General features: G+C 31.1%; 28 protein-coding genes, 2 long non-coding RNA genes, 53 other non-coding genes and 3 pseudogenes across 117 annotated transcripts in view; 79 read left to right on the forward strand and 7 right to left on the reverse strand.

Moving 5' to 3' along the window:
* Nucleotides 1-1912: 1912 nt before the first annotated feature.
* Nucleotides 1913-8437, reverse strand: LOC137812860 (Pyridine nucleotide-disulfide oxidoreductase family protein). 4 transcript variants are annotated; one of them, XR_016518903.1, is made up of 14 exons: nucleotides 8220-8420; nucleotides 7753-7886; nucleotides 7582-7686; nucleotides 5848-5961; nucleotides 5693-5746; nucleotides 5412-5528; nucleotides 5146-5255; nucleotides 4988-5061; nucleotides 4396-4457; nucleotides 4005-4199; nucleotides 3674-3734; nucleotides 3371-3438; nucleotides 2620-2762; nucleotides 1913-2446 (listed from the first exon to the last, which is right to left on the reverse strand). XR_016518903.1 is itself a non-coding variant. In XM_068615091.2 (14 exons), exons 2-14 carry the CDS (start codon nucleotides 7876-7878, stop codon nucleotides 2213-2215), a joined length of 1467 nt encoding a protein of 488 aa, XP_068471192.2. In that variant the 5' UTR covers nucleotides 7879-7886; nucleotides 8162-8437; the 3' UTR covers nucleotides 1913-2212. The 4 variants fall into 4 exon arrangements, 3 of the variants coding, with proteins under 3 accessions (XP_068471192.2, XP_068471191.2, XP_068471194.2); XM_068615091.2 differs by having other exon boundaries at nucleotides 4005-4203; nucleotides 8162-8437; XM_068615090.2 differs by having other exon boundaries at nucleotides 4005-4203.
* Nucleotides 8438-24596: 16159 nt separating this feature from the next.
* LOC137812871 (transcription factor bHLH68) lies at nucleotides 24597-28194 on the forward strand. The gene is made up of 9 exons (XM_068615105.2): nucleotides 24597-25195; nucleotides 25461-25773; nucleotides 26170-26244; nucleotides 26469-26534; nucleotides 26821-26886; nucleotides 27060-27116; nucleotides 27374-27418; nucleotides 27668-27715; nucleotides 27827-28194. Exons 1-9 carry the CDS (start codon nucleotides 24957-24959, stop codon nucleotides 27959-27961), a joined length of 1044 nt encoding a protein of 347 aa, XP_068471206.1. The 5' UTR covers nucleotides 24597-24956; the 3' UTR covers nucleotides 27962-28194.
* A 3196-nt stretch (nucleotides 28195-31390) lies between these two features.
* Nucleotides 31391-39866, forward strand: LOC137812862 (putative E3 ubiquitin-protein ligase LIN-1). 4 transcript variants are annotated; one of them, XM_068615094.2, is made up of 15 exons: nucleotides 31391-32442; nucleotides 34047-34277; nucleotides 34375-34460; nucleotides 34539-35696; nucleotides 35784-35928; nucleotides 36069-36329; nucleotides 36428-36734; nucleotides 37076-37200; nucleotides 37282-37398; nucleotides 37829-37960; nucleotides 38258-38380; nucleotides 38660-38770; nucleotides 38852-38998; nucleotides 39189-39434; nucleotides 39584-39866. In XM_068615094.2, the coding sequence occupies exons 1-15, from the start codon at nucleotides 31645-31647 to the stop codon at nucleotides 39599-39601; spliced, it is 4005 nt and encodes a 1334-aa protein (XP_068471195.1). In that variant the 5' UTR covers nucleotides 31391-31644; the 3' UTR covers nucleotides 39602-39866. The 4 variants fall into 4 exon arrangements, with proteins under 4 accessions (XP_068471195.1, XP_068471196.1, XP_090155313.1 ...); XM_068615095.2 differs by having other exon boundaries at nucleotides 31591-32442; nucleotides 34362-34460; XM_090299187.1 differs by having other exon boundaries at nucleotides 31591-32435; nucleotides 34362-34460.
* A 2472-nt stretch (nucleotides 39867-42338) lies between these two features.
* Nucleotides 42339-45605, forward strand: LOC137812863 (protein NRT1/ PTR FAMILY 1.2). The gene is made up of 5 exons (XM_068615097.2): nucleotides 42339-42563; nucleotides 42648-42732; nucleotides 42885-43102; nucleotides 43317-43855; nucleotides 44555-45605. Exons 2-5 carry the CDS (start codon nucleotides 42654-42656, stop codon nucleotides 45444-45446), a joined length of 1728 nt encoding a protein of 575 aa, XP_068471198.1. The 5' UTR covers nucleotides 42339-42563; nucleotides 42648-42653; the 3' UTR covers nucleotides 45447-45605.
* A 435-nt stretch (nucleotides 45606-46040) lies between these two features.
* LOC150029210 (uncharacterized) lies at nucleotides 46041-48609 on the reverse strand. The gene is made up of 2 exons (XR_016518904.1): nucleotides 47965-48609; nucleotides 46041-46282 (listed from the first exon to the last, which is right to left on the reverse strand). It is a non-coding gene; the product is annotated as an uncharacterized LOC150029210 (long non-coding RNA).
* On the forward strand, nucleotides 46281-48992 carry LOC137812864 (cyclin-dependent kinase F-1). The gene is made up of 2 exons (XM_068615098.2): nucleotides 46281-47398; nucleotides 47989-48992. The coding sequence occupies exons 1-2, from the start codon at nucleotides 46910-46912 to the stop codon at nucleotides 48727-48729; spliced, it is 1230 nt and encodes a 409-aa protein (XP_068471199.1). The 5' UTR covers nucleotides 46281-46909; the 3' UTR covers nucleotides 48730-48992.
* A 2926-nt stretch (nucleotides 48993-51918) lies between these two features.
* On the forward strand, nucleotides 51919-75826 carry LOC137812873 (protein tesmin/TSO1-like CXC 5). 8 transcript variants are annotated; one of them, XR_016518907.1, is made up of 10 exons: nucleotides 51939-52468; nucleotides 52855-52962; nucleotides 53071-53248; nucleotides 54070-54190; nucleotides 54283-54423; nucleotides 55272-55372; nucleotides 55460-55540; nucleotides 57311-57397; nucleotides 58496-58558; nucleotides 64278-64677. XR_016518907.1 is itself a non-coding variant. In XM_090299194.1 (10 exons), exons 1-9 carry the CDS (start codon nucleotides 52269-52271, stop codon nucleotides 58509-58511), a joined length of 1047 nt encoding a protein of 348 aa, XP_090155320.1. In that variant the 5' UTR covers nucleotides 51939-52268; the 3' UTR covers nucleotides 58512-58558; nucleotides 64278-64677. The 8 variants fall into 8 exon arrangements, 6 of the variants coding, with proteins under 6 accessions (XP_090155319.1, XP_090155318.1, XP_090155316.1 ...); XM_090299194.1 differs by having other exon boundaries at nucleotides 55446-55540; XR_016518906.1 differs by having other exon boundaries at nucleotides 51927-52468; nucleotides 54070-54423; nucleotides 55446-55540.
* Nucleotides 57332-57408, forward strand: LOC137813121 (small nucleolar RNA Z43). Its single transcript, XR_016519065.1, has one exon. It is a non-coding gene; the product is annotated as a small nucleolar RNA Z43 (small nucleolar RNA).
* Nucleotides 58471-58569, forward strand: LOC137813119 (small nucleolar RNA Z43). Its single transcript, XR_011081356.1, has one exon. It is a non-coding gene; the product is annotated as a small nucleolar RNA Z43 (small nucleolar RNA).
* Nucleotides 59186-59308, forward strand: LOC137813167 (small nucleolar RNA SNORD14). The gene has a single exon (XR_011081398.2). It is a non-coding gene; the product is annotated as a small nucleolar RNA SNORD14 (small nucleolar RNA).
* LOC150029211 (small nucleolar RNA SNORD14) lies at nucleotides 61168-61290 on the forward strand. The gene has a single exon (XR_016519081.1). It is a non-coding gene; the product is annotated as a small nucleolar RNA SNORD14 (small nucleolar RNA).
* On the forward strand, nucleotides 61964-62086 carry LOC150029212 (small nucleolar RNA SNORD14). The gene has a single exon (XR_016519079.1). It is a non-coding gene; the product is annotated as a small nucleolar RNA SNORD14 (small nucleolar RNA).
* On the forward strand, nucleotides 62945-63067 carry LOC150029213 (small nucleolar RNA SNORD14). The gene has a single exon (XR_016519062.1). It is a non-coding gene; the product is annotated as a small nucleolar RNA SNORD14 (small nucleolar RNA).
* LOC137813162 (small nucleolar RNA SNORD14) lies at nucleotides 63772-63894 on the forward strand. The gene has a single exon (XR_011081393.2). It is a non-coding gene; the product is annotated as a small nucleolar RNA SNORD14 (small nucleolar RNA).
* LOC137813172 (small nucleolar RNA SNORD14) lies at nucleotides 64640-64762 on the forward strand. Its single transcript, XR_011081403.1, has one exon. It is a non-coding gene; the product is annotated as a small nucleolar RNA SNORD14 (small nucleolar RNA).
* LOC137813164 (small nucleolar RNA SNORD14) lies at nucleotides 65567-65689 on the forward strand. Its single transcript, XR_011081395.1, has one exon. It is a non-coding gene; the product is annotated as a small nucleolar RNA SNORD14 (small nucleolar RNA).
* Nucleotides 66393-66515, forward strand: LOC137813163 (small nucleolar RNA SNORD14). Its single transcript, XR_011081394.1, has one exon. It is a non-coding gene; the product is annotated as a small nucleolar RNA SNORD14 (small nucleolar RNA).
* Nucleotides 67307-67429, forward strand: LOC137813161 (small nucleolar RNA SNORD14). Its single transcript, XR_011081392.1, has one exon. It is a non-coding gene; the product is annotated as a small nucleolar RNA SNORD14 (small nucleolar RNA).
* On the forward strand, nucleotides 68254-68349 carry LOC137813116 (small nucleolar RNA Z43). The gene has a single exon (XR_011081354.1). It is a non-coding gene; the product is annotated as a small nucleolar RNA Z43 (small nucleolar RNA).
* LOC137813117 (small nucleolar RNA Z43) lies at nucleotides 69037-69135 on the forward strand. The gene has a single exon (XR_011081355.1). It is a non-coding gene; the product is annotated as a small nucleolar RNA Z43 (small nucleolar RNA).
* Nucleotides 69539-69628, forward strand: LOC137813104 (small nucleolar RNA snR60/Z15/Z230/Z193/J17). Its single transcript, XR_011081342.2, has one exon. It is a non-coding gene; the product is annotated as a small nucleolar RNA snR60/Z15/Z230/Z193/J17 (small nucleolar RNA).
* On the forward strand, nucleotides 70265-70359 carry LOC137813107 (small nucleolar RNA snR60/Z15/Z230/Z193/J17). Its single transcript, XR_011081345.1, has one exon. It is a non-coding gene; the product is annotated as a small nucleolar RNA snR60/Z15/Z230/Z193/J17 (small nucleolar RNA).
* Nucleotides 70616-70738, forward strand: LOC137813169 (small nucleolar RNA SNORD14). Its single transcript, XR_011081400.1, has one exon. It is a non-coding gene; the product is annotated as a small nucleolar RNA SNORD14 (small nucleolar RNA).
* LOC137813130 (small nucleolar RNA snoR99) lies at nucleotides 71051-71154 on the forward strand. The gene has a single exon (XR_011081364.2). It is a non-coding gene; the product is annotated as a small nucleolar RNA snoR99 (small nucleolar RNA).
* On the forward strand, nucleotides 71460-71583 carry LOC150029214 (small nucleolar RNA SNORD14). Its single transcript, XR_016519080.1, has one exon. It is a non-coding gene; the product is annotated as a small nucleolar RNA SNORD14 (small nucleolar RNA).
* LOC150029215 (small nucleolar RNA Z43) lies at nucleotides 72066-72162 on the forward strand. Its single transcript, XR_016519063.1, has one exon. It is a non-coding gene; the product is annotated as a small nucleolar RNA Z43 (small nucleolar RNA).
* On the forward strand, nucleotides 72597-72685 carry LOC137813106 (small nucleolar RNA snR60/Z15/Z230/Z193/J17). Its single transcript, XR_011081344.2, has one exon. It is a non-coding gene; the product is annotated as a small nucleolar RNA snR60/Z15/Z230/Z193/J17 (small nucleolar RNA).
* Nucleotides 74080-74180, forward strand: LOC150029216 (small nucleolar RNA SNORD14; annotated as a pseudogene).
* LOC150029217 (small nucleolar RNA snR60/Z15/Z230/Z193/J17) lies at nucleotides 74697-74786 on the forward strand. Its single transcript, XR_016519066.1, has one exon. It is a non-coding gene; the product is annotated as a small nucleolar RNA snR60/Z15/Z230/Z193/J17 (small nucleolar RNA).
* LOC150029218 (small nucleolar RNA snoR99) lies at nucleotides 74952-75055 on the forward strand. Its single transcript, XR_016519078.1, has one exon. It is a non-coding gene; the product is annotated as a small nucleolar RNA snoR99 (small nucleolar RNA).
* On the forward strand, nucleotides 75130-75253 carry LOC150029219 (small nucleolar RNA SNORD14). The gene has a single exon (XR_016519075.1). It is a non-coding gene; the product is annotated as a small nucleolar RNA SNORD14 (small nucleolar RNA).
* Nucleotides 75827-79331: 3505 nt separating the features above from the next.
* LOC137812872 (protein tesmin/TSO1-like CXC 5) lies at nucleotides 79332-86212 on the forward strand. 2 transcript variants are annotated; one of them, XM_068615106.2, is made up of 8 exons: nucleotides 79332-79976; nucleotides 80427-80534; nucleotides 80643-80820; nucleotides 81599-81952; nucleotides 82801-82901; nucleotides 82975-83069; nucleotides 84157-84579; nucleotides 85584-86212. In XM_068615106.2, exons 1-8 carry the CDS (start codon nucleotides 79777-79779, stop codon nucleotides 85775-85777), a joined length of 1653 nt encoding a protein of 550 aa, XP_068471207.2. In that variant the 5' UTR covers nucleotides 79332-79776; the 3' UTR covers nucleotides 85778-86212. The 2 variants fall into 2 exon arrangements, 1 of the variants encoding a protein (XP_068471207.2); XR_016518908.1 differs by having other exon boundaries at nucleotides 79438-79976; nucleotides 82989-83069.
* Nucleotides 86213-88499: 2287 nt separating this feature from the next.
* On the forward strand, nucleotides 88500-90605 carry LOC137812865 (uncharacterized). Its single transcript, XM_068615099.2, has 3 exons — nucleotides 88500-88763; nucleotides 88914-89032; nucleotides 90281-90605. Exons 1-3 carry the CDS (start codon nucleotides 88627-88629, stop codon nucleotides 90298-90300), a joined length of 276 nt encoding a protein of 91 aa, XP_068471200.1. The 5' UTR covers nucleotides 88500-88626; the 3' UTR covers nucleotides 90301-90605.
* A 2681-nt stretch (nucleotides 90606-93286) lies between these two features.
* On the forward strand, nucleotides 93287-97623 carry LOC137812866 (proteinaceous RNase P 1, chloroplastic/mitochondrial). 2 transcript variants are annotated; one of them, XR_011081290.2, is made up of 8 exons: nucleotides 93305-94764; nucleotides 94859-94948; nucleotides 95047-95228; nucleotides 95317-95437; nucleotides 95685-95756; nucleotides 95904-96033; nucleotides 96338-96411; nucleotides 97177-97623. XR_011081290.2 is itself a non-coding variant. In XM_068615100.2 (7 exons), exons 1-7 carry the CDS (start codon nucleotides 93373-93375, stop codon nucleotides 97410-97412), a joined length of 2223 nt encoding a protein of 740 aa, XP_068471201.2. In that variant the 5' UTR covers nucleotides 93287-93372; the 3' UTR covers nucleotides 97413-97623. The 2 variants fall into 2 exon arrangements, 1 of the variants encoding a protein (XP_068471201.2); XM_068615100.2 differs by lacking the exon at nucleotides 96338-96411 and having other exon boundaries at nucleotides 93287-94764.
* Nucleotides 97624-98808: 1185 nt separating this feature from the next.
* On the forward strand, nucleotides 98809-100623 carry LOC137812867 (putative protein ABIL5). The gene is made up of 8 exons (XM_090297970.1): nucleotides 98809-98966; nucleotides 99055-99137; nucleotides 99523-99592; nucleotides 99721-99820; nucleotides 99905-99944; nucleotides 100012-100166; nucleotides 100269-100333; nucleotides 100426-100623. The coding sequence occupies exons 1-8, from the start codon at nucleotides 98892-98894 to the stop codon at nucleotides 100510-100512; spliced, it is 675 nt and encodes a 224-aa protein (XP_090154096.1). The 5' UTR covers nucleotides 98809-98891; the 3' UTR covers nucleotides 100513-100623.
* Nucleotides 100624-105562: 4939 nt separating this feature from the next.
* LOC137812868 (uncharacterized) lies at nucleotides 105563-109389 on the forward strand. Of its 3 annotated transcripts, none has more exons than XM_068615102.2 (5): nucleotides 105563-105752; nucleotides 106254-106322; nucleotides 106409-108103; nucleotides 108206-108326; nucleotides 108648-109389. In XM_068615102.2, the coding sequence occupies exons 3-5, from the start codon at nucleotides 106424-106426 to the stop codon at nucleotides 109274-109276; spliced, it is 2430 nt and encodes an 809-aa protein (XP_068471203.1). In that variant the 5' UTR covers nucleotides 105563-105752; nucleotides 106254-106322; nucleotides 106409-106423; the 3' UTR covers nucleotides 109277-109389. The 3 variants fall into 3 exon arrangements, with proteins under 3 accessions (XP_068471203.1, XP_090155315.1, XP_068471204.1); XM_090299189.1 differs by having other exon boundaries at nucleotides 105568-105756; XM_068615103.2 differs by lacking the exons at nucleotides 105563-105752; nucleotides 106254-106322 and having other exon boundaries at nucleotides 106330-108103.
* Nucleotides 109390-109880: 491 nt separating this feature from the next.
* LOC137812870 (uncharacterized) lies at nucleotides 109881-110954 on the reverse strand. Its single transcript, XM_068615104.2, has 2 exons — nucleotides 110536-110954; nucleotides 109881-110347 (listed from the first exon to the last, which is right to left on the reverse strand). The coding sequence occupies exons 1-2, from the start codon at nucleotides 110671-110673 to the stop codon at nucleotides 110204-110206; spliced, it is 282 nt and encodes a 93-aa protein (XP_068471205.1). The 5' UTR covers nucleotides 110674-110954; the 3' UTR covers nucleotides 109881-110203.
* Nucleotides 110955-116532: 5578 nt separating this feature from the next.
* On the forward strand, nucleotides 116533-116630 carry LOC137813113 (small nucleolar RNA Z43). Its single transcript, XR_011081351.1, has one exon. It is a non-coding gene; the product is annotated as a small nucleolar RNA Z43 (small nucleolar RNA).
* A 300-nt stretch (nucleotides 116631-116930) lies between these two features.
* LOC137813126 (small nucleolar RNA U83) lies at nucleotides 116931-117011 on the forward strand. The gene has a single exon (XR_011081361.1). It is a non-coding gene; the product is annotated as a small nucleolar RNA U83 (small nucleolar RNA).
* Nucleotides 117012-117173: 162 nt separating this feature from the next.
* On the forward strand, nucleotides 117174-117264 carry LOC137813099 (small nucleolar RNA snR60/Z15/Z230/Z193/J17). The gene has a single exon (XR_011081338.2). It is a non-coding gene; the product is annotated as a small nucleolar RNA snR60/Z15/Z230/Z193/J17 (small nucleolar RNA).
* Nucleotides 117265-117475: 211 nt separating this feature from the next.
* On the forward strand, nucleotides 117476-117579 carry LOC137813129 (small nucleolar RNA snoR99). The gene has a single exon (XR_011081363.2). It is a non-coding gene; the product is annotated as a small nucleolar RNA snoR99 (small nucleolar RNA).
* A 70-nt stretch (nucleotides 117580-117649) lies between these two features.
* LOC137813160 (small nucleolar RNA SNORD14) lies at nucleotides 117650-117773 on the forward strand. Its single transcript, XR_011081391.2, has one exon. It is a non-coding gene; the product is annotated as a small nucleolar RNA SNORD14 (small nucleolar RNA).
* Nucleotides 117774-117886: 113 nt separating this feature from the next.
* LOC137813165 (small nucleolar RNA SNORD14) lies at nucleotides 117887-118010 on the forward strand. Its single transcript, XR_011081396.2, has one exon. It is a non-coding gene; the product is annotated as a small nucleolar RNA SNORD14 (small nucleolar RNA).
* Nucleotides 118011-118074: 64 nt separating this feature from the next.
* On the forward strand, nucleotides 118075-118198 carry LOC137813168 (small nucleolar RNA SNORD14). Its single transcript, XR_011081399.2, has one exon. It is a non-coding gene; the product is annotated as a small nucleolar RNA SNORD14 (small nucleolar RNA).
* A 94-nt stretch (nucleotides 118199-118292) lies between these two features.
* Nucleotides 118293-118409, forward strand: LOC137813158 (small nucleolar RNA SNORD14). The gene has a single exon (XR_011081389.2). It is a non-coding gene; the product is annotated as a small nucleolar RNA SNORD14 (small nucleolar RNA).
* A 792-nt stretch (nucleotides 118410-119201) lies between these two features.
* On the forward strand, nucleotides 119202-119299 carry LOC137813114 (small nucleolar RNA Z43). Its single transcript, XR_011081352.1, has one exon. It is a non-coding gene; the product is annotated as a small nucleolar RNA Z43 (small nucleolar RNA).
* A 339-nt stretch (nucleotides 119300-119638) lies between these two features.
* LOC137813102 (small nucleolar RNA snR60/Z15/Z230/Z193/J17) lies at nucleotides 119639-119728 on the forward strand. Its single transcript, XR_011081340.1, has one exon. It is a non-coding gene; the product is annotated as a small nucleolar RNA snR60/Z15/Z230/Z193/J17 (small nucleolar RNA).
* A 165-nt stretch (nucleotides 119729-119893) lies between these two features.
* Nucleotides 119894-119998, forward strand: LOC137813132 (small nucleolar RNA snoR99). The gene has a single exon (XR_011081366.2). It is a non-coding gene; the product is annotated as a small nucleolar RNA snoR99 (small nucleolar RNA).
* A 1591-nt stretch (nucleotides 119999-121589) lies between these two features.
* LOC137812875 (uncharacterized) lies at nucleotides 121590-133807 on the forward strand. 2 transcript variants are annotated; one of them, XR_016518909.1, is made up of 3 exons: nucleotides 121590-121724; nucleotides 125202-125303; nucleotides 133422-133807. It is a non-coding gene; the product is annotated as an uncharacterized LOC137812875 (long non-coding RNA). The 2 variants fall into 2 exon arrangements; XR_016518910.1 differs by lacking the exon at nucleotides 133422-133807 and adding an exon at nucleotides 132962-133242.
* Nucleotides 121640-121735, forward strand: LOC137813122 (small nucleolar RNA Z43). Its single transcript, XR_011081358.2, has one exon. It is a non-coding gene; the product is annotated as a small nucleolar RNA Z43 (small nucleolar RNA).
* On the forward strand, nucleotides 122237-122359 carry LOC137813166 (small nucleolar RNA SNORD14). Its single transcript, XR_011081397.2, has one exon. It is a non-coding gene; the product is annotated as a small nucleolar RNA SNORD14 (small nucleolar RNA).
* Nucleotides 123611-123700, forward strand: LOC137813108 (small nucleolar RNA snR60/Z15/Z230/Z193/J17). Its single transcript, XR_011081346.2, has one exon. It is a non-coding gene; the product is annotated as a small nucleolar RNA snR60/Z15/Z230/Z193/J17 (small nucleolar RNA).
* Nucleotides 123866-123969, forward strand: LOC137813131 (small nucleolar RNA snoR99). Its single transcript, XR_011081365.2, has one exon. It is a non-coding gene; the product is annotated as a small nucleolar RNA snoR99 (small nucleolar RNA).
* LOC137813159 (small nucleolar RNA SNORD14) lies at nucleotides 124044-124167 on the forward strand. The gene has a single exon (XR_011081390.2). It is a non-coding gene; the product is annotated as a small nucleolar RNA SNORD14 (small nucleolar RNA).
* Nucleotides 125223-125314, forward strand: LOC137813118 (small nucleolar RNA Z43). Its single transcript, XR_016519064.1, has one exon. It is a non-coding gene; the product is annotated as a small nucleolar RNA Z43 (small nucleolar RNA).
* LOC150029220 (small nucleolar RNA snR60/Z15/Z230/Z193/J17) lies at nucleotides 125751-125839 on the forward strand. The gene has a single exon (XR_016519068.1). It is a non-coding gene; the product is annotated as a small nucleolar RNA snR60/Z15/Z230/Z193/J17 (small nucleolar RNA).
* On the forward strand, nucleotides 127000-127089 carry LOC150029221 (small nucleolar RNA snR60/Z15/Z230/Z193/J17). The gene has a single exon (XR_016519071.1). It is a non-coding gene; the product is annotated as a small nucleolar RNA snR60/Z15/Z230/Z193/J17 (small nucleolar RNA).
* Nucleotides 127568-127662, forward strand: LOC150029222 (small nucleolar RNA snR60/Z15/Z230/Z193/J17). Its single transcript, XR_016519074.1, has one exon. It is a non-coding gene; the product is annotated as a small nucleolar RNA snR60/Z15/Z230/Z193/J17 (small nucleolar RNA).
* LOC150029223 (small nucleolar RNA SNORD14) lies at nucleotides 127724-127825 on the forward strand (annotated as a pseudogene).
* On the forward strand, nucleotides 129309-129403 carry LOC150029224 (small nucleolar RNA snR60/Z15/Z230/Z193/J17). The gene has a single exon (XR_016519070.1). It is a non-coding gene; the product is annotated as a small nucleolar RNA snR60/Z15/Z230/Z193/J17 (small nucleolar RNA).
* On the forward strand, nucleotides 129511-129599 carry LOC150029225 (small nucleolar RNA snR60/Z15/Z230/Z193/J17). Its single transcript, XR_016519072.1, has one exon. It is a non-coding gene; the product is annotated as a small nucleolar RNA snR60/Z15/Z230/Z193/J17 (small nucleolar RNA).
* On the forward strand, nucleotides 130198-130292 carry LOC150029226 (small nucleolar RNA snR60/Z15/Z230/Z193/J17). Its single transcript, XR_016519069.1, has one exon. It is a non-coding gene; the product is annotated as a small nucleolar RNA snR60/Z15/Z230/Z193/J17 (small nucleolar RNA).
* On the forward strand, nucleotides 130400-130488 carry LOC150029227 (small nucleolar RNA snR60/Z15/Z230/Z193/J17). Its single transcript, XR_016519073.1, has one exon. It is a non-coding gene; the product is annotated as a small nucleolar RNA snR60/Z15/Z230/Z193/J17 (small nucleolar RNA).
* Nucleotides 131093-131187, forward strand: LOC150029228 (small nucleolar RNA snR60/Z15/Z230/Z193/J17). The gene has a single exon (XR_016519067.1). It is a non-coding gene; the product is annotated as a small nucleolar RNA snR60/Z15/Z230/Z193/J17 (small nucleolar RNA).
* Nucleotides 131994-132088, forward strand: LOC137813105 (small nucleolar RNA snR60/Z15/Z230/Z193/J17). The gene has a single exon (XR_011081343.2). It is a non-coding gene; the product is annotated as a small nucleolar RNA snR60/Z15/Z230/Z193/J17 (small nucleolar RNA).
* On the forward strand, nucleotides 132915-133037 carry LOC137813157 (small nucleolar RNA SNORD14). Its single transcript, XR_011081388.1, has one exon. It is a non-coding gene; the product is annotated as a small nucleolar RNA SNORD14 (small nucleolar RNA).
* Nucleotides 133650-133743, forward strand: LOC137813100 (small nucleolar RNA snR60/Z15/Z230/Z193/J17). Its single transcript, XR_011081339.1, has one exon. It is a non-coding gene; the product is annotated as a small nucleolar RNA snR60/Z15/Z230/Z193/J17 (small nucleolar RNA).
* Nucleotides 133808-133909: 102 nt separating the features above from the next.
* Nucleotides 133910-134014, forward strand: LOC137813127 (small nucleolar RNA snoR99). Its single transcript, XR_011081362.1, has one exon. It is a non-coding gene; the product is annotated as a small nucleolar RNA snoR99 (small nucleolar RNA).
* Nucleotides 134015-134671: 657 nt separating this feature from the next.
* Nucleotides 134672-134761, forward strand: LOC137813103 (small nucleolar RNA snR60/Z15/Z230/Z193/J17). The gene has a single exon (XR_011081341.1). It is a non-coding gene; the product is annotated as a small nucleolar RNA snR60/Z15/Z230/Z193/J17 (small nucleolar RNA).
* A 1049-nt stretch (nucleotides 134762-135810) lies between these two features.
* LOC137812874 (chloroplast processing peptidase) lies at nucleotides 135811-138637 on the reverse strand. The gene is made up of 5 exons (XM_068615109.2): nucleotides 138126-138637; nucleotides 136854-136991; nucleotides 136495-136581; nucleotides 136339-136406; nucleotides 135811-136240 (listed from the first exon to the last, which is right to left on the reverse strand). The coding sequence occupies exons 1-5, from the start codon at nucleotides 138546-138548 to the stop codon at nucleotides 136096-136098; spliced, it is 861 nt and encodes a 286-aa protein (XP_068471210.2). The 5' UTR covers nucleotides 138549-138637; the 3' UTR covers nucleotides 135811-136095.
* A 5064-nt stretch (nucleotides 138638-143701) lies between these two features.
* On the forward strand, nucleotides 143702-145497 carry LOC137812876 (putative polyol transporter 6). Its single transcript, XM_068615110.2, has 2 exons — nucleotides 143702-143942; nucleotides 144016-145497. The coding sequence occupies exons 1-2, from the start codon at nucleotides 143759-143761 to the stop codon at nucleotides 145380-145382; spliced, it is 1551 nt and encodes a 516-aa protein (XP_068471211.2). The 5' UTR covers nucleotides 143702-143758; the 3' UTR covers nucleotides 145383-145497.
* Nucleotides 145498-155016: 9519 nt separating this feature from the next.
* Nucleotides 155017-156150, forward strand: OFP8 (ovate family protein 8). The gene has a single exon (XM_068615111.2). It carries the CDS (start codon nucleotides 155093-155095, stop codon nucleotides 155963-155965), a length of 873 nt encoding a protein of 290 aa, XP_068471212.2. The 5' UTR covers nucleotides 155017-155092; the 3' UTR covers nucleotides 155966-156150.
* A 7984-nt stretch (nucleotides 156151-164134) lies between these two features.
* Nucleotides 164135-165151, forward strand: LOC137809830 (uncharacterized). Its single transcript, XM_068610901.2, has one exon. It carries the CDS (start codon nucleotides 164267-164269, stop codon nucleotides 164933-164935), a length of 669 nt encoding a protein of 222 aa, XP_068467002.2. The 5' UTR covers nucleotides 164135-164266; the 3' UTR covers nucleotides 164936-165151.
* An 11925-nt stretch (nucleotides 165152-177076) lies between these two features.
* On the forward strand, nucleotides 177077-186969 carry LOC137812882 (indole-3-pyruvate monooxygenase YUCCA2). 4 transcript variants are annotated; one of them, XR_016518911.1, is made up of 10 exons: nucleotides 177077-178202; nucleotides 178432-178680; nucleotides 178808-178930; nucleotides 179140-179318; nucleotides 184257-184493; nucleotides 185337-185548; nucleotides 185657-185779; nucleotides 185958-186167; nucleotides 186325-186397; nucleotides 186496-186969. XR_016518911.1 is itself a non-coding variant. In XM_068615118.2 (5 exons), exons 1-5 carry the CDS (start codon nucleotides 177507-177509, stop codon nucleotides 179915-179917), a joined length of 1284 nt encoding a protein of 427 aa, XP_068471219.2. In that variant the 5' UTR covers nucleotides 177077-177506; the 3' UTR covers nucleotides 179918-180125. The 4 variants fall into 4 exon arrangements, 3 of the variants coding, with proteins under 3 accessions (XP_068471219.2, XP_090155322.1, XP_090155323.1); XM_068615118.2 differs by lacking the exons at nucleotides 184257-184493; nucleotides 185337-185548; nucleotides 185657-185779; ... (1 more) ...; nucleotides 186325-186397; nucleotides 186496-186969 and adding an exon at nucleotides 179881-180125; XM_090299196.1 differs by lacking the exons at nucleotides 184257-184493; nucleotides 185337-185548; nucleotides 185657-185779; ... (1 more) ...; nucleotides 186325-186397; nucleotides 186496-186969 and having other exon boundaries at nucleotides 179140-179496.
* Nucleotides 184279-186969, forward strand: LOC137809547 (serine hydroxymethyltransferase 3, chloroplastic-like; annotated as a pseudogene). The gene is made up of 5 exons (XR_016518912.1): nucleotides 184279-184493; nucleotides 185337-185548; nucleotides 185657-185779; nucleotides 185958-186397; nucleotides 186496-186969. The product of XR_016518912.1 is annotated as a serine hydroxymethyltransferase 3, chloroplastic-like (transcript).
* A 3463-nt stretch (nucleotides 186970-190432) lies between these two features.
* On the forward strand, nucleotides 190433-194984 carry LOC137812878 (uncharacterized). The gene is made up of 6 exons (XM_068615112.2): nucleotides 190433-190666; nucleotides 190796-190928; nucleotides 191124-191227; nucleotides 192349-192493; nucleotides 192571-192711; nucleotides 192839-194984. Exons 1-6 carry the CDS (start codon nucleotides 190626-190628, stop codon nucleotides 194576-194578), a joined length of 2304 nt encoding a protein of 767 aa, XP_068471213.2. The 5' UTR covers nucleotides 190433-190625; the 3' UTR covers nucleotides 194579-194984.
* A 332-nt stretch (nucleotides 194985-195316) lies between these two features.
* Nucleotides 195317-196528, forward strand: LOC137812879 (uncharacterized). The gene has a single exon (XM_068615113.2). The coding sequence runs from the start codon at nucleotides 195459-195461 to the stop codon at nucleotides 196317-196319; it is 861 nt and encodes a 286-aa protein (XP_068471214.2). The 5' UTR covers nucleotides 195317-195458; the 3' UTR covers nucleotides 196320-196528.
* Nucleotides 196529-198903: 2375 nt separating this feature from the next.
* On the reverse strand, nucleotides 198904-202274 carry LOC137812880 (ras-related protein RHN1). Of its 6 annotated transcripts, none has more exons than XM_090299199.1 (7): nucleotides 202070-202274; nucleotides 200689-200766; nucleotides 200418-200601; nucleotides 200148-200196; nucleotides 199790-199863; nucleotides 199581-199674; nucleotides 198904-199317 (listed from the first exon to the last, which is right to left on the reverse strand). In XM_090299199.1, the coding sequence occupies exons 1-7, from the start codon at nucleotides 202246-202248 to the stop codon at nucleotides 199220-199222; spliced, it is 756 nt and encodes a 251-aa protein (XP_090155325.1). In that variant the 5' UTR covers nucleotides 202249-202274; the 3' UTR covers nucleotides 198904-199219. The 6 variants fall into 6 exon arrangements, with proteins under 6 accessions (XP_090155325.1, XP_068471216.1, XP_090155324.1 ...); XM_068615115.2 differs by having other exon boundaries at nucleotides 200418-200585; nucleotides 202070-202219; XM_090299198.1 differs by having other exon boundaries at nucleotides 199019-199326.
* A 6151-nt stretch (nucleotides 202275-208425) lies between these two features.
* On the forward strand, nucleotides 208426-208913 carry LOC150029229 (uncharacterized). The gene has a single exon (XM_090299201.1). It carries the CDS (start codon nucleotides 208553-208555, stop codon nucleotides 208766-208768), a length of 216 nt encoding a protein of 71 aa, XP_090155327.1. The 5' UTR covers nucleotides 208426-208552; the 3' UTR covers nucleotides 208769-208913.
* Nucleotides 208914-218074: 9161 nt separating this feature from the next.
* Nucleotides 218075-223059, forward strand: LOC137812881 (FRIGIDA-like protein 4a). Of its 4 annotated transcripts, none has more exons than XR_016518915.1 (4): nucleotides 218097-219105; nucleotides 220709-220884; nucleotides 221028-222198; nucleotides 222315-223059. XR_016518915.1 is itself a non-coding variant. In XM_068615117.2 (3 exons), the coding sequence occupies exons 1-3, from the start codon at nucleotides 218274-218276 to the stop codon at nucleotides 222894-222896; spliced, it is 1590 nt and encodes a 529-aa protein (XP_068471218.2). In that variant the 5' UTR covers nucleotides 218075-218273; the 3' UTR covers nucleotides 222897-223059. The 4 variants fall into 4 exon arrangements, 1 of the variants encoding a protein (XP_068471218.2); XR_016518914.1 differs by having other exon boundaries at nucleotides 218132-219105; nucleotides 222023-222198; XR_016518916.1 differs by having other exon boundaries at nucleotides 218134-219105; nucleotides 220662-220884; nucleotides 222023-222198.
* A 7251-nt stretch (nucleotides 223060-230310) lies between these two features.
* Nucleotides 230311-235672, forward strand: LOC137812883 (aldehyde dehydrogenase family 2 member C4). Its single transcript, XM_068615119.2, has 9 exons — nucleotides 230311-230542; nucleotides 230689-230831; nucleotides 233335-233718; nucleotides 233857-233946; nucleotides 234384-234557; nucleotides 234642-234779; nucleotides 234882-235019; nucleotides 235101-235162; nucleotides 235259-235672. The coding sequence occupies exons 1-9, from the start codon at nucleotides 230440-230442 to the stop codon at nucleotides 235530-235532; spliced, it is 1506 nt and encodes a 501-aa protein (XP_068471220.2). The 5' UTR covers nucleotides 230311-230439; the 3' UTR covers nucleotides 235533-235672.
* A 1865-nt stretch (nucleotides 235673-237537) lies between these two features.
* LOC137812884 (aldehyde dehydrogenase 1) lies at nucleotides 237538-241676 on the forward strand. Of its 2 annotated transcripts, none has more exons than XM_068615120.2 (9): nucleotides 237538-237749; nucleotides 238734-238876; nucleotides 238945-239328; nucleotides 239408-239497; nucleotides 239602-239775; nucleotides 240388-240525; nucleotides 240886-241023; nucleotides 241135-241196; nucleotides 241296-241676. In XM_068615120.2, exons 1-9 carry the CDS (start codon nucleotides 237635-237637, stop codon nucleotides 241567-241569), a joined length of 1518 nt encoding a protein of 505 aa, XP_068471221.2. In that variant the 5' UTR covers nucleotides 237538-237634; the 3' UTR covers nucleotides 241570-241676. The 2 variants fall into 2 exon arrangements, with proteins under 2 accessions (XP_068471221.2, XP_068471222.2); XM_068615121.2 differs by having other exon boundaries at nucleotides 237548-237749; nucleotides 241127-241196.
* An 8460-nt stretch (nucleotides 241677-250136) lies between these two features.
* Nucleotides 250137-252076, reverse strand: LOC150029230 (uncharacterized). The gene is made up of 4 exons (XM_090297971.1): nucleotides 251434-252076; nucleotides 250696-251349; nucleotides 250385-250620; nucleotides 250137-250308 (listed from the first exon to the last, which is right to left on the reverse strand). Exons 1-4 carry the CDS (start codon nucleotides 251635-251637, stop codon nucleotides 250137-250139), a joined length of 1266 nt encoding a protein of 421 aa, XP_090154097.1. The 5' UTR covers nucleotides 251638-252076.
* Nucleotides 252077-259281: 7205 nt separating this feature from the next.
* LOC137812885 (leucine-rich repeat extensin-like protein 5) lies at nucleotides 259282-262459 on the forward strand. The gene has a single exon (XM_068615122.2). The coding sequence runs from the start codon at nucleotides 259706-259708 to the stop codon at nucleotides 261968-261970; it is 2265 nt and encodes a 754-aa protein (XP_068471223.2). The 5' UTR covers nucleotides 259282-259705; the 3' UTR covers nucleotides 261971-262459.
* A 9965-nt stretch (nucleotides 262460-272424) lies between these two features.
* On the forward strand, nucleotides 272425-278455 carry LOC137812886 (uncharacterized). Of its 3 annotated transcripts, none has more exons than XR_011081293.2 (13): nucleotides 272425-272654; nucleotides 273759-274040; nucleotides 274556-274629; nucleotides 274855-275014; nucleotides 275124-275148; nucleotides 275242-275331; nucleotides 275819-275990; nucleotides 276064-276137; nucleotides 276378-276447; nucleotides 276859-276930; nucleotides 276996-277142; nucleotides 277785-277858; nucleotides 278025-278455. XR_011081293.2 is itself a non-coding variant. In XM_068615124.2 (13 exons), the coding sequence occupies exons 2-13, from the start codon at nucleotides 273848-273850 to the stop codon at nucleotides 278078-278080; spliced, it is 1197 nt and encodes a 398-aa protein (XP_068471225.2). In that variant the 5' UTR covers nucleotides 272425-272654; nucleotides 273533-273847; the 3' UTR covers nucleotides 278081-278455. The 3 variants fall into 3 exon arrangements, 2 of the variants coding, with proteins under 2 accessions (XP_068471225.2, XP_068471224.2); XM_068615124.2 differs by having other exon boundaries at nucleotides 273533-274040; nucleotides 277006-277142; XM_068615123.2 differs by having other exon boundaries at nucleotides 277006-277142.
* A 771-nt stretch (nucleotides 278456-279226) lies between these two features.
* The window catches only part of LOC137812888 (uncharacterized), a 7638-nt gene continuing 7126 nt past the window's right edge, over nucleotides 279227-279738 (reverse strand). For both annotated transcript variants that reach the window (XM_068615126.2, XM_068615125.2), the window contains one exon: nucleotides 279227-279737. In XM_068615126.2, coding sequence (XP_068471227.2) covers nucleotides 279599-279737 — 139 coding nt within the window. In that variant the 3' untranslated portion in view covers nucleotides 279227-279598. The remainder of the gene's footprint in view (nucleotide 279738) is intronic.

The following is a 279738-nucleotide window of genomic DNA, read 5'->3' on the forward strand; positions in this document are numbered from 1 at the left end:
TGAGATGACTTGAGCAGTCACTTCAATGTATAAAGAAATTCTAGCAAGTGCTAATTTGACTCTCGAGACAAATGACATGCTACCCTTCTAATCACACTAAATTTTTATCTTTATAATATACCAAACATAGAAAGAGTGGAAATAATATTTTTTGTAACTTCAAAAGTTCATGGACATAAAAGTTTTTTACTCAACAAAAGCCTCAAAATAAATGAAAGACATGCTCCACTTCCTCCTTGACATACTGATAAAATGGGTGATTAAGGAGATCATAAAATTCATTTGTAAATGCACTTAAACAAGATTAGTCTCAGGTAAGCCACAAGACGTGACTCAATTGCCATATTAAGAGCATCATCAACATCAATTAGTCACACATAGTTAAGGTATAGAAGCACTTTATAGGAGAGAAAAAAAAATCTGCAGAAGAAGGGAGCTTCAAAGAATGTGTAAACATTGTAGTCCACATGCAATAATAGTCCATGATAACTTGTATCATCAATAATATTTCTTCCTATTGATGACTTGTTTAGAGAAAAGTTTAACATACCAACCTCGTTTTTTCCATACCCTCAAGTGTGAATTCTTTCTTTTGTTATATAAAATGTTCCTGACACAAAACCCTACAAAACAGACAAAAAGTGAAGCACTTGAAAGGGCTAAATGATGAACTCATTTTACAGACGTGGGAAGAGGACATTGCAGCAACCCCATATTTTTTATGTGGACTTTATTCCTTCTCATGACATAAATTAAACTCATTTATTCACATTAACCAGTCAGCTCTCTGAGCAAGACACCAATTTTGTCATCTTGACTACCACTTGTGCTGCTGCTTTCCAATTCTGTGAATTGAAATTCCATTTAAAATAAAAAGAAAAATAAGTAAAAGAAAAGGGAAAACTAGACAGATTTCATACTATTATTATTCAATCATAAACCTTATAATAAGGATCATTTCTAATTGATAACATAGAAACTTTTACAGGAGAAGACATGCCTAATAGATTCTTTGGAATAAGCAATACTATCAGTAAGACTTCCTATTCTAGAAACCCATTTCAGAGAGCTTCATGAAATACATAAATATATTGTAGTTCAAACGTGTTAAATAGGGAAATCAAATTTTGTATTATTGCCTCATCTGAAGATAATTTATTTTGTTTTCTCTAATAAGATAAATGAGATAGAGAAATGTTCGAGCACCATGTTTTTGGATGATTACATTACACTGTTAAGAAAGATTATAATGAGGGAGTTGGCAAAATAAATGTTGGATGAGTAGAAAGTATACAGTGAGAGTATTAAGAATCCCTCTGATTCATAAGTGCATGGATGTGTTTAGAGAATGTGGTGGAGCACAGGCCAGTGATAATCAAAAGTGTGGCTAACGTGGGTCACATCATAAGAAGTCAAATGTTGCAGAAAATAAAAGATGTGTGCAGAGGAATTGCTTAAATCTGCAATAGAGCCTTTGAAGATGGCCTACTCCAGTTTGTTACAAGTTCAAATTTCCAGGGATCATATCTTGCTCAATTGAATCCTTATTTTCTGCGTATCACCCTAACCCCGTTACACTGCTTCATCCCTACTTCTATAACCTATAAAGATTCCATTGTAAACTTTATTCAGTTATAAGAAATACTATATTATACTACTCAGTTCCGAGATCAAATTTTAGCTATTGCAAATGTATTCTGCACCTATTTATTGGCTCATTAGTTATTTTCTAAATTTAATAAAACAGTTAAGGATTGTTTTGACATTTAATACCTGATTCTTTTAAATTATGTTTGACTATTTTACAACATAAAATTTATTTTAAATTAGCTTTGTTACAAGTGTTATAACTTGTACAATGCAAATAAGATATCTAAATCATAGTAAACAGCTGTATATAAAGAACCGAGTGTTCCAGTAAGACAATAACCATATAATTATCACCTATCAGCAGGTTACTCCATGCATGATTTGTGTTGCAATCTAAAAAATCATGCCTCTGTCCCAGGGATTTCACATATTAAAATTAAAACTGAAGAACTCTTCAAAGGGATTTCACCTTTTTAAGAAATAATTGAGGGCATTACAACAACAGACACAGAAGATGACTTCACCGACAAGTGTATAGTTTCTTCATGTATTCACTGTTCTTGGGGTACGAAAAGATGTTTATCAAGCTTAAAATAATGAAGTGTCATATGAAATAATTGATTCATTGAGAGGTAGTTTTATATAGTTCATCCCAGGTGGCAAGTTTTTCCCTAGGCTTGTTCCTTAAACTTCCAAGCCTCCTTTCTTCAGAGTCTATCTTTTCCCAATCACTGAATGAAACTATTCTGACATTTCTATCATGCAGAAGCTGGAGAAGTCCGTCCCTGCCTGGTTTAGGCAAGGTTGATGATGGAATCAACCCTCCGTTTTCAAGGTCTTCGGATATGCTCGAAACCTATCATGTCAATTATGAGCAGAAAATACAATACTTACATAAGTAATTTATTGCACAAGTACGACAATTAACAAGACATTTTAGTATAACTGATTTCACTATCATCTTGCTACTTCTGTCAGTTTAACTGGTATGGGAATAATATGTATGATAGACAAGCAAGAGATACATACAGTTTCTTCCGCACAATGCAGATTTGTGGCAACAATTCCAGTTGGTCCTCTCTTCAGCCAGCCACATACATACAAGCCCTTTTCAGGGACTAGAGGATCTGAAGGGTCACTCAACACTCTACCTCTGTCATTTGGAACTATACCTGAAAGGTAGCCATCATATATACATGTCTATGAGCTCCCGTCAGATCACATGTTTACATACATCCACACATCATGTGTCTTGGCACGTCTGAAAAATTCCCATCTAAATATTTTTTTATAAAGACTAATTTACTAACAGAAGAAGAGAGGAGACACAAAGTAGGAATGTTGGAAATCCGCCAAAATCCTAAACCTAAAGTTACAATGAGAAGAATGGAGAAAACAAAATAAATAAAAATACATCAACACAAGGGCAACAATCCATTTACTGAAGACTATTTTCAGGCGAGTATAAACTTCTAAGACTAAGAATAAAAAAATATTGTAAATGTTTTTTGTTTTCATTTCATTCCCAATTGAAACCATAGGATTGACAAGATTACATCACTCGTCTCCAACCCTTTGGGGCAGTTTGGTATGACAAAAATGTTTCCATTACATTTTTTGTTTTCACCTTTAAGAACAAGCATAATTTTTCTAGAATCAATCATATTTTAAAACAAACACCGTTTTAAACATGGCTACTCCACCAAAGAATGTGTAAGATGGATTAATAAAAAAAATGGATGAGAGGTGAATTGATTGAGAGCATCGATTACTCATTCACCTTTCTTATGATCAAAAGGTAAGCCATGAACAGGTACTGATTTGTAACCAATGCTCTTAAGTACCATCCTACAAAAAGGCAGTCAGTTGCAACATACTATTACTCTCAACATTTTGTGATAACAATACATGAATTAAAATCTAAAGAGGCTGCAATCAGTCATTTGAAGAGCATAATAACAATTTCTTTATAATGTATACAGAGTATAAATAAACATGGTTCTTTGATTACAAAGCCACCAGCAGAAAGGATTTCATGTCGAGCAATGACAATTAATAACTGTATTTGTATATGAGATGATACCCGCATTTTATATCTTCAAACTTTCCAGCACCAATGGCAATCTGTTTGCCATGGCTAACACCTGCAATAATTAGCTGACTAATCAGAAATTATAAGTAATCCAGTGCATAATAGACTACTATGGACTTAAATGTGCTAGTATTTAGCAAAGCTTCAAGAATGGCCTATATTAAGCATTTTAGGAAAAGCCCAGTAATAAACATATTTCCGCACTTGTATAAGAAACTGTTCCAATTTACAACTATTCACAATATTATATTACATTATTGCCAATATTGTAAAGGTCTAACTTCAAAGTAAAAAAGTAAATATTTGGACAAACAAAATTTACCTTGAAGAACCGTTTTCTCAAAGTGCACGCCAGAAACATGGCCAGCTCTGTCTTTCGACTCCTGAAAATCATTTGGCTTACGGAAGAAGACAAAACGGAGCTCACGCTGGTTCAAACTAGTATGTTTAGGTTTTGACCTAGCAGCCTTAGATAGCAACTCGTGAACTCTTCTCTGTATTCGGTTACTCTTAAGTTCTTCCTTTGCCAAGTGACAGCATGAACACAGATATAAGATACCATCAATGAAAAAGAATCGGCATTTTCTTAATTTAGATAAGAAAAATAAGAATTTAGAAAACATACGGTACTTAGGGAATCCTAGTATTTTACATTTTGGGGTGAAGATGATTGAAACAGTGATTAAAGAACTAAAAGTAGATTCATCTTATACCTCATCAGCTGGGGTTAAAAGTAGATCGGATTCCTGAATGAAAACATCAACATTATGAATACCTGTAAAATAGACGTTAAAGCTTCAGTTAGCATCATGTTTGAGACAGAAATAGCATGTAACTCATAGTATATGACAATTAATAAATTAATTGGAAGTAATCAGTTATTAATTATAACATGTCAATTGGAAGACCAAAGTCATGATTAGGGCTCCATTTCCTTTCAGACTGAGTCCTCAGATTGTAAATGGTTTAGAATCAAAGACCTATGAATAACTAGAAACAGATGCAAAGTAAGAAGCATTCAAAAGTATTTGGAAGAAATCAGTAAGAGACTGAACTCATGGAAATCAATGGAAAGTTGGAAGTGGACAACCAAGGAAATTACTAGGGATACAAATAAGGAATGTATTAGTTTACAAAGGAAACTTTAAAGTCTAAAGCATTATGAAGTACATCATATAGCCGAGACATACCCTTTCAAACAGTTCCTTAAAACAAAACCAAAACCAAATCAAGGTATCAAACAAATGTGAACAAGAAAACCATATGGCTAAACTAACTTGGTATAAGAGTTGATGCATGAGTTACCAAGAATTTCACGCAGTTCTTTTGCAGTACAAGCTGCTTGTGCCGGACCACGTCTTCCAACCAAATAAACCACCCTGCAATGTTGCTTATATTACAGTTAGGCAACATACGAGATATCAAACGATTATCTGGTTACTTCAACTAATGCAACTAAAAACCTGATAGAGCTCTCCTCTAGGGTAGCCAATGCATGACTGGCAATATCAGTTGTTGCTAACTCAGTGGTAGGTCGTAAAAGAATCCTTGCAACATCTAAAGCAACATTTCCCTGAAATTAAATAAAACCTTAAATCCAAGTTAAAATTATATCTATATATATTCGGAATATTCATCTTCACATCACGAGTATGTTCCTTAGTCTAAACATTCATCACAATGTCTTTTTTCTAGAAAATAACGAATACAACACAATAGATAAAAGTACCTGACCAAGGATTACAGCTGTATCAGTGATCTTTAGGTCTGGCTTAAGATTTTGTCCATCTGGGTGCCCATTATACCACCAAACAAATTCCCTAGCAGAGTGTATCCCTTTCAAGTTCTGAGAAGGAGAAGAATATTAAAAATCATTGAAATAGGAGTAACTCAAACTATCAGCTAGCATAGCCATCTCATAATAAATGAACACTAAGCCATTGCTTGTACAATTGAAACACAAACAAACAACTAGCAAATTCAGGAATAAATGTAATAAATCAAGGTTACCTCCCCTGGAATACCTAGACTTCTATCACTTTCAGCACCGTATGCAAGGACAACCTGCCCAAGTTCATAAACTGATTATTGAAAAGATGGTACAACTGACCAATATCTAAATCAACATGTTACCATTAACACCAAATCCAGAATCAGAACCTCACCACATGATACAGCTCACGTAATTCAGAGAGAGAAATGCTTGATCCAAGGGTCACATTACCAAAAAATGCACATCGTTCTTGTTTTGCCACCCTTGAAAACTGGTTGATGACAATCTGTTGCAAGTTTTCTGGTAAAGCTCAATGGTGTTACTCTCACCAAAGAAAATATCAAAACCCCCAGAACCATAAAAGTAAAAATAATAAGTTTTTGAAATATTTCTTCAAGTAAACCTCAAAATTCATCCTTGAAAAATTTGGCAGCTGGAACAGTAGTTCCTTGCAAAAGCCACACTAGTCCCTATAAGAATCACAAATCATAGCCATATAGGTCCACATATACCAGACAAATTAATCCCTCACAATCCCAACACCAAATATATAGACATCAAATATCTAAATTTCTGCAGTGGATAGAATTGTTAGAATAAGTTGTCTTAAGTAGAATTTATTGAAAAGCTGCTGTGTGTTTTGTGCTGTACTTAGTTCCTAGATATGTCTTTTCCTATTCTCTTCTCTTCCCTCTCATACATTGTATCTAGCATCCCCAAAGTTATTATAAATATGAGAACCTAAGAGAGGGAAAATTGCTCTCTCAAATTCATTCATTGTTCTTTTGTATTTTTCTCAAGTTGGTATCGGAGTGGGATACTGATTGGGTTGGTCATCCTGTAGAGAGACGCTCTTCTACAAGATATTATGTTTTCTTTGGAGGAACTATTATCCCTCAGAAAAGCAAAAAACAAAATGGTGTTGCCCAATCAACTGCTGAAGCTGAGTATAGGACAATGACATCCCTCAATTTTGAGCTTATATGGGTAAAATAGTTCCTCCAAGAATTATTTTTTTGTGAGATTCAACCATTGAAGATGTACAGTGATAACCAAGTTGCTCTCCACATTGCTTCCAATCCAGTGTTCCATGACAAGACTATACACATAGAAATTGACTGTCATTTTATTAAAGAAAAGTTGTTGTCCAAAGACATCTACATTGAGTTGTCGCACCAAATGATCAACTTGCAGATATACTCAAAATCTTTGAGAGGATCTCAAATTGAATTTATTTGTTCCAAGTTTGGCACATGCAATTTGTATGCTCCAACTTGAGGGAGAGTATTAGAATAAGTTATCTTAAGTATAATTTATTGAAAAGGTGTTGTGTGCTTTGTGTTTGTACCTAGTTCCTAGATATGTCTTTTCCTATTCTTTTCTCTTCCCTATCAAACAGATATCCCAAAGTTATTATAAATATGAGAACCTAAGAGAGGGGAAATTACTCTCTCAAATTCATTTCTTATTCTTTTGTACTTTTCTCACGTAGAACCATACATTTATACAATCGGGGTATTGGAACCATTGCAAAAATATTGGATAGCTCATATTAATTTAGTAAATAGAACTTAAAAACACACATTCAAGATTTGAGTTTTCCATTATTCATCCAAAAGATCCAATCTACTGACTGTGTGAGCACGTGATTCTTGCAATCGCACAAATTCAGTTTGATCAGGGATTCATTAGACTGAAAATTGGCATTTAGGAACTACTGTGGCCTAGGGATTTTACTCCATTTCTTTTTTCACCACAACACCAAAACATCTAAATAGCCATAGCGCAACATAACTAAGAACTTATTTTTCCACCCCACTCCCTCCCACTAGCATCGCATACATTATAAAAACACCAGTGCTAATGAAATTTGAACAAAAGAATGGTGCAAGAAACAAGAATGGACCTTTGTTTCAGGGTGATCGGGTGCAACACCAGAGCGAACCAACCCAAAAGGTGTGGGCAACCTGTCAATGATATCAACTTGTGCTTGTTGGTGCGCCTTCAACATCTACCAAGAACCCATTCGGTTACAGTCATCCATTTCAAATTTGAAGCCTAAAGATTAGGGCTTTACCTTTTCGGCACTGTAGAAACCAGCAGGGCCACTTCCAACTACACACACCCGCAATGGGTTTGAAGAAATGCTCGATAAGCTCCTACATAGCCACCTTCTAGCTCGAAAAGTTGCTAATTTTTTCATTTTATTATCTGTGGGAGATAGAGAGAAAAGAAAAATGTGGGAAATGAAAATAGATAAATCTGATATCATATGAATTTTTCAGTTTTTTTAATCAAAACCAAACCAGCGTAGGAAACCCCGTAGTACAAAAGAACAACAATCAATACAAGAAAACCAAATCACTTTCTCGTTACCTCTTAACAGGACAAAATAACAGAAACATGACAACACACTAAACCACCACCGTATGAAACCCCATAACACAAAACAACAGCGACTCCGAAAATTTCAAAAATTTAGTTACCAGGCTTCCATCATATAGGCTAATTTTCGAACGGATCCCAAACCCCAAATCAAATTACCAGCGGCGGCGGTGGTTGGAGAGGAATGAAAAGGATTTGAACCACAGCGGATGACCGTCGAGGGGATCGGAGAGGATGATAGGAGTACAGCAGTGAAGCTCCACTGGCGATTGTTGTCGAAGGTGGAGGATGCTCGTCGTCACGTCACGGAGGAGGCCGTGGCGGAGGGCGTGCGGAGTTATGATGGTGGCGATCCGACTTGAATTGTTTAGGGCCTGGATCAGTATAGTAGAAACATTGTTTTGGGCTCAAATCTAGGCCTGACAGGTCCAATTGAACTGGGCCTAATTATGACATTGGCGGTTTCTCTAGGTACATCTATTTGGGAGTTTCTTCCTGCACCACCATACACTCTTCTCTCACCTCCATAAATTTCCATATTTTCAAAAATATATCTTTAATATTTTGGATTATATAATTCGAAATTCTTTTATCAAATTCGTAATTAGTTTTCAGATTATACAATCCAGAATATTTTTCAGATGCATGATTAGTTTTCAGATTATGTAATTTGAAAGTTCTTTTTCAAATATGTGTACAAATTATATAATCCGAAAGCTACCCTATGAAAATGACACAAGAAAGATAAAAAAATATTTTCACATGACAGAAAAACTTGTAGGAAGAAACATTCCCATTTTTGTAACATTTCATCATTTATTCCGAATTATCTAAAGTAAAAAAAAAAAAAAAACATTTCTTCTGGATTTTAAGATAAAGGGAGATATTTCAGATCAACTATTCCGAGATTTATGAGATATCACAATAAATGAGTGGATGGATTCAAACATTTGAATTGGTTAAAAAAATCGAAAAAAATGGAAAACAATAGGAACAAAATTGAAACGAGTCTCACTCAAACATGATAAATTTAATTCAAAAATTAAATCAAAATTTCATAAATGATAAAATAATCATAAAAAAACTCTCAAACACAGTAAATTTAAAAGATATAGGTTCTTAAACACTTTAGTTCTGTCTATTTTGTTCAAATTTATCATATTTAAGGAATACAGAGAAAACTTATCCTATATATTTTTAAATTTAATCTACTTATATTTTTTAAATAAGTAGCATATTAAGTTATTGTTTACGTTTTAATTCAACTAAATTATATAATTAAATTAATTTAAATTTCCGTGTTTTTTAATTTCCAACTTTTGAAAATATGTTATTGCGTCTCTTTCCACTAACTTTCTTAGTAATAAAACCACATACTAAAAACAAACAAAAAATAACGTATTTTTTAAAATACAATGGCTTGTGTCTTTCCACTAACTTAGTAATTAAATTATACGTTAAAAACAATAAAATAAAACACGTATTTTTTAGAATTAAGGAAATAATTACATCCATTTGAAAGTATAAAATTTGATTAAAAGTATATGAATCAAAAATATTTTTTTCGCTTAAATTTATATAAATATATTCGAATGTTGCAAAAGTTTAAGAAAAAAACTATAGACCTGATCAATTCGTTTAAAACTTGTAATTTAACAATTACGTTGTTGAACTTGAATACAACTCACCCTCCAAACATTCCATTCTCATGATTTTCGAAATAAAATTGATTAATTTATTTCGTTATACATTTTTTAAGTAAGCTTTCTTAAAAATTTCAAGTGTGATATATTTTATCTATCAAAATTTTAAGATGCAGAAATATAATAAAATTATCGTAACATTTTTATTTCAATTGATGACATAGACCCGTCAAAGATTATAAGTTGTGAAAGCAGAGACCAAATAAAATCAAAAAGGTTGAAACACCTTTCATCAAATATTGCATCTGAAGTTGGAGATCCATCCACCGAAGATTAGGAAATTTCATTATATTTAAGTTGGTGCAAACCTCACCTCATGAATTGGTTTTATGAAGTTGAATTAGGCTTAAAGTTCACTTCGTAATATGATATCAGAGTCATCTCGAACCTATCTAGCGAGTGTTTATTGAGCTTATCAGACCATCCGCTATCGGGTCGTTATCAGATCACTCATAATATATGATCCGACGCACGAGATATTGTATTTAAGTGGATACAAACCTCTCACTTCATGAGCTGATTTTTATGGAGTTGAGGTAGACTGTCCACTTCATAATAAATAATAATAAAAATACTCAAATTCTTTAACCACACATTGATAAATAGAAAGATGTGACAATTGGTTGCCAACCACACACAATCACGGAAGCATAATGATTTTTTTTTTTTTTGGAGTTCAACAACTAAGTGAAGATGAGAAAGAAAAGGTGAAAAAGACTACATCAGAGTCACAAATACAGAAAACAATGAGAAGCAATAAGCAGAGAAACCAAATTGAAGTGTTGAAGGAGTGATGCATCAAAACATCTCAACACAACAACATTCCCTCTTCTTATTTTTCTGATCCTTCCAAATTACAGAGAAAAAAAACTTTTATAATTGAAATGTGTACTTATCCTCACAGTAACATTTTTATTTTATTTTTTATTATACATATTTATCCACATCTTATATATTTATTTTATTAAAAGATAAATTTTAAGTTTAACTCGATCCGAATAATCAACTATTTTCTAAGTAGGGTCTCACAAAATTTTCCCTCTTTACCCTCGATTATATTAGAAAATAATTTAACATAAGATGTAGACTCGTTTATATTTTTTGAAATGTACTTATATCATATTAAGGGATGAACTTTAAGTCTAACTCAATTTTATTGATCTATATGAGATTTACGCTCATTTATATATTTTATAATATTTTTTCTATATTGAATGGCACCACAAATAGTGAAAACACATACTTCACAATCCAATAAATTAATATTTTATATTTAATTTATCTTTTAATTAATTATATTATGTAAGTGGTTTACTTTTTGGATGTTAAAGAAATCTTTTCCATTTATCTCTAATCAGATCTCCAACATGTTTAACGTTAATTTCTTTCATGTCAATCCAACAAAATCATCACACTTTTTACTCTTTTATTTTACTTCCTTTCCCAATTCAAATACGCCATTGATGATAAAACCTAGTGTGAAATTTCTATGAATTAGATAATAGTTTTTGTTAAAGTTGACAAGTACACAAAATTTATTTCACGTTTTTCTTCCTTTGAAAAACACATTTTTTATTAACCCAACAATTGCTTCATACTAAGATTCGACCAATTTCAACAATCTTAACCTTTGGTCGGGATCGAAATAAACTTTCAATTAAATGTATGTCTTGCAATGTCTACTTTTGTTGTCGTTTATTAGCTTTTCCTTAATGAAAGAAAAGTGGTTCCATTCAATAAACTCAGCATTTTCTTTTACAATTAATAACTCTTAAAGTCAAACCAAGTCGCAAGACAAAATGACCGTATAAAAGGTACACACGTACGTATATATAAAGTGCATGCAACACACGTACGTACACGTATACCTTTTTATTGATGAGGTTTAACAAAAAACATGGTTTAAAGTTTTATTTTTTTTCTTTTTCTCCTCCATTTTTTATATCAAGTGGGTGATTGTCAATGTCACAAATGACGTGAGCATGACGTAGTAATTAGCATGTTTTAAAAGCTATGATAAAATAATAAAAATTTGTGGCTGTGTGAATTCAGGATTAAAAAAAGGAAAAAGCAAGAAAAATAATTAGAGTATGGACCCGATTTTGATTTTGGGGGGAGATTTATTCTTTAAAAAAGGAGAGGGAAAAAAGAGGTCTAATTTTTGTCTTTTTGCTTTATATGTATAGGAAAAAAGACAAAGTGGGCCAGGGAATTGGGCCCACGCCACTACGATTGAGTAGTTGTGTCCAAAAACTTTAACTCACTGTCAAACATTGAAAAGCCCAAATAGAAAGGAGTTCCCTTTGTATGGAACTCTTTCTGGACTATTACCGCCAATCCGGGCCCACAAACCGCCTATCTCACCTCCTTAACTACTTTTTCAGGTCAATCTCTTTCTACCTTTTTTATTTTAAAAAATATTAAAAATATTTTTATTTGTTATAGAGAAAACTCTAGTTTAAATTAAAATATTCAGTGTAGTTAATAGTTAATAATAAGTATATCTTTAGTTAGTGTGTTATTTTATTTTATTTTTATCTGATATATATTAAAAATTTCCATTTATCTTATATGGTCTATATTTCTATTAATACATTATTAATATTTTTAAATATAAATACCGACAGAAAATTCATTTATATCTCATCTTAGCATAAATAAATAAAAAACTAAAAATTATTTTATTCTAACTTATACAATATTAGGTTCGGTCTATAATACTACAATTTAAATAAATTAAAATAAATTGAATCTGAAACAAATTAAGGTTGGGTAATGCCTCGCACGAGTTAATAATAAACACGTGCAAATATACTTAACAAGATTTTCACGAGGTACATTACTAACAAAACTATAACTTTTGTATTTGTAGAAGACCAATCTAATCCTTGTTAATTTTAATTAGACAAAGCTTTATTGATATTTTTATAATCTAGATGCCATTATTGTAGAGCGTGTGATTCAATTACTATGGGTTGGCATGGAATCATTGAAGTATAAATAATATTTTTTTAGAATTACGCTAGACACGTGAAACATTAAATGAAATAAAATACAGGACCACTTAATTAATTTATTTCATATTATTTATGAGAATATTTAAAGTAATGGTAACAGAGTGAAAAATATGAACTTTTTTTACGATAAAAACAATTTTTTTTTTTTATCTTTAATAATATACTTTTTGGGTATAAATGTAAGAGTCCATGGGCCTTGGCCCATTCTCTTTTTGTTTTCTTCTTTCTTATTCTCATTCTATGTTTCCTCTCTCTAACTTTCCTCCGAATTTCTCTCTTCATTTCTTTATTTTTTTTTCATATTTTTTAACAAAATATCATATCTTTGAGAGTATTTGTCTCTCTTTTACGTATTGCTTTAACTACAAATAATAATGAGGTCAAGAAAGTTAATTAATATTCCATTCTGAATTATGATGCATAAATATTTTTAAGTTGTTAATACAGTATTACAGTATTTAGAGGTAATTGAATTGATTTTGGTATTGTTGGTGTTTTTATTGGTTTTACATTTGAATTTGGGTTTAACATGATTATATTAAATGATATTAGTATCACGATGCCAACTATATTTTATGTATGTTATTTCATGCATTTTTAAACTTGTTGGAATAATTGAATTAGCTAGTTTGAAATTGAAATTGGTTTTTGAAAGATTTTTAAAAAAAAGTCTGATTCTAATGATTCATCCGAATTTTATATGTTGGACTGATTTTAATGCGTTTAACGAATTTAATAAATTGGTTTAATAGATAGATTTCACTTAAGGTATCTCAACTGAGGGAATTGGAATAATTTTTCTAATTAGATTAAAAGTCTTGTCTTAATAACTTGGAAGAAAAATAAAAACACCCTATTGGGTTACATTACAGTGAGTGTATAAAAAAATATGCATCTTTTAATTGTAAATTAAAAATTAATTAATAAATTGAGACAAGTAAACCCCGCAGATGATAATTTAATCAAAATAAAAAAATATTCATGATTTCATTTGAAGTGTAATAATTTATAAACATAATAATTTTAACACGTTTTCCCTTTCTTTTGCTGCATGGGCATTATCATATCAGTATAAACTCAAAATCTTCCCAAAGACATCCCTTTAATTAGAAGTCACCTGTGAGACTCTTTTCATCTTTAACTTTACTTTAGGATTAAGCCTCCTATTATAACATTCTCACCCATTACTACTGTTATTAATATATATATATATATATATATATATATATATATATATATTTTTGAGGAACAATTTCGGTTGAAATTGTGAGTGAAATTTGGAAGCATAGGAACTCAGTCGTCTTTAATGGAGGAGTGACAAATGTGTTAGAAGTTTTTGTCTCGGCGCAAGTAAAGGTGTGGTCTTGGATTGTTACAAAGTACCACGAAGTTTATTTTTCCTACCCCTGTTAGGTTCTGGATCCTTTGGCCTGTATATGGCTGATTCGGTAAAGCTAATTAGCGCTTGGTTTGGTTGGTCATTTGTCCGGTGATTTTGGGTGTCGAGATAGAAGTTAAATTTTATGTGAGCTTATAAAAGTTGGACTACTCCGAAATGGTTTCCATTTAATGATTTTTTATTACTGATAAAATATATATATATATATATATATATATATATATAAATTTTCAAAAATTTAACATCTATTAGTTAAATAATAACAATTATCTGTCATTATATTTAAAAAACAAAACAATATAATGGTGACAAACCTAAGATTTTGTGGTAAGGGATTAACCTTCCATAAATAATGGGACATATTTTAGGGAATATTATTAAATGAAATTGTTGATTATTGTGAATCAATCAGTGTCGAAACTATCCTTTTCAGAACTTTTGGTTAGACAGTAGTAGGTTTGAACAGTACATCTGATTCTATTTTTATAATTGTTTAGAATTTTGATCAATGCCTGAGACACTGAGTTGACCCATTGATTCAACTTCTGAGATATCTTAATTCTTAAGATCAAATTCTGGATTCTATTTTCTTCTATCTTGAAAACGATTGTGAGAAATAATTAAAAAAAAATGTTATGGCCACCAAACCCCTGCAACTAGACGAAGCTATCAATCATTCCACAAAAGGTTTGCGTCTGAATAAGAGAATTTCCACTGCCTCATTTCTTGTTAGTTTCTAAGTTCCACAAAACTCTTTTATCAAAATTTGAAATATCTTTATATGGTATTTACTATTTACTCTTGTTCTATTGTTTGTTGAAATCATTAATAGCAGCACGTAATTATCAAATGTAAGAGTGGGGCCACGGATATTGCTATTTTTTGGTGATTTTAATATAATCTATATATCATATTAGACAAATTATATTAAAATACTTTCTTAAAAGTTTATTGAATCATTATAAAAGTAATTAATTAAAATACTTTTTTAATTCTATAGAAGATTATTGACGATCTTATGTCCAAAATACTTAATATAATTAAAAATAAGTGTATTTTTAATATAGTGTGTAATCTATGTGTTGATACAATATTATTGATCAGTGATCTATCAGTACTTCATCGAACTCGACACATAACACTATAGTCCTCTAGTATCAGATGTAAGTCATTGAGACTAAAAGCCAAACTAACTTCAACAATCTCTAAACAAACATCAGATTCAATTCATAACACTACAGTTAAAATAAAACTGAGAAGAGCCAACTTTTATAATTTCCAAAGGAACCTCTCTCTTAATATCAACTCGGTCCATTAACACTACAACAATGATATTAGTGTATTAGTGTAGTGTGAGAAAATATTAGTTAAAATAAGACTAATTAATTAATTCCTGAGTGTTTGACTTGGTTTTGTCATTGATGAGTTTGAGTTTAGAGATGAGAGGGTAGAGAAAAAGCAACGAGGAAAATGAAGATTGTTGATGGATGTAATGATGAAGGGTGGAATTAAAAAATAGAGAGTGTGAATTATTTTCCAGGAGATTCAGGAAAAGACAAAAGAAGTGTAAGAAAACATAAAGCACAGGGCATTGGAATTTGTATTTAAAGTATTAACGGAATTCTTCAATCACATCTTCCGTAATCTTATTTTATTGCTCATTGGGAACATTTTTTCTATTGTCTCAACTTACATATAAAGGGAGAAAATGAACAAAACAAAAAGGAAAAGGAACAAAACAAATAAATTAGGTACAAACATGTTATTCATTTGAACCATAATTGAGTTAAAAAAATGTGATCAGATGCATTAGTGAAAATTAAGAATTATTTATTTTTAATCAATTATATAAAAGAGATTGTTCTAGTACCTGCTTACATTTTTTTGTTTGTCTTTCCTATCGTTTAAAACTAACCAATAGAGAGAGATCGTGTTCTATAACTACTCTAAATATTATTTTAACTCATCCAATTTAATTACAAAACATCAATTATATATTTCAGACAAAATACAAATATTTCCTAAAAATGAAATGTTTAGCGTAGAACAAAATAATACAAAAAATAATGTAATAAAATATTAACAAATATTAAAAAAAGGAAGATAAAAAAATACCGCTAGCTTGGGAAGAATTTGACATTTCCAAGATATCAATTAAGCTATCTCATGTAAAAAGCACAAAATTAAAGAAAAACTTAAAAAAAAAAACTCAAAATAAAAATTTATAGAAATAGAAAAAATAATTTATAATTCTCATGCACTCTCTCAATATGAATTTCTAGATTAGTATCTAATTAGCTATCAAAATTTTAATTTTAAAATTTATAATTTATACAATTAATAATAACTAATTAGATATCAATTTATAAATTATTTATTAATAATAAGAATTAATTTAGATATTAATATTTTTTATCTATAAAATAGTATCTAATTGAATTAATATAATAATTAATTATTTTTTATTTTAAAATTAATTTTTATTTAATATTTGTCTAACAGTGATATATTTTTTCTCTATATAATTTTAACCTAGAAACGAGAGAAAAAAGTAATCTAATGTGAGACTAACTTTCAGATTTTAATAACTTTTTTTCATGTGCATATATTGTGTAAACCGTATAAACATCAAATTGGAATGCTCCGAACGCTTACGGAAAGAGGTGAAAATGGTGCATGAAATTGAAAGTCTAAACTAATTTTAAAATTTTATTTGCTTTGATGTAACTTCCTTCTTAAGTCATGATTTGAAGCTATATACATTGGATTTTAATGTTATTAAGTGTATATGAAAAGAGGATAAAAAGATCAAAACTTAGAGTGTTAGTGGATCAAATTGAGAATTGAATTGGTTGGTAATCTAGGATTGGAAAATTACTCATTATTAATTTTGGATTATATCGAAACTTACGTGCTTTGTACAGAGGTTTTAAATATAATTATTAATTTGTGTCGGTCTTGCTTAAATTTTAAATAAACGTAACTTTTAAATAAACGAAGACTTCCCATTTAAATCTTTTAACTTGTAATGACGAAATTAAATTAAGAGATATTAATTCACTTCTAAAATATTTTAATAAATTAAATCTAAGTATATACTGTTCATGATTTTTTTCCGATATTATCGATATAGTTTCATATTGTTCATGAGTTGAAGTAAACGGTAGTTTATATACTCATTTTTTCTTCATTTTACCGAAATATCTTTTAAAAATAACACTATAACGAAACACCAATCTTTAATACAGATGATATCTTAAATGTTGAGATTGAGACGTTAACAAAAATACATCATTCTTTCATCAATTGCGCCAACCTAATCATAACACCTAAATACAAAAAGAAAGGAAAAAAGAGATAGTAGAATTGAAATGATGCATATCACAATATCATCTAGTCCGTGTGCTTCTTTTATTTCTAGCCTAAGAAAATAACAAACTTGTTAAGATATTGAAATTGCATTTTACCTTTTTCTCTCTCCATTGTAGGGTTGTTTTTAAATTTAGAAAGGAAGGTAGGACTAGGGAACCGCTAGCTTTTGGGGCATCCTATTAACCTATAAATTTATTTATATGTTCATATTGTTGTTTAGTGTTAACTAAACTGTCTTGGGATCATCTTCAAGAGGCATAATAATGATACTAATTTTAAAGGGAATTCTGAAGCATGTGATCAGGAATCTGATGAGGATTTTTTTATACGGATTTAATTTTAAAAAGCACACTCTTTTCAAAATTTTAAACTATAAATACTGGGTTTCAAAAAACACATTCCAAGCTTCAATATATTTTACACAAATAATTTATAATTATTACTACAATATCTTAATTATGACATTGTATAAAGAACATCATCTTTATTGGATTTTAGATATTTCCTTTAAAAGAATAATCAAAATGATTCAACACCATTAAATTATAATCATTTTATATAAAAATAAGACACTAGTTTTAGTTCAAAACCTTAAAATAACTTTAGACACATTTTTACTCAACGTGTGAATAAACTCACACTTAAAAATCCTAACAAATTTAATATTAACAGATTATGTGAAAAAAAAGATGACAAAACAAGATATCTGATATTAACATTCAAATGAGTAATTTGAATTATAAAAAGTTATACTAGTAGATTATTAGCAATTTCTTTTAGTCACGTGTTTAAATTGCAACTTTTAGTTACAAGTTACGATACAAATGACTAATAAATCTAGTCTTTTGATTATATAATATAGAAGTTAAATTTTCATAGTGTGAATAGAAAAACAAGAGGAGTGAGTTATTTTTGAGGGATGAAGATGATACAAAAATATCCCACTTTTAAGGAAAAAAATAGCAATTATTTTATAACAATATCTTTGGCCATTTATTTGTTGTTGTTAATAATAGAAGATGTATTTGACTTAGAAACTTTAATGCTCACTAAGTTGCGTGCACTCTTTGGTATGAAATGAGTTTTGGCTAATATTGATGAGAAATGTGATTGCTGAAATAATAAAAACACAGGTTAAAGAAGGACATACATAAATGACGAAAAAGTGAGGTCAATGTCTTCTTTTTTTAATAATACATACGCACACGATATAGAGATGATAAAAAAAGTTGAAGGGAAAAGTAAAACGTGTACTACTAAAAAGACATTCATTTGGAGGGGGAATCCACCATATAAATTTATGTAAAATGCAATATACTAAACTTATTTGGTCGGAATTTTTATTTAAATAATTAAAGTATTATATTAATCACTATTCCACAAAGATATTTTAGTTATGCTCAAATAAATTTGTTTGCTTGTAATTAAAAAAACAATAAAATAAACTTATTTATTATTTCACAAAGACATTGATACGAACACGAAGATACGTATAATCTTTAAAATTAGGACATGGGACACAAATCTATATATGATATAATTATGAATTATATAATTTGACAATAAAGATTTATGTGTATAAATATGTTCTATTTTTTTTAACAAAAATATGTTTCTTATGACTTATTCAAAAAAAATTGTTCTTTATTTTTATAATCATAATAAAAATTTACACAATAAATTTAGTTTTTTTAGAAAATTAATGTATTTATCACTTTTAAAATTGTGTTAAAATCATGTTAGAATTGTCAGAAATCAATTTTTTTTTGGGTTTATGAGTATCTTATGAGTATCGTAGTTACGTGTATTGTTGGGTATGAGGCCATGATCAATTAGGTTGAGTTGACTAGACACCATGTTTAGTGAGTAAACTTAATCATTGTGTCCCTTTTATAATCTCTATTTAAAGAGATAATTGTACTTATAATTGGTGTAACAGAATTGCCCGTGTGTGGGTGTAGGTTGCAGTTGGCGATCGAACCACGTTAAATTCTGTGTTGTTTATTTTCTACAGTTGATTAGTGATTATGTATGTTGATTCCGAATACGTTTTTCCCATCATGTGTGACACGAACATTTCCTAATTCATTTTATAACTTTCAATATTATTATTTTAATCGATTTTATATCATTTAATTATAAATTTATTTTTTATTATATTAAAACTATTATATAAAAAATTATATACAACTCTTTAAATTATCAAAATATATATATTTTTTAAAATGGATACATAAAAGGAGAAAAAAAATAGCAAAAAGTGTGGAAAGTGGAGGAAAAAAGAAAGGAGCTTGTGTGATGTGTGTTACCGATAAACGACACCGCACCTACAAGCAAGATTTGGGAATAGGGTATGTGCTAAGAAAGATAAACCCCACCCTAGCTAAACTATATGTCTATTACTTATATTCTTTTTCACTTTTTAAAAAGTTTTATTTTTTTATTTATTCCAGATTTCTTAATTACGTAATTCCTTTTTATTTTTTTATTGTTTTATGTTTCCAATTTATTTTACTATGTTCTTTGTTTATAAATAATATTTTATTTTTCAACAATTTACGTGAATGAATAACAAGAGATGTGATTAATTTGTTGGGAACATTAAAATGCGGTTTAAGGAATGTTTGTCTGAAATGTATAAAATTTAATAATGGTATTAAAAAATTACTTTATTTGTTATTACATGCACAATCCCATCAGTGGTAATGTTGACTATTGATTTGCATTCATCACATTAAAATTTGTGATAAAGATGCTCATGCCACCATGTGTGTACGAATATATTATTTATTTATTTAATACAGGAGGATAATTGTATACTTAATTATTTTAAGAAAAATAATAGTGTGAAATTGTATACAATTTTGATGTGATAAATTTATAAATAAATATATATAATAAAGAATAAAATTATAATTAAATAATATAAAATATATTAAAATAATAATATTGAAAGTTATAAGGTGGTGGTATAAAAAGATGTGATTGTCATATATCATTGCTCTTATTTTAATAACAATTTTATTGAAATAAAATCAAATTAATTACTGCGCCACAAATACTTATGGTTTGATATTTCATTTATTAGACAGATATTATCTCATATAACAACGAAATAGATTAGTTTTCCATCTTAACTTTTTTTCTCGATAGGTATTTTTTTCCTCTCATTCGAGGAAGTAAAAAAAAACTATATTTACAATTAATATATACATTTTAATTTGAATTTAATTAGTGTTATTCAATCTTAAAGTATCCAATAACATTTAAATTTTTTAGCATAATTTTTTTCATACCAGTTTTAGTTACGTTATTAATAGGTAAGATAAATATTATTATTCTATTTCTAAATAAATTAAACGTGATATGTATAATAGGAGCTTTAAAAAAATATGTATTTTTGTTGGGATGTTGTTAGGATGAACTACTCTATGATGTTTATTTGGCTGTTTAATATTAAATTTGAGTATAGAAAGTTGGTAAAAGATTTTTTTAGTGTAAAAGGGTTAAGACATCCTAAAGTATTTTAATTATTTATTTATTGTTGAAAAAAATAATAGAACAAAATATAAATAAAAAATTATTGCATAATAATTCTCTTATACTTATATAAATTTATATAATAATTTTAAAAATCTGATTAAAGATTATGATATTTTGTAATTCATGAATGGATATTTTACTTATAAACTGATTTTATAAAATTAAAGTAAATTTAAAGTTTATTTATTGATAAACAAAGTGAAACTAATATCAGGTGCAACTAAATAATAAATAACGTTAAAAAGCATCTAATCATAAGATATATATTTATCGACATACCACTCTCAAATGCAAAACAATACATATTGTTTAACTATTTTATGTTATTCATAAAATAGCTGTTTCATATAGTGTTTACTTTTATAATAATTTTAAGATGTTGTTGAGATATTCTAGACAGGACTATGCCTAAAAATGTAAAAAGGAAAAACTCTGGACAAAACCAAATTAAAAAAATAGTTTATCAGTAAAAAGATTAAGTTTCTAATGGGTATAATTTATTATTATAAATCTCGTTTTGCTTAAAAAACATTAATTATAGAAAGTGCAAACAAAAAAAATACATACTCAACTAAAAGTTAAGTAATATAACAGGAATAGTTAACAGATATTGAATACTAATTTTTTCTGACAATGATTTTTTAATGTTACCAAAAACTTAAACGTTGAATTTTAAACTTTTTTTTAAAGCTATAAAAATTTGCACACAATGACATCCGTAAACATGATATTTAACAAAATCTATTTAAATTTCTTTTATCAATTCATAATAATTTAAAGTGAATATATAAATAATTGAATTTGAAGGAAGAATATTATTACTATTGCCCTAATTTTTTTTTATTATAGGATTACTTTTTAAATATAATATTTTAAACATAAACGATTTCATTATAAAATTAGGGTTAGCTAAAAGTATATTTTATAAAATAAACTTCATTCAAATAAAGTTTAATGGTTTGCTCAACAGGGTTGATGATATTACGTTTTAGATTTGATTAAGTAATTTGTTAATTTTGTCACACAAATTCGGAAAGTTAATTGACATGCATCATAATCTACGTGTTACATATTTCGTTAACCAAGTAATTTTCGTTGACCATCATGGTGCAATAAAATAATTGAAAGGCTACTGATTAGTGTTGTTTCAATAATTTAATAAATATTTTTCTTTTCTTATAACTTCTTTTTATTGATATTTCAATTTATTTAATATTGTTTATAGAGACTGCATTAAATATTTTTAAAAATATGTAGTTTTATTTAGTAAATACTAACATCTTAAATATTCTTATATTATTACAAATTTAAATATATGCAATGACAAATACTGTGCTTATAAAAAAAATTATGTTGTGCATATTATTTCTGGGTGACAACTTCCTTTTCCATTTAACAATCAATATCGTTAATGTTTCGGTTTTATTTTTTGGAGTTTATAATTAATTAAATTGAAAAATATATTGTACAAAATTAAATTTAAAATCAACCTATACTTTTTTTATTATTGGAAAAGTTAGATTTTGGGGAATTTTTGAAAAGTTAGATATGTAGATTTTAAGGTTACAAGAAAAACAACTTTTATCTATTCATTCATACCAGGTTACTAGAATGACATGCTTGGTAGAAGAAAAGGTTATTGAGACGCTTTTTAAATTTATGTCCATTAATCAAGATTAGGGTTTCTCATCATGTTTAAGTGGTCAAATTCATTTTCTTTTATTATGTATTAACTTTTGTAGTAGCAATATAATAGATTATCACTTATACAAAGTTCTAGATGTAAATAATTAATATTATAATATAATAATATATATCCTATGTTATATGCAAAATAATTTTTCTCCTTGCCAATTTCGTCAAGCCGATCTTCATACCTGCAAATTTGGTTGTGCATAGCTTATATGGTTATTTTTTATTTTTTTAAAAACTGATGAAAGCAACTTTACAAAGTTTATTTAATTTTAAACCGATAATTTCTCTTTTCATTTTTATCCCAATATGGAAATTTTAGGATTCAATACAATTTTGATACCTCTATGTATATTTTATGCTTCTATACAATTTTGGTTTTTTATTCAAAAAACTATAATTTTTATTTGTTCTTTATTTGATTTTTTTTCTTGCATTTCAGTTATTTAAATATTTTGTATTTTACTTTTAAATAAATATGTTAAATTTTAAAATTACCTTCAAAAATTGAAACATAAAACATATATAAAATTAATAATTATTTAAAAAATATAAGTTTTCTAAAATAAAGAGATAGAATATCTTTTTCTTTTAATAGACGTGGAAAAGTGGGTTTGAGTCATGATTTAAACTCTTAGTCCTTTAAAATTTAGGGATTTTGTTGGTGTTTTGAATTTGTTAATTTATTTTGATCGATTTTACCTGGTTGGTCAATCTACTAAAATCGATGAACTAATATGCCAACTCTTAATTTTAATTAAATTAATAATTAAAAAATTATTCTTTTATATTATATTATTTGAGAATATAATATAAAATAATATTGTAATTTGAATCATTAGCACTTACAAAATAAGTTTTAATTATTAATTATAATGAAATAATTTAACATATAAAGTAATAATTATATTTTACTTATCTAATTCAATATATCAATTAAAAATTTAGAAAATATTTATATAACTAAATTCTTTTAAATGGTTAAATTTATCTATAAGCTCATCCTTTAATATAATAAACCAAAATTTCTAACCCAACTTGCCACACGGCCTAGCCTTTATTTTTGACATGCTAAAAGTTGATCGAATTATTTCGTTTCGCCACCCCTAATATAAAAAATAAAAACTATATTTGAACCTATATTTCAATTCACACTCCAAATCTGTTATTAAATTAGTTTTTCGACAAAATTATGTTAAGTTTTTTTCTTAAAAGAGTTTTGGATTAAATATTAGGAAGAAAACTGAAATTGAAAGAACAAATTCTATTACAAAAATAATCAAATTCTTTAATAAATTAGTCAATTAATTTATTAATTATCTTTCTACAAATTGTTATTGTTTGGACAGTTGTATATTTTAAGGTTTAAGGTTTAGGGTTTGTACGTATATTTTCAGTCAAAGATAGGTAAGGATTGAAATACATTCTTGAAATGATTCCAATTTTTTTTATTGATAAAAAAAAATCTATTTATAATTAACACTTATCATCCATGCATAGTATGATGGACATTAATAATTAGCTGTAACCCTTTCTTCCACAGAGAAAAATTAGCTGTAATCTTGAAGGTTTTGATACATAAATATATAGAAGTAAATAAAAGTGGTTAATGAAATTGAATGATGAATGAGTGCAGATAGATAGAGTGAAGGATAAGATGGTGGAAGTGTTTGTGTTGGATAAGTCAAATTAAATTTCCAAGTTTTAGACGTCTCATCTATTAAAAGGCATTGCAATATGTACAAGTCTCATTAGCACGCCACGTGGAAGATGTGATACAAAAATCGTGCACTTGAGAGTGGCTATGGTTAGACGCATATATTGGTTTTCTTAATTATGGGAATTGCTACCACCTTTTCTGTCCCACTTTAAGATAAAGCAAAAGCTAGCAGCTTAGGGGAAATAGAAAAGCAAAGGAAAAAAGAAAACCATGAAAGGAAGAAAGAAAAGAAAAGAAAAGCAATAAAGAAAGAGAGAAACACAAAGACAAAAGGTTCTCAAAACTCCATGATTATTCAAATTCTCTCAAAAACAGTACCAAGCAGTAGTAGTGTTCCCCCTACTTAATCACCCCACAGTCTCAAACTCTCTACAAACACCCTGTTTTGGCTTCGATTCGAACAACATCTTCCTCTTTTCTTCTGTTGAGATCACACCAATTAACAAAGACATGAATAGAGCTGTCTTGCAAAGCTCACCGGTGCAACAAATGATGGCTGCAAACCCTAACAACTGGTGGAACATCAACACCATGCGTCCTCCTCCTCCTCCTCCTTCTCAAGATTCTTCTCCTTTCTTCTCCACTCCTTCCAGCTTTCTAACTCCACATAACCCCTCTTCTTCTCTTCCTCTCCCTTCTTGGCATGATAACAATAAAGAGCTACCAGAGTCATGGAGCCAGCTACTCATGTAATAATAACTTCCTCCCTCTCCCTCCTTCTCTCTCTCTCAGACACACCAAGACATCACTTTATGCTTCTATGACTGTGCTTATTAATTACTTGTTTTAATTTTCAAAGAGAGATCCATCAGAATAAGGAATTGTTTCTTTAAAAGAAGTTAAACCAACAAGCCCTTACTTAGTGTATGTATGTTTATTCTTTGAAGGATCAAATCTAACTAGCTGATGTTTTTCTATTCTGATTGGTGTTTATGCATGTGTTTTGGACAATAGGAGTGGGATGGTGTCTGAAGAAGAGAAAGGGGCTATGTGCCAGGTTGAGTCAAAGAAGTTGGAGAACTGGGAGCAACAAATGCTGAGTCAGGCTTCAAGGGCTGCTATGGTTGATGTTAAGCAAGAAGGGTCGGTGAACAGCTATGTGTACGGTCATGGAAACGAAGAGTTTCACCCACCAAAGCCAACTTGGTCTCAAATAGTGCCTGCTTCTTCACCCAAATCATGTGTAACAAGTTTCAGCAGCAGCATGTTGGATTTCTCTAACAATAACACAGATGCTAGGCCTCCTCCACTAGACCAATCATCAGAGGTATAATATTAATACATGTCACAATTTAATTCTTTTTTTTTTTTTTCCTTTTCTGGGTTTTGCTTTGAGTTATATATATTATACATTTCGTGAAACTTTACTAAAACTATCTCACAATTGAAAATTAACCTTTGAATTTGGACTCCCAAATGTTTTTTGAATGAATATTTATGTTAAGTGGTTCTTCTATTCTTTATTATATAGATCAAGCAACGGATTTCTTTGCTTCTGTTTATGTTCTATTCTTTCTATATAATAAAACGAATTCTAGTATATACATGGTCTTTTCTTCTTCTATTCTTTCTATACAAAACAGCATCAATTTTCTTCTCGGTTTTGTTTTTTTGCAATATAATTTAAACTAAAGTTATATTTTTTGTTTATTTTATTCTCAAGTGTAATAGCAGTGCAGCTGGTGGGGCATTCAAGAAAGCTAGGGTTCAACCGCCCACAACGCAGACGACCTTCAAGGTATTTTCATCCATTGAAAACTATTAGACAGAAACTTCCAACCTCGAACACTTTTTCAGGCAAACCAACACACATAACCGCACACAAACATCACATGTGTGTGGGTGGTCACTGTTGTTTTTCATGATTGTCTTGTTCCTACACATGTTTTTTTTCTTTCCATTTTATCTTCAAATGAAGAATCTACTTAAACCCACTTAATTAAGCACATGTGTCCATTTCAGGTTAGGAAGGAGAAATTAGGTGACAAAATTACAGCCCTTCATCAACTCGTTTCCCCGTTTGGAAAGGTATAAACTTAATTTATTCAATTCAAGATTTAATAAACTAAGAAAAAGTACCAAGTATATTATATATATATATATATATTAACTTTGTATTACCTACCTCGAAAATAATAATGGAAAATAATCTTGAAGTTTCTTGTATGTTTCATCTTCCCCATCCCATCTTTCTTTAATATATATTTTTGAACACAGTATTTTAGAGGAAGCAACATGGTGTTTGTGTAGCATTGCATAAGAGATGACTGGGAATATGACTGTTGTGTGTGCTATTTTTTTTTTACTTTTACAGACTGACACAGCGTCTGTCTTATTAGAAGCTATTGGGTATATCAGATTCCTTCAGAGTCAAATTGAGGTAATTAATGTTTATTCCCTCTGTCGATTTTTGCAAACAACCACGAGAGTCAGTGAATAGTGATGGCATGCTAGCTGTTAAAAGTTCATTATTTCACGCTGTTCTATTTTCCACACATTCATATGTATAGGTTTTGAAGCTCTAAACCTATTCTCTTTTCACCATGGATGCAGGCCCTTAGCTTACCATACTTGGGCACTGGATCAGGAAACATCAGGCACCAACAATCTGTAAGAAATATAATATCAACCTTATGTTAACCCACATACTATAAAAAAATTATTAAATAAAAATTAATCTTAAAGACAAAATAATTAGTTAATTAATCTTACGATGTCAAAGCAAAATGAGAAAAACTTAATTACTATAACTAGTGACTCTTTCTCCCTTTAGCATCTTTATTGTTGCATGTGCGCCAGAATGTATACTAATTAATGGGTAATTATGTGGTACTAATTGAGTGATCATTGTAATTGTTTAATGTTAGGTTCAAGGAGAGAAGAATTGTATATTCCCTGAAGACCCCGGTCAGGTATGCTTTTTCCTTGGATCCACTAACCCCTTAAAGGGGTTTGGGGATTTTGCATTTCAAAACAAAAGCTTACAACTTCAACTTCAATTCTATATTATAAATGAACAAAGTAGCTACACAGTCAAAGAGAAACCAGCTTTATCTGATATAATATATATCATATCACTCTCAAACCAATGAGTTCCTTCCTCTAATTCACTGCATTATTATTCAAATTCTTATTTTCTTTCATTTAATTTCTGGTTGCAGTTGCTGAATGAAAACTGTTTGAAGAGGAAAGCAACTAGTGAGCAGCAGGTAATTGTTCAGTGAATTATAATTCTGAATTTCAACTTAATACTGATGAAACTAGTTGAAGGATGTATTTTGATTTTAACTTGTGATGGTTTGTTGTTGTTAATTAATTAGGATTCTGAAGAAGAGGCAAAGAAGGACCTAAGGAGTAGAGGGTTGTGTCTGGTTCCAGTGTCATGCACACTGCAAGTTGGAAGTGAAAATGGAGCTGATTATTGGGCACCAGCTTTTGGAGGAGGGTTTCGGTAGATGAAGCTAATTTACCCATATTAATATATGTGGCAGCATACAGAAGAACAAATTCATGGAGATTGTATAACATCATTAGCAGTCAATCTGCTGCAAAACCTAAGGCTGATTGCTCATGATGCTATACACCATTCCTGAATAAAATCTGTGCTGTCATGTCGAGTAGTATATATTTGCCACCCCATGTTAAGACTCTTAATTCATGAAAATCAAGCTTTATTTTGTTTTCACTAGCTTAAGGTGTATGTATAAGATTATATACATATGCAATAACTGTATGATTATTTTCAGTGCTAGCAGTAATTAAACAGACCATGCAAGCTATTACCAATGCACGTACGGTACATAAACTCTTAAAAATAACTTCTAAACAAAATTCGATTCTCTTAGCATGCTATTCATTGTCATCGTTATGGAGTCCATGTCAAGTTTAAACACGTTCCTCTCTTAATCCATACATATTTTAAAATAAAACTGTGATAGAATACCAATTGTACCAGTGTGGATAATGGGGCTAAGTAATGTTGATCCACCTTGATACACGATGCTTACTTCACTCTTAGTTGTCCTATTCTTCAAGTCTCCTTTATTCTGCGCGTGCCTCGGTCGGCCGGCGGGGTACACTCCGACGTTCAAGTTCTCCAATCTTATGAAAATTGTATCTTTTCCTTCTTTCAGAAGTCCTTTTAGTAGGTTGACTTGGGCCTTGGCCGTGGGCCAAACAACTGACGGCTAGAAACATGTTTAGTGGTCTCTGGGTTGGTAATTTTCTGAGATCCAGATAGTGCTTCAGATAACGTATTTAACTTATTCAACAGAAGTTGTAACTACTCGTCACATGTAACCACGTTCTTTATTTAATTAAGTTATTTAATCCTTCGGTGAGCATGGTACACCAATATTTAAAATGTACAATGCAGAATCAGATTTGGTGTCGAAACAATTATATTATTATAATATGAGAATAATGGAGCATTTGAAAGTGCTAGTAAAGTTTTTGGTTGGGTTTTGTTGTTAGTGTGTATTGTTGTAGGTGGATGAATAGACGTAAAGAAGTGTGCAGAGTTCACATAGACATACACCGACAGAGTCCAACACGCATGCAGAATTGTATCGCATGCGGGGCTAATGCATAGTTATACGCCCTTTCTTTGGTTATATCAATCGCAGAATAAATAACCCTAGATTGGCTATGGAATCCCGCGTGTTACTGCATTATATACAAACACAATTTTTGTAACTTTTAATTAATTTTCAGTAATAATCAAGTTGAGTTAGAGAAATTTTTTGAATGTAAAACTCGTATAATAAGTGTAATAAATTGGGAGTATCTATCTCATAAATATAGAATTTTTTTTTATCACAAATAAAGGAAATAATATGAAGTAGGGATGTGGATAAAATCTAAAAAAAAGAATAATGCATTTCAATGTTCTAGTTAAAGAAGTCATTATATGTTTTTTTATCAACAAAATAATTAAATTATAATAAGAAGCACAAAAGTCCCTTTTAAATTATATTCAGACACCATGCTTCATTTGTGTTTCTCAAGAACATTTCTGAAACATATATTACAATTTCATTTCTTCAATTTGTAAAATAAAGTATTTTTTATGAAAAAAATTATTTATTTATTTTTTTTATAAAAACTTTCATTAGTATCATTATACAACTTCACATCTCATAATAAAAAAAATTGTTTGTGAAAAGCTTCGTCATAATTTCAGAGGTTTTGAATTGTGAAATAAGTTCTAGATCAAAAATTTGTTTCACTTCTGGATTATAAACAAGTTATCGATTAGAACTCTTACGATAAAAACAAGTTTTAGAATGGTTAATCCAAAAGTGGAAAAGTTAATTATATATTAACCAATTTAGAAGTGAAAATATTAATCCAGAATGCATCTCATATTATATAATTTAGCGTGTTGAATAATATTGAAAACAAATAATTTTAGACTGTGCAATTCTAACAGTACATTCTAAATTTTAATTTTCAAATTGTAAATCGAAAATGTCTAACAACATTAAAAATAAATAATTTTAAATTTTACAATCCAAAACACAATTTTTAAACTTTTAACCTAAAAAATACACAATCCAGAAACCTTTCAGATCACTTAATCCAAAACTTCCCTGTGCTTTGAAACTTTTGACATTTTGCGTAGCTTGTAGAGGTGTAGAAAGAAATTATGGAAGTGGAAAAAAAATAGTTCAGATTAGACGGCCCATATTCTACAAAATGGGCTGTGATCTTGGTCTTGCTGCCTACGTCCAGCTGTTGTTACAAAGGCCCGTTATTTTAACAATGAAAGAAGCAATGGGTAAAATGGAAAAAATATTCACTGCTCCCCTCACCTCACTATATAGAACTTTTCAAATCAGAGATAAATATTCTTAGCAATGTTCTTGAAGAGTGTTTTAATCCTAAATTATACACAGTGATTAAAGTAATTGATACTTTAAAAAAAGACCTAAATTTTGAAAGAATGAAATTTGAAATTAGCTACAGGCATAGCTAAAATTTGATATGAAAATAATTTTGTGACATAAAAGGACGTAAAATTTAGGGAAATAGAAGAAAAGGAAATATTAATATAAATAATTTTGAAGTATTGGTAAGAATTAGAAAAGAAGTGTGATTGTGTTAAGAAGGAAAGTAATTGAAGGTATATGAATAAGGGTTGAGCCGGCTGGGCGGCAAAAGTGGTCCCACAGTTTGTTGAAGTTTTGCCGCCACATTTCAAAGTGGACAGAGTTACAAAAATGGCCCTACTTCTCATTGCACACAGCTGTGGAGATGTTGCCATCTTTAACTTAACCCCCTTGTCTCTAATTGCATTCTTTCTTTTTTATTAAAAAAAATCTTAAACTCTAATGTGACAAAATTATAAAAATCACAAATTAAGGTATTGGATGCATGTACAGTAATTAGTACACCAATTAAGGTATATATGTACTTTTATAATATCTTAATATAATTTTTACCCTCATTTCTTTATTATCATGACGTGTTTTAATCTTAACTTTAACTTTTGAGTGATGTGAGACTATATTGATATTACCGAAACAATAGCACCTTTCAAAGATTAAGGAAAAAAAGTTTATGATTTTTTGAAAAAAATTTAAAATTCTTACACACGATATCACTGTTTTGATATTTAAAACGAATGATACTTCAAATGTGGTGATTGACTCTAACGATACTATCTCTCGAATTTAAAATCAAAACATCACCGATTCAACTTTCCAAGTTAATTATCCAAATTTGTTTAAAAAAATATAAGTAAATATTGAAGTTATTCACTAATGTTAAAAAAGCTAAAAGTGTAATGCAATTTAAATATAATAAAATTAAAAACAAAACATAGATTAGAGATTAATAGAAGACTAACGCATAAAAAGTATTTAGTTTATCCCTAATGAAGTATGAGTGATTCTTCATTATGTAAGAGTAGCGTGTATTTTATTTTGTTTTGCTAGTTGTCAATTTATTATATTTACCTCATTTCAATTCCATGTACGGTGAGACCAAACCAAGGGATATATAGGTCATTTCAGAAGGTGCCGCCCGAAACTTCCCTTTCCGGCAAATTGAATCAAAACCGTTAACTGCTATTTCCGTTAACGTCTCTTCGCAGACTCCTAAACGCACCAAAGCTTTCACTCATTGTCCCTCCGCCATGACCACCGTAGCGGTCACCACTCGATCTCAGATCCTCCGCCACACCGCTGCATTTACCTCCTCAGTCCTCTCGCAACCAGAACTCCGGCGCCGCCTCATCGCCACTCTTCTCCGCGACACTCCAATCTCCGACGAGAAACACCTCAAACTCGCCGCAGACACTCTAGAAAGCGCGATTTCCTTCGCCAGCCCCGCCCTTCGGACCTCCTCCCTCTCTCTCCTGGAGAAGCTCCTCTTCCCTCTCCCCGACTTCGCCCTCTCCTCGCTACTCCTCTCTCTCGCCCACGCCATCCGTAACCGCCCAACCGAATCCGCCACCAGCCTCCTCCAAATCTTTCACTCCAACAAAAACAACAACGCTTCCCTCGCTAGATCGGAAATCGCTCCTGTGCTCTACGAGCGCCTCTTCTCTCTACATCTCTTCCCTGTCTTCCGCTGGTTCGATGAGCAGAGAACGAAGATTCTCTCCTCCAGTCCCTCAACCTCGAGCCGTGAAAACGATTATTCGGTCTCCGAGGAGTACTCGGTGGTGCTGCCTTGCGCCAAGGTGCTATCGAAGATGAGCGAGGAGCAGGCCGGAAAGCTCCGGGAGGTGGAGAGAGAGTACGAAGAAGTTCTCGACGAGAACTGTAGGGTTCTCGCAGAGTATTTCAAAGAGGTTTTGGTGAAAGAGAACAGTGACGCGGGAATTAGTCCACCGCCGTTGATACTGAAGAGCGCCGCTGAAGGTGGCGGCAGGGAGAACCAAACGGAGGAGATGACGCCAATGAGTGTGTTGGAGAACGGACGGTATAATGTAATGTTGTATATCTACTTTCTCACCAATTCGTTACTCTTTTCAAATCAATTGCTTATCTGTTTTGCTTATGCTTTTGTTTTCTTAGGACATTCCATGAAATTAAGGGGCAAACCTTATAATCATACTCATATACTTCGATTCCATTTTAACTATTTGATTACAAATAAGCAAATTATACAGACACTTTAAAACGATTATCATTTATATAAATTACATGTATCATAACTTTGTTATCTTTTGTTACAAGTATTTTATATAATAATTGTTTTATACGGTTAGGTAAATGATAATTAAACTTTTATTTAATTAATGGGATTACAATTTTTCCTATCAAAGCTTATATAATTTTGTTGTTGTTTTAATATCACTGTAACGAACCTGTAAATCGTTACTATGATTGTGATCATATACAATGCACAATAGTAATATGCATTCACATTAGAAAGTACACAACATATGTATAAATTGTATTAAGTGTAGAAGAAATCTCTATTAGTATGAGATTTTGATGAAGGAAACTTCCATTTTCATTCTAATAAGCAATTTTTTTTACCTTTCAATTTCATTAATAGACAGTTAAACATCAACTCAAACATCCAAAACAGTAAAAAACAAGAATTCAAACATACAATCATTACAAAAATTATTTATCATACATTCTAATTATTATATTTAAATGTTAATCTCCGTAACTTGGATTATGTTGATTTTCATTTTCTTAAATAAGAATATTATAACCCAAATTTTAACTCTCCTTTATAATCTTGGACAAAGTATTAAGAAAAATCAAGAAACTCTTCACATAAAATCTCTTTATGAATATATAAACTTAAACTTACATGTTCACAAATACACAAATATGATCCAATAGAGTTTATTTTTCTTTTGTCACCTTCCTCAATATTTTTTTAAATGTAAAAATTGAGAAAAAATCAGTATGATTATAATAAAAAAAACTTAAAGACATGATAATGAAGAGATAAATATTTTTATAAAAACTTAACTATTATATTTATAAATTTCAACAAAGAGTTGAATAATAATATAATTTCTATGCATTGTTATTTTCACAACGTTGCAATCATTCCGAAATTTTGTCCAAATTTTTCATAATTTCCACTCTTCATGTTTGTTATATATTGACATACTTGCTCACTTATACAAACACCAATTTGAATTATTTATCACTTTTTTTTGTCTTTCTCTTACTAAATGTCTACTAACATGTGAGTGCGCATGCATTATTTTCCTTATTGTTAAGTTTTGGTTTTAGAAAATAAACGTTTTAAGTAGTTGGAAAATTAGAATTTTCATTCACTTTCGAAGGTGCTTTTAAGAACATAATTATAACTGGTATTTCAGTTAGTAATATATAGGATAAATATTCTTTTTATATAATTCAAATTTATTACAAGTAAATATTTAAAATAGAATAATTATATTTTTAAATATGATGTGATATGATGAGAAATGGAAAGAAGAAGAAAAAGTGGAGTTTATTAAAATTTGGTGGTTTTGAATCGTCATTGTTAGAATTTAACATACTTGGACTTTCATTTCATAATCATTCTGTCACACTTTTTTTCTGCGATTTTCTGCAGCCAATATGGTCCGAAAGGGAAGCATCTGTTGAATTTTTGAGCCCCGGTTCCAGCAGAAGATCTCCCCAGACACCATTTTATCCTCAAAGAGTCTTTTCCAGAATTCTCAATCCCAAAAATCCTTCAAAAAATTGGACAACGCCACTCCATTTAAACACTACACCTGACGCTGATTTTTCTTCAGAAGAGAGTTTGCTTAGTTCTTCTTCAGATTCTGAGGCAGAAAATGAGGTATGTGTAATTGATACTACCGAGAGAGGACTGAATTTTCTATGACAGTTGTTTTACTTCTTGAAACGCTAAGTGATGATAAAGCTCTGTCATGTAGGAAAAGGACACAACTATCGCATTGTTGGAGCCTCGACAAAGCCAAATTCAAGAACAAATGCAAACCTTCTTCAAACAATCTAGGGAGTACGTAGATATTTAACAACTACCATTATTCTTCACTATCTCTGCGTTTTCTTTAACTTGGATTATTTCTACTTGTAGTTCACCAGATTATCCTATGGCAGACTTCGATAACCCGCTGAATGGAGTTGGGAAACATGCACCTCCCAAGGATTTTGTCTGTCCAATCACAAGTCATATATTTGATGATCCAGTGACTCTTGAGACTGGTCAGACCTATGAACGTAAAGCGATCGAGGAATGGTTCAACAGAGGGAACTCAACCTGTCCCATCACCCGCCAGAAGCTGCAAAACATTCAGCTGCCCAAAACAAATTATGTGCTCAAACGATTAATTGCGAGCTGGAAAGATCGCAACCCCCATTTGGTCCAACCGCCGTATGAGAGTCCATACGAAGATGCTGAGGCAGCTGTGCAGTCAACAACGCCTTCAACTTCTCCTAATAGTGTTATAATCCAAGCCACAGTTGATGGGATGATGAGTGAGTTACGCTGTGCCATCAATAATCTGTACATGTCAGAGATTCTCAAGGAATCGGAAACGGCCGTGCTTCAAATTGAGAAGTTCTGGAGAGGAGTGAATCTGGGAGTGGATATCCATAGAATGTTAGTAAAACCTGCGATTATCAATGGATTTATGGAGATTCTTTTCAATTCTGTGGAGGCCCAGGTGCTACAAGCGGCAGTTTTCCTTCTAGCCGAGATGGGGTCTAGGGACAACTCTGTTATCGAGACTCTCACCCGTGTGAAGACTGATGTGGAATGTATCATTGCTCTTTTCAAGAACGGGTTGACAGAGGCTGTTGTGTTGTTGCACCTACTGAATCCTCCCATTACGAGTCTTACAGAGATGGCCATAGTGGAGTCTCTCATAACGGTTTTGAATACGAAAGAGGAAGAATTGGTTGCGATGTGTTTGAAGCCAAAAACTGCTGCAATGCTTTTACTTGCAAGGATAACTGGAAGCAGTGAAGAGATAATTGCATCTTCTGTTGTCAATACCCTTTTCTCTGGAAATGCAATTGGAACTATTGTCAGCAGTTTTGGAGCTGACTTGGCAAAGGAGAGGATTGCTGCAGTAGAGATCTTACTGAGATGCATGGAAGAAGATGGGACTTGCAGGAGTAACATTGCTGATAAAGCAGAGTTGTCACCTCTTATGGAAACTTTAATCGGTGCTGATGATGGAGAGCGTTTTAAGATTATTCAGTTTTTTGCCGAGTTGGTCAAATTAAATAGGTATAAAAATTTCGTAATTATAATTATACTAATCTAATTAATCTACCTTGTAGTTTGTCTGATAGCTTCTTTTGGGATTCCCTTCAGGAGGACATCCACTGAACAAATTCTCCATATTATAAAGGAACAAGGACCTTTTAGTACAATGCATACTCTCCTTATTTATTTGCAGGCAGCACTTCACGATCATTGTCCAGTTATGGCTGGCCTCTTACTCCAACTTGATCTTCTGGTGTGAATCTTTGATGCTTCCTATATCTTTAAATATAAGAACTAGTTGTATTTCTTGTTACATTGTCTTTGTTTTTCTGACTATGATAAAATGCTGTTTTAGAAGTAATAGTAGCTTAATTTTCATCGTGCTATTTTTAGGTTGAGCCAAGAAAAATGAGCATATACCGCGAAGAGGCTATGGATACTCTTATTTCATGCCTGAGAAACACAGATTTCCCCGTTATCCAATTAGCGGCTGCAGATACAATCATGTCACTGCAAGGAAGCTTCGACTTCTCCGGAAACCCTCTAATCAGAGAAGTCCTCCTTAAACGTGCAGGTATTGACAAAAGTTCCAGAAGTCTTGTATTGGTGGATCATCAGATTAGCAACTCCAGTCCAGAAATTGATATAACTCCAGTGAAGTCCTTTGAAACATTTCTTCTATTTTGACTTTGTGTTTTCTCCTTGCCAGATATTTTTTCTGATGCCTTATTTATTTTGTTTGGCATCAACAGGAAGAAGAGAAGGCAGCTGATGATTGGGAAAGAAGAATTGCATATATTCTAGTTAGCCATGAATTTGGCACTATTTTTGAGGCTTTAGCTGATGGCATGAAGAGCCGAAATCCAGAACTACGATCAGCATGCTTTTTATCAGCTACCTGGCTCACGTACATGTTGACCATTCTACCGGATACAGGCATACAAGTACCAGCTCGTGCTTGCTTGCTGAAGCCGTTCATAGCTAAATTAAATTCTGCTAGGGATGTAGAAGACAGAATCCTTTCTATGGTTGCTCTCAATAGCTTTCTTCATTTCCCTGGTAAGGTTCACAAAGACATTAATTAAAAGTTACAACTGACAATCATCATTTCAAAATCTGGTAGCAATAATCTTGTCTAAGAAAGAAGGAATAAGTGCCGATGAGCAGTTCCTCGAAGCATGATAAGCCACTCAAATGCAGAATTCAGCGTTGATTTAGATCATATATTATCTATATTAATGTTGGATTCTTAGTCTATTATTGGGGATCAAAAAGTTCAAAATAGTTTCCTTCTACATGAATATACGAGACTTTCTGTATATTTATGTTTTCAAATTCCTGCAAGTCGTTGTTATGCAAAATAGAAAAAGGGTGATGATACGTTATATTGTGAATTTCAGAAGGCTTAGGTGATCTAACTTCCTACACTAAGGATATTTTAAAAGGGTTGAGAGAGCTCAAGAGATCTTGTCCCTTAGCATCTAAAATGCTAAAATCTCTGGTTGAAGAAAATGAATCTAAAGCGGTAAGTTCTTGTATTCTTAACCCATTTTCTAGAATAGGCAATCAGGCATTGTGGATCATTTAAATTTCTTCATTGGAACAGGACATTTGGATACATAAAGAGCTCATAAAACAAGACTGCAGCGAAAATGGAGAGGTGTTGTCTGTCATATGCTTTAAGGATAAAAAAATTTCGGGTCATACAGATGGCACAATTAAGGTAATTAGATTAGAATTTTACATGCTTTGTAAATTCTAACAAATAAGGATTTTAAGTGTGAACAAAAACAGATTTCTCATGGCTGTTGTAGATTATTTAAATATCTTTTTTTATAAAAAAATATATTTGTTTCCTTAGATTGTCTAGAAAATAAATCATTACATTATCGATCTGTCAATTTATGCAGTTACAATAAAAGAGAATTAGGTGCAACGTGCATGCTAGACCTAAATAGGTATAAATGTAGATATATGTATAGTAAGATGGAGTGGACTCTATGTGGTGTTCTGTGCCACATGCTCCAAAGATTGAATAGCTGTACAAATACTAAATCATTCTTGATCATTGGCAAATATGTTCCGGTCTTGGTTGCAAACTACAACTTTATTGTAATATGAGCTGACTGGAAAATACTCTGTAACTTCTGAAGGTCTGGACATTAAAGAATAATTTATTCCATCTGTTGCAAGAAATCCAAGAACATACTAAAGCAGTGACAAACTTGGTGATTTCAGAATCTGGTGACAGACTGTACAGTGGTTCACTTGACCGAACTTCAAAGGTAAAATTTTCTGCAGTTACTCTAGCCTCGTTTTTTTTTTCAAAGTATAATTTTATAGATTAATCATTAAATTGGTTAAAATTTTAAAAAATTATTAAAATAGTAATTCATAGGATTTCAGTGTAATCAGACTTTAATTATTACTGTAATCATGTCAAAGTGTCACGATTACTATTTTAGTAAGTTTTTGAAATTTTACTTATTTTAGTAATTAACCTATAATTACTTGATAAAAAAATCTCTAGCCTCTATGTCAGGCTGCCCTGCTAACAAAGGTTTTGTTTCATTAAAGTACAGGTCTGGTCTATTGGAAAGGCAGCAATACATTGTGTACAGGTGTATGATATGAAGGACCAGATTCATAATTTAGTTGTAACCGATAGCTTATCTTGTTTCGTTTCGCAGGGGACTGGTGTCAAGGTACTCTTAAACTATGAATACATGTTCTTATTTGAATGGTGTTGAGAGAGTCTGATCACTTCTTTTGTACAATCTAGAGTGTAAACTAACACTAGTCTCCTTATTATCAATGCCTCTCTGTCACACTCAACCGTAGCAACAAACATTATGCTCTAAACTTTTGCTCTGAGCTGCAAGTTGTACCGTTTACTTTATTTTATTCCCATCTGGCTGATTATGTGATTGACAACAAAATTCCCAGCATTGTTTTCTACTGAAATTACTTGGCTTTCTCATCAGGTTCAGTCACTGAATGGAGAGTCAAAGCTGTTAAATTCTAGCAAATATGTGAAGTGTTTGGCTCATGTTAATGGGAAATTATATTGTGGATGCCGTGACAGTAGTGTTCAGGTATATAGTTTTTTTAAGTGAAGACAGCGTAATGTGATACTATATCAACATTCTTGCAATAATATTCGCGTGATATTTCAGGAGATACACTTGGCCACTGGAACAGTCAATACTATTCAAAGTGGTTATAAAAGATTACTTGCAAAAGCAAATCCTATTCATGCACTACAAATTCATGGTGAACTTATATACGCAGCTGGTTCTTTCTTGGATGGTTCTTCTTTAAAGGTATCTTAGATTCGTTTGATTTAGCGGTATATAGAAAGGTAAAAAATAGTTAAAATTATAGCTAGAAACACCGGGTTTCATGATATTTTGAATTCCAAAATGCAGAAAATGTTTGAGCTACTTGGTGTTAATTTTAAGGATGATATACCATTATCATAGTTAGCTAACTCATGCATATATAAATGTCTAGATATGGAACAGTTCCAATTACAGTATGGTTGGATCACTGCAAACTGTATCTGAAGTGCGGGCTATGGCAGTGAGCTCAGGATTGATTTATTTGGGGTGCAAAGGAGGTACGGTGGAAATCTGGGATATGAAAAAACTCAGTAAAGTTGACACGTTGCAAATGGGTACCAATTGTAGGGTCAATTGCATGGCTCTAGACAGCAATGAAGAATTTTTGGTAATTGGAACTTCAGATGGACAAATTCAGGTGACTTCTGGCTCACTTTTTAGAGTTCAAGTTTTGCATTTTTATTATGTCATATATGCACTGTCTATGTAGCATTTGTACATTGTCTTCCAAACGAAACTGTAATAATAGAGCTTTTTTTGACAGTTACTAATCTCTGGCAATTGCAGGCTTGGGAAATGAATTAACAGAAGATGCTCAGAGTACAGCTGGTGGAGGAAGATGTAGATGAACTTTGACAACATTTGATTCGTTAATACTTTCATATTTTAGGTTCTTCGTGAGCTGTATATAGTTCAAAGTTTATACATCCAAGTGCCTTGTACATAAGATTAACTCGTAGATACGTGATTTATTTGTTTTCCTTCTCTTGTGGAAGGATGTTTGGAAAGATGAGGTGAACTTTTCCATTGTGAATAATGTTTTTGTGAGTCTCTGATGTTTAAACTCATATGATTAATTATAAAGAAAAACTATAAATAATTATGATGATACAAATTATATTTAAAGTTTGATTAAAAATTTACTTTTCGTATAAAATATATTAACAGGTATCATTTATTAAAAGTTATATTAGTATAATCTATATTTCTCATATAATAATTAATGTTATATAATATTTTATTTATTTTTTTATATATATATATATATATATTTATATTTAAAAAAAATTCATTTACAAAGACACTCACTTATATACTGATTTTTTTTATTTTACCTTTAGTTGATTTGATATAAGATTTTCAATAATTTATATACAATATAAAATTGTGCCTTTAAGATTTTTGTTAATATTTTTAATTTTTTAATTTTTTATGTTAAATTTTACTTTATTTTTCTAATTTTTTTTCACCTTTGATTTTTTTCCTTTTTTCAAATTCTTTATGTATAATTTTTATAGTTATTTTTTTTCAACCCAGTAGTACTGAAAGTACACTAGTTTTTCACTGATGGAAAAAAAGTATTATTTTTACGTTTAATAAATTGTAATTGTAATGTTATTCTTACAAGGTTTGATTTAACCACGCTTTTATTTGTTATCTTCATAATATATTTTAACTTTATAAGTACTAAAAATATTCGACCAATATTACACACACGATGATTAATTTTAAATTTTTAAGTTTTTTTAAAAGGGTTATTTTTTGGAAATGGAAGATTGAATAATTTTATTGGATAATTTGAAATTAATGAAACAAATAAAAAGTAATACCGTTTGAATATCATAAATTGGATCAAACAAATAAAGATAATTATACAAACTAACTATATGAGGTTACTTAAAATAAATTTGTATTCATTTGTTTGTGATAGATATTACACTGATAAGGGATTACGAGGAAATTTTTATTAAAATAAATAAATATATATTTTAATAATTTTTTAAAAACATTTTCATATATTTTTAATAAAAAAAATCTTATTTCAATTCCTTAATAACAGTCATATATTTTACAAAAGTTTTTTTTCCTTACTATCACTATTCAATTACCCCGATACTGCATGTATGGGCCTTATTAACATGATCAACATACATCTCCTTCATTAACAAGTTATTAGAGAAAAAATTAAGATTAGTTTTGGTAATAATATCTTATACCGGTAATACACATCATGAAAAAACATATAAATTATTATGATAAAAAAAGTGTAAAATGTAATAAATATAATAAAGATAAAAAATAGATAAAAAATCTCTTAAAGAACTTAAATTAAAATTTTATAATTAAATAGATATTTAATTTGAAAAAATAATTTATTAATACTTAAATAAAAATGGTTAATATAAGTGAGACTTAAAACTTATTTAAACTTATAATTATTCATGATTTTAAACTATAGCTTTAAAAATAATTAATTATGCATATCAATGAAAGTGGAAAGTTGCACCTCCTGAATTTTTAAAATTTATAATTAAATGTATTGAATTTTCCTTTATTGTACTTCCTAAATCTATATATTGACATTATTATAAAGTGAGAAACTCACATTGATATACAAAAAATGTGGATCCATATATTATATGATAGTATTTTTATTCTTTATTATTTTTTAATTAAATTACCTCCACTGAATATATCAACCATATGTTATAATGAGAAGGATAAGTATATATCCATTTTCCAATGACTATTTTTAGTAACATAAAAAAAAACTAAATACCCACATAATTCCATTTATTTATCTAATTAAAACATTTTTATTATTAATAATTGATTTATCAACATGTTAACTTTCAACCAATGATTTTTTTGGAGAAAAGTTGATAAATTTAACATTTTTAAACTAAACAAATGTGTAAAGAAAAATTTAAAAAATATTTTCACTGTTAATTTTAAGTTCATACCCTAGTAATTTGATTGAAAACGATAAAATGTGGAAAGTGTGAAAAAAATATTTTATACTTAAATTTGTAGAAAAATATTAACCTTTCGTATACATGCAATATCAGTTTCCACACATATAACCAATGATTCTTCGGACAAACCAATAAATCCGTTGATGCGACATGTTTGTCTCTCCGAATCTAACTAGGAGTTAAAACAGAGAACACAAAGCTTTCGTTACATCCAAAGGATCAAATTTAACTTCTATTTATTTCGAAATTAATAAAAAAAATCACTTGTTTAAGATTTAGGGTTTAAAATTAAACTTTAAATACGTTTCGGTGTTTAAAACGAATTTCATCAGAATTATTTTTAATATAGTTTTAGATCAAACAAAGTTCAGCGATAAATGAAATGACAAAAATTAAGTAAATTTTGTCCTTCAACCTTTGGAACCTTTGATGCGTCGTCACTAAAAGTAACCTTTTTGTTTCATCGAGTCACATGTTACTCTTCTTTCACTTCAAACTATGGTAAAAAATGGACGGCAGATTCTGATTAAGACCAATTATATGTGCAAAAATCTTATTTATATATTGAGTTCTCAGATTTTTTATACATGCATGTTCATACACGCCAGCATTTTCATCCATTGAGCAAACTAAAACGAGAAAAGCACAAGAACATGAATAAATATTCATTTGTTTCAATTACTAAGATGAGACCACAAATTTGATAGTAACGAGGTTTACCTGCCTGCACTGAAATTGAACTCAGGAGAGAGATAGTGCAGGGAAATCAAGAGCTTTTTCTCTATTTCTGTGTATAAACCAAAGCTCTTCTGTAGTATACCAATTGTAACTAGCTTCAAGTATATTTGTGTCTAACCTTTTCATGTGTGTCGCAGAAGAAGATGCTAATGGAGCAAAAGAAAGCCACCCAACTGGTTGAAAGGAAAAAGGGTGGTTTCAGAACCATGCCCTTTATCATAGGTGATGACCCTTTTCTTTATGTTAAGATCTTTTGGAACCATTCTATAATATATACATTAAAAATCATGGCTTTTCTTTTTTACAATGTTGGGTGATTAATAAAATGATGTATAAGAAATTCTAACCAGGTTCTGTTTTTGAACTTGTTTTAGCAAACGAGACATTTGAAAGGGTTGCAAATGTGGGGCTGCATGTGAACATGATATTGTACCTGCTACAAGAGTATCATTTTGACCCTGCAACAGCAGCTATTATAGTGTTCCTGTGGAACGCCATGTCTAATTTTATGCCCATCTTTGGTGCCTTCATTTCTGATTCTTGGCTTGGAAGATTTCGTGTTATTTCCCTGGGAACTATCATCGACCTTGTTGTAAGCACCACAATACTCCTAATGCCTACTTCACCAATAATGAAGATTTTTGAAAGAATTCCCAAAAATTTCTTCTTTGATTCTATAAACAACTTACATAGATCAGCACTTGCTTGTTAAACTTTTATGTAATAGGTATTTGATGAATGAAGTTGTTTAACAAACTAGAATCACATGAATTTCTTATATATGTTGTCTTTTATCTTTGTTACAGGGTTTAGTTGTACTGTGGCTCACAGCAGTGATTAGGAGTGCAAGGCCTGAATGTCATGAAGAACCTTGTGCAAATCCTACTCCATTTCAACTTCTATTTCTTTTCTCTTCACTTGCTCTCATGGCTCTTGGAGCTGGTGGAATTAGGCCATGTACCTTAGCATTCACGGCTGATCAAATCAACAACCCTGAAAACCCAAAAAATGAGAGCACCATGAAGAGCTTCTTCAATTGGTACTATGTTTCGGTTGGCATTTCAGTATCAATTTCAGTGATATTTATAGTGTACATCCAAGTTAAAGAAGGGTGGGGTGTAGGTTTTGGAATTCCTGTGGGGCTTATGTCATTTTCTGCTATCATGTTTTTCTCGGGTTCTTCTTTATATATCAAAGTGAAACCAAACAAGAGCTTGCTCACTAGCTTGGCCCAAGTGATTGTGGTAGCCTGGAAAAACAGACACTTGCCCCTTCCTCCCAAGAACTCCGACACATGGTATTCAACCAATCACTCTAATCTTCTTCAACCAACTGATAAAGTGAGGTATGCACCATTTTCATACCACAAATTTGCATCACAATATCTTCTTTGTATAGAGATTAAATACACTGCTTTGATTGCTGAGTTTGAGTTTTATGGAGTTATATATGTTATGGAGGAAACTCAAAAAATGAGTCTTACTAATTTATGACTTGAATGTGATTCTGTCTTGATTAGTGGTACATTTACTGCTAGGACTAAGGTTCCGTAGATGCTTCATAATCAGTGGAACACTTATCTTAATTACTATGGAAAAATAAGATTTAGAGTTATTCATATTTTTCAGGAAGGGAATGTGTGTGCGAATAAGCTGACTAACTTAAGATTCATTCATAGAGATTCATTTCATTGGTATTATATGCTCCCGTCTAGTCTATTCTTTATGATTAAGTATAGTTTACATATATATCGTTTTTGTTAACATATGAGTTTTGGTTTAATCTCATATTTTTATTTTTATTTTAATAATATTTTTTTATGTGATGACAGATGACTATTATTATTTAGAGTGTGAACTTAACTATAATGTCAAACAAGCTGCATAATAATACCTAAAAAGAAATACTTTCAAATGCTAAAAAAATAAAATTGGTTGTTAATCAACTGAAATAGAAACTAGTCTTGCTATAACTCTTTATGTTATTAGTTGGAGGACTTCATTTTAGTATATTAATGAAATCATATTTGATTCTGCTTTGCTAGGTTCTTGAACAAGGCTTGCATAGTGAAGAACAGAGAGAAAGATTTGGACAGTGATGAGATGCCGATTGACCCATGGAGTTTGTGTACAGTGAGACAAGTAGAGGAGTTGAAAGCCATAATAAAAGTCCTTCCTATTTGGTCCACTGGGATCATATTTGCAACTACCATAAGCCAACAATCATTTTCAGTGGTTCAAGCAGTGACCATGAACAAGGAGGTGTTCCATATGGACATTCCAGCAACCAACTTCAGTGCATTCATAATCCTCACTTTAACCGTGTGGGTGGCTATTTATGACCGCATTGTAGTTCCCTTGTTCCCAAAGGGGCGAGGACTCACTGTGAAGCAAAGAATGGGATTTGGAATAGTGATCTCATGCTTGGCAACTGCAGTGGCAGTGTTGGTAGAGAGAAAGAGAAGGAATGAAGCAATGAGGGAAGGGTTTATAGACAACCCCAAAGGAGTGGTGAAGATGTCTGCAATGTGGTTAGTGCCTCAATACTGCTTATATGGTTTAGCAGAGGGTTTGAATGTCATTGGACAGATAGAGTTCTATTACTCCCAGTTTCCTAGGGCAATGTCAAGCATTGCTATTTCCCTATGCACCTTTAGCTTTGGGGTAGGGAACCTTGTGGGTAGCCTTATTGTGAAGGTTGTGAAAGATGGAACAGGGAAAGGAGGAAAAACAAGTTGGCTAGCATCAAATATCAACAGAGGCCACTATGACTACTACTATGCCCTTCTTCTCATTCTGAATTTGGTTAATTTATTGGTTTTCTTAGCATGGAGTGCAGCTTATGGAAGCACTCAGGATATTCAGAATTGGGATCAAGAGCTTCACACAGATATCACTCCAGAAAAAGAGATGGACAACAAATTAACAAAACAATAGTGTAGTATCTTATAAAAGGTCGTCTACCGATATTCATGATTAAAGACATTAATGTCATAATATTAATCATGAGATTCAAGATAATGGATCTTTAAAGAGGATAACATTATTATTGAATTAGACAAGTAATAAAATCAGGTAGAGGAATTATATGATAAAGATTTTAATATATATCAAAGAATATACATAAAAAAAAAAGATTACACATTAATTATACTTAATGTTTTAGGATTTGATATCATCAATACTTTTTGTCCGAAACAAATGGTAATTTGAGTATTACAAAAAGGTATTTAGATTACTATACAGTATATTAAAAAAAAAATATTTACAACTTTTGTAGTTACAAAAGTAAAAATTGAACAAGTAAATTTAATAAAATTAATGCAAGTCTCCTTAAGGATGCTCTATAATTTAACATTATCTCTACATCTGCATTAATAACTTTCCAAGAAAGTCATGAGATTGTGTTTATGTGTGGGTAGTAGTTTATGTCGAGACTTTTATAATTTGTAGCTGATTATCATTGAATCTCTTAAGTGAATCTTATTGAAAGTTAAAAAGATTAAGAGTGAAATAATATCGTTGCTAGAGAGAGATGTTACAACCATGTTTATGAGTTATCAGAGTTGACAAAATGAAATCAATAATAAACTCTCATGTTTTGGCATGAAGACAAATAGATCGTTTTGACAGTAGTAAATGTTCACCCAAGTGATTGCAGCAGCTTGGAAAAACAGACACTTACCTTTACCTCCAAAGAACTCTGACGTTTGGTATTTCCACAATGCCTCTAATTTTGTTCAACCAACAGACAAAGTAAGGTATGTAGTAATCTGTCATACAACAAATTTCATGTCAACAAGGAAAATGTTGAGTTAACACCAAACATCCGAATTTGTTGTTAACAAAATGTTACTCCTTAAACATATAAACTAGCAATCAGATAGATCTAATAAACTCTCGTTATGATAAATTTTAAATAATTCTGATATCATATTAAAAAATAAATTTTGAATTTAATTGAATTTTACAAAACTAACTTATAAGAACTAGCTTATGAGATGAGAGGTTTCTACCCACTTATAAACACAAAATTCAGAAATAAACAAAACAAATAAATGGTTCTGTAGTATATTTTATTTGTTATTCTGGAATAATTTTTAGGTGTATTTAGATTATGATTTTTTTTAATTAGTTGAATTTAAATATTGAATTTCATTTCTAAGTTCTATAATTATTGAAAGTAGAAATATATTGTAAAGTTGGACTTTGGATTAAATTTTTTTATATATTCTAAGTTCTCAGTACTTTCCTCCTATAAATGTGATGTGTTGTGTATATTTTCTTTTAAATATTTTCATACATTTAATTTAAGGCTTAAAAGCTTATTATATATTTTCATATCTGTATGAAAAAAGGAGAGAGAGAGGCATTGAGTAGTGTGAGTGAGAGTGTGTTTGATGGAGATGGATCCTCCACCCAAGAGCTGGAGCATCCATACCCGATCCGAGATCATCGCCAAGTACGAGGTCATGGAGCGGGTCGGGTCAGGAGCTTACGCCGACGTCTACCGCGGCCGTCGCCTCTCCGATGGCCTCACCGTCGCCCTCAAAGAAATCCACGACTACCAGTCCGCGTTCCGAGAAATCGATGCGTTAGAGCTCCTCCAGGGATTCCCAAACGTCATCGTTTTGCACGAATACTTCTGGCGCGAGGACGAAGACGCCGTCCTCGTCCTCGAGTTCCTCAGGACCGACTTGGCAACCGTCATCGCTGACGCCGCCAAGGCCAACCAGCCCCTCCCCGCCGGCCAGCTCAAGCGCTGGATGATCCAGATTCTCTCTGGCGTCGACGCCTGCCACCGCAACATGGTCCTCCATCGTGATTTGAAGCCCTCGAATCTCTTAATTTCCGAAAACGGCCACCTCAAGATCGCCGATTTTGGACAGGTAATCTCTTCTCATTATCGGCAATCACAAAACCCTAATCCTGACTTTGAAATGCTGACCTCTTGATTGAATTCGGTTTAAATTGTTTTTGAAGTGATGTGATAACGTTTCCATGCTTTTATTTTAAAATCAAGTTAGTAGGATGATGAAGAAAATTAAATCTAAAGTTGTTTAAACTCAAAATTAACACCAAAAACTCAGTGTATGTTTAGTTACATGTTGGATTACACAGAATTTGAAAGCAATCATTAATGTGTTTTGTAGTACATGTTTATACATTTAGTTTCAGCTCTAGCAGTTGATTTCGAGTTAAAGTAACTTATAGGGTTTCTGTATTAAGTAATTAAAATTTGTAGCGAGTTTAGCCACTAATTTGCTTTAGATTAGATTAAATCACTTTTCATCAAAACTAACTTTACAAAATCAATTTTGCAAACTCACCCAAACACGTACATACACGCTGAATTCCTCAACAAGTGAAACCAAACACATGAACGTTTACAAAATTTGGTTAACTAGCGTATCAACGAAATTCTGGATTACTGAATGTTAATGCAAATACGTACTGAATTGATGAGCGATTTTTTCAGGCAAGAATTCTCACGGAGGAGCCTGGATTTGATGCTTCTAATAATCATGAAGAATATTCTAGAGACATTGATAATAAGGATACTGGTATTAATACTCACGGTGGAAATGCAACATGCACCACAAGTGACATAGACAGGGAAGATGAAGAGAAAGAACTTGGTTGTTTCACTTCATGTGTTGGGACTCGTTGGTTTAGGGCTCCTGAGTTGCTTTATGGATCCAGAGACTATGGTTTGGAGGTTGATTTGTGGTCCTTGGGATGTATATTTGCGGAGCTATTAACTCTGCGGCCTTTGTTTCCTGGAGCTGCTGATATTGACCAGATCAGTAGAATCATTGGTGTTTTAGGTAACCTCGATGAGAGTATTTGGGTTGGTTGTTCTAAACTTCCTGATTATGGGATAATCTCCTTTAGCAAGGTGGAAAACCCTTCTGGTATTGAAGCCTGTTTACCTAATAGGTCCCCTGATGAAGTGGCTCTGGTGAAAAGACTGGTTTGTTATGATCCTGCTAAGAGGGCTACGGCAATGGAGTTGATTCATGACAAGTACTTCAATGAAGAGCCTCTTCCTGTGCCGGTTTCTGAGCTGCCAGTTCCTCTTAACAGAAAAGGGCAAGATGAGGATTCCCCTGGTGGGTGGGGTGATTTAGATGAAATGGAATCTGATTCTGATTTTGATGACTTTGGCCCTCTCAATATCACAAGAACTGGTACCGGTTTCTCCATACAGTTTCCTTGAAGAATTCAAGGTACATCGTATCTTTCGAACCTCCCTTTGCCTTTTGTGTGGTGTTGTTCGACTGGTACTTTATTTGGTGAGAATATTGGTTAGATTTTTTTTTTCTGATTTGATATTCACTTGTGAACAGAGATAAATTATTGAAAAAAGCTTGATGGACTGTGTTAACATGAATTCATAGTTCACCATGACACTCATAGTTGTTGTAATACATGGACTTGTATCTTTTCATATTTACAGATATAACGTATTAGTACCTACTATTTATTTTGTGTTTATTCCTGTCATGACATAACCTGGTAAACAACTTACTGCAAGAGGATTTATATCTATAAAACAACACCATAAACATAGACTATTTATGAGTGGAACTTGCAGGTTCTGCATTCCAGCTATGTCAGCTGCATGCCTCTTTGTGAACTTACACTTAGAAAATTTAACACAGATTGAACAGAGGAATATAATTGAGTTTCCTCTTATTAACTAACTCCGTACCTTTTTTTATATGAACTCCATGACCTGTTTTTGTCTCTTTACAATTGTATTTTGTCATAATCACTCAATGGAGAAAAGGCACGCCATACCTTATCATCTTTAACAGTACATAGAAATAGAATAATGAAAATGATGAAAATTGGATGGTATACTTCATGTCATGATATTTATAATTCGCTTTATATCCATGATACCATGTCTGAAAATAAGAGAAAATTCCTGATATTCCTTCATTGTAATTAAAACAGTGTTTTTTGAAGATCAAGCTTAGGTTGGACCGCCAATGGACCAAATTACCCAATTTATACACGCGATCATTGACTTTTCAATAATGTCTATCAGAACATTTACTACAATTTTTACAAATAATGTTAACTGCTGCACACCATTCCTAGTAACATGCTTAAACTACTTATGCGTGTAAGTGCTATTTAATTATATGCACCGAGGCAATGATCAATATTGCAAGGAAAAACAAACTGAAAGGGTAAAGAATGCTACTGTGGAAACACTGATATATGCATCAGTTCCCTCTGCCAAATTCTACATCCCAGTTAACTAGTCGTTAAGCAATATTGTTCATAATTTTTAGACCAAGAGATGAAACTACTGATTAACCAAGGGCAGTAGTGGTAGCAACAAATACCTTTTTGTATCTAATTTTATTTAAAATACAATTAATCTTAGAACACCAAAGGAAATATACAAAAACATCAAGAATCAAAATAGATCTTCAGGTACTGCAAAATGAACCATTTACGCATAATTAAATTATCAGAAAAAGAACAAAAATAACCTCAATCATTGTTTACTTAAAAGAAGTCAAATTCTGTAAAAACAGAGCATAAACAACATATTATATATTATCAATTCTATTATTGAAATCATCTTCTTTAGTCCTCAATGTTTCGTCAGTTGTATTAATCCTCAAGGTTCTTTAGCCTTGTAATTTCCTATCACACTCAACTCTATTGATTTATGCAATTTTGGAATCAGTAGAATACTAGAATGTGACTCGGAGTCTACTTTTAAATAAACCATTTTAAATAAAAAATTTATAAAGCTAATTCCTGGATTTTTATTTTCTGTTTACTCATATTTTTAATAATAATAATAATAATAATAATAATAATAATAATAAATAAAATAATATTCTTTTTAATCAAATAACTCATTTCTACATTTTTTCCTCTGCCTCTGTTTTCCCCCGCAATTAAATAAAGCATTAATTAGACGAAATCTGAATGAATCACGGAGGTCGTTAAGCATTAATTAATTAATTAATTAATATATAATTAATTCAGTATATTAAGTAGTGGAGTTTAAAAATCTTGACGATAGATAAAAATACTTTATAATATATAATTTCATAATATATAAATAATGTATATAAACTGATTTTAAGAAGTTGAATTATACTTAAAATTTATTTTTTAATATAATATTTTAATTAAAATTTCAACAGTTAAAACAACCTTATATCTCAAATTTAAATAATTGACTATAAATTTAAATTATTATTTATATATCAAAGATATTTATTTATTGTGAATTTTAGACATGATTTATTCATATATTAAACATATTATTGTTTCTTGTGAAATATATATATATATATATATAGGTTAAATATTGGTTGATGAAACAAATATTAGCAACAAATTAGTGAAAATGGTAATCTAAATATGACTAGTATCACACTCTTTAAACACTGACCCAGAGCTATCTTAAAATCTTGATGTCTAGTGTTATGGTCCATGCTGAATCTATTTTCGAAATTTTCCAGAAAAACAAATATAGAAAACTAAAAATAATAATTACCTTCTAAAAATATATAATAGTGAGAGTACGCAATGATGTTCTGAAATGCAAGTATAAGAAGCTAATTCCATACTTCAAAGACAACTATGCTACATCAATTATAGATCTATCTTAGTAAAATAGATACTCAAGTACTAGAAAGGAACAACCACCAAGGTTTTGTGATTTGATGATGAAAAACTTACGTTAAAAGACTCAGACGTATGCATGGTTTGGATATTGGTTCTTTGTCTGTCAGAACAATAATTTTTGAACAATAACATCTCCTATAATTTTTAACATCTATAATTTTTGAATCCTACTGCTGATATCGAAAGTTTGTATGTCGAAAGGTCTAGATATAAGGAGATCAAAAGAAGTTAAGAGCAAGTATAGAAATATTACATAAAAAAACACATATGTGTCCATGAAAGATAAATAAAATTAATAAAGTACAAAAATCGATTAGTAAGAGATTAGAAGAAAGATTAGAAAGATATGACAGACTCAATAGGTCCATTACAAGTAAGATTAGAAAGATATGACAGACTCAATAGGTCCATTACAAGTAGTATAAATAGATTCATTACAAGTAGTATAAATAGATAAAATATTTAATTAAGTTTTTTAACTTTTATGAAATAATTAACATAAATACTATCATACTATAAATATAAAATATTTATTGACGCCACTTATTATCTGTTACAGAAGTAACCGATTTTTAAAAATAAATTAATTTAGACTTTTTAAAAATAAATTTATATCTCAATTTAATTAAATTCAAAGGATTTTAAATGCTTTATAATTGTATTTTTAACGGAGGAGCGTGGGATGAAGAGGGGGAGGAGATCTGGCCGTTGAATATTTACGAAAATTGAATTTGAAAAGCTTGGGAGAGAGAGGGAGGAAGAGAGGGGCGAACGCGAACACCACCAACGAAAGAAACACGAAGCCCCTCTCTTCTATTCTCTTCTCCTAATCACACACTCTTCTTCTTCTTCTTCTCTTTGTTATTCTTCTTCTTCTTTCTTTTTTTCTATCTATTGTGTCTTGTGTCGGTGTTTGGATCAAATTGTCTTGATTCCAGAGTTGCACGCGCAGACGCGTGGTCTTTTGGATCTGAAACCACTGATTTTGAGCTTAATTTTGGATGAATTTGTTGCTGATTGTTGTTGATGTTATCGTCGATAATCGGTGAGTGAAGTGAGTGAGGTTGTTACTTTTTTTAAATTATTGTTTTGATGGGGGAAGGGGAAGGTGAGGGGAGTGATTGTGCTCCCAAGAATGTTGTGACTAACGACGTCGTCGCGAATGCGCTTTTGCCGTCTGAGGTTCCCGCCAAGAAGCTCGCCAGGCAGCTCGATTTCACCGGCTTCGGCGGGATGCCGCCGCAGCCACCGGTTGTTTTGCCGCTGCCGTCTTCTGCTTCCGTCAGGGTTGGGTGAGTTCTTGAATTCTGTTCTTGTTTCTATTTTTTTCATTTCTCATGGAATTTCAGATTTCTGAGAAAAGGAAGGTGTAATTGTGTGTTTTTTTTTTTAAAAATATCTGAATTTTTTGGAAATTCTGGGATTGTGAGTTTGTGAGTAAAGTTTCGATTTTGATGTTTCTGTTTGGGCGTATAACACATGCGCGGTGTTTGTTTGTTAGTTATCAAGTTGAGTTGCAATCAGAAATTGTGAAGGAAGTGACTGATGATTATTATTATTATTAGTTTTGGTTAATTGAATTTTATTTTAGTTTTTCTAGCTAAGGTGTTTGTTGACTGTTTGAATTGGTGTTTGGGCTTTTGCTCTTTGGTCTTCAATTAAAGTTTGTTTTATTCAGGAAACCAGAATCTCCAAAGTCGAGACCGAGGCCTGGCTTTGAAATTAAAGAAGCAACTCCCAAGAAGCAAAAGCAGTGCAATTGTAAACATTCAAAATGCTTGAAGCTGTAAGTGAAATACTCTGGCTTTCTCTGTCATCTTGTTATTGTGCTTTTCATACTTGTTGGATGGAATGGTAAGTTATCTGGAGCTAATGTTTGAAATGTCTTGCGCAGATATTGTGAATGTTTTGCTTCGGGAATATATTGTGAGGGTTGCAACTGTGTAAATTGCTATAACAATGTGGAAAATGAAGCTGCAAGACGAGAAGCGGTGGAAGCTACTTTGGAACGCAATCCAAATGCGTTCAGGCCGAAAATTGCAAGCAGCCCTCATGGAACACGTGATAGCAGGGTATGTGGTTGGTTTAGCTTTTTTAACTGTTAGTGTTGCGTGTCATGTTTTATATTGTGGATCATTACCATTGATTTAAGGTATTGTTTTTATTGATTAGAAATTTAAAACCTTGTCAGGTTTCATTCTGATACAGTGGTGCAAGACATTTATCTTGTTATCTTTTATTAATTTTCTTTAAATTCATTGTGTACTTACATGCAAAGCTTCTTTATTGTAATTGGAGGTCACTTCTGCTTGTGTACATGTTTTCCCCATTGCATAATTTTAAGTTCCATGAAGTGCATCATTTCATAATTATGGAATCATGCCTTTGCTTATGACTCAACCATTTTTGGGTTTTATAGTTTTGTAGAAATATGCAATTTTCTTGTATATTAAATATCGTTACTTGTTACATTAATTGTCTCTATCCCCTACCTATCACTCCGTTGATGTTGTTTTCAACAAGCCATAATTTAGATAATTCATTTTTTTATCTCCTAAAATGTTGCGTCAATGAAATCATTACATTTCATTTTAGTTTCCTTATTTGCTTTTTCTTAAATTTAGTCACACAAGCATACTCAGGGCTCAGGTAAGTGAGCTTTTTCAAGCACGTGTCTCATTCGTCGACACAAACTTGGCTTTTTAAGGTATAAACATTTTGCATGACAGTAACCAATTGTTAAAACAGCTGACAAATTCACTTATATATGCTCTAAAGTGTAAAACTGTAAACAAATGATTTTTCTTCAGAAGGTAGTAATTTTTCTAGTACTGATAAAAGTGTTACATTTTTTTTTTCTTTTCAATTGTTTTTGACATCAAAATAAATGTAGGAGGATGCTGGGGAAATTTTGATATTGGGAAAGCACAACAAGGGGTGCCATTGTAAAAAATCTGGGTGCCTCAAGATGTACTGTGAGTGCTTCCAAGCCAACATTCTTTGTTCTGAAAATTGTAAGTGCATGGATTGCAAAAAATTTGAGGGTAGTGAAGAGAGACAGGCTTTGTTCCATGGAGATCAAAATAACAACATGGTGTATATTCAGCAGGCAGCCAATGCTGCCATAACTGGAGCTATTGGTTCCTCTGGCTTTTCATCACCACCAATATCAAAGAAAAGAAAAGGTCAAGAACTCTTATTTGGGTCAGCCATCAAGGATCCATCACTTGGCAGGCTGGGACAACAGGTGAAATTTGTTAATAATGTTTAAGGTTTATTTTAACTTGGGAAATCAGTTAAATTACGGAAATGGAGAGAAAAAGCTAGTGCAGTTTTACAATTTACACTCACTTAATATTACCTTTACTGTAATATTTACATTTGTGCAATAGCAGTTTATATTTTTAAATTAAACGTGAAAGTTGCATTTAAATTTGATTTAGTCTTTATTTAATTGGGACATGCTCCCTTTGATTTGTTCCAATGTTTTAAGTACGACTCAAACCCAGGAGGAAAACCCATCTCAAAGCTAATCTATTGGTCAGGAGGGCCTCAAGGCCTAAGTATAACAATATGCTTCCATATTTGCTTTGTGAGATATTAGAATATCTTACATTAATTCAAAAGCCTGTGCTCACTATGGCCATTCTGGATATCCAGTCAGAGTCTGACTCCTTTGCTGGCTTAGGGTTTCACTTAGAGTAAGCCTTTCTCTGGTTGCTTTTTACCATGTCTAGGTTGCCCCATCCATGTCAACTGGCCTCAATGAAAGCACCATTTGTTGACTCAAGCCCATCAGGAAAGTCCATACCTAAAGACTAGCCAGGGTGTGATGATTTCATGTCTTAAGTATCACATTTGCTTAATGAGGCACATAACAATGTCAACTTGTTATTTTTTGTGAATGAAAAAATGCAAATCAATTCTGCTACTTTGATACTGAAAGTTTCACTTCAATACCACGATTACTTGACATCGGGTCTAGAAAAAGTTCTTCCATGAGTTGCAAGTTCAAATTAGCTTTTTTAGAGTGAAAACTATAATGGGCATTTTTTATATCTAATCCATATCCAATAATGTTGTAATGTTCACCAGGCAAACAATGTCAGAGTCCCTGCACCGTCCTCATCCTTGTCACCTATTCCAGGTGCCCGTGTTGGACCATCAACATTAGGTCCTTCAAAATTAATGTACAGGTAGGACTGGCTAAATATTATGAAATGAATATATATTTATTTAATTTAGTCATTAACTTGATTATTGTTGAAGGTCTCTTTTAGCAGACATCATACAACCACAGCACCTGAAGGAACTTTGCTCAGTTTTGGTGCTAGTATCGGGACAAGCCGCAAAGACATTTACAGGTATATTGACATGTTACGTTGTCAATTACGAATTGCATCATATGTTTTAAAGTATTATCATTGTTGTTTTTTGTTTCTTCTTTATGAGTAGTGTGGTATTGACCAAGAATAGATTTGCTGTCCCCCACTTTTTCCCTGCCTTTTCTCTTTCATATGATGAGTGAACATTATACATGCTCAAATTCTGCATGCTCAAATTGAATTGTTACATCTGATAAGACTTTCTAATTTGTTGCTTTTCAAGTGCATGACAAAATGAAAACCAAACAAGTTTTCAGCCAAGGTAAAGTTCATTATTTTATTTATGACCATGTTGTTTATGTGGCATCAAACTAGTTTGAGGATTTAGTTAGCTAAATAATAAATTACAGAATTCGACCTGATTTAATTGATAATGTACCTGCAAACAATAGTTTCCTTCATGGGAAATGGGAAAGCAAAAAAGGAAGTGCAATTAATTAAAAGTTATTTATTTTGAAGTGGAATTAATTCTACGTGATCTCTAAATGTTTGGTACCCTGCCCATATGCTGATGTTATTTGCAACTGGATAGTTGTTTGGTGAGTTTTGGAATCGGGGAGGGAGTGCAATCCTCAAGATGCTGGAGTATTGAAAATTTTTAGCACCTTGAAATTTTATTATGCGTGAAAAAAAAGTTATCTTATCCTTGAAATTTTATATGTTTTGGTGCAATTGTTTTATAATGATGTTGATGTTTTTGTTATAAAATTTAATTATCATTTAAATTAGTTGTTATTTATATTTTGTTATATTAGAAATGTCTACAAAATGTAAATTTTAAATTTCTTAATTCTATAGTTCAACGATTGGCTTTATGTTAACTAGCTGGAATATATTTTAGTTACTGTTATGTATGATTTTATTTAAAACTATAAAATTGTTTTCAGAAAACCTTTTATGATCAAGGACTTTCATCCCTTATCGTCTCCCTCATCTTGTTGAGTCATTCTTATTCCTCTAGTCACATTTTCAATCACAATTTTATAAGAAAAATGTCAAATTAGCATTCCACAAATTGAAATGCACATAAAAGAGAATTAACGATTATTGTAATGTTGTCGGCAACTCCTTTTCTTAAGTCCTTCTCCTCCATAGTCACAAACTTCAATTGCAATATTATAAGACAAAGGTTATATTAAGGTTTCACAAAGATTAATCAAAACATAGAAAAAGAAGGTGGGAAGTAAGGTATACAAAAGAAAGTGAGAAGTAGGGCGGGTACGTGAGTTTATGCATAGGGAAAATATTCTGATCTAATAGAAATTAAAAATTGTTTCTTAAATCATTTGAAAACTATTTTTACATACATCTTTCATAAAACATTTCAAATAAAATTTTTGTTTTCAATTTTTTACCTAATATATTTTAAAATTTTGAAAATCTAAAATTGTTTAAAATTTAAATTTGTTGAAAATTTAAATTTTTTTTTTCAGAATTTAAAGTATTTTTTGAAAAGGCTTTAGGAATTGAAAAATTTTAAAATTTAATTTTTTTGAAAAATATAAGAAATGACAAAATGTGCATAATAATAAAATAAAATCAAATATTGATTAAAAGTGTTTTTTAATGATTAAAAGAATGAAAAAAAATTAAAGAGGAAATCCATATATATATATATATATATAGGTATAGATATAGGGGAGAATTTCATTTAGTATAACAAATCATTTTAAATTTTTTTCCAAAGAAATTTTCCTCTTTTGTTTTTGCTTTTTGGTTGTGTGATTGTTGTGCTAGCTTTCTTTGTAGTGTTCTCGGAGATCAAATCGTAGACTGTGATGATTTCTGTGTTGGCCAAATCGGCCTTGCCGACTATTCTGCTATATCACCACCCAGGTTCTGAGTCCCTTCTTTCTCTGTTTCTTTTTTCTAGTCTTTGATTAAATCGAAAATAAAAGACAAGCATATGTCTAAACTAGTCTATGTATGAAATGCTGATATGGATTAAAAATTAACTATCTTTAAGAAAATAAGAATGGCCTTAGAAAATTATGGATGTTAAAACATTACCAAAGTCGAATTTCCCCATGTTATATTTCGATCACAATTTTATGAAAGGCTGTGCCAAATTTTACTAATTAAAATACACATAAAAAGAATTATTAATTGTTGTGATGGTCTTTCAACTTTGGTAATGTTTTAACATCCATAATTTTCTAAGGCCATTCTTATTTTCTTAAAGATAGTTAATTTTTAATCCATACATCTCTCCTTTTGATCTAATAGAGATTAAAGGTGACTTTTTAAATAAATTTAAAAATTATTCTTAAATACATTTTTCATAAAATATTTTAAATAAAAATTGTTACCAATTTTTTAAATTATATGTTTAAATTTTAAATTTTGAAAATTTAAATTTTTTGAATATTTTAATTTTTTAAATTTTTTGAAATTAAAAATGTTTGGGAAAGACTTTTAAGAGTTGAAAATTTACAAATTTTGAAAACAAGAAATGATGCCCCTAATAATAAAATAAAATCAACTATTAATATAAGAATAAAATAGAAAAGAATCTAGAAAAGTTCAATATTTTAAATAAAATTTTTGTTTTTAATTTTTTATCCAATATATTTAAAAATATTTAAATTTTAAAATATATGAAAATTTATGAATTTATGAAAATTTAAAAATTTAAATTTTTTTGAAATTTAAAATATTTTGAAAAAACTTTAAGATTTGAAAATTTGATAAATTTAAAAATAAATATAAAATAGCGCAATACTCCTAATAATAAAGAATTGAGAGAAGAATCCCTTTCTACCTCTAAATATAGGTATAGATAAAAGCGAGAATTTTAATTAGTATCACACAGATCGATTTTAATTTATTTTCCAAACAAACTTTTTACTTTTTTGGTTGTGTGATTGTTGCGCTGGCTTTTTATGTAATGTTCTCGGAAATCAAATCGTGGACTGTGATGATTTCTGTGATAAGGCTTCGTTCATCGTAATTGGCCAAATCGTCCTTGTCGACTATTCTTGCAATATCAATACCCAGGTTCTGAGTCCCTTCTTTCTCCGTTTCTTTTTTCGAGTCTTTGTTATTTCGAGCAGTACCATGATTATTATTATTTTTATTTTTTATAGTTGATTGTTGTTTATCTGTAATTATAACATGAATGATTTGTTCACTGGAAAAAGTAGTTCTGGAATTTTCTTTTGATTCGATGATGACAAATCCAAAGGCTTGTTTTTCTAAACATTTGCAGTGATCGCCTGAGAGCTTTCGCCTTCGCTAGGGCTTTCTCCTTCGCCAGGCTTGAGGGCTTTGTCCTTTCTCCTTCGCCAGGCTTGAGGGCTTTCGCCTTCGCCAGGCTTGAGGGACTTCTCCTTCGCCAGGCTTGGGGGAGGGACTTGAGGGCTTTCGCCTTCGCCAGGCTTGAGGGAATTCTCCTTCGCCAGGCTTGAGGGACTTGAGGGCTTTCTCCTTCGTCAGGCTTGAGGGTTTTCTCCTTGGCTGTCTTTATTCATCCTTGGATGTCTGAGTCTTGAATGTTTTTTTTATTATAATGGATATTACTTTATTTAGTTTTCTAGTTTTTTTTTTTTTTTTTTTTTTATGAAATTGTGATGTTTATTGTATATTGTTGTTAAGTAATCTTTGGTGTGAGTTCTTGAACAACTCACTCGGTGATGATAATTCCAAAGGCTTGTTTCTCTAAACATTCGCAGTGGCCGCCTAAGAGCTTTCGCCTTTCCCGGGCTTGAGAGCTAATGCTGCTATTTCCTTCCTTGGATGTCTGAGATCATAGTTGTACTGTTTTTTTTTTTTTTTTGTTAACATAAATTGTTGTCTGTTCTTATAGACATCCATCAATTTGCTCTTTTGAACTACAATTTTTTAGGTTTATGTGAAATGAATTTAGGTTATTGTGGTGTTTCAGTATAATCACACTCAATGAATGTGAAATTGCAGTCGAGTTTCATCCATAACTAGTTGTAATATAATCCGAAATAAACCCAGAATATATGATATGCTTAAATGGATTAAGTAAAGAAGAATGGCTTTATAGTTGATTGTTGTTTATCTGTAATTATAACATGAATGATTTGTTTCACTGGAAAAAGTAGTTATGGAATTTTCTTTTGATTCGATGATGACAAATCAAAGGCTTGTTTTTCTAAACATTTGTAGTGACTGCCTGAGAGCTTTCGCCTTCGCTAGGGCTTTCTCCTTTCTCCTTCACCAGGCTTGAGGGCTTTCGCCTTCTCCAGGCTTGAGGGCTTTCGCCTTCTCCTGGCTTGAGGGCTTTCGCCTTCGCCAGGCTTGAGGGCTTTCGCCTTCTCCAGGCTTGAGGGACTTCTCCTTCGCCAGGCTTGAGGCATTTGAGGGCTTTCTCCTTCGTCAGGCTTGAGGGTTTTCTCCTTCGCCAGGCTTGAGGGCTTTCTCCTGGGCTATCTTTTTTCTTCCTTGGATGTCTGAGTCTTGAATGTTTTTTTTATTATAATGGATATTACTTTATTTAGTGTTCTAGTTTTTTTTTTATGAAATTGTGATATTTATTGTATATTGTTGTTAAGTAATCTTTGGTGTGAGTTCTTGAACAACTCACTCGTTGATGATAATTCCAAAGGCTTGTTTCTCTAAACATTCGCAGTGGCCGCCTAAGAACATTTCGCCTTTCTCGGGCTTGAGAGCTAATGCTGCTATTTCCTTCCTTGGATGTCTGAGATCATAGTTGTACTTTTTTTTTTTGTTAACATAAATTGTTGTCTGTTCTTATAGACATCCATCAATTTGCTCGTTTGAACTATAATTTTTTAGGTTTATGTGAAATGAATTTAGGTTATTGTGGTGTTTCAGTATAATCACACTCAATGAATGTGAAATTGCAGTCGAGTTTCATCCATAACTAGTTGTAATATAATCCGAAATAAACCCAGAATATATGATATGCTTAAATGGATTAAGTAAAGAAGAATGGCTTTATAGTGGATTGTTGTTTATCTGTAATTATAACATGAATGATTTGTTTCACTGGAAAAAGTAGTTATGGAATTTTCTTTTGATTCGATGATGACAAATCCAAAGGCTTGTTTTTCTAAACATATGCAGTGATTGCCTGAGAGCTTTCGCCTTCGCTAGGGCTTTCTCCTTTCTCCTTGACCAGGCTTGAGGGCTTTCGCCTTCGCCAGGCTTGAGGGCTTTCGCCTTCTCCAGGCTTGAGGGCTTTCGCCTTCCCCAGGCTTGAGGGACTTCGCCTTCGCCAGGCTTGAGGGACTTCGCCTTCGCCAGGCTTGAGGGACTTCGCCTTCGCCAGGCTTGAGGGATTTCGCCTTCTCCAGGCTTGAGGGACTTCTCCTTCGCCAGGCTTGAGGGATTTGAGGGCTTTCTCCTTCGTCAGGCTTGAGGGTTTTCTCCTTCGCCAGGCTTGAAGGACTTGAGGGCTTTCTCCTTCGTCAGGCTTGAGGGTTTTCTCCTTCGCCAGGCTTGAGGGCTTTCTCCTGGGCTATCTTTATTCTTCCTTGGATGTCTGAGTCTTGAATGTTTTTTTTATTATAATGGATATTACTTTATTTAGTGTTCTAGTTTTTTTTTTTATGAAATTGTGATATTTATTGTATATTGTTGTTAAGTAATCTTTGGTGTGAGTTCTTGAACAACTCACTCGTTGATGATAATTCCAAAGGCTTGTTTCTCTAAACATTCGCAGTGGCCGCCTAAGAGCTTTCGCCTTTCTCGGGCTTGAGACCTAATGCTGCTATTTCCTTCCTTAGATGTCTGAGATCATAGTTGTACTGTTTTTTTTTTTGTTAACATAAATTGTTGTCTGTTCTTATAGACATCCATCAATTTGCTCTTTTGAACTACAATTTTTTAGGTTTATGTGAAATGAATTTAGGTTATTGTGGTGTTTCAGTATAATCACACTCAATGAATGTGAAATTGCAGTCGAGTTTCATCCATAACTAGTTGTAATATAATCCGAAATAAACCCAGAATATATGATATGCTTAAATGGATTAAGTAAAGAAGAATGGCTTTATAGTTGATTGTTGTTTATCTGTAATTATAACATGAATGATTTGTTTCACTGGAAAAAGTAGTTATGGAATTTTCTTTTGATTCGATGATGACAAATCAAAGGCTTGTTTTTCTAAACATTTGTAGTGACTGCCTGAGAGCTTTCGCCTTCGCTAGGGCTTTCTCCTTTCTCCTTCACCAGGCTTGAGGGCTTTCGCCTTCTCCTGGCTTGAGGCATTTGAGGGCTTTCTCCTTCGCCAGGCTTGAGTGCTTTCTCCTGGGCTATCTTTATTCTTCCTTGGATGTCTGAGTCTTGAATGTTTTTTTTATTATAATGGATATTACTTTATTTAGTGTTCTAGTTTTTTTTTTATGAAATTGTGATATTTATTGTATATTGTTGTTAAGTAATCTTTGGTGTGAGTTCTTGAACAACTCACTCGTTGATGATAATTCCAAAGGCTTGTTTCTCTAAACATTCGCAGTGGCCGCCTAAGAACTTTCGCCTTTCTCGGGCTTGAGAGCTAATGCTGCTATTTCCTTCCTTGGATGTCTGAGATCATAGTTGTACTGTTTTTTTTTGTTAACATAAATTGTTGTCTGTTCTTATAGACATCCATCAATTTGCTCGTTTGAACTACAATTTTTTAGGTTTATGTGAAATGAATTTAGGTTATTGTGGTGTTTCAGTATAATCACACTCAATGAATGTGAAATTGCAGTCGAGTTTCATCCATAACTAGTTGTAATATAATCCGAAATAAACCCAGAATATATGATATGCTTAAATGGATTAAGTAAAGAAGAATGGCTTTATAGTTGATTGTTGTTTATCTGTAATTATAACATGAATGATTTGTTTCACTGGAAAAAGTAGTTATGGAATTTTCTTTTGATTCGATGATGACAAATCCAAAGGCTTGTTTTTCTAAACATTTGCAGTGATTGCCTGAGAGCTTTCGCCTTCGCTAGGGCTTTCTCCTTTCTCCTTGACCAGGCTTGAGGGCTTTCGCCTTCGCCAGGCTTGAGGGCTTTCGCCTTCTCCAGGCTTGAGGGACTTCGCCTTCGCCAGGCTTGAGGGATTTCGCCTTCTCCAGGCTTGAGGGACTTCTCCTTCGCCAGGCTTGAGGGATTTGAGGGCTTTCTCCTTCGTCAGGCTTGAGGGTTTTCTCCTTCGCCTAGCTTGAGGGTCTTGAGGGCTTTCTCCTTCGTCAGGCTTGAGGGTTTTCTCCTTCCCCAGGCTTGAGGGCTTTCTCCTTGGCTGTCTTTATTCATCCTTGGATGTCTGAGTCTTGAATGTTTTTTTTTATTATAATGGATATTACTTTATTTAGTGTTCTAGTTTTTTTTTTTATGAAATTGTGATATTTATTGTATATTGTTGTTAAGTAATCTTTGGTGTGAGTTCTTGAACAACTCACTCGTTGATGATAATTCCAAAGGCTTGTTTCTCTAAACATTCGCAGTGGCCGCCTAAGAGCTTTCGCCTTTCTCGGGCTTGAGAGCTAATGCTGCTATTTCCTTCCTTGGATGTCTGAGATCATAGTTGTACTGTTTTTTTTTGTTAACATAAATTGTTGTCTGTTCTTATAGACATCCATCAATTTGCTCTTTTGAACTACAATTTTTTAGGTTTATGTGAAATGAATTTAGGTTATTGTGGTGTTTCAGTATAATCACACTCAATGAATGTGAAATTGCAGTCGAGTTTCATCCATAACTAGTTGTAATATAATCCGAAATAAACCCAGAATATATGATATGCTTAAATGGATTAAGTAAAGAAGAATGGCTTTATAGTTGATTGTTGTTTATCTGTAATTATAACATGAATGATTTGTTTCACTGGAAAAAGTAGTTATGGAATTTTCTTTTGATTCGATGATGACAAATCCAAAGGCTTGTTTTTCTAAACATTTGCAGTGATTGCCTGAGAGCTTTCGCCTTCGCTAGGGCTTTCTCCTTTCTCCTTCGCCAGGCTTGAGGGAATTCTCCTTCGCCTAGCTTGAGGGACTTGAGGGCTTTCTCCTTCGTCAGGCTTGAGGGTTTTCTCCTTCCCCAGGCTTAAGGGCTTTCTCCTTGGCTGTCTTTATTCATCCTTGGATGTCTGAGTCTTGAATGTTTTTTTTATTATAATGGATATTACTTGATTTAGTTTTGTAGTTTTTTTTTTTTTTTTTATGAAATTGTGATGTTTATTGTATATTGTTGTTAAGTAATCTTTGGTGTGAGTTCTTGAACAACTCACTCGGTGATGATAATTCCAAAGGCTTGTTTCTCTAAACATTCGCAATGGCCACCTAAGAGCTTTCGCCTTTCTCGGGCTTGAGAGCTAATGCTGCTACTTCCTTCCTTGGATGTCTGAGATCTTAGCTGTACTGTTTTTTTTTTTGTTAACATAAATTGTTGTCTGTTCTTATAGACATCCATCAATTTGCTCTTTTGAACTACAATTTTTTAGGTTTATGTGAAATGAATTTAGGTTATTGTGGTGTTTCATTATAATCACACTCAATGAATTTGAAATTGCAGTCGAGTTTCATCCATAACTAGTTGTAATATAATCCGAAATAAACCCAAAATATATGATATGCTTAAATGGATTAAGTAAAGAAGAATGGTTTTATAGTTGATTGTTGTTTATCTGTAATTATAACATGAATGATTTGTTTCACTGGAAAAAGTAGTTATGGACTTTTCTTTTGATTCGATGATGACAAATCCAAAGGCTTGTTTTTCTAAACATTTGCAGTGACTGCATGAGAGCTTTCGCCTTCGCTAGGGCTTTCTCCTTTCTCCTTCGCCAGGCTTGAGGGCTTTCGCCTTCTCCAGGCTTGAGGGACTTCTCCTTCGCCAGGCTTGAGGGACTTGAGGGCTTTCTCCTTCGTCAGGCTTGAGGGTTTTCTCCTTCGCCAGACTTGAGGGTTTTCTCCTTCGCTAGGCTTGAGAGTTTTCTCCTTCCCCAGGCTTGAGGGCTTGATGTCTGAGTCTTGAATGTTTTTTTTATTATAATGGATATTACTTTATTTAGTTTTCTAGTTTTTTTTTTTATGAAATTGTGATGTTTATTGTATATTGTTGTTAAGTAATATTTGGTGAGTTCTTGAACAACTCACTCGTTGATGATAATTCCAAAGGCTTGTTTCTCTAAACATTCGCAGTGGCCGCCTAAGACCTTTCGCCTTTCTCGGGCTTGAGAGCTAATGCTGCTATTTCCTTCCTTGGATGTCTGAGATCATAGTTGTACTGTTTTTTTTTTTTTTTTGTTAACATAAATTGTTGTCTGTTCTTATAGACATCCATCAATTTGCTCTTTTGAACTACAATTTTTTAGTTTTATGTGAAATGAATTTAGGTTATTGTGGTGTTTCAGTATAATCACACTCAATGAATGTGAAATTGCTGTCGAGTTTCATCCATAACTAGTTGTAATATAATCCGAAATAAACCCAGAATATTTGATATGCTTAAATGGATTAAGTAAAGAAGAATGGCTTTATAGTTGATTGGGTTTTATCTGTAATTATAACATGAATGATTTGTTTCACTGGAAAAAGTAGTTATGGAATTTTCTTTTGATTCGATGATGACAAATCCAAAGGCTTGTTTTTCTAAACATTTGCAGTGACTGCCTGAGAGCTTTCGCCTTCGCTAGGGCTTTCTCCTTTCTCCTTCACCAGGCTTGAGGGCTTTCGCCTTCTCCAGGCTTGAGGGCTTTCGCCTTCTCCTGGCTTGAGGGCTTTCGCCTTCGCCAGGCTTGAGGGCTTTCGCCTTCTCCAGGCTTGAGGGACTTCTCCTTCGCCAGGCTTGAGGGATTTGAGGGCTTTCTCCTTCGTCAGGCTTGAGGGTTTTCTCCTTCGCCAGGCTTGAGGGCTTTCTCCTGGGCTATCTTTATTCTTCCTTGGATGTCTGAGTCTTGAATGTTTTTTTTATTATAATGGATATTACTTTATTTAGTGTTCTAGTTTTTTTTTTATGAAATTGTGATATTTATTGTATATTGTTGTTAAGTAATCTTTGGTGTGAGTTCTTGAACAACTCACTCGTTGATGATAATTCCAAAGGCTTGTTTCTCTAAACATTCGCAGTGGCCGCCTAAGAGCTTTCGCCTTTCTCGGGCTTGAGAGCTAATGCTGCTATTTCCTTCCTTGGATGTCTGAGATCATAGTTGTATTGTTGTTTTTTTGTTAACATAAATTGTTGTCTGTTCTTATAGACATCCATCAATTTGCTCTTTTGAACTACAATTTTTTAGGTTTATGTGAAATGAATTTAGGTTATTGTGGTGTTTCACTATAATCACACTCAATGAATGTGAAATTGCAGTCGAGTTTCATCCATAACTAGTTGTAATATAATCCGAAATAAACCCAGAATATATGATATGCTTAAATGGATTAAGTAAAGAAGAATGGCTTTATAGTTGATTGTTGTTTATCTGTAATTATAACATGAATGATTTGTTTCACTGGAAAAAGTAGTTATGGAATTTTCTTTTGATTCGATGATGACAAATCAAAGGCTTGTTTTTCTAAACATTTGCAGTGATTGCCTGAGAGCTTTCGCCTTCGCTAGGGCTTTCACCTTTCTCCTTCGCCAGGCTTGAGGGAATTCTCCTTCGCCTAGCTTGAGGGACTTGAGGGCTTTCTCCTTCGTCAGGCTTGAGGGTTTTCTCCTTCCCCAGGCTTGAGGGCTTTCTCCTTGGCTGTCTTTATTCATCCTTGGATGTCTGAGTCTTGAATGTTTTTTTTATTATAATGGATATTACTTTATTTAGTTTTCTAGTTTTTTTTTTTTTTTTATGAAATTGTGATATTTATTGTATATTGTTGTTAAGTAATCTTTGGTGTGAGTTCTTGAACAACTCACTCGGTGATGATAGTTCCAAAGGCTTGTTTCTCTAAACATTCGCAGTGGCCGCCTAAGAGCTTTCGCCTTTCTCGGGCTTGAGAGCTAATGCTGCTATTTCCTTCCTTGGATGTCTGAGATCTTAGCTGTACTGTTTTTTTTTTTGTTAACATAAATTGTTGTCTGTTCTTATAGACATCCATCAATTTGCTCTTTTGAACTACAATTTTTTAGGTTTATGTGAAATGAATTTAGGTTATTGTGGTGTTTCATTATAATCACACTCAATGAATGTGAAATTGCAGTCGAGTTTCATCCATAACTAGTTGTAATATAATCCGAAATAAACCCAGAATATATGATATGCTTAAATGGATTAAGTAGAGAAGAATGGTTTTATAGTTGATTGTTGTTTATCTGTAATTATAACATGAATGATTTGTTTCACTGGAAAAAGTAGTTATGGAATTTTCTTTTGATTCGATGATGACAAATCCAAAGGCTTGTTTTTCTAAACATTTGTAGTGACTGCATGAGAGCTTTCGCCTTCGCTAGGGCTTTCTCCTTTCTCCTTCACCAGGCTTGAGGGCTTTCGCCTTCTCCAGGCTTGAGGGCTTTTGCCTTCTCCTGGCTTGAGGGCTTTCGCCTTCGCCAGGCTTGAGGGCTTTCGCCTTCTCCAGGCTTGAGGGACTTCTCCTTCGTCAGGCTTGAAGGTTTTCTCCTTCGCCAGGCTTGAGAGTTTTCTCCTTCCCCAGGCTTGAGGGCTTTCTCCTTGGCTGTCTTTATTCTTCCTTGGATGTCTGAGTCTTGAATGTTTTTTTTATTATAATGGATATTACTTTATTTAGTTTTTGTTTTTTTTTTTTTATGAGATTGTGATGTTTATTGTATATTGTTGTTAAGTAATCTTTGGTGTGAGTTCTTGAACAACTCACTCGGTGATGATTATTCCAAAGGCTTGTTTCTCTAAACATTCGCAGTGGCCGCCTAAGAGCTTTCGCCTTTCCCGGGCTTGAGAGCTAATGCTGCTATTTCCTTCCTTGGATGTCTGAGATCATAACTGTACTGTTTTTTTTTTTTTTTTAACATAAATTGTTGTCTGTTCTTATAGACATCCATCAATTTGCTCTTTTGAACTACAATTTTTTAGGTTTATGTGAAATGAATTTAGGTTATTGTGGTGTTTCAGTATAATCACACTCAATGAATGTGAAATTGCAGTCGAGTTTCACCCATAACTAGTTATAATATAATCCGAAATAAACCCAGAATATATGATATGCTTAAATGGATTAAGTAAAGAAGAATGGCTTTAGAAAATTATGGATATTACAACATTGTCATCGTACCCCCAAGTACTATTTTTCCTCATTCGTCCTTTCAGTCTGAATTTAATTTTTCAACAAATCAGTTCAATTTAATTAATTCATATCATTTCTCAACCTCTACACTCACCTAGACATTGTATCCATCCAACCAAACACGCATGCTAATAGAAGTGGATGTGGAAATCAAAATTCACGCCAATTTGTATTAATTAACGTTGCCTTTTATAATGAATTTTTGTATATCTTAGTTGCCATGAAGTTTAAACTATTGAATTCAGTCTATGGATTTTATGCGTGAAAAAAAGTAAACTTGTCCTTGGAATTTGGTGTTTTGGATTATTTGTGTTATAACGAAGTTGATGATTTGTTGTAAATATTAATTTTCTGAATTAGCTGTTATTTATACTTGGTTATTCCAATAGGTTGTCGATTTGTATTATGTTAATATAGTTGTAAATTTCAATTATTATCCCATGTTGATTTCAAATTAACTATTTTCCACACAATTTTTTTTTTCTTTTTCTATTCGGCTATGTTCTGTAATCAAATGATAGACTGTGAAGATTTATGTGATAAGGTCTCGTTCGTCGTAATTGGCCTAATCGGCCTTGCCGACAATCATGCTAGATCACCACCCATATTGAGTCTCTTTCTTTGTCCATTTGTTTTTTCCAGTCTTAGTTATTATAAGCAGTACACTGATTCGTACTCTTTGATCGGCCTATGATTTAATTGAATGTAATAGACAAGCATATGTCTGAACTACTTTGTGTGGATCAACTAATCTTCTCTATGAGGCCTTTTCATCAGTTTTTCTATCGAATGTTCTCTTTTTTGAGTGTTGGCGTCTAGATCTGATTTTGTTGTGAAATGTTGTTCTAAGCTTCCATTGATGTATGAATTAGTGATTTGTATTGTATGATCTTTCATGATTACGCAACCACTATGCATTCTTTTTGAAGCCTTCGTTCCCCTGTAATTTATTTCATTTGTATGATGTTTATGTGGTTAGTTGTCTTATAAAAAACACTTTTTTTTTCTTTCTCATGATTGAGTTATTGTCTAATAATTATAAGGGTCATATGATTTATCTGTGATTATATTTAGTTTTAGTCTTTCGCTATGACCTCATTGATCATACTAAGCTTAATTTAATTTTTTTTAATTTTGATTTGTCATGTTGTTGAGGTTGTGTTGGTTGAACATGTGCGGCTTTTCGTCAGCTCTTAGTATCACACAGATCGATTTTAAATTATTTTCCAAACAAATTTTTTTCTTTTTTGGTTGTGATTGTTGTGCTGGCTTTTTATGTAATGTTCTCGGAAATCAAATTGTGGACTGTGATGATTTCTGTGATAAGGCTTCGTTCGTCGTAATTGGCCAAATCGTCCTTGCCGACTATTCTTGCAATATCAGTACCCAGGTTCTGAGTCCCTTCTTTCTCCGTTTCTTTTTTCCAGTCTTTGTTATTTCAAGCAGTACCATGATTCGTACTCTTTGATTGGCCTATGATTAAATCGAAAATAATAGACAAGAGATATGTCTGAATTACTCTTTATCGATGGTTCTTGATAATCGATGGTTCTCTTTTCATTTATGATTCTTGATAATCTTTATTTCTGTATTTGTTTTTCAAATGATGTATGAATTATTGAATAGCATTGTATGATCTTTCATGATTACGCAACCACTACTGCTTTCTTTCTGTGAAACCTTTGTTTTCCTGTAATTTATTTTATTTGTATGATGTTTATGCAGTTAATTGTTCTAATATTTTCTTTCTTAAAAAAATACTTTTCTTTCTCATGATCTTGTTATTGTCTTATAATTATATAAGAAGGGTCATATGAGGTTTACAAGCATAGTTCAGATGATTTATCGTGATTATATTCTCTTTTAAGTCTTTCCCTCCTGTCTGATGACCCTTTAATTGATCAAACATAACTTAATCCAATTTTTTTTAATTCTTGTTTGGTTACACTGTTTGCATTTCAATTGGTGTTTTGACATGTTATGGAGGTTTTGTTGCTTGAACATGTGGTACTTTTTGTCAGCCCATGTAGTATTTTATTCGGATGTACCAATCGGGTCTGGACGACGAGAGTTGAACCTCTAAGTCTAATTCTTGAATTAACTCAAGATTCTTGGGACAATTGTTGATGAATCCCCATGGAGGTATTGTCATGTGATAACATTAATTTAGGTAAATATATTATGGAAATTAATCTTATTAATGCACAATATTATATTATACATTAATAAAATTGATTTCCTTCATATATTTACCTTAATGTTATTATATGAGAATGACTCCATGGGAATTCATCAACGATAGTCCCAAAAATCTTGATTAAACTCGAGAATAGAACTTAAACCCAATGTTGTTCGGACCCGATTGGTCAAATAAATATTCGAGTCACGTACGCTACCCAGTAGGAACGCAACTAGGCCACCTATAGGAGCATGTCAGATCGACTCAAAACTGATCAGTCCCGGGACGGTCTCAAGGCTGAGGGGCTCTCTACCCATAGTTGATATAGTTGTTGTGCTATAATTATATAGGAAGGGTCATATGATATGATGATCATAAGCATAGTTTAGATGATTTATGTGTGATTATATTTAGTTTTAGTCTTTCGCTCCTATCCGATTACCCTTTCGTTGATCATATTTAACTTCTAATTTTATTATTATGCAATGAATTGTCCTTGATGATACCAATCAAGGCTTGTTTCTCTAAACCTTCGCAGTGGCTTGAGAGATTATGCTGCTTTTATACTTCTTTGGCTGTCTTAGTCTTTTTGTTTTTTATTATAGTAGATATGCTACTTTACTTAGTTTTCTTTTATATTTTTTTGAAATTGTGATGTCAAGTGTAGATTGTTGTTAAGTAGTATTTGGTTGTTCTTCAACAACTCGATGATGATAAATCCAAAGGCTTGTTTCTCTGAACATTCGCAGTGGCCGCCTAAGAGGTTTTGCCTTTGCCGGGTTTGAGAGTTAATGCTGTCATTTCCTTCTTTGGATGTCTGAGAGTATGGTTGTACTGTCGTTCAGAATAATGTTGAGAGAATTTGATTTTTCTTCTGAATTTATCACAGCGTTCGAATTTTAGAGGCTACTATATTTTCTAAGCTAAGCAGCAGTTTTAGGCTGAATCACAATTGTGGGATTCTTAAATGAAGAATGATATACATGACTTATTTTTGTATCTGTAATTATGTAACTCTAGATTTAATGTTAAAGCAAAATTATTATAAAGACAGTATAAAAGCTTGTTTTTCCTGATTTTGATGGATGTGTTTGAATTATGTACAAATTAATTGTATTATTAATTCATTGTCTCTGAATGCTTTTGGGATGTTCTTGTCTTCAACATTCACTTCATCCATCCGTTTCACTTTGTCAGCTCTGTTTTTTGTGGTTTGCTGATCATTGTAGGGTGGAATATCTAATCTATGTACTGTAATCACCAATTTTGGTCTGTGCATGTTTTCCAATTTTCTAGTTATTATTATGCAATGAATAGTCTGTGATGATACCAATGAAGGCTTGTTTTTCTAAACATTCGCAATTGCCGCTTAAGAGCTTTCGCCAAACTTGAGAGCTAATGCTGTATATATCCTTCCTTGACCTCAATCATCTTACTGTTGTATGTAATTATTATTTTTAATTTTTATATTTGATTGGTGTTTATCTGTAATTGTAACATGAATGATTTGTTTCACTGGAAAGCGTAGTTTTGAAATTTTCTTTTGATTCGATGATGACAAATCTGGAGGCTTGTTTCTCTAAACATTCTCAGTGACTGCCTAAGAGCTTTCGCCTTCGCCTGGCTTGAGAGCTAATGCTGCATTTATCCTTCCTTGGATGTCTGAGGCTATTCTTCTACTGTCATTTTCTTGGCCAACACAAATACTTGTTTCTTGTAGACTTAGACCTCAATCAGTTTGCTCTTTTCATCTATAATTAGTAAAAAAAGTATGAATGTTTTTAATTTTTATCTAATATATTTAAAATATTTGAAAATTTAAATTTTATGAAAATTTAAATTATTTTTTTAAAAAAAATTTAAAGTGTTTTGAAAAGACTTTTAAGATTTTAAAATTTGTTCAATTTCAAAATTTAAAATAATATAAAATAACGCAATACTCATAATATAAAGAATTGAGAGAAGGAACAGAAAGTCGAGAATTTTAATTAGTATCACACAAATCGATTTTAAATTATTTTCCAAACAAATTTAGTATAACAGATCCATTTTAAAAAAAAAATTCAAAGAAATTTTCCTCTTTCGTTATTGCTTTTTGATTGTGTGATTGTTGTGCTAGCTTTCTTTGTAGTGTTCTCGGAAATCAAATCGTGGACTGTGACGATTTCTGTGATAAGGTTTGTTCATCGTAGTTGACCAAATCGGCCTTGCTGACTATTCTGCTATATCACCACCCAGGTTCTGAGTCCCTTCTTTCTCCTTTTCTTTCTTCCAGTCTTTGTTATTTTGAGCATACCATGATTCGTACTCTTTGTTTGGCTTGTGATTAAATCGAAAATAATAGACAAGCATATGTCTGAACTACTCTGTGTGGATCATTAGTTTTTCTATCGATGTTCTTGTTCATTAGTTTTTCTATCGATGTTCTTGTTCATGATTCCTGATAATCTTTATTTCTGTATTTTTTTTCCCAATGATATATGAATTAGAGAACAACATTGTATGATCTTTCATGATTACGCAACCAGTACTGCCTTCATTCTGAAGCCTTCATTTTCCTGTAATCCTGTAATTTATTTGATTTGTATGATGTTTATGTAGTTAATTGTTCTAAAATTTTCTGTCTTAAAAAAATACTTTTTCTCTTTCTCATGATTGTATAATTGTCTTATAGTTATATAAGAAGGGTCATACTATGTTTACAAACATAGTTCAGATGATTTATCGTGATTATATTTATTTTTAGTCTTTCACTCCTATATGATGACCCTTTATGATACTTAATCTAATTTTTTTAAATTCTTGTTTGGTTACATTGTTTGCTTTTCAATTGGTGTTTTGGCATGTTCCTATGGAGGTTTTGTTGTCTTAAATGTGTTACTTTTCGTCAGCCGGGTAGTAGTGTCTTTGGATGTACGGATCGGGTCTGAACGATGAGGATTAAAACTCTAAGTCTAATTCTCGAATTAACTCAAGATTCTTGTAACAATTGTTGGTGAACCCCCGTGGAGTTATCGTCATGTAATAATATTAATTTAAGTAAATATATTATTGAAATCAATCTTATTAATGCACAATATTATATTATACATTAATAAGATTGATTTCCATCATATATTTACCTTAATGTTATTACATGAGGATGACTCAATGGGAATTCATCAACGATAGTTAAAAAATCTTGATTAAACTCGAGAATTGGACTTAAACCCAATGTCGTTCAGACTCGATCAGTCAAATACATATCCGAGTCAGGTACGCTATCCAGTAGGAACGCAACTGGACCACCTATAGGAGCATGTCAGATCGGCTCAAAACTGATCGGTCCCGAGACGGTCTCGAGGTTGAGGGGCTCTCTACCCTTAGTAGATATTGTTGTTGTGTTATAATTATATAGGAAGGGCATATGATATGACGATCATAACAATAGTTTAGATGATTTATGTGTGATTATATTTAGTTTTAGTCTTTCGTTCCTATCCGATTACCTTTAGTTGATCATATTTAACTTAATATAATTTTATTATTATCCAATGAATCGTCTGTGATGATAACAATCAAGGTTTGTTTCTCTAAACTTAATGTGTTGTTAAAAAACTATAAGAAAACTATGTATATAAGAAGAGATGAATGGCTTAAAAAAACTATGCATGCAAAATTTTTGAAAGGTCAACATTGTCATTCTTCCTCCAAAGACCAACTTTCGTCTCTTTTCTTATATAGTGTGTCATTTTTCCTTTCACCTTCAACTTTCTTTCTCAGCAATTCAGTGTAATTTTATCCATTCAAATGTGAAAAGCAGAGGCTATATCTCAACCTCCTATTTAACTTAGACAGTGGAACCACCTAACATACAGGCTAAGAGAAGTGGATATGGACATTAAAAATCTCACCAAATTGTATTAAATAATATTTGGTTAAAATTGGTTGAACATAGTGAGCGCTGAAATTCAAACAGTTGTTTTAGATGGTTAATTTCTATGAGAAACTTTGCTGGTCAACAAGTGATGTAAAACTTCTAAATTTATGTATTTAAAATAATAATCTGATTTTAAGTTTTGTATCTCTAGGCTGAGACAACAGAAGTATGATTTTATAGACGCAGAAATCTTGGGAATTTTAATCTATGCATATTTTCCAATTTCAATTTTATTATTATTATGAATTGTCTGTGATGATACCAATAAGGCTTGTTTCTCTAAACATTCGCAGTGGCGGCCTAAGAGCATGCTAATGCTGCTTTTTCCTTCCTTGGATGTCTGAGACTATAGTTCTACTGTCATTTTTTGGCAATAGAAATACTTTTCAACTATGATATTATGATCCCCAACGACGGCAAATACCAAGTTTTTCTGTTTTCGCCAAATATTGCTCATTTTATGTCTGTCTACATTCATTGTTTTTTTTCTATAACGCATTAATAATTTTATTGTTCTGTTTGTATTCTTTATAATTTTTGTATTAGAAATTATTTACTGAAAACTGTAGGGAGTATTTAGTTTTGCATCTGCATTTATCAGCTTTTGAATTGTAGAGGCTACTATATCTTATAAGTTAGGCAGCCGTTTTATGGGAAATCATGGCCATTATTTATAATTAATATTGGTCGAACTTTGTGGGCATTGAAATTTATACTACTGTATTCGTAGGATATGGATTTTAAGCGTCTAATTTATAAATAGTTAACTTATCCTTGAAATTAGATATGATTGTCCGAGGACGGTCTCAAGACTGAGGCTTTCTACCCATAGTTGATCAAGTTGTTGTGTTATAATTATATACGAAGGGTCATATGATGATCATAAGCATAGTTCAGATGATTTATCTGTGATTATATTTAGTTTTAGTCTTTCGCTCCTATCTGATGACCCTTTCATTAATCATGCTAAACTTAATTTATTTATTTTAATTCTTGATTTGTTAAATGATTTTCTTTTCAATTTTTTTCTTGTTCCTATTGGTGTTTTTCATGTTGTTATTGAGGTTGTTTTGGTCGAACAAGTGGGGCTTTTCGTCAGCCCCACAGCATTGTCTCTGAATGCTTTTGGGATGTTCTTGTCTTCAACATTCACTTCATCCATCCGTTTCACTTTGTCAGCTCTGTTTTTTGTGGTTTGCTGATCATTGTAGGGTGGAATATCTAATCTATGTACTGTTATCACCAATTTTGGTCTGTGCATGTTTTCTAATTTTCTAGTTATTATTATGCAATGAATAGTCTGTGATGATACCAATGAAGGCTTGTTTCTCTAAACATTCGCAATTGCCGCTTAAGAGCTTTCGCCTTCGCCAGGCTTGAGAGCTAATGCTGTATATATCCTTCCTTGGATGTCTGAGACCTCAATCATCTTACTGTTGTATGTAATTATTATTTTTAATTTTTATAGTTGATTGGTGTTTATCTGTAATTGTAACATGAATGATTTGTTTCACTGGAAAACGTAGTTCTGGAATTTTCTTTTGATTCAATGATGACAAATCCGAAGGCTTGTTTCTCTAAACATTTGCAGTGATCGTCGCCTTCGCCAGGCCTGAGGGCTTTCGCCTTCGCCAGGCCTGAGGCCTTTCGCCTTCGCTGTCTTTATTCTTCTTTGGATGTCTGAGTCTTAAATGTTTTTTTTATTATAATGGATATTACTTTATTTAGTTTTCTAGTATTTTTTTTTTTATGAAATTGTGATGTTTATTGTATGTTGTTGTTAAGTAATGTTTGGTGTGAGTTCTTGAACAACTCGGTGATGATAATTCCAAAGGCTTGTTTCTCTTAACATTCGCAGTGGCCGCCTAAGAGCTTTCGCCTTCGCCCGGCTTGAGAGCTAATCTTTTTGGTTACATTGTTTGCTTTTCAATTGGTGTTTTGGAATGTTGTTATGGAGGTTTTGTTGCTTGAACATGTGGTACTTTCCGTCAGCCCCTGTAGCAGTGCCTTCGGATGTAGTTGGGTGTTCTTCAACAACTCGATGATGATAATCCCAAAGGCTTTCGTCTTTGTTGGGCTTGAGAGCTATTGCTGCTATTTCCTTCCTTGGATGTCTGAGATTATGTTGAACTGTGATTTCTTATAATACCTGAATATCTTCTTATAAATATCCATCAAATTGCTCTTTTCGACTTTAGTTAGTGAATAATTAGTTTTGCTTTTGAATAAGGCTAGTATATTTTTTAAGTTAGGTAGCCGTTTAGGTGGAATCACAATTGTGTGATTCTTCATTGAAGAATGGAATTACGTGACTTTTTTTGCAGTATGTATCATCACACTTAATGAATGTGTAATTGCAGTCCAGTTTTCAGCAATAACTGAATATAACATAAGCCAAAATAAACCCAAAATCTATATGTATGAAATTCTGAAATGAGTTAATAAATAACTGTGCCCGTAGTAATGGTTTAAAAATTTATGGATTCAAGTTTTGCAGGTACACCATTGTTATTGTACCTCCAAAGACTAACTTTTCTCATTCCTAATTTATACTACTGAGTTCTAAGGATATGAATTTTAAGCGTGACAAAAAGTTTAGATAGGATTTATGTACTGTTAAGACTAATTGGTTTTATAGCTGGATTAGTATACATAATTTGGATAGGTATTTTGACCGATGAACGACTATTGTTGAGTTTAATTAAGATTCTTCAGGCAATTGTTGATGAATTGAGGTCTCATGTAATAACATTAATTTAAAATATCACTATGTCACTTGCACATGGTTTTCTAAAATAGTAAGAAACCTGAAAAAATGAAGATGTATCTTTACAATGGGGATGCATCATGGCCGAAGTAAGTCTAGCTGAACGTTGATGTTAAAATCTATTATAGCTAAATATGACACTTTGCCTCACAACACAAGTATCCAAGCCTTCGCATACAGACACACCATAAATCATAGCAGAAAGCCTAATCAGATGATGATGATAAAATCTATTAAAAGGGAATAGCCATATCCACACACACAAGATGTTGTCTGGACTCTTTTTTCCTTTTCACTGGTGGAGTAGTTAATTTCAACTTCAAGTTTAAACAATTGATTTCTTTAATCATTAATTACCAGTACACTTTATCTCTAAATAGCATTCTCCTTGCCGTAAATAGTGCGAAATCCGAGCTGAATATCGTCAAAGTTTCAGTCCTAATCGAAAATACACAGCTAATAGCAAGTTCATGAACAATTGAACAATTGCGATAGCAGCAAGCACCGTTTTGGAGTCATCAGTAGTGAAATTCAACCACTCCGGCAAAGGCCCTTCTTTTTCTAAAAATATATAATAGTGAGAGCAATTATGCTAATTCCATACTTCAAAGACAACTATGCTACGTCAATTATAGATCTATCTTAGTAAAATAGATACTCAAGTACTACAAAGGAACAAGCAACAAGGTTTTGTGATTTGATGATGAAAAACTTACGTTAAAAGGACTCAGACGTATGCATGGTTTGGATATTGGTTCTTTGTCTGTCAGAACAATTTAGAATTGTATATTATTCATTTTCTATAACTTCTAACATCTCATATAATTTCCGAATACCTAGTGTATGGGTCATATCAAAGGTTTGTATGCGGAAAGGTTGAGAGGACAGGAGATCGAAAAAAGTTAAGAACAAGTACGAACGTTAGTAAAAATATTACATGGAAAATTACAAAAGTGTCGGCGCATAAAAGATAAATAAAATTAATTAAGTACAAAAATCAATTAGTAAGAGATGAGCAGAAGGATTAAAATGATATGACAAACTCAATAGACTCATTACAAGTAGTATAAATAGATAGAATGTTTAGTTCAGTTTTTTAACTTTTCTATGAAAAAATTAACATAAATATTGACTTAATCTTCAAAGTGTTCCTACCTGTATCATCTCACCTACCGAGAGACCAAAAGTAATTTTAAAAATGAGTGACTAAGAAAAGAGATACGAACAAAGAAAAAAAAAACTAAAAGGACAAAGTGAAGACAAATTTTAGAGACACTCTTTCCCACTTAGTGTAAGTACATCCAGATTAAGGACATTTGAGCCGTTTGTATTGTCATCAAATTATGGTATTTTCTTGATGGTAATGAATTGTATAGATTCATTTTCTATAAGTGAATCAGGATTAGGGTTTAGGCCGAAAGAAATCAATAACAAATGCGAATGTTAGTAGAAATATTACGTGAAAAAACACATAAGTGTCAGCGTATGAAAGATAAATAAAATTAATTAAGTACAAAAATCAATTAATAAGAGATAAATAGAAGAATTAAAATGATGTGACCGACCCAATATGTCCATTAGCAAGTAGTATAAATAGATAAAAAAATTAGTTTAGTTTTTAGCTTTTCTATGAGATAATTAACATAAATACTGACTTGATCTTCCGAGTGTTCCTGCAGATACCACCTCACATACCGAGAGACCAAAAGTTAGTTTCAAAGATGAGTGATCAAGAAAAAAAGTACAAACAAAGGAAAGGAAAAATTAGAATGACAAAGTGAAAACAAATTCTCTGAAGACACTCTCTCCCATATATAATTAGTACAAATGCATCTAGATTAAGCCGTTTGTATGGTGATCAAAGTATGAGATTTTCTTGATGATAATGAAAGTAATTGAAAAGGGATAATGATGATGATGGTGGCTTTTGGAACTCTCACCTAAAAAGGAATCGAATAATGTATTGACTTTTACAATGAAGTCTCATGTTGGCTCATATTGGGCTAATCGAAGTGGTGGTGTGTCTTTCATGGTCCAAATGTAGGTTTTTAAACTCTTCAAAACCATAGGGCCACCATTCACAACCCAGGTGCCCTTCACATTTATCATCTATTCCTCCTCACAAAAATATATAACACATGTCATTTCCTTTTCAATTTATTACCCACAAAATAAATCACATTTCATTTTCTTTACCAATTTTTGCAATTCCTCCCAGAAAAAGGAAAAAAAGTACTGTGTTACAATTTTTTAAAGTTATCATACCATAAATATGAAATATTTATTGACGACACTTATTATCTGTTACAGAATGTAACCGATTTTTAAAAGTAAATTAATTTAGACTTTTTCACGTATAAAAATAGAAGATTATATCTCAATTTAATTAAATTCAAAGGATATTAAATGCTTTAAAATTGCATTTTTTTTTATAATTTACCTGTGTTGCATGTTTATGAAATGATAGTGAAGTTAGCTCAAAAGAATTGCACTGGGAAGTCAACAACTCGGGTGGGACCACTTTATTTTAGCGCCAAATTCTCTGTTTATTTACATTTTAGGTTTAACCCCAAAACGGAATCCGCTGTTATTAACCCCAGCGAAGCAAAGAGAGGCGCTGGATAGAAGACGCACACGTGTCTACCGTGAACGAGTGATATAAAAAGGAGTTTGGAGGAGAGTTGAATCGAAGGGCAGAGGAGGAAAGAGGAGCGAGGTTTCTATGAATTTGCGCCGCGAGATTGGAACTTTAACGGAGGAGCGTGGGATGAAGAGGGGGAGGAGATCTGGCCGTTGAATATTTACGAAAATTGAATTTGAAAAGCTTGGGAGAGAGAGGGAGGAAGAGAGGGGCGAACGCGAACACCACCAACGAAAGAAACACGAAGCCCCTCTCTTCTATTCTCTTCTCCTAATCACACACTCTTCTTCTTCTTCTTCTCTTTGTTATTCTTCTTCTTCTTTCTTTTTTTCTATCTATTGTGTCTTGTGTCGGTGTTTGGATCAAATTGTCTTGATTCCAGAGTTGCACGCGCAGACGCGTGGTGTTTTGGATCTGAAACCACTGAATTTGAACTTAATTTTTGATGAATTTGCTGCTGATTGTTGTTGATGTTATCGTCGATAATCGGTGAGTGGAGTGAGTGAGGTTGTTACTTTTTTTAAATTATTGTTTTGATGGGGGAAGGGGAGGGTGAGGGGAGTGATTGTGCTCCCAAGAATGTTGTGACTAACGACGTCGTCGCGAATGCGCTTTTGCCGTCTGAGGTTCCCGCCAAGAAGCTCGCCAGGCAGCTCGATTTCACCGGCTTCGGCGGGATGCCGCCGCAGCCACCGGTTGTTTTGCCGCTGCCGTCTTCTGCTTCCGTCAGGGTTGGGTGAGTTCTTGAATTCTGTTCTTGTTTCTATTTTTTTCATTTCTCATGGAATTTCAGATTTCTGAGAAAAGGAAGGTGTAATTGTGTTTTTTTTTTTAAATGTCTGAATTTTTTGGAAATTCTGGGATTGTGAGTTTGTGAGTAAAGTTTCGATTTTGATGTTTCTGTTTGGGCGTATGATACATGCGCGGTGTTTGTTTGTTAGTTATGAAGTTGAGTTGCAATCAGAGCTTGTGAAGATTTGGATAGGAAATTTCCTTTCTGGTTTCGGGGTTCGGTGGTTGGGAAATGAAAAGGAAGTGACTGATGATTATTATTATTATTAGTTTTGGTTAATTTAATATGAATTGAATTTTATTTTATTTTTTCTAGCTAAGGTGTTTGTTGACTGATTGAATTGGTGTTTGGGTTTTTGCGCTTTGGTCTTCAATTAAAGTTTGTTTTATTCAGGAAACCAGAATCTCCAAAGTCGAGACCGAGGCCTGGCTTTGAAATTAAAGAAGCAACTCCCAAGAAGCAAAAGCAGTGCAATTGTAAACATTCAAAATGCTTGAAGCTGTTAGTGAAATACTCTAGCTTTCTCTGTCATCTTCTTATTGTGCTTTTGATACTTGTTGGATGGAATGGTAAGTTATCTGGAGCTAATGTTTGAAATGTCTTGCGCAGATATTGTGAATGTTTTGCTTCGGGAATTTATTGTGATGGTTGCAACTGTGTAAATTGTTATAACAATGTGGAAAATGAAGCTGCAAGACGAGAAGCGGTGGAAGCTACTTTGGAACGCAATCCAAATGCGTTCAGGCCGAAAATTGCAAGCAGCCCTCATGGAACACGTGATAGCAGGGTATGTGGTTGGTTTAGCTTTTTTAACTGTTAGTGTTGCGTGTCATGTTTTATATTGTGGATCATTAGCATTGATTTAAGGTATTTTTTTATTGATTAGACATTTATCTTGTTATCTTTTATTAATTTTCTTTAAATTCATTGTGTACTTACATGCAAAGCTTCTTTATTGTAATTGGAGGTCACTTCTGCTTGTGTACATGTTTTCCCCATTGCATAATTTTAAGTTCCATGAAGTGCATCATTTCATAATTATGGAATCATGCCTTTGCTTATGACTCAACCATTTTTGGGTTTTATAGTTTTGTAGAAATATGCAATTTTCTTGTATATTAAATATCGTTATTTGTTACATTAATTGTCTCTATCCCCTACATATCACTCCGTTGATGTTGTTTTCAACAAGCCATAATTTAGATAATTCATTTTTTTATCTCCTAAAATGTTGCGTCAATGAAATCATTACATTTCATTTTAGTTTCCTTATTTGCTTTTTCTTAAATTTAGTCACACAAGCATACTCAGGGCTCAGGTAAGTGAGCTTTTTCAAGCACGTGTCTCATTTGTCGACACAAACTTGGCTTTTTAAGGTATAAACATTTTATATGACAGTAACCAATTGTTAAAACAGCTGACAAATTCACTTATATATGCTCTAAAGTGTAAAACTGTAAACAAATTATTTTTCTTCAGAAGTTAGTAATTTTTCTACTACTGATAAAAGTGGTACATTTTTTTTTTTTACTTTTCAATTGTTTTTGACATCAAAATAAATGCAGGAGGATGCTGGGGAAATTTTGATATTGGGAAAGCACAACAAGGGGTGCCATTGTAAAAAATCTGGGTGCCTCAAGAAGTACTGTGAGTGCTTCCAAGCCAACATTCTTTGTTCTGAAAATTGTAAATGCATGGATTGCAAAAACTTTGAGGGTAGTGAAGAGAGACAGGCTTTGTTCCATGGAGATCAAAACAACAACATGGTGTATATTCAGCAGGCAGCCAATGCTGCCATAACTGGAGCTATTGGTTCCTCTGGCTTTTCATCACCACCAATATCAAAGAAAAGAAAAGGTCAAGAACTCTTATTTGGGTCAGCCATCAAGGATCCATCACTTGGCAGGCTGGGACAACAGGTGAAATTTGTTAATAATGTTTAAGGTTTATTTTAACTTTGGAAATCAGTTAAATTGGGGAAATGAAGAGAAAAAGCTAGTGCAGTTTTACAATTTACACTCGCTTAATATTACCTTTACTGTAATATTTACAGTTGTGCAATAGCAGTTTATATTTTTAAATTAAACGTGAAAGTTGCATTTAAATTTGATTTAGTCTTTATTTAATAGGGATATGCTTCCTTTGATTTGTTCCAATGTTTTTAGTACGACTCAAACCCAGGAGGAAAACCCATCTCAAAGCTAATCTATTGGTCAGGAGGGCCTCAAGGCCTAAGTATCACAATATGCTTCCATATTTGCTCTGTGAGATATTAGAATATCTTACATTAATTCAAAAGCCCGTGCTCACTATGGCCATTCTGTATATCTAGTCAGAGTTTGACTCCTTTGCAGGCTTAGGGTTTCACTTAGAGTAAGCCTTTCTCTGGTTGCTTTTTACCATGTCTAGGTTGCCCCATCCATGTCAACTGGCCTCAAGGAAAGCACCATTTGTTGACTCAAGCCCATCAGGAAAGTCCATACCTAAAGACTAGCCAGGGTGTGATGATTTCATGTCTTAAGTATCACATTTGCTTAATGAGGCACATAACAATGTCAACTTGTTATTTTAATTGTGAATGAAAAAATGCAAATCAATTCTGCTGCTTTGATACTGAAAGTTTCACTTCAATACCACGATGACTTGACATCGGGTCTAGAAAAAGTTCTTCCTTGAGTTGCAAGTTCAAATTAGCCTTTTTAGAGTGAAAACTATAACGTGACTTTTTTATCTAATCCATATCCACTAATGTTGTAATGTTCACCAGGCAAACAATGTCAGAGTCCCTGCACCGTCCTCATCCTTGTCACCTATTCCAGGTGCCCGTGTTGGACCATCAACATTAGGTCCTTCAAAATTAATGTACAGGTAGGACTGGCTAAATATTATGAATTGAAAATATATCTATTTAATTTAGTCATTAACTTGATTATTGTTGAAGGTCTCTTTTAGCAGACATCATACAACCACAACACCTGAAGGAACTTTGCTCAGTTTTGGTGCTAGTATCGGGACAAGCCGCAAAGACATTTACAGGTATATTGACATGTTACATTGTCAATTACGAATTGCATCATATGCTTTGAAAGTATTATCATTGTTGTTTTTTGTTTCTTCTTTATGAGTAGTGTGGTATTGGCCGAGAATAGATTTTCTGTCCCCCACTTTTTCCCTGCTTTTTCTCTTTCATATAATGAGTGAACATTATACATGCTCAAATTGAATTGTTACATCTTATAAGACTTTCTAATTTGTTGCTTTTCAAGTGCATGACAAAATGAAAACCAAACAAGTTTTCAGCCAAGGTAAAGTTCATTATTTTATTTATCACCATGTTGTTTATGTGCCATCAAACTAGTTTGAGGATTTAGTTAGCTAAATAATAAATTACAGAATTCGACCTGATTTAATTGATAATGTACCTGCAAACAATAGTTTCCTTCATGGGAAATGGGAAAGCAAAAAAGGAAGTGCGATTAATTAAAAGTTATTTATTTTGAAGTGGAATTAATTCTACGTGATCTCTAAATGTTTGGTACCCTGCCCATATGCTGATGTTATTTGCAACTGGATAGTTGTTTGGTGAGTTTTGGAATCAGGGAGGAAGTGCAATCCTCAAGATGCTGGAGTATTGAAAAATTTGAGCACCTTATAAACCTCTATTCTGCCAAGTGACCTTTTAGTTCATCTAAATTTTTCATGTTTCTCCGTAGAAATATGATTAGGAAACAATTCGTGAAAATGAAATTTTTTGTTTATGTACATGTTTTCTTTTTATATATTCTGTTTCTATCATAATAATTATTAAAAATTTCATTTATTTTGCTTCAAGAGTTTTGTTTTGGAAATGGCGAAAGCCATGTTGCATTTTCATAATCATAAGTAAAAAATTAAGAAATTGAAAACAATAAATATTTCCTACAACCAAACAGGCTCTAATACATGTGGTCCATGAGTTTACATGTACTAGAAGAAAAGATTGTGTGGGAAAAACATTTATAGTTTTGTGTATAATTGGTGATTCCAGTTGCTATGTATCTACCAAGTGATTAGCATTATCAATTTACAACTGCACATTATTGTCTTATGTTCTCTGACCAATTACTTTTACTACTGTGAATAGACCAGAAAAATTTAATGGATAAGCATGGAGAAGATCACACAGAAACTTCTCTTGCTTCTTCAACTCAAGAGCAATTACCAAACCAAAAGGAAGCTAATGTTGAGAAACCTATGGCTGATGATGATTGTTTGAGTGCAAACCAGACAGATAAAATCAGCCCAGAAAATTCTTGTTCAGATGGTGCTGATGTCCCAAAAGGGAGGCCAATGTCTCCTGGAACCTTAGCATTGATGTGCGATGAGCAAGACACAATGTTCATGACTTCTGCCTCCCCTATTGGATCAAGGGCGCATGCCTGCAACACATCTTCACAACCGCAATATGGACAAGGAATGACAGAGGTCTATGCCGAGCAAGAAAGGATTGTATTGACAAAATTTAGAGACTTTCTCAATAGGGTTATCACTATGGGAGAAATAAATGGTAAGTTAATACTTTCATCTGAGTTAAGTTATAATTTGTTTGCAAAATTTTCATAAAATCCCATTCTTATCACTGGTGCTGTTACAATTGAATCTTGTCAACTTTCAATTTAGACAAGTAACAGCCACCCTCCCAATAACATTGACAACAATCGCAATAACCGTTTTCTTATTTTCCGTTAGCTTATTTATCTTTAGTTGTACTTCTGTAAAGCTAAACCTGTATTCTTTATTCATAAACTGACTTTTTTGAGTCTGATACCAATATCAGTCCAGAGACAGTGTACAATTTCACGAAGATAAGAAATACAGCAAAGAAAGGAAAAATAGCTCTACATTGGCTTTACCCCTTTCTCACTTACTACCCCTTATGCTCCGCTTCCCACCTGAATCTCCTCTGATCCATTTACTTTCTGGCACCCTGTCCATCCATTTCATTCAGATGCACATCCCTAGCATGAATATTGTTCATGATTTCATTGTTGCTTCCCGGCCTTGAGGCTTGATCCTCGTACCACCTTATTCCTCCTAGAATATACCTTAGTTATATCACATCCCTGCACATTATATTTTCCCCACTGCTAAGAGCAATCTATTCATATTCCGTTGATTTCTCAGCAGCAGCTTGTGTTTAAACGCCTAATCTTGAAAAATATTCACTTCACATCAAAGTTACGGGGTTTGCTCACGGATGGAAAATGGTGGTGTCTATTGATGTAAAGTGTACATCAAGATAAACAGATTAACCAGCTGTTCCTTTCTTGTTTATTAATGCTTTGTTCGGCCTGCTTTTATATAGCTGTGGCTGTTGAAATGACTTTGAAATTTCCTATTTCTGTGCTCCAAGAATCAAAATTGATGTGCTGGATTCCTTCTTTGTCTCGGTAGATGTTAAATGTTTATTTATGGTTATACATACTCTACCAAGTATACCTAGTGTATTTTTTGCATTACCTACTTTATTGTTTGATGTTGCTAATTTCTAATTTCTATTTCCAATTTCAGAAACAAAGTGTTCTTCATTAGCTAGAAGTGAATTAGAGAGTCAAAAGGAACCAAATAACAATTGCACTGGAAATGCCAGTACTACTGAGACAGATCATCAGCAGGGAACCACTAATAATGGTGTTGCCAAAGCTGCGGGCAGCATTACTTCTACATCTTCGTTCCCTGGTGGTAGTCTTATTCCTGAAAAATAGATATCAAAAGGAATCTAACTTAGATAACTGTGGAAGAATATTTGAAGGTATGCTACAACTCTGAACTGTAAAAACACTTTCATTCTTCGTTATGTTGCTTCAATGAAGTGGGCGTCAACTGCCAAGCACCCAGCCCCACCAATTAGTCCAAATAGGATCAATTTTTTCGGTTATCAATTTATTCTTCTACTCCGGTCATTCAAGTATAGGATCTGAATTAATTGCTCTGCTTCGACGTAACTTGTAAATTGCAGACTTGTAATTTCATAAAAGAAGCAATGTAACCTAATTCCCCTTTCTAGAGTTTTTTTCCCCTTCACCTTCCTCCTCATTCATTATTGTATTCAAATGAAGAGAAATTACGCTTTGAACTAGAGCGCATTATAAATTGTAGTTTTGTTACAATCTAGCTTAATTTAATTACATTTCTCCAAATGTTGATAATTTGATTATATAGTTAGTACTCACCCGATAATTCTTCAGCATTTAAGGCTTAGCTATTGTACTCACTTCGGCATGGCCTCCTAGCGTGTGTTTTAGATTGACTGTCTAGTCTATTGTTGTGAAAGTGACAAATGCATAATACTTGTTCTTTACTCGTTAGGTGGTGTTCGGGCTTCATCACAGGTAAGAGACTCATCTCATAACCCTTTCTAGCTAATCTCTTCTTGTGCTTATGTGATGACATTTTCTTTATCTTGAGAAAACGATGATTATTTTTATCTAACTTCTGAAGTAATTTGGGTTATAAATAAACGGATTTGTTTTTACGATTTCGATGACATGCTTCTCTGTTGTACTATGCTCTTGATTCCTATAAAGGGTTTCTGATTTGCTTCGCCATGGCGAGTAGAGAGGTACTCGTAAAGAGATTTATAGGCAAAAAGAGCATAGTATAACAGAACTAATATATTAATATAGAATATATGCAGTTAATAGTTTCTAATACGCAACGGTGAAGGAAGCAGAGGTGATAGAATGAGCTGCCCAGCACGATTCAAGTTTCCTGCTTTGGGTTCTGTTGGGCTCAAACAAGGTTTAACTTTTCTTTAAGGGAGTTTCTTCCTACACCCCACATTTTTCTTTCTGCACCCCTAAATTCTTTGAAATATCGAAAATATCCTTTTACAGTTTTGGGTAATTCCAGAATCGGGTTCCCTAAGCAAAAATGTTTTCAGAATAGAGGTTCTGTAAGCCAAGGGTGTTTTTGGATTAGGAAATCCGAAAGACAACAAATTATTTCAAAATATCCTTTCTGAAACACATTCTTTTTGTTTTCGAATTGGTAAATTTGAAATTAATAAAATATATTCTGGAAAATATGTTCCAAAAATATTCTGGAGAGAAATCTCGAAGTCATTTCTAAAAGAGTAAAATAGTCTTTTTCGAAAATGATGGGATGTAGGAAGAAATTTGTTATGGTGCAAGAAAAAACAACTTTTCTTTAATCACAATAAAAGGAGGGTAATTCTTCCTGCACGAGATCAATTGTGATCTTCACCCAACATTTATTTTAAAACTCTAAATTCTCTTTATCGCCTTTATTTCAAACAAAAACTACAAAGGAGCTCTTCTACTGTAATTGAGGTGTTTTGAGTGGAGGTGGTGGTGGTGTAGTAGTTTGTTGTGGTGGTGGAGGCCAAGGCATTAGTCTTAGGTGCGATGGAGTTGTCTTTTCAAGTAAGCATTTTCATTTTCGTGTGATAGTTGCAGCTGCAAATGGTTTGAAGTTGTTATTGGATATCGAGATCCAGAGAGTGACTTACAGATGTATCCAGAAGTATGTAGTGTGCATTTTGGATTTTCGCATCCAGAATGAGAAAAGAAAGGCTTTTAGATCTTGACATTTAGAAGACATTATTGTGTATCCAAATAAGACTACGAATGACCATATCCATAAAACACATCTCAGCTATGGACTTGCAGATTCATAATTGAATAAAATATAATGAATTTGATTATCAAAACTATAATGGATGATCCATTTTTAAACAAATATGGAACTGAATGAATATGTTGTGTGATACGATCAAGTTGATTATAATATTAAATTTAATTTAAATACACATGAATTAATTAAAGGGATACCAACATTGTAATGGACCAAGCAAACAATATATTTTGTTAATTTTATACAATTTAGAGGTATCTTACCAAAAACTAAATCTAAATTATTAAAACAGAAGTAATACATACACTTATTTTCTAAATAATTTAATCAGTAAAAGTCTTTTAAAAGTGTTTTTTTTCAAAAACTAATCTCAAATTCTTGTAACCTCTAAATTGTTTAATCTAAATTACATCTTTGACTGATGTATGTAAAATGTATCTTTATATTGTAAAATCCAAAAATAATATAAATTACTCAATTTTCAGTCTACATAAATTTGGTACGAAGGAGTAAAGAAGAATGAAAATAAGATTTAATATTTTCTTTATAGAGAAATACTTGTTACACTTTTTTATGCGTAAAAGATGATAAAAGGAGAAAGCCTTCTCAAATTATGAATTAAAAAAACAGTAAACTTGTGTAATGCAGAAATTAAAATATTAAAAATATTACTACTAATATAGAAAACACCCAAAACATCTATCATTAAACTTCCACAAATTTTTAAATAAATTTTATGATTTGTATAGAATAAATCATCAGTGTTAATTAATTAAAAATTAATTTCTACAAGGTCTTGGTTAGAAATGTCTTTCATCCAAAAGAAAATATAAGGAATCCATAAAGAAAAAGAGAAATACAATAAAGAGGGAAACGGCGTCGTTGCATTGGTAATATTCTGGGAAAACATAGCATAGAGTGGCGAAGGTTTCATACTTTGTAGTGCTTCAACACAACAATGGCATCATCGAAGGTTTTGTGTAGGTTGTCGTCTCGGTTACAGACACTTGCTCACAACAACTTCACCAAACCCTCAATCTCTCTTCACTCCAATCCACTTTCTCTCTCTTCGCGCCGCCTTTCTCGCACTTTCCGGTGAGCCCCACGTCTCCCTCACGCTTCGTTTCATCCCCCCAATGGAAATTTTTTTGCATTACCCTTTCGTTCTTGAAAACATGTAAGACATTTTTCTGTGATTGTGTTTATTCATTTGTTTTAATTAAACTTTGTAATTTGGTGGGTTAGGTTACCGGTGGAGTTGGGAAGCTTGGACTCAATGATGCCGTTTCATAGCGCGGTGGCTTCATCTCGATTAGTGTCAAGCTTGTCTGTTGAGTCTATGGGTTGGGCGTTAGTTCCTCAAGGTGTGTGTTCTTATGAATTTATGACATGACTTTAAGAAATGTGAGATGAGATTTGTGGCAGTGAATGTCGTTGCACACCACACTAATAGCCCTTGCTTTTTTCTTGTGTTTTTGTATCTTCGTGTTTTAATGTTCGTATACAATTAGGAGAGTGAAGTTTGAATCGAAAACCTCATGTGAATTAGAACCTTAAGTGAGGTGACAAAGGTCTGATTGGTTAAACTTCTCTATAAACATTTATAGGAGAAGAAAACAAGAAAGTAAAAGAAATTGTGTTTATCTCAGAAGTTAAAATCTACCTACGCACTTTAGATTTTATATAAGTTAAACGAGGGAGGTTCTATAAAAGCTAAGTGCACAAATTGATTTAATTTATTAGAGAAGCTTAATTCATATTTACTTATTTTCTTCTCCTATAAGTTTTTGCGGAGAAATTCATCCAAACAAGATTTCATTAGACTTCAACTAGTTTTTCACCGAGGGATGGCTTAAAAAGACTGAAAGTGCTTCTTTGCCAATTTGTATAGACATACCATTTGGTTTTGTTGGTTAGAGGTTGAGCTTTCTTGTGTGAAGATTTTGTAGGGTATACCGTTACCAAATGATCTGCACTTGGTATTGGAGGTATATATATTTGTGATAGAATTTACTTAGATGTGAAAAAACATACGATAGGCATTTGAGGGGAATGTGGTCTGAAGCATTGCACCATGGGGTAGGAGGAGGGAGTTCTTCTAAATTATACAGTAAATTGGTCAATATCGTTTTCATTTTACCCATTGTTTTTAAATTTTAGAAGCTTTGAATCTTATGCTCACGGTAGATAAATAGACAGATAGATTTTATTAGTCATCTGATAGAAAATTCACCACGATAGTTGCATTATGACTGAAAAATGCCAAAACAAATCATGATGGTATTATTTTAATGAAGTTTTGCTGAAGTGCATTCCAGGGTATTAGTGTTAACTGTTAACTAGAGATACCTGATGCTCAAGAAGACAAATATATAGATTTTATAATTTTTGCATAGAATTATATTTTACAACTCAACAAAATTAAATATCATTGGGTCCTTTCACACTTTGTTAGAAGTACAGAAGTTGACTGCATGAGTAAAAATATCTATCTTTGATGTTAGGCTTGCTGTACACTGTTTATTTTAAAGTACATTGTTGATAAGAAAATTGCACCCATCTCATTTTTCCATCTAATTTGTGGTACAAACTTTCATTTGTGTATTTTACAGGTATTTCCATGCCTTTATGACAGCATTTGTCTGCAGTTAGTTGCTGCAAGGTAGCATTTTCATTGGATGTCAGGCTCATGTTGATGTTTTCATTTGTTGTAATATTGAGGCCACCGACATATGATCCTTCATCTGACATATTTGAGGACACGCAGTGCAATTGATGTTGCTTGCATATTGCTTAGTTCATTTTATCTTCATATATTTCTGGAATATCTTTTTTGGTTTTTCCAGTCTGGATAATTTTTTTCTTAACTAGTAATGCATTTGAGTGCATTATACCTGAGAATTTAATCCATTTTTCTTGTTACTGTTTCCATGATTACTACAGTTCTATGGTATTTATAAATCATCGTCAAATCAGATATCATACTGTAGTGTAGAAGAGTGCTGCTAGCATATTGGAAATGAGATTCTTATTTAGTTGGACTCTGGAATTGCATCTAATAGGAAAGTGTGTTGGAGTGTATGTGCTGACATTTCTCATATTGAGTATGGGCCTTTGAGGAAGTTGTTATGATAGTGTAATTGTTCTGCATCCAAGGTTGACAGTTGACATAGGTAGAATGGGAACAAAATAACTAATTGTTAGGACAAGTTAAACCTTTACCTGCTGTTGACACCTTCCATTTTGTTTGTATGTGTAGTAATCTTGTTACAATTCCATTTTTCTTTGTTTACACCTAATATAGTTGAATGATTTCCAAGAATGGTTTGGTTGGTTTTATCTCAAAATAAAAAATTGCTTATTTGGTTAAGATCTGAGTGTTAGTTATATACATAGCATTTTATTGCAGTTCTTTAGTACTAGTTTTTCACTTATTTATTAATGTGTATGTATAAGCATTGATATGACCAAGAACTAGTTTCTGGTGAGTGGCTTTGGACCTTGGTTGATTCAACTCTGCAGTTTAGAATTTGTTTCCATCAAGAGGTACTCCTTCCAACTAGGAGTAAATACTTTTGTGCTTTGAAGTACAAATCTGAGTTTACCAAATTTCAAGGTAGCTTTAAAACATAATGACAAATTTTCTAGATAATCTAGGGAGAGCTCAAGTTTAACTAGCGTTGATGAAATTGAGCTTTTGATTAACTTAATGTAATTGCTGATCAACTTTATTAAAGTGTTCCCAATGTATGTTATGTATAATGAATGGTTATTGTGGTAAATTTTTATTTGAAGTAAATATAACTAAAAGTATAGTGGCAACTTTGAAGAATATTTATTTCTTAAGAACAAAACTACCAAGAATTCTCAACAAATTTTTTATCTTTCAAAAGGCCCTCTAGGGATTAAATTCTTTTGTCTTCACTCATCTTGCGAATTGTATTCTACATGCAAGTGTACCTATTTATATTAGAATATATGTTAAATAATGAATGGTAAAAGACAGAGTTATAAAATGCTGCCTGCACATTTTAAGTAGTTTACATGAACTTTTAAATATATCAATAGAATTGAAGTCATAAATAACAAATCTCCATCATGATTTGAATTTTACAAGTCATTTATTTTTGTTAGCGATGTTAATTAATTAATTTCTAGAGTCAATTACAGCTTGCAATGTTTAAACATTATAAGGTAGAAGAACTTTTGTCATTTGTTGTATCAGAACTAACAATCTTTTCTACCATTTGATCGCTTTGTATCATAACATTACAAATGAAATGAAATTTATCTTGATATTAATATGTTTTATCCTCTTATCATATATTTGGTTTCTTATTAAATGAATTATGCTCTGACAAATCACAAAACATTGTAAATTGTCACTCATGGGTTTTGTACTTGTCATAGATTTTACTTTTGTTGTTTACAGAGCAACAAGAATATACTGCAATTAAGATCATCGACATAATCTAAATCTAAATATAGTAATATGACTATCATTTATTTCTCTTATAAACACTAAACTTATATTTGTTTAACCTTTTTAAGTATTTGAGAATCCACTTTACAGATACTTTCAACCACAATAGAGTAAGACACTCTACATGAGTTTCTATTTTATAGTGATGACAGTTTTTGAGGTAAATTAAAATGAGCCACAAAAGGTGTACTAATTGTTTTTTGTTTTTAGTGTTCCAAATCTCTTTAGAAATTTCTAAATACGGAATATCTCTAATCCAATCTTCTTCATTAAGATGTTCGTCCAATTTTGAGAGGTGGATAGAGTTACTAGTATAGATACTTCGATGCTTAAGTCAACTGAGATGTCAATATATAAATTTGTAACGCATAAGTCTGCTGAGATGTCAACTGAGATGTCAATATATAAATTCGTAACGCATAAGTCTGCTGAGATGTTAATATATGAATTCGTAAGTTTAGAACTAAAAGAGACATTACATTTTATTTGTGGTTTTTTTTATTTATAATTTTTTTTTCACCTTCTTTCCTAATGACTTGGTCCAAACCCAATAAATCTTTTAATGAAACTTTATAGTTCCTAATTTGAAAGCTTAATTAACCAGTGAAATTTTCATTTCTTTATTATGAGTAAGCACCTAAATTCGGGTAGTACATACAAGATTTAGATTTAGAAAATCTGCTAATTAAGTTCATATTTTAAAAACCCTCTCTGTATATATATATAAAATTTTTGGTGTTGTATAGATAAAGTTTTGAACATTGAAATAATCTTTAAAAATAGTATAATGAAGCAAAATAAAAATACGTTTAATAAATTAAAAATAAAATCTTTATCTTATAAATACAATCTTCATAACTTATAATAACTTTGAGAAATTGGCTGGAAGTAGTCACAAAATTATATTATATAAGTTATTTATATTTTTAATAACGCAGACAAAATAGTTTTTAGTTTAATTATAATACATTTGGAGTAAAAGATATTTTAAATTGTAATGTAATGTTATATAATTAAAAATTGCAGACTTTAAAATTAGTCATTTTAGAAGTCACATCCATAGTGATGTTTAATTAGTTAATCATATAAATATTTTTATTATTATTTAAATTAATGAAAATATAATTCTTATCCCAGCAGAATAAACAGTGAAGAGAAAGATAAAGATAAAAGATATAATATCTGAGAATGAGGGTGAAGATGAAGAGGGTGGTGAGGTAGATGATGGCTCCCTTTGCCCTTTACTTCAACACTCTGCAATTTCGACATTCTCTCACTTTCTCGTACTCTAAGCCTAACCTTTCTCGTCTCTATCAACCTCGTCCTTCAAACAACATCGTTACTTTCATTTCCATCCAAACAAAACAACCTGCAACTCCATACTCTTCTCTCAATTCTCTATCTGAAACCGTTACATGGTTTGCCAAGACACCTCCTTTCTCTTTCAGAGACTGCAGGGGTTCTTTCCAAACCAAAGCTACCATCAGTGGCAGCAGTTGCACGGTCACCGAGACAGTGGAAAAGAAGACGAGGAAGAGGAAAAAGGATAGAGATAGCCCGCAAGTGAAGTTGAAGAATGCTTTGGACATGTGTTCTAAAAGGGGCGATGTTATGGGGGCGTTGTCCTTGTATGACTCGGCAATCTCAGAGGGTGTCAAACTGGGGCAGCACCATTACACTGTGTTGCTGTATCTGTGTTCTTCTGCTGCTGTTGGTGTTGTTCGACCGGCTAAAAGTGGAAATGGTGCTAGAACTCTCAATGCACGTGTTTCCTCTGATGGGGTTCTGAACGAGGGGTTCAGTGGACCAATGGATACCAATGACTCATCTTTTGAGTTGGATTGCAATGCTGAGTTAAATTCTGACTTGAGTTCCTCTGAGAAAGATGGGGGTTTTCTGGTGAGTGAGGAAGTCAAGAGATATGCGCTAGAGAGAGGGTTTGAGGTGTATCAGAATATGTGTGTGGATAAGGTTGAAATGAATGAGGCTGCGCTGACGGCTGTGGCTCGAATCGCCATGTCTGTGGGTGATGGTGACATGGCTTTTGAGATGGTGAGACAGATGAAGGGGTTGGGGATAAGTCCTAAGTTAAGGTCTTACGGTCCTGCTTTATCCATATTTTGCAATAATGGGGAAATAGATAAGGCATTTGCTGTTGAAAAGCACATGCTTGAGCATGGTGTCTACCCTGAAGAGCCTGAGTTGGAGGCTCTCTTGAGGGTGAGCATAGGAGCTGGAAATAGTGACAAGGTTTACTATGTGTTGCATAAAGTAAGAAGTAGTGTGAGGAAAGTATCTCAGGCCACTGCGTCTTTGATTGTTGATTGGTTTAAGAACAAGCCGGCTTCAAGAGTTGGGAAGAGAAAATGGGATAAGAGATTGATAAGGGAAGCAATAGAAAATAATGGTGGAGGCTGGCATGGGCAGGGTTGGTTGGGTAAGGGGAAATGGGAAGTTGCTCATACAACCATTGGAAAGGATGGAATGTGTAAATGCTGCGGAGTGCAGTTGACCACCATTGATCTCGATCCCATTGAAACTGAAAATTTTGCCAAGTCAGTAGCATCTATAGCCATTATGAGAGAAAAAGGCTCAAACTTCCAAAAATTTCAGGTAAGAAACTATTATAATGTGTATTTGGTCTAATCTCATTAATATTATAGATTCATGATGTTGCGATTGAAATATATGAAAATGTGCATTGCAGAAATGGCTTGACTACTATGGACCTTTTGAAGCAGTGATAGATGCTGCAAATGTTGGCCTTTTTGGCCAAAGGAAGTTCAAGCCACACAAGGCAAGTTACTGAGCGTGGAAAATACTCTTCTTTTTTCTTCCCTACTTGTTGTTCTTGTTATGGTTATTCATTATTTTCTTCTGAGATGAAAACTTTAGATCAATGTTGTTGTCAATGAAATGCGCCAAAGGCTCCCTTCAAAGAAGTTACCACTTATCATTTTGCATAATAAGCGCGTCAAGGGAGACAGAATGGATGAACCAGTCAATAAGGCATTAATTGATAAATGGAATAATGCTGATGCACTCTATGCAACTCCTTCAGGATCAAATGATGACTGGTAAGAACAAATGTTATTAATTTTTTTGTTATCTATCTGTTTGTACTGATTAGGCATACTGTGCTGCATTTACTAACCTGTGTTTCAGGTACTGGTTGTATGCAACTATAAAATTTAAATGCTTACTTGTTACCAATGATGAGATGAGAGATCATCTATTTCAACTTTTGGGAAATGACTTTTTCCCCAAATGGAAAGAAAGGCATCAGGTAATGCTCTTTGGAAAGAAGAGTTTTCTATTAGTTTGTTTTTGTTGTCATACTGATTTTATATAATATCTGATGAAATAAGGTTTAGTCATTGGTAATTAGTTAAATCATATATGGACAAATATATTTGCAATTCAAGGTCTAAATCATTGGTAATAAGGTTTCTCTTGAATTTATATTCCCTTTCTTTGATTATGTGCAATTTAAGCCCATCCTAACATTGGAATCCTTGTCTGCCAAATTTAAGGTACGCTTTAGTTTCTCTGACAGTGGTAGTCCAGTGTTTCACATGCCCCCTCCTTGTTCTGTTGTAATTCAGGTAAGCTCTTACCCTGTTCGAAAAACAGCCGAACATGAACACAAATTAAATTATATTTGGCTATAAATCTGAATTTGAAATAATAAAGATGTGAAGAAAAGAAAGAAACAAAGAAGGAAACATAACATGGCAATTGTGTGGTAACAGGAATCAGAGGAAGGCCACTGGCATATTCCAATTGAAACAGAACTTGATTATGAATCAGAAAGAAGATGGTTGTGCATTACCCGTGCTAAACTAGACATGGTTTGTAAAGATTCTTCCACATCATTTAAAGGTAATTGATGGAACACTCACTAAGGACCCTATCTGGTTTGCACTTACATGGCTGCTTTTACAATTTATTGTCTTAATTATTATTGTTTCAATGAGATTAATGATATCCTTCATGATAGTTTTGATATTTCTAAAAGTAAAAAATAGTTGTCAAAAAGAAATTTTTAAGCAGCAGTAGCAGCAACAACAAATTCATTATCAAAATACATGGTATATAGTAGAAGTTCATACTTTCCTACAGGTGTTTTAAACTCTAATCAATTGATGCTTCTTGTCTTAACTCTTCATAACATATGCTACCCAAGTACATCTGGACTAATATACAGTCAGCTAGCTTGTTATCTGTGATGATGAACATTGGGATTTCAGATGGTCAAAGGTTAGAATTGGAAATGCAAGAACTTTTTACTTGCTAAATTTATGTTCCTCTCCATTTTAGAGATTGCATTGAGGTGAAAACACTAATTTGACTTGATTTGTTCTTCCTTTATGCAACGGTTCATATAACTTTTATGCTCTTCTATAGATACTTATGTAGGTCCCTTTTGTTATTCACTTTTCTTTTAACATGTAGAGTCACTTCTCCACTCAATTTATCTGAGTACTAGCAGAGGCTTTTGAATTGTACTAATAAAAAATAGAAAGTTCATTTCATTTCCTCAAAAGAAAAAGAAAAGGAATTAGAATGCCATGTACGGCACAGGGAGTTCAGTTCTTCTAACATTATTATTACCTTTAAAAATCTAAGGGTAGCTCAAGCACCATTAAAATGGTCTAACTCTTTAAGTCCTCATCATTTATTCTCAATATATATTCACTGGCTAAGCTTTCTACCTAACTATTCACAAATTTCAAGTTATGATCCTTGAGTAACTGTTGCATGAAATTGTCATTAGCCTGATAAACATGTCTGTTACTGTTACAGTAGGGAATACCTCAAGAACTTAATTTTTTGTGCTCATTTCTGCTCTGCATCCTTGCACACGAGCATGGTTTAACAACTTGATGCCTACTTTTCTATTTTATGATTGGGAAGAGTTACTCCAATGTTTGCCATCGTTATTTATTGCAAATTATAAAGTTTTTCCTCTCAATTAACTTCATGTTATACTAATCCCCTCCTCATTTTCTTTCCTTTCGTTAGACTCTAAACACTTGCAAAAAGGAGAAAGTGGATCAACTACTAGAAATGCGTCTGAAAAGGAATCACACCATCAGAATCTTGTCAACCACAAAGAGAAAAGGGAAACGCCTCAGGAATTGTACAAAAGTGTTAGAAATATTTTTTTATCACCGGTATCCTCGGATAATAACTCAATATTGCCCGACATTGAAGCTGCAGAGTCGATTGGTGGTTGTACCATTGACTTTCAGATATAGATTTCCCATTGTCGTGTTAATTATCTTGAGCTATGGCACTAGAAATTATCATAGTGGTCTTATGTGAAGCTTCAGTGTAGTTTTATATTGCCGGGAGAAATACAGAAGATAATATGTAGTTCTAAATTATTATCTAGAATTAACTTCTGCCTTCAAACATTAAATTGTTGCTCACACATGGGACGAGATATTATTTGGTATTTAGCCCTCATCACAGCTTCAAATTTTTATTTTTCTTTTTGATAAGCAAATATTTGTTATTATAAACAATCCAAAAAACAAACACAAGGTGTGCCAGTGTTTGATACAAAAAGCTACATAACAGCCCACACGTATCCACTGTTGCTAGTTGATGGACAGCACACCAAATTTCAATTAAACAGTTCTTTGGTCATATGGTTCTAATCATGTTAACAAATCATAATTAAATCAAATTTGAACAGCAGAAGGCATCTCTGCATGTAGCATACCTTACTGAAGATATAAATAAGAGTAACATGTCATCGAGTTTGTAACTAAATTTGTACCTTTTAACACTTTTGTGACTGTGTAACGTTGATGTTCAAATCTTTTGTCCTTTACCAAGCCACCTCTTCCACTCTGCTACCCCGTACTTAGTATGTATCTATACTTCTATATGTTAGTCAATATAGTGAGAACAATCATGGTTGGTTATTGTTTCCTTCCTCATCTTCACCCAAATCTTCCGTTCATACACTCATTTTTCACGTTGTTTTGTAATAATAACTCACCCAATCAAGGTTGGTCGAATAAAATGAGATTTTGTATCTATCAGGTTGCTGATATATGTCTCTATTCGTCAGCGTGTTAAAGGTAAGTGTTCCTTTTTGTTGTAGAAGTATGTGAGGTGAAAGGCATTAACTATGCATAAACAATTATGATTATTTTAATTAAAAGTTCAAATGATATATATCCTACACATACATACATGTCACACATGAAACACCGCATGTTCTAAGCTGTTTAAGCCTCCAACCCAATAACCCTCCAACAAGTCATGTGCCTTTCAAAATATATATTATAAATATTATTAGCAACGACATATATCATATAATGACTGAGTGACTTGTTCTTATCAGAAAATTCAAGACGACAATTATAAGCTACTGTTTGTTGCATGATTGTCAATTTTTAAAGAAATGATGTGCTAGTAGGGTCTGTAATTGCATTTTACTGTGAGTCATTACTTTGAGGTTTTAATTAACTAGATGCCCATCAGGGTAAGAAACAGAATATCACGGGACTGAAACTGTTTATTTGTCATCATGCTCTATAATTGTGTGCTGACTGGTCATGGGCTACAGAATCTGTTTTTTAGGAGTCTTGTTTGTTTTACCATATCACAAGCCTCCAAAAGCCACATTACATAAATCCTCTTATAATTATTTGATGAGCCTCATTCAGAAAAGTGAGCATTATATTAGATCTTAAGTTTACAAGCATTAAGCCTGTAGCAATATGACGGAGTTGAATGTCAAGTCTATAGATGAAGCTGAGGTTGAAGAAACCATTCGCTTTGACAAGTCTCTTCAGGTTCACATCTAGACTCAACAATGGTGTATGTGTTAGTTTTATTTTTAAGTTCAATCTTTTGTTCATGCATATGGTGGTTGCATTGCAGGAGCTGAGGGAACTAAGGTCTCAACTATACAAAGCTGCAGAATACTGTGAAACAACTTTCTCTAAAAGTGAAGAGAATAATGAGTGCGTGCTCTAAACTCACCATGCTCTTACTCCTGCGCTATTGTGAACTTTACTTATTTGTATTTGGCTTAAGCCTCAAGTTAGCTTTCATTTTTGCCAGTTTGATTCCTTCACCTTCTTAGTCATTAACACGTGGCAAGACCTTATGGTGAGCCATTACTTTTCATTAACATCTTAAACTATTGTTACACAGGGTTCTTTTTTAACACCCCAACATCTGTATTGTGGCCTGTGAAGGGGTTTTCTCCTTTTGTCTCCCTGAGGTGCAGAGCCATATCAGTGAAAAATGGGCCTTAACATCCAGTTTTCATAGTTGTTTGTATGTCTAAATGGAATTCAGATGTGTTTCAAAGAGTATAAACTTAGGATGTATATAAATTTGGAGTGACGTGTTAAAAGAAAAGGCTCAAAATATCATATACGAAGCTGGGTTGCGAATCCAATGCCTTCAACAAGTTAGAGTTGCTTCACACAAATAAATCCCAAAAGGGCTTCAAATAAATGTTTTATTTAAAAATATCATCACATATAAACTTCTTCTGAACTAAATATCTAACCAAATGTGATATTTGTTTCTTGACAGAGACTTCTCTTGTGTCAGCAATATGCTCATAAATTGGCCCTATCAAAAATGCAATGGAATGAGAATTCACTTAGATTTCATTCTCGTTATTTATCACCATGTAAACCGAATATTTCCTTCATTCCAAATCAATCACAATGTTGTACCTTCACTCATTTTTTTCATTTGTTTTTCTGATCTGCAGCACCTCCCCTTTTGAGATCAAGCAGTAAAAGTGTAACAAGGTACTTCTCCATTACTAGTCAACTTGAAACTGAATCATATCTGACCTTTTTCATTAATCTAATGAAGAGATTTAAAAAATGAGGCTCCTTTAAAGTTAGAAGATAAACATTTACCAGAGACATTCGAGGATTTGCCACTCTTTATGTACACCCATAAGCCTCCAGTTCAGAATTTGATGCCAACCACAGCCACACTTAATAGCCACAATAATTTGGCCACGGGTAGGTACTTGGTAGCATAGTACTAAAATAATGTTATCTAGTAATTTTGGGGTTTCATCTCTAACATTTGACTCTTTGATATTTTCCTGCTTTAAACAATAGTGGCACCAATTAAGGATGATTTGTCTTCCTTTTCAAAAGTTCCAAATCCTAAATTCCATTTCCAAGTAAGTGTGTCCTCCATACTCTACCTTGCGACAATTAATTGGGTCCTTAAAGTCCTAAGGTTTTTTATCTGTGCATGTTTTTGCATGTGCAGAGTACACAGAAGGTTGGACGCCACAGAAGATCCTTGTATGGTAGTGACATCTTATGGCTCTTGAGGCGTTCAAAACGAGTCCAGTGAAAAACCAAGAACCTATTCATGTACAAATCTCCCTTTTGTTAATGTTTGGAAGTTTGATGAAAGTTATTTTCTTCAAAATATATTTGGGTATGAAAGATCATCTTATATCAAGATTTAGATGTGGGACATCTGACAGTATATAAATGCTCATTTAACTCAATTTGCGAAATGAAAATGCTTGGGATACCAACTACCAAAAAACTGGTCCCAAATGCAACCAAAATGGAAACTAGATGTAAATAAAGTGAGTAATGATCTTAGATCAGAAGGAGTGTGATATATCATAATTTTACTTACTTGTTTGAAGAATCTGGAAGCATGGCACTAATGAGACTACCTAAGTGTTTGACTCACATAAGGTACAAGTTATCTAAAGCACAATAACACCAAAGGTTGAAAATCTCATATCTACATTATATTATTACACAAGTGGAATATTATTTGTGTCAGGGAATTAAGTGCTCAAAGAATTAAAGTAGTAAGCATCCAATGTCACTTATTTTTTGGAGAAATTTACAAAAATAGTGCAGTTGTATTTAAAATTTGCAGAAATTGACAGATTTTTAAAAAATTACAAGTATAGGTAAGTTGTGCTTAAAAACACTACTACAAAATGAAGAATTCGTGGGCCAAAGCATGAGTTTGGTTTGGAAAAGTTTTTTCTATCTTCCGCTTAAGTCATGGATGAAGTACAACTTCATCACATTTTTTTTCCACACTAAAGTAGTGTCACTAAGCACAACTTCACGATGTTTTAATATTTTTTATATTTATTTTGTTGAAGTCGTGCCAGTAAATATATTTTTCAATTTTTCTTTATAAAAATGTGTTTGGTCACTTGGTATATCACTTAAGTATAGAATTTTAAAAAGAAAGCCATGAGTGATTGTCCCACTTTGTAGGAAATTCTTTTTAAATTTTATTAATTTGAATGTTTTTAAAAAATAGTTTAATATAATGTTGAAAATTTTAGTTAATTTAATTAAATAATCAAACTTCTATAACTAAATTCGTCTCCAAATTACCTGTAAAAATAACTACTTAGTTTGTTACCATCCTTTAGTGATAAAAGGAAATACAATAAAATTGTTTTTGTTGAACAATGCATTTTGAGAATTGTCTAACAAATGCAATAGACCTCGTAATAGGTCAACCTATCCAATCACATATTTTAACACTAATCGGAAGCCTATTGATGTTAGATACATCGAGTAATAAAGTTAATCTAATGTATTTTTTTGTTATTGACAAATCTTAATTATGTGTCAAATTACATTTAGAGATAAATTATTTTACCATGTTTGTATTCTAAAGTATGGAGTTGACTTCAACTAAGAAAATATTTGAGGTTACATGTTACTTTTGCAATCATAGGCTTGGGATTGCATTGCTGAAAATACTATTGCAAGTCTTGGTTTTCCATTGGTGAAAATATTATTTTTATGCCTTAAACAATATACTTTAAAGTTTAAATTACATTTTGACTTTTTTGTTTTATTTTTATAAACTAATTATTATTTATTATAGGTGGTCTTGTCCAACACAAAGGACAATCACACCTACATATGCGTCCCACCTATTATGTAGCACATTTGACCACTTATAGCCAAAAGAGGTTATTAATCAAATCATAATTATATTTTTCTCCAAATAAGTCTTTTATGACACTTGTTGTAACAACAAGTTTGTTGCAACTTTTTGTGGACATCTTATCGTACAAATATCATCATACATTTTATCAATATTGACATCTTTGATATGAGTCGGACAATTATTCCCCTTATATGTTTTGTCAAAGTAGAGTTTCATCAAGTTGACCGGATTATAAGATAGTTTGGACTTTGATAATGTATTCCTACCAACTTGTTAAACATATATCAGGTCCATAAAGAAGACATGAGAGGAAAAATAAATAAATATTGACCACAATCACCAAAAGTGGATAACAATGTAAAATGATTGACATAACTATCTAATTGAAGGAAATGAGTTCCACAAAAATGGTCATTTGCATTCTGTTGCACCATATATGCAATGGTACCTTCAACATACTAACACATGTCACCTCAATAAACATCAATATCAAATGAAAATGTAAGTTCACTTTCTAATACATTTGATAATATAGTTTTTATTCATACTCAATTAATCATTACTTTTCTAAGTGTATGACATATCTTAGGAGCCTTAACAACCTCAATCATACTATCAACATATTGAATCTTTTTCTAATGCTCACCAACTTCAACCATAGTATGTTGGTCAATCTAATTTTCAACCACCTCCAATGTTCGTATACATGAATAATCATCACATCATGCATGTTCAACCTTCATATCAACAAGTTGTTTACACATATAATATTTTTTCATCTCAACCAAATATTTCTTTAGACCCGTCAAATAATATCTTTGTCACTTCTACACCAATACCGCACTCTACATACAATCCAATGTCATTTATGAATTGTTCACAAAAGTATGATAATGCTAGTGAGGAGGATGGAGAGGAACATGATGGTGATAATAATATTCAACAACAAATTCACACGAGTTACACAACCATCTCACTTATCTACGGAACATGAAACACATCCAAGGCCTAGAAGACAAATGTAAGTTTGTGACACTGATTCTTAGAGCTAAATATTCTTTTGTTATTATAATTTAAAATTTATTTTATTACAACTGAAACATGTATTTTAGTGTTATTATTATTAATTTCCCAATTTGCATTCAATTAACATAAATATTTTGAAATTGTCTTTTCCAAAAGTACTTACTTATTCCAGTCATCAATTTGCATAAATTTCTGTATTTTTTATTTTTTTTTGTGGTTCAGTCTTTTCTTCCCTCCACGTCACTGGTATTGATTGCGAGTATGAATTGAATTGAAATTAATCAGAGTCCTACCCTTTTATCACACTCCTTTATACCAATTCTTAAAATGTTATTAAAATAAAACGCAAATTTGTTCATATACGAATAACAATTTTATTTATATTTATTGAGCTCATTTAAAGAATTCATTAACTTCCTTTTGTACAAACTGTAATAACAAAATACAAGTATCAATTATTATCATACTGATACTTAAAACATAGGACTTCAGCCGTCAAATGTAACATGAACTATATTATACTTCATTTCATTCTATATAATACACGCTTTTAAGAGTAATTTGTTCCTTTTTATTTGTATTTTGAATTTTTTAAAATAATATAACTTTTTTCACTTTTAATATATATTGAAAATCATATTAATATTTAATTTGAATAAAAGAACATTAAACACTAATATATAAAAACAGAGTGTTACTATGCAAAGTGATTATGCAACTATCAGCATTATAAAATCCCTGTTAGGAAGTAATTTTTCTACAAAAACTGAATGTATGAATAAAAATAATAAAATCAGAATTATAAAAATATTACTTTAATTATTTTAAATTGAGCGTATATAAAAGAATGGTAGTTATGAAAAAGTAGAAAGAGAAAACCTGAATTGTTTTTGTGAATGATAAATATAGGTGGGATTAAGTGCCTTTAAGTTGAAACTAATTGAATACCGAATTTTTTGATGATCAAAAACAACAATTCTTATTAACATTTTTAAACAAATAACTACCACTTTTTTTCAACTTATTTTCTAAAATAAATTTAAGACACAAGCATTGAGTGAAAATAGTGTGGACAATAAAGAAATAGAAGGAGGAAATCATTAAAAAGCTGATTTCTTAGTTAGTTTTACTCTATTCTTTTATATATTTTCATTTTTTATATTTTATTTTTTCTCTGATTTATTAATCTCTTTGACAAGAAAAAGAAAAAGTGGAAAGAATAAAAATACGTAATTAAAAGATAGAAAAAGTTTTAAAAATAGAGTAAAAACATGCACGTTTGATTTTAAAATTAGTAAAATTAAAATTAAATAATACTGTAATAATATATATATATATATATATATATATATATAATTTTTTATTAATTTCCGAAGAAGTATTGGTTTTATTTTGTATTTACAATAATATTTCATAAAAAAAATTATGACAGTTGGTGAAGACTTTTTTATACAAACCAAGAAAAACGTATAATTTTAAATGAATTAGTTATTACATATCTTCCAGTTTTCTCATTTTAATCTATTATTATGAATAATTGTTTTTTCCGATGCTATAAAAATTAATTGTGTTCACTCTTTATATTAATTAAATTAAGAATATCACTATAACAAAATTAAGTTATTTTGAAATTTTAAAAGTAACAAATAAAAATAATAATATTTTATTAAATAACTGGATTTTAGAAAGAAACGGACTCAACTCAAGATAATTCTTAGTTGAAATATATATTAAATGAACACTCTATTAAAGTACTATATCAACCAATGCAACTGTTATCGTTTTATGGAAAAAAATTAAAATCATTATTAATTATATTGAAATAAATATTAATTATATAAACTTTAATATTCAATTAGCGTTAGTTTTGCAAAAAAAAAAAGGTGTAGACCATTGTTTATTTCTTAACTCTTTCATTTCCACAAAATCAAACAACCTAAGCTTTTCATTTGTTTTTTTCTCTCTGTCCGTTTGTTTCTTCTTCTTTTAGCTGACTCCTAAATCAAACATTTTTATGTTTCTTTTCATCTTTTTTCTCAGTTGTTTTTACACTAATTGAAGTTGAGTTGGGTGAAGCCTTTGGTGATGGTAGGAAGTAACAATCATTTACCTATATGATATCATTGATTAGCCAATTAGCCAGAATTGAATGACAGTTTAAGTGAGGAAATGTGATGTCAGTGTTGAATCTCCACACCCCACATGAAAAGTTAACACGTCCTTTTTATGGTCATTCATTGTAGAAGTCTTTTTATAGAAAAGAAAAAGGGAAATAGTACTATTGTTTTGAACTGATTTTTTTGGCTTCACCAACTGCAGTGCAGTGCCAGTCAGTTCAACATGTCTACGACCAAAACCATTATCTCTCATTTATTGCATTCATAATCTTTAATTGATCCCAATAAATAAACCAAGTAAGCAACTTTACTTTACCTTACGTGTGTGTTACCCCCGTGAGTCTCTACTATAGGACTAGGACTTCATTCGTGTGGTTCCTCATTCTTATACCAACACAACATCTTTTCATGTTTTCATCACTTTCTTCCTCCTCTTTATCTTGTTTCTTCTGCTGATTCTCACATCTCTGCCTGACACCGTTTGGGATTAATGCTGAGAAAAGGGTAGGTATGCATGAAACTATGACTCCCTTTTGTGTGCTTTTGAGCTTTATCTTGTGTTTTGGTTTCTCTGTGGCATGTGAGTTTTCTTTTCTTTCTTTTTTCTTGAAGAAAGGAAGCATGGGAAATGTAAGGTTGTATCAACTCTGAGGATGAAGAATAAGGAGAATATCTTTTTATTTAGGGAACAAAGAAAATGTAAAGAAATCAAGAAAAAAGGAGTCTTTTTTCTTATAAAATTTCTATACTAAAACCCTTATGAGTTTAGTGGTGATTCACTCACAGATTAACTCTCTCTGTCTGAAAAAAGTTACTACGAGAATGAAGTCTGATAAATATGCATTAGCTTAGCCTACAGTCCAGTCTTAAATGTTACGATACAGACATGTCTTTTTTTTTTCCTTTGTTGATGTTTCTTTGATGTATCTTTATTTTGGACAATATTTGTTGATGGGGACTGATTATTTAAGTGCTTATTTGAATGCTTAATTGCATATGTTTCAGTGGGACAAAGTGACAGACAAGTATTATATGTCGGCTATAGAACAGTGAAATTCAAGGGGACTAGACCATGTAAGTATTCTGTAAAAAATTATTAGAATTGTTGAGTGTTTTAGAACATAAACAAATTCAGTCTGTTGTTGAAATTTATGTGACAGAACAAGGACTAAGTCATGTATAGATCATTTCTGAAATGTGATGATCCAAAAGGAGTTATAGGATGTGGGACAATCAGGAAATACAGGACTCGTTCTCACAAAGTGAAGGACAAGACAAAAACGCAGAAGACATGTGAAATAATGGAGACATCCTTGATCAATAAAAGATACAAAGAGGAGAAGAAGGTTGCCAAAGAAGGCCTTGGAAATCTCATTGGCCCATCATCTTTGCAGCTCACAGAGGTCTCCGAAGAGGATCGTAGTTGGAACAACATGCTAGATTCATGGTCTAGAGATATTATAGGTGAAGGAAAGTCCGAAGATATTGCAAAAGATATTTTAAAAGGAGCTCTTGATCTGCAAGATTCTCTAAGCATGATACGCAAGTTGCAAGAGGAGGCCTCACAGCATACAGCTCTTTTTGGGAGAAAACATACTACGAAATCAGAAAGAGACAGAATTGATGGAAGCAAGATTGGTAGAAGGCAAGCTAATCTATTTGGGGAACAAAGTAATGCAAAGGGGTTTCAAAGACCACAGCCTTCTGCAGGTGGTTCTTCAAGTAACTGCAAAGAGGAACTTAAGAAGGTGATTAAGGAGAGTTTGGTTAGGCAAAGTATGTTTCCAGAGACCACTGAAGGATTTGATTCAGGTTTAGAAACTTTTTCTATAAGCACAAGCCAATGTTCTGGGGTCAGGACTAACAACAGTCTTTCTGATCCTTCTTTATCAGCAATAGCTTCAAAGATTGAAAGAGGACCTAGCCTAGTTTTCAAGCTGATGGGTTTAGAGGAAGGCCCCTCAAAATCATTTGCAGCTGTTAAGCAAAAACTGTTGGATTGTGAGATAGATATGTCAAAGGTCAGAAAGAATGATTCTATACCTGAGAGGGTTAATCCAGAACAAAGAGCCCTGAGGGAAACTCTTGACACTATGCATTTCAAAGGTATTTTGAAGGAGAGTTTTGTCAAAGATTCTAAGCTTCATGTGCATCATTTCAATGATACCAGTTCCAAGCAGTTTGTTGATTTATCTCACATTGCACTAATGAAACCTCAATGTACTCTATACCAGCAATCAGAAAAAAGTACCTATATTCCAGTTCTTCCAAAAGAGTTAACAAAACTGAGAGGAGAAATATCCTCTTCCAAAACTATCAAACATAGAAAAGGTTCCAGTTCCACCAACATGGGAAAAGAAATGGAAACGGGTATCAGGAAACGGCTTAACAAAGTGGAAGGACCTAAATTTCACAAAGAGGTTATTAAACTGGATGCAAAAGGAAGCAATCCTGTTGAAGAATATTCAGGTAAGGTAAAACTATATTGTCACATTGGTCACACGTCACATGTAAATGAGACAATTGATAGAAAATGGAAGGTAGATCCCATTGGTAGAAAACAGCCAGAAAATGATATCTCACAACCTACAATTGTGGCAAAACATCAATACCAACGAGAAATCCCCTCCACAAAATTGAGGAAGCTGAAAAGTGGATCCAGAATCGACAAGGATGAGATTTCCTGCCTAAAGAGTACAAGCTCAAACAACATCTCCACTCAAAAAACTAAGAATACCAAGGACGTTAATGTTGAGACTAAAAAAATTAATTCCATGGTAGATTCTTTAACAGGTAGAAAGAATCAGATGAAAAAACAAAGTCCTGTTGCTGAGCCAGAACCAGCTAAACTAACTGTAAGTTTACCTTTTATTCTGTGTATACATATATATATTAACCAGAAAATGGAATGAGATTTTCAATCTGAGTCTGAATTTACAATTCTTTATTATGCATAGGTTGAACAAATCAGGCAGAGAGAAAAGAAGAAAAATTACCCTGAGATTAGAATCTCCACTAGACTAGAAGATGAGCTCCTGATGGTGTGTGAAGCAGATGGCTTCATAAATAATATTGGAGGTAAGCTTATCAAGTTATTCCTGCTGACAGAATTGAAATGAAACTAAAAATGCATTTCTATGGTGCATCGTATGTGTATGTATGCTTATCAAATATATGGAAGTAGCATGCCTTCATAATTTCTTGAGCAATGTAGAAACAAGTAATTTAGTATCTAATTTCTTTAGTATTGTTCTATAATGACAACTTAATTCAGTCATTGCTTTGTATTCTGTTATCCTAAGCTTACACCCAGGAATAAATAGAGAACTTGATCACATGACATGCATTTTCATTCTGTGCGTCTTTGTGTAACTTATTTGTCTCATTTTGACACCACAGAAAAATGCAAGCTGAGGAAGAGTTCTTCAGGCGATGAGCTCATTATGGCGCTCAAATCTGAACATAAAAATGATGCTATCACTGCTTACAGCATTGACGCTGACAAAGAAGGCACAGAGCTGAAACATTTTCTTCTAACGAGTCCATCATTCATAGGACATACAAAGAAGCTCTTCAATCTTGATGTGGATTGTCCCAACACCCCACAAAAGGATGAAACTATTTCAAGCAGGGCCAATACGAGGCTTTATTTGGATTGCGCATACGAACTCACTGAACGTAAAAGTCTTCAAGACTCTCAAGTGGTTCCTTCTCTCTTGCCACCATGTGGGGGGAACTCAACACTACACATCTCCTTAGACAGGTTGGTGGAAGAAATCTGTGATGGCATTGAGAATCTAAAATTTTACAGAGAAGATTATGATTCTTGGGAGGAAGATTTTGCAGACAATGACGTGTTTGCAATGATGGAGAAAGACATGAAGTGCAACGGAGAGATTAATGGAATCTGGGAGAGTGGTTGGAGGACAGGCTTTTGTGCAGATGAAGCTCAACTAGTTGTCAATAAAATACAGAGCATGCTTATAAGTGGATTAATTGAGGAGCTTGTTATAGATTTATCAGCTTAATTTAATTTTTACTCAAATAATTCAGGAAAACTTACTTTAGTTTTTCTAACTTCAATTGTTCTAATCAAATTTTATTTTATATTTTTAAATTAATAAAATTCAGTATCAAATCACTTTTTTTTTTGGATGTAAGAGTTATTTAGTGTCTTCATATATATTTTTATGTTTTGGGTGTTTTTTTTAGGTATCAGTTTTGCATATTAATATCACATCATTTCTAATAGAGATATAATTGTTAGAAATTTATTGATAAATTAAGTTTTGCACTGAATTTCGGAAAGAAAAATAGAGACACCCTTTTCAAACATAAACACTCCCACACCTAATAAATAATATATATTATAAGTCACAGTATTATGGTTTTTACTATTTGGCATCTATGTGTATTCTAAATTTTATTTAATCTATGGGTAAAGATAATTTTCCCCAGATTAATCCATTTCACATTAAAAAAATATTATTTTATTATAATATAATACTTTATTTATAAAAAAAAAGGTTTGTTGAATAGTTATTTGTTTCTACATTTTATAAACAACACTTGCTATTTATAAAACGACACATCCTATTTTATCATTTACCCTTCGAAAATGAGAAAAAAAAATCAAAAAAACTGAGACAATTTTATTTATTTGTTTATTTTACATAAAGCAGAGACAACATCTTAATCATTGTTGGACAGATACACGCATTGGCATATGAGAATCTAGAGTGGTCGAAATGGTCCATTTGAGAGACAAGATGATGGAGACATTTCATCAGTCATACATACACAGTTCTTCCATGCTTGAACATCTCAAATATTCTGCTGCTGCATGGAACCAAAATCAGATGAAGAGAAGGGATGAACCAAAAACCTACCCTGCATGTGGATGCTTCTCTCATAACCAAACCCTGTATTTTATCTCAGATTCTACATAGCATAAATCAAGAAGATGTCCCTTTAAAGATAAGAAAATTAAGAGTCTCCAAGGCAAAATATATGAAAGTCCCTGATGAATGGGTGAAATAGCACCCAAAATTGGATCCCACCACACATTGCCACCCATTCCCATACACACTATCAAATTCCTGAAAAATCAAACACATCATCAATGGAAAATAACACATACACCCCAATGGAACAGACACTAGTCTTCATTAATTTTTCTGTTAAAAAAACTGAATTTTTAAAAACTGATTAATGCTAGATTATGTTCAGAGAATAATTGGAGAAGAGTAAATGAGAAAAAAGAGAAAAAAAGATGAAAAAGAGGCACCTTTTTTATATGGGCAGCAACAGAAGTGCAATCAGAAACATCATAGAGATCAAGGGCATGAGAAGCAGAGGCCATGGCATGGATCTGCATCTTGGGTGACATGTCTGTTTCTTTCACCAAAGCTTTGCCTTCCAACATCCTTAATTGAAGTGATTCTGGTTCTCCTGAGTTGTTGTTGCTCTTTGTTACAAGGATTTTGTAGTGTAACAATCTGTTATGTGTGGCTGAGATTGTGGCACCAGAACAGAAGAATGAAGAAGGCCCAGTTCCAACTTATTCTAGCGCTGGTTTCAACAATGATGCATTGCTGATTTGAGTGATCTTATTATTGATGGGGCGACACTACTTTAAAGGATACACGTAACCTTACACCACCTTTATTTTCACCTATCTCTTGTCTCCTTCTGCTCCTCTTTCTCTCCAACAAAACACAACCAATGTCTATCAAAAAATATGTTTTGCAACTGTTTATTTTACTCTGGATACGCGTTGAGAACACATAACCCCTTAAGAAATGTGGCAAGTGAAAGCTGTTAATGAAGAAATGTAGCAATTTTCCCAACATTGATGCAAGACTAAATATAGTATGAGTTGTTTTTACAGATTAATAGAAGAATAATGATATCTACCTTTTGTAAATAAATACCTACTAGGAAAAATATTTGTTCAAGCATGTATTGTGAAAAAAAAAGGTTTTATAATAGTTAAAAATGAATTCATAAAAACTTGTGTTTCGAAAAAGTATTTAATATATTGATAATTTTAAATGTTGTATTATTGTTGAATATTTCTTAATTGGAAATGTCAAAAAGGTTGGCGGGGTTAACTTACGTATCTCTCCTTCTCGTTCCTTCGCAAAACAAAACAATATTAAATTTAGCAATAATTAATATTATCTTTAAATTATTAAAATTTCATTCCCCTAAGTGCTTTACTCGATTAATAAATATGGAGGTGTTTTTAGGCAAAAGAAAATACTAATATAAAATGAAATTCCCATATACGCTTCTTCTTACTTTAGAAACTCATGCATCGAACTTTGTGCAAACTCGTAGCAAAGGATTAGGACGAAAATTAGTGCAGATTAGGAAGAATCTTCCCACTCAAATAGAAATTAGTTGTAATCATTGTGGTTGATGTAAGTAATTAGCATTAACTAATTAATCAGTCGGTCATGGTGAGTTGGGCTTAGAAATTTAAGTATTAAGTGATACATTTTAAGTTAATCCAATTTTATAAAACTGACTTATAAGATTATAAAACGAGATTTGCATTCACTTATGTATTATAAAATATCTTAATCTGTAGTTGATATAAGATATCCAACACTTACCTTTCACGTCGAGACTAACAACTTAGGCACAAAACTATATATTAGGAATAGTATGGTCTTATAATAGATGGTCTCTGATAAATCCTACCAACAATAATCCAACGAAAAACTATTTCAGTTATTTAATCATGATGAAAATAATTATATGTGAATTTATTAAAACAAACGAATATATATATAGTAAAATAAATAGAATAATTCCTTATTTATGTACTGAGAAAAAAAATACAACAAGCTATTTGTAAAGGTAAAAAACTAAGTAAAAAGCCAAAAGAAGAAATAAAGACAAGTCGAATAGAATAAAAAATAATGAAGTATGAGAAATTATTAGAAGGTCGCGTAAATAAGCTTCCAATAAGATGATTTTGTATGGTAATGTGATTTGATGGAAGGAAAATTGGTGATTCTCTTAATGTAAAAAGAGGTAGAATGAAAAGTTGTTACAATTGTATTGTTGTATTTTGTTTTTATTATAATTAAAATATGATTTGGATGTGTCACGTAATGTGTTTATAAATTTATTGGGTTAAGCCGAAAAGATAAGTGTGATGAGTTTGTTTGTATAATAATAATAAATAAAATAGTTGGATATGGGTGACCCTGATCCCTTTTGACCCGTTATTGGTTTGCTAAAAACAAGGTAAGATAGAATGGTTTGCTATGCGTGAGTCGGCTACTTTCTTTATAATTTTTTTAAAAATAAATAAATAAACATTTATTTATATTAAAAATATATTTAATTATGTAAATATTTTCTAAATTTTTAATCAATTAATGTTTCTAATCTATTTTTACATATTAAATTACACTGTGATTAATAATTATAACTTAATTTGTAAAGTTTAAATTAAGTTACATATTTATATTTTTCAAATAATATAATATACAAGTTTATTTATTTTTTAAATATTTTTTATTTTAAAATTGAAAAAATTGGACAGATTAGGCTGAAAATAAATTCAACCTATCATTCTTTAGTTATTTATTTACTGATAGTATGTATGTACTCCCATGAGTAAAAAGAGGACGTTAAAGAAAGTCTTCACTATATCTAAGTAATTTTGTGAGTATTTGATATTTTTGATGTTATAAATTCTTAAATAGATCCTAATATTTATACAGTAAAATTACTATATTTCTACAATAAAAATATTTTTTAAATATAAAAAGTTGTAGATCGAACTCAAATATTGTGGAATAAAATGACAATGATAGGTTAAGGTACTCGTGAAGAATAAAAATCATATTTATTATAATATTTTCCATTTAACAATTTAAAATAATAATATTTTTATTATATTATTTATTTTTGAATTTAAATTTCTTGCATATATTATTATTATTAAAGTAAGTTGTCAAATTATTATATGTTTTTATGTCACTAAAAAAAAGTATTACTTTCCTGATAAGATATGAGGGCGATGAAGACTACTCCATGAGGGAGTATTATGTGTGTAATGGTTCGTAACATATTGAAATTGACGCATGTTATTAGTGTGGTTAATAGCTTTATGACAAATCCTACACATGTGTTATTGGGAGGATTTGAAGTGGGTATTGAGATATCTTAGTGGAACAATATCATCTGGTATAATGCATAAACAATCTACTCAACACAAAGTTATCATGGAGGTTTTTGTGGATGTTGATTATGAAATAAATGTTGATATTTGAAAGTCACTTTTGGGTATATTTTTACATTGTTTGAAAATGCAACTTGTTGGAAATCCAACTTGCAATCAGTGATGACTTTATCTACTACCCATGTAGGGTATATCACGCCCACAAAAGGTATATCACACACAAAAATAGTGAAGGATGTACTATGGTTAAATGGGATGGTTGAAGAGTTAGGTATTGTGCATGACTTTGTGGTTGTTCATTATGATAGTTATAATGACATACATATAATTGATAATCAAATTTATCACGAGAGAACGAAATACATAAATGTTACATTACACTTTGTAAGAGACACTATGGAGTATGAGGTTCAGGCTCGAGAGGATAACCTCAACGGAGAATCTTGCATTTGTTTACAAAGTATTTGCCAAGATCGATGTTTGGACGATATTTGGAAGTGATCAATTTTTCGTATGAGAAAAAAAAAACGAAGTTTGGAACTCTTTTGTGATTTGGAGTTAAGATAGAAAATTGTAATGATTGACCATAAATCATGTGCATCAAATTATGTCCTATAAAGCTTAGTCAAATGATTGTACCATCTTATTAGTATATCATCTACTATAGATCGTATAGTAGTGGTGTGACTGACCATATAGTGCAACCATTTATTAGACTTGTATGCTTTGATATTTTTTGTTATTCATTTAGTTTATGTTCTATATATAGATATCATCATAGACATGAATGATACACTTTATTGAGTCAGACTTTGTGTACAAAACCTTATAACGTTAATAAAAATGTCTTATTTCAATTTTATTGTTTTTCTTACTTGTTATTATTGTAAACCCAACCATTTTCTTTGCTCGCAAATAAACGTGGGTATGTAAATAGACCCACCATTCAAATACACACCTGCATAAAATTTCATTATAAAAGACTCGTCCTTATATCTTATAACTTTATTCATCTCAAAAAAACCTATGGGTTAAATGGGTCAACTCATACCTACAAAGATACATTGAGATTCATTACCATTCATTTGCATAACAATCTACTCAATCCATTAAACAATATACAATAAACAAAAGCAATAAAAATTGTATTCTAAGTTTATTTGGACACGGTCATATAGGTTACAAGAAGCCCATAAAGTCCATGAGTAAAATGAAAAAATTTCCCTACACCTCCATAAATCCTCTCTACACCTCTATATATTTGTTTAATTCCAATCCTACCCTTACAAGTATATGTTAAAATTTTATGTTTGTTTTTTTTTTTTATTTTGTTCTTGAATTGTAAAATTCGTAACACCCATTTACTATAAATGTATTACAGAATTGTCAAATTCAAAATATAATTTTGGATTTAGAAATTTTTATAAATTATACAATAAAAATACATTTTAAAATTATATTTCGGCTTGTATATTGAAAATATATTATAGTAAGGAAATATTATAGATTCTACAATAAAAAAAAACTAATACTGGATTTGTGAATATCTTATAGATTTTGTAGTTTAAAATGATTTTTTTAAGAAAAAATATATTTCAAATGTAAAATCAGGGAGTGTAAATAGAAATAAACTCCTATGATTTGTTGTTAATGTGTAATTTTTTTCTAAACAATGTTGTGGTTAATATTTTGTCTTAAGTTGTTTTCTGGAGTTTGAATTGACTAGGTATGATTCGTAGAAAGGGAATGATTGAATTGGTAATATATGATAAGATCTTTCCACTAAAACCCAAATGAATAAACTAATTTACCTACACTATTTGAAAAAACGTTACAGTGTTCATCAATTATACAAATTAGTTAGGATATAGTGTTCTTAATTATACCTCTCAATAACTAATTAAGTTTTTTTTTTAAATTCTATCCCATCTATAGTAATATATATATAAATGTTTATCCAATTAATTGTGTAGAAATATTTTTCTATGTATTAATATACAAAAATGTTTCTCCATTTTGTATACACAAATTGATATTTTCTATTTATTATGTATATCTAATATTTTTAAATAAGATTAAATTATAAGTGTTTTGAATATTTCATTTTACTAACAAACCTCTTATTACAACATGACTTCATTATAATATACAATATATACATATATAATATTATTTTATTTACATATAAAATAATTAATAACAATATATACAGATTTTTTTCTTTGTACATTTTTCTATTTTGTCGTATATAATATTTTTAAGTTATCATATAAAATTCACCATAACTGACACGGATATCAGTTACATATACAATAAATAATAACAATATATACAGATTTTTTTTTTGTTTTGTACATTTCCCATTTTGTTATCTATAATATTTTTAAGTTATCATATAAAATTCACCGTAACGGATATCAATTTGATAAAATTAAATTACAAGTAACTGTTAATATATTTAAATAAAATTAGATTATAAATATTTTGAATATTCATTTTATATGATTAAACTTTTTATAGTAAAATAACCCTTCATTTTAATATATATATATATAATTTATGTTTATTTTGTATTTATTTTTTATATTGCTTTATATTTTCAATTTTTCATTGTAAATTTTATATTATAATTTTAAAAGATTCTCAAGATAAAATAAAAATAATAATTTGTATATGAATAAATTCTCATCATATATATTTTATAGATAAAATAACTACTAATTAAAATATTTAACCAATTAAAAAAAAAGTTAAATTTTTATTTATTTTGACATATTTGATAAAATATTTAATTTAAAATCCCGTGTAATCTGGTTGGTTATCAATTTTGCGGAATAGGTTAAGGAGTGCGCATCCTCCGCACATTCAAGAGCCGTTTACATACTCATCCAAAACCCTAGTTCTCACTTACTCCCTCCCCTCTTTATAAGCACTTCTTATGCCTCCTTATTCTATGCGCATCAAGAGGCTAGGGTTTCATTCTTGTTTTCTATTCTCAAGAACAATTATTTGTTCTTCTTTTTTTGAATTTCTCATTGTTATGCTAGATTTTTGATGTAGTGTTCTCTGAAATCAAATCGTGGACTGTGACGATCTCTGTGATAAGGTCTCGTTCGTCGTAATTGGCCAAATCGGCCTTGCCGACCATCCTGCTATATCACCACCCATATTCTGAGTCCCTTTCTTGTTCATTTCTTTTTTCCCCTTTCAATTTTCAATCGATTAACGTATCTGTTTTTTTTTTTTTCAGTGTTAGTTATTGTGTGCCGTAGCTACTCTTTGATCGGCCTATGATTAAATTAAAAATAATAGACAAGCATATGTCTGAACTACTCTGTGTGGATCAAACTAATCTTCTCTATGAGGCCAATGTTCATTATTTTTTCTACAGTATGTTTCTCTTTTTCAGTGTTAATTTTTTACATGACTTAATATGGTTTGTGATCTTGCTGTGAAATGTTTCATTTCTGTGTTTGTTTTGCCAGTGATGAATGAATTAGTGAATAGTAATGTATGATCTTTCATGATTACGTAACCACTACTGCCTTCCTTCTGAGGCCTTCGTTTTCTTGTAATTTAATTAATTTTGTATGATTTGTCTTTTGCAGTTAGTTGTTCTTAAATTTGTTGTTTTAAAAAAATTACTTTTGTCTTTCTCTTGATAGAGTCCTTAAAAATACCTTTGTCTTTCTCTTTGAGTTGATCTGTTACAATTATATAGAAAGGGTCATATGATGATCAATAAGCATAGTTCAGATGATTTATCTGTGATTATATTTAGTTTTAGTCTTTCGCTCCTATCTGATGACCCTTTCATTGATCATACTAAACTTTTTTTTTTTTAAATTATTGAGATTTGTTAAATTATTTTCCTTTCAATTTTGTCCCTATTGGTGTTTTATCGATTAATTACATTGTTTGCTTTTTAATTACTGTCCGATTGGTGTTTTTTTTTATGTTGTTATTGATGTTGTATTGCATGAACATGAGGGACTTTCATTTTTCAGCCCTTAGCAGTGTCTGAGTGCTTTAGGGATTTATATGTCCCTAACATTCACTTTATCCATCCGATTCACTTTGTCAGCTCTGATTCTTGTATTTTGCTGATCATTGTAGGGTGGAATATTTAATCAATGTACTTAATATCCAATTTTAGTCTGTGGATGTTTTCCATTTTCAATTTTATAATGTAATGAATCGTCTGTGATGATACCATTCAAGGCTTGTTTCTCTAAACATTCGCAGTGGCCGCCTAAGAGCTTTCGCCTTCGCCAGGCTTGAGAGCTAATGCTGTCCTTATCCTTCCTTGGATGTCTGAGACTTCAGTCATGTTACACTTTTATTAAATGATTACTTTTATCAATTGATTGCTTCTCAGCTGTAATGATAAGATGAATGATTTGTTTAGCATAGTTTCTTTGTATTTTTTTTTTGGGTTCGATGATGACAAATCCGAAGGCTTGTTTCTCTAAACATTCGCAGTGGCCGCCTAAGAGCTTTCGCCTTCGCCAGGCTTGAGAGCTGATGCTGTATATATCCTTCCTTGGATGTCTGAGACCTCAATCATATTACTGTTGTATGTAATTATTAATTTTTATTATAGTTGATTGGTGTTTTCTTTTGATTCTATGATGACAAATCCGAAGGCTTGTTTCTCTAAACATTCGCAGTGGCCGCCTGAGAGCTTTCGCCTTCGCCAGGCTTGAGAGCTATTGCTGTCTTTATCCTTCCTTGGATGTCTGAGTCTTATGTTTTTTTTTATTATAATGGATTTTACTTTATTTAGTTTTCTTTGTATTTTCTTTATGAAATTGTGATTGTGATTTTTATTGTATGTTGTTGTTAAGTAATGTTTGGTGTGAGTTTCTCTAAACATTCGCAGTGGCCGCCTAAGAGTTTTCGCCTTTGCCGGGCTTGAGAGCTAATGCTGCTATTTCCTTCCTTGGATGTCTGAGATCATAGCTGTACTGTTTTTTTTTTTTGGTTAACATAAATTCTTGTCTGTTCTTGTATATATCCATTAATTTGCTCTTTTGAACTACAAATTTTTAAGTATATGTGAAATCAATTTATGTTTTTTGTGGTGTTTCAGTACAATCGCACTTATTAATGTTAAATTGCAGTCAAGTTTCATCCATAACTAATTGAAATATAAGCCAAAATAAACCCAAAATTTATGAAATGCTGAAATGCATTTAGTAAAGGAGAATGTCATCGTACCCCAAATTCTATTTTTCCTCATTCGTACTTCCAATCTGTATTTTATTTTTCGACAAATTATTTCAATTTTATTAATTAAAGTCATTTCTCCACCTCTAAACTCACTTAGACATTGTATCCATCCAACCATAGAAGCATGCTAGTAGAAGTGGGTGTGGAAATCAAAATTCACGCCAATTTGTATTAATTAACGTTGATTTTTATAATTAATTTTTGTAAAACTTAATTACCTTTAATTGTAAACTATTGAATAGTATATTGATTTTATGCGTGAAAATAAAGTAATCTTTTTCTTTGAACTTGATGTTTTTGAATATTTGTGTTATAACGAAGTTGATGATTTGTTGGAAATATTAATTATTTAGATTAGATGTTATTTATGATTCGTTAACCCGATTTGTTATCTATTGGTATTATGTAAATATAGTTGTAAATTTCAATTATTGTCCCATATTGATTTCAAATTAACTACTTTTCAAACAATCATTTCCTTTGATTTTCTATTCGGCTATGCTTTTTAATCAAATGATGGACTGTGAAGATTTCTGTGATAAGGTCTCGTTCGTCGTAATTGGCCTAATTGGCCTTGCCGACAATCCTGCTATATCACCACCCATATTCTGAGTCTCTTTGTTTATCCATTTATTTTTTCCAGTTTTAGTTATAACTAGCAGTACCATAATTCGTACTCTTTGGTCGGCCTATGATTTAATTGAATATAATTGACAAGCATATGTCTGAACTACTCTATGTGGATCAACTAATCTTCTGTATGAGGCCTTTTCATTTGTTTTTCTATCGAATGTTCTCTTTTTGAGTGTTGGCGTCTAGATCTGATTTTGTTGTGAAATGTTCTATGCTTCCATTGATGTTATGATTTAGTATTGTATGATCTTTCATAATTATGCAACCATTTTCATTTTCTTTCTTTCTTTGTCATGAAATAGTTATTGTCTTGAATTTATTCCAGGGTCATATGATGATTATATGCATAGTTCATATGATGTATGTGTGATTATATTTTGTTTTAGTCTTTCGCTCCTATCTGATGACCCATTTATTGATCATACTAAACTTAATTTATTTATTTTTTATTTTTGATTTCATCAATTATTTTCTTTTCAGCTTTTTTCTTGTCCCTATTGGTGTTTTGTCATGTTATTGAGGATATATTGTTCGAACATATGCGGCTTTCCGGCAGCTCCTTAGCGTGGTCTCTTGAATGCTTTTGGGATGTTCTTGTCACCATCATTCACTTCATTCATCCGTTTTCACTTTGTCAGCTGTGTTTTTTATGTTTTGCTGATCATTGTAGTGTGGAATATCTAATCTATGTACTGTAGTCGCCAATTTTAGTCTGTGCATGTTTTCCAATTTTAAAGTTATTATTATGTAATGGATCGTCCGTGATGATGTCAACGAATTCTCAAAACATTCGCAGTGGCCGCCTAATAGCTTTTGTCGTCGCCAGGCTTGAGAGCTAATGCTGCATTTATCCTTCCGGATGTCTGATGCTATTGTTCTACTGTCATTTTCTTGGCCAACAGAAATACTTGTTTCTTGTAGACTTAGACCTCAATCAGTTTGCTCTTTTCATCCATACTTAGTAAAGAAAGTATGAATGTCATTTTCTTTTTGTGTTTTTTGTCGTTTTGTATTATTTTATAAGGATTTATTTACTGAAAAATTTCTGGAGTATTTAGTTTTGCTTCTGCATTTATGAACTTTTGAATTGTATAGGCAGCTTTTATGGGAAATCACAAATGTGGGAAGACTGAATTTAAATGACTTACTGGTATTGCAAATGCGGTAATTTTTTGTTAAAGCTGCAACATTACGAATACTGAAAATTTTTTCTTTTTCTTGATTATGATTGATGTGTTTTCATTGCTTACAAATTCAGATTGTATTATTAGATCTCTTACCTAAGTCTTTCTATTAAAATTTGGATTATTTGAATGAAAGTAAAAATGAATATTCATATATAATCGTACACAAACAGATGTTCAAATATTTCTGAATAGAATTTAATGTAACCGAAATTAAATGTAAGTCAAGTTTATAGTAGCGTCTCTTTTTATAGTTACACTTTTTGAATGTAAAATTGTGGTCCATTTTCATCCATAATTGATTGTAACATAAGCCAAAATAAACCCAGAATCAATGTTTGAAATGCTGATATGGATTAAAAATTAACTGTATGAAAAGAAGAATGGCCTTAGAAAATTATGGATGTTAAAACATTGCCATTTTACTACCAAAGTCGACTTTCCCCATTTTATATTTCAATCACAATTTTATGAAAGGCTCTGTCAAATTTTACTAATTAAAATAACCATAAAAAGAATTATTAATTGTTGGGATGGTCTTTCAACGTCATTTCATCTCTCCTTTTGATCTAATAGAGATTAAAGGTGACTTTTTAAATAAATTTAAAAATTATTTTTAAATACATTTTTTATAAAATATTTTAAATAAAATTTTTGTTACCAATTTTATGAAATTTTAAATTTTTGAATATTTTATTTTGAAATTTTTTGAAGATTTAAAATTTTGAAAATTTAAAATTTTTGAAAAACAAAAAATGATGCTCATAATAATAAAATAAAATAAATTATTAATATAAGAATAAAATAGAAAAAAATCTAGAAAACTTCAATATTTGAAATATTTATTTTTTAAATTTTTTTATCTAATATGTTTAAAAAATATTATAACTTAAAATATATGAAAATTTTTAATTTTTTTTTTTGAAATTTAAAATATTTTGAAAAAACTTAAAAATAAATTTTGAGTTGAGAGAATAAAGAATTGAGAGAAGAATCCCATTCTACCTATATATATATAGGTATAGATAAAAGCGAGATTTTTAATTAGTATCACACAGATCGATTTTAAATTTTTTTTTTTTAAGTTGTGTGATTGTTGTGCTGGCTTTTTATGTAATATTTCTCGGAAATCAAATCGTGGACTGTGATCATTTCTGTGATAAGGCTTCCTTAGTCGAAATTGGCCAAATCGTTCGTCGACGATTCTGCTATATCACCACCCAGGTTCTGAGTCCCTTCTTTATCCGTTTCTTTGAGCATATTCGTACTCTTTGATTGCCTTCTATGATTACTCTGTATCGATGGTTCTTGATAATCGATGGTTCTCTTTTCGTTTATGGTTCTTGATAATCGATGGTTCTCTTTTCGTTTATGATTCTTGATAATCGATGATTCTCTTTTCGTTTATGGTTGATAATCGATGGTTCTCTTTTCGTTTATGATTCTTGATAATCGATGGTTCTCTTTTCGTTTATGATTCTTCATAATCTTTATTTCTGTATTTGTTTTTCCAATGATAATCATCTTACTGTTGTATGTAATTATTATTTTTATTTTTTATAGTTGATTGGTGTTTATCTGTAATTGTAACATGAATGATTTGTTTCACGGCTTTCTCCTCGCTGTCTTTATTCTTCCTTAGATGTCTGAGTAATGTTTTTTTTTTTTTTATGATATTGTGATGTTTATTGTATATTGTTGTTAAGTAATGTTTGGTGTGAGTTCTTGAACAACTCACTCGGTGATGATAATTCCAAAGGCGTGTTTCTCTAAACATTCGCAGTGGCCGCCTAAGAGCTTTCGCCTTTGCCGGGCTTGAGAGCTAATGCTGCTATTTCCTTCCTTGGATGTCTGAGATCATAATTGTACTTTTTTTTTTTTTGTTAACATAAATTCTTGTCTGTTCTTATAGACATCCATCAATTTGCTCTTTTGAACAACAATTTTTTAGGTTTATGTGAAATGAATTTAGGTTATTGTGGTGTTTCAGTATAATTACATTCAATGAATGTGAAATTGCAGTCCAGTTTCATCCATAACTATGTAATATAAGCCGAAATAAACCCAGAATATATGATATGCTTAAATGGATTAAGTAAAGAAGAATGGCTTTTTTACTGATATTTCAAATACTGTAATTTTTTGTTAAAGCTGAAACTGTACAAATGCATAGTGAAAAAGTTTTCTTTTCTGGTTTATGATTGATGTGATTTAATTACTTACAAATTTAGATAGTATTATTAAATGTTTTACCAAAGTCTTTCTATTAAAATTTGGATTATTTGAATGAAAGTAAAAATGAATATTTATAAATAATTGTATTCGAAGAGACGTTCAAGTATTGTATTATCATCTATTATAATAAATTTAATATCCTCATTCTTATGTGGCTTTCGCCTTCGCCAGGCTTGAGAGCTAATGCTGTATATATCCTTCCTTGGATGTCTGAGACCTCAATCATCTTACTGTTGGATGTCTAAAACTTCTAAATTTATGTATTTAAAAGTAGAATCTGATTCTAAGTTTTGTATCTCTAGGCTGAGACAACAGAAGTATGATTTTACAGACGCAGAAATCTTGGGAATTTTAATCTATGCATATTTTCCAATTTCAATTTTATTATTATTATGAATTCTCTGTGATGATACCAACCAAGGCTTGTTTCTCTAAACATTCGCAATGGCTGCCTAAGAGCATGCTAATGTTGCTTTTTCCTTCCTTGGATGTCTGAGACTATAGTTCTACTGTCATTTTTTGGCAACAGAAATACTTAATTTGCTCTTTTCAACTATGATATTATGATCCCCAACGACGGCAAATACCAACGACGGCATCTGCATTTATCAGCTTTTGAATGGTAGAGGCTACTGTATCTTATAAGTTAGGCAGCCGTTTTATGGGAAATCATGGCCATTATTTATAATTAATATTGGTCGAACTTAGTGGGCATTGAAATTTATACTACTGAGTTCGTAGGATATGGATTTTAAGCGTCTAATTTATAAATAGTTAACTTATCCTTGAAATTAGATATGATTGTCCGAGGACGGTCTCAAGGCTGAGGCTTTCTACCCATAGTTGATCAAGTTGTTGTGTTATAATTATATACGAAGGGTCATATGATGATCATAAGCATAGTTCACATGATTTATCTGTGATTATATTTAGTTTTAGTCTTTCGCTCCTATCTGATGACCCTTTCATTGATCATGCTAAACTTAATTTATTTATTTTAATTCTTGATTTGTTAAATTATTTTCTTTTCAATTTTTTTCTTGTTCCTATTGGTGTTTTTCATATTGTTATTGAGGTTGTTTTGGTCGAACAAGTGGGGCTTTTTGTCAGCCCTTTAGCATTGTCTCTGAATGCTTTTGGGATGTTCTTGTCTTCAACATTCACTTCATCCATCCGTTTCACTTTGTCAGCTCTGTTTTTTGTGGTTTGCTGATCATTGTAGGGTGGAATATCTAATCTATGTACTGTAATCACCAATTTTGGTACGTGCATGTTTTCCAGTTTTCTAGTTATTATTATGCAATGAATAGTCTGTGATGATACCAATGAAGGCTTGTTTCTCTAAACATTCGCAATTGCCGCCTAAGAGCTTTCGCCTTCGCCTGGCTTGAGAGCTAATGCTGCATGTATCCTACCTTGGATGTCTGAGGCTATTCTTCTACTGTTATTTTCTTGGCCAACAGAAATACTTGTCTCTTGTAGACATAGACATCCATCAGTTTGCTCTTTTCATCTATAATTAGTAAAAGAAGTATGAATGTATCATATTACAATGACTGCAAATACTAAGATTTTCCCCTTTCTCCAAATATTGCTCCTTTTATGTCTTAATAATGACTGCATTAATAATTGTATTGTTCTGTTTGTATTCTTTATCGTTTTGTATTATTGTATAAGGATTTATTTACTGAAAAATGTCGGGAGTATTTAGTTTTGCTTCTGCATTTATGAGCTTTTGAATTGTAGAGGCTAAAATATTAGGCAGCTTTTATGGGAAATCACAAATGTGGGAAGAATGGATTTACATGACTTATTTACTGATATTGCAAATACTGTAATTTTTTGTTAAAGCTGAAACTGTAGAAATGCATAGTGAAAAAGTTTTCTTTTCTGGATTATGATTGATGTGATTTAATTTCTTACAAATTTAGATAGTATTATTAAATGTTTTACCAAAGTCTTTCTATTAAAATTTGGATTATTTGAATGAAAGTAAAAATGAATATTTATAAATAATCGTGTTCGAACAGACGTTCAAGTATTGTATTATCATCTATTATAATAAATTCAATATCCTCATTCTTATGTGAATTTAATGTAACTGAAATTGAATGTATATCTCAGTTTATTGTAGCGTCTCTTTTTATAATCACACTCCTTGAATGTGAAATTGCGGTCCAGTTTCATCCGTAATTGATTGTAACATAAGCCAAAATAAGGCCAGAATCTATGTATGAAATGCTGATATGGATTAAAATTAACTTTTCTGTCTTTAAGAAAAGAAGAATGGCCTTAGAAAATTATGGATGTTAAAACATTGTCATTGTACTCCAAAGGTCCACTTTCCTCATTTTTCAGTAGTTTCAGTTAGTCGTATGTTTCAATGTTTCAATCACAGTTTCATATATCTTCAAATTAGTTTTTTACAAATTGAAATACACATAAAAAGAATTTCTTTGTTTGTAGTGTTCTCGGAAATCAAATCGTGGACTGTGACGATTTCTGTGTTTCAATCGTTGTAGTTGACCAAATCGGCCTTGCTGACTATTCTGCTATCTCACCACCCAGGTTCTGAGTCCCTTCTTTCTCCGTTTCTCTTTTCCTGTCTTTGTTATTTTGAGTATACCATGATTTGTACTCTTTGTTTGGCTTGTGATTGAATCGAAAATAATAGACAAGCATATGTCTGAACTACTCTGTGTGGATCATTAGTTTTTCTATCGATGTTCTTGTTCATTAGTTTTTCTATCGATGTTCTTGTTCATGATTCTTGATAATCTTTATTTCTGTATTTGTTTTTTTCCAATGATATATGAATTAGAGAACAACATTGTATGATCTTTCATGATTACGCAACCAGTACTGCCTTCATTCTGAAGCCTTCATTTTCCTGTAATACTGTAATTTATTTGATTTGTATGATGTTTATGTAGTTAATTGTTCTAAAATTTTCTGTCTTAAAAAAGTACCTTTTCTCTTTCTCATGATCGTGTAATTGTCTTATACTTATATAAGAAGGGTCATACTATGTTTACAAACATAGTTCAGATGATTTATTGTGATTATATTTATTTTTAGTCTTTCACTTCTATCTGATGACCCTTTATGACACTTAATCTAATTTTTTTAAATTCTTGTTTGGTTACATTGTTTGCTTTTCAAATGGTGTTTTGGCATGTTGCTATGGAGGTTTTGTTGTCTTAAATGCGTTACTTTTCGTCAGTCGTGTAGTAGTGTCTTTGGATGTACGGATCGGGTCTGAACGATGAGGATTAAAACTCTAAGTCTAATTCTCGAATTAACTCAAGATTCTTGTAACAATTGTTGGTGAACCCCCGTGGAGTTATCGTCATGTGATAATATTAATTTAAGTAAATATATTATGGAAATCAATCTTATTAATGCACAATATTATATTATACATTAATAAGATTGATTTCCTTCATATATTTATCTTAATGTTATTACATGAGGATGACCTCATGGGAATTCATCAACGATAGTTACAAAAATCTTGATTAAACTCGAGAATTGGACTTAAACCCAATGTCGTTCAGACTCGATCAGTCAAATACATATCCGAGTTAGGTATGCTATCCAGTAGGAACGCAATTGGGCCACCTATAGGAGCATGTCAGATCGGCTCAAAACTAATCAGTCCTGGGACGGTCTCAAGGCTGAGGGGGCTCTCTACCTTTAGTAGATATTGTTGTTGTGTTATAATTATATAGGAAGGGTCATATGATATGACGATCATAACAATAGTTTAGATCATAAAAATGTGCTACTTTTCGTCAGTCCAATTGTGACTCGGATTGGTATTTGACTGATCGGGTCTGGACGACGAGAATTGAACCTCTAAGTCTAATTCTCGAATTAACTCAAGATTCTCGGGACAATTGTTGATGAACCCCCGTGGAGCTATTGTCACGTGATAACATTAATTTAGGTAAATATATTATGAAAATCAATCTTATTAATGTACAATATTATATTATACATTAATAAGATTGATTTTCATTATTATTTACCATAATGTTATTACATGAAGATGAGACTCTATGGGAATTCATCAACGATAGTCCCAAAAATCTTTATTAAACTCGAGAATTGAACTTAAACTCAATGTCGTTCGGACCCAGGAACGCAACTGGGCCACCTATAGGAGCATGTCAGATCAGCTTAAAACCGATCAGTCTCGGGACAGTCTCAAGGTTGATGGCTCTCTACCCATAGCTGTTGTGTTATAATTATATAGGAAGGGTTATATTATATGATGATCATAAGCATAATTTAGATGATTTATCTGTGATTGTTTTTAGTTTTAGTGTTTCGCTACTATCTGATGATCCTTTCGTTGATCATTTTTATTTTTATACCTCTAAGTCTAATTCTCGAATTAACTCAAGATTCTTGTAACAATTGTTGGTGAACCCCCGTGGAGTTATCGTAATGTGATAATATTAATTTAAGTAAATATATTATGAAAATCAATCTTATTAATGCATAATATTATATTATACATTAATAAGATTGATTTTCATCATATATTTACCTTAATGTTATTACATGAAGATCACTCCATGGGAATTCATCAACGATAGTTACAAAAATCTTGATTAAACTCGAGAATTGGACTTAAACCCAATGTCGTTCAGACTCGATCAGTCAAATACATATCCGAGTCAGGTACGCTATCCAGTAGGAACGCAACTGGGCCACCTATAGGAGCATGTCAGATCGGCTCAAAACAGATCAGTCCCGGGACGGGCCCAAGGCTGAGGGGCTCTCTACCCTTAGTAGATATTGTTGTTGTGTTATAATTATATAGGAAGGGTCATATGATATGACGATCATAATAATAATTTAGATGATTTATATGTGATTATATTTAGTTTTAGTCTTTCGCTCCTATCCGATTACCTTTCGTTGATCATATTTAATCTATCCATATTTTCTAATTTCAATTTTATTATTATGCAATGAATCGTCTGTGATGATACCAATCAAGGTTTGTTTCTCTAAACATTCGCAGTGGCTGCCTAAGAGCATGCTAATGCTGCTTTTTCCTTCCTTGGATGTCTGAGACTATAGTTCTACTGTCATTTTTTGGCAATAGAAATACTTTTCAACTATGATATTATGATCCCCAACGACGGCAAATACTTAATTTGCTTTTGAATTCTTAGTTTATGGTTTTTATGCGTGAAAAGAAGTTTTCCTATCCTTGAAATTTGATATATGTTTTGTTACAATTATTTTATAAAATTTAATTATAATTTAAATTCAGCATTCATTTTAAATTATTTTCCAAACAATTTTTTTTTGTTTTTTCTTTTTTGATATGTGAAAATTTCTGTGATAAGGTCTCGTGTAATTGGCCAAATCGGCCTTGCCGAACATCCTGCTACATCACCACCAATATGAGTTCCTTCTTTGTCCGTTTCTTTTTTCCAATCTTTGTTATTGTGAGCAGTACCATGATTCGTACTCTTTGATTGGCCTATGATTAAATTGAAAATAATAGACAAGCATATGTCTGAACTACTCTATGTGTGAATCAAACTAATCTTCTCTATGAGGCCAATGTTCATTAGTTTTTCTGTGGTTCTCTTTTTGTTTATGATTCTTGATAATCTTTATTTCTGTATTTTTTTTCCAATGATGTATGAATTAGAGAACAACATTGTATGACCACTACTTCTTTCTGAAGCCTTCGTTTTCCTGTAATTTATTTTATTTGTATGATGTTTATGTACTTAATTGTTTTAAAAATTTCTGTCTTAAAAAATTACTTTTTCTGTTTCTCATGATCGTGTAATTGTCTTATAATTATATAAGAAGGGTCATATGATGTTTATTAACATAGATGTTTTATCGTGATTATATTTCTTTTTAGTATTTCGGTCCCAGATGTTTTATAGTGATTATATTTCTTTTTAGTATTTCGGTCCTATCTAATGAGCCTTTATGATACTTAATCTATTTTTTTTTAATTCTTGTTTGGTTACATTGTTTGCTTTTCAATTGGTGTTTTGACATGTTGCTGCGGAGGTTTTGTTTCCTTAAAATGTGCTACTTTTCGTGAGTCCCTGTAGTAGTGGATGTACGTGTCCAATTGTGACTCGGATAGGTATTTGACTGAGCGGGTCTGGACGACGAGAATTGAACCTCTAAGTCTAATTCTCGAATTAACTCAAGATTCTCGGGACAATTGTTGATGAACCCCCGTGGAGTTATTGTCACGTGATAACATTAATTTAGCTAAATATATTATGGAAATCAATCTTATTAATGCACAATATTATATTATACACTACTAAGATTCATTTCCATTATATATTTACCTTAATGTTATTACATGAAGATGACTCTATGGGAATTCATCAACGATAGTCCCGAAAATCTTTATTAAACTCGAGAATTGAACTTAAACTCAATGTCGTTCGGACCCAGAAACGCAATTGGGCCACCTATAGGAGCATGTCAGATCGGCTTAAAACCGATCAGTCTCGGGACAGTCTCAAGGCTGAGGACTATCTACCCATAGTTGTTGTGTTATAATTATATAGGAAGGGTCATATGACACGATGATCATAAGCATAGTTTAGATGATTTATTTGTGCTTATATTTAGTTTTAGTCTTTCGCTCCTATCCGATGACCCTTTTGTTGATCATATTTAACTTAATCTAATTTTATTATTATGCAATGAATCGTCTGTGATGATACCAATTAAGGTTTGTTTCTGTGTAATTGTCTTGTAATTATATAAGAAGGGTCATATGATGTTTATTAACATAGTTTAGATGTTTTATCGTGATTATATTTCTTTTTAGTATTTCGGTCCTATCTAATGAGCCTTTATGATACTTAATCTATTTTTTTTTTAATTCTTGTTTGGTTACATTGTTTGCTTTTCAATTGGTGTTTTGACATGTTGCTGCGGAGGTTTTGTTTCCTTAAAATGTGCTACTTTTCGTGAGTCCCTGTAGTAGTGGATGTACGTGTCCAATTGTGACTCGGATAGGTATTTGACTGAGCGGGTCTGGACGACGAGAATTGAACCTCTAAGTCTAATTCTCGAATTAACTCAAGATTCTCGAGACAATTGTTGATGAACCCCCGTGGAGTTATTGTCACGTGATAACATTAATTTAGCTAAATATATTATGGAAATCAATCTTATTAATGCACAATATTATATTATACACTACTAAGATTCATTTCCATTATATATTTACCTTAATGTTATTACATGAAGATGACTCTATGGGAATTCATCAACGATAGTCCCGAAAATCTTTATTAAACTCGAGAATTGAACTTAAACTCAATGTCGTTCGGACCTAGAAACGCAATTGGGCCACCTATAGGAGCATGTCAGATCGGCTTAAAACCGAGAGGACAGTCTCAAGGCTGAGGACTATCTACCCATAGTTGTTGTGTTATAATTATATAGGAAGGGTCATATGACACGATGATCATAAGCATAGTTTAGATGATTTATTTTTGCTTATATTTAGTTTTAGTCTTTCGCTCCTATCCGATGACCCTTTTGTTGATCATATTTAACTTAATCTAATTTTATTATTATGCAATGAATCGTCTGTGATGATACCAATTAAGGTTTGTTTCTGTGTAATTGTCTTATAATTATATAAGAAGGGTCATATGATGTTTATTAACATAGTTTAGATGTTTTATCGTGATTATATTTCTTTTTAGTATTTCGGTCCTATCTAATGAGCCTTTATGATACTTAATCTAATTTTTTTTAATTCTTGTTTGGTTACATTGTTTGCTTTTCAATTGGTGTTTTGACATGTTGCTGCGGAGGTTTTGTTTCCTTAAAATGTGCTACTTTTCGTTAGTCCCTGTAGTAGTGGATGTACGTGTCCAATTGTGACTCTGATAGGTATTTGACTGATCGGGTCTGGACGACGAGAATTGAACCTCTAAGTCTAATTCTCAAATTAACTCAAGATTCTCGGGACAATTGTTGATGAACCCCCGTGGAGTTATTGTCACGTGATAACATTAATTTAGCTAAATATATTATGGAAATCAATCTTATTAATGCACAATATTATATTATACACTACTAAGATTCATTTCCATTATATATTTACCTTAATGTTATTACATGAAGATGACTCTATGGGAATTCATCAACGATAGTCCAGAAAATCTTTATTAAACTCGAGAATTGAACTTAAACTCAATGTCGTTCGGACCTAGAAACGCAATTGGGCCACCTATAGGAGCATGTCAGATCGGCTTAAAAGTGATCAGTCTCGGGACAGTCTCAAGGCTGAGGACTATCTACCCATAGTTGTTGTGTTATAATTATATAGGAAGGGTCATATGATACGATGATCATAAGCATAGTTTAGATGATTTATTTTTGCTTATATTTAGTTTTAGTCTTTCGCTCCTATCCGATGACCCTTTTGTTGATCATATTTAACTTAATCTAATTTTATTATTATGCAATGAATCGTTTGTGATGATACCAATTAAGGTTTGTTTCTGTGTAATTGTCTTATAATTATATAAGAAGGGTCATATGATGTTTATTAACATAGTTTAGATGTTTTATTGTGATTATATTTCTTTTTAGTATTTCGGTCCTATCTAATGAGTCTTTATGATACTTAATCTATTTTTTTTTAATTCTTGTTTGGTTACATTGTTTGCTTTTCTATTGGTGTTTTGACATGTTGCTACGGAGGTTTGGTTTCCTTAAAATGTGCTACTTTTCGTCAGTCCCTGTAGTAGTGTCTTTGGATGTACGAGTCCAATTGTGACTCGGATAGGTATTTGACTGATCGAGTCTGGACGACGAGAATTGAACCTCTAAGTCTAATTCTCGAATTAACTCAAGATTCTCGGGACAATTGTTGATGAACCCCCGTGGAGTTATTGTCACGTGATAACATTAATTTAGCTAAATATATTATGGAAATCAATCTTATTAATGCACAATATTATATTATACATTAATAAGATTTATTTCCATTATATATTTACCTTAAAGTTATTACATGAAGATGACTCTATGGGAATTCATCAACGATAGTCCCGAAAATCTTTATTAAACTTGAGAATTGAACTTAAACTCAATGTCGTTCGGACCCAGAAACGCAATTGGACCACCTATAGGAGCATGTCAGATCGGCTTAAAACCGATAAGTCTTGGGACAGTCTCAAGGCTGAGGACTATCTACCCATAGTTGTTGTGTTATAATTATATAGGAAGGGTCATATGATATGATGATCATAAGCATAGTTTAGATGATTTATTTGTGCTTATATTTAGTTTTAGTCTTTCGCTCCTATCCGATGACCCTTTCGTTGATCATATTTAACTTAATCTATATTTATTATTATGCAATGAATCGTCTGTGATGATACCAATTAAGGTTTGTTTCTCTAAACTTAATGTGTTATTAATTTATCAGAAAATTGAAAAAATTCTTATTATAAGTTATAATAGGATCTTTAAAAAGTTTGTATATAAGAAAAGATGAATGGCTTAAAAAAACTATGCATGCAAAAGTTTTGAAGGGTCAACATTCTCATTTTTCCTCGAAAGACCAACTTTCCTCTCTTTTCTTATATTATAGTGTGTCATTTCTCCTTTCACCTTCAACTTTCTTTCTCAGCAATTCAGTGGAATTTTATCCATTCAAATGTGAACAGCAGAGGCTATATCTCAACCTCATATTTAACGTAGTGAGCGTTGAAATTCAAACAGTTGTTTTAAGTGGTTAATTTCTGTGAGAAACTTTGCTGATCAACAATTGATGTAAAACTTCTAAATTTATGTATTTAAAAGAAGAATCTGATTTTAAGTTTTGTATCTCTAGGCTGAGACAACAGAAGTATGATTTTACAGACGCAGACGCATAAATCTTGGGAATTTTAATCTATGCATAGTTTCCAATTTCAATTTTATTATGAATTGTCTGTGATGATACCAATCAAGGCTTGTTTCTCTAAACATTCGCAGTGGCTTGAGAGATTATGCTGCTTTTATACTTCTTTGGCTGTCTGAGTCTTTATGTTTTTTTATTATAGTAGATCTGCTACTTTACTTAGTTCTGTTTTATATTTTTTTGAAATTGTGATGTCAAGTGTAGATTGTTGTTAAGTAGTATTTGGTTGTTCTTCAACAACTCGATGATGATAAATCCAAAGGCTTGTTTCTCTGAACATTCGCAGTGGCCGCCTAAGAGCTTTCGCCTTTCCCGGGTTTGAGAGCTAATGCTGCTATTTCCTTCCTTGGATGTCTGAGAGTATGGTTGTACTGTCGTTCAGAATAATGTTGAGAGAATTTGATTTTGCTTCTGAATTTATCACAGCTTTTGAATTGTGGAAGCTACTATATTTTCTAAGTTAAGCAGCAGTTTTAGGCTGAATCACAATTGTGGGATTCTTAAATGAAGAATGATATACATGACTTATTTTTGTATCAGTAATTATGTAACTCTAGATTTAAAATGTTTACTGATATTGCATATACGGTAATTTAATGTTAAAGCAAAATTATTACATATAGACAGTAAAAAACTTGCTTTTGATAGAGCTGTTTACATATAGCCAGTAAAATTACTCTGTATGTTTACATTTATCCAATTTATTGTTATTACATAATGATATCTCCATGGGGATTCATCAACAGTGTTCCAAGAATCTTGGTTAAACTCTAGAATTGGACTTAGGCCCAATGTCTTCCAGACCTGGTCGATCAAATACCTACCCGGGCGGGTACGCTACCCAATACGAATGCAACTGGACCACCTATGGGAGCATGTCATATCGGCCCAAAACATATCAGTCTCGGGACGGTCTCAAGGCTGAGGGATTTCTACCCATAGTTGATCAAGTTGTTGTGTTATAATTATATACGAAGGGTCATATGATGATCATAAGCATAGTTCAGATGATTTATCTGTGATTATATTTATTTAGTTTTAGTCTTTCGCTCCTATCTAATGACCCTTTCGTTGATCATATTTAACTTAATCTCATTTTTTAAATTCTTGATTAGTTACATTGTTTGCTTTTCAATTGTTCTCTTGTCCGATTGGTGTTTTGGCATGTTGTTACTGAGGTTTTGTTCCTTGAAGATGTGAGACTTTTCGTCAGCCCTTTTAGCAGTGTCTCTGAGTTCTTTAGGGATGTACGAGTCTCTAACATTCACTTCATCCATCTGTTTCACTTTGTCAGCTCTATTTTCTTGTGTTTTGCTGATCATTGTAGGATGGAATATTTAATCTAAGATGGTAAAATTGATGTACTGTAATTGGCAATTTTAATCTATCCATATTTTCCAATTTCAATTTTATTATTATGCAATGAATCGTCTGTGATGATACCAATGAAGGCTTGTTTCTCTAAACATTCGCAGTGGCTGCCTAAGAGCATGCTAATGCTGCTTTTTTCTTCCTTGGATGTATGAGACTATAGTTCTACTATCATGTTTTGGCAATAGAAATACTTAATTTGCTCTTTTCAACTATGATATTATGATCCCCAACGACGGCAAATATGAAGTTTTTCCGTTTTCGCCAGCTCATTTTATGTCCGTCTACATTCATTGTTTTTTTTTCTACAATGCATTAATAATTTTATTGTTCTGTTTGTATTCTTTATAATTTTTGTATTATTGTATTAGAAATTATTTACTGAAAAATGTAGGGAGTATTTAGTTTTGCATTTGCATTTATTAGCTTTTGAATTGTAGAGGCTACTATATCTTATAAGTTAGGCAAATACCTATCCGAGTCAGATACGCTACCCAGTAGGAATGCAATTGGGCCACTTATAGGAGCATGTCAGATCGACCCAAAACCGATCAGTCTCGAACTCTCAAGGCTGAGGGGCTCTCTACCGATAGTTGATCTAGTTGTTGCGTTATAATTATATAGGAAGGGTCATGTGATGATCATAAGCATAGTTCAGATGATTTATCTGTGATTATATTTAGTTTTAGTCTTTCGCTCCTATCCGATGACCCTTTCATTGATCATATTTAACTTAACCTAATTTTATTATTATGCAATGAATAGTATGTGATGATACCAATCAAGTCTGTAATAAAATTAAGTTCCTTTCAAACAGTCTCATCTCCTTGTATTTTCTAAAGCAGTTGGATATATTTACTATTCCAACTAGTTTTGTGTTGCCTTTTTGGTTACTTTGCGCTTAATTTACCTTGCTTCTCTATAAATATTATTCCTGGTTTTAGTTAATGTCTTAATCATCGTTTAACCATCACATAAGCTCTATCCTATTATAATCATGCTTTACGAATTGACAATTTTTTGCAAACTATTCATGATTCAAGAAGGGGTTTATGCTTTATGGGTTGTTTTTAATTTTGGCTAGCTCTAAGGGAGGACGGTGTTTCTTCTGGGCTACCTTAGGGAGGCTTTTATACCTTAGGATGAGGTTAAAATTTTCTAGGAGTTTTTTGGAGTAAAATTGTGAATATTATTTTACAGATTGAGGTGATTCTTGGTTCTCTTTTTGGAATTTTTTTTGAGATCGGACAAGGAAATTATGGGTGAGATTTGGGTGTAAACAAGTTGGCCAAGAGTTATCAAACTTAAGTAATGGAGAAGAAACTTAGCAAGAGCACAATTGAACAAGACAATTGGAATGAAAAACATCAAAGATAAATGCATATGATGAAAAAAAGAAGATAAAAGAGGGTGATGAATACTTAATCAAATGTACATAACCACATAGATTTGCTATAACCTATTAAATATAAATCAATTTTTTGCTTTAAAAGCCTTTTTTGTGTTTATTTTATGAGGTTTATTTAGTTAAATTGGCCTAAATAGTCTCTCCTTTTCTTACCTCTTTAAACTTCCAAAAAAGTGTATCAAGGGACCTTTTTAATTCAAGTCCACTCTGGTAATAATACGATGTTAGTTTGAATTCTACATTCCATAACTTTAAAATCCTAAATAAGCTTTATAAATTTTACTTGGTAACAATCAAATCAGCTATATTATACACACAACGCCTTTCTTCCAAAATAATCAATCATTCCTCAAAGATTCAATAACAATCGTAAACAATTTATCATTTCTTAAATAATAAAGCCATTTTATAATGTAATACAAATCAATCGTTCTCTAGAGGAAAAGTAAATTCCTAGAAAGCTCTTTTGTTACGTTTGTGATGCACTATGTTTAAATAAATCTTGTTTGCATCTAAATTATGAGCATTTGCATAAATATGTTTTTCCAACTTAGCAACGTTCTCTTTCTTTTCTAAGATTAAGACTAACCTCAAAAATTGGCATATTTTACATTATCCACACTAATGGATGGCAAGTGTGGTCATTGAGAAGGTAGAGCAGTCTCTGTACTCTCCGGCGTGGTTTCAACACTGCAACTATCCTTAGAAACTGTGCCAGCAATTCTATTTGGTGGCCAATACCGAAATACTGATCTGCCTATGATGTTCTTCGATGGCAGGGGACCCCTAACAAAATCACATTCCATTCACAACATTATTATCAAATATGAAAATAATAGTAAAAAGAATGAATGTATGACAGGATACTTAAAAAACATCATTACCACACATGGGAATCATAGCTGTTATTCCGGTTGTCACCCATCACAAAAACGTAGTTTTCTGGTACTCGCTGCAAAACAAAACAAATTATGTAGTTCCTTAGGATCAATAGAGGAGAGAAAGACAACAGAACCAAAACGTTAAAATATATAACTTACTGTGGGTTTCATCTCATATGCAGGTGGTTCAAGAATGTAGTCTTCATTCCTCTCAACCCCATTAACTACAAGATGCCCTTTACGGACCTGCAAATAATTCAATTGCTCACATTTCAGCCTAAGCTGCTGAATCAAGCACCCCATTAATCTAGCTTAAATTATAAATGGCTACTAAATGCTATTCATGCAGACTTTGAAGTTCCAATTACATATAACAACCAGTAGCCACTATCTAACCAACCAAGTGGAAAAGTGAAGGTATGGACAAACAAATGATAACATGACTATGAATGTAACATCCTCAAAAGACAATACCATCACAAAATAAGACTATCAATGCTCTTCTCAAAAGATCTTACCTCCACAATATCACCTTCCTTTGCAACCACACGCTTTATAAAAACATCGTCGTCACTATATCCAACTTCTTGAAGAACTGGAGGACTTTTAAATATCACTATGTCACTTGCACATGGTTTTCTAAAATAGTAAGAAACCTGAAAAATGAAGATGTATCTTTACAATGGAGATGCATCATGACCGAAGTAAGTCTAGCTGAACCTTGATGTTAAAATCTATTATAGCTAAATTTGACACTTTGCCTCACAACACAAGTATCCAAGCCTACATGTACATATATATTTTGCGAAGTAGTCAAATTCAACATTAAACACTTGTCATCAGAACAAATACGTACAAACAAGTAAAAAAATAAAAAACTATTATCTACAAATTTCTAAGTTGGTAAATAATCTGTTTAAGCAAAACAAAAAGAAACTGGGAATTTACCAATTAAGTCTACCGTAATCCCCATAAGCTAGTATATGTCTCACAACAAGAAATTTTTAGATCCATGTTTTACATGGTTAAAAACTTTACAAAAAATTTCCGAGAATCAACATTTCAATCACTAGAACCCACAAAGGTAAGACACTTATAAACATTTCATGAAAAAAAAATTCAGTTAATGGTTTGAAAAGTAGTGTCTTAAAAAGGAAGTAAACAAACTACAACTCTTATGTTTCCAGAGCCTTACAGACTCTCCACACATTATAGAAAAACGCCAAATTCTTATAATTTCCAACAAATAGCTGAAGTTGTCATGAAGATGAATATTCAGCTCTTCACATACAGACACACCATAAATCATAGCAGAAAGCCTAATCAGATGATGATGATAAAATCTATTAAAAGGGAATAGCCATATCCACACACACAAGATTTTTTCCTTTTCATTGGTGGAGTAGTTAATTTCAACATTGAGCCAGTCTCATCATGTTTCAACTAAACCCACTCTTCTAAAGTGAGAATAGTACAATTTCAGAGGATAAAGTGTACTTGCATTCGTCGTTTAAAAAATTATATTTCAGATTGTGATCAAGATCAAATACATGTTTCACAAACTTCGAGTTTAATTACACTTTCAAGTTTAAACAATTGATTTCTTTAATCATTAATTACCAGTACACTTTATCTCCAAATAGCATTCTCCTTGCCGTAAATAGTGCGAAATCCGAGCTGAATATCGTCAAAGTTTCAGTCCTAATCGAAAATACACAGCTAATAGCAAGTTCATGAACAATTGAACACCCTTTTGAAATTAGAAGAAGGTAAAGGTACAAAAAGGCTACCTTTTCAGCAACAAGTCGATCGCCAACATCAAATGTAGGGTACATTGACAGCGAGGGAATGTACCTAGGCTCCGCCACGAAGGTGCGAAACGCAAGGGAAATTGCGATAGCAGCAAGCACCGTTTTGGCGTCATCAGTAGTGAAATTCAACCACTCCGGCAAAGGCCCTTCTTTTTTCTCCGCGTCCCGGTCACCCCCACCGTCTCCGCCTCCGTCTCCACCGCCGCTGTCGTCGGACTTGAGGACCGCTTTGGTGTCCTCGCTGGAATCCCTGAACGCTCTGCATAGGAAATCACGGCGAGAGAGTGGGGCGAAAGAACGCGTGGAATTGAAAGGGAAATTGATGAAATTAGAGAGACGGGGATTAGTGAAGTTAGGGTTTTGAAGCAATGGGAGTGAGGGAAAGACAGAGAGAGAAGTCATCTTGTTTGGTTGTAGTTGCAGTTTGAGACACCAACCTTACCTTACAAAGGAAATCTTATAATACTGATTTCGATTAAGAGACTTTGTCTTCTTCCTGTCAATTTTCTATTCCATCTTCACTCTCTTTTTTTTTTACTTCCTACTTTTTAGTCAATCTTCGATTCTATCTACATTTAATTATGTTAGTAAGATTTTCATGGATTGTATATAGGGTAAAATATTCTTAGCATAAGAATTTTAATTTGGCTTGTTCTTTTTATCAACTTTGTTAAGATCTTGTTAAATTATACTTGAAAGGTATATTAATTATGATGTGATAAAAGAAATGCATGTTAATTGTGAGCTTTGTGTTGTTTTGGTGTATTTTTGGCTATATACAATAATATGGACAATGTTTGTATAAATAAAAGAAATGACATAAAAAAATTATGCAAATCTGAAAGTGTTGGGAATTATGATGTTATGCAGAAGATTGTGTATTGTGATTATTTTTGTTAGAGAGATGTTCGTGATGGGGGACCTTGATATTGTTTATGAAATGTGTTTGAAGAACAAAAGAATAAGATAATAAAGTTAAAAAAATAAAAAATAATGAGAGCAATAAAAGAAATTTGGTAGTATTGTGTGATTCAATATTTTGGATTATTACAATGACTCTATGGGGGTGTATTGAATATGGAGTGGTGTAGCTAGGATTGGGTGACAAAATTGGATGCATCACAAATTGAATGAGTTAGTTTGTGGAGTTCATATATGATCTTTTTTTTTAAAAAAATGGAATATGGGAAGTTTTTTTGTAGTGTTTTTTTTGGCAATATATTGGTTTGTATCCAATTTTATTATAATGGTTAAAATGGTCAATTAACAAAACTAAGTTTGTATATTATACTTTGTATCAAATTAACAATGATTTATAATTTCTTTATACATAAGGTTAATTTTATGGTTAAGATGGTTGGTGGACAAGTTAATTTTTATAATTCACACACCTTTTTATAATGTACTTTGGATGGTGAAAAATATTTAATTTAAAAAAAAAAAAAAAATTATTTTAGATTGTTCATGACAATGAAAAATACTAAGTCCAAAACTAGAAGATGATTTTTTTAGAAACAAAGACTAAACAACAATGGTTCCCAAAATAGTTCTTAAATAGACAACATAATAAATTTGAATTTCAAAAGAAATCCTTAAAAGACAACATTCACATGCCTAAAACTGGTTAGACCTCATTGGACTCTAGTTAACCTACTTGATTCACTTATTAGACAAATCAACCTACCCAACTTATCTCTTGGTGAGTCCTAAAATGCTTAAAACAATTGAAGTTGGCATACTTATGTGTTTAGGATTTAGGGTTATTAACTAAAATGTTTTTGTTTTGCACTGAAATCCTAATATGAGTGTTATAACTCTTGAAGAGTGGAGATTTATATCTAGTCGCAATTGAAGTTTTGTATTAGTCCTGACAATGGAACCAATACAACACTCTAATTGTTGTTAGATATATGATCTCAATTTGATAAAACATTTTTGTCACACCAAGTTTATCAAATTGGCGTCGTTATCGAAAAGCACATGCCATTGAATCTTATAAATTGATATTCTTTCATTATATATACATATATATTTGTGTTTTTCAAAATTATTTTACTATTGTACGTTGTTTGGTTGTTGAGTATTATAAAAATTTGTTCCAGAGGTGTATGAGCAAGAACATACCATATATATTACATCCTCTAAACCTCGAGTTGAAAGAACATGCAAAGAGATTACAAAAAGGGATTGAAGTTATATAATTCTTGATACAACTTTATCTAGTTCTAAAACTAAGCATTCTCGTTTGAAGAAAGTGAAAATTAGCAAAGGAATAACTTTGGAATAATTGGTCAATCTAGACATTGGATATTAACCCTCATGTATTCAATTTCCATAACTACTACTATAAGAAGAAATTAATTGTGAACTTAAATTCGGATTGATACCTTTATTTTTCAAATTTCATGAACTTGAAGGAGAAAACATTCACAAACATCTAATGGAATTGAATATGGTATGTTCAACCATGAGTCTAGTTAATATATTTGAAGAATTGATGAAGATGAAAGGTCTTTCCATTTTTAATTGTGATATGGCCAATGAGTTGGTTATAAGTATAACCTTAAAACCATTATAATTAAATTTGTTACTAGATTACACTATTTTTTTAATTTTTTTTTTATTAAAATTGTTGAACAATGACTTATCCATACTAGTAATATTTTTTTACTATTATGATAATAACGAAAGCAAATTATACAACTTTTGTGAAAAAAAAAATTACTTGATTAATTGTATATATGATCTTATGTCAATGTATCAAAATATTTTGGAAATTTTATAATTGGTAAAAATCTTATTAAAACAAACAAAATTTTATTAAATTAACTTAAATTTTTGTTGTGGAGAAATTTTCTTAAAGAAGTCAAGTACTTAATGTGCTGTTATTATCAATCAACGAGAATGTGGTTCTTTTATGAATTAACGGTCTTAGTTATGATAGATATGCATCAGTTTGTCATGCATGTAATATGTTTAAGAAACACCTTGCACAGTTTGGTGTTTATCATCAGATATATGCATAACATTAAATTTGTTATATTTAAAAAAAAAATCAAATTAAATTAAACATGATTTTTAAAAATATTTTGAAATATATATTTGGTTACTAGCTAACATAGTAAAATATATTTTATATCATAAATGGTGAAAACTCAAATTTGGGCTTATTATTAGAAAAAGAAAAAGAGGTATGTTTTGTGGAAAGATGGTAAATGCATTGTTATGAGATGTAATTAGAAGCATGTTGGAAAAGGTTGTAAGAATTGATACATTAATATCTCAAGTGTTTTTTTTTTAATTAATTAAAAAAAAGTTTGATACATTATGTTGGTATCATAACATATCATTATAAGTATGCAGGAAGGATAATTATGAATACGCTAATTATTACTTTATTAACCAGCTTCATTATGTTTAATACCATTATTTTCTTATATGGTTTATATTTTTTTTTATAAAAAAATGTAAATAAATAGTTTGTTAAACTAGGTCAGGAAAGTTGACTCACGTTTTTCAAATAAAAAAATTATTATTTTTATTTTATTATTTAAATAATGCAAAATATACTAATGTAATGTAAATCATTAATACATAAAAAATTAGTTATTAATTATAATAAAGTAATTTAATATGTAAAATAATTATTATTTTAATTTAATTTATTAATTAATTAAAAGCATACAAATATTTATATAATTAAATAATTTTTAATATATATAATACAAAATTTAAAAAACTAAAAATAAAAAAAAGTTAATGGGCCGATCCATCTTTATGAAACGAAACCGACACCGATGGATTCCTATCCTATCATTCAATGAAAATGAAGTTTCCTTGCCTGTTCATTAATATCTCATTAATGCTTCAAAACTATTTCTTTTATATTATTTTAAATTGCTATTAATATTTTTTGAATATATATAAGTTAATAAATTATTAAATGTAATTATTAACTCTTTTAAGATTTTTGTTTGTTTGTTTTAAGTACATTCTTTATTTCAAATTTGACTGATAAAGCTGGTGATCTAATTTTTAATAAATTAGTTTTTAATTTAAAACAGGTGAAACTAATTAATAAACTCGTTAGTATATTTTTTTTTATTTCAATAAGTGATTTTATCTAAATTATATTGTCAAGTATGTTTAATTAAATTAAATCTTTACTTATATTCATTTCTTTTATGAATTTAAACTATTATTATATTGGATTTATCATTTTACAATTTTGTTGCGTTTAATTTTCATATGTAATCACAGTTTCAACAATATTTCAATTGGAACTGCATAAAAGATTACAAGTAATGAGTAATAGTCTGTGCAAAATGAAAATGGAACAAATATAGATAAGTCATTATTGATAAGCAAAATAAAGTATTGTTATTTATGATGGGAAAAACGCATGCGGAAATAACACACATAATCACGAATCAACTGCAGAAAAATAAACGACACAAGATTTAACGCAGTTCGGTCGCCAACTGCAACCTACATCCACCCAAACAACTATTAGATTTACATTATATCCTCTTGCACACCAATTACAAGTACAATGATATCTTTAAATAGAGATAATAAATGAACATAATAATTAAGCACACTTACTAAACATGTATCTAGTCAGTCCAACCCAATTGATCCTGGCTTCATACCCAATAATTTATAAGCAAGAAGGTCATAAATATAAATTGTTTGAATATTCTACCAAATATTTGTGTGAGTTAGAATCCTTATTGGTCACAATTAATTCTTAATTAGTTTCTATTACGTGAATTATAAAGTTCCTTGATTAGAGGAGAAGTAGCCTAAAAAATTAAAGATATATATTAAATTTAATGGATGTGTCTCTAAATACTAAGTCGATTTCAAGACTAACATACAGATTTGAGCGATACCTAAACAGGACATGGCTCTCTCGACTTTGAGCATTGACAAGAGACTATCCAACATAGAAGATGCTGTAACAATACAGTTATTCAGGTTTAAACATAAATAAAAACACTCTTAAACGGGTAAGACTAATACCTACCGACACATAAATACAACTTTACATTATATTTCAAATGTAAGAAAATAAGTTTAAATATAAATAAATTTCAAATAGCTTATATTTTGTCCTAAATATTGATAGAAGTCTCCATATATCTAGTAAAAGTCGACTGATACAAACAAATTTCTTTAAGTTTAATAGAAGAAAAAAGATAAAATAATAATTAAATATTATATAATACACTCTTAATTATAATTTAAAATTTTAATTTGACCTAATAATAAAAAAATATGATAAAATTATAAATAGTTACAGTTTTCGAAAAATCATTATTACACATTAAATATACTGTGTCAAATATCGAGATCTTCCTTAATGTGTCATAGTATTTTTACAGATGCCATGAAAAAGAATCCTTCCCTTAATCCCAACTTTCAACAACCCTTTTATTTGTTAACATCATTTCAAAATTAGTGATATGAATAGACATAAAAAAAGAGTATGTATTTATGGTATAAAAAAAAGATATTAAGCTCATTTAAGTATTATTATTTTGATGTTGCATGAAAGTGATTGTCTTTGTTTGTATTTAAATTGATTAATAATTTTGTTAATTTGGTATATGTGGTGTTGGTTTTCTCTCATCTCTTTCTTTTCTCTTGTTCGTTTTGTGGAAGCTCACATTCACAGTCACAAACAACTAATGGAGAACGGCAACGCCAAACAAACCTCTCCCACTCGCCTCAACACCTTCACGGTAGTCTCGGCTCTTCTGGGTTCCGCCACCTCCATTCTCCTGGGCTACGGTGGGTCACCGAATCATTCAATCTCTTTTTCCCTCATTTTCTTTCACTGATAGAGCTCTGATTGGATACGCAGACATTGGGGTTATGAGTGGCGCCGCCTTGCTCATAAGAGAAAACCTAAAAATATCGGCGGTGCAAGAGGAAGTGCTGGTGGGCACACTCAACGTCTTCTCTCTAATCGGATCACTGGCATCAGGAAAAACCTCGGATTACATTGGAAGACGCTACACAATCGTCTTATCCTCGGTGACGTTTCTGGTGGGCGCCATCTTGATGGGTCTGGGACCTTCCTTCGCCTTCATCTTGTGCGGCCGAATGGTGGCAGGCATTGGCGTGGGTTACGCCCTCATGATTGCCCCTCTCTACACCGCAGAGCTCTCACCGGCGATGACACGTGGCTTCCTGACATCGCTCCCGGAAGTGTTCATCACCGTAGGGATCCTCCTCGGCTACATCGTCAACTACTTCCTCTCTTCCCTCCCTCAACACATTTCTTGGAGACTAATGGTGGGACTGGCAGCGCTGCCCGCAATCGCAATCGCTTTAGGCGTCATCGCCATGCCGGAATCCCCTCGGTGGCTCGTCATGAAAGGAAGAATCCCCCACGCCAAACGCGTTCTTCTCAGAATCTCAACTACTCCGGAGGAAGCTGAATTACGGCTTCACCAGATAACAAAAGCTGCAGACCCAGGCCCGGAGAATTGGCGTGGGCAGGGCGTTTGGAAAGAGCTATTGGTACGGCCCACTGGGCCCATCAGGCGGATGCTGGTTACCGCCGTTGGGATTAACTTTTTCATGCAGGCCTCCGGAAACGACGCCGTCATATACTACTGCCCGGAGGTATTCAAAGCTGCTGGAATTCACCGGAAGAAACAGCTTTTTGGGGTTAACGTCATCATGGGAATTGCCAAGAGTTCCTTTGTTTTGCTTTCCGCCCTCTACTTGGACAGGTTTGGGAGGAGGCCTCTTTTGCTGTTGGGCACCACTGGGATGGCCCTGTCGCTGTCTGCGTTGGGCCTGGGCTCCATGATTCTCCAACACTCCACTTCCAAGCCTCTTTGGGCCGTTGTGCTGAGCATCGTGGCCGTGTGCGCTGATGTTTCGTTTTTCTCTATTGGGCTTGGGCCCATCACGTGGGTGTACTCGTCGGAGATATTTCCTTCCAGGCTTAGGGCCCAAGGGTCGAGCCTTGCGATTTCGGTGAACCGGTTGGTGAGTGGGGTGGTGTCCATGACGTTCTTGAGTATTTCGGATAAAATAACGTTTGGAGGGATGTTTTTTGTGCTGGCGGGGATTATGGTGTTGGCTACGGCTTTCTTTTATGTGTTTATGCCCGAGACCAAGGGAAAAACCTTAGAAGAAATGGAAACTCTTTTTGAGGATAATAAAAATAATACTGAAAGGAACAGAGTGAAGGAGACGGACATGGATGTTGCTTAGGGGAGGGTTCTTGGTAAATTCATGTATCTCTGCTTTTATTGTGTTTGCTTTATCCTTTGTAGTGTGGATGATAATATCTAACTTCTTAATTTATTTAAACAAATTCTAAACATAACTATTGGTTTGATCGTTTAACATAAGATGAAATTGTCTTAAAATGTTCTCGTAAGAAAACGATTATTTTTCTTATAGATCGAGTTCAAATGATTTCATGATTTCTGCGTATTCCTTTCACCTTCTTTCTGTGAATTTTGGATTCGAATGGTAACTACAAAAGGTACTTCGACATTAAAATAAAAACTTTTTGTTCAGTATTTGATGCTATTAGTACTGAATGATGATGTACCTGATTCTTTGGATCTGTGTCTATCTATATAATTATCATAAATCTTTTGTTATTGAATCGGATTAAGAATTTGGATCATAATTAAAAATGTATTATCTAGTATTTAATTATTGATTAATCTCGTTAATCTTTTTATAATGATTTCGATCGTTTTGGTCAATTTTAACTGTTGCCAAAACTTGTAAGTGTTGAACGGGGTACATAAGAAAAAGTTAACATATTAAGATTTTTATTCTGATAAAAAGATTTGGTGAGTGTCCTTTGCAAGTTAAAGACATCTTGGTACATTTAGTGTTAACTGAGACGAAGGACACTATTCATTACATCCCTACTTTGCTACACTGTTATATTCGGAGGAAATACTGTTCCTGAGCTGAAATAAATAAAAAAATAAACGGTTGTGGAAAACCATCTAAAGAAAGAAAATATTACACATATAATCTTATTTTTGTATGCATAGCGGAAATTCAATCATATATTTCATATAACATAAACATATAATCACTTATATTATAACATAATTGATAAATATTTAATTATGAATGATATAATTAATTATATAACATAATATAAAATAAATTAATACAATAATAATAGTAATAAATATTAAATATAAGTAATGATAATAAAAATAAACTTTATTATAATAACTAATATAATATAATCATACACAAATTTTAATAATTTTTTCTTAATTTTCTTTCACTTTCTCACTATTCCTTTTAATCAAGATAATCTCATTTTTCATTCTCTTTCTTTTTATTTATTCTCTTTTTTCGAATCCAAACATCCACCAGACGGTTGACGAGTAAGGATAACTGAAATGATTAAATAAATAAAAATTAAGGTCAAAATATTTGTATTCTCACATGTCAGAATCAACTTATGGATATATTTATAATTTAACTTTACTGAAAAATGTTTACTTGAAAAAATTGTTAAAGACAAAAGAAATATAAATTTAATGTTTGTCTACTCAAAATGTAATCTAATTTAAATAGTTAACATTGATATTATGGTTGTTCATCATGACTCTTCCACATTATTTGATTAAAAAAAATAGATTATGGTGGGTCATAAGATTGTGACTTAATATGTTTGACATATCATGCACAATTGGGCTTTTTTTCACGGGTCGACCCGCATAAATTGAAAATTGATTGAAAAAATTAGAAATAAGTTCTTTGTAATTTTTAATTCTATTTTGAGTATTTTATAAAAATAACGAATTGTTGCAACTATAATAATTAAAAGAAAAACTCAAAGATTAATTTTTTACTATCTCCTACAAGTAAATATGAAAATATATTATATTAACAAAATAATTAATTAAAATATTTAGTTATATTCAACCCAAACAATTTTATACCGTAGAAAAAGATTAAAAGAAAATATGGATTACTAGAATAGCCACTCCAAACTTGGATCACGTTGATTACGGATTATGAAAGAAATACTTATGTGGACGAATAAGTTTAAATGTCTAATTCACGTTACATTTTTTATTTATTTTTACTACGAACTGATTGTGTGACGATTAACAGTGTCATCTCTAATTAAATATAACTAAATTAAAACTCTTAAAATTATAAAGATGAAAAATCTATAGAGGAGTAGAATGAATCTAATTGTAGTGGTCCAAAGTCACTTTTTTCAAGGTGACCTAACTTACTTCATGTAAAAACTTCGAGATAGAAGATTTTTAACTTATTTATTAAACAAGTCAATAAAAAAAAATATGTGTGAATCTCACACCACTTAGGAAAAATAAATGTGGTTATGTACCCATTAGAAGAAAGTAGAATAAAGATATTTTTTTTGAAAAGAAATAAAATTGTTAGCGAGCTTGATCGAAAATAAATATAAAAAGGTAAAAATTGTTAATTGATATTTTATTTGCTTATTTTAATCCTTACATTCAATATATATTTTTAATCTATTTTCTATTTGCTTTTATTAAGATGCTCCATAATTATGAATGTAAGAATTTTGTTAAGGGCATTGGTTAGAAAAAATAGAAGATGTTAGTAGGATTTTAAAGTTATGTGAAAATATATTTATTAGGCAGTGTTAGTTAGTGTGATCTCTTATTAGAAATATAATCTAACTTATCTATCTTAAGAGTTTATTATATAGATATTTAATAAAATTACTCAAAATAATAGTAAAAAATATTTTAAAAAAATTAAAACTTATAAAATATATTTTTCACTGTAAACAGATATACTCTCGAATATTCTACCTTAAAAAAAAACTATTCAAATTTTGAAACTGACCAATATTAATAAATAATATATTTTCAAAAAGGGACAGGTTTTGTAGTTTTTTAAACAATGTTTAATTATTGAGACTTGACCTGTCTTCTCTATTTCAATATTGATGAAACAAAGCAGCGTGGTCCTGTAACCATCTCCGTGGAGTTATGGACTAGTTTGATGTATTGAGTGATAAAAAAAAGTGTGTGTACATATATATTTTGCAACAAGAGAGAAACTAAAGTGAAGTGATGGTAAAAGAATAAGCAAAAATATGTATGAGTTGAGTCACGGGTGCTGAATCCTTCATAAAATCAGGTACTCTGTTCCTCACATCACACCACACACACGTACCAAAAAAAAACTTAGGGTTGACATTAATCTTAGTCATAGGCCAAATACCGTACCACCAAATCAAATTTCCCAGTCCATGAAATTACTCCAAATGCACATGTTTTAGCTTCTGCTAGTGCCACAATTTACTCAATTCAAAACATATCCCATTGGTTCAATTCAAAACTTGAAACACTTTTTTGGTGACTTTTCTCACGGCATTATTTGGGTCCAATGCTGTTGTCTGATTCTGCAAGAGGAACCTGTTTGATGCAAACTTAACGTTAAGGATTTGAAATTCCAACCTAATCTCCTGTACAAATATCCTATGGTTGCACCAATCTAAGTGGTACATGTGGTATTTAAGGGAAAAGAAGAAAAAAAGAAGAAAAGCATGAACCATACGTCATGATCCAAATGTCAAACTATAACACCTCCCCATGCGTTCATTGACAAGCCATAAGCTAACAAAAATGGGGTTCAGACCCTTTTATATATAATCATCATAAGCAGAGGAAACAGAGGAATAGTGTGGCAAGAAATCCATGTAATAGTAATTGTATCTTCTTGTCATTAACTTCATGTGAATTTCAAAAGCTGACTGTAACTATCCCACACTGTCTGTTACCCCTTGGTGGGGCTTTTCAACTAGTAAAGCGCAAGAGCTTCTCCTTTCCATGTGTCCTTATGCGTTTGGAACCTTCCAAGACTTTCAGATGCTCTTCACACACACACAAAAGTCCTTCTCCTCATCATTCCAAACACATTTTTCAGTACTTATGGTTAATGCATTTCATTATGCTTCCCTTCTAATTACAGAAATCATTTAATCATTTCAAACTGTCATGGATTCATGATTTTTTACCACTTTTTCAAGTACACTTATATAGATTGTTGACAATAACAAATAATAATGGCATGCACTGATTTCTTTTTGCATTTTGAATTTGTCTGGTGTATTAGCATGCACTTGCCTATCATGTCAAGATTAGGTGAAATTGTAATGATATTTTTTACTCTGTAAAGTGTTTGTAAACTTATTACGAGAGTGAAAAATTACACTAACTTCTTGAAACAACATGTACCGGTCGGTACTCGATGAATCACTTTTAGTCTTGGTGATCGATCGTCTAGATAAAAAACATCTTAAAGCATGCAATAAATAACAGTAAGTCAAGGTGTATCCTGGAATATACAAAAATATCTCTTACAAATCAGTTAAAACAGATTAATTGAAAGATACACATTCCTACGGAACCATGATGCACGTCAGTTAGTAACTAATGTCCAACCCATTATGACCAGGGTCCATAAACAAATGTTATAAATAGAATCATCAGTAGAAGAATAAGGTACGTTTTTCTCATTTTTACCAAAACTTGCTCTTAAACTAAAGTACTTACTTGAACTCGATGTATCTTTTACATCCGACCAAACATCAACATTTGAAAAAAAAAGACTTAAACAACTAAAAAATCATTGACACGTCAGCAATTTTACGTATTATCTAAACTCTCGAGCCTACACATTTACATAACATAAAATATTTCTCAATATGCACTAAATATCCACATAGATTTAAATATATGTGTATACAACTGATCTATTAAGCAGATTCTGGGGGATTGGGATTACAGTGTAATAATTTGTGATAGTAGATTAAGATGGTTTAGTGGGAAAGACAGAAGTTGTTGATGTGGCAAAGAGTTGAAATCTCAAAGTTGTCTTGTAACTAGCAGACGAGTGGAGAAAGACGCGAGCATGGTGACAAAAATGGTTAATGAGATCCATTAAGAAGGGAACATTGATAAGGTGACAATACTACCTTTGTCCTCCACTCCCATATCTCACATATCGAAAATCAAATTTCCCACATTCTTCTCTCTCTGCACCATCAACTTTTGAAGCTTTCTATATTCAGAGAACTGAGAAATATAAACAAAAACATATACTAGGAGATCCCCCACCGTCTTACACTCATTTTCAAAATCCAATAAAAAATAATGATAAAAAAGAAGAAGGGTCAAAATCAAACCGCGAATACATACATGATTGGTGTCTACTCTGGACTCCATATTTTATTCAACCCACTTTCTTGGTTTAGGGTTAATGCACTGGTTACAGCTATATGTCGCAAATGGAAACTGCATTTTGATTCAAATGATTTCGTGTAGACTCATTCTTCAAGAACTAAGTGGTTCAAAGGGATCCTCTCATCTCAGTTTTCTCTCAGTTGAATGCTATAAATATAGGTACTAGGTTTTACTGGTTAATGCTCACTGAGACCTCTTGTACCACTTCCTTCGGTTATCACCCAATATCCTAAACCATATTATTCCCAAGAACACCCAATTTGAATCCAGATGAATATTAATAGAATGAGATTTGAAGAGCTTTTCAATATGCTATCTATTCAAGTGTTTAAGGTTTAAGTTGGTCCATTGTAATTTGTGTGCGAGATTAGGTTTATAGCTTAAAAGTTCCGCACTATTTGTTTTTTTTTTTATATAGCTACTAATTGTTAAAGGTTTTGAGATGTTATAAAAGTTGAAATACTCTGAAATATTTTATTTATTTATTATTAAAAAAAATCAATCTTAAAGTTTAATAGTCATGTGTACATAAACCTATCAAAGTTGGTTGTTTTTCATAAAAGAAAAAAGAAGTAGGAGATAATGGTTAGGTAGTTTGTTATCAAGTAAACTATTTATCATACGGACTACACTGATACGGACACAAAAATATGTATAATATCTAAAATGTAAGACACAGGTACACAGATCTATATATTACATAATTATGAATTATATAAATTGATAATAAAGATTTATGTGCACAAGTATGTTTCAGAATATATTTTGGAGCAGAAAAATGTTTTTCATGACTGTTTCATAAGAATTTGTTTCTTATTTTTATAATCATAAAAAAATTATATAATAAGTTTGAGTTTTTAGAAAATTAATGTATTTTTCATTTTTAAAATTATATTAGAACTGTATTAAAATTGTTAGAAAAGCAACAAATACTTCTTGAATTAGATACTTCATGAATACGTGTCCTACAAGTGTCATACGAGTGTCGGTATCCGATATAAGTATCGGACGTCGACATGCTATTTAAGAGAAGTGTTTGATATTCATAAGAAGTAAATGTTTAATTTTATATTAGAGTAAGCATAGATCACGGGACTATGAAGATTGGAAGGAAGTTTAGGTAAAGATTCTTAAAGGGTTATTGAAAAGGCTATGGTAATGTAGGACTTTGTTATTAATTTTTATTTCTGTTATTGTGTATTACTAGGAGATGCCACCAGCTTTCGTTTTCTACTATTTGAATTTCAAACATGATTAAGCGCCATCAACTAAGAAACAGTATAAGTATAATTAACGTTGTTCACTGTGGTCCCCTGTTTCTATATATATCCCAGAGCAAACATATCCTGCACTTCTTAAATTGTTTTTTAACTCAATTAGTACAATTACCCAATTAATATAACAATAATAATAATAATAAATCCATTTCAATAATAATTGGTTCCATTACTTTAGAGTACTTTTATCGAGGAATATTGCCGAAAAAATAATTGTATTTAAGCAACGCCATCTACACTTTCATCGTATTACGTTTGTTTCAACAGATAAAAAAAGTTGACTAAAAAAAATGCATTCTAAATATTTTCTTTGTAATCATATTATATAGACACGAAGTAATTATCAATTTTGTTGATAATTTTCGTCGTACCAATAACTTGCTAATAAATATCATTATATAAATTTAATTTTTTTACATGGATAATGTATAAGTTTGATATATTCGCTTGTTATAAAAAAAATTTATAAGTATGTATGTATGCAATACAATTATATTAAAAACAGTTTAGATAAATTCATTATTAATTATAATGCATTTATATTACTATGTAATACCTGTATTGTCTATATAATTATATATAATATATTTATTTACTTTGAAGTCTTTTGGAATCAAATTCTTATTAGACAAGATATAAATTTAATTATCAATAAACTTATAAATTTGAATTTTTATACGTCAACATATTTAATAATTAAAAGAGTAAAAGATGCGCAATTTTAATAGTACATTACAAAAAGTAATATGTTAATAATAATATATGATGTATTTACTTAATATGTTCAACCTTAAATATATTTCAAATAAAAATTATATTTTTAATTGTTTTGTTATGTCTAAATAGTTTCATATTAGTAACAATTCAAATATATTTTTTTAATTCCGGTAAGATATCTTTTAAACATAAAACTATGATAAAAGTTGAAAATTTTAAAGTAGATAATATCTAGTTGAAGTTTAAATTTTCACATTAATCTTCATTCTCCTTACACATTGTTTCAATACATCAAAGATGTTGGTTTGTCGTATCTTTTGGAGGTAGAAGTTATTTTAATATATAATTATAATTATAAAATAAAATAAGGAGAAATAAAAAATTTGAAATGAACCTTATCTTTTTTTTCTCTCTTCTTTTTCTACCAAGATATACAAAATTAATATGATATGTTAGTAATAATGGTTTGTTTAACTTATCAAACAATTTATTACTGGTCCGATAATAGACTATGAGGATGTGTTAAAAATGTATATCAACTAAAAATTAAAATATTTCTTATATAAGTAAGTGAAAATATCACTTTATAAAATATTGAGTTAGATAAAATTTACTTAATAAGTTTTCAAATGACATATACTTTCAGTTGAAAAGAAAGTAACAGTAACATTTTTTTTCCTACAGTTAAAGAAAAAAAAAAAAAAAACCATTGGAAAGTAGCAATAACCAAATGCTACCACCTCTTCTGCTATTGGTCATGTCTAATTACGATCAAGTAGTAATTAGCTAACGATTTCTAATGGAATGTCGTGAACAAAATGAGCCATTGTGGGATAAGGAAAACTTACAAAAAAATCAGATTATTTTAGTGCCATGTTATTCATTCCAATTCTATTAATTATTATTATTTATTAGTTGTAACAACTTTTAATTATATTAATTATGAAGTAGTAGTTATTGATCAGTATTATTTAAAATAAAATTTAGGTAATCTCGCCATCTTCATAAATGATAAAGAATACAAAATTCTTACAACATCTCCGATATATACTAGTCTTAATAAATATTTTATATTTAATATAATATTCTTTCATTATAATATAGGTTGATGGGTTATCAAGTAGGTTTTCATTTAATAAATTAGGTCTTAAACTATATATTAATGAATACTATTTTTTAGATGAGATATTCTTAGCATAATTACTCCTAATATCGTATTTTTATTAAATTAACAAAATAAAAATATGTGATGAAATAAAGATTTGAATCCACTGACCACTGTGATTTACTTGCATGACCTTCCAATCCGATAAAGCTACTCACTCACGGGTTAGGATAAGTTTTTCCACAAATTCAAATATTTTAATATATATATATATAAATTAAAAGTTTATGCTTAAAATATCTAATATATAATGCTTTTAAAACTTTAATATTTTGGAAAAATCGAAACATGTTTGTCAAGAATGTTAGACTATGTTTATAAATTTAATTTATTTACTACTAAAAAAGTAAACATTTAAATGGAATTTAGATTGAATTATTTATATATTTTATACTTCAAACTAAAATTATCTGTTTAAGTTAAATTTATCAAATAAAACATATACTTTCTTCTTTTTTTTCCTTGTTTTCTTCTCTTTTTGTTTTGTTTTACTTTTTTGTGAATAGACTCAAAAATCCATATATATGTACAAACTTTCTAAACTTGAATGTTGAAACAAGTGTTGTCTCTATATGAATGGTATCCATATGTTCTATAAGTAGTGTGACAACATTCATAAGTATATATAAGAGCTCCTCTTGTGCAGTTATAATGTTCTATTATATTACGTAAAAAATTGATATGTAAGGTAGAATCGTCCTTCAAATCTTTGTCACTAAAGAATTACTAAATAATATTCATGAATATTATTGTCATGACATAAGTCATTTGAAATATTTTAATTATATTAACAATTTCTCAAAACTTAAAAATATAAATTTAAATTGAAAAAAATTAATTATATATAAATTATTGCATAATCAAGTTCACATGTCATTAAAAAATAATTAATTTATATTTGTAATATATTATAAATTGTTGAGATTGGGTTAGCTTGTGGGAGAATGCTGCTTCTGAGCTTGATGAAGACGGAAGGAGAAGAAAGAAAAGCATGCACGACCTTTTACTCTGTCGTATCTACCAAGCTTTCTACCATTTTCAGAGTTTCACCCATTCTTTCAGAGTTCAAATTCTTCAGTTTTTGCATTTTTTTTAAATCCACTAATTTTTTTATATATTAAAAATGTAAATAAGATCCAAATTCCTTCCACTGTTACTAGTAATTTTTATTTAATGTAATATAAGTGATATTAATTAGGATTTGTTGTATTATTATGTTATTTTGGCAATATTTTGAAAAGGGAGAGAGTGGGGAGTTGAAGGTCTAAGGTCAATTACAACTGTTACAAGTATTTATTAAACTAAACTCAAATTCTCTCATTCATCCACTCTCTGCAACACAAGGACAAAGCATAAAGTAGCATTTCTGTCCTTTATTATTTTCATTCATTTATTAATTAATTAAATTCCTTTCATTTCAAATCATTATTAATAACTCTTCCCTTCCACTCTTCATGCATTTATACCTTCCCTCTCTCTACTCTCTCCTTCAAACTTCTCTCTCATCTCACACTGTCTTTCGCCATGGAAAACCAAACAGGTCTCAAACTTCGAATCTCTCGCATGTTCAGATCCTCCTTCGCTTCCTGCAGAACCCGTCACATAGCGGATGTAATGGAAAAAGCAGTTTTTGCACCACCCAGCTCCACTGAACCATCCTCCCCCAAAACCACACCATGTCCTCCCACTTGTAGGCCCAAAACAATCAGCGACACTTGCATTCTGTCCTTTAACGATTCTCATTCTCTCTCTAGACGCAAAATCTCACATTTTTCATCACCTTTTCTCTGGGCTAACAACGCCACCACCACCACCAACAACAACCTTAACCTTAACCTCGGTGTCATGTCCTGCCCCCCCACTTCTCCGAGCGTTTCCCTCAGCACAATCCACGAACACCACAAAACAAAGGCTTCGGATTCAACGAAAAGGGTCAGGACCAAGAAGAAGAAGAAGAAGAAGAGACGTGCCCAGAAGAGAAGGGACTTTTTCCCTTTCAATTCATGCTCCAAAGACACCAACTTTGGCGGCTACTGGTGGTACAGCAGCGACGAAGACGATGAAACCGACACCCTTTTCTCCTCCAAGAGCCTCTCCTCGGACTCCTCCATGTCCCGGCGCCGTGGCCGGAAAAATGACCGGAGCTCCGACATGGGTGTTCTCCCGCTGCACGGGAAGGTGAAGGACACGTTCGCGGTGGTGAAGCGCTCGAGCGACCCTTACAGTGACTTCAGGACTTCGATGCTGGAGATGATCGTGGAGAAGCAGATATTTTCGCCAGCGGATTTGGAGAATCTCTTGCAGTGTTTCCTCTCTCTGAATTCGTATCATCATCATAAGATCATTGTCCAAGTCTTCACGGAGATTTGGGAGGCTCTGTTCTCTGACTGGTTTTGATATTAGAGAGAGTAAAACAATAAATAAGAGGGAGAAAGAAAATAACCTCTATCTTATCTTCTTTCTCTCTGTTATTTGTGTTAGTTAGTTTCCAAGGAAAATTTAATTAGTTCAGTCCTTCTAACTCTCTTTGCATGTATGATATGATATGATGATATTCCATCTTTTCCCACCCAGTTTAATTACTCAACACTCTTCATATGACATCTATTTTTCATACTTTTACTGTTACTGTTCAAGATTCTTTTTTATCTGTGGAAATGTTAAAAAGTAATCTATCCAAATGGTAGTAAAATTCCACATTTGAACATATACTAGCATTATTCGTTTGAAAACCAAGCCTTGATCACATAATTAAAGACACAAGATAAGCATAGGGAGAGTGTGTTGGTTGGTTTGGGGTGTTCATGTGTGGATATAGTGACAATTATGGAACTGTGGTAGCAAAGGTGGTGGTGAGATTGTGAAAAGACCTAAAAAAAGGGCACTTCTCTTGTTTTTTGGGGTGTGTGGCAGCTTTATTTATGGCAATGGATAAGAGTGCACAATGGAAATGGGGAAACAAGGGGCGTTGGATGAGTCCTCTCCCTCTCCTCTAGGTTTGGACTTGTGAGCCTGGAGCTTGAAAGAGATGGCGATGCGATGGGGTTCTTCTTTTGATTTGAATTGAAAGAACCAAAGTAAAAGCTGTCTTACTCTCCCGTGTTCTTCATGAATTCGACCTTTTTCAAATTCTTTTCATGGATGCGCCAAAAGAACACAAAAAGACTATCTTCCTTTCTAAGCTGAGGTACTTTCCTCCATAATGCTACATCGGAGAAAAGGAAGAGATACTATCATCTTTCCAATGGAATTAGGAGGTTATCATTAGAAAAAAGTTGCACATGTGATGGGAGTTCACGGAGTGAGTGAGATCTGCATTGGATTAAGTCAACAAAATACTCTATGGATCAACTTTATGTACCTATGACTTGTGACCACAAAACATATTCTCTAACACACCTGTGCTATTTAAAAAGGAATATTTAATCAATCGTCTGTTATAAAGCTAAACGTAACGAATAATCCCATATTTACACCAAATAATACTTATCACAGTATGTTATGGTAACGAAGAAAGCACTGCCATTAAAAGTAAATATACTTTATCTGCTTAACAGCGAAGAATGTTTAATATCGTTAATTGAATAAATAAGACCATTAAAGAATAGTTCACAAAGATTTTCTATTCTACATGAACCAAAAAAAAGCATTTCCCACAATTCATGATGATTAAAAAAAAAATGAAGTTGTCAATAATATCTCGTTATGTGTGGGTAGTAGTATTTGGAGAAATGTGAAAATAAAGAAATAAGAAGATTTTTAAGAATGGAAGTATAAATCATAATGAAATCTTTACAATGATACAATTGAAAGTTTGATCGTAGATAACTGTGAAGGGTAGACTAATATATTTTTCTACATATTAATTAAGCAAGACACATTATTCTTGAGGGTTTAGTGTGTGGTGTTGTTTTTAGATTTATTGTATAGGGATTGAGGTATCTCTGAAATATTTTTATTATTTATTTATTTTTTGTTGATAAAAAAATAATTCTTTGATATAGAGGCTAGATGGTAGGATGCATCCTTGTTCTTCAATAGCAAAAAGGGAGAGAAATAATTCCGACAAAAGCAATGTTGGCCGTATTTCTACGAGAATAATCTACAATTAATACGCCAGAAACATAATGGGAATTCACATGATGCAAATATTTTTAGGTCCCCTTTTCTTGTTTGAACATCATGTGTTTCTAATTAAGAATTATGAACTTGGAGACCAAGGTGCAGATATGGCTGAACCGCAATTTTATTTGTCACTTGTTCCATGACAAAAAAGTTATTAGCCAATAGCCGCGAAAAACGTTCTTTCAATTCTTTTCAAATGTCCTATATATCACTCCGGTCAAAGAAAAAAAACATTTGTTCAATAATTTTAGTAATGAATTTGTCACCATGCTGGGACAACATAATATAGAAATCCTTCAAAGCATCCAGTCAAAAAAATAATTGGTCCTACAATACATTTTTTATTTCCTTTCATCTTTCTCATTTTTGGTTTTTTCCGTTTAATCTCTCTTTTATTTATATAAAAGAATTAATATACATAATTTGTGATCCAAAAATAATGAGAAAGGGAAACACAAAAGTTTGTCGATTTTGTAGGGGATTGGTACCTACAGAAGAGACAAGCTATATAATTGTTAGGTGAAAACATTAGAAGTTTGTATCATTAACCAAATTCATGTCTATGAATGAATTGTTATGGACCAAATTGTATTGGTTTGAGCAAGCAAGACAAGACAGAACAAGCACACACCCCTTTAACATCAAACACTGTCCCAGAAGGAGATCATGTCGTTTGTCTTGACTATTTTGTTCAAAATTGAGAGATCTGAAAAATAATTGTTGTAAGGAAGGATCTTGGACTGTTCATGTACATATATCAATGACAGGCAAAGATATGTTTGGGTCATGATGGGACTATGGACTGCAGCTTCAACAAAGTAATGGAAAACAAGGGTAACCAGAACAAAGTAAAACTTTAGTATAATTTAGAAAGAAGTGGAAAATAAAGAATTTGAAGTTAAAAAAAAAAAAAGAAGAAAAAGAAAGGATTGGTCATGTGGTTGTCAGAGGGTGGATACGTACACTTCCCATTCCATTATACTGTGATTTGAAGGTGAAAGATCAATTTGGGGGCGTAACGTCGGTGTCAAAAGAATGGGTGTAGCAGCTTAAAAACTGAAACGAAAGAGAAGGCACAGTGGAATGAGAAAGTCTGGGGCAAAACTGTTATGAGGGTTTGCAGAAAGAATAATATAAAACCAAAACGTTTCTATCTTTCAATTAGTTGTGGGGACTGCATCCCCTACTCTACTTAATGGTATCATTACCCAATTACTCCAACCTATGGTAGTAGCTATGCAAAACATGTCACACACATCACACATGAGAGAAAACAAAAGGAAGAGGATTTTGTTTTGTTTTGTTTTGCTGATAAGTATGTTTTTTGGAAGGAGAAAGAAAAAAAGGGTGGTGTGGTGTGAAATGCAAGTTGTTTTTGTGGCAATCTAGGTGGTCTGATTTACTTAGGTGGCATTGGCAATGGGCGTAGGGGTGGGTTTGTGTCCATTTGCCTCAAATGGAAAGCAGATTAAAGAATGTCTGGTAGTGGTGAATCCGTTATGCCTTGGTTTGGTTGCTACTCTCATTAATGATCGCATTTTTTGGGTTCTTGAGCCCCAAATCTCCTTATCAATGCACACAACCAAATACATGCAATTAATTTTTGGCCGTAAAAAGGGCCAATTAATCAGCTGCATTGGGTGTCGGTTTCTGAACATGGGCCTCTTCTCAACATAATTGGGCTGCCCTACCTCCTTCTATACTCTTTGTCGTTTAATCCCTATCTTGCCTTTGGGCTACCTCAAACATTCTTGTCACTGTCCTTCCTTTCTTCTTACACAAAACCACTTACTACTTCAAAATTTTCGATCTCTAACTCACCAACTCTCAACAATTTCAAAAATAATTCTCTCTTCACGGGTATGGCGTTTATAACATGCACTTCACCACACACTATCAATTTTGTTATTTTCTTTAAGCAACCAAATATTCTCACTCGCTTATATCTTTGTTGGAATCTCACCTTCGATTAGAGATTTAGAACATTTCATAATATATAAGTGAGTGCAAATCTTATTTTATAAGTCGATTTTTTGAAGTTGAGTTAGATTTTAAGTTTACTTCTTAATATAGTATTAGAATCATTTCAAATATATTCTAACGAAAGTTTGTTGAACTTATCAAAATATCTGTTATGAGATCGGATCAGTCATAATAAGTTGTCCTAACATAAAAGTTGTTATTCTTTACGCGAAAAAAATGTATTGAAATATTTTATCTCAGTTTTGATAGTTTTTCGTGCTGCATCAAAAGATTCATAATGCCGAATACTATAGTCTTAATACATTCATTCATATACAAGTTTTGAATTATGTACTGTAAGTACTACACCCACCTATTTTCACTCGCGTGATTTACTAAAAAAGTGATTGTGCATGTTACATAGCACCCATAAAATCTGTAGAGAGATAACTAAATACCCTCTTCACTCTCTTTCAAAAATTGTGAGGATTACAGGTAAAATTTGTTCCTTTAAATTAAACACATTGTGGTCCCTCATACTGTGAGTGTTGTAGTACAGGAATTTGTAAGCAGTGAGTGATTGCAAATTAGTGGGCACTTTATGGAATTGAAATGAAAATGAAAAATAGGAGAGGTTTAAAAAATTTGAAAGTTTTTGGGGGGCATATACATTCCGCTTGTTGAGGATGTCTGGTTCTGGAAGACAGAAAAAGAGAAGGGGTATGGTCAGAGTGATGCAGGGTTGTATCTGTATATTATATAATGGCTATCTTGACTCTTAAACAAGATGACAAAACAGAACTGACCAAAACACTGCCTTTGGCTTTAATAAGGGCACCACCAACGAGTAACTAACTCTGCACCTTTGCTGCACCCATATTTTCCTGTCTCTTCTGCCTCCTCACACAGAATGTGCATGCCATTTCAATAAGAAAAACACTTTTAGTTTTGCAGCTATCAACTATAAAATCACTATAATGAACTCTTGAAATGGTGCAGCTTCCATCTATGTGTATTATTTGAATGCAGTAGACTCAAGTTACTATATGAATGTTATTTTTTTTTTTTTATGTAATTCGTTTGGAAAATTTACTATTCTGATACAATTTCTTGCATAAATGAATGAATAAATTTGTTGATTTTTGCACTTTTTTTTTTATTTTCTTGAATTCACAACTTCAACTTTTTTTTAAAATGAACTCATCCGTGAAAAACACGACTTTTACTCTTTTTTTTTTTCTTTTTTTTAACTCAAGTCATGCTTCACATGCATGATTTCGTTACAACATTGATAAAAACAATATTCTATTTATAACACATTCATCAATAATAAAACTTAGAGAAAAATTAAAAGTTCTGCTTGTGATGTACATTTTTAGTTTAAAAGAATAAAGATTAGAACTTGTCCTTATTGACTTCAGTTTAAAAAAATAGAAAAAATAAAATAAATTAAAATTAGTTTATAAAGAAATTAAAACAAAAAATAAGAAAAAATATATGAAAGCTCCTATAAAATAATTTATGTTTAAGATAACTGATCCAACATTTGGTGGCACTCTAATTGAATATTTAAATTAATTTGTTCTTTTAGATATTACTTTTTTTTTTTTTAAGAAATTTAAACATTTAATTATAAGGCTGCGTGTTGAGTGAGATTGATGAAAAGAAAGAATGTGAATGAAATAATCTTAAGATTAATTGAGAGAGGTAGGTGAATATTTGGAGGAGATGCTTGAACATAATAATTTATTTATTTATGTGTAATAGGTTCATAGGGGCTTTAATTGGGTGTGAAATGCAGGGCAGGTATATACATAGACATGCTTCATTTTCATGCAATGCAATTACAAAATGGTTTTGTCAATTGAAAGGGTTGTTATTATTTGGTACGTTGTATGGGGTTATATCTTTTATCTTTTGCTTCAGATTTTCACGATTTAGTGATTTCTAATTGGTTTTTTTTTTTTTTTGTCGAATAAGTGAGAAGAACTTGTAAAAACACTATGACGATTAAGTTTGTATGAGTACATTATGCAAGTGAGTTGAGAGAGAAAAATTATCTTTGACGTTTGACTTCTTCTAGTATTTATATCTTTTGAATGAGTCTTGATTGTCATGAACTATTCAAGGGTCAAAAAGAAGTTTCAATAGTGCCTTAATCAAGATTTACAACTAAACTTGTTTAATTACAATTAATTTTAAATTTATGAACTGTGTTTGGATTAATAGAATTATTCGGCTTTCTAAATCATTCGACATCAGCTTTCTCGATTATCTGGTAGTAAATTTTTATTTGTATTTTGATAATTTGATTGATAATAAATTTTTATTTGTATTTTGATAATTTGATTGATAATAAATTTTTATTTGTATTTTGATAATTTGATTGATAATAGTTTTCCAGATTTTTCGAAGTAAAAATTCTATCGAGTAATATTTAAATGAATATGTAACACCCAATAAATTTCAACTTAAAAATCAAATAAGTATTGTTTATTAGCCACTACATAAAGGAAACTTGGCCTTCTAACTCCCATTTAGCACAAGAACAGGATTGTAATTTAAAAAAGAGACTTTATTGTCTAGTCTCCAACCATCACTTGCAACCTTAAAACTTTATTTAAAGCACAAAAAGGTAAGGTAATGTTCTTTTCTATTCTTCGAGGCTATTTTGTTTTCAATCATGCTTAAACTAAATCAATTCCTTCATTTTAATGTATTTTTTAAAACTCTGACACCAATTCTTAAATTCTAATTGCTTGCTATCTTAGAAATCAAATACGAAGGAGTTTTCATTTTCTTTTTTGTTCAACTTGAATAATCACATGTTAATTAAGTTGTAGTAAAATTAGCGTATATTCATGTTTCAAATGGAAAAAAAAAATGTTTTTAAGTGTTTAAGAATGTTTAATGATTTTTTTTTAATATACTTTCACGAATCATTCAAAAAAATATTGATAAAGGGCATAAAAAATAAATTAATAATTTATATTCTATAAAAAATTGATTACTTCATGCTTCTGAAATTTATTTTAAGTCATGAGCGCAAGAATAATCGATTTTTTAAGAGACAATTAATAAATTATCTTGAATAAACAATAGACTATCATAAATAATAGTTAATTATATTGAATACTCATTTCACTTAAAATAATTGATTACATAAATGATTAAATTGAATCCGGTTTAAATTGTCATGAAACTTTATTTAATAAATTATGTCTATAAATGAAATGATCACATGTTCTTATGAATACTTATTGTTGAGGAATGATAGAAAAAATTATATTAATGCATGAAACATCTTTAGTAATATAACTAAGTCTTGTTTTCAAAATTTATTGGAAACAAATGAACTAAACTCTTGTATATAGTCAAAAGTTTAGCTACTCTTTTGTATTCCATGAAGAAATGAAGAAGATAATGGAAAGGAGTTGGAATGAAGTTTTGAACAATAAACTGTTCCAGACAAAACAAGGAGAGATCTCAAATTCAGAATATTTAGTGTAGTTATATAATTTATCTTTTTATTAGTGTGTTATTTGATATATACTGAAAATATACTTTTATTTTTTTTATTGGATATTGATATTGATTTAATTTATTATTGAAAAGACTAATTATTCAATACCTTTTTATTTATTATGATTAAATATTAATATTTTTAAATATAAATTATCTACAGACAATCTATTTATTCATTTAGACAGAGAGCATGATGCTAAAGAAATAATGGTTTCTTTGGTGCTGCAACCCAAACTAATTTATCAAAAAGAAGAAACTCAAACATGTTTCAAAATTATTAAGAATTTCAGTGATAAAAAAGTAAATTGTAAATCTGAGAGGGAACTTGGGAGCTAAAATGATTGAGTAGTAGATGGTGAGAGTTCTAACTCACTGTTCATTTTCCACTCACTGATAAAGTTTCATTCGGTGCCACTTTTCGCTCAGCAAAATATATTTGATGAACGATTCTACAAAACTCTTTCTTTTTTCTGAATCTCTCTCTTGATTGAAACTTTATCCTCTTCCTTTATCCAAAAGGTTTTTCATTCCTTAAATGCAACCTCACAATCCAAGAAAAATCAACACTAATGATATTTCAAAAAATGTTTGGATTCGGGATAAACATTGCTCTAAATAAAGAAGAATTCAACTATAATTTATTGAAATTTGGCAATCAACGTGAGAGTGTTCACAGATTAGGAGAAAAGCTGCTATAAAATGTATGACAGAATTGTTTGAGAGGCACACAAGTCAACAACAACCGCTCCTTTCCTCAAAAAGCAAAAGCAACAAAACTTAAAAAAACCTGTTTATGATGAAAACGAACGAGTGACTATATTCCACATAGAAAAATAATTAGGGTTTTGGAGGATTGTGGGGCCCTGTAGGTAGCAGAAAGTAAACAATGGCAATAAAGGGAGCGTGTGAAGACAAAAGAGCAAAAAGCAAAGGAAGCCGATGCCAGAAAGGGGAATTGCATTCATCATTCAAAACAAAAAGCTAAAGAATCTTTCATGGCTCCTCTTCTTCTATCATCTTTATAGCCAAAACACTTCCCTCTCAGATCATTCACTCACACCAACTTCTCCATCTGTGTGTCCCTTCATGCACCAAAGTACACAACATCATAAAATCTTACTCATACACAGAATCAATACTATCACTGTCATCACATCACCAATGCAGCTAGGAAGCTCCATTTCCAACACCATCAAGTTCTTGCACAAGACTATTCAGAACTTCAAGTCTTGTTTCTCTCCGGGGTACCAAAAGCTTCCCAAAACGCCTCCACAGAATCATGTCTCGGGCTTGGACAATAACAACCCGTGTTTCGAAGACTTGGAAAAGTTCTACAGTGACTTCACCAAGCAATGGGATTCAGAAAAAGAGAAGAAGAAGAAAGGCAAAGAGGTTCCCGATGAAAGGTTCATTGGGTTGAACAATGCAAGGCGTGAGCAGAAGATGAATGATGAGACTGAGAAAACCGAGGAATGTGTGAAGAAAAAGACCAAAGGGTTAACCAATGAAAGGATGAAAGAGAAGGATTCATCGTTGAATGTGATGAGGGGTAGGAGGGGAAATGGAAATTACTTGAGAATGGAAAAGAAGCTTAGAGAAATGGAGATGTTGGAGAAGAGTGATGTTGATTATGTACTTGACATTGAGGAGGTTCTGCATTACTATTCTAGACTTACATGCCCCATGTATCTTCAAATTGTGGATAAATTCTTGATGGAAATGTGCTCTGAGTTCCTTAACTCTGGGCTGAAGTGAGGTCTTAGGTTGCATGTCTTTGTCTTGTTCTTTAATGTTTCTGTCCATGGATGATTTCTCTTGTTTCTAAAATTTAACTCTTGTTGTTCAATATTCATTTCGTTGATCAATCATCAAAGGACCATTATGACATGCACTTAGATGTGAATATTCACAATGTATTTTGTTTTGGAAATTGCATTGTTTCTTAAAATAAATGAAGATATTTGTATTTAAGTGTGATTTCGAGTTAATTATTAAATAAAAATTAATTTAAATAAAATAAAATAAATTATTATATTGATAAAATTAAATATTATTTTAGAGATTATTTTTTTATATCTAAATTAATTTTTATTATTGATAAATAATTTTTAAATTGATTAGTTAAATATCAATATTTTAGATACCAACTTTAGAATCTAAATAATTGGTAGTTAACTTAAGTATTTAATAACTATAATAAAATCATTAAATAAAAACCAATATTTAGATACCAAAATAAATTAGTTACAATAATAACTAAATTAGAGATTATTTTATAAAGTAAAAAAAAACTGGTTTATAAATTGGTTATTATGAAATAATTTCTAAATTGGTATCTAATTACCTATTTAACTATCAATTATTTAGATTCTAAATTTGGTAATAAAAACATTACTTGTTAATTAGATACCAATTTATAAACCATCTAAAAATAGTATAAACTAATTTAGAAACAGAAAATTTATTTAGTCTCTAAATTGGTCTCTAATTTTATCACTATAAGAACTAATTATTTTTTACCTTTAAAATTAGTTTTTATTTCATGATTTTTTTTAGTGAAATTAGATACCAATTTAAAACATATTTATCAATAATAGAAACTAATTTAAATATTAATAATTTTTTTTAGTTTCTAAAATAATATCTAATATAGTTACTATAGAAACTAATAATTTTTTATTTTTAGAATTAATTTTTATTTAATAGTTTTTAATAATGTATATAAAGGTGAAATATGAAGAAGACTTTTTATTAGCTCAATTAGCGGAAACAGAAGTAACGATAAACCTTTGCTTTTGCTTTCTTTCTCCTCATTAGATGCCTTTTATTTAAAAATTATTAGGTAGTTTAAAATTATTAAGAGTTTGGACTAAAATCAAATTTTATAATTTACAAAACAAAACTTAATACTACTTAATTGTATGTTCTATAAAAAAATATTAGAAGTAAAAACTGTTTAAAATTATATTAAAGATATCATTGAATCACGGACAATTATAATATAGTTTTTCTCTTTAAGTATGGGATAATAATATTAAGGAGTTTAACTCATTTGGTGACGTGAGTTGTTATAAAACTTATTATAATAGCTAGCCATTAGGTGCTATTTTTTTGGGTTAAATTAATATAGTAAATTCAGGGAAGTCTTGTTTGGATTATTATGATAACGTTAATATATTAATATGATAACGTTAAGATTAGTGCAAGAAACCAAGTAAAATATCATCATAAATCATTGTTTGGATTCTTAAAACATGGAAACGGAGTTTTTCTCTCTCTCTTAATTTATGTATTTTTTTGTTTTTCTCAATATAGAAAAATGGAACGAAATTTTGATTATCGTTCATCGTTGTCTCTTCTTTTGTCGTCGTACACTTACCACTACATCATAAACTAGTTTCCTTTTAGTGCTTTCTTTTAAGGTGAAATACAAAATTCTTTTAAGGAGAGAAAAAAAAATTAACTTCTTTATAGTTGAAAATAAGTTTATGTATAAATTAATTTTAAAAGTATTTTTATTTAATTTTTTTACTTTAATTTATGGATAAACTAATTTTAACTTATAAAGAATGTAGTTTTATTTTTAAAATATTTTTACTTAAAATTATGCTAAATTCATTGACTACTTTTTAATATATTATTTTAGTTCAGGTGTAGAAAATAAAATGGAATTAAAAAACTTCTCATTTTTCATTAGTTTGATAATTAAAGAGAAAGTAAAATATAAAATACGTAAAAATCTTCAAGAACGAAAAGTTATAACTCATTGTATTTTACTGTGTAATAACTTTACAAATATTATAGTGAATACTTTTAATTCACTTCATCGTAAAAATCATGTAATATGATATTTTTATTTTATTTTATCATATCCTATTTTACTTTGTTTTGGTCTTTTTCGTCACTTTGTAACAATATAAATATATATGTGTTTACCGTTTTCATATAGTAATCTTACATTTTTTTTATCAGCATATAGTAATCTTACATGATTGTTACGTTCATTTTACTTTTTTTTAATCAGTAAAAATAATTAATTAAATAAAGATATTTAAACAATATTACAGTTCTTATAAAAAAACTATGTATTATAGCCCACAACAACCTATTGTTGTATAAATATGACATAAATTCCCTCAAAACATTAACTATACTATTACAATAACATCGACTTGAAGCCAAAACTTTGACCAAATAAAATATTGATTACTGTCTATTAAAAAAAGTATATTGATTACACCAAGTATACAACTTTCCAACAAACTAATTTTTGCAGTGAAGAAAAGGCTAATGAATTAAATGCTAATGCCTACTCTACTATTTCTTTAGAATATATTTTCTAAGAAATATGATATATGTTAATTTTGGACAAGTTTCACTATGATTACTTTACTTTTGGGAGACCATTTTTTTTTATCTCTCTTTTGTATATGTTTTCTATATTTTTTTTAATTTTATACATAAATTAATTTTAGTTTATAGAGAATTTCATCTAATTTTTCTTCTTTCTATTTTAGGTTTTGTCTCTTAAAAGTGGTTAATAAAGAAGCTTGTCAAAAAATAATAATATATACACACTAGTGGTTTCTTTATGATAATAAATATTGATTTTTTTTATAATAGTTATTAAAATAAAAAATATTATTAAATTTACTAAAATAATATTCATAAAAAATAATTATAAAATAAACAATTTATAATTTTATGTTGTATTTAATTGAATTTTAAAATAGTTACTAAATTCAAAAAAATAAATTATATTAATAAAGATAAAATTAAAATAAATTGTATACACTAAAATGTTTTTTATTAATAATTATAAATATATCAGTTTTTTTTTGTTAGTATCGCTTTTCGTGTTCAACAAGGCCTATTTTAGCTATGGGCCGATCCTTAATGGGTCCAATGGGACAATAATTGTAATGTTTTAGGGAATTGTAATATTTGTATGTTTCTACTACATTTTTTATAGCTTAAAAACATAGTTTCTAGATTTAATTCTTCTATCAGTATAAAATATATATTTTTCAAAATTATTGAACAGATTTAATTAACTAAATTAAAAATATACTTTTTAAACATTTTATATTCCAGAAATTAAATTTTAAAGCATATAAACATTAAAAAAATATTAGAAAATACTTCAAGAATTGTAACGATTTTCCCCAAATATCATTATTGAAATTGTGAGTTAATACAAACAGTTAAAAAAAAATTAATCAACACAAATATGAAGTCATCCCAAGAAGGCTTAAATATTAAAATAGATTAGGAAGTGGAAGAAGGGTGTATAAGTAAAAACAAGATGCAAAAATAAAAGTTTGTCTTTTGGTACTTAAACTTAAGTAGAAGAAGTGCCTATTATGACCTGGTTATTATATTAATTTATATTTAATATTTTTTAATTTATTTTTAGATTGGTATACCTTTGCAGTAGATTGTTGCAATAAAACAGACCTACTATAGAGTGAAGTACAACAAAAAAAGAGTCTTAGACCATTCAATTTACTTGCACGCTTCACTTTCTTCCAAGACTTTTTCTTCCTGTACCTTCATTTTTCATTTCTTATTTCCCGTATCTTCCTATGTTCTTCTGTCACTCTATACAAAACATGAAAATATTTTTTTATCCTCTTATGTCATCTCCATATTTTGAATTATATAATTTGGAAGTTAATCTTGAAATTGGAAATAACTTATGAATTATGTAATCCTGAATATATTTTTAAAAATTGGTATTTTAGATTATATAATAAAAAAGTCTGGATTTGAGAGTAGCTTCTGGATTATGTAATTTAGACATGCATTTGAAAAGAGGTTTCCAGATTATATAATCCATAAGTTAATTTAAACTTCCAGATTGTGTAATTCAGAACCTAATCATACATATGAAAAAAGGCTTTCGGATTACATAATTCATAAGCTAATTACGAATTTGGAAAAAGACTTTTGAATTACATAATCTAAAATATTACAGAAGAATATTTTTGAAATATAAAATATTTATGAAGGTGGGTGAAGAACATATGGAGGTGCAGGAAAAAACAGTCTCTTCCCAATTCCCATAAGCCCAAAGCATATTTTATTTAGGCATTTGCTTCCTGTACCCTCATTATTCTTAAATACACCCCATACAAATAGAAAGTAATACTAAAATATCCTCTCTCGCTGCTACACCTCCAATTACAACTCCGTACTCCATTTATATTAAGGAAACGTGTTAAAGTTTTTTTTTTTTTATGCTTTTGAAACCATTTGATTACCAAGATTTAAAACATTTCAGTAGTTAATAAAAAAAACCATATTCTATCCATTGTAATCACTGATATAAAATTTAATTTGACTTATATTGGTGTTTGTCAAAATCTCTTTGTCTATGACAAAATATTCCCCCCAAAGCAATTCTCCCTTTTAAGATGGTTATAGGAGAATGCTATGCATGTGGTTTTGATATAGTCACATGGTTCAATTGATAAGAATAACAGGAAAAAGAAATGACACACTCTGAGAAAAGATGACACTTTTTTAAAAGTACAGATTCAAAGGTTCATCACTATGTAAGGTGGTTCCCTTTTATCCATTTTATCTCCTATCTACATTGATCAAGAGAAGAAGGGAAACTGGGGTCAAAAATCCAAGTGACATATGAATGCAAATGATGACTCAATAAATTATGCATAACAATGAGTGTGTTGCATGGGTGTGCTTCTGGTCTTATTCATATATATAGAAGACTCCACTCGTGTGGTATCCATTGACATTCCAAGTATATGGGGTCAATGTAACTTCACTTCAATTCCACTCACTTCTATGGATCTAGCTACTCTCCTCTTACAAACAGATGCACAGAAATTGGGGGAACCCATTTTTTCTCTCATGTATCTCGCATCAGAACAAGGAAATATTAGTTTTAGACCGATAGTAGTTTTCAGTTGAGTTGTTGTTCTTTGATAAGATCAACAATGTTCTTCTCTTTCTTTGTATCTGATACTGTTTTGAGTTATATTCTCATCCAAATTTACAATTTCACATATATCAATAATCTCCATAATCAACGTTATGTCATTTTCATAAAAAATAAATAAGATCTTTTTTATTAATTTAAGAAATTAATCGACATTAAAACCGTTTCACCAACATAATTGGATTCAGTACATGACCTGATGACTCTCCAACCTTATGGCTAAACCTAACCTCATGTGTAAGTCAATAATTGTTCTTCGACCTCATAATTATAGAGCTATATATGATTTGCATTCTTGAAGAACTTCTATTTTCTCAATCAAAATTTATTATTCCCAAAACTTGAATGAAACCTCACCCAAGATAAATCTGTGTTAAGTTTCACATGAGTTAATGATGCATTAATGACAAAATATTGAATGAGAGTTTGCCTGAGAATAGTATCTAGGAGTGTGCATTATTGTGGCTAGTTTGTAGATATGTTCTCATTGCAATGCTACACACAGTAGTACTATTACATTAAAATATAGAGGGTAGGATGATAAATTGTTCCTTTTATTTCATCTGTTGAAAAGTATCTATGCCAATCTACCTTTATTACAGAAGCATGCAATGAGAATCATATGATTAGAAAATTTAAGACAATGAATATAGACTTGTGATGGGTGGACTTAATTTAAAGCTTAACCCCATTCTAAAATGTTATCTTGATTGCAGGTAATTGATTTGACAAAAATGTGTCACGCTACATATAGGTAGAGCTATATATACTTTATATATTGGTAGCAAAATTACACTACAAGCAAATCATGAAATAGAAATCAATTTTTAGAGACCAAAATAATTAGTTGCAATAGTAACTAAATTAGAGACTATTTTGAAAACTAAAACAAAAATTGGTTTTTAAATTAATTTTTATTATTGTTAAATAGTTTCTAAATTGGTATCTAATTAGCAACCAAAGTTTTAGAGACTAAATTTAGAAACTAAATAATTGGTAGTTAAAATCTTGGTTGCTAATTAGATACCAATTTAGAAACTATTTAACAATAATATAAACTAATTTAGAAACCAATTTTTGTTTTAGTTTCTAAAATGATCTCTAATTTAGTTATTATTGCAACTAATTATTTTGATTTCTAAAAATTGGTTTCTATTTGATGATTTTCTTGTAGTGTTAATTAGAGTTTTTTCGGACCTCAAATTTAAGAGATAATTAATATTATTATGGTCAATCATCGCATCTGAGTTATTATTTGTTTTGAAGATCGGTGCTCCATTATTGTTTTATCCTTAAAAGACGTCTTGATGAGTTAAACGAAAAATATGTATTTAAATTGTCCTTAATCTTAACTCTTAAGCGATTAAACTATGTAAGAATATATTAATGGTACGAGAACATGTTTATTATTGTGGATGAATTTTAGTTTGACATATGAGGCATTCATTTGGTTACAATATGCACTAACCCGTTTAGTTCCCGTTTAGTTTGTTTTGTCCTACTCTACTACACTACTCTACTCTACTATTTTAATGTAACCTTTTGTTATGAATGATAATCAGAAATCACATTTGAAGGGTCCCTTAGGTGATGGAGGTAGACAGAAAGAGAGAGTTCACCAAAGTGGAAATTAATTGTAACATCTTTGGTTTGGAATCCGAAACATGTGGAGAGAAGATTGGTGTAGTTAATGATTGAACATTACAAATTCAAAGTGGTGGTCCATTTAAACCTACCATCACCCTCTTCAAGAAAAAGATCATACTCTTTATATATTTGGGAAGTACACCAAATGGCAAAAAGTAGCAAAGAAATAATAGGATACAACATCATTCTCACAACTATTGGATTGCTATGTGCCAATCTACCAATTCAACTTCTCATCAATTTCATTTTAGAAACATGAATAATAGGAAAAAAATACACTAAGAAAGAGAGCAAAACAAATTCAATAACAACAAAAGATAACTTCTATATCATGATAGTGTTTCAATTACTCCGAGACACTGTTTTTCAAATTATTAATATATTTTTCTCCTAATTAATTACTAAAACAAAGGATAATCTACTTTTCGTAATTTTTAAATTATCACTATTTTTTAAAATAAAGATTAGATTCAATGAGATATTTTTTAAATCATTTTCCATAAGTAAGAGTACTTGAAATATTTACCGTTGACCAAGATACTAAAGTAATCCAAATATATTAACATGTTTTTTTCGTTTAATTTTGAAAATTTTAACTTAATTAAATTCTAATTAATATATTAATCGAAGATGGAGTTTTTTTATTTTATTTTAACCGATATTGTATTATTATTAATAATAATAACCCATGTGGAAACCCAAGCAAAGACATTATGCAACTTATCTATGACATTTATTGCACAATTATTGCATACAACACACTAGATCAATTTATTCACAAGAACGTAAAAAATTAATGACAAACACTCAATTTAAAGAAAAACTTTAAAAAAAAAAGTATCATGCAAACTAATTAAGTTGTACTATCTACTAACTCTCTCTATATAAATTGATGTAGTTATTATAGAATTTTTTTTAAAGGTATGAAGAGAAATGTTTTGTTGACACCATAAACAATAAAAAAACATACATCTAACATTGTTTATAATAATATAATAATACTGTTAAATTAAATGTAAAATGTATGTTTTTACTATCATATCTATGTAATATATATATATATATATATATTAGAAAAAATTCACATATATATTGTCTTAAAATTTTAAATTAAATTTTTTTATATGAAATATCCATGATTTAATGTTGAATCACTCTGATATTTGTGCAAAACTAAATTTCATCCATAATGATAATCTATTTTTTTTTTATGAGGGTTGTAACATCTTTTTCAATTATATATATGAATTTACTTATTGATAACGAATAGACTAGAAACTTGTGTATAAAATATTTGAATTAGGTCGACTGCTTTTGCCACAAGTTTGAGGACATTTTTTTTTCAGGAACCGGGAAACGAATATTTGATAAAGCAGTAACAATTATTTTATCTTGATAATCTTGTAAATTTGTATTAAGAATTTTTTGGACACCAAATAAATGAATGAACGGGCTTCTACAATGGCTGCCATAGTAATTGCCTTATCAAATTTCTCTTCATAAGAGAGAAGCAAGTTACCTTTATTTCTTAACGTTTGTTTTTAGTGTTATGAATTTTGAAACTAAGATTCTTATTGAGTTTTTCCCCATATAAGTTAGGGTTTTATACTTTTATTTATCTTCTTCTTTCACGCTCCATTTTAACTATTACAAGTATAACATCTACTTAAGTATATCTATTATATTTGTTTGATTTTGATGAGATCCATTACTCAACCTTTAGTTATTGGTGAATGAAATAATTTATTGTTGTTGTGGGAGGGTAGTGCAAAAGAATTGGTGTGTGTTATACCAAAAGTATATAGTCATAGTTTTGGTGTTGTGGAAGTCTCTGAAATGGTTGTGATGAGTCGTCATGCTCATGCACATGCTCACGCTCTCACGCACTCCACACTAGCCTGCATGACTTGCCCTTTTCATCTACGTAATAAAGTTGAGCACAGACAAAGATCGTTTCCATCCCAATAACCTTCTCTTCCATTTAGCTGTTCAGCATTTCTATGCATGTGTTGTCTCCATAGATTCTGCAGGTTTCTATCTCTTCCTCTAGCTATGGACCGCACCCTATTCATTCACTCTTTTCTTTTTCATCATCTTAATAACTTTCCTTTTGCATATTATATCACCAATTAATTCAAACCCAAAACATATTTCCAACTTAGAACAACCCTCTCTTAGGCCCTAGTTATACCTACAACCATTAACCAAACCTTCTTCTATTCTCTTCTCTTCTCTTCTCTATAATTGCTTAAGCCGCCATATCTCCATCATAAATGATGCAATCATTGTGCGTTACTTCCATGAAAGCAACCTTACGTCCCAAAGCTTCTCATTCTCCGTACGTGTCAGACTTCAAATTCAAATCCCCTATGTCGGCACTCATCTCTCAATTCATGCTTCTTCTAATATTACACCCATTTTCTTTTCTTTTCCAAATTCTAACAACATGTGCACCGTTCATGAGTCTCGACTTTTGTAATTTCTCCAAACTTTTATAATGTAAGATCTAAGACTAATTAAAGAAACTAAAGATGTTATTAATTAAGATAATAGAAGTGAGAAAGAAAACACACCAGGGTGAGGGACTCACTAGAGCTAGTTTAGGTAGAAGTTTGGTTTCTTTGTCGAAACTTTTAATTCAAATCTCATTATAACAGATGTCAGAAAGATAAGAAAAAACACTTTTATATTTCTGATATAATGATATCATTATAAGGACTGGTGTAACAAAATTGAAAAATGAAAGCCTTGTCACGTTTTTTAGCAGACTGAAAGCATGATTTTTTAATGGTTTTGTTTTAACCAAATAAGATGAGAGATCTATGATTTTTCAGTTTGTATGCAGTCGACAATACAATATTAGGGCTTATATATATATATATGTTATGGTCCTACATATTAAAGTTTGAAGGGTTTCTCATCTTCCGCAGAAAGTAGAAGTGAATCTAATGGCCAAAAAGTCAGGCTGAAGATTATCATTGGTCATGTGTTGCTTAATCATCTAAACTAATGGAAATGGTCCTGCAGTACCCAATTATACGGTCATTACAATAAATCTTTTTGGACCACGAATATCAAAGGTAGGAAGTATGCATATACGAAATGCATGGTCCAGATTTGAGAGCATATGTGCACCATGCATGCGTATACCTGCACTGCACAATAAGAAAGCAGAGTCGTGGTTGTTTTTCTCTGGTATCACGTGCGATCTGGACCATCTATTGTATTCTAGATTACTGTGTTTGGGAAAATCCTTCAACCATGGCCCTCTGCTTCTATCATATATGCTTTCATTCAACTATTTCATTCAACTATTTAACCAGTTATTTCAGATTCCACATTCACTAAAGAAGATTAGAGACTAGGACACTGTATCCAAAACCCACTTTAAACCAGTTTTGTAAGTTTGAGTTAAACTTAAAAATTCATTTTTTCATTTATCAGAACTATTTTGAGTTTATACTAACGAGTGTTTTATTGAGCTTATCGTACTACTTGTTATCATATAATCTCATATATAAGTTGTTAATCTCAACGTAAAGGAAATATGTTAGAAATTCTAAATTAATTAAAAATTAATACAATTTATAATATATAGATACGAAAACATCACCTTATAAACTGTTTTTACACGGATTTTATGAAATTGAGTTAGACTTAAGTCATTCTTAATAGTTATAGTTATTATATATATATATAAATATATATAAAGAAAAGAATACAGAAAAATACAAGTTCGAAATTTCTCAATTCATATTCTTCTAATTTTTTTCAAGGCCTAAAATGGCTTAACTGGGACCAAGGCGTGCCATAAGATTACCAGAGTTAGGTACCAGGAACACTGTTGTTTGAGGATTAGTTAATTACTTCTTCTACTTCTTAGTTTTACTGTCTATTTTGTAAATTTTTCGAGTTCAAACCCTTAGTAATTAAGTGTTTTCTACAATAAAAAAAAGTAAATACTCTCATCATGTAAACCAGGACTAGATATGTTTTTATTTTTTAGTTTTCGTCAAACTTAATTTCAATTTCTAATTAATATTATTTATATAATCATTTTACAAGTAACTACTGTTAATTACTCGTTAAAAATATTATTTATTAATTCAAATGTTACTATCATTATATTATTATTATAAAAACATTGTAAATTTGTTACATGTAAAAATAAGTTGTGAAACCATAATTTTTCTTCTTCGTTTTAGAAGTTAATAATATTAATTTTTAAATATTAAAATAATAAATTTAATTTTTCTATTATCTCTATATATATATATATTCATATATTAATTGGGTCTTCTGACCTAAAAGTGCTTCACATGTAATCATCTTTGAATCCAGTACATTTAATGGGCGTCTCATTCTGCAGTCTTTTTTCTTCCACCGTCCTCCCATAATCAAAATCACTTCATTATCCACTGTCACTATCATAATTCTAGTTGGAATAATCTTCTTATCATAGCTCTATATTTCTGTACAATTTTGAGTTTTTTTTTTTGTTTTTACAGTAGTTGTTATGCATAGCAATTTTGTGTGATAATTATGTTAAATTTTATATTTAAAGGTAATTTCTTATTACATCATAATCTTAAAATTTGTAAATCAATATTATACGTCTCTTAAGCTATACAATTTGAAGGTATTAGTTTCAAGTTGGTTGTCGCTTTAATCCACCACATGCAATCCAGCTTTGGCAGGTATATTTAGAGTCATCATCACATTTTTAAAAGAGAAAAATAAAAAACTACTCTTTTTTTTTATAATTAAAATTAACATATATTAAATAAAGTTTGTTTTATATTAAAGAAAAAGTTTTCTTAAAACTTAAACCTTGCTCGGGTCGCTATATGTGATATAAATATAATTTTAAGTTTAATTTAATTTCATAAAATTAAAATTTACACTTATTTATAAAAAATAAAATATTATAATTTTTAGTCGTGTGATTTTCAAACATCTGTATATAAATAATTCTAATTTTTATGAGCAATTGGATGATGAATTGAGAGAGGAATGTTTATAATTGAAAATTATAATAAAAAATGTGTTTGTATTATAATGAGTTAAGGCTGCAGGATCTGAGTGAATGTTTGTGCTTAATAAGACCAAAATTTTGTCCACTCCGAATATGTGTTTGTGTATTTGGTTTTATTGGAAGATGAGAGTTGGTTTCTTATTAGCTTTAAATTAGCATGGACATGTCCACTTATAAACCAAACTCCTTTACCACTAATCAGCAGTCACTAAAACAAATATATATACATACATACATACATGTATACATCAAATCCAAACCAATACAAAATCCCTTTAACTTGTGTCTATTTGTTTGCTTCCTGCTTTCTCAAATCCATTCAACAAAACCAAACTTCAAACTCAGTTTATTCAAGCAAATCAAATCACACCCTCATTTCATCTTCTCATCAATCAAACCATACTCTAGCTCATGTGACTTTCATCTTCACACAAAGCATTAACATGCTTTTGTTTGACTCAAGGCTCTGATTTCAGCCGCAACATCAAGATTTTTTAGGTGTCCAGCGACCACATTGTGATCACAATTGTGGCTACATTTGTCCACAACTTTTCACAATACCAAGGATTGCGACAAAACTGCAATTGCAATTTAAGACCTTGATTTTATGTGCAGCCTTTGAAGCTTATTGAGACTTCAAATTGTGGAAATTACAACACTTTCTCCCCTCTCACCCTTTTATGGTTTTGATGGAGTACTTGAAGGAAGTGGAAGGAAAAAGGGTCCATGATTATGTTGAGGTAAAGATGGGTAAAATGAGAAGGGTGGTTGTTGTGACAGGACCAGTGATAGTGGGTGCTGGACCCTCTGGGCTTGCTGCAGCAGCATGTCTTAAACAGAAAGGCATTCCAAGCCTAAACCTTGAAAGGGCTGATTGCATAGCTTCAATGTGGGAGCTGAAGACTTATGACCGTCTATGCCTTCATCTCCCTAAGCAATTCTGCCAACTCCCTCTAATGCCATTCCCCCAACACCTTCCCTCTTATCCAACCAAGCAACAATTCTTGGCCTACTTGAAGGCCTATGCCAACCATTTTGACATCAAACCCACTTTAAGCAAGACAGTGGTTAGTGCCAAATATGATCACAGATGTGGCTGTTGGAGGGTCAAGACTCAAGACATCAAAAAAGAGGAGACAGAATATGTTTGTGAGTGGCTCATAGTAGCCACTGGAGAGAATGCTGAGGAGTTCCTGCCACAAATTGAAGGAATGAGTGATTTTGAAGGGCCTATCTTACACACTAGCTCATACAAAAGTGGAAGTATGTTTTGTGGGAAGAAGGTTTTGGTGGTTGGATGTGGGAATTCAGGCATGGAAGTTTGCTTAGATCTCTGCAACCACAATGCTCTTCCATCCCTTGTGGTTAGAGATACGGTTAGTAAACTTCACACTTATCATCTGATAAACATCCATCATAAAAGTAAACAAACTTATTGTTTATGAAAATTTATAATTAAACAACTCTCTACACTCATATTATTACTGTGTTTACAGGGTCAGCAACCCAAAATCTTTAATTCATAGTATGTTGTTTACTCTTGTGTCTCTAATTTTCCTAAAAGGTTTCTTAATCAACTTTTAAGATACTTTGTTTTCACCACAGGTGCATATCTTACCTCAGCAAATGTTTGGGAAATCAACTTTTGGTTTATCAATGTGCTTGCTTAAGTGGTTCCCTATACGCCTGGTGGATAAATTTTTACTTCTAATGTCACACCTCATTCTTGGGGACACAGCTCAATTTGGACTTCACCGTCCCAAAATTGGCCCTCTAGAGCTCAAGAACTTGTACGACAAGACCCCAGTTTTGGATGTTGGCACACTTGTTCACATAAGAAGTGGAAAAATTAAGGCTAGATAATCTTCCCTGTCCAAATCAAATCCAAATTATTTTATCTACTTTGGTTCTTGTCATAGTCAAACAAATTTTCCTTTTCCCAATTTTGTTTCTCTTTTATTGATTCCAACCATATGTATAGGTTTGTCCCGGAATTAAACAACTAGCACAACAGAAGGTGGAGTTTGTGGATGGAAAAACAGAGAATTTCGATGCAATCATTATGGCGACTGGTTACAAAAGCAATGTACCCACTTGGTTGAAGGTGCTTCCTTCAACACTAGCTAACTTTTTTTTATGTGGTGATTATTTTTCATCAGTAAAAAGAAATGAATAAACATAACTATTTCAGTTATCTAATCTTTATACAAATCATATAAATAAAACACCTCACTAAACAATCCTTAATATGAATGAAATGGTAGTGCAATTAAGGTACAATGATTGGGATTTTGAAATATTTGCTGTGAGCAGGAGAGTGAGATGTTTTGTGAGAAGGATGGATTGCCTCGGAAAGATTTCCCAAATGGATGGAAAGGAAAGAATGGACTGTATGCAGTGGGTTTCACTAATCGTGGTCTTCTTGGAGCATCCATTGATGCAAAGAGGATTGCAGAAGATATTGAACATTGCTTGAAAGCTGCTAAGACCACGTAAGATCTTGTGTTCATCAATGCACCATCCAAAATTCCCCACACTACATTTAATAGTTTTGAGTGGAAATCAGTAGTCATAAGAGATTTGGATAATATGCATGAGTTTATAGATTCTAACCTCGTTGTAATCATTGTTTACAAAATATATAATCAAGGAATTTTTAAAATATAATCAATCGGTGTATCAAAGTGTTCTAGCCAACTCGAGGTAGGTTGAAATCTGGATGAACTCTTAGTAGTGGTCTCCCTGCAAGCTCTAGTGATTCAACCTTCGAAAACGAGAGGAGCTCCTCCCCTGTGTTGTGTATTAAATGATCCTTTATGTAGACAGAGTTGTAACCTAGTCCTAGAACCTCTTCAAGTGGTCTAGGATAAGTGTGTGAAAGATAGATCCCCTTGTTGATGTTTCCTCTGATATATATTGGTCATATCCTACACAATCCGATTATGTCTTTATTGAGCCATTAATGGTGATTAAGTCTAATTAACACATGATACTTAATGTATGAACGTCCTCTGCCATTAAAGATTGAATCACAATTCATATATCATACATCAGGTCCAGGCCCATCACTCTACATGCCCCCAGCCTTTAGCGTAGGCCATTGAGAGGTTATCCAGTCAAAGTTCGAGTAACGATCAACCATCCATTAAATTGAATCCAAGTCTATAACCTAACAAAAGGTATTTCTCCTCTGTGTATGAATGGATATGTTGTATTTATGTTATAATCACTTCAAAACACATCTTGTAAATGCAAAAGGAAAAACCAAAGTATATGAGGAAGAGATGAATTAGAGTTCATATTTGTATCCTTTCATGCCTCATGCTTTTCACATTTATTTTAACAGCCTTAGTATTTTCACAACTTGCACGAGATTACAACTGAAAAGAAAAAAAAAATTCTAAATTGAAGTAATTTTTTGCCAAATTATAATTATAAATTGGTATCTTTAGGAATGCAGTTGTAAAAATAATATTTTCTATTTTAAAATTATATTCGTCAAATTATATATTCATTTGAAAAATACATTTCAGTATTTTATTTTCTGTTTAGTTCTTATTAAAACTCAATGAGACATTTTGGTACAAGAGAAGAAAGGTTTTTACCACCATATCAATACTATACATTTTCCTCACATTTTTTATTCTTTCCACTACCTTTATTTTAGTTTTCTTATTACATAAATTTAAAATTATGTGTATGATACAAAGATACTAGTCTATAAAAAAAATATCAAGTTAACTGCGTGTTTCTATTAAACTATAAATATACATAAATTTGTTTTGTTTTATTAAGAGACTCTTTTTTTCAACCATGAAAGAATTCGCATGTGTCATAGTTGATGAAATAATAAAAATAAGCGTAATAGGTATACTAATATAGATGTTTTGTGTATTCATATTCCAGTCCAGTTATGGAAATGGAGCATTTACTATCAGAGAATTGTCCATCGTATGTTTTAATTTTCTCTGAAAAATAGTACAAACAAAAAACGCAGAAAATAATTACAATTATCAGATAATAAATTATATATGATACAAAAAATATATATAAATAAATATATATATGATATGATCGATCAAACTTATTATCCGATAACGGCCTGATAAATCCAACAAATACTCGCTAGAATAGATTCGAAATGACTCTAATATCATATTAAAATGACTCTAATATCATATTAAGAAGTGAGCTTTAAGCCTAACTTAACCTCATAAAACCGACTCAATGAGGTGAGGTTTGCACCTACTTATATATTATGAAAGACTATAATTTTTACACGATATGGGATCTCCAACAATTTCCTCCATGTGCTGGAATTTAAATCGTCCATATAGTGACTAGTCATATATATTTAATTTAAATTTGCACTCTCAAGCTAATGTGACCTTAGATGTAAACTAAATTAATAATACATTTTTTTAAGGTAAAAAATATCAAACAAACAAAATAATAAAATTAGGAAGATCTCACTTGATATCCAAGAAAAAAAAGTAGAAAACCTTTTACAACCAACTTATATACCAATGAAATAGAATAATCATCATTAAAAAAAATATTTTAAAAACTAATTTATTAGTTTGTAAAATAATAATAATAAGTAATTAAAACCTAGCTAACTTTAAATACAAATTTAAATTTTCATTCACAAATCAATTTAATTACCAATGAATAAAAATTAGTTTAATAATCAAATATATAAAAACTAATTTAACAATCAATTATATGTAAACTAATTTAACAACTAATTTTATTGAAATTAATTTAACACCCAATTTTATTAAAATCAAGTTAGAAAACAAAATATAATAAATCAGGTAGTAGCCATATATATAAATACCAAAAAAATATTCTAGTCTCTAAATAATGATAATATTATATTATATCACATCTTCTTAAAATATATTTAAAATTGATAGTTTAAATTTTTTTCTCAATATTTTAAAATTTAATATGTAATAAATGTTTTAATTTGGTCCTTGTAGTTGCTATGTATTTCTAAATTAAAATTGCTAATATACTAATTTTATAGTTGTGTAATTATCAGATACTAAAAGTTGTATAGTCGAAGAAGATAATGTTAAGTTCCTTGATTTTTTTTTAAATGAAAAAATAATTAAACTTTAACAACATTTGTAGTAAGTGTAAAGTTTGATAATTTTGTCTATATTATATATTGTTCCACCTAAATAAAAGAAATAAATGGGTGACTGGGTTAGTTAACAACTTTTCTGTTTCGAGGTTTTCTTTCTGTGGCCTCTAATTTGTAGCCAGGTACAAAATAGAAAAAAAAATGAAACTTTTCTTGTTTGGGCCAGGCATGACAAATAAGAGTTTGAAAAGTTATGTTTAACAAACAAAGAGTTTGAAAAGTAAATAAGTTCTCATCTGATCATTGGTTCTCACATGTGTTATGTCATAATTCTGAGTCAACCAACACGTATTATTTTAATTTCCTCTTCTACCATATCACTCATATTCTTACATCCTCCAAACTTTTTTCATCTACAATAACTAGAATATATACTAAAGCAATCTATAATTCATAATCTGGAAACTAGAGAGAACAGTTATTTCGTTATTTCACTTAGGTAATCTGGTTAGTTATTACAATGCGGATTTATCCGTTTCACATAAGTTTGTTTCACTTGTGGTCTGTTCTGAGTAATGAATGTGGATTGATTTTTTATCATGTCCTGTATAAGGGTTAGTCCGTAGGTCTGCGAGTCATCAGCTGGTGTAAGTTTTTTTTTTTAAAGAAAAATCAATAAAAATATTTGTTACATTTTGTTATTAAAAAATTGAATATACAAATCTAATAATTATAAAAAAATTGAATATAAAGGATTTAATCAAAATATTTACTATTTTTTTCATTCCTACTGAACAATTGAATATAAAAATTCAATAATTATAAAAAAATTGAATAAAAAAATAAACTTATGTTTGCTATTGATATAAAATATCAAACATCAATATTCTCTCATTTTAAACATCAAACATCAATAATTCAATTTAGATAAAACACTTGTTTTTTTTTAAAGGTCAACGGGCCAGCCTCTCAGATCAACGGGTTGAATTACCGAATGCACTTTTGCTAGTGGACTGTAAGCCTGTTTGTCCCACATTTTCATCCTTACTTAGGGACAACACATAAATCACCATTAAGCATAAGTTATCTAGCTAAAACTTTGCGTAGGATGTCATTAAGGACTAAGTATTCAAGGGTCTTGCTGACACTGACATAGGGAAATTTGTTTGTAAATAAAAAAGGAGTGTATTGCTACACTTTCCTTATTTAATTCTTTAAGGGCATTAGGTAGTATTTTCCAAATTTGAGAATAACCGATATCAAAAACCAAACCACAGAGCCAACCCAAAGTTTCATTGATTAATAGATATAGACACACACAACGAAGCAGATAAAAGTGCATAAGGAAATAAGAATCTAGAGGAAGAAAATATACAGAACGCTCAACAAATATTACTCATATCATAATTGCTATTATCTTACTCTTGCCACAAATCCAAATCAATCAATTATTATAACCTTATACTCTCTTAAACGCATTTGACTTGTCAAGACATCATTGCTGTAACCCTAATTAGGTCAAACTTAATACAATTTTATTGATATTTATATTTTTATATTTAATAGTGACCAACTCGATAATGTTTGCGGGATCGAGTCAAATATATTTGATGGACGTTCTATCACTTTCATACACAATATGAAAATACAATTTTATTATTCCTATATCACCTCTATAGAATAGTTTTCAAATTATGTAATTCAAAAAATTATTTAAAAAAAAACTTCTAAATTATGTAATTCAAAAACTAATTATAAATTTTGAAAAACGAATTTTTGACTTGAGAATTTTTTAGAAATTCGAAAAAATTCGAAAATGTATGGAGGTGAGATAAGAAGATAAGGAAGTGCCCGAAGAAAGAGTCTATTTGTCGCATTTCGGTTCCGTCCCTTTTCTAAAGCCAAATACGCATTCTTTCTCTCTTTTCGCCGCGTATTTTCACAGACTCCTCTCACCACTCTCTTCTTCATCGCCATAAGGTTGCTCCCTCTTATTCCCTCTTCTCCCATTCCATGCTACATTCAATCCCTCTACTTATTATCGCCATTTTACTATTGCCTCTGTTTTGTGCCACTCTGCTTTTGTACCTTTTCAACCCTCACGATAATGTTTAGGACCTTCCTTTTTGTATCGATTTTTTGGCTGTGGTTATCCAACGTCACTATGCAATTCATTGATTGATGGGTGGTTGATTTTGGTTTCAGCTTTATTTGGTACTGCCCCAGTTTTCAACTAAACAATACCGAGTCATGTTTTGATGTATTATTTCCATTCTTTTCCTATGGCAATTTCTGTAGCATGCTGTTTTAGTAATCTTGATTTTGTTTACCCATGTAGGGTGTAAGTTCAGAAGACAAAGATGCAAGCGAGTGCAATGATGGGTTCTTTGCAACAACCTGTTTGGAACAAGGAGGTGATTTTCCCTGCAAAAGGGTATGGGAATAATAACGGGTTTGTGCCTCAATTAAAGTTCTTCAATGTGAAGCCATGCAAAGCATCTCATGTTGAAGGAGGTTTAGTCACTGGGAGCACGTCATCTTTGTCTTTCGCGGTGCCTCAAATTGGAGGTAATTGGTAATTTACCATCCGATTCAAGAGTTTGATTTTTATGCGCTCTCAGTTATATTGTGAATTAATTAGAAATTATATTGGATATACTTACAACGCAGCCACATGCAATAATATCAATATGTAATTGAGTCCTACTGTTAAAATTTACTTATTGCTTGTGCATTCTAGTTAAATTCTTTATTGGAAACTTGTCCTGTGCGAAGGGCTAGTATTATTTTTGCCTTTTTGATGTAAAGGGTTGCTACCTGCTAGATATATTCCATTTTTTTTTGTATCTGTGAGTGTTTGATCATTTCTGTTTCTTGTTCTTCCTTCTGCACTTATTCTAGATGTGTGACAGTTGTTTTTAAAAACGACACTCTGTTTGTGGGTGAACATCAAGTAATATGTTTGTAACAATGTCAACAACTGTGCATGAGATGCTTGACTTATGGTTGACCAAATCTCTCTTGCAATAATAGAGTAGTTCTTGAGTTTAAAATATTTGTTTCTATATCATTTTTCTGATTTGGTGTTCTGTACCTTCACTCTGATTTTTATACCGTTACTTGAATTTATGACTAATAATGATCTCTTTTATCCATCGAAATCACATGCAATTGCAAATGTTAGGTGATGGGAGTAGCTTCCTAGACCATGCAATTGCAAATGGTATCCTGGTTTTGTTTTTAGGAAATGAGAATATTGAAAATGTGTATGGTTATTCGTTTTCAAAGAATTGGAAATTTCATAAAACAGTTTTTCAGAGGTTTAAAGTAAATATTGAATTGTAAGAATACTATGGAATGCATATTTCCTTTTCCACTCCTGCAATTTCATAGATTGAAACCTCGTTATACATTTAAGGTATTATGGTGGCAATGAGTACATTGATGAGCTTGAAACCCTATGTCAAGAAAGGGCAGTGGCTGCATTTGGTGTAGATGGAAATAAGTGGGGTGTTAATGTTCAACCATTATCTGGTTCTCCAGCTAATTTTGCAGTATACACTGCAAAATCATTATTGCTGCTGGTGCTAGTGCTTATCCCCGGGACATTGACTACCTCCCATGAGAAAAGTATAGTTTCTATTCATGCATTTTCTGGAATTATATATTGCTCAGCCTCTATTTATATATGGTTTTCTTCTTAACAGAAAGCTAATTACACCTTTTATACATGAGAAGATTGCAGATGAAATAGGTGTTTTTCTTATGATGGATATGGCTCATATAAGTGGGCTCGTTGCTGCATCTGTACTCGCTAATCCCTTTGAGTATTGTGATATTGTGACCACCACAACCCACAAGGTTTGCCTTGAGATATTTATGTCACACTTATGTACCTTTGCATTTGAAATGAATTTAAGAGAACTTGTATATTTTTGTACAAACTTCATGCATCGCTTACTTGAAGCTTTAAAGTAAATACCTTTCTTTGTTATACTTGATGCACCTGTCACTTAATTTGTTAAATATTTTTTCCCAGTCTTTAAGAGGTCCAAGAGGTGGTATGATATTCTTCAAGAAAGATTGTATGCATGGGGTTGATCTGGAGTCTGCCATTAACAATGCTGTTTTTCCTGGTCTATAGGTAAATTAGTAATGTCCCTTATTACTTTTCTTTTAACTATTCTAACTCAGGTGCATGGATCCTGTGCTCTTATGGAGAAGATACCTTATCCACTATGGAAATAAGGTAGGAAGGCCAAAATTTCTCATACTCCTTAATTTCAATGTAAATTTCTGACATGTTTTTCTACGTGGAAAGACACTTTAAATGTTTTTGTATGTTGATGTATGATTCTCTTAGTACCTTGGACATATTTCTTTTTAAGTAACATCACATCTTTCAGGGTATTGATGGTGCTCGAGTGGAGAAAATTCTTGACATGGCTTCCATTACCCTCAACAAAAATTCAGTGCCTGGTAAGACTCTTGTTTCTTGCATGCATCATTTTGACATCTATGCTTGTTCTCCATGATACAAATGCCCCATTCTTACTGACATGTGCTAATTTTAAAAGGTGATAAGAGTGCCTTAGTTCCTGGGGGGCATTCGCATTGGGGCTCCTGCAATGACCACAAGAGGACTTGGTGAGAAAGAATTTGTTCAGATTGCAGACCTCATTCATGAGGGTGTGCAAATAAGTCTTAAAGCCAAAAAGTTTGGTGTCAGGAACGAAACTCCAAGACTTTTAGAAGTTTGTATTGTCTCCTGAATTTCCTTTGGGAGATAAGTTTTCAGGCTTGCGTCGAAAAGTTGAAGCTCTTACTACTCAATATCCATTACCGGGAGTCTAAGTGAAGCTGATTGAACAAAATTGTATAAATCATGCTTCAATGTGTGTTGCTGACTTGCTGGTAATACTTGTTCTTTAGGGTCCTTGATCAGAGTACAAACATCTACTGGGTGTTGCTTCATTTTGCGACATTGATACAACAACAGAGATATGAACACAAAAATGCTTATAATGCAAAAATACATATAATTTTTAAAATTTTGTGCATTGAAATTTTTTACTATTCATTTGTTAAACTAAAATTCTTATAAAAGTACTTACTCAATTATATATATATATATATATATTACTTTTTATAAAAAATTTCATGTTAAACATACGCAGACAACTCAAACAACAACAATTATCTGTCATCACATGAAAAAAATATATTATTAAAAAAAATAATAAAATACAGAAATGTGAGGGACTAGACTAAAACTTATATGCTAACAAAAATGATATATATGTAAACTATATTCATTCATAAAAAAATTCTAAAAATAGACTAGATGAAAGTACTTACTCAATTATATATATATATATATATTACTTTTTATAAAAAATTTCATGTTAAACATACGCAGACAACTCAAACAACAACAATTATCTGTCATCACATGAAAAAAATATATTATTAAAAAAAATAATAAAATACAGAAATGTGAGGAACTAGACTAAAACTTATATGCTAACAAAAATGATACATATGTAAACTATATTCATTCATAAAAAAATTCTAAAAATAGACTAGATGAAAGTTTATTATACCCAATAAAATAGTTCTATATGAATAAATCTTAAATTAACCAACCAACTTATCAGCACATATGCATTTCCTTCAACTCACTCAATTATATTTAAAAATTTAATTTTTTATTATTGATTTTATTTTAAAATGTAAGATCTTATTTAAATATAAATCAATAACTACTATTTGATTATATATCTATAAATATCGAAATCAATTAAAATTTATTGTACACAATTTTAACGGTAATATGTGATATTTTACCATAATTAACACCTGGTATCATTTGATTAAGTATGTACATAGTCCCGTGAGTTTGCATTTATTCCTTTATTCTAATTCTTGAGAAAAGAAAACTTTTGGTTTCACATAAATATTTTCAAAATAGAATAATAAATTGAGATAAACCTATTATTTTATTTTCTCTTAACTAAAGCAAACAAATTGCCCTCTCTTCTTATCATGTCCCACTCTTATTTCATTTGGCACGTTTTTATTATTGAATTTGTTTCTTTGACCTTCCCCAAGTGGCAGTTGATGCAATTGTGATTTTTAATGAGATTGCAATTTGTTACCTTATTCTTCGGTGATATTATTGTTATTGTGACTTTGTGAGTGTTCGCTTTTAAGGTAACTAAATGTTGTGATGTATTACTATAAATATAATTTAATGTAATTTGGGAAACAATTCAAATTGGTTTTAATGTTTTCTGTGCATTTTGGTAGTGAGTTGTCATGACATATTTGTCAAATTAAAGTTTTATGACAATCACAAGGAAAGATCTAAGGATACCGAGATTAGACATATAAGAAAGGTGTCATGTTTTATAACTCTTTGAAATATAAAGAAATGAAAATAATTTTTTTAATATTATTTTATAATTTATAAGAAATTTATGGTAATTAAATAGCCATAATAGTTGTGAAAGTATATGTTATTATTGTTACTTTGGAAAACTCCATGTTTTATTCTCTTAATCTGAATCTAATCTTATTAGGGAGTCATGATTATAAATTTTCTTAGATTTACTCTTATAAGATAATATTTCAGTATTCACGATCAAAGGAAAAATATGCAAAGAAGAAAAAAAAAACAACAAGCAAAGATATAGACAAATAAAAAGTAAGAAAATAATATTATTTATCTATATTTTGTGTTGCAAAAAAATGATAAGTAAAACTAAAAACAAACAAGTTAACCTTTGCCTGTGGGAAATTATAATATTATTACCACTATTTAGCTACAATGAGAAACTATATTGTAATTTTTATTGGATTTAATTAAACTAAATTTTAATTTGTCATATCAAGTGGGTAATAGATTAATGAAATTTGCTTTCATTATTTTAAATATTATTGTGTACAGTGAAGCCTGTTAACATGCTTGTTCAAATTAATGGTTGAAAACTAATTTATTTTTCTAATATAGAATAAACACTTATTTAGTATCTTATGTTTTATTTTTTTTATTGTTAAGGAAAGTATAACATTTCATTTAACAAAAATACATATATTATCCTTTTATTAAGCTAATAATGATTATTCAAAAAAGGGAACCATTAAATTATAGAATATCACATGTTTGTTCTAAATTATACGATAATTGTTCTTACAAGGACCTAGAAACAAACTGTCTTCGTCTTCCACCTGTTGACCTCTCGGCCTTCGCTTCCGGACTCCCTTCTCGGTGTGATCTTTTGGCTTACTCGTTCTTGGTTTGTATTTGGTTTGAAAATCTTTAACGTTTTATTGAATTGCTTGACTGACACTTCCCGGTCAACTTTAATTTACTCCATTCGATCTTTCGGTTTTTGGTCTCGGCATCCTCTCACAGATGGGTGTGCGTACCTGAAAGGTGCTCCGATGCCAAAGTTAGATTCAGTTTTACAGGATATTAAAATGAATTCAACCTTCCTTACCTCTCAGGATGACCCTCTATTTATACTACTCTTTTATTGGGCCCAGAAGTTATTTGGGCCTTTTCTTTTTGTATTAAACATTTACTATACATACCTACATATTTGGGCCCCGTTTCATGGGTTTTTGCTTAATAATAATTTCCATTCTATTTTATTTCTTTCGTTATTTAGTTTACTTTCGGTCGGCTTAGTACACCTTGCTTTCGGTCGGCTTAGTACACCTTGTTTTCGGTCGGCTTAATACACCTTGCTTTCGGTCGGCTTAGTACACCTTGCTTTCGGTCGGCTTAACACACCTTGCTTTCGGTCCAATCTCTTGGCCCAGTACAATAATAAATATAAGTAACCTCTCAACAAAGAATACTTTATACTTGGGAATTTGTTTCTCTATTTTATTTTCAATATATAAATATTTTATTTAACTTTTTATCATTAATGGGAATTGATTTTCTTTCTATATTCTGCTATGATATTACACCCTCTTTTATTATTTTTTTTGTTTTTGTTTTCGTTTTCATTTTCTTCTATTATATTGTAATTTATTTTTCCATTATTTCTGTTTTCGTATTTTTGGTTTTAGTGTTTTAATAAATTTATTCTACAAATTAGTAAAATTTTGATAAGAGCCCTTTAAATAAGAGGTGCATCCTTGTGGAATTTCCCGGTTCAGTTTAAACAGTTGAATACTAAGAATCTAATGAGTGACGCAACGGCTCTTAATCCTTAGCCCGTTCTCTGTCAACAACTCCTTCTTTATCGTAATGTGCATTCCAGTTCAGCAAGTCACTTTAGATCCTCACCGTTCAATTGTTTCCCGTGTCACCAAATTCTGTGGCTAAACTACTCAGTTTCATTGTACTTTTAAATTTCTTTCTGCAGCCGAACAAAACTCCTCTAACTACCGAAAATACCCTTCTAACGTTCGCATTAATCAGCGTCTTTATTGAAACTGCCAAAGGTCATTATCGTCGTAGCAGAGAAATACTATCGTTTTCTTAAATTCCATTTATTTGTCTATTTGTTTTCATTTATTAGCATGTATTTATTTATACAGTTATTTATATATTTTCTCTCTCTTCTTCCTCTTCTTTCACTGCAACACGGTGTGCGCGTTACTCTACAATAGGTTTCAGCAATGGCGAATTTCGCGTTCTGAACTTCCACAGCGAGTAGTTCACTGAGTCGCATCACCAAGGACTTCCAACATGTTGGACGGAATACTCGGGAGAGGCTTCACCGCGAAATGGTTCTTGCTGTGTGCTTTGTTTTTTGTTTATTGCTGTTAGTTGATGAAGAAAGGTGTTGAGAATTAAGAGTGCGTTTATGCTTCTCATTGCGATAGACGTGATTTTTTCTTCTGCCTTTTTGTTTTCAGCAAATCCTTGATCAAATTGACGAAGACTCGGATTGATGTGATAGGGAGGAAGAGAAGAGCGACTGAGAAGTTTCTGAAGAAGGATATTGCTGATCTATTGCTCAACGGTCTCGATATTAATGCCTACGGAAGGGTAATTGATTCTCTTCTTTTGCGTTTGTTTTTGTTTTGCGCAGTTTCTGGATTCTGTAACGTTAGATTATTGAGGATGCTGGTTTTCATCGAGTGATGGATTGCAGTAGAGTTTTAAATGTGTGAACAAATTGCCTTGTTTGTTTGATGAACTCGTTTTCAATTAGTTTTGTCTTGTTGCGGGGTGTTTAAACAGGCTGAAGGACTCGTGGTTGAGTTAACACTGTCCTCTTGCTATGGTTTCGTTGAGCAATGCTGTGAGTTTGTGTTGAAGCACCTCCCAGCGATGCAGAAGATGAGGTATTATTAGTTTGTTCGTTTGTTTTGAACTTCTGCTTTGCTATTGATATCTTCTCTATTTCCCTTTTTTCATTTGAATTCTCATTTCAACTCGGAATTATGACTAATTGTTTTGGCTTTGACAAATTTAATGTGAATTTCGGCCACTGTATGGGTATGTATGATGCACGAAATACAGCAAATTTAGAACTAAAAAATAAATAAAAAACATGGATGCATTACTATATTTCTGAAATAATATGAATGAAGAATATAAAATATATGTTGACTATGGTAAAATAATTTATTTCAAACTTGTATTTTGAGTTTGATTGAATGAAGAAAAGAATGGAAATTCTAGGAGACAAAAAATCTCTCAAATTAGTTTTTTTTAAAATGTCGTTCTACGCAGGGGCACATATAGATTTATCTCTTGGCTTCACCTAGTGTGATTAAAGTCACACTCAAGCCGCCTATAGTTTTTTTTTAAAAGTAACTAAGTGTACCGTAGGGATATGCATTGCGTAACGGATACAGGTGCATTCGACAAAATAAAACACCATGCTTCCCTGTAGATGAGGATTATGAGTGAGTTGGTAGCGGTGTTTTTTCTTCTGATATCGTCATTCCTCATTAACTTTTCTCTCCTCGGTGTCTGATCAACAATCCAGTTGTAGAAATTGCATCATTTTAGTGGAAAAGGTTTCCAAATTTGTATCTACAATGCTGCAAGTGATTCCTTAAAATGGTCACCAACACTACTGACTACACCATAATGATTGTGCATCTAATGGTTCACATGTGTGTAGTTGTTCTGGTGTGGTTGAACATAGTTCTGGCCTTTGCGCCTGCATTTTTTTCTTTTTTTAGGTACAGATACGGGTTTCCCAACCAAATAAGCAACTTTTGTAGTGTTTTTGGTGAGATGAACAGGTCAAAATGAAATGACGCATTCAGTTTAGGATGTAGAAGGGGGTGGAGTTATGTTTATTTTTTATTCAGTTGACGAATATGATTGGTTGGACATCTGTAACTGTCACAAATGTCTCAAAATTATTATGGTTGGATAGTCGTTGTATCTTTTTCCTCAAATTCAGAAGTTGAATGTCTTAATGACATAACTGCTTCCATTTCTTTTACAGTGGTTGCCCGGAGGAATGTAGGATGGCTGTATCGTCTCTGATGTTTGGTGCTGCAAGATTTTCTGATTTACCAGAGTTACGTGACCTTAGACAAATATTTCAGGAGAGATATGGGAATTCCATGGAATGTTATGTCAATCAAGAGGTGATTTTTCATTTATAGACTTTAAATATTGATGACTTCTTCTGTTTTCCTGTATTGACTAAATTTCAAATTATCAGTTTGCTGCAAATTTGAATTTCAAGTCTTCTACACTGGAGAACAAGGTCTGCTTGATGCAGGAGATTGCATCAGAGTTTTTCATAAACTGGGACTCCAATGCTTTCAAATTGCGGATGTCGAGATCCTCAGAAGCGGTACAGGTGCTGTCTTTTGCATTTCCTTTTTACTTTATACTAGTTTCGTTCTCAAAATTTGAATTCTCGGATCATTCTTACTTTGTTTCAAATTTTTAGAATGTATGTGACATTGTTACTATTTGATGTACAGGGACACAGTGTTTGTATGTCTAACCATGATAAACCATCATACGGCAAGGATTTTACCCAAAGGGAAGTAAGGAATGATGTTTTGTCAGAGAAAAATCGTGACCTTGCCAATGATGGATGGAGATTTCAGAATGGCAGGGAAGCTGTAGTCTTAAACAGACATGAACGTGATCTTCCGTCTAAATCCACACTCCCTGGAAATGGTCGGGAAGTTCCTCAGAAAAGGGATGGCCATGGTAATCCAGGAAGGCATGAGATTACAACTGAGAAGAGCGACAGAGGCTATTGGAAGGAGGGTAGTATGCTAAAACCGATAGGACATTCATCTCCGTATAAAACTGTGGAACAAGTCGAAGGAGATTCCAAGCTGTATAATAGTAGGGGGCATACCACCCCTCCAAGAGAAAACCAGGTTAGTATGCTAAAGCTGACTGGACAGCCATCTCAGAAGAAAAAAGTTGAGCAACTTGAAGGTGGTTCCAAGCTGCATTATAGTAGGGGGGATATCAACCCTCCAATAGAAAACCTGGGCAGTACGCTAAAACCGATTGGACGTCCATCTCAGCAGAAAACAGTGGAACGATTTGAAGGTGGTTCCAAAGGGCCCAATAGTTGGGGGAATACCACTCCACTAAGAGAAAACCAAGGTAGTAAGCTAAAACCAATTCAACTTTTACCTCAGAAGAAAACAGAGGAAAAATTTGAAGGTGATTCCAGGCTGGAAGTTAGTAGGGGGAATACCACCCCTCTAAGAGAAAACCAGGGCACTGCAATTGCCTGGAAGTCTCCCAGTCATGCCGGATCACATTTCAAGACTAATGATGCAAAGGAGCCATTCTCTGTTAATCGTGTTGGCCTACCTTCATCTGATAAATCCGAGAGAAATATTCAAAGGGATGAAACACCTGCACTGAAGTCCTGCTACAGTAATGTCATTCCACCTCCATATGTTAAACAACCTAATTCTAAGCTGCAGAATAGCACACGTGGAGCCAATATAATATCCTCACTTACCGACAGTGGTGGCCTCTCTACATATCATTCAGCACATGAGAAGCCTGATACTACTGTGACGGAGAGGATTCAAATAGGTTTGGATAGTTCTGACCAGGATTGGCAGGGCAGTAGACACGAGAGACGGAGCAAACAGAGTCGTGAAAAAGAAATCTTATTTCGACAAGATGCTGATGAAGAAGTCCCTGTAATAAAACCAAGATCTATGAGGCGAAGGCACTCAAGATCACGACCACCAGGTTACTACGATGCCTCTAACGAAGACTCTGGACTTCAGAGAAAATCGAGGAGCAGAAGCAGGAGACGAGATGATTCAAGACGAGGTGGTCTGCAAGCTGTGTTTGATGATGAGCGGTATCAAAATGCTGAAGAGGAAAGGATAATAGATAAATTGCTGATCCATTATAGCAAAAAGCCTTCCGTCCTTGTGCCAGAAAAATTAAAAAGAAACTCTAAAATTCACCATGCACATCAAATGGATGACTCAACCAAGGAATTGCAGCAGAGTGGAAGCGGAGATGGATCTGGTGAGACACCAGAGATGGTTAGTCATGCATCACGATCACTTTCCCTTCCTCGTGAACAACAGAGAGAAGTGGAAGTTAAGAAAGTATTTAATCGTGCTGCTACATTTGAGCCAGTTAGATCATACGAAGCTCGTCATGTGCATCCTAAGTTACCTGACTATGATGATCTAGCAGCTAGGATTGCAGCTCTAAGAGGATGAAAAAGGGTATAAGGACAATGTTTTATGATCATCGTGCTTTAATGTGTACAATGTGTGTGCCTGGAATTACAGAAGATTGCATTGTGGTGCTTTTATTGCAAAATGTTGCCTAGGAGCTGTTATTAATCGTCATGCATGTGTTGGTTGACAATAGTGACTCTGCCATCATCTTAAATATGCAAGTATGGGCCATCATCAATTCAAGTTTTGTCTTTTATGATTGTAGAAGTGTTTGTAATAAAAAAGTACGGTGTTCCAACACCTTCTTCGGGTCGCTAATGGGAATAAAAGATGTTGAGACAGACCCTATTGGTTAAGAGTCTCTCTTATTTTCTGATAATGTTGTTTACACACTTATAAGTACATTATTTTGTATTATATAAACTTCATTGCTTAATTTTTTCAATTCTGTAACTTCACATGAAGATAAAGTAATTTCTCACACTTTAATGCTTGAGTACCACGTGGTTAAAGTTATGCAAAAGGTCATTTTTTAGTGTGTCACTTCCAATTTTAAGGAACAATTCAGAAGGAGGAAAGCAGAGTTAACGAATCGAGGAAAAAGAGTGCACATGTATAACTTTTTCTAGTTTTACAGTGCGAGCTTATGGCAGTAAATTAACAAATTGACTACCCTGATCTGGAATGTCAAAACACCAAGTTCAGACTGGTTCAGAACCAAAGCCTTTGTGTTCCCTAGGACCATTTCTCTTTTTACGAATTCGCATCCGTCGCATCTAAGCCTTCTGTCCAAGGCCAAGGACGGTTTCCCGCCAAAACGGACTAGTTCTTACCTACCCCTATATTACAGTGCCTCTTCTACAGCCACATTCTGCGAAGAAAGAGATACTGATAGAGAGAAAGGTCTAACTCCGCATAGATGAAGGGCACATCCAGAGTGATTATGGGTGCAACCTTGGTAATGGTGGTAACCCTTGCAGTAGTCCTAGTCCTTATATTTGTACTGTTAGCTGACCTCTATTGCTCTCTCTTACTCCGCCGGCGCCACCGCAGAAACAGCAACTCCAACAACACCATTCCCAATGTCAGCACCCAACCCACAGCAGCCGGAGCCACCAGTGCTTCACCTTCTCACACAACCTCACACCCCCAACAAAAGTCTCCATTCCGCAGCATTTATGCACAGGGAGTCTTCCAAGCTCCAAGAAGCATCCTTCTCCCCGCAGTTTCTTTCAAAGAAGACAAAGCTGGGCCAAGAAAGCAGCAGATTCAGTATCCTGAACTCCATCAGGTTGTTCAAATCCAACTCCAACCCCATGAATCCAATTCAAATGCAAGCCCTTCCCCACCTCCATCCTTCATATCCATAACACCCTCAAAACCAAATCTCCAACACCCACTCACCATGGGAAATCTTTGTCATGATGATAAACCTTGCAGTGGAGAGGAACACCTTGTGTACATTTCCAACCCCATTTATGAAAACCACGAGAGCCAAGGGAGTGGAGCAGCAAATACCCCATTTGAGACACCAGACACTTCGCCTTCACGTTTGGAAGGAAGTGGTTCTTCTGAGGAGGATGAGGCAATAATAACCCCTTGTGTCACCCACTCACCTCCTTGTACCCCTCCTCTGACTCCAATGAAGAAGCTACCTTCAGAGGCTTGTTCCGTTTCTCTGAGAGATGCAAGGTCCTTGGCCACTTCATGCAGCGATTCACGTAGCAACAATGGCCTCTCTTCATCCTCCGGCTCCCCTTGTACTTCTCCTTCATGGTAAATTTGAAAGCTTCTGTTATTGGTTTGTTTTGTTAGAAGGGCAGTTTGGTGAATAAGGCAATGGTGGTGACTGGTGACTGGTAAGAACAAAAGTGGTAGTGGCAGCAGCATGTGAAAAGAAGCTATGAGTAGTTTCTTTTTGCAGGTGCGGTTATCATAGCACCTGTTTTAGTAAATAGTAACACTAATGGCAACTCAACTTCATTATTAGTTTGCTCTGTTTATCTAGGCATTCCGGTAGCTAGTTACTTTTGGGGCATGCACGGTCTTTGTTTCCATTGGCATGGTACTCACTGTTTGTTTTTTCTTGGAAACTTGCTGCATTTCTCTGGGAAAATTTTATATTTTTGCTCGAGTAATGTAATTTGTTATTGCAAGAAGTGAAATGAAAACGTTTCTATCTCGAATTTTTATGGCCCCTAGTTGTGATTCCAATGCATGATATAATAATCAGTAATGATACAGACAATGACAGTATTGTATCCTGTGATTCATGATATCAAACAAGGATATTTTTGTCACCTCATGAAAAAACTGAAATTTTAAACAAAAATTGAGATTGTATTCTAGTAGTTAATATTATCATTTCTCTATATAACTCTGTATAATAATGTATGGAGGAGTAAACCCAGAAACTAGCTGTCACCTGCTGCAGCTACGATCTGCGAGCACAGTCTTTTTAGCTTTTTGTCCATTTCGATGAGGACGATAGCGTTGCCCTGCTGCAATGCAACTCCATTAGGCAAGAAGCTTCAGTTTTCACCCTGATTTTTATTAAGTAATTAGTTTTCAGTTGTTGAAGATTATTAAAGATACTCGATTATGTTGGGAAATTGAGAGCATGTGGACTGCAGTAATGGATGCTCACGGCAAAAAAAGAAAAGAAAATGGTCCTTTGATGGAGAAAGAGTTCTTTGCAATTATTATTGTCCTTTAAAACCTGTTATATTATATCAGTTTTAAGATTATCTAAGTTTAGTATCAATGGTTAATTCTTTTAAAATGCCATATTATATTATTATGATGAATTTGAACCTTTAGTTAAGATTTCTACACAGATACGTTAACACCACAAACACTATAAAACATTCACTTCACAAATCAATAAAATAATATTGTATTTAATTTTTTTTTTAATTTTAAATATTATTATATTATTATAATGTGATGTTAGTGTATCTTTTTATTGTACGTAGTGTCAAAGATTTTTTTTTTCGATTAAAAGAGAAAATGTAGATAAAATACGTTTAAATAAAATTATTTTTTGTGCTGAGTAGAATAGGTGGCATGGAGATTTCCAACATGTGTCAAATTTTTATAAATAAAAAAAAGTGGTGCATAAGAATATAAGAATCTTGTAAGAGCTGTTAAGATTTATATTGTTACAATCTCTTTCCTTTGTATTTCAATTTTTTACAACTTAAAACTAATTTAATTATACAATTATTTTTTTTTTATTTTTAAACATCAAATTCTTACAGAAGATTCTAAATTTTAAATTTAAGATTTGGAGGAAGACTCCTACAAATAATTTTGTTATTGCACTATTTTCGTTTGGCTATACCCAAATATAACTATAAAAAATTAAGAATATTATTTCCATAATCTAAGTAGTAAAATTCAAAGATCAATGACAAACAAGAGAAAGTTCTGTATTTACACTTTCTGTGTAATGTTCTTATCACAGTGACATTTTTTTCAGATAGTCTTGCTATGTAAATCAATTTCGCAAGCAACTAAAACTGTTTTAAAGTCTAATTAAACAAAAAGTCAGGTTTGGATAATTTAAAATGCCTTTTCATTTCAACATAATGGTCTATTTAATTAAATTTAAATGATTTTTTGGTAGATAAATAAATAAATATAAAGGATGAATAATAATAGTAATATTTATATTTTGAAAGTTTCTATAATATTTTAAAAATAGTATTTGTTAACTTAATTTACCTTTGCAAAGGTTGCTCAATTTATTTAAACCAGATTTATTGCTTAAGAAAAAAATAAGATTATACAGCAAAAAGCAATAATGGGGCTATATCTAAATATATACTCTAAAAAAAGAACTATGAGTGATCAAGGTTTGATACTGCAAAGGCTAAGTATGGAAAATTCAAAAGTCAAAGAGAAAGTATTGGACACAATGATGACATTACATTCGGATGCAATACAGACAACTCTTTTTCTTCTCTTCTTTTTGTCACGTCAAAATGGGATAGAGACAAATTAGCATGCAACGAGATATAGCTCAATGTATTAACTTTAAAAACTGTAAAAAACAAAAAAATCGCAAGATATTTTGTAATATATAACTCGAACTTCGTCTTGATTACGATATTTTATAGTATATAGGTGGGTACAAATCTCACCTCATATATTGATCTTATGAAATTGAGTTAAACTTAAATTTTCTTTTTAATATAGTATCAGAATCATCTTGAGTTTATCCTAACTATTGTGTATCAGAATCATCTTGAGTTTATCCTAACTATTGTTTTTCGAACTTATGAGATCATGCTATTAGACCGATATCGGAATATCCATAATTAACTCAAAATAATTTAAAAAACAGTGACTTTGAAAGTGACATGAGTAAAGTTTATGAACTCGTGATTTCACGTTTGAAAAGCAAAATGAAAATCATCTAAAAGTTCTCTCTCATGATGAATGAAAGGGGCTTTTTTTCTAAGCAATGAACAGAAGTAAAGTAGCAAAAAGAAAGGACAACTTTGGATCTTACAATGTACATTGAAGATGTCTTTGTTCTTCTTGTTTGAGCAATTACGTACACAGATTATTCATGTATCCGCACAACTCATGAAGGGATAGGAATATTATGATATGATGGCATGATGACATTACAAATAACGATACTTCCCAGAGGAAAGAGTCATGAAGATGCCATTAACCACAACAAAAGTATCCTCTTCTAGTTTCTGTAGCTCTGGTATGCAGCTTGATCCCACTTTGACGTGAAGGGTTAGCTTTTGCCAATCTCTTAGCTGCAAAATCTTTGTTTAATTTCTAGCTAATGAGGAATCTTAACACAAACGTTAATTGTATGTTACCACATTCAATTGGTTAATAATTCATTCAAGATAGTGAACTAAATAATTGCTTCTTAATGTTGTTGTTATTGTTTGACAGAAAAGAAAGAAAAATCATACAATTCATCAAAATTTGAACCACAGAATAGGCAATGCAAGTGCTCTTGGATCATATTTTGTAGAAAGAAGCCTCTGGGGTGAAAGGTAAAGTATTTTACCTATTTCATAGAAGAGTTCGTTCACATTTTGTGCGGTTTTTGCTGAAGTTTCAAGAAAAGACAAGCCACTTTCTCTGGCATATTCCTCACCCTCCTGCAACCATCAACACAGACACAAAGTATGTTACATGAAATATGAGTAACAATGTTCCTTGGTGTAGAGTCAACAGAACCTCTGCAAAGAATATAATGTAATTCACTACAAATACCTCATTGCAGACTTTTCTGTCATCCTCCAAATCAGCTTTATTAGCCACCAAAAACATTGTCAAACTTGAATTTGCTGACGTGAATTGTCAAATAGTATCATGTTATGAAGTTGTGATGAACTTTCACAGAATGATGAAAGAAATCAATTTAGCCTATGTTAACACTACTTTGTTAATGGATTGCATGATGAGAAGTGCAGTTTCATTTGAACAACTTACATGATGGTTTTGACCCCAACTAGCAACTACAGTTATATCTCAAATCATTGTTAAATCGAAGACTTGAATCAGAACAAACTTAGTTTCCCAATTTTCAGAAGTAGAAAGACCAGTTTTTCACATTGTGACAGTTGCCTACCTTGTCTTTGCACTTCTCGAACCCACTTCTTTGCTCGTACAAAAGAATCCTGAGCCCGAATATGCATTATTTATTTGGTCAGATTCAGATATGTTCATTCTAAATGTACTTATACATTCTGCAGTAGATTATCTGAACAAAACATATACTGATTCTCTTAAAGGATAAATACATTAGACTTATATATCATGAATTAGAGACAACGATATACTTGTATTTATAGTTTAGACCATAGAGCATTTTTCAAGCACCAAATTGAAATTGATTTACCATGCTTGTAATGTCATACACAACAATGGCTGCAGCAGCACCTCGATAATACATAGGAGCCAAACTGTGGTATCGTTCTTGCCCTGCTGTGTCCCATATATCAAATTTTACAGTGGCTTCATTTAAAGACAAAACCTGAGTGAAGAATGCAGCTCCAATTGTTGATTCCTGTACACATAAGAGACTAAAATAATAAAATGATTGTTGTTACTTGAACTATCAGCATAACTGAGATGTAAGTTGTATAGTGATGTCGAACAACAATAGTAACCTGGTATTCGGAAAATTGACCTTTGACAAATCGAAGAACCAAACTTGTCTTTCCTGTTCCCATGTCTCCAAGAAGTACCTGGGAAATCACAGATGGTGATAACAATTTTGGAATACTTTCTTCTGCTAATTAAGAATGCCCTTTTGATCATTGGAAAATGAGGGAGGGGGTAAATTTTTAAATTTAAACCCGAAGAGAAATTTTTGAAGTTTTTGTTTCTTATAATTTCCTTTTCTCTCTGTTTCCCCTTCGTTCTCACTTCCACTGTGCAATATCAAAAGTTTTCTTTCTCTCCAAGCAAAACACAGGGTAATGGTGAAAGACTAATGGATGGAGATAGAGATTGAAATGGCTCACGCCTTACGCAAAATTCAACAAAAAAAAATGTGATTCAGTGTGGGATAAGTTGGAGCCCTGTCCTTGGAATCACAAAATGGTCGAAGCCACATGCAAGAAACAACAAACAACCATGCAATGGTATTTAATATAGCAATCTGCATGTCATTATAAAGTTACTAACCTAAGTACAACTAAAAACCTTATTATCTACACATATATATCTCTTTGGTCATTTTAAACACTTATTCTTAATATAAATCTTGTGTAAAAATAACTAAAGGATCAGTATTTTTACATTAAGGTTTTAGAATGTGTCTTAAAGAATTAGGACTAGTGAGTTTGTGGTGTGAATAATGGAGTTATGTTAAAGATATAAGAAGATTTGCATAGAGTTGAATTCACAAGTCCTACCGAAAGAAATCTTTGCCATGATCAAGTAATAAAATTTTAATTTGATACTTTTAAATGTGTTTCATTTAGATTTATAGTACTCTTTAATTTTGTATGAACCAATGTTTTTAAAATTTTAGTCCAAATTAGTGAGAATCAGCATTGATTAAACACATACTCTAAGAAAAATAATACTTGAACTTTCTATTTTTTACTAGTTATACGATTTGATATACTAGTGAAAGGGTTAACATTTTTACAAAGTAACTTTCCCCTCAGAAGAAAGTGGCAAGACCAGTAGATCATTTTCAATGATCAAACAAACAACACAATCAGATATGGTTGCGAAGAATCCAACACAGATTTTACGAAGGTGAATTTAAATTACTAATACTAGAAGCCACTACTACAGGAACCCACTTGGGTTGGCTTAGTGATGTGAGATTTGAATGATATGCATCTCATAGATCCTAATCTCAATGTGCAAAAAAAAATATTTTGCACATTATCATTTGCTTCTGCTATCTTAACATGTGTAACAAGTTGTTCTGGTTTAGAAACTGATATGTGAAAGAGGAGCTATTTCTAGTCTTTGAATGGAGATATGAAATGAAGAAAAAATGGGGACATGGGGTGGGGAAGACATACCTACCAGTTTTGCTTGTAAACTCTTGTTTCCTGTCCTCCTCGCCATAGCTTGGATGATCTATGTGGGAAAAAAAGGGAGAATAATTCTTCAGTTTCCAAGAGGCTTTTCAGAGAATGAAAACAGAAACGAAGAGAAGGCAAATTTATGTCAGTAGTGGCAAATTGGAAGGTAATGGTAGCCATGATGACACTCTACAAGACTGGTAGATTTTTGGTTGGACTGGTAAGTGAGCTCATAGGATTACAACTTTTTCCTTCAAATCATAAGTTATGTTTTAAATTTAGAAAATGTTAATTTCACAACTATAAATTAAAAAAATATCAATTTACAACTATGATTTGTTGAATACAATTTTAAAATTGTTTCATTTCAATAAAAAGTTGTTTTTCTTTCCGGTTGTAATATGTGTTGGAGATCCCACAAACGACTAGAGATTATGATATTTCATTGTATATAAGTGAGTGCAAACCTCACTTCATGAGCTGATTTTATGGAGTTGAGTTAGGCTTAAAGTCCACCTCGTAATATGGTATCAGAGTCATTTCAAGTCTATCCTAACGAGATTTGAATGCAAACCTCACTTCATGAGCCGGTTTTATGAACTTTATTTAAGCTCGTGCATGGTTGTCAACATATCAAAATGTTAAAATTTCTAAACTCAGAACTCTTTAAAATTTGCTAAACTCTATGAGTTTGCTTTAAAATTTAATCAAATTTATATTTAATTAAGCCTTTACTATTATAAATTAGCAATTACTACTATATTTAATATTATTGTCCCTTTTTACAAACACTTTGTTCTCAATACTACTTAAGGGGGTAATAACAAAACTTAGTGTAACATGACTTTTATATATTATGAGGCTATTTTATGCCCATGTACAAGGACTAAATTAAATTTATGACTGTTTTGGGAAAGAAAACTTTTCAAGAATGGAAATTAATTATAAATTTTTTTTGGAAATTTTGGACTATTACTCTCTTTCACATGAAAAAGTTTATAGATTAGAATATAATACAGCAAAATGGATTGGATTAAAAACTCTGGGTAATTGATAGATGGCCTAATAAAGAGATTAAGAAGGAGAATTAAATGATTAAGGATTTTATAAGATACAGTTAAAATATTATAATATTGCTTAGTTTATATTTTAATTTTCTAAAGTGAGATGATACAACTATATCATCTAATTTTTTTATGTATTTTATAGGTTATATAAGTATTTCTGTGTAGATCTTTAATAAAATATTTGTCTTTTAACTCTTACTAGTTTGGTTTTTCTTAGCTTTATTCTATCAGTAATTTGTAATATTATAAAACGGATATTTCATTTCATCTGTTGAGAAAAACAGGGTAGAGTAGAATAAATTCTAATTTTCACTTCCCCTTTTACTCTTACTTTATGTGTTCATTATGAAAGTAAAGAGATGCATTCTTCTCGTGTGTTCCTATAGTTTAGAATATTATAAAATATCATAATTTTACTTCTCATATATTGAAAGTGACAGAGTTATATGTGAGATAATATATTATAGATGGTGATATGATAAATCTAATAAATATTCGTAGAATAGATTCGAAATCATTTTAATATCATATTAGAAATATCCTAATGGATATGAAATATATGTTTATTTTCGGATAACTTATTTGGTTTTTTTTTCAAGTAGAAATTGAACTCAGAGGTTTATATTAATTTGGGCACACCATTATCAATCATTTGAATCAGACCCTTCACACTTGTTTGATTTAATCATTTCAATTGAATCGTGGATTATTCTTGCGATAACTTGCTCGATTTAATCATTACAATGGAGCCATAGATGGGCTTTGGGAATGCATTGCATTTTGTTGCAGCAGCAAACACGGTTGAATAATGTGCTATGATATCGACATATGTTCAATTTTTTAAAATTATGTTAAAATTATATAAGTATTTTTAAACTTATATCTACTTTATTGTTTACTTATACTTGAATTTAAAGTACACATTTAAAGTTAACTACTTTCAATCATTTTAATCTTTATTAGATGACGTAAAACGTTTAGAATAAAATTTATATTGTTGTGGACCAAGTCCTAAGAGACCATAAGGATACTCTAAACTTATCCAAAATAAATTTTAGAAAACAAAAAAAAACTATCCATAAGGTAAAAATAATTTATGCATAAATATATTTTAAACATTTTTTAAATTTTTATTTTCAATATATGCATAAGTTAATTTATGAAGTAGTTGCTTTCATATTTTAATTTTTTTTCTTTTAAAAGTTTCTTTATACAACTTTGTGGACCCAACACGACTCAACTCGATGTGAGTCTGATTCAACTTGATCCAATATGGACTCTACTCGAATCAACCCAACATAGACTTGACTTGTCTCAGTCCGAGGTGGATCCGACTCAACTTGACCTGAGGTGGGCTCCACTTGACTCGACTCGAGGAGGGTCTGATTCAATTTGGTTTAAGATGGGTTGAACACGACTTGATCTAGGTGGGTCCAATTCAACTCGGCCCAAGAGGGCTCAATATGACTCCGTCTGATTTGGATTCAATTTGACTCAAGACATGGGTCCAACTTGACTCGATCATAAGTGGGATCAATTCAACTTAGCACAATGTGAACCTTATTGACCTTGGCATGAACCCGATCCAGTCCAATCCAAGCCCAACTCGATCGACTTATTTGACTTGAGCTCAACTTAACCTTGTTCATCTTGGCTTGGGACTAACTTAGATAAACCTAGTCTTTTCCTTACTCAACTTGACCTAAGCACAATCCAACTTAGTCAACATGGGTCCAACCCAACTTGGTCCAACATGAATAATCTTAGTTTGACTTGGTGACTTGCTCAAAATTGGACTCAATTTGACTTGAAATCAATCTAACCTAATTTGTCTGACTTGACTCGACACGACTTGGATCAAGCGATTTGATATGGTTTTACTTTATCTCTGTTTGGAGACGTAACCTAGACTTATATTTGTCAACTTAAAATGACGTTAATTTAACTTAACTTAATTTAACTCCAATTCATTACTGTTATACTAAATTTAAATCTGACTTGAATAAATATTTCATATATAAAAAAAAATTATTTTATTTTTAAATAAGTTTTCTACTTTAAAATTTGGCTCACGAATTGACCATATTTTAAGGACTTTTGACCTAATAAACTTTTTTTATGGGAATTTTTTTAGCCCGACCGTATGAACTTTTTTAGCCTAACCCATGTGAGTCAAGACCAAATGTTATAGGCTAGCCAGATTGACATGTCTACAATTAATGATACTTAAATTTGTCTAAACAATTATCTTCTTATTATTCATTTATGAGGGAAAATCTTCATCACTCTACAAATTTAGAAATGTAACTTCTTCTTTTAAGTTCAAGCATTAGAAGCAATTCAAGCATTCCTTAATGATTGTATTGATTTAGATTTGGGATAAAATCAAAATTGAACTGAATATGTGTAGAGATTGATTAAGAAAACATTTCATAAACACTTTTAGGATAAAAAACAAACTAAAAACTTACAAATTTTCTTCTTTAACAAAAATCTTGTAAATAATAAATTTTATTTTTAAAATCTTTATGAAATATCCAGCAATTACAATATCATCATACATGTTTTTTAGTTCCACAATCATTAAAGCCAGAGACAGTAAATATTTTTTTGAACTTTTATAATTGACCCTTTTTTCAAGTAAATTATAACAGGACATACCTTTTTCTTTTTTTTTCTCACTACAATCTTTTACAAAAATGGAGTCACTGTTAATTGTCAGATTTCTTATCCACAAAGTGATGTGCCTCTGCCACCCCTTGTCTCCCTCTTCTATAGACACCACATGACACTCAACAGGTTACTACCTAGGGTTTCCATCACTATATTTACTCACTCAACTTTATTTTTTTTAATTATTCATCAGAAAATCATAAATTGAGATTTTATTAATTTTAAATTTGATTATATATATATATATATTTACTGTGTTTTAATAATTAATTTAAATAAACAGTGGTATATTAGCATACTTAAATTATTCCTATTCTAAACTAATCAAATACATTTAAAAAGTCACAATTTATTTTACCCTAATACAGATTGATTAAAATTTGTTTGCTTTTAGCTTAAAAGAGATTAAAAAGATTAAACTATATTGACAAATATTAGACTCATACTAACTTATAATATATTGGGATATTTCAACTTTTAAGTTTTATCTTAAAATTAAATGTAAATAAAAGTAAAACAGTATACATATTTGAAATAAAATTAATTATAAACTTATTTTTCAGTTAAGTATTTGAAACATGAATGAAGTTCAATTAAGAGTTTGATATTGGTACCACTCTATTTTGATTCTGAATGGATTATATATAAAATTATTTTAAATGAATTATTTGTCTAAACTCGATTGTATATAAAATCAAAAATGTTAAATAATTGAAAATGCGAAGTATAATGGCATAAGTGTGTATATAATTACATGAGTACTTTTATTATTTTTGTCATCTTGTTTAAATAAACTAATTTTGTTGGTGTAATGATAAAAGATCATTATGTTGGTCTTTAAAATATTTGATTGACTTTTTTGTTTTTAAAAATATTCTTAAATACTCTGAACTATTCAATTTATTTATTATTAATAAAAAATATTTTGATGAAAATTATATTATCATATATGCAGATTTAGTTAAAATAATTTGAAAATGTGGAATAATGATTCAACCCCACATTGATTCCTACAAGAAATGGAGTTTGTTTGGTTGTTACTTTCATCACCTACTGAACAAAAAATAGCTTGTCATGATACAGAGGCCCTACTAAAAAAACTCAAAAGTTATCCATTCTGCAATTTGTTCTTTTAAAATATATAACAACAAATTTTCAAAGATTCCTCCACCACCATTTTATTAATTATTTTTAGAGTTAAAGTGAAATAATAATAAGTTTTTTTTTTAGCGAATTACTTTTGATGTACACACCTACAAATAAAAAAAGTAAAAATAACAATATTATTAAGAGACATTTTTTTATTAACTTTTGGTGTTTAAGATATTTTTATATGTATATAAAATGATAGAGTAAATAAGTAGCAAGTTTCCAACATGGTTGCCCTTCACCATCTTTTTCATGTTTCCCCGTACAATGCAAATTCATTATTACACCGTCGATTAACTACATCGCATACACGTGTATGATGAGTCATTTTCATTTAAATTATTTTAGATATCAGGAAACAAAAATCTCTAAGATAAATAAATCCTAAAATACACTAATTTATTATGCACCAGTGATTCGATAATGTTCAGGTTCCTTTATTTTTATCGTTACCATCATCTGAAAGTCACATCATACACAATAAGCTAAATAGGGCTAAAAAGATTACATGGTCTAGTAGTATAACTCATTCAAAAGGATAAATCTTAAACACAAACAATTCAATTATTTAAGACTTCATATTATTTCCTCAATGGACGATAAATATCGGTGAATAATTGTATCTTAGCTAATTTTTTTATTGAGGATTTGAATATATTTTCGTTTCTACATACGATATTATTATTCTAATTTGAAAAGTTTAAGAAATAATATTATTAGATCACGGTATTGTTTTTTATTGTTGATCAATCATTTAACTCAAGGTATTGCTTACTTAACTCAAGGTATTGCTTACTTGAGTTAATTGCTTACTTTAAAGATCGGTGTTCTATTAAAGTTTTATTTTTAAAAAAGTCTCACTAAGTTGAAAAAAAAAAGTAATTTACGTAGATTTATGAACTATGTGAGATAGGTTTTGAGTTACTCATATTTTTCGTGAAGGGAATGTGTGTGCTGATAAGTTGTCTAATTTATGATTTATTCATAGAGAATCATTTTATTGGTATAATAGACTTCTATCTAGTCTGTTATTAGATTTCTTTATGAATAGGTATAGTATGCTTATGTATCGTTTTTTTAACATATAAGTTTTGGTCTAGTCCCCCATATTTTTGTATTTTTTTTTATGTGATGACAGGTGATTGTTGTTACTTGAAGTGTCAACCTAACTGAGATGTCAAATTGCATAATAATGTATAACATGAAAACTTTTAAAATATATATATATATAAAAGAAAAATTAACCCCAAAAGTTAAAATAAGAAAAATCAAAGAAGTTGAGAGCACATGAGAGAGAAAAATAAATGGATAAAATCGTAAGGGAAAATAATTTATTTTTCCAATTAAGAGAAGACTTTCACGTGAATCCCAGGTTAAATTTTTTGTCCTTCTCCTAATTTGTCTGGAGAAGGGAATAATTGTTACAGTACAATACGTAAAAGGTTTGATACATTGATACTAGATTAAGATGTAGTTAGTATGTTGGGAATCTCCATTGAAAACCTCAAAAAGTGGTTTTAAATTAAAAAAGATATAGTTTTGTTTTGTATGTATAAAAAGGAAGTTTTGGTTTTGAGTTTAGAGAAGAGTGAGTGATGGATTCCCAATCTCAGGTACAGAGAAAGCTCACAGTTTCTGTTTCAGCCGAAAGTGACAGTGGCAGCGGCAACGGAACGGCGTCGTTGGCCAAAGGACAGTGCCTGTGTTCTCCAACCACACACGAAGGCTCTTTCAGGTGCCGTTTACATCGCTCACTCACAGTTTCATCGTCTCCACCTTCTTGGATGAAACGCTCCAAGCCCAACAACTAAGCCCAACTACCAACGCTGTCGATTATTCTCTGTTCTTATGTTTATCACTGCTTTCAGAATATGTTCATGTAAGTGGTTAAGTTACTGATACTGGTGCTGTTACAGAGAGAGATAATTATTAATTAAGTAATTAATTAATGCTTCAGTGGATTTGTGTAGTTGCAATTCCCACTAATCACTACTTAGCTTCTTCTTCTCATAGACCAACCACATAATTCATCTGAAAAATTAGGATTTTTTTTCTTTTCTTTTTTCAATTTTGGGGTATGAATTAAAATGGTGATTAAGTTCTTGATAAAATTAGGAAACAAGGCATGCAGGTTATTTTTTTTATCCTTAATTAGAGTAGAAAATGGTGTTAGAATTGTTGTTAATGATAAAGCCAGATTTAGATCTGTAGATGAAAAGTGGATCCAAGACTGCAACATGATCCATTCTTCTCTTCACGTGTTTCTTCTGATCTTCTTCTGTTTTCTCTCGAGTAGTACATTACTCTGGGCTCAAAAGATAAAGATAGAAATAAAATAAAAAAGAGTATTATTTTTAGTCTTTATTTTTCTTTTTAGATAAGATCTCTGAGTTTTCATATCGATGGTCTTATCTTGGTCTATTTTTTTTTTCTAAAAAATTCATTATGTTTTCTAGAAGTTGAGAGATTAAATTAAGATTTTAGTTTTTTTTTTTTTTCATTATGTATAACCGAAAAGATGAAAATTAGAAACACATTTTTCCAATAAAAATAAAACTTGATATGATAAAATATACTATGGAAAATAATGACGAATATAAGAAAAAAAATAGAAGCCAATTTGTTACATCTTATCAATTATTATGCTTACTACCGACTCATGACTCTTGGAAAAAAATTATAGAAGATATCTCTGAAATCATATTACAAAATGCATTTCAAATTTAACTCAATCCTATAAAATCAATTTATGAAGTGAAATTTGCACCAATTTATATACAATAAAAGACTCTAATATCTATCTCCAAGAGTATATTAGTATATGTGACTACCATGTCAACCTTTGTTATAATTTTTCTTAGTTTAAATTTTGAATATTAAATATTTTTAGTTTTTAGTATTTACAGTAATATATAATGAGAATTTCCTTATTTAATATATATAAATTTTATTGAAGATTTTAAGGATAACTATTTTTTTTTACATATAAAGTATGTACATAGTTAATATTCCATGTATCAAGCAATGGACTAGACTGATTAAAATATACTTTAATAAAAAAAATTATAATTTTTAATTATAATATTTTTTTTATAAAAGATTTTTATGTTAGAAATTATTATGTTACTTGACCTCTCAGCTAAAATGACACCTTAATATATTCGTTACAAAAAAAATGAATATTATTAAAAAAAGTAAAAAATAAAAAATATAAAAAATTAGACCAAACATAAACTATAATATTTTACAATAATTCAAATTATTATTTTTTAATTTAAAATAAATGCTAAGACACGGTAAAAAAAAAGCCCATATTTTTATTAGAAATAACATCATAGTGACCATTTATATACCGAAATATTTTTCATTTCAGTATTTGTAATCATATTATTAAATATTGATGTAAGTTTTTTTATCTATAAAATATTACTAACATGTTAATTTATTATATATGTTTTTATACAAAGGTATTGTTGATTTTTGTTTTTAGTACAATTAAGAAAAATTGATTGATTTTAGTACAATATATATATAATTTTGTTGATTTTACATTACTTATACCTGATAATTAGTTTGTTATTTGGACATTGTGATGTGATTTGCTGAAATAAATAACGTTACTTACATATATAACTAATCAAGAGAGTTCTTTATTATTTTAAATAAATAATTCTTAGAATACAATTTTTTTATTAATTTTAAAACTCAAAATCATGGATGTAAGATATTTTTTAATCTAGGGACAAAATCTGACCAACCTAACAACTTTGATGATACTTGTTTGTGAGTAGTATTATTCAAAAGATTGCTCAGATATTTACTTCCTTCTCTAATATTTTGAAATTTTCTATAAAAATAATTAAATATAATAATGATTTCTTTTATTTAAAGAATTGTAGTTACAAATAAGTAAGTTATACGTTATTTATCTTTTCACACGAGAATACAGCAAAAAAAATTAACTAACAAATTTAAATTATATTTGATATATATATTTTTTAATTATACTAAAAATGAAAATAGACAATACTTGTTATATAGGAATATAATAAATAAAAATTTCAATTTTTCATGTAAGACAATGCCTACGTTTATGTTTATATTTAAGGAAGGAGATTATTTTTATGTGTATATTTATGGAAGGAGATTTCTTTCTTGTGTACACAAAATTCTTATCTTACCACTTAACTTTTGATTAATTTTTTAAAAAACTAAAATAACTACTTACACAATAAAAATCTTTCTAATAAATTATAAAATTTATTTATATTTACTTTTAATTATACAATTATACTCTTTAATAAATACAAAAAATCTTTATTTAATAAAATAAATAATTGAATAACTTTTCTTTATTTAAAAAAAACAAATAACTTTTCTTTTTAAAAATAATGAATATATAATTTTTTAATACTATTTTTACATTGAATTTTAAATTATACATTAAAAAAACTCAACCTAATAGATCCAAATCAATGAGTTATTTTAATTTTTATAAATTATAGATTTATAAGAATATTATTAAATATTTTTATTTTATTTTAATGATACATTTGATTCTTTATCTAATAATTTATATTTAATTCCACCTTTTATCTTTTAAAAGTTTAGTTAAGTTTTTAAAATGAAAATAAATGTGTCACGTTATGTTTAAAAAAATAAGGTTCCGATTTTACCGCGACAAATTCTAAGGGATGAATGACAAAATTCTTGAGGTTATAACCCATCATGCTCAATAGTACTATATATCTAACAATTTCTAAATCTAATGCAAATGGTGACAATTTTGTTATGATTATACTGAAACTTTGGTGCAAAAATTGAATATATACCAAGATAGTACTAAATAAACCAAAATCTAAGTTTAATACATATTCCAATTGTTAGCAAGAATAATTATAATAAACCAAATTTTAAAAAATGCAACAAATAAAGAGGTAGGGTCACTAAGATTTTATAAGTTGATTTTATCCCAAATCATTATCAGTTGGCTAATAATTTTTTTTTATATGAGCCAAGATTAAATTAGAGATTAATAATAATCCAGTACAATTAAAAAAATTGGGGTTGTGGAAATATATATAGTCCACGTGGCTAGCATTTTTTTAGATTACGTTTCACTGTCTTTTTTTTTATCAGCAATAAAAAAAATAAAATAGGGACCACTTTGGAAGTGGTCCAACCCTTATACAGAAATACTTGACACCAATCTTCTATTAGAATGCCTACCAAATTAGTAAAGGGATAATCATATCAACACTAACCCATATTAATGAATCAACCTCATACAAGCCCAGAGGATTTAAAACCCAACTAGAATAAGGAAAATAAGCAGAACGAGACTTTGCATAAATAAAAGACCATACCTTTACTTGCATATTTACCCAAATTGTACTCCAAACTTCGTTAACCGAAACAGAAACCTGACTCATTCCAAAACGGATTACGTTTCACTATCACCAATACAGAGTAAAACATGTACTTCAATTCAATAAATTAATATTTTAATTATTATTGTTTTATTTTTAATTTAAAAAATTGTTAGGTGATTTTTTTAGTGGTGTTATAGAATATTTATTCCTCCTTTTATGCACCTCAATTCAATAAATTAATATTTTAATTATTATTGTTTTATTTTTAATTTAAAAAATTGTTAGGTGATTTTTTTTAGTGATTGTGGTGTTATGGAATATTTATTCCTCCTTTTATGCACCTTAGACAAACCTATAGCTTTGTAACCTGCACCAAACAACTTGCAAAGCATCTTGTTATACAACATTAGAATATACAGAACAAAACAAAAGACATAGCCCAAATATTCAACACTTTGTTGTATTAAAACCTACAGTTGCAGATACATGTTTGTTAGAAGGCAAAACTTGCACGTTACCAAAACTCCTTAGTTATGCTACAGAAAATATTTCTTCTACATCCAGATTTTTCTTCTTATAGAAGATATTCTTCCTATGTTATCATATAATACATATTATGAATACTCACATATATTTCCACTTTCTATCACAATTTCAACTCTTACTACCAAAAAAAACTGGAGAAGTGTATTTAGTATGGATTGCGAATTTGATGAGGAATGAACTTATCCGATGTTTAAATTAGTAGGAGCACAAAAAATATGATAAATTTTTAATAAAGAATTAAGAATTAGAGTATAAAATAGAGTTTAATGTCTTTCTTTACTGAGAGAGTCATAACCTATTTATAGGTTTTGTTGGACTCAAATCATTAAAAAAAACATTGAATAGTTATCATGAGATATAAATTAATTTTATAACAGTAATCTATAACCGCTAGTAATTTATAATCTGATTTATGTGTCTTAAATATAATTAAATTGATAATTATTGTCTTATTACTTGTGTTAATTACCGAATCCTAATTGGGGTATATACATCTACAACAAAGTGAAATTGAAAAAAAAAATCCTTTGCTCTTGATTAGAACAAATGATTCACTCTCTGAATCACACTTTTGGTATTCCTCTCCCGAGACAAAATCCTTTCACTGGATTTCTCACCATTGAATGAATGCTTGAGAAACATTATCTAAGCCACAAGACCAAAATTATAATAACAATTTGCATAGAACTTCCCTTCAATATTGACAGCTTTAAGAATTAGCGAAAGCTTTGAATAGAAATTTTAGCAAAGTAGCAACATTATATCCAATAAAAATCCATATGACAAAGTCTAAAATAAATCCCTTTATAATAGAAAATCAGATGGACATTGGAATTGTAGAAACTTGTAGAACAATTCATTGCAAAAGGCGAATCAATCACATTATCTCAATAAGCCTAGTAATACAGATGTTATTAACCAAACTCAAATTCTAAACTCTAAAATTGATTTCACTTTAATAGGTAACTAATTACTTGAGGTCATTTAATCATAGTTCATGAGTAATCTCTTATGCCACGATTATACTACAGAGATACATAGCCAACTTAAATCTACAGAAGGTTTTCATTTATCAAAAAAACAGTGCTTCCACTTTGGGGCCTAAAAACAATCTATTAGGCCAGAGATTATACTACGTAACCTACCTTCCAGTTACCTATTGAACTAATGTATTGAATTGAGCCTTAACTTCTCTTGCAATTCATATCCAAAAGATGCAAAGTATCTTGAATTGGAGATTGGAGATGTTACAATCCCCATAGTTGTTAATGGATTAATACCTGTTGAGTTATGGGCTTTGGGCCGACCTTTGGTCATTTAGGTAGAAGACCGATATAAATGAATAATGTAAAGAAAATAGCATAGAACGAGCATTAATCAGATAGTAAAGAAAGAATCATAACGACAGACACAGGGTTAAGTCTGACTCCATATATAATATGTAAAACTTCACAGATAGAAAGATCACAAATTAGGTTAAGAACACATTTGTTCTTGATTATCTTAAATGTTCTGGGTTTAGTTATCCAATTCGACTGTCTAGAACAATAACCAAGTCTAGAACAATAACCAATTGAAAGTGTTTTTACAATAGATTTATACTTTTTCATTCAAGTGGTTGGTGATGTATATTACGTAAGATCCTCACACAAATAAACTGTAACTTGAGTTTCATGATGTCTCCAAATGCATGACATCATGAACAAATAAAATTATACCAAAACTGGACCAAAACACAGTTCCACATGGAATAGCTGCCCCAGAAAACAGTCCCACGTAGCATTTACATTACATGCAGTGTTCATGTGCACCACGTGCCTCAGTTATTACTATGCAGAGTGTGATCCCCATAATTAGGGTACAAAAATCTAGCTTCTACTTTGGTGGCAAGTGAAGCCAACAAAATAAAAAGGTTCCAATAGAATACCCAATTCACTCATTTCAAATCCAATACCATGTGCTTTTTTTATATTCTAAGATTCTCTCCTCACTCCTCACTTTGCTTATTTACACTCTCTTGGCGTGTGACTTTGAGCTTCCTGGTCCAATCAGAGCACAAACTTTTGTTCCAAGTGACTCCATGGATATCAAAGCTTGGCGCAATTCCGGCAAGAGAACAGTTCATCTGGGAAGGTGTCACCATGAGATTGTAGCAACCAAGTTGAGGTGGAAACTATTGTGGATGAAGATCAAGAGAGAGAAGAAGAGGCTTTTTGAGTCTGCAGCATCATTTCAGGTCCCTTATGATCAACAAACTTACTCTCAGAATTTCGATCAAGGGACTGCGCTTGATGAACCAGATAATAATCTCTCTAGATCTTTCTCTGTTCGCTTTGCTGATCCTTCTATCGTACTTGTGACAAGAAAAGGGTAGTTGAACAATGCACCTATAATCTGTATATTATCTTTTGTTTTTGAGTCTGTTCTTATGGTTAATTTCTTCACTGTAATTCCATTATGATTACGTATAATGAAATTTCTCCATCAAGAAGTAAAGAATATATCTGCCATCGCGTTCTTCGGTTTATTCCCCTATATCAGATAGATGATCTTAAGAACATCAAGTGTAACTAAAAACAGTAATTTTTAATCAATTATAACTTAATTCTTTCATAAATTCTCCTAACACATAGAGAACTTAGATGAAGAAAATAAAAAAGTATATGGAAAACGCTGATCATAGGTTTCTTGTTCTTGTGTGGAACACCTATATCATGAGCCTATAGTCAACACCCTTAGCTAAAAATGTGAAAGTTACATTTCTCAATTCTCGCAAATATTTGCACATGGTTGAGTGATTACAAAACCAGTAGGTGGCTGTTGTTAGGTGCTGAATACAATGGTGTCTTTAAATTTTATGTATGAAAAAAATCATTTGAAAGAATTAGTCTCATTATGATGCTTTTATATTGGAAATCAATTATGTAAAGAATACTTAAGGTTTTGATGTAAATATTGAAATTAATCCTCTAATTAAATACAAAACAAGAGATACCAATTTAGTCTTTGAAGATTATGAACATCAAATTAGTTTTTAGTATTTGAAATGAATTAGAATTTAGTCCATAACTTGCTTAAAGAAAATAATCTGGGCTTAAAAAAACAGTCATTAACTTGCTCATTATTTTACATTTTGGAAGCTTAAACAGATGTATAAAAAAAACATTGTTCTTGAAGTATTTCTCAATTGACGTATATTTATAAAAACAACAAAAATGATTTGGCCTTTAATCGTCAATGTGCCATCTGTGAACCCTCTCAAAGATTGTTAAGATGTTGACCCAAAAAACAAAACAAAATTGCTGATAAAAAAAAATAAAATTGTCAACATTGATTTTGGAATAAGGTCACTTCTCATGTCCTAATTTATTTTTTATTTCAACATCAATGAAACGAATATTTACGTGTGAATTGATAAAGATAATATCCACAAGCAATTGTAAAGAAACGGTTTTAAGTTATAAGAAGCATCTCCTCATCAATCGTGAAAAGGTAATTCTATCTTATTATTTTATCCTTCTTTAACTAAATAATTATTTTTTCTTTTTCTCTTCTACATTCTCCTATTTCTTTTCTTAATATTCAACAAAAACAAAATATTATTGATAATTGTTTTAGTCAAGAAAGATATTTTCTTACTAGAGCGACATTTTAGCCAAAAACACTGATTTTGAGTTCTAAAGAATGTAGTGTGTAATGGATTGGTATTTGCATTTTATCTCGGTCTTACTCATTTCTGTTTTCTAATAATAACATTTAGTTATAATAACTCTAATCTTGCATATCTCTCAATTTTCATTAACTTCACCCTATCTCTCCTATCTCGAAGTAAATGTGAGATCTCTCATAAATGTCGTAATAGAGAATAATTCGTTTAAAAACACTAATAGGCTCGATCCATAACCTTACATATCTTCAACAACAACAACGAAACCAATAAAACTTAAAAACTCATTCAATCTCAACAACCCTTTATCTTACATCCTTACAATAATTTAAGGTTATTATACCTTTATTTTAAGTTTATGATAAACATTATTTATAAAAAAAAAATCCATAACTGTTAGAAGACACTTGCACACAACACCTTATGGTAAATATGTAAAAAAGTAAGAAAGATAAAAAAGATTTCTAATTAATGGGTGTGTTTGGATTGAGGAATGGATGTGTGAGGATTTGAGGGAGTGGATGTGTGGGGATGTGAGAAGAAAATGTGAAGAAAGCGAGGTTGTTTGGATTGAAATATGTTAAAGTGGATGTGTGAGAAAAGTTTATGAGAGTTTGTGATTGATGGAATGGTTCTGAGAAAATTTTGATTTTTTTTAAAGTGTAAAATATAAATTTACAAATTTATCCTTGTTTTAAAATAATGAAATATGAAATATTTTTCTGTGAATTTGAGTTAATTAAAATTTTGTAAATTATTTTTAATACCGATGAATAATTATTTTAAAAAAAACATGAGTTTTTTATCATTCTTTGAACATGAAATTTTTCTCATAAATATAATAAGTTTGTAAATAATGTGACGAGTGTGATTAAAATTTTAATTTTTTTAATTAATAAAAATATTAAGATTATAAATTTATTCTTATATTTTTAAAAATTAATTAATTAATTAATATATTTTTTAAAAATTAAATAATAATAATAATAGAAAATATTAAAATAATATATAATATTTTAAAAATTAATTTATAAAAGTTATATACATAATCAAATATATATTATGCATAATTGATTATATATTTTATTTTAACATAAATATATTTAATATTTTGTTTTGTAATATGATTTTATCTTTATTTTTTTTATTTGTTTTTTTTCGGTTTATTTTTCCTTTTCTTTTAGCATGTCAAAATAAAATCTGGGATAAATTGGGAAAATCACCAATGTGACTTGTCTTTCTACAACCATCTCTGCATACAAGAGAAATATGATTTTCACTATTCATGTTGATATCTTTTCTCACACTCACACATCACTTGATCCAAATAGGAGATATCACTGCACTTTCATCCTCGTGAACAGTAATTTCGTTGAAGCAAACACGTACTTTAATAATGGGTAAAACTATTTTATATTGATAGTCTATAAGTTTTTTCTGAAAAAATAAAAAGTGAAAAAAAAATAGAATATTGTATTTGATTTAGAAATAAAAAAGTAAACTATATAATAAAAATAAGTGTTAAGTCACCCACTTTTTTATCTGGGATATTTTATGGTTTACTCTTTATGAAAAAAAGATGGTAAAGTTTAAATGTCTGAATTGTTTCTTTCATTTCCACACCCCTATCCTTCAAGTGATGAACAGAGGAAGCAACTGAAGTTATTGTTGTGGTGAAGGGTTAATTAGGGTTTTAGATATCGGTTCAAGAACAGAGTGACAGCAGTATCAATGGCGACCCAGTTGTCGACGACGCCAACGGCGAAGGTGGACCAATTCTTCGAGGAACTGGAAGCGAAGAAGAGCATTCTGGCAAAATGCACGAACCTCTTCACCACCCTCTCAACCCACTTCTCCTCCCTCCAACACTCTGTCACCGATAAATCCCAATTCATCGATTCAAAGCTCCAATCCCTCGAATCCCTCTCCAGCGAAACCCTCCAATCGCTCCACCACCGCCAGACTTCCATCCCGGAGCGCGAGTCCGCCGCTGCCGCCCGCATCAGCGACCAGAAGGAGGCCGCTCTCGCCGAGGTTCGCGCCCCTCCTCTTCCTGACCCCGACCTCTCCGCCGCGCTCAAATCCCTCTCGCGGAAGATGGATGCTGCGGCGCTGCTGCGGTTCGTCGTGTCGAAGCGGAAGGAGTCGGCTTCGCTGAGGGCGGAGATCGCAGAGGCGATGGCGGAGGCGGTGGACCCGCCGCGGCTGGTGCTGGAGGCGGTGGATGAGTTTCTGAGGAGCAAGGCGGCGAATTCCGGGGTGACGGATAAGAGGTGGGCGTGCGGGCTTCTGATTCAGGCGCTGATGGTTTCGGAGTCAAGAGAATACTCCAGAAAGATCGTGGAGAGAGCCGTTGCGGTTGTGGAAATGTGGAAGGAGCATTTGGATGGGGAATCAGAGAGTGGTGCAGCAGAAGTGGTTATGTTTCTGCAGATGGTGGTGTGTTTTGGGTTAAGGTCCAGGTTCGATGACGAGTATTTGAGGAAGTTCGTTATGGAGTTTGCTTCTAGGAGGGACATGGCAAAGCTTGCTGCTTCCTTACAGTTCGGGGACAAGATCATAGGTTTGTGTGTGTGTGTTTTTTTTTTGTTTGGCTAAATAAACTACCTTGGAACATACTGTGTTTCTGTTCAATTCTATACACATGCATATTCCCTTTAGTGTTTGGAACTTGGAACTTTACCTCTAATTTTGTATAGGGGCACTGTGTTGTCCAAACATTTTACATTATATGTGCACGAACAATGGGGGGAATGACTAGTATTAAGTAGGGCAGTTGTTTTATAAATTCGAAGAGCCTGAAAGTATTATTCATACTCTTCCAATAGGTCTTGGTCTTGGTCACTTATATGTTATGCGACTGCCTCCCTGTGCCTTTAAATTCCCTAACACCATACCTCATCCACCGAGAAACTTGTGCAGAAATTGGATCACATTAGGGTAGGTGATCCTTAATACCCTGATTGGAATGTGAAACAAACCCAAGTTCCCTGTTTTTTTTCCCTCTTAGAAGGTGAGTTTAAGTTAACTTAATGTAGCTTGTAAGGTGAGATTTGATTGCACCACCCTTGAGGTTGCAATTTGGGCAACCACAAAGTGACCGCGCCCGCAGCTTAAGCAGGCTACGAACGACCACCATTGAAGCAACTTTCAACACCTCCTATTTGTATTACGGTTTTCATACCATCCACCCCCATCATGTACTTGTGAACTGATGTCCATTTATGTAAATATGAGTCAATTAAACAGACAGAATAAATGAAGGAGAAAAATTACTCACATTCTTTAGGGATTTTAGTGTTGTTCTCCAATCTAAACAAGTATCTCTTTTCACTAACTTGTTTTGACATTTAAAGCAAACCTTTATTAGGCATATTACCTTTGTAAAGCTCTAATTTTGTTTGAAAAAAGCACCTATGGAATTGCATTTAAGTTTTGTCCTAAAATGAAATTCACCCTGCACAAAACTACAGGTGCAGCCAAGCATACCCATACCTGAAACTGACACAGGTGGCTAGGTATAGAATACCTAATATTTTCACAAACAAAACAAGTTCACATTTTGAAACGGCCTATTACGTAACCATATCCAAGACAACCTCATTTCAACACAACTATCCACACTGGTCTTCCAAATTTTGTATTAGAATCTATGAAGCATCAATTCTGACGTAGACACTGGATATTACATGGACATTTACAGTTATAAGACACAAGAACACCACTTACCGAAATCTTAATTGAGAATTAAGATGTTTACATAATTAATTACATTGTAAAAACTAAATTGCTAAGTTAAACAGTTTTCATATATCACAATAATAGTTTATAATATAAAGGAGTCTCACAATATAATGCAAATGAGTCTCGCAATATAATGTTGTTAGCCTTGCAATATTTATAATATAAATTGTTTTTTTTTATTTCTTCCTACTTTTTTTATGATAGCTGTGTCTAGGAAGTGTTTAGTCAAGAATAAGTTTCAGTTCATTTTCCTTACTCGTATTCAAGCTGTGTTGAAGAGGTGTCCAAGATGTATCGAAGAGTTGTTTGAGTCTTTTTTTTTACTTACGACGCTGTTGAGGATTATTGGATACCTGTAAAATAGGTTTCTGGCAGGTTTTCAGTCCAAAAGGTGTTGAATACACAAGTATTTTATTCCATAGGGGTGCTGGTGCTTCTTAAAAGTGGAAAGAGATAAACATTGGAGTTAAGAAGGACTACTGGAACTTGATTGGAAGTTGTGACTTCTTCAAGAATCACAATCTTCAGATTGCCACCAGCAGGACAATCTGTCATCAGTAATGCCTAAAATGCTTCTGGCACCCAGGGTCCCTTGAAGGTTACATCCTGCCCCTTTCTGTGCCTGTTTGAATTAAACTTCTTTTGGGAAAATATCATTTTTTTTTTGTTTTTCTGTAAATTCCTCACTGGGCTTTTGAAATGAAAGGAATTATTTCTCCAATATTAAGCTGCAATAAACAGGTCATGTGGCAGTGAGCACCCTTCTGCATTTCATTGTTATCCTGCTTTTGTCAGAGTTGATGGCATGTATTGACTATGATAACAACTTGACCTTTCAAAGTAGGCAGTGGAATTTGGAGCTGGGGTCCTTTCCATCTCTGGCCTCTAGTTGTGGCAAAGATGCAAAGCTGTCGTTGAAATGAAGGAAGTTTAAATTTGATGGTGGTGCAATGGTGCGATGGGCTGAGAAAAAGGAAGTATTGCACTAAGAAAGGCTGACAGGGGTAGTGGAAAGTATTGAGTCATGTTAGAGAGTTTGGAATATAACTGGGTTTCTGCAGATAATCACTTGAATTGGGTTTCTTGTGTATTATCTTATTTTTATATCCTTTAGTATGTTGATGTGGTATTCTCTTTTCTATATTCATCGGTGTTAAGGGGAAGGGAATTCTGATTGATCGCATTGAGTTAGCATGGAGTGCATAATTTAGAACAGGGCTATGGGATTTTGGGTCATCAAAATTTTTAATATTGTGTAACTTGTTCATGTTTAATTTTATTTATTAAAGAAGTTTGCTTGTATCTTTTCCTTTTGAAATTGATATTCACTTGAAGCATTTCTCCGTGCTACTTCTGTGATTTTCTCTTTCAATGTTGCATCTGCTCATTGGTATATATGTTAACAGGCCACAGCCTCCTACTTGTATTGTATTGCCTTTCTGCAACCTTTCATAAAATGTCTTGATTACCGTTCCAAACTTCCACCTCAATTTCCTGTTACATCTATCCTTGTAGACATGTTGCCTAGCTGCTTAACCCCTTTATGTTCCTCTGTGATAAAGCAGAAGCAAAAAGACATAGCCTAAATAAACTGGTTAGAGAAACTCAGACTGTGTTATCAAATACAACTCTTACCTTGATTCTGATTTATTTTATGGTCCCATACAATAGAGAAAACAGAATATTTTTTATGTATAAATACCTGCATATACTAATTAAGCAAATGATTTATGCAGATATTATAGATGAGCTCATTAGCAGTGGCAAAGAGATAGAAGCTGTTTATTTTGCTTCAGAATCAGGTTTAACTGAAAGATTTCCTCCCATCAACCTACTCAAGTCCTATCATCGGAACTACAAAAAAAATGTTACTACCACATCGAGAAAGGGAAACAACAATCATGCTACAACGGTCTGCTTAACTACCCTTCTCTTCTAATTCAGTTCCATTACTGTGATTATGTTACATATGAAAGAATGTATACCTTAGATGGATTGCATTCTTAATTCTGTCTTTTCATTTTTCAGGATGATTCAAGCACTTCAGAGTTGAATTCCATTAAGTCTATAATAAAATGTGTAGAAGATCACAAGCTCGAATCAGAATTTAACCTTGATCATTTGAGGAAGCGAGCTACCCTTCTGGAGAAAGCTAAGGCAGAAAGGAAAAAGAGTTCAACATCAGGAACTAAACCTCAGAACAAACGAGGCAGTCGGGGAAATGGATCCAGTTCTTCTCGTCCAGCCAAATCAGCCAAATTTAGTAATGCACACTCATCATCTTTTGGCCGCAGGAACCTAGCACCTTCTTTACAACCCAGTCCCGGTGCAAGATATTCTGGTCCATTCAACTACCCCAGCCAGACCATATTCGATGGTGCCACTGCTAATCCTTACGCAGCAACCTATGGAACTACCCACACACAAAGTCCAGCTGGAATAACACAGCAGCACTTCTCTATTCCTGTGGACAATTTGGGTCCATCTGGTTACCGGTCTAGTGGTTCTTATTCAGGACAGGCTAGTTATGGCATATACGATTACAGAAATGGTGCTCCCCTAACTTATCCACCTCCGTACACAGTAGATCAACCAACTTACAGGGGCTAAGTTTTCGACTTCCCCCTTTTACAATCCTTTTCTGCCCGTGTCTCATTTCGATGCTACTTTCATCTATTTTGTTTCTGGTTTTGCGCATGTCAAAATTGGAAGTAAAACAGGTTCCTGGGAATCAAATACATAGTATATGGTGCCAAGGCAAAGTTCCTTCTTTCTTCTGAGTTTTTTTTCTTTCTTTTGAAAGTAATTAAGATCTCGAGAGCTAGTAGTCTGGGGTTTGTTTAGCCTTGTTCCATTTCTTTTATTCGTTCTTCCTTCGTCGCTATTTTCTGTAATTCCAAATTAGCTTTTAACAGAAGTGGTAAAATGCTATTATAGTTATAATTTATGTTAACTCGTTCAATTCCGGAAAATGCGTGTACCTTCCAGGATTCTTTGGCCTCTATACCCTTTGGACTTGGCTATAGGGGAGGGGTCTTTGTTTGAGCTCTGGCCACCAACCCAATTTACCCTTTGCATGTTCTGAATATAAACACTTTTGCTACAGAGGAACACTGTCAACAAGGCTTTGCTGCCAGAAATTATTTTCAGTTTAAGAATCTTTACATCTTAAAAGAGATTTGTCTGAATCACTGTCAGTTAAGAATATTTTTACTGCATATTAACAAGTGCTATTATTAAGACGCAGAGTATTCTTTTGGACACAAGGTGAAAGCAAATGGGGGAAATAGAAGCTAAATAAATAAACTAACCAACTATCGTCAAATGCAGTCATGTTCTAAAGAAGCACCGAGGACAGTAAAATATCCTTGTAGCAGCAGGTCCACATCAGAGCTATTATCAATCTCCTAATAAATAATACGTAGGGAGAGTAGGATGGTCCCATCTATCTAAATTAGTTGCATCTGCCGAATTTGACTATATCAGGAAAGTATTATAAAATTCAGAGTTTTATAATTTTCTTATTTGTATTTTAAAAGTAATTTTTTTAACTTTTATAATTTAAGTTTTGTTTAAAATTTAATATTACATCAACCTACATTGATGAAAATGCCTTATAAAATTCAGATGTTAAAAAACATTTTTTTAAAAATTTTAGATAAGTTAAGATAACTGATGTAGGTTCCATCATATTTTACATCGATTTGTAATTAATGTAGCATATACATTATTAGAATGTAATATCCATTGCAAAACGAACTAAAAATGGAAAATGTAAAAGATATGTTACAACAATTATAGTCTTGAATTTATGTAATATGTTTATTTGTATAAAAAAAATTGTAACCTATATGACTATTACAAGAAGGTAGTTTTGTGTCCTTTTCTATGTTACAATTTTTTATTACAATATGTTAGATTTGTGTCTTTTTCAACATTTAATTGTAAATATACTTCACAAACTATACCCAACTTGTACTGTAAAATATACTTTCGCAAAATATACCAAATTGTTAACCGAATATGTTTCAACGTTGATTTACACTAATAAATTAAATTTTTTCCAATTAAAATAATGAACATTTTAATATATAAATATAACTAAACTAACTATAACTATTAACAAAAATCTAAATTCTAAATCTTAATTAATTTTAATTTCTAATACATGAAAAATATTTTACTCATGAATATCGTCTATTGTGTTTGATAAAAATCTGAAATTCGAAATAAATATTATATAAGTTTTTTTTTTTTACAGAAATTAAAATTTTTGTTCAAATATTAATTTTACATTTGAAAAGTTCTTAAAATAAAATAAATAAAAAAACTAACCTGGGTTTTGGAACTCTACCACGCGCTCATAACAGGGTCCCACAGTAGCGACCACTTTGTAAACGACGGAGAGACGGGAACAGTGAGGGCGGTGTAGCATGAAAACGACGACGATACATTTAAAACGGCACCATAGATAGAATGAAAAGGTAAAACAAAAAATGAGGAAAGGGATGATACCAGAATATAATTGTTAAAATTCATATAATAATTTTGAAAAAATTAAATTAAATATCTATTATGTCAGTAACCCTATGAACCGGTTTTATGGAGTTGAATTAGGCTTAAAGTTCACTTCGTAACAGTTCATCTTATCTAATAGATAATATATTATGTCCATTTTCCTTATGTATAAAGTCTCTCAAACATTATCCCATCGATTATATGCCAATTTTAAAATAAACTCATAATATCTTATTGTTGAATCATATTAACTTTTTTTTAATTCAAGTTGAGAGGAAATTATCTTCTTCATTTTCTCATATTATATATCATCAATAATTAGCATAGGGGAACTAAAAATATTTTATATTATATAATTAAATATAAAATTTTATTTATAAATTAATTTTATAAAATTGAGTTTGGTTTAAACTTTATTTATAATTTTAGAATTTGAAAATTCATTGGTTTTATTTAATCACTAAAATACTTATAAATATATAGTTCTATGTATTGGAGATTTAACATCATAATAACATTTTATAAGTAGATACAAACTTATAAGTTAAAGTTAAAGTTTACTTTTTAATATACTTTCTAAAATCTCATCATTCCACCTATTTATCTTCCTTTTTTGATTTGTTTTCTGATATAACACTACAAGAAAATCATCAAATAAAAATTAATTTTTAGATATTAAAATAAGTAGTTGCAATAGTAATTAAATTAGAGACTATTTTAAAAACTACAAAAAATTGGTTTTTAAACTAATTTCTATTATTGTTAAATAGTTTCTAAATTAGTATCTAATTAGCAACCAAAGTTTTTGTTACCAAATTTATAAAATAAATAATTGGTAGGTAAAATCTTGGTTGCTAATTAGATACCAACTTATAAACTATTTAACAATAATATAAACTAATTTAAAAACTAATTTTTTTTTAGTTTCTAAAATGATTTCTAATTTAATTACTATTGTAACTAATTATTTTAATTTTTAAAAATTAGTTTTTATTTTATGATTTTTTTTAGTGTGATAGTCTTCTTGTCGGTGAAGATAACACCTTGCTTTTGTTCTTTCACAAAGTAAAATTCGATTCCAAATTGTATATTAATATGCACATATCACACATTTTAATATTTATTAGACCTACTCTTGAGCTGGTAGAAAGAAAAATGTATTTATTGATATAGCATGTGTTAACAGTTATACTATTTGTTCATTAAGTTTGATGAATTACGCAAACTCGTTTTAACACAGACCATCTTTTCTAACATGCTACTGGTTATGATGTCTTTGTCATGTCACTGTTCTTTCCCTTGCATAGTTCTTGAAAATATATTTGTTTAAGTTTTCTCTTTGGGAAGAAATTGACTTAGTCACTCATATTTAATTCAAAATTAATCTTAGAAAATATCGTAATGTTATCTGAAGAGGACACGATTGTTTGCTTCTGCAATTTCGTGTTTGGAGAAAAGATTATCCAATGAGTGCACTGAAAATATCATATTCATGTCACAAAACTTTGTTTTTTTCTCTTACAATAACTTTGTTTTTTTCTCTTACAATAACTTTGACTCATACTTAGAAAAAAAGTATAGAGGAGGAAGGTTCTTCTTAACACAACCCAACCCAAGCATATCGATATCAATATATATTAACTAAACATTGATATTTTATCAGAAAATATATAAAAAACTATGGTAGCTAATTAGATATTAATTTAGAAATCATTTAATAATAATAAAAATTAATTTAGAAATCAAAAAATTATTTAGTCCTTAAAATGGTGTTTAATTCAGTCACTATAACAATTAATTATTTTGGTTTCTAAAAATTGGTTTTTATTTGATAATTTTTTTTAGTGGAATGAAAGTAAAACAATGAAGTTGAGAAAAAAGAGAGTAAAAGACAGAATAAGAAAACGACTAAAAATATATATTTAACACCACATTAATATAATAATATTTAAAATTAAAAAATAAATTAAATTCGATTAAAATATTATTTTATTAATTGGTAGAGTGAATATTTTTTATTGTTTATGGTGTTAACATACCACCAAAAGCAGAATAAGAATAAAAAAAGAAAAAATTTATAAATATTTTTTGATTGGTATTATCACTGTAATTGAAAAAAAAAATATTAATTAATAAAAACATAATATTATAATTTTACTTTTATGATTAAAGTTAATTTAAAATTAATTTAAAATGAATTATGATTAGTTATTGGTAAATGCAATTTATATATGATTAAAATATTATTTATACTACATAAATTTAATTAAAATAAAATATAATTTATTTGATATGCAAAACTGTTGAAAATAAATTTTGATAAAATTAAATAAAATTTGAATACAACTAATTGTAAAAATTTAATCTAAATAGTAAATTTTATTAAATTTAATAAGTAATGAGAAATTGATATAAAAAATAGTACATACAATATTAGAAAATAAATAAATAGAAAGTAATATGAAAAACAAAAATTAATAGTATCTAAATTTAGTAACTAATTGTTTTTATATTTAAAATTAATTTCTATTCGATAATTTTATATTATAAATAATAAATATTAGAGGTACAATACAATATGATAATATATCATAAGAGTAATCTAATACTAAAAATAAATCTAAAAAGGTATAAATAAATAATTTTATACTATGAATAATAAATATTAGACGTAAAAAATATTTGTAACAAAAAATAAATAAAAATGTTTAATTATTATATTTCATAATTTTATTGTTATAATTATTATTTTAAAAAAATATTTTGATTATTATTATTCTAATAATAATATTATCATTTTAATATGCTTTAATCATGATTTATGAGATATTTATTGTGTGTATGAGTTAATAATATTGTTGGGTTTCACACATTATTTATTGAGAAGGCGAGGATACCACGTGGTGAGATGACAAAGGTGCCAGATAAGCATGTCGCAAATTATTTTTACACTCAGTCAAATTATATATTTAATAGTAATAAATTAAGTTTCATTTATTTATTATAATATATGACACTCATATCAAGGAAATATTCGAATTTAATTTAATTTAGTTTAAATGCTCTGACCAGAGTTACTTAAAGACTTTTTTATCCCTTTAAAAGCAAACCAACCTCTGGTAAGGTATTTTTATATTGAATTGGTTTGAATTTGAGGGAAAATCTAATCAAAGTAATTATTTTTACAGGTATTTACATGTTAGTTTGATTTAGCTTTTAAAATTATTTTACCGATCTAGTTCAATTAAGATCACTGTTTTTTAAGAAAATTGTTGGGTTATGGACTTTGAATCGACATTTGATCATTTAGGTAAGATGTCAATGTAAATGAATAATGTAAAAAAATAGCATAAAACGGAGATTTGAATTAATTAGCATTAACTAGACAATAAAAAGAGAATTATAATGGCAGACACATGATTAAGACTGACTCCATATATACTAGAAAAACCTCAAATATCACAAATTAGATTAAGAACATAGTTATTATTTATTACCTTAAATGTTATGGTTTTTGTCTCCTGTTAACAGAAAAATAGAAACATGATATCACAATACAATTCTTAACTAGTTTTTATTTATTATTAAAACATGTTATGCACATGTACAATTCTTAACTACTTTAGCATTGAAGTAAACAAAAATTGTCAGAATGCTTAAATATTAATATCAATAATCCAATATAATTTTTTTTTATAGGAGATACTTATGAAAAGTATTTAGAATAATTTAATTATAAATTATCACGTGTATAATAAGTTTATAATTTTTTACAGTAATTATACTAAATCACACGGGATTTCCAAATAATTAATAATGTAATATTTTACATAAACTCTTTGTTTTAACAATTGAAAAACGCCACAAGTTTGAATATCTAAAACTATCCATATTTAATTAATTTTTTACAAAATTTAAGCTTTGGAGTTGAAATATCTAAAACTATCCATATTTAATATATAACACAATATTTACATCACAAAATTGTTCGGGGGAATTTAATTAACGAAATTGTTTGGTGTTCTTCGACTAAGATTCATTGGGAAAAACTCATTAGTTAGACAAATTTATAAATTGGACAAAATTAATTCATTAATTAATTTTTTATTGAAAAAAAAACACAATATCAATTTGACAAGCAATTTCAAAAATTACTAAATAAAAACTAATTTTAGAGATTAAAAATAATTAATTATTATATTAATTAAATTAGATACTATTTTAAGACTAAATAAAATTAATTTATAAATTAATTTTAATTATTGATAAATAATTTTAAAATTAATATCTAATTAGCTTCAATTATCAATTATTTAAATTATAAATTTGGTAGAAAAATCTTGATAACTAATTAAATATCAATTTAAAAACTATTTATTAATAATAAAAATTAATTTAAAAATAAATAATTTTTTTAGTCTCTAAAATAGTATCTAATTTAATTAATATAGTAATGAATTAATTTTTATTTATAAAAATATTTCTATTTAATGATTTTTTTTAGTGAAAGAAAGAAAGGAAACATACTTATATACTTTATAAGAATATATTATTATAGTTTTAAGAGAATCAAAATACTTGTTTAACATTTAAGTTAGGATAATGAAACTGAAATAAATAAAAAATTCTCTATGCATATTTATCATAAGATAAAAATAAATTTATTATTTTGATAATTTCTTCACCTAACATATTTGTTAATTTCATTGTACTTTGGTGGTCTTGGATTCTTAATCACATCATTAATATAAAGCATTCATGGATTCGACTGATAACAAACATTTATTAAATACTATTATTGATATTTTCAATGGAATCAAAGCATGTGAAAGCTTATATTTTTTGTTAAGTAGAATAAAAACGAGGTCATCTAAGGTAGATGCGGATTCCACTATACTTGTTTTCATTCTTGAAATAAAAAATTTATTTAATTTTGTACTTATATCCTCTTTAGTTTTATATATTAATTAAATAATCTTTTACAAAAATAAAAATTATAAGATAGAAAGCATAATATTATTAAAATTTTAATATTATGCAATTCAAATCAGTATAACTCAAACAATATTTTTGTCATTCAAATCTCCCAAGTTTAGACCTTATCTTAAAGATAAGGTGAAAATTCTCTATATTAAATATAAATAGTTAAACAGTGGAACAAACAAGCAAGCAAAATAAAAAAAAAATACTTATTTATATTAAAAATGATAAGCGATATGATAACATGAAATAAAATATTAATTTATAAAGTAAAATTTATTGGTTATTAATTCAAATTTTATTATTATTAATTCTACCGTTATATTGCATTAGTCTTAGTATTCTTATTTTATAATTTTCAATAATTTTAATTTTATTATATATTTATTGAGTAAATTAAAATGAATAAGATCAGTTTTACAATTTTGTGTAATTAATGATAAATTTAAGTTGTATATTATAGTAGTAAATATAATATTATATTGTAAGTATGGGATATTAAAGAAAGAAAAATGATTTTTTGTAAAGTATTGTATTATCCTTTGATGATATTTTGTGGCATATATACAAGAGTGGTTTCATTTCATTTCTTTTCATTGAGTTTGTATTGTTTCGTTAGAACTCTGTTTTGGTTAGCAGAAGTGGAGACAGAGTCATGGCTGCTCTTAACAATGGCGATTCTGCCTCCGTCAACAAGCTCCCGTCCGTCAAGTTCACCAAGCTTTTCATCAACGGAGAGTTTCAAGACTCTGTGTCAGGTCATCATCATCTTCTTCTTCTTCTTCTCCTTCTTCTTCTTCTTCATCTTCTTATTCTTCTCTTCATCTTCTTCATCTTCTTCTTCTTCTTCTTCTTCTTCCACCTCTCCATTCCTCTCACTTTCTTTTTTCTGTATTATTCACAGGGAAGACATTTGAGAGCATAGATCCAAGAACAGGTGATGTAATAGCGAGAATCAGTGAAGGAGACAAAGAAGACGTAGACATTGCCGTTAGAGCAGCACGTTACGCGTTTGACTTTGGTCCTTGGCCACGCATGTCTGGCGCTGTACGCATATTTTCCTTTCTCTTATTTTTTATTTACTTTTTAATTATCCTTTTTTTATTTAAAATAAAAAAATTAAATGATTTCGTTAATTTTGAAGATCAAACCTTAAAGATTATTACAAAAGAATAAAGAGAGTATCTACAGCCACAAAAAATAAATGAAAGTGATAAATTTAACTATACAATCATGTCTCTCTTAAACACACCAAGAACAATATTAGAAAGTCCTGATGTAAAAAAAATGTTATAATTTTATTCACTTTAAACATTATCACGAACACTAACACGAATAGTGATATGATACGAATCTAGAATACAAATACAAAAATAGGATAAGATACAAAAATACATATAATTTTTAAAATGTAGGACACGAAACACACGTATCTATATATTATATAATTATGAATTATATAGATTGACAATAAAAATTTATCTGCACAAGTATGTTTCAAATTTTTGTTGGAGCATAAATATGTTTTTCATGATTGGTTCAAAAGGATCTGTTCCTTATTTTATAATCATAATAAAAATTTATACAATAAATTTAAATATTTAGAAAATTAGTGTATTTCTCATTTTTTAAATTATGTTAAAATCGTGCTATAATTATTAAAAATCTAACAAATATTTTTTGAACTAGATATTTCACCTATACGTGTCCTGCGAGTATTGATGTTCAATACATGTTCAATACAAACACGATATTTTAGAAGAAGGATCTGAAACTCATATTTCACTTGTTTTCTTTTTTCCATTAAGAAATTATAGTTATACGCAGTAAATGTTTAGCGATTTTATCCAGTATTCCTTTTAAATTGACTTTAAATCTACTTAAAATGGATTAATTCTTATATTGATGTAAAAAAATCAAATGAATTCAGATTGAATGAATCATCGCGATCGCGAGTGTTGGTACCAACTTGAACGAACGATTTTCTTTTATAATAATATTTTGTATGATTTCTTTTTTACATAATTCCTAAGTTTTTCAATTTTTGTTATTGTAATATTTTTCATGATGAGTGGTACTAAAATAAAAGAAGGGCCAAAATAGGATAACATAGTGTAAAAATTGAAATTAATATTCATTAGTTATTAATTACTCTATTATGTGATAAATGTATAAAAACTGACATTGAAAAATAGTCAAATACATATAGAATTTACTACTGAAACTTATACTCAACTTTTGTTCAATGGTAAATGGTAATTCAATGTATATGTATTTCCGCATCTAAATTTGATTAAAGTTTGGTACGTATAATTTAATGCTTTAAAGAAGAAGAAAAAACACCTATTTATTAAACAATATATAAATGCATTGTATAAAACGGTTTACCCTGTCTTCCAATAATAGCATAAAACATTTAAGTTATAATTTTTTATTTTAAATTAATAACTTTAAAAGCTGTGCTGATAATTTTTTTTAATTAATTAATATTTAAATATAAGTTTTTTTAACTAGTACACTTTAATATTTTTTTACTCCAATAACATGTTATTTAAATAATACGGTAATAGTTCAGATTCTAACGTAATTAAATGAAGTTTGACCGAAATGTCAATTAGAATTTAGTTTCTGAATAACCGATTTTGAGCTAATTGTTTTTTTATTTTAAAAAAGAGAATTTAAAAATTTAAAAATAAAAATATTACATTGAAAAATAAATATTTTTTTATAAAATTATGAAAAAAGTATTTTTAAAAATAAAATTTTATAAAATTAATTATATTCAGGAATAATATATTAAAAATAATAACTTATAAAACTAATTATATTATGAAATAATTATTAAGGAAATATTATAGTTTAAAAAAATAATTATTTTAAGAACTAATTAACTGTAAAATTAAAAATGTAAAAAGTTAATTTGATAGAAAATTAAATATTTAGAGAAGTGATTATTACTTTTGTATTGAGTTAAAAAAGTGTAATATATATTAATAATTATTTATTGATAAATAAATACTAAAAAAATCTTACGTTAAAAAAGTATTCCAAGTCAATCTTTAATTTTCTTATTTATGTAATTTTAAATTTTATTTCAATTAAACACATAATTATTAAAATAATTACGTGTTATTTTAATATGATTCGGGTAATGCTAATTAGTATCATCAGAACATTTTAAAGGAAAATTGTAAGGTATGATTAGATTATAATATAAAAAACTACAACATGAAATATAAATCAATTTTTAGAGATCAAAATAAATGATAGTTAAAACTTTGATTAGTAATTAGATATAAATTAAAAACTATTTAATAATAATAGAAACTAATTTAGAAATCAATTTTTTTTTAGTTTTTAAAATGATTTTTAATTTAATTATTATTGTAATTAATTATTTTAATTTCTAAAATTGGTTTTTATTTTATGATTTTTTTTTAATAATGAAAGTGTTATATAGTGTGTTGTTTTAAAACTTAGTTAAACCTTTGACATATTTGTTAAGGAGGCAGATGAAAACTGAGATGACATGAATTGAATTAATACTCAGGATAGAGGTAAAATATTGATGAAATGGGCGGAACTAATTGATGAACACGCAGAAGAACTTGCAACACTAGATGCCATTGATGCGGGGAAGTTGTACCATATATGTAAGAATTTGGAAGTTCCATCAACGGCAAACACTCTACGTTACTATGCAGGTGCCGCCGATAAAGTTCATGGAGAGGTCTTGAAAATGTCTCGACAGTTCCATGCGTACACATTACTGGAACCAGTTGGGGTTGTGGCACACATAACTCCTTGGAATTTTCCCAATACCATGTTTTATATTAAGGTTGCTCCTTCTTTAGCTGCTGGTTGCACCATGGTCGTCAAGCCTGCTGAGCAAACACCCCTCTCAGCTTTGTATAATGCTCATCTTGCTAAATTGGTATGTGCCATTTTCAACAAATATCAACCATGCATGTTTCTTCACAGTTTACTTTTGTTAGTTTAAATCTAGGCCACATACATATTTTACAATTTTACCATAAGCTTATTGGGTTTTCCTTCTTTTTCTCATTTGAAGGCTGGAATTCCAGATGGAGTGGTCAATGTAGTGACAGGATTTGGCCCAACTGCTGGTGCTGCATTAAGCTCACACATGGATGTTGATAAGGTAATTTACATGTCAAACATTTACAATTATAACGATCTTAATTATATAAGATATTGCTTGAATTATCTTGGTGGCTAAGAGGTACAAAATAGTAGCTGATATACTGTGTTGTAACTCTGTCAAATATGTAGCCATGTAAAAATAATATATGATGATATGTTGGTTAAAGTAACAGTAATGTAGAAATTCATACTCAGTGTAGATTAACAGAAACCAAGTATGAATGATTAGTCTCTGAATTGACTACGAAATAAGTCAATAAATTTAAAAGATGAGATATTTATTCTCTTAAAATAGTCTTAGTCTTGATTATGCTGATCTTTCTTGGTGGGTTCTAAAAATCCCTAATAATTTTTCATATTTTTATTTTCAAACTTTTATACCAATGATGTTGAGAATGTCAAAATAATTAGATAAATTTGATGTTTTATATTCAGGTCAGCTTTACTGGTTCAACCCAAACGGGTCGTGAGATAATGCAGGCTGCAGCTAAGAGTAACTTGAAACAAGTTTCACTTGAATTAGGAGGCAAGTCACCGCTCATAATTTTTGACGATGCTGATATAGACAAAGCTGTTGAGCTTGCTTTAATTGGCATCCTATATAACAAGGTGAAAGTGCTTTTTGGAAATTCTTTCTTAATGGCATTTCATTATGTCTTTGCCAACACTTCAATTCTTTCAATGTGACAACAGGGAGAAGTTTGTGTAGCAAGTTCTCGTGTATTTGTTCAAGAAGCGATCTATGATGAATTTGAGAAAAAATTGGTGAAGGCGGCAAAAGCTTGGGTGGTTGGTGATCCTTTTGATCCTAAAGTCCAACAAGGACCACAGGTAAGAAAAATAGGCAAGACACACAATGGTGTCTGCCTAGTTCTAAATTACAAAAACATAAATGAGAAAACACTATGATGTTCAATTTTCTGTATGTTGTAGGTTGACAAGGAACAATTTGAGAAGATTCTTTCGTATATTGAGCATGGAAAGAGAGAAGGAGCAACCCTTTTGACCGGTGGTAAAACAGTGGGCAACAAGGGCTACTTCATTGAGCCAACAATTTTCTCTGATATAAAGGTGAATTCCAGATGCATGCACAGAGTTATGAAATGGGTATCTTTGGCATAATTAGATAATTAACCATCATGTTTCCTTTAGGAGGATATGCTTATAGCACAAGATGAAATATTTGGCCCTGTGCTGGCGTTGAAGAAGTTCAAGTAAGTTTGGTTTGATGTTATTTTGTGATGTTTCTTATTAATTACTGTTGTATTCTGATATTGATTATGTTCATTGTTATGATATGTGAACAACAGGACGATTGATGAAGCAATTAAGAGTGCTAACAATACTAAGTATGGCTTAGCAGCAGGCATAGTGACCAAGAATTTGGATACAGCAAATACTCTGTCAAGGTCGATTCGTGCAGGTACCGTTTGGATCAATTGCTACTTAGCCTTTGGCGATGATGTTCCCTTTGGAGGGTACAAGATGAGTGGATTTGGAAAAGACCATGGATTGGAAGCCCTTCACAAATACTTGCAAGTTAAATCTGTTGTAACTCCTCTTTACAATTCTCCTTGGCTTTGAATACATCTATTACATGGATTTTACAAAAAGGGTCCATTCTGTGCTTTTTTTGGACACTACCTTCCATTTTGCTTCTGGCACAAGTCTTGGAAACTCAGTTGTTGAACAATGTTATTATCAAAAGTTGGCCTTTTCCTTCTTTTTTGTTGTTTTCTCTGTGTATTTGTGGGAAGTGAATGGTAGAAAATAACAAAAAATAGCTGTCTTTCTATCGATTGATTCATATTAAAAATGAAGGAAAATAAAATCTTTTATCTCTATTTTCTACTCAAGTTAGTAAATAATTTGGGTTCATGTACTTCTTAATCCAAAAAGAAATAAAATTGTCCTTTACTTGATTAAGATTAGCACATGGAAGGAGAACGCACCATCTAAAGTACAAAAAACTCTCATAAACTCAGCAGCAGAAATGGGTTGCTTAATAGTTCTAAATAGCCTTTGCGTATATATTACAATGGGATTTTCTTATAATAAAATAGAAGTGATATATTAACAATTTCTATCAGTTTACAATTTCAGTTTTTGTCTAAAATTTCAATTTTTTTTATCTAAAATGACAAAAAATATCATTATTTTTATATTATGAATCACAAGTTGTATAGTAGAATCACTATAATAAAATGATCACATGAATATCTAACGTACACATCATCAAATTTTGATAACGAAAAAGTTTGATGAAAAAAAGCCATTAGTTACGAAAAAAATTATGAAAAACCAAGCACAAAATTAATGTAATGATCTATTAGGGACTACAAGTCTAAAATTTAATTGTACTTTTACGTTAAAATTTAAAGTGTTTGCATTTTTTATATTTTAATTCACATGTTCATTATCCATCATAAATTGTTAACAAAATGTGCATTTGATGTTTATAATAACTTATCTATGTAATACTGAAACCATTTACTGTTATTGTGTCATGCATAAAAGAAAAATAAAGTCGATTTTATTTATTTATTCAAGAAATATACGTTTGATAAAGACAAAAACAGATTAAACTGAATTTTCTTGTAATGAAATAAAGTCACCGTAATTAATTGTTCTTCATGTTTAGTTATTGATCATGAGTTGTTTTTGTTATAATTCCTATTTTATATTGTTCCTAACAAAAGCATAAAGAAAACTACATAAGATAATTTCCACTCACACACTTATGAGCAATAGCTTCTCATTTATTGGATCAAAAGTTGTTTCTAAAAAAAGATAAAGGAAAAAAGAACTTTTATAGTTTTTGTTCCTTACACATAATCCAAATAAATAGTGGAAACGAAAGAAATATTTTACAACTCCCACTTTAATGCGATAGTGTGAGGAAAATAGTTTTCAATCTCAATGATTGAAGTTCTAAAAACACGTTTTTCATTTTATTTTTCTAAGTTTAATTGTCCGTTCTTGAGCTACAAATATAAAAAAAATAAATTATTGGAGTAAAAGTGACAAAAAAATCTCAAAAGTGCTGTCAGAATCTATAAAAAAAAATTAAAAACTCGTCTAATTATTCTTACAATAAAGATAGCTAAAAAGACATCATGTTTCTCCATAAATGATTTTTTTTTCTAGAATATTTTTTTATTAATATATTTAAAAAATAATTTATGAAATAAATTTTATGTAAATAAATATTTTTTTAAATATAGATTAAAGTTAAAATAATTTTTATTTTAAATAAAAATATTATAAAAAGGTTATATGTTAAAAAATAATAACAATATATTAAAATAAATTATTTTACTTCATGAATTAATTATTTTTAGCACTACGTTAACTGTTGAAGTAAATAAAAGTAAAAGCACTATTTTCATTCTTTAACCTATATGTTTGGTGGATCTATCAAAGAAGAAATTATTATTTTTTTCCTTAATTTAAACTACTAAAGTTTTTTTCTCTGTATAAACAGAAATTGAAGTGAGGTTAGGTGGAGAATGATTTAAATATTGTAAATGCTACCAACTAAAATAAATATTGTAATATGAGAGGATAAAATAGTTTTCATTTCTCCACTGCAGCGATTATGTCATTGTCTTTATATATAGGCACAAAATGAAAATCAAAACCACATTCCACTGTAAAGGAACTTCTCAGAGCAGACGCAGGCAAAGATGAGTGCCTCCTCTGACTCCGGTAATGGCCACAACGATAACTCCTTCTTCAACATGCCTACCATCAAGTTTACCAAGCTCTTCATCAATGGAAATTTTGTTCATTCTATATCAGGTTCTTCAATTTCATTTAAAACTAGTTGTTTTCAATTAAAATTAGTAAATATAGTTCCACTATTGTTTACATTACAAGTAAATAATAAAATAATAGACTCTTTGTTTTTAAATAAATAGGTATAGTAATGATTGTTATTACTTTAGGTGTCAGCCTGAGATGTCAAGTTGCATAACAATGACTAACATGAAAATTTTTATATAAAAAAAGTAAATCATGAAATAAAAATCAATTTTAGAAAAATAATAATAATTTTAGAAAAAAATAATAATTAGTTGCTATGACTAAATTAAAGATAATTTTAAAAATTAAAAAAAAAATTAGTTTCTAAACTAGTTTCTATTATTGTTAAAAAAATTTAAATTGATATTTAATTAGCTACCAAGTTTATAATCTAAATAACTGGTATTTAAAACCTTGGTAGCTAACTAGATATCAATTTAGAAACAATTTAACAATAATAAAAATTAATTTTAAAAAAAAAAAATTGTTAGTCTTTAAAATGTCTTTAATTTAATCATTATAACAATTAATTATTTTTTTTATATAAAATTGATTTCTATTTCATGATTTTCTTATAGTGTTAATAATAATTATAGGGTTAATAATAAGTAAAAAAATTGAAGTAAAACTGAAAGTTTAAATAAATTTTTCTTTCTTAACTCACTTTAAGTTTCGTTTAGCTCAATTATACGTTTTTTTAAAGAGAGAACCACAAAACCAACGAACTTAATCAACTTAGTTTTTAAAGATGAAAATAAACTAAAAAAACTTAATCTATTTAAACATATTTTAAAATCAAAACGGTGACGAAATTCAAAAATTTCAAAATTGATATAAAACTTAAATAAACACATCTCAGTATTATATTTTTCAATTTAATAAATATTAGAAAAATTAATAAAGAATAAAATAAGTTATTTACTATTATGATTATTATTATTATTAACTTGGTTTGTGATTATTAAAATTGAAATAAAAAAGGGAGGAGATTTGAGACCATAGATCCGAGAACAGAAGAGGTAATTGCAAGCGTGAGTGAGGGAGACAGAGAAGACATTGATGTTGCTGTTGAAGCAGCACGTGAAGCATTTGACAGAGGTCCATGGCCTCGCATGGCTGCCACTGTACGTCATTCTTTTCCCTTCTATCATTTCTGATCCTCTTTAAGAACGACACTGATATGGTAAAACAGGAGAGGGCAAAAATAATGGTGAAATGGGCAGAGCTAATTGAGGAAAACATAGATGAAGCAGCAGCATTAGATACCATGGATGCTGGAAAACTGTACTATTTCAACAAGTTTGCAGAAATTCCTTCAGCAACAAATGCTCTGCGTTACTATGCAGGAGCTGCTGATAAAATTCATGGGAAAGTGTTAAAAATGAATGGGGATTTCCATGCATATACACTGATGGAACCCATTGGTGTTGTGGGACACATAATTCCCTGGAATGCTCCTAGTTTTGCATTTTTCATGAAGGTTAGCCCTTCGTTAGCTGCAGGATGCACCATGGTTCTCAAGCCTGCTGAACAAACTCCTCTCTCTGCTTTGTTTTATGCTCATCTTGCTAAGCTCGTACGTATCATCAAACTTTTACTTCACTTTTATTTCTCCAACCAAAAATGTTCTGAGAAAAATTGTGTTCCTTTCAAAGGCTGGAATCCCAGATGGAGTGCTGAATGTGGTACCTGGATTTGGCCCAACTGCTGGTGCAGCAATAAGCTCACACATGGACATAGATGCGGTGATGATAAGCTGCATGTCAAATATTTGCAGCTATTAATTTCTTTACTGATTTTACTGCTAATTAACTTCAAATTTTTTCCCTTTTGTATTTGGCACCTTTAGGTGAGTTTTACTGGTTCAATTGAAGTGGGGCGTGAAGTGATGCAATCTGCGGCTAGGAGCAATTTGAAACCAGTTTCACTCGAATTAGGAGGCAAGTCTCCTCTCATTATTTTCGATGATGCTGATATAGACAAAGCAGCGGATCTTGCACTCATTGGCATCATGTCTAACAAGGTCAATATTTTTATTTTTTTTTATTACAAAATTTTAAGTAGTTTGTAGTTATTATTAGAGAGCCAAAATCGATTTAGTTATTAATTTCATTTCGATTAGAAATAAAACATTTTAGTATCGTGGATGCAAACCTCACATTATAAATTAATTTTATAAGGTTGAGTTAGGTTTAAAGTTCATTTTCTAATATGATATCAGAGTCATTTAAAATTTATTCTAATGAGAATTTGTTGAACTTATTAGGTCACCAACTTTCCATCAAATCACATATAAATATATATATTTTCAATCACTAATTAACAACTCGATGATATGAGAAATTTGTTCAAAATCACGTATCAAGATTTAAAATTCACTTCCTAATCATTATAGGAATAATATATAAGGATTTTATGATAAAATGAGAGTTCTTTTCTAATAAGAATGACAAATTTACATAGCAAGACTATACTTGGACACACAGTTAATTTTTTAATATATATATATATATTATAAGTTTTTAAATAATGTGACTACTAACTAATTTATAATTTTGATCTTGCGTACATAATTGAAGGAGCCACATTTATATTTGGAGGCAATGTTTATGCATTTCTAGGTTTTGATTTTCAGGGAGAAGTTTGTGTGGCTAGTTCTCGTGTGTATGTCCAAGAAGGGATCTATAATGAATTTGAAAAGAAGTTGGTGGAGAAGGCAAAAACTTGGGTCGTGGGGGATCCTTTTGATCCCAAATCGCAGCAAGGGCCCCAAGTAAGGATAATATATAGTAGGACCATTTTTTGTACATTAGTTCACAAAAATTTTCCTCATTTTTTTCTAGGAACTATCTAATTAGGAAAATCATTCACTACATTTTTTTCTCAAATAGTAAAAAATATACATTTAACAAACACTTATAATATATCAGCACCATTCTTACAACGATCATGCGTGACTTTAATGAATATTCACAACGATTATTAAGTCTCTTACGTTATTTTCACATGACATCGTTCTTGACAAATAACACAACTAGCATATGTAGTTCAAACATTTGAGTAAACATGCATTCACTTTCTCTTTATTCTCATTTTTCATTGGTTCTTCTGGTTTAACTTGTTCTCTATGTAGGCTGACATGAAGCAATTGAAGAAAATACTTTCCTATATTGAGCATGGAAACAGAGAGGGTGCCACCCTTTTGACAGGAGGTAACAGAGTAGGCAACAAAGGTTACTACATTCAACCCACAATTTTCTCCAATGTAAAGGTGAGATGCAAATTTTATCTCATCTTATAAAATTGAGTTAGGTTTAAATGGATGTATAATTCATCTTATATTATATTATGTTTCCATTTTTCTGATAAAAAAGTTATGTAGGAGGAGATGGTTATAGCACAAGAGGAAATATTTGGCCCTGTATTGGCGTTGATGAAGTTCAAGTAAGTCACAATTGAATTATATAACATTGAATTATTTATGGTAGAAAAAGAAAAAAGTTGGTGGATTTGTTGTTGAAGATTGAATGGTGTAAAAAACAGGAGAATGGAGGAAGCAATTAAAAGTGGGAACAATAGCAAGTACGGTTTAGCAGCAGGTATTATGACGAAGAATATAGATACTGCAAACACCATGTCAAGATCCATTCGTGCAGGCGTTGTTTGGATTAACTGCTATTTTGTTTTGGGGAGTGACGTTCCTTTTGGAGGGTACAAGATGAGTGGATTTGGAAAAGACTCGGGATTGGAGGCCCTTCATAAATACTTGCAAACTAAATCTGTTGTTACTCCTATTTACAATTCTCCTTGGCTTTGAATTATTTACTTCACTTCGGACTTCTTTCTTTCTTTTTTGTTTTAAAAATACTTTCTCTCTTGTATTATTATTATTATTATTAATACTTCCTTTTATTATTTTAGCTACAACACCTCTTTAAAATTAAGGGAAAATAATAGACTATTTGAAAATAATTTCGTATTTAATTTCAACACAAAAAAGTAATCTATAGTTGTTCTAGTCAATAGAAATGTCTCTTTATTAGAGCGTACAATTAAGTCAAAAAGAATGATTTCTAATCCTATAATATTTTCTTTCTCTTATATAGGATAGTGTTCTTTTTCTTTGTATTTGTATTTGATCTTATTATTGACTTAATTCAATAATATTTGGTCTTTATACACATGATCGGATTCGTCCATGAAGTTACAATAAGCATATAAATGAACTCTTACATTACATGATATAGTTTAAATGCTTGTATATATTTTATTATAATGATAATGATAAAATATCAAATATAAAGTATGATTTCATTATATTTTTGTTTACATTTGCAGAACATATAAGTTTGTTTTCATTCGTTTTGAAATAAAAAATATAAACTAAACAAAATTCTTTTTTGTGGTTGAGTTTAGGTTAGTTATATTATTTTATTGTTAAATTTTAATTAGAAGATGTATTCAATTTTATTTTTTTCTTGTGATAATATAATGTTATATCCTAATAAACAATTTCATTCTTTCTTTTGGTATAACGTCTATAGTACTAACTTATTTATTTACACACGTTAGCAATAATAATAATTAAATAATTAATTTTGGATTAGAAATGTCAAACAACAAATTAAATCAAACCGATTTGAAAAAAAAAACAAATTAATTAAAAAATAATTATTTTAATCTATTATCAAATTTTTTTCCTTTGTTTTCAACCATACGTTCAGTTATACATACGCACTGGTAATTATTTATATTTACGAAAATCATCTAACATAAAAATTATAATTCTTTTCGCTAACACTTTTTACATGTATACGTTGTCAACACTATTATTTAACGGTTAGCAGCCACGGTATTAAAATAATTAAAAAAATACTAAAGAAAATAATTTGTGAGTTAATCAATGAAATAAAAATCAAACTTTACATATTTTATAAGAAGAGTAGTATATTTTCCCTTTAAATTTGTCAATGTTTTTCATATTCGTGTGGTGTCGCATTTATGTATCATGTCATTAGTATTTACTAAATAAAATTAACTTAGTCTACATCTGGATCCACGTCAAAGTTTTCTATTGCCATTGAGGTGAAATATTCCCTGATCTAAATCCGAAAAGTGGGTGTAAATAAACTAAGAATTTTTTTAAAAAAATATATATAATTTCAATTTACTTTTTTACTTAAAAACGATCAAATCTTTTTCTCATATGAATCATAAAAAATAATTATGATCAATCATATTTATTCAAAATCACATTTTTTAAAAACGGATCCATTATATGGATGGGCTTAATAGGCTACCCGATATTCTGATATTTATGGGCCGAACACAGAAATTCTTTGACAATTGCTTCTTGCACCACGGAAAAGATGAAACTTTCCTTAACAAAAATTTCCGAAATATGTGTTCCAGATTTTTCTTCTGGAACGAAATTTTATATTACGGATTTTTTTATTCGGAATGAGTTTTTCATTTTTGTTTCTGGATTTTCATTTCCGAAACACAATAATTTCTTTTCCAGATTTTTTTTTTCTGGAATGTATTATTTTTTAATTCTGGATTTTTTTTCCAAAATAGAATTTTAATTTTTGTTTCCGGATTTTTATTTCCAGAACTCAATAATCACTTCTGGATTTATTTTTCCAGAATATATTATTTTCAATTCCGAATTTTTATTTCCAGAATTAAGGGCATTTTTGGAAATTAAAAAAATATGTTGGGTGCAGGTTAAAAATAATTGGGTGTAGGAAGCATTTGCCAAAATTCTTTTATTAAATATTAGGGTATTTTTTGGTGCATTCTTACATTTTTCTTCTTGCATCCTATATTTTTTTTTTCAATACCAGAATTATCTTTAATAATTTTGAATGATTCCAGAATAAGGATTCCAGTAAAAGGTATTTTTAGAATAGTAGTTTCGTAAGCATAAGTATGTTTTCAGAATACGAAATTTAGAAGGTAAAAAATCATTATGAAATATTGTTTTTGAAACACATTTTTTAATTTTTAAAATGATAAATTCAGAATTTATAAAATGTGTTCTGAAAAGTATGTACTGAAAATATTTAAAAAAGAATAATCTGAAAATCATTTTTAAAAAGGATAAAATGATCTTTCCCAAAAATGATGGGGTACAGGAAGTCATTTGTTGGGGGTGCGGATAGAAACCCCCTAAATATTAACACAAACATTCTGTAATTTAATCATTTTTAAAATAAAATAATAGACTAACATAATTTTAATGTCTTAATATTTTGTATTTCTATGTAAACAGTGTACGAACTCTCGTAATTTAAAGATAAAAAGATTCGTGTTTTCTCTTTCTATAAATCCTTACTACTAAATTATTGGAGTTTTCTTAATGGATCTTTATTTTATAAATTCTCTGTAATTGGATCCCTAAAGTAAGACTCCATCGCTAAACTGTCAACTTAAAAAATATTATTAAGAATTTAGCAGTATACAGACTTATTTTAAACTTTTATTTTTTTATTTTTTATTTAAATGATCAAATAACCCTAGTAAAAAATAGTAAAAAGACTGATTATATTACCCTTTCCCTTGTTGACAGTTTACTTATATTTTTATCTAGGAATGTTCAGTGCTCATTTTATCTTATTAACTTAATCTTCCTTTTTTTCATTAACTTAATCTAACTTGAAGTTAATGTTAGATGTTCAGTATTAAAAGAAAAATTCAACGTATCTTGAAAAGGAGTTCAAAATATACTTTATATTGCCCCATTTGACCTACTGTCTCATTGTCTTTTTGAAATTAAACCATTTTTAAATAGTTATTATATAATGATGAAAGTTTAAACTGTTTTATCAGTAATAAAAAATAAAAAAATTAATAAATGGGAATCACTTTAGTGGTGGTCCAACCCTTATACATAATTAACATTACCATTTTCTTAGCTAGAGTCGCCTACCAAAATGCAAAAAAATATTAATGGATCATCTTCATACCGTCCAAAGGATTCAGAACCCAATTTAAGTAAGGAAAGGGATCATAACTAGACTTTCCGTAAATCCAAGACCAAACTTTTACTTGCGCCAAAACAGATACTTTTACCGTGTATCTGTCACTCTCCTATTAAAGATGATAGAGTTCCTATATTTCCAAATTTCGCTCACCCAAATAACATCCTCTGAAGTAGAAGCCTTATAATTAAAACTATTTACATTACAGTATAAAATACATTAATGTTGTACTTGTTTTATTATATAGTGTAAACTCATATATTATATTATATTAACAAGTTTAAAATTCGTTGTAGATGCAATTCGTATATATCCAAACAATTGCTAACAAAATTCGAGGTGAAATAAAATTAAGTTAAAATTGTCCTAATACGTAGTATTAACACCTTAATTTATTTATTTTCTTGGTCCAAGCCTTTTTCACTCATTCTCAAAGGAAGTCCCAATCATGGGCAATCATTTGGTAAGCTTTTAATTGACATTATTTCAGCTGTCAAAAAGGTTGTCGAAGACTTCAGATCAGAAAATTAACCACAAAAAGCGTTCGGCCAAATACGTATTAATTTTTTAAAAATAATGAAAACATCATTTGTGTTTTCTACATGTAGCTTACGTTACTTTTTCTATGGAGTGTGTTTCCTTCGTTATGGGGTTACGCGTCTACTTTTTCATGTTCTCTTTCTTTTGTTTTTCTTCTTACCACTTTGCAAGAGAAAATTTAATATTTGATTGGGATACCATAGTTTAGCACCTCTCCAATAAAGTAATACCTAATTGATAATTATTAAATTAACATTTTTTAATTTAAAATACTAATGATACGTGTATAAGATATTACCTGAGATTTGTTGTACTTCGATTGATGTGTCAGTGATTCTTGTCTTTTCCTTCGAGTCTCCTTTCATAAATATTGATGTTTGTTCAAGGGTGACCTAAAAAAGGTAATTCGACGATCAAGTAAATAATATGTAAAGAGTGTATATTAGTAATTGATTAAAAGTGTGGTCCCTGATTTGTAGAGATGTATATTGGGATATCTGAAGAATATTTGCACCAGTATTAAGCTGATTTGTCTGAGATAATTCTTGCATATTTCGATATATGAATTATGACTCATTAAGTGATATTGTAGGTGTCGTTACTATCATTTATTGTATGCTTCAACCGGTCTTACCAAAGACGAGATCGACTTGTTTGATACCGACATATATATATATATTATTAAATTTAAGTTGAAAGCCGATGTTTTATTTTATTTTTTTATGGTTTTAGGGTTTTATAAAGTAAAAGTAGTGGAACTCATGTTGAGTTCAACTTTTTTTTTATTCATTGTGTGCTAAATTTGATAGTACCCCTTAGTTATAATGTGGTGTATCCCCCATTCCTGAAATGGAGATGCATTGCATGTTACCAGCACACTCCATTACTAACAAACCAAAATTCCAACTTCAATTAGAGAAAGTGAAGTTGATTTTTTTGATTGAAATAATGTTAAGTCGTTTATGGTGTATATTAAAACGCTTATCTTTACCAACATTAGTTCAAGCAATTGGTCTAAAACTGGAATTTGAGTTATGTCTTTTGGTTATAGAATAAAGAAAAATAAGGAAGGAATCGAATGAAACAGCCCAAAAAAGTTCCTATCTAGTAAAAGTATAACACGCGTCTTTCTTCTTATTTAGGGTGAAAGTTTCTCTTCTCTTTCATTTTCTTTTTCCAAATCCATCACAATACCACATGTCACACAACAATAAATGTGACTTCTAAAATAAAACTGTGCCTGAACAATCTCCACCAAATTCATTACCCTACTTACTTGGTTAAAGATTTTAAGAGTTCTTAAGTTCCATATAAAGAGAGCTCAAGACAAGAACAATAGACATAAAGTTACTTACAGTTTCGTAGTTAGTTGAGTAGTGGTATCCAAATTAGGTATCATGACAACTAATTACTAGTTAAATGACTTTATAAATCATCATGAAGTTAGCACTTCTCATTTTTTTTTATAGAAAATTGTGATTATTATTTTCTGTATTTTTTCTATATGAAGAAGGTCTTAAGTTCTTTTAATTATAGAGCTTCTTCTAATTTGAGATTCTTTGAACTTAGTACTTCTTAGTATTTTATGCAATAAATTTAGATGATTTAATGGAGTAACTTGCTTTGAGAGTCATATACTCAACTTGTTAATTATATTTTAAATTTTTTAACTTGTTATTGTCTTATTAAAATAATTTGTAAAGTTGATAATTTTAAGAAATTTAAAGTATTATTTTTATTATTAAAAAATAAAAGGAAAATAGATGTGTAGTTATAAACTAAAGAAACTAGGAAAATGGGTTAACATAATAAGTAACAAACATGACATATAAGTAGGTTTGAACCTATAAATGAACGTGGGTTGATTTTGCTCTTCTTGTTACCCACCTTTATTTTCTTTTCAAATAAATTATTTATATAATTTAAAAATACAATTATAAATAATACTTTAATTCAAACATCAAGACAAAGGTAAATCATTCCCTAACTAAATTACCTTTTAATAAACTGTTCATTTTAAATTTATTATTTTACTATATATCGTTGTCTAGGTTACTGTGATTATTAATTTTTTGACTTATTTTTTCAAATTTATGTAGAAATAAGAATTTAGTTAAATTTAGAAATAAAATAGTGGAAAATATTTTTGTAAAGTTTTGATTTGAGAGTGTAATGGGTGGAAGAGCGCGTAGAAAAGGCGGTGACGCGTGGGTCCCAATACGACAGTTTGAGATGGTGTCGTTTTGCGTCCGTAGGGACAGGTTTAATCCCAAACGCGAGAGTCCACAGTAGTGTGATGTGGACGCGCATCACGTCACGTTATGGAACATGAAAGTGGGATTCAATCTAAAGTGAAGGACAAAATCACTCACACTCCTCCTTCTACCTTAGCTGTCATTCAATCTCCTCTTAATCCATTCAAAACATTTTTTCACTTTTTCATAATTATTTTTAAATTTATACCCACTATTATTTCCATTGGTTAACAATCTAATTTCTTTTACCTTCATCATATATATTCACTTTTCATTTTTTAATTTACAATGAATTAATTTTGTGTTATTGAGAAGAAAATATAGAAAGATGGATATGATATTTTTTTATACACTGCTAATAAATAAATATATTAACCTATATTATTCACAGTATGTATCATTTAGGAAAGAAGCAATCATAACTACAATTTAATTATTAAAGAAAAAGGGATAAAATAAATATAAATAAGAGATTTTGTGTTCTTGAAACGTTAGCCCATACAATATTGAATGTTCTATCTTAGAGTCTTCGTATCTCTTTATCCCGTGCTTTTTATTTTATTTGTGATATTTTATTACTATTTTTTTAATCATAAGTAGAATAATTAGTATAATTTTAAATAAGAATGTTAATTTTGCATTAAGATTGTGTTATTTTATTATTAAAATATGAATTAAAAATAATAAATTTAAGAATTTAAGACATGTATTGAGTATGACCACTCGATATTAACACATAACTCCTATAACTCAATATGAAAAGCATATAAGGGATAATTGTTTTCACTTATTATCAGGAATATAATGTACAAACCTTCATAAACTTATCACTTATAATATTCTCATCTCTACTTAATTTAGAAATTAATAAAATATAGATATCTCATTTTCTTAATAAAGTTGGTATTAATATATCATATTTATCAATAAAAATATTATAATAAAAAATTTCTCTTAAAATTAAAACAAATATTTTACATGTTTGAACATAATGCATCTAATAAAAAATCACAAGCATAATCAATAAAAATATATAATTAAAATAATCTTTAAAAAAAATTGTCTCACCATAATTTTCACTTGAATTAAAAATATTCACTTAAAAAATATGTAAATTTAGTATATTAACATTTTCAAAATTCAAATAAACCTTTGCGCTCAAATCTAACATGTAATATAACTAAATTTCCACTTATTAACACAATCAAAATCAATTTTTTATTGTCCAGTCAAAATAAAAAGTATGTCAACTCTCAATATTCTACTACAAACAACATAGTTCCACACTTTAAATTAAAACTCAATTCAATAATTTATTATCATCTTAAATAGAAATCCAAACAATATTTAACATTAAGCTAAAATCACCATCACTAATCAAACTTCCGCGTGTTTTAAAACATCAACATGCATTCACTAGTGCAGATAAGTTAAACAAATGCGGCTATTTTAAATTTACAAATGCGTTCATAGAACCGTATTTGATCAACACGCATTTGTAAATCTGAAATTTACAAATGCGGTCCTATGACCGCATTCATAAATCACATTTACAAATGCGGTCATTTTAAGTAACCGCATTTGTATATTATTCTGAATTAGGGAGTGGGTTTGGGGTTTAGGATTTATGAATGCGGTCTTGGTAAAAACCGCATTCATAAATCACTATTTACAAATACGGTTATTTACTAATACCGCATTTGTAAATGCGAATTCACTATTTACAAATGCGGTCTTGGTAAATGACCGCATTTGTAAATAGTGCTTTTTTTTTTGGTACATCCTGTTTTGTGCAGAAACCATATATTTAAATAACCTGCATAATGATTAAACCCAGCCAGACAAATACAAAAATGTAGTAACCAATTGAAATCATCAAAATGTACATTTACAAGTGATCAAATTACATATAATAAAACCACTAATGTTGTTTACTTATGCTAGAGTTATAAAAATTAATGAAGTATGTGGACCAAGAATCTCTAACATATGAAATGCCTTCCTCGTTCGTTGGTGTTTCTTCTGTGAATAACTGCATTGCAAAGTTGACATAAATTAGTTTCTAGATATATATATGTTCAAGAATTATAAAAATGATTTAACATATACCTCCTTCCAACCAGTTTTAACACCTAGTCTTATAATGGTAATCATCCATTGCATAATGTAATAGCCACACTCATAGCTTCCTGGTTGTTTATTACACTATATAATTCAATAAAAAGTAATATGTTAGTATATTGATAAACAATGATAATAGAGAAAGAAAAAAATTACAAACCTTTACTCTTATGTATTTCAAATTATTTGAACTGGATCGACCTTTTAGGATGTTATATCCACACCATGAACTGGTTAATACAAAAAACCTCGTTAGTAGATGGTTAATTAGTAACATATACAAAGTTAAGTTTATACTATACTTACGTATCAATGATATCCTTAAATTTTGTGGGCATCTTCTTGTGTAGGGAACAAAACCACACAGCAGTCTTATCAACCATTGATAAGACAAGTAACTGCCAATGATGCCTATATGATCATTGAAAAGAGTTAGTAAATATTTAAAACATGAAATAATAATAATTGATGACATATAATTAAACTTACTCATTAATGTAAGGGCATAAATAAATTTGTTTTCCCTCTTTTTCCAGGATGTTAGTGATGTATGCTTGAGTCTCAGTTGAGTTTGGTCCAACGGGATTAGTATATGCAGGATCTACGAATCCATACATATTTTCCTTCCCCTCAGTGATACAGACTCTATGCAAAAACCTACAAGTTTTTAGTTAAAGCATAATCAATAATAATTTAACATAAAGTAAATTGAATAATAGGTAAAGATACTTACATCATAAAAAATTGAATTATACTTATATTGAGCTCCTGGTTCCCAGATATAAATTCTGATAAATCTGTGTTGTAAATCATCAGTGGCAGTTCAGTGTTGATTTGAAAAAATGTATTATCCCACGGAACTGGAAAAGGATCATTGCCAATCTGACTAGCAATGAGACGTAGGGAAGCCATAGGATCGTCAACTGGAACCTCACGCTTCTTTTTCGGAGTTGGTGGCTGAAAAGGTTCCTACAACATTTGTATTAAATTATATGTAATATATAAATATAAATAAAAAATAATATAATGAAACGAAATTATTACATGAGGTTCGGGCATAGATCGAATGAGCTCTCTGGGCCAGGCAACGAATGTCTGAAATGCATCGGCCACAGTGGTTACCTCATCTGAAGGTAGTGGAACACGAGCATCAGGAAATCGTACTTTTTCAACAGTTACCTTCGCCACATCAGGGGAGAGAGGAACGTTATGTAAGGTGGTGGCGTTTTTATAGACTTTTCCAAGTGCCACCACCCGAGGAAGTTTGCCGCCCACTACCAGTAGCTCACAATCCTCTGTCTGCCCATTGATATCATCCCCTGATGTTGGAGGAGCCGCACAACTCCCCTTTGTGCTCTTGGGAGTGGGACTAACAAGGGGTTCAATCGGCTCAACACAAACTTGTTGCGATAGAAACTCTTGTCGCATTCGATCATTCTCCTTTTTCATCTCCAGCCACATCAAATCAGTCTCCTTTCTCATCTCCTCCATTATTTCTTCACGTAACTTAGTCTTCATTTGAGTTTCCTTCTTGGAGGAGGAGGATGGCTGTCGTTCTGAAACTCCAAAATAAAGTTTAATTCCGACCCCTTGTCCAGCGGCACGAACACGACCAGAGTGTTCAGGTCGTCCAATTGCTTCAACCAGGATATCGTGACGACCTTCAGCAACAAATGTACCGTCGGATTCCAAGGAATCCTGCAAGAGTACACAAAAATCATATTTTCAATTATTAATATAATTAATGCTTTAAAAAAATTGAAAATAACAAAAATAACTTACAATTTTTTCGATTATAACCCCGGATTGCTCGGAACTTGGTGCACCGGACTTTTTAATTCGGGCCCTCTTCCATTTTTCATGGCGAAAAGGTGGTGGAGGAGAAGTGACCCCTGTTTCCACATTCTCAGAATACGTCCCCTGTTGAGATTTCTCCTTTTCCACCATCAGTGTTTGCTCAAGTTTTCTATACCCCGAACGAGACATAACGTGCGGGGTAAGATTCTTCAAAGCTATCTCTTGAGCTTTCTTCCGACGATCCTGTCATAATTGAAATAAACAAACTGAAGTAAATAAGATAAACTTATTAATGTTATATAAACAAAAAAGTTACTTCACTTACCATCCAAGCCTCATTTTCACGGCTTTCTCTAAAAAGACGCCATGTCTCTTCATCAATATGTTGGTACTTTAAACATGGATTTTCGTCTTTAAGGTCGCCAAAAATGTATCTCGATGTCAGTCTTGACTTAAAGGTACGAAATTTAAGTGCGATATTGGATAATATCTTTGATCGAAGCGGTTCCACATCAGGAATGTCAAAGTTTGCCTGCAAAATAACATCATGAAATTAAAATTAATTAATCAATATTAAAAAGCATTATATGATAACAATAATAATGTAAAGCTTACCAGAACATCCTCCCATAGCATGTTCCAATCAACCTCTGAAACCTCATCCCATGAATTAATCAAAATGGAGAGCCTCTCACGAGAAACAACTCCAAGATAGCTCATAAACTCATCTGCCTTAGGACCAAAAGCCACTCCAGTGTTGACGTCAATGTCAACATGTGTCTTCTCACCAGCAGCACGTCTCAATGCAAGACGCTTCAATCTTGTAGGTCCTCTACTACCTCGCCCAGATCGAGGTCTGACTGGAGTCTGGTCGTCATCCATGTCTCTGTTAAAAAAATTAGGTAACAAACATTAGTTAATGTGCATCGAATTAAAATCATATAAAAATAATACATAAAATTATAAATGTTTATTTACATGTTGCATGTGGGTTGAATGTTTATATGTAAATTCCTTCACTGTGGTCTTTACGGGTTACATGTACATCATCAAGTACATCGTCATCTTTATTAGTTATCATTGGTGTGAATGAACGAGTTTCGCCATATTCAATATCATCTATGGCTTCCCCTTGTTTTTTTCCGTGTAAAACGACATACCAATGTTCTGACGTAGGATCTTTCACATAGAAAACCTGAGATGCTTGTTGAACCATTATAAATGGCTCATCTCGATACCCTATCTTTCGAAAGTCCACTAGTGTGAATCCTGATTCATCAATTTTAACCCCACTTTTATTATCAACCCATTTACACTTGAAAACTGGAACGGAAAACTTAGTGTAGTCAATCTCCCATATCTCTTCTATAAACCCATAGTATGCCATTGATCCAAGTACTGGATTTGTATCTTTCGAAGTCGAAAACTGCATTGACTCGGCTTCAAGAGTAACACCAGAATTTTGAACTGTACTCTTTTCATCCAGGGACTTCGTGTAAAATATACAATTATTCACTTCGTACGCTGTACATGAAATGACATCAAACTTCAATCCAGCAGCCAACCAAGTCAAGGTCTCTGATGCCGTTGAATCCTTGAACACCTCATCTTTAAACCAAGGCATGAAAGTTCTATTATGTTCCATCAAGACCCATTTCTCTGCTTGTCTTGGGTTATTTGCCTTCACAATGGCTTTATGAGCTTCTATGTAAGGTACAACTTCATCTGTGTTATTCAATATGTACAAATGTGCTTGCAAGACTTCTGATCGAGATTTGCTTACAATATTCACACCACGTAAACATTTACTTGTAGAACGCCTGTGGTGCCATGAATTAGCTGGAACACCTATTGGATTTGCTTTTGTCATGTACTCTGAACAAAATTCAATACTTTCTTCAGCTATGTACCTTTCAATCATTGAAGCCTCTGGACGATAATGATTTTTCACATAACCTTTCAAAATTTTCATATACCGCTCAACAGGATACATCCATCTTAAGTACACCGGTCCACACAATCTAACCTCTCTTACCAGATGCACCACTAGATGAACCATGATGTCAAAAAAAGACGGAGGAAAAAACATTTCCAATTCACACAAGATAACAACAATTTCATTTTGAAGTTCATCTAGTTTTGAGGGATCAATGACTTTACAACAGATGGAAGAGAAGAATGAGCACAAACGGGTTATGGTGTGTCTAACATTTTTTGGTAAGATCCCACGGATAGCTACCGGCAACAATTGTTGTATCAAGATGTGACAATCATGAAACTTCAACCCAATTAACTTCAAATCTTGCATTGACACTAGACTCTTCACATTTGAGGAATGTCCTTGTGGCACTTTCACACCCTTTAGACATTGACAAAAACTAATTTTTTCATCTTTTGACATTGTGTAACAGGCTGGGGGCAAATATGTACGCTTACCCATTTGTATGGGTGCCAACTCGCCGTGTATGTTCATCTCAATCAAATCTAAACGAGCATTTAGACCATCCTTCGTCTTCCCGTTAATGTTAAGAAGTGTACCAATTAAGCTATCACACACATTCTTCTCAACATGCATTACATCTATACAATGTCTGACTTCTAACCTCGACCAGTACGGAAGATCAAAGAAGATTGATTTCTTCTTCCAAATATTTGTCACAGATGACTTTTTTTTGGACTTGCCGAAGGTGTGGTCTATGTTATTTACCTTTTCGTAAACCTCAACACCGGTTAATGGAGTTGGTGGACCACTACCCTCTTGGTGTCCATTAAAGGCTTTTTTCAACCTCCGGTAAGGATGATGACTTCTAAGAAACCTCCGATGCCGAAGATATACTGTTTTCCTTCCATGTTTCAATTGTTGAGAAGCAGTGTCTTCTTCGCATATTGGACACGCTTTGTGACCCTTAACACTATAACCTGATAAGTTACCATATGCCAGAAAGTCATTGATGGTGCAAAATAACATGGCATGAAGCTTGAAAGTTTCATTAGCAAATCCGTCAAATACTTCGACACCCTGGTCCCACATTAACTTCAAATCTTCAATTAGGGGACTTAGATAAACATCAATATCATTCCCTGGTTGTTTCGGACCGGATATCATCATAGACAACATCATGTATTTTCGCTTCATGCACAATCCAGGAGGTAAGTTGTAAATAACTAGTAATACAGGCCATGAACTGTGATTTTGACTCATATTACCAAACGGATTCATTCCGTCTGTAGCTAAACCAAGTCGGATATTTCTTGATTCTTTACCAAATTCTGGAAAGTCATCATCAAATTTCTTCCATTGAATAGAATCAGCTGGATGTCGGTACATGCCATCGCATTTCCTCTCATCTGCATGCCATCTAAGATTCTTAGCATCGTCTGGGTTTGCAAACAAACGCTTCATCCTTGGAATGATGGGAAGATACCACATAACCTTCATTGGGGGTCCATGCTTTTCCATGTCATCAATAGAATCATCATCTTTTTGTTTCAACTTATAACGTGATAACCCACACCTCGGACAACTTTTCAACAATTCAAAATCTTTCCGGTATAATATACAATCATTAGGGCATGCATGTATCTTTTTGTACTCTATACCCATTGGACAAAGAATCTTTTTTGCCTCGTAATTACGATTAGGTAGACTATTTCCCTCTAGAAGCATATCCTTCAACAGCTGGAGCAATTCCGTGAAGCTTTTATCAGTCCATCCGTTTATTGCCTTCAAATTCATCAATCTTAACACCGCCGACAACCGTGTGAAGTTAGTTGATCCAGGATACAAAGGAGTCTCTGCATCTTTTGACATACTTTCATATCCATGCGCTTTTGCAAAACACTCAGCTCCCACATCACGAATCATATCCTCCAATCGATCATCATCTCCATCATCGTGTACTGCCTCATCCATGGTAGAACCCACATATTCTTCAGTTACGGAAACACGTGGTAAATTTAATAATTCACCATGCCATGTCCAAGTTGTATAAGATCGAAGAAACCCATCACATAGCAGGTGTTCCCTCATGATATTCACATCCAGTATCCTTCCATTCAAACAGTTAACGCACGGACACCTGATCTTTGCTCCATCATGACCACTAATAATCGCGTTACGCTGCGCAAATTGTATAAATTCCTCTACTCCCCTTTCGTACTCATCACTTATACGAACAACATTAATCCAACTTCGATCCATTATATATTCTGGAATATAGTTAGGATTTTCTAATAATTAGTATTCTCTTCAATCTCACACATTTGTCGAGGGTCGAACACCCCCGGACTCAATCCAAACACGATATTTCTATTCTGAAAGTAACAATAACTAACATAACATAAAACTTTTATTAAAATGTAATTAACAACTAACTAAATATTTCACTTCTAAAATTAAAATTCTAGAACAAAGTTTAATACACTATAAAATTATAATTCCATAAAGATTAATATCATATTCATTTTTATTTAAGTAAAAGTAGTTTAAAGTGACAATTATAAAAAATAAATGATGCCAGGGAAAAAAAGAAAGATATGCAAAGAGAAAGTGCAAAAAATAAAAATAATTACAAAAATAGAATTTATATATAATATAAATTTAAGAAAATAGAAATTATATAATACAAAAATTCAAAATACACACAAATATATAAATTATTAGTTATTAGTTATACATTCCAAGTTGTATTAGTTATTAATTAAATATATATTATAATACAGAAAAATAAAAATTCAAAATATTAAATATGAATTCAAAATTTTAAATATAAATTCAAAATATTAAATAAATACAACACCAACCTTTAGGTTGATGGTGATCGGAGACGAAGACGAAGGCGGTGGCGGAAGCAGTGGCGGTGGCGGAGCAGAAAAAACCAGCGAACCAATAGAACAGTAACCACCTATATGCAGAAAACGAGTAAGGAAACGAAATGACAATGCCAAGGAAGTGAATAATGACAATGACAAAAACGAAAACGAAAACAAACGTTGAAGCAGAGAGAGCTGAAACTTACAATGCAAAGCGGAGAGAGCTGAGAACGTTGAAACGAAGAGCGGAGAAGACGAAAGTGAAAGTGAAAACCAGTGGCGCGCTTCTATTTTTAGGGTAAAATTGATTTACAAATGCGGTCTTACCCTAGAACCGCATTTGTAAATCAATTTAATTACAAAAATGCCACCGCATTTTTTACAAATGCGTTTAAACGCAAAGGCGCACTAAATAAATGGTCGTTGTTTTCAAATTTTGTACTAGTGATTTAATATAAACCCAAACTTAATTGGAGATTAAAACCAATTAATTTTTTACTACTACATACACTAAATTATTTTTACATGTTTCTACGTGACACGTCCATAATTACAATAGAAGCAAAATTGAAATCAATTCATATAAATCACAAATTTTCACGAATGACGAGAAATGAAATAACTTTCTTTGCCTATAAAAAAATTTGGGATGTTAGATATATAGTTGATGAAAAAGAACATTGAACTAAAATAGCATTGACTTCGAGAGTTTAATACTTTTGAATTTAATCAATAAAGCATTTTAAAATAAAAACATTTTTTTGAGGAAAACATTAATAAATAATCTGATCTACGAGATTTCTCATATTCCTAAATGATTATTTTCTTAATGAGAAAGACGAAGGTTTAAAGGAAGATACTAAAATATAACTTGCTTCAATTTGTTTCTAGTTAGATTGAACCTTTTATATTGACTTAAGAAAGTGAAGGAAAAATTTAACATTATGTTTGAATCCATTCGGAGAATGAAGCATGAATGCGCATTGATCATTTGTGTTTGGATTGGTTGATTTGTGAGAGAGTAAGGGCATGAAAAAAGACATAAGAGTGGATCTCTCATCCAAGCAAATAAGAGGGGGAAGTAATAGGAATGTACGCGTCACAGTTATAATGTTACCATATTATCCTTATCTAATTTACTTTTTCACTTGAATCTCAGAATGCTCTCATTGTGATATGCTTGTGATGAACACTAAAAAAAACAAGTAATAACTAATGTAATTTTTTTTTATACACTAGAAAAACATATCACGTGCAAATTATTTTTTTTCATTAAAAAAATGTTTTAATCAAACATAAATTTTTTTAATGAACTAAAACTACACAAAAATATCTCATATTTCAATTTTAATTTTTTATAAAAGATAAAAGTAAATTTATAAATTTACGATTTTAATATTTTTAAAAAAATTAAAAATTCAATCATTATCATCACAAATTTCAATAAACCTTTTCTACAAATTTACTCTATATAACTCAATCCAAATAACATATTTTTTTTTTTTACACTTTTCTTTTAAATTACTATAAATTTATTCTCTCAAATCTTCGTACATTCTCTTCCCAATTCAAATAAAGTATAAATTTTATTCTTGAAAACGTGGACAATAAAAGTAAGAGGAGAAGAAAAATTAAGAATGGAAGAATGCACTCTTTAACTTTGGAAAAAGGAAAATAATAAGTGTTATAATCATATTTTCCCTTAGGACCCCTAGTTTGACAAGTTCACATTCACTTTAACTTTATTTCATCTCTATCATAGTGCTTTTTTTTAGTTCAACAAAAATCCAACTTAACTATCTCACTCTTCCTATTTACACACAAAAAAACTAATTCCGTACATCCTGAAAGCCTGATTAAACGCAATAAAAAAGACAAGAATCAGTCGGTGATATAAATATCCGAAATTTGAAACAATATCATGTTTCAAATTATAACATAAAGTGAATAGCCAATAAAACGTATTTCTGATTTATTGCAAAATCTAAATACATGATAACAGTTTAATATCTTAACGAATGGAAATCCATTATATGTTTTCTATACTAAACATTGATTTTTTTTAGCATTTATGTTGTAGATTTTACTGATGCTTAATCTATATAGTTCTTCTATATATTTGTATTAGTAAGAGGGAAATGAATTGTTCTGTTAGTCTTTGTAATATTTACTGCATAATTTTATTGGTATTAATTAATTTTAAACTAAAAGTTTTGTAATTAATTAAAATAGAGAATGATTATAATGAAAATAAATAGTGAAAGAGAAAAAAGAATATTAAATACAAGTATACAGAAGGTTCAGCAGAGAATTAACAATCAAAATCATTATACTTAAACAGAGGATTAATAAGACTAATTAATATATTTTTAATTATGATCAAAATTTTTAATAAGGTTCACTAACAAAAAGTTTATAATAATTATATAATAAAAATAAATTTAAAAAATAAGTACGTTATTATACTAATAATATCTTATTTATTACGTTTTTTTACATTTTTCATCTGAGTTTAAAATTCACGAAAACTAAAAATAAAAAAATAGAAAAATATAAGATCGTTCGAGTAAGTAGAAAAAAAAATATACCATACAACTAGAAAAAAAAAATATTCAATTGATTTCAATCACTTTTTTCTTGATTTCAATCCCATTTAAAAAATATAAGTTTAGAAAAATAAGTGAAATTAGTCCCACAGTATTTGCGGGGGAGGGGGGAGACATTTTTGAATGCAAACTAAAAAAGCGTAATTAATTTGAGGTGAAGAAATAATAGAATTGCACGGTGCAGATATAAAAAGGTAAAGAAAGTAATGGTAATGAATTTAAAGGATCCATTCGGTCCCTTCTTCCTCCTTCAGGTTACACGTTTAGGTAGTTAACAGGTTGTGACAGCACCAAACACCAAACACTCCCCAAACAAATTACTGCACCCCAGTGTCTGCCAACATCAACAACCAAACATAAATACTTGGATAAATAAATAAATCCATTGGATTGCTCGCCCACTCATAATCATGCTAACACTGTTCCAATTATCAAACTTAATTACTTTAAAACTACAGTTAACTCATTATTGTTTTAAATGTTATTAGGAGTAACACAGCTGGCAGAGTACGTGTCTACACCACCGATAAATTATTTTCCTCATATTTGCGTTTTCAGATATAACACAGTAAACGGGGAAACTGAGAGTGTAAAATTGAAGTGAATAATTAAAAAACATAAACGGGGAAGAGAGAATCTGGTATGGTTTGAGCTGTTTATAGCTGTCCCTTGGATGAATTATTCGTGTCACCCTCTCTCTTTCTCTCTATAAGCCCCAGCCACCGAGTTCAAAAATCCCTTGGACAAACCCTTTTCTTTCTTCTCTCTGCATCTTTCTTAGATCTTCTTCTTCAACAACAACAACAACAACACTTGCTGTGTGGCATGACTCATATGAGATGAAGAAGAAAGAAGCACACTCCTCCAATCTCACATTCCTCCTTGTTGCCTTGTTCTTGGTCACACTCTTTGTACGTGCCAATGGTTCCTCTCTCACGCTCACCCACCCACGCCACGTTCTCTCCTACAGGGACGAGTTTGGCGACAGAGGTGAGAATGTGAGCGTAGACCCTTCCCTTGTTTTCCAAAATAACCGTCTCAGAGACGCTTACATTGCCTTGCAAGCTTGGAAGCTAGCCATTTTATCTGATCCCCAAAACCAGACAACCGACTGGGTAGGATCCCAAGTTTGTACCTACACCGGAGTTTACTGTGCACCCGCGCTCGACAACCCCTCCATCCAAACGGTGGCCGGCATTGATCTCAACCATCGCGACATTGCCGGCTACTTACCGGAGGAGCTCGGTTTGCTCGTAGATCTTGCACTCTTCCACATCAACTCCAACAGATTCTGCGGCACTGTGCCCCACACCTTCCACAAGTTGATTCTCCTCCACGAGCTGGATCTCAGTAACAACCGCTTCGCCGGGAGCTTCCCCGAGGTGGTTCTGCACCTTCCTTCGCTCAAGTTCTTGGATCTCAGGTTCAACGAATTCGAAGGAACTGTGCCCAGGGAATTGTTTGATAAAGATCTCGACGCCATTTTCATCAACGACAATCGTTTCGTCTTTGATCTTCCCGACAACTTCGGCAACTCCCCCGTCTCTGTCATCGTCCTCGCCAACAATAGGTTCCATGGTTGCATTCCGCACAGCCTCGGCAACATGTCCAACCTCAACGAGATCATTCTCATGAACAACGAATTCCGCTCCTGCTTGCCCTCCGAGATAGGCTTGCTGAAGAACCTCACGGTGTTTGACGTCAGCTTTAACCAACTTCTTGGTCCCTTACCCAAGGCCGTCGGAAACGCCGTCAGCTTGGAGCAGCTCAACGTGGCCCACAACTTGCTCTCCGGTCAAATTCCTCCTAGTATTTGTATGTTGCCTCATCTCCTCAACTTCACTTACTCCTCTAACTTCTTCACCGGCGAACCTCCCGCCTGCCTCGCCTTGCCGGCGTTTGACGATAGACTCAACTGCTTGCCGGCGAGGCCCGTTCAGAGGCCTCCGGCGCAATGCCAGGCTTTCTTGTCTAAGCCTGTCGATTGTAACTCCTTTAACTGCAAACCGTTTGTTCCTTCACCAACATCACCTTCACCTGTAACTCCTTCACCTCCATCACCTGGTACACCTTCACCTATAACTCCTTCGCCGTTACCTTCGCCTTCATCGCCACCTTCACCTGTAACTCCTTCACCCCCATCACCTGGGACACCTTCACCCGGAACTCCTTCTCCTTCACCTCCATCACCTGGGACTCCTTCGCATCCATCACCTGGGACACCTTCACCTGTAACTCCTTCGCCTTCATCGCCTCCTTCACCTGCTACTCCTTCACCATTACCTCCACCTACAACACCTTCACCACTGCCTACACCTCCGGCGCCTGCAACACATCCTTCGCCACCGAACCCACTGGTACCTACACCTCCTTCGGAACCACCGGTGGTGGGACATTCCCCTCCACCAGGACCGGTGGCACCTTCCCCACAACCACCCGTTCATACTCCTCCTTCTCCAGTGTATTTGCCACCACCACATTCTTCCCCTGCTCCACCTGTCTACTCTCCACAGCCTCCAACACCTTCACATTTGCCGCCTCCGTCATATACTCCACCTTCTCCTTCTCCTTCTCCAATGCCACCTTCACCTACTCCAACGCCACCCTATGTTGCCCACCCTCCGCCGCCAACGGCTCCAACATTCCCGACACCACCACCTTCACATGATTACGGCTCATCGCCACCTCCAACACCTCATCACTCACCCTCACCTCATGCATATCCTTATTTATCACCCCCACCACCTTCTCCTGTTCATTTTCCACCTCCACCACCTTGTACAGAACTTCCTCCACCCCCTCCTCAATCAACACCTTCTCCCACACCTTACCTTCCACCACCATCCCCATCTCACACACCTTATCACCCACCACCATCCCCTTCTAACACTCCTTATCACCCATCACCATCACCATCCCATTCTCCCCCTCCACCTCCACCACTTCAATACAGTTCGCCGCCGCCGCCGGCATCGCCGCCACCCGTTTCTCCACCGCCACCTGTTGTGTACCAAAACCCACCACCTGCCCCTGTATATGAAGGGCCATTGCCACCCATCGTTGGACTCCCATACGCATCGCCTCCACCACCACCCTTTTATTGATTCTTTTGAGGACTTTTTTCCTCTACCAGCAACAAGAGTCACGCTTTTTTTTATTTTAATGCGGCCGTTTCTTCTGTGGAGATATATCCCTCCAATGTCATGCGACTCTCGTCGCTTACGAAGGAAACTTCTTACGAGACAAGCACAAGATTTAGGGAAACAGCTTTTTGTTCTTTATATTTATCGATAAAAGAACCAAAGAAGACGTTGCGGCAAAACGGGGTTTATAAGAGGAGAAATTCTCTCTCCTTATTAACTTGAATTGTTATGAATATTGCAGTTGAGAAATAAGAATGGCAGAGAAAGTGTAGGTTGCAGAGCAAATGTATGTATAGGGATGAATGGGAGAGCTTAAGTTATGGCTGCAAAGGCAGTAGCAGTTGCGCTTTCTGCCGCCGCCGATGGTTACTACTGTATTGTTATTGTCTCTATTAAATCATACTACTTTTTTTTTTATATAAATTTTGCCAATTAAGTTGATTTTCTAAATTCGCTTTCTCTTATCTGAGTCTTAAATCTGTTGCGGTCATGAGATCATTGAATTGAATGTTTTTAATTAGACTGTCAATATCAATCTTCATTAATGAATAATGATAACGATACCATTATGTTATGAAAATTTATGCTGCTTATAACCAAACATCTTAATGATAAGCGTTTGATATAAATATTCCCTTTTCCTCCATCGCCCTTTATGCTTTTTTCTCTTCCACCATTGAGAGTGATTATGAATCTAACCTGTTTTTGTACATTCCAGCATTGTTTAAGAGCTTTCACTTTCAACTTCATTAGTGTTGGTGTTGTTTAAGAACAATGTAGCATATTGTTCTTAAGGAACAGTCCCCAATCGCCCACGGAGGCCACCATGAGAGAACACAGGTCCCAATCCAGATTCCGGTGGTGGGGCAAATAGTTAGTGAATCCCAAGAACCATTAAAGAGCTAGGGTCAATGTATTTAATGAAAGAAATCCTTTCTAAATTTGTTTGATTAAAAGAATAGGAGTATTGTTAAGGGAACAAACTCCACGTGCAAACCTTCTTGGTTTTGAGATTTGAATTCAAATTTGCACACCATCTTCAGCATTGGATCGTGAACATCAAAACTGGAAGCTCAACAACTGCCCAAAAACTCTTCTTTTTCTCATCCAAGGCATTGGGGCACGCCAATGCAACCTTGTCGGTCATCAATGGTCACTCTGTGTCTACTTCCTGAGGCTATCTGTTGCTTTTCCTTTTAAAGTTTTATCCGTTACATTATAAATTATAATCAAGTTACGAAAAAAATGGTAAAATTCACACATATATACATAATAGTAAAGTAATAAAATCGAAGTCATGCATCAGTTGCATGTGTTTGGGATGTGTCCAAACTGGGATCAATGCTTGCTTCTTGCTAAGTTCCTTCGGAGAATAAAATTAGCACAACGTCACCCAGTTTTCACGTGAACCTTTTTCCACTTTCCATTGTGCCTTGTGGTATATCTTTGTTCCTTTGTTTTTACTTGCAGCAGAATCACGAAAATGAACAGAATAAAGCAACGTTTCCTTCAAATTAGGGAAAAGGAGAAGTGGAATCTACAAACAATGTTTGCACGTAAGAGAACAACGTGCTTACTCTGTTGGTATCTGCGCTCTAACACATACACACACATAGAAAAATAGTCCATGGATTAGTAAAAGGATTTTGGACATTCATCTAATTGCAGATTTTTATGAATGGTAAATCTTAAATTAACATTTGCTGTCACCAATATATAGGAATTCTTAAAGCACTGGATAATTTTTTGATTCAATAATTTGATCATAAATTTTACGGTTAGAAGAGAAGGTGATATGATATCAATCATTGAGATTGGATTCACTGGATCCTTTTTGGAGGACACAGCATTATTGTATTCAGTAATTAATGCATGTACCATACGATAGGTAAAACCGTGAAAAGCATTTAATAATTTGGATATGGTCTGCATAGAGAGATGAGTAGGGTGGGTCATTTTTCTGAATAACAAATAGCATAGCAAGCAATATGAAAGTTCCATACACCTTTCTAGCTTTAAACATTTTAATTGTCCCTTCGTATTGGGGTTGAGAAAGAAAACATAGAAGCATGGACCTTTTGCATAAACTTGCTAGGTACCCTTGGATTAAAGGAAATTTGGAAAAGATACAAGGGAAGCAGGGCATATCCCACCTTCAAAGGGACAGTGGCCTTTATTGTGTGAGGGTCCCTCCGTACATAAATATTCACATGGCTTCTTGTAAGGGCTTCAGACACCCAACATGCAATCATGATAATCAAAAGATTGATGTTCCAAGTTGCCTTACTTTCCCTATTAATCTATTAATTACCTCTACTGGATCCGACATAACTACCATTCAGTTAAGCCTCTAAAACCAAACTACAGCTTTTAGTTACAGAATCACATTTTTCTTTTATAATAATCAGGAGTTACAATCAATCTCACACTGTTAATCAACTTTTTAAGTGAACTGCTATTTTCAATTGCAATTTGATGTTTAAGTTGGTGATCAAATTTCATATACCTTGTAGCCAAGAAAAAAAGATGATTCTAGTTAGAGTATACAGCTAAATACATGAATTCCTACTCAAATTGTTATTTATCTCTTTTAATAAATGTTAAAAAAATTATTTATTTAGTCTTGTTTTTAATTTTTTTTACAGTATTAAACATTATCCTACCATTAAGACTAATCTCCAGAATCATCACCTCTTTAATAAAAGAGATTTATCATTAATAGGTTTTATCTCAAGATCGGTATCTGAACTACTTACGTCAAATAATCAGATTTAGCCCATGAGAACACAGTCCCTTAGCTTTAGACAAATACCAATAAAACTAAATATAAATTTTTTATCGTAATAAAATTGATTCACATTCATAACATCATAATACATTTATTAAAGAAAGCGACTTTAGACTCTTGTTGGGATTGTTAGCATATAAATAGAGATGGAGAATGTTTTGAAGAGTGGTTTGGTAGTTGAATCAATAAAGAAATATAGTTTAAGATAAATACAAGTATTTAATGTGTGCATAATTATTTGGACTACGTTTATATCACAAATACCTAACATTTTTCAGTGCATTCCTTTTTTCTAAGCACTAAAGATAGAAAAAAAAATGTAGACAGGCTTATTTAATTCTTATCACGTTGGCACGAGTAATAAAAAGAAAAGATAAAAAATGGATAAAAATAGAAAAAGGGCAACATAAGTGTTTAACGATTATTAACCACAAAAACATGGATACATTTGATGATTATCCTCGTCACTGCACCGTCATTGCTATTTCTATTCCATCATTCTATCATATTCTTATCTTATTCTATCAATTTTAAAGGAAAAAAAACACAGTGCATGTGGAAAAAAATAGTCACTCATCTTGGTCTACAATAAAAAAAAAGCCATTTCAAAAGCACGCCATTAATGGATCTTTGATTGGGTTGATGTCAAGCCCGTTACTTTTCATTGGAGGGTGTTTCTTTCTGTACCTCTACATTTTTCTTCTTGCACTTCTATGTTATTTGAAATATCCAAATTATTCTTGATAATTTTGAGTGATTCTGGGATAAAGAATATTTTGTAAGGAAAAAATGTTTCTAAAATAAAAAATCCAAAAAACAAAAAAACCATTTAAAAAAATTATTTTTTAAACACATTTTTTTGACTTCCAGAATAATAAATCAAAAATTCATAAAATGTGTTCAGAAGATATTTGACAAAGAGAAATCTATAAGTCATTTTTAAAATGGGTAAAACAGTCTTTTTAAAAAATGATAAGGTGTAGGGAGAAGTTTGTTAGGGTACACGAAGAAATTACGAATCCTGGACATGAATCAATATCGGCTTGATGGATAACTGGTGAGCCTGTTATGTGTTCATATGAGAATTTCACTCGCTAGTATTTCAACATAAAACCATAACACACCTGTGTTCTTCACAAAAGAAAATAAAAATAATATATATAATAAAAATAAAAATACAAAATGAAAAAAAATGCAAAATATTTTTGTCCACCCATATAACTTCTTAGAGTGATGATATCTTAACACCACAAACAATAAAAACACCCACTTCACCAACTAATAAAATAATATTTTAATTATATCTAATTTATTTTTTAATTTTAAATATTATTATATTATTATAATATGGTGTCAAATATATGTTTTTACTTGTGAAAGAAATCTTTTCCAACCATAAAAATCTTTTCCAACTTCTTAATGTTCTCTCTTCTTCATTCACACTTATAAAAAGGATAAAAACTCAACTTTATTATTGTTTCAATTTAGGGTTTTCTTTTTGAAAAAATCTAAGAGGCCTAGTCAAAGTATTCAAAAAGTAAGTTTGTCCTTATTGTGGGTTTATGTCAGGGTTTTTATCCACTTTTGTACAATGCGAGTAGTTTTTGTTAACGTATGATCTATTTTAAATTTATATTAAATTAATTTGAGATATAAGATCTTTTTAATTTGACATATTAAATATTAAAATCAAATGTACAAATAAAATATAAAATGTGAGAAACTGAAAAAATATACAACTAACGATAAAAATTGTAATCTAAAATTGTTGAAAGAATGTTTTCACCAAAATACAATAAAAAAAATGTATATAAGTAGAGAGAACATAGAAAGTATAAATTGAGTGAGTTCATACAGAGAAAACGATTTTATTTTAAAATTAGAAGTATATTCTACTCTATAATATATATAAAAAAAATTGCAGCTTTTCTAATTTAAAATTAAATTAAAGAATCACGAGAAGATAATATAAATGTTAGAGAAATGAATATTTTATTCTATCAAATTATGCTTATACACTCATAACACAATATTATCCTAATCCAAATGTCTTTATAAAAAGTTTTACCTTTCGACCACAGTGACCCGTCATAATCACAAAATAAATTTTCTCATGACAGAAACGATAATAATTGAAGAGTCTTTATTAAAATCTGTTAATTAAAAAGAATGTTTATTTTAATTATAACAATTATAATTTTCTTAATAACTCAGAGGTTAATTATGTGCATGATTAAAGAATATTTAAGATATTTTATTAATCTTTGCTTTGTTCCTATTTGATCGAAAATAGAAAAAAGGGAAAGGCAAAACACTCAGAAAAAGTATTCTTGGTTAAGTGATTTTTCTTTTTATCTTTTTCTTCTTTTGTTAGAAAGTGGTTTTCCCTTTTAAGATCATATCCATCTTTTAATGAAAGGGATGGAAAAAACACCCAAAACCCAAAATAAAATAAGATTAAACACAAATTTACCTACAAAATAACTTTTCTTACTTGAAAATAACTTATCATACAATAAAGAGTACCATAATATCTCCTAAATTTCTAAAATATACAAAAATTATATAAACTGAATATAAATTTATAAATCAAAGAATTACTATTATATTCACTTAATATAAAATTCATATTCCTATGTTAATTAAAAATGTAAATTTCTAAAGCTCGTACATGATAAGGAAAGAAAAAAATTCAATTATATCCAAAAGCAAAAAACTTATCCGAATTAAGATTCTCATACTCCTTATCACATTTTATACAGCACGATTTGATCCTAAAAGTAATAGATGAAAAATAAAAAGCTTAAAAACAATGTAGATAATGTATAATTTAAAATAATTTGTTGTGATAAACAACAAATATTTTAAATATATTTGTTTCAAAAGACATTTATTTTAAGTTCAAAATTATTGAAGTCCAATAAATCTGTGAATCATTTCCTCAACTTGCCAACACGTACTAATTATGAGTTTGCACATTTGTTGTCCTTCGAGTGTCTTTGCTTTATTTATTTTTAAATAATTTTCCTTTTTAATTGTGAAAAATAAGCTGGTTAAATGACAAAGTGTTTTGTTTTTCACCTTGTTTTTCTTTATTATTCAAATACAGTCAATAACGTGTGTTTGATTTGCTATTTTTTATTGCTTAATTGTTTGCAGTGAAATAATAATTAAATTTAGTTGGAAAACGTGTCTCATGGCAATGCATTAGGCATAAACAAACAGGTACTAATATCTTAAAACAAGAAAGTAAACATATATTTCACATTCCAATAAACTAATATGTTAATTATATTTAATTTATTTTTTTATGTTAAAAAATAGACTTTAAGTCTAACTCAATCCCATAAAACCGGCTCATGAGGTGAGGTTTGCACCCACTTATATACAATGAAATGTCCTGATCTCTAGTCGATGTGGAATCTCCAACACACCTCTTACGCCGAGGTTACCAACTCGTGCGTGAAGATATGTGTTATGAGTAGTCCGATAACGGTCCGAGGTGACCTGATAAGCCCAACAAATATTAGTTATAATTGACTTGAAAGGACTCTGATACCATGTTAATTGCATATAATAATTGCATATAATTTGATAATTATTATTTCCTTAATATTTTAATTTATAAGTTTATGTGTTTTATTTTTTAATGTTAAAGAAATCTTTTCCCAAACAAAAGGTAACAATAACCTTATCAAAGATATCACTATCAACACACACCAAAAGAAATAAACAAAAACGAAATTATTCATGCTGAAAATCATAAATTTTACTAATATCCAAGTATAATCTAAACGGATATATATCCCTAAGTCAATTTCAACATTAAAAATATTATTATAAGATATTGTCTTTTAAAACTATATAAATTGTATCAAAATTTTCTCAAATCTCACATATATCTTACTTCATAAAGCTGGTCGATGAAAAAAAAACATAAAAGACAAACTCAACTACCTTTCAAACATGTATGGTGCCAACAACTATTTAAAGGGCATTATTGCTGAAAATCATGGTCGTAAGCATGAAACCATACTCTAAACATAAAAGGTCTTCTTCCTACACCCATTTAATGTCTTCATACATATTTGTGACATGATTCTGAATTATGATCTTCAAACCACCAACCCCATTTCATCCCATAAATGTTTGCTCTGTGTTTTGTAATAATTGCACAGCTATAAACAATGATTATACTTAAATAGTTATAATTAAAATGATTCAACATTTTCTTTAAACTTAAAGAAGCTAAACTAGCTTAAATAATGGTTCCCACGTTTGGATCTTTCAATTTTTGTTCAAAGATAAAGGTCAAACAATTTCTGCTGAAATAAATACAAGGGAGAGGCTTTGACATTTGTCCCTTACATACTTATAACTCATCTGTATTTATAAGAGCTTTTTAAAAAACTATTTATCTTTTTGTAAAAACTTTTGTATTTTAATTGAATAATGTAATATTAATTTTTTATTCTATAATAATTTTAATTAAATATTAAAAATATATCTAAATTATTCTCTATATAGTAGATATATATATATATATATATTAAGTAGAAAATAAAATATTATAAGAATAATTTAGGCATTTAATATTGAATACAAGCTTAAAAAGAGGAGTAGATACAAGGTCAAGGAGAATAAGAAATGAACATAATAACAAAGATATCCAAGTTTTTGGGAAAGATGGAGAAAACTAAATTGAAAATCCACTATTTCTTATTACTCTCTAATTGAAATTTACCCTTCTTAACCAAAACAATATTAATATTATAAGACATCAAATGGAAGGACTCAAAAGTATTTCTGTAGTTGATTTCGCTTTTAGAATTATTGTTCATTCAATTAAATATTAAGGGTTTTAGAGGGAGGGATGAAGATCATTTAAAATATTTTAATTGTAATGACTAAACATCACCACTAATGTCTTTAAGTGTAAGACTATAAAGATAAATTTGTATTTTAAAACTAATTCTTTCTCATGTGAATCAAAGAAGAAAAAATATTACATCTCTCTCTCCATTGAAATCTCTTCCAACTTTCTTCAATTGTTTAATAAAAAAAATTCAAAATTTAATATTTATAACTTTAAGTACAAGAGGAGAGAGAAAATATTTAGGTTTTGTAAAATGCATTTTCTTTGGGTACAATGGATGAATAGAAGAGAAATGTAATACAATCCTGATTATAAGTAAAGTCTATCTGTCAATAACACAGACATCACCCGTTAACGTCATTGAAAATTTAAAGAGACAAAACATTATATTTTAAAAGAAAAACTTATGACGAAATTAATTTTTTAAGAACTACTATATCAAATTTACGGTATCAAAAAAATAGTTTTTAAATTTTTGTTTGAATAGGATATTAAATATTTTGGATTTTTATTTATTTAAAATTTTAAATATTTTAGGAATTTTAAATATTTTTAATTTTTATTTAAATATAGGATTTGTATATATTTGGAATTTTAAATATCTTTGAAATTTTATATATTTTAGTTTTTTTATAGATAGGACATTAAATATTTAAGATTTCTATTTATTCAAGATTTTGAATATTTTATATATTTAAGATTTTTATTTAAATACGACATTAAATATTATGATTTGTATTTATTTAGGATTTTGAAAATTTTAAGAATTTATATATTTTAGATTTTATTTAAATAGAACATTAAATTTTTTGATATGTATTTATGTGGAATTTTGAATAGTTTAGGAATTTTATTGAATATAACTTTAAATAATTTAGGATTTGTATTTATTTGAGATTTTGAATATTTTAGAAATTTTATATATTTCATATTTTAATTTAAGTAGGATATTAAATAATTTAATATTTGTATTTATTTAAAATTTTAAATAATTTAGAATTTATATTTATTTTAGATTTTGAATAATTTTGAGGTTTATTTATTTTATATTTTTATATAAATAGAACATTAAATGATTTAATATTTATATTTATTTAAGATTTTTGAATATTTCAAAAATTTTATGTATTTAAAATCTCTATTTAAATAGGACATTAAATAATTTAGAAATTATATTTATTTAAAATCTTGAATAATTTAGAAATTTATTTATTTTTATGTTTTTATTTAAGTAAGACATTCAATAATTTAGGATTTGTATTTATTTTAGATCTTGAATAATTTTAAAATTCTATTTATTTCAGATTTTTATTTAAATAGGACATTAAATAATTTATGATTTGTATTTATTTAAAAATTTAAATATTTTAGAAATTTTATATATTTTAGATAATTATTAAATAGAACTTTAAATAATTTTTTTGAGAATCATAAATATGTTCGGAAAGTTTCACATAATCCGTATTTTTTTATGAATTTTATTCTCACATTACAAAAATAATATTTTAATTAAAAACAATTATTATTATAAAATAAAATAAAATAAATTTTCTACAATTTTTAAATTAATTTTACATTTATCAATTAAAAAAATATAATTTTAAATCACACTCTTAAACTTTTTCTATAATTTTTTATTTATTTATCTTAATCCAAATATTTACGATTTCTTCACATTTTTTCTTAAAATAATCTCAAATCCACTTCCACATACTCACTAAATAAAATTCGTCAACTATTTTGGAAAGTAATACAAATACCACAATGGTCAATGCTACTAGAATCGATAAGGAAAATACTGCATCATCGTCAACCTATTCACACCACATCATTCAAACGTGTCTACAAGTTCTCAATCTTATAATGTTAACGATAGAAAAAAATTAATCTCATTTATTTAACTTTAAACCATCTGAATAAAGGAAACAGGTGTATAAGCGCTTCTCTCAAATATTTTTAATTATTTAAAATATCAAGCACATTTTATATTCACTAAACTTTATAAATTTATATTTTCATGTTTTAAAGTTATTTACTCAACCAATAGTCAACACCCACGATATTATTCTATTCATATTCATACGATCCACCGAATTAAGGAGACATTTTTTGTCTGATTAATTTTGATGTACCCAAACTATGCTTTCAACATTGGGTTTCGAGAAATGCGTTTGGGAATATATTATTATATTATTATTACATTACAATGCTGGAAGCTTTTTAATTGCTGTGTTCGCATTTTAGGCAATATTTGACACTTAATACTGATAAAAATATTTAAATTTATGATAATTTTAGTACATATAATTTTAAAAGGAAAAAATACATTATTTTTTAAAAACTTAAATTTATTGTATAATTTTTTATTATAATTATAAAAATAAAAAATTATTTTAAATATATTTTCAAAAAAAATATTAAAATATATTTATACACATAAATCTTTATTATTAATTTATATAATTAATAATTATATAATATATAAAGCTATATTATATATTTTAAAGATTATATATGCTTACATATTGAGATATTTAGAAGAGTGAGTTAGAAATAGGTAGTAAAAAATAGAAATAAAATGAATCCTTGAAAGAAACACCAACCTGTAATCCGTTGCGGAAGGAAAGAGAAGGCTAAACGGCGGGAAAAAAGAGTAAAAGCGGCGAAAAGGAAACAAAAACTACCAAACCAAAAGCAAGCAAACTCTCTCATCTCATCTTTAAATTATTTTTAATTTCAACAGCCAAAAGCATAACAACAACAAAAGCAAACCAAAGCAAAGCGCAATAATCACTTTCTCGTTTTTATTTTTCTTCTCTTTTTTTTTTTTTAGATTTCTTCTCTCAAAAGAGAGAAACCGAAAACTAGAACAGAAATAGCGAATGAAATCGAGATTCTACAAGAAACAGTGTTTCAGTGTTAGCTCGTAACTAGATCTGCGTCCTCTGTCATTGTTCTGATTTCTTCTTCTTCTCTCTCAGGTATCTGCATTTCTCAATTGCTTAGATTCCTCGTTTTTGCATTCCGTTTCTCAGTTCCAGTTACAACTTGCAAGCCTTCAATTACTTCTTTCAGGATTCAATAGTTTTTTCTATGTGCATGATAATGTGAATGTTGCCGCTGAAGAATAGAAAACACTGTTTCTCGCTCTGTTTTTGTCACAATTTTGTGGCTGTGTTTTTGCTGGATCACGTTTATGTCATTGATGTTCATTTTCTTCGATCTTCTATCTCGTATAATTTGTAGGCATTTCCTTTCCGTGTAGAATATGCAGAATGCTTATGCGTGATCGATGGTTTTGGTGTTTGTTAGAAATTTAGGAAAGAAAATTGAACCAAGTTTAGACGCTTACTTCGAGGTAAAGGAAAAACGAATCACTGCAGTGCACTCAACTGCTTCAAATAATTAAAAAATAAAACTCTAGCACTGATAATTGAGTTTTTTTTTTAAAAAAAGTTTTAATTTCTCATCCTGATATTTTAATTTTTTTTAAATACTTATTGTGTTTTTGGTGTGTTTTAAGATATACGTTTGCTTCTTTAGAGGATATTCTTATAGTGCGTTTTTGTTGAGATGATAACTAGGACATTGAAGTCGGTTTTGAGTTATTAATTCAGGTTGATGCGTTTTTTTTACGTAACGCAATCTCGTCATGCTCATTATTTAGGCAAGTGCCTGTAATTGGGCCATCCAGTTTAGTAGTATGGTTTGTATTATTTTCAGGGGTAGAGAGAGAGTTATCACTACTGTTGTTCACTTTATTATTGAGAGATATTGAGAGATGAGAAATTATAGTGCAAGATATTTGGGATACGATTTAAACTGTCGGAATTAGAATTTATTTTCCGATGATTGGTAGGTAATTGTTGGCCGAAAAATGGAATGACAGGCAGGACAAGTGAAATCAAATGACTATCACTATTCACTGCCAAAGAGAAAAAACAAAACCATAAGTTAAACCGAGAAAGCTGCCCAAACCTCTCTCAAGATTTAAGTTGTTGTTCTATTATTTCATTTGAGGACCAGTTAAAATAGTAATGGAGCTCCAATGACAAAGATGAGTCTTTTTCTGAAAAATAATACAGTACAGGGAATGGAATAGAAGATCGTAAAGGAGACTCCCATTTCTTCTGTGACCCATTCATGTTCTGCGTAGCAATTTTGTGTAGAAGAGATGGAAGCTGGGGGAAGCAACAGTGGTAACGAGAGGCGTATCATATCTAAGGATTCTTCATGGTTCAGTCAATTCAGAAATGCATCCAATCCATGGATGGCAAGATATGTCTATGCGTTGGTTTTTCTTGTGTCAAATCTTCTAGCATGGGCTGCCCGGGACTATGGTCGTGGTGCTTTAACAGAAATGAAGAGTAAGATTTCTTAAATCCTCAAAGTGATAGAATTTTCACATCGATAACTAATGCTTCTTTTAGATCTAGGGCTTATTTTTAAAATTTCTATTTATTTTATATAAATTGAAATAGTTTTCTTCTTAATAATGCCTATTGGTTCCCTTAAGATTCACTATTTTAACCTGCAAACTCTGAATGCATGCATTATTTTATAAACATCCATCAGATGTAATGAAAAATATTCAGAAATGCACAATATTTTTTTTTATGGGTACAGAAATATACAATGTACTTTGCTATATACTCAATATGTTATAGGATCAAAGTGAGATAAGCAAGCATTAATAAATTCAGAACAGAAAAAAAAAGACTTATTTATCTTTTTATCTTTTTATCGAGAGTAATTGTTGAGCACACACCTCGTGTACAGAGGACGATTGAGACCATTTTCCCCCATCTAAAGCTGTTTCCGTTTAAACATATTATTTTCATTTTCATGTGATGGCTTAAAATCTAATATATTGAACCTACAGGATTAAAAGGATGCAATGGTGGGAAAGACTGTTTGGATGCTGAAGGTGTTTTACGAGTCAGCCTAGGTTGCTTTGTATCCTTTCCAATTATACGCATGAACATGATTGGTAAAGGCTTTGTAGAAAAGAAATGGGTAGTAATTTGATTAATCAATGGTTTATGTTTGTTTATGCTGGGTGGAAAAACGTAAACTAGAAAATTGATGAATTGACAAAGACTTATGTCATAACTATGTAACTTAACCTTACGCCAACGAAGAAGTCCTTTACTATTTGAATGAATCTTATCCCGAGTTCAGATATTTTTTATCATAATGTTTTTGTCAACTGCTCGCACTTCTAAACTGAACAATGTGAGAGATACATGGCACTCTGGATGGTGGTCAGTCAAGATTGCTCTCTGGGTCGTCATGACTATCATCCCATTTTTACTCCCTTCTGAATTTATTCGGATTTACGGTTAGTGAGTTGTATTTCTATCAAGCCTCCTAGAATTAGTTCATTCTCTGAAACATCAAAATGTAGTTATTATAAGCTTGCCATTCCTCTCATACAATTCTTTTGGCAGGGGAGGTGGCTCATTTTGGTGCAGGGTACATTTTTAACCTCTTAAAAATAATGTAGTCATGCCATTCTTTTTAAACTCATCTATGAATATTCAAAATATTGCTGTATTCTTTTTTCAGGGTTTTCCTTCTTATCCAACTAATAAGCATTATCAGCTTCATTACATGGCTGAATGATTTCTGCGAGTCAGAAAAGTTTGCAGCAAGATGGTAAGATTTTATCAGTTAAAGAGAAACGCATGCTTTCCTGAGTACGAACAATAGGCGTGAGAAAACTGTAGCTATATAACTTTCCGTACCTTTTTTTTTGTTTAACGCTTCAGCAAGGCATGCGCAGTAGTTTTCGGATGTTGAATAATTGATTATTGTGCTTATATAGAGACAACAAGAAAAAGAAAATCTTGATTTTCTAAATCCTTATCAACTTTTAATTAGCATTAAGGAACCCAAGAGTCTAGAGTGGGATAACCAGTTATTGTTTGATCGATTGTGTTCTAGCATATCCAGTTACCTTAGCAATTTAGCAACGAGCTCTCTTGTGTAGCCAGAAGTTGGGCAACAAATCGAAGATTGTGCTTGGGCAATTTAGCCTCATTCGACTTACAAACAAGTTGATTACTTTAATTAAAATAATATCAGGGATAAGATTCCATATTCCGTAAATGTTTGTGTGCATTAATCATCAATTATCATGCAGCCGAATCCATGTGATGTTGTTTGCAACGACTGCATATGTTGTCTGTTTGATGGGGATCATTCTAATGTACATTTGGTATGCACCAAAGCCATCTTGCCTCCTCAACATTTTCTTCATTAGTTGGACCCTAGTACTTCTCCAACTTATGACAAGTGTGTCTCTGCACCCAAAAGTAAGATTTTCCTTTCTCAATTCACTTCATCGTACAAGATTTGATGTGGAATTTCTAACTACTTCTGCAATAGGTTGATGCGGGCATTCTAACTCCAGGCCTGATGGGACTTTACGTTGTCTTCCTTTGTTGGTGCGCGATTAGAAGGCAAGTCTACCCATCTTTGCTTGATAGTTTTGGATTAGTATCGATGTTGCTGTTCAAGCATTTAGTCTCTATTGTTTAGTGTACACCAGTATTATCTTCCAAAGAAGGCATGGGAGGAACACTATTAAAAAAGGCGTCTAATATCCATGTCCTTTTATTCCTATTCATTTAAGCTCAACCCCTCTTATCTTCTCGTTTTATTTCTATTGGTTTTTAGCTTTAGAATATTTTTGTATGCAGTGAACCTGCAGGAGGAAACTGCATCAGGAAGTCTGACTCTGCAACAAAAACAGACTGGCTAAGCATCATTGTAAATATGTTTCTACTTCTATTATTTTTTTTAGGGTAATATATAGCCATGTTTGCTTTATTGAAATTTGAATAGTCAAATGAGTTAGAATATATCTTTAATCTATAAACTTACATATATATATATATATGTATATTCGACTCCGAGTCTGGAGCTAAGTTTTATCCACATTTCATATATACATCTTTCCATTTAATATAATAAAAGCCAGGAAAAATTAATACTATTCCCAGAAAATATTAACCACTGTTTCGTCTATTATGAAAATATTTAAACTCTTTTAAAGACGAAATATCATCATAGCTTCTTTTTTATGCTTGATAATTACTTTTTAAACCTCGTAAATCTATAACCTCAATCACTTTTTAATTATGGGTTGGTTGACCTATATGTCGATGGCTTTGTCGACAGAGCTTTGTTGTTGCAGTACTAGCAATCGTTATTGCGACATTTTCAACTGGCATAGACTCCGAATGCTTCCAGGTTAATCACAAACTCTAAGTTTACCTTGATTTTTTAACATTATATTCTCAATACACATCTGACAGATCCCTGCAGCTCAAGAAGGACAATACACCACCAGCAGAGGATGATGTACCTTATGGCTATGGCTTCTTCCATTTTGTTTTTGCCACAGGAGCAATGTATTTTGCTATGCTATTGATTGGGTGGAATACTCATCATTCTATGAGAAAGTATGGGTCTCCTCTTCTCCTGTAGTTGTTCCGTATCATTTTTACCTGCATCTTTCTGGGTTTTCTTGTTTTTCTTTGTCCCGAGAGAAAAAGTGAAGCGCAAACAAAGGAATTGAATTTTAAGTTGATAATCGGCAGATAATCATATTCATATCAGAAATACCATAGAACCCAACAAATGTGGTTCACGTTAAATTTTAGAGGTTTCTTATTTGCATGACGCTGTCATTCTGGATCTGACACACTTAAAGTTTTAATTTGAATCTTCTAAAGTGAGATAGTGCACTTTAGAAGATAAAATGCACTATAACAAAGTGATTTAGGTTGAATTGTGATTAAATACAGATACATGTATAACAAAGTGTGAAATTGTTTGAATCTTAACCGTTATTTTTAATTAAAAAATTATAGTTTGATTCTGTAATTCTTATAAAAGTGTATTTCCTTCAGTTTAGAGGAATTAACAAGCTAAATATAACAATCAATCATCACTTACTTGAATATGTTTTTACTTACCGTCATAGTTTTTCAGTTTCTCACTTAAAGTGCTAGTATATGAAATTGATTCTGTCTTTCTTTCATCACCCTCATACATGTTATAGCTATTTCATAAGATGTAATAATACCTTTATTCTTCTGCAGATGGACAATTGATGTGGGTTGGACCAGCACCTGGGTAAAAATAGTAAATGAATGGTTGGCAGTCTGCGTATACTGTAAGTATTTTTAGTAAAAACTATCTGGTCTGGCTTGAAGATCTGAATTTTGGCTAAACATAATAGAAGTCTCAAACTCATACAAACATTGTTTTATCTATAACTCTATTCGTATTATTCTTGAACAATTGAGGCTCAACGAAACAATACTTGTGTCTTTTGACAGTGTGGATGCTGATAGGCCCAATCATATGGAGTATCAGACATAATGATTCTACTTGAGAACGTCCGAAACATAAACCATTCTAGTTTTGATTTTTTTTTTCTTCTAGAATTAAGATCTTCAGATAGTTCCATATCTCAGATGTACATGCTGTGGACTCCTCCAGCTTTCAGATAGGAAAAAGAATTGCAATTGCAAAATCAGGGAAATTCTCTGGCAGAAACCATTATTTTCCAGTGGGCACTAGACAGAAGCGATGGATCTGGCATCAATGCACATATGCTGGTTTGATTTGTTCAATTTATTTAGGGTTTAGACTTTTCTCTTGTTCAATATATTACCAAGGGATTGGACTGAAATCACCAGTCCCGACTTTTGTTTCACTTGATGCCCATCAATCAAAGCCTGACACGTGGATTAATTTTTTTTTTAAATATCTTTTATTATTTTGTGTCACACCTTGTAGTTGTTTGAATATTATTGGATTAGTAAACATTTTCCTCACAAACAGTAATCAACTAACAACTTCCCCTCAACTATTTATCACTTCTATTATTTATTAACTGAATAATTTTTTTTATAACTAACCACTTCGCCTCAACAATTTATTACCTCTACAATAACTGAATAAAATATATAATCATTTATTTATTTCCAATATCATTAAAAAAATTCAAAAGGATATAATTTTGTTATTATGATATAATGAAATACACTAAAATCATATTTTAAATTATACCATCTAGAATCCAAAATATAGTTCTGGATCACATAATTTAAATTTCATAATTAAAAAAATGTTCTGAATTATACCATATGAAATCCTAGTTCAAATCATACTTCTGAATATGATATAATTTTGAAAAGTCGTTCCAAATTACCTAAATTAAAATAATAATTACAAACTTCTCAAAACAACTAATCTGGATTGTATTACTCAACCAACTATTATGGAACTTATTCAAAACATGCAACCAAAATATTTTCAACATATTTAAAAAAAGTAAAGTTTTTTTATTGTAGTAAATACATTATAATAAGGGTATAGGAAAAGAAAGTATATGACTGCAAGAAGAAAACTTTATACATAGTCAATAAGAAGTGACTTTTATGAAGCATAAAATTTAAGATTATGAAGTTGCAGCGATAATGTAAAAGAAAAAAAAAACCACAACGACGTATAAAGATTTCAATAAACAGAGGTATACAACTCAAACTTGAAAATTATTTAACAGGGAGATTTCTCGTACCTCAACGAATAGAACGACCTTACAAAAATTATGTGATTACAAAATAATACAATACAGGAAAATATGAAAAATAATATTAGGAGCACCTTTATCTCCAGAGGCAGACTTTGCCTTCATCTTTCCTGTAACAAATAACAAATTTACAAGGCCAAGTGCAAATATTTTAATTTGAACCAAGGGCCGTGTGCTGACTGACCATAAATCTTTCCATATGCTCGAATGTTTCGTTTTGATCGACAAACGACAGAAACTTCAACTATATTTGTACAGGGTGCAGCAAATTGATGCATGACTTAAAAAAGAGTGCAAGAAGACAAAAACTTATGATCATCCGAAAGGGTTTCCTCCTGCCTGGAAGGTGTTTGGGGTAACAGCAGTTGACAACCTACTACCACTCAGCTTCTGATCTGGATTTGAGAAGCCAAAAGCAGTTTCCTCAGTAGTAAAATTCCCAAATCCTTGATGCC

This window comes from Phaseolus vulgaris, chromosome 2 (assembly GCF_051622355.1).
Source record: "Phaseolus vulgaris cultivar YP4 chromosome 2, ASM5162235v1, whole genome shotgun sequence".
In the NCBI taxonomy this organism is placed as follows: domain Eukaryota; kingdom Viridiplantae; phylum Streptophyta; class Magnoliopsida; order Fabales; family Fabaceae; genus Phaseolus; species Phaseolus vulgaris.

Coding starts and splice junctions, on each gene's coding strand:
- LOC137812876 (XM_068615110.2), top strand. CDS start 143,759: ATGTGGTGTTGGTTTTCTCTCATCTCTTTCTTTTCTCTTGTTCGTTTT. Junction 143,943..144,015: donor CTCCATTCTCCTGGGCTACG/GTGGGTCACCGA, acceptor TTGGATACGCAG/ACATTGGGGTTATGAGTGGC.
- LOC137812873 (XM_090299192.1), top strand. CDS start 52,269: ATGGGGGAAGGGGAAGGTGAGGGGAGTGATTGTGCTCCCAAGAATGTT. Junction 52,469..52,854: donor TCTGCTTCCGTCAGGGTTGG/GTGAGTTCTTGA, acceptor TGTTTTATTCAG/GAAACCAGAATCTCCAAAGT. Junction 53,249..54,069: donor ATGGAACACGTGATAGCAGG/GTATGTGGTTGG, acceptor AAATAAATGTAG/GAGGATGCTGGGGAAATTTT.
- LOC150029229 (XM_090299201.1), top strand. CDS start 208,553: ATGGATTCCCAATCTCAGGTACAGAGAAAGCTCACAGTTTCTGTTTCA.
- LOC137812864 (XM_068615098.2), top strand. CDS start 46,910: ATGGAGATGGATCCTCCACCCAAGAGCTGGAGCATCCATACCCGATCC. Junction 47,399..47,988: donor AGATCGCCGATTTTGGACAG/GTAATCTCTTCT, acceptor CGATTTTTTCAG/GCAAGAATTCTCACGGAGGA.
- LOC137812885 (XM_068615122.2), top strand. CDS start 259,706: ATGAAGAAGAAAGAAGCACACTCCTCCAATCTCACATTCCTCCTTGTT.
- LOC137812883 (XM_068615119.2), top strand. CDS start 230,440: ATGGCTGCTCTTAACAATGGCGATTCTGCCTCCGTCAACAAGCTCCCG. Junction 230,832..233,334: donor GGCCACGCATGTCTGGCGCT/GTACGCATATTT, acceptor ATTAATACTCAG/GATAGAGGTAAAATATTGAT. Junction 235,163..235,258: donor CTGGCGTTGAAGAAGTTCAA/GTAAGTTTGGTT, acceptor TGTGAACAACAG/GACGATTGATGAAGCAATTA.
- LOC137812886 (XM_068615124.2), top strand. CDS start 273,848: ATGGAAGCTGGGGGAAGCAACAGTGGTAACGAGAGGCGTATCATATCT. Junction 274,041..274,555: donor TGCTTTAACAGAAATGAAGA/GTAAGATTTCTT, acceptor TTGAACCTACAG/GATTAAAAGGATGCAATGGT. Junction 276,138..276,377: donor TGTTGGTGCGCGATTAGAAG/GCAAGTCTACCC, acceptor TTTTGTATGCAG/TGAACCTGCAGGAGGAAACT.
- OFP8 (XM_068615111.2), top strand. CDS start 155,093: ATGGAAAACCAAACAGGTCTCAAACTTCGAATCTCTCGCATGTTCAGA.
- LOC137812870 (XM_068615104.2), bottom strand. CDS start 110,673: ATGTTGGAAGGCAAAGCTTTGGTGAAAGAAACAGACATGTCACCCAAG. Junction 110,348..110,535: donor TTGCTGCCCATATAAAAAAG/GTGCCTCTTTTT, acceptor TTGATTTTTCAG/GAATTTGATAGTGTGTATGG.
- LOC137812867 (XM_090297970.1), top strand. CDS start 98,892: ATGACGGAGTTGAATGTCAAGTCTATAGATGAAGCTGAGGTTGAAGAA. Junction 99,593..99,720: donor GAATCCAATGCCTTCAACAA/GTTAGAGTTGCT, acceptor GTTTCTTGACAG/AGACTTCTCTTGTGTCAGCA. Junction 99,821..99,904: donor TTCTCGTTATTTATCACCAT/GTAAACCGAATA, acceptor TCTGATCTGCAG/CACCTCCCCTTTTGAGATCA.
- LOC137812884 (XM_068615120.2), top strand. CDS start 237,635: ATGAGTGCCTCCTCTGACTCCGGTAATGGCCACAACGATAACTCCTTC. Junction 237,750..238,733: donor TTTTGTTCATTCTATATCAG/GTTCTTCAATTT, acceptor GAAATAAAAAAG/GGAGGAGATTTGAGACCATA. Junction 241,024..241,134: donor CAATTTTCTCCAATGTAAAG/GTGAGATGCAAA, acceptor AAAGTTATGTAG/GAGGAGATGGTTATAGCACA.
- LOC137809830 (XM_068610901.2), top strand. CDS start 164,267: ATGCACCAAAGTACACAACATCATAAAATCTTACTCATACACAGAATC.
- LOC137812880 (XM_090299198.1), bottom strand. CDS start 202,248: ATGGCTACCATTACCTTCCAATTTGCCACTACTGACATAAATTTGCCT. Junction 200,602..200,688: donor GTCAATTTTCCGAATACCAG/GTTACTATTGTT, acceptor TTATTATTTTAG/TCTCTTATGTGTACAGGAAT. Junction 199,864..200,147: donor TCGAGAAGTGCAAAGACAAG/GTAGGCAACTGT, acceptor AATTCACGTCAG/CAAATTCAAGTTTGACAATG.
- LOC137812871 (XM_068615105.2), top strand. CDS start 24,957: ATGAATAGAGCTGTCTTGCAAAGCTCACCGGTGCAACAAATGATGGCT. Junction 25,196..25,460: donor TCATGGAGCCAGCTACTCAT/GTAATAATAACT, acceptor TTTGGACAATAG/GAGTGGGATGGTGTCTGAAG. Junction 26,535..26,820: donor TCGTTTCCCCGTTTGGAAAG/GTATAAACTTAA, acceptor TTACTTTTACAG/ACTGACACAGCGTCTGTCTT.
- LOC150029230 (XM_090297971.1), bottom strand. CDS start 251,637: ATGTCTCGTTCGGGGTATAGAAAACTTGAGCAAACACTGATGGTGGAA. Junction 251,350..251,433: donor GGGTTATAATCGAAAAAATT/GTAAGTTATTTT, acceptor GTACTCTTGCAG/GATTCCTTGGAATCCGACGG. Junction 250,309..250,384: donor ATAATTCAATTTTTTATGAT/GTAAGTATCTTT, acceptor AAAAACTTGTAG/GTTTTTGCATAGAGTCTGTA.
- LOC137812881 (XM_068615117.2), top strand. CDS start 218,274: ATGGCGACCCAGTTGTCGACGACGCCAACGGCGAAGGTGGACCAATTC. Junction 219,106..222,022: donor GTTCGGGGACAAGATCATAG/GTTTGTGTGTGT, acceptor TGATTTATGCAG/ATATTATAGATGAGCTCATT. Junction 222,199..222,314: donor ACAACAATCATGCTACAACG/GTCTGCTTAACT, acceptor TTCATTTTTCAG/GATGATTCAAGCACTTCAGA.
- LOC137812878 (XM_068615112.2), top strand. CDS start 190,626: ATGTTGGACGGAATACTCGGGAGAGGCTTCACCGCGAAATG. Junction 190,667..190,795: donor AGAGGCTTCACCGCGAAATG/GTTCTTGCTGTG, acceptor TTTTGTTTTCAG/CAAATCCTTGATCAAATTGA. Junction 190,929..191,123: donor ATATTAATGCCTACGGAAGG/GTAATTGATTCT, acceptor GTGTTTAAACAG/GCTGAAGGACTCGTGGTTGA.
- LOC137812868 (XM_068615102.2), top strand. CDS start 106,424: ATGTATAGATCATTTCTGAAATGTGATGATCCAAAAGGAGTTATAGGA. Junction 108,104..108,205: donor CAGAACCAGCTAAACTAACT/GTAAGTTTACCT, acceptor TATTATGCATAG/GTTGAACAAATCAGGCAGAG. Junction 108,327..108,647: donor CTTCATAAATAATATTGGAG/GTAAGCTTATCA, acceptor TTGACACCACAG/AAAAATGCAAGCTGAGGAAG.
- LOC137812866 (XM_068615100.2), top strand. CDS start 93,373: ATGATGGCTCCCTTTGCCCTTTACTTCAACACTCTGCAATTTCGACAT. Junction 94,765..94,858: donor CAAACTTCCAAAAATTTCAG/GTAAGAAACTAT, acceptor TGTGCATTGCAG/AAATGGCTTGACTACTATGG. Junction 95,757..95,903: donor CTTGTTCTGTTGTAATTCAG/GTAAGCTCTTAC, acceptor GTGTGGTAACAG/GAATCAGAGGAAGGCCACTG.
- LOC137812872 (XM_068615106.2), top strand. CDS start 79,777: ATGGGGGAAGGGGAGGGTGAGGGGAGTGATTGTGCTCCCAAGAATGTT. Junction 79,977..80,426: donor TCTGCTTCCGTCAGGGTTGG/GTGAGTTCTTGA, acceptor TGTTTTATTCAG/GAAACCAGAATCTCCAAAGT. Junction 80,821..81,598: donor ATGGAACACGTGATAGCAGG/GTATGTGGTTGG, acceptor AAATAAATGCAG/GAGGATGCTGGGGAAATTTT.
- LOC137812862 (XM_068615094.2), top strand. CDS start 31,645: ATGACCACCGTAGCGGTCACCACTCGATCTCAGATCCTCCGCCACACC. Junction 35,697..35,783: donor GAGTTGGTCAAATTAAATAG/GTATAAAAATTT, acceptor GATTCCCTTCAG/GAGGACATCCACTGAACAAA. Junction 36,735..37,075: donor TAGCTTTCTTCATTTCCCTG/GTAAGGTTCACA, acceptor TGTGAATTTCAG/AAGGCTTAGGTGATCTAACT.
- LOC137812879 (XM_068615113.2), top strand. CDS start 195,459: ATGAAGGGCACATCCAGAGTGATTATGGGTGCAACCTTGGTAATGGTG.
- LOC137812874 (XM_068615109.2), bottom strand. CDS start 138,548: ATGACTTCTCTCTCTGTCTTTCCCTCACTCCCATTGCTTCAAAACCCT. Junction 136,992..138,125: donor ATCGACTTGTTGCTGAAAAG/GTAGCCTTTTTG, acceptor TTCATTTTTCAG/GTTTCTTACTATTTTAGAAA. Junction 136,241..136,338: donor AGCTATGATTCCCATGTGTG/GTAATGATGTTT, acceptor TGATTTTGTTAG/GGGTCCCCTGCCATCGAAGA.
- LOC137812863 (XM_068615097.2), top strand. CDS start 42,654: ATGCTAATGGAGCAAAAGAAAGCCACCCAACTGGTTGAAAGGAAAAAG. Junction 42,733..42,884: donor AACCATGCCCTTTATCATAG/GTGATGACCCTT, acceptor AACTTGTTTTAG/CAAACGAGACATTTGAAAGG. Junction 43,103..43,316: donor GAACTATCATCGACCTTGTT/GTAAGCACCACA, acceptor TCTTTGTTACAG/GGTTTAGTTGTACTGTGGCT.
- LOC137812865 (XM_068615099.2), top strand. CDS start 88,627: ATGGCATCATCGAAGGTTTTGTGTAGGTTGTCGTCTCGGTTACAGACA. Junction 88,764..88,913: donor CGCCTTTCTCGCACTTTCCG/GTGAGCCCCACG, acceptor TTGGTGGGTTAG/GTTACCGGTGGAGTTGGGAA. Junction 89,033..90,280: donor TTGGGCGTTAGTTCCTCAAG/GTGTGTGTTCTT, acceptor TGTATTTTACAG/GTATTTCCATGCCTTTATGA.
- LOC137812860 (XM_068615091.2), bottom strand. CDS start 7,878: ATGAAAAAATTAGCAACTTTTCGAGCTAGAAGGTGGCTATGTAGGAGC. Junction 5,747..5,847: donor TACGTGAGCTGTATCATGTG/GTGAGGTTCTGA, acceptor GAACTTGGGCAG/GTTGTCCTTGCATACGGTGC. Junction 2,763..3,370: donor ACCTTTTGATCATAAGAAAG/GTGAATGAGTAA, acceptor GCTACCTTTCAG/GTATAGTTCCAAATGACAGA.
- LOC137812882 (XM_068615118.2), top strand. CDS start 177,507: ATGGTTTTGATGGAGTACTTGAAGGAAGTGGAAGGAAAAAGGGTCCAT. Junction 178,203..178,431: donor CCCTTGTGGTTAGAGATACG/GTTAGTAAACTT, acceptor TTTTCACCACAG/GTGCATATCTTACCTCAGCA. Junction 178,931..179,139: donor ATGTACCCACTTGGTTGAAG/GTGCTTCCTTCA, acceptor TGCTGTGAGCAG/GAGAGTGAGATGTTTTGTGA.